The sequence below is a fragment of the Bubalus bubalis genome, chromosome 5, assembly GCF_019923935.1.
Source record: "Bubalus bubalis isolate 160015118507 breed Murrah chromosome 5, NDDB_SH_1, whole genome shotgun sequence".
Lineage (NCBI taxonomy): Eukaryota > Metazoa > Chordata > Mammalia > Artiodactyla > Bovidae > Bubalus > Bubalus bubalis.
In genome coordinates this window covers 19,643,491-19,850,900 of record NC_059161.1, presented here as the reverse complement: position 1 = coordinate 19,850,900, position 207,410 = coordinate 19,643,491, and the positions used below count along the sequence as shown (strand labels likewise).

General features: G+C 37.8%; 1 protein-coding gene across 4 annotated transcripts; it reads left to right on the top strand.

Moving 5' to 3' along the window:
* The first annotated feature begins 26,209 nt into the window (after nt 1-26,209).
* On the top strand, nt 26,210-185,891 carry CEP350 (centrosomal protein 350). 4 transcript variants are annotated; one of them, XM_006048584.3, is made up of 39 exons: nt 26,210-26,562; nt 54,677-54,762; nt 55,789-55,835; nt 59,218-59,332; nt 60,165-60,324; nt 64,611-65,233; nt 69,362-69,475; nt 73,867-73,980; nt 78,146-78,292; nt 79,505-80,163; nt 80,943-81,064; nt 84,009-85,069; nt 86,795-86,945; nt 89,323-89,495; nt 98,615-98,801; nt 101,848-102,062; nt 102,506-102,669; nt 107,694-107,804; nt 108,272-108,412; nt 112,249-112,385; nt 113,185-113,307; nt 116,572-116,741; nt 124,156-124,352; nt 124,982-125,166; nt 125,634-125,721; nt 133,445-133,591; nt 135,379-135,536; nt 143,034-143,156; nt 144,277-144,476; nt 152,294-152,505; nt 154,562-154,706; nt 162,042-162,202; nt 164,941-165,077; nt 167,909-167,991; nt 170,419-172,418; nt 173,283-173,690; nt 173,790-173,936; nt 176,804-176,926; nt 182,006-185,891. In XM_006048584.3, exons 2-39 carry the CDS (start codon nt 54,690-54,692, stop codon nt 182,168-182,170), a joined length of 9,486 nt encoding a protein of 3,161 aa, XP_006048646.2. In that variant the 5' UTR covers nt 26,210-26,562; nt 54,677-54,689; the 3' UTR covers nt 182,171-185,891. The 4 variants fall into 4 exon arrangements, with proteins under 4 accessions (XP_006048646.2, XP_006048648.2, XP_006048647.2 ...); XM_006048585.3 differs by having other exon boundaries at nt 26,211-26,562; nt 55,792-55,835; XM_006048586.3 differs by lacking the exon at nt 69,362-69,475.
* Nucleotides 185,892-207,410: the final 21,519 nt, after the last annotated feature.

Below are 207,410 nucleotides of genomic sequence, written 5' to 3'. Positions count from 1 at the left end.
TATACAATTTAGTTTTTATTTCTTTTTGGGTGTGTTGGGTCTTTGTTGCTGAGCAGGCTTTTCTCTAGTTATGGTGAGCAGGGGCTACTCTTTAGGTGCAGCGTGTGGGCTTTGCATTGCAGTGGCTTCTTTTGTGGGGAGCCCAGGCTCTAGGGCTAGTAGGCTGAGTAGTTGTGGCTCCTGAACTCTAGAGCACAGACTCAGTAGTTACTGTGGCACATGGGCTTAGTTGCTCCACAGTATGTGGGATCTTCTGTGTCAGGAATTAAACCCACATCTCCTACACTGGCAGGTGGATTCTTTACCACTGAGCCGCCAGGGAAGCCCTCTATTTCTCTTTCTGACTTACTTCACTCTGTAATTCTAGGTCTATCCTTGTTTACACTATCCTGCAAGTGGCATTATTTTGTTCTTTTTAATATATGTGTATACACACATCTTCTTTATCTGTTTAGCTGCAGATAGGCACTTAGGTTGTCTCCATGTTTGGCTATTGTAAATAGCTGCTATGTACATAGGTATGCATGTATCTTTTTGAATTAAAGTTTTCTTAAAAGAGCTGGCAAGTTTCCTTACATCTTTTCATGTTGCCTAAGAGGGTAATTATAGTCTAGATAAGAGATGGCTATTCATGTGGAAAGAAGATAGATAAGAAAAATATTTGAGAAGTAGAAATGATAAGAGTTGGTGGTTGAATGTAATATTACAGAGAAAAACACCCCATAGAGGGCTCTTCAAAGTGCTGTACTACTAAAAATATCTCTTCAGTCTATTTAGCTCATCTGTCTTCTCCCAAGATACTGAGTACACAGTGCTGGACTAAATTCTTATCTCTACATATCTTTCTGTTGACTTTTAGCATTTTGTAGTAGAGATGTAATCAGGAATTACTTAATTGTTAATAAAAATCCTGTCTAATCAACAAAAGAGAAAAGGAGGGGTGAGGTGGATATTATAAGAATATAGATCTCAGACTCCAAGGTGGGAAAATATGGGAACCGTGAGGACTGTTCTGCATGGAAACCTCATGGACGTTCCCTCTGCCTCTCTATTTCCTGCTTGCTATGCCTCAGCAACTTCCCCCTTGTGACTTAAACACACCAAGAGAGTGAACCTGATTGGCTTGGTCCAGTGTATGGGGTGATCCCTGAAAAGAATGTATAATTAAACATAGCTGCCTAGGTCACCCCTTTAATAGGGTCTGTGGGCTGGGGATAGAGTTGGACAGTCTTCTGAGGTCAGGCCAAAGAACGGGCAGACACAGTTAAGAGACAACTGAATACATCCCTAAATTTATAGGCCTTCATATAATGTGATGCTATCCTTTTTCATTCATTTTGCCTTTAAAAAAAAATCAGTGAAAGGAAATTAAAGATAGTGGAAACAATGAAGTTTTAAAATCTGAGTCCTGGTCATGGCTCTGTCTGATAAATTTGACCTAAGCAAGTCCTTTTTGTAGCTCTGCTACAAATGTGTTCTGAATTTTTCCCATTGCTTCTGTGTAGTGTTTCCTAGGAGAAGGCAATGGCAAACCACTCCAGTACTCTTGCCTAGAAAATCCCATGGACAGAGGAGCCTGGTAGGCTGCAGTCCATGGGGTCTCGAAGAGTCGGACACGACTGAGCGACTTCACTTTCACTTTCCACTTTCATGCATTGGAAAAGGAAATGGCAACCCACTCCAGTGTTCTTGCCTGGAGAATCCCAGGGACGGGGGAGCCTGATGGGCTGCCATCTATGGGGTCACTCAGGGTCAGACACAACTAGAGCAACTTAGCAGCAGCAGTGTTTCCTATGCTGAAAAAAAGAATGGCACAGTAAAAAAAATTCCAGCTACTATTTTAATGTATAATGGCTATTATTAATTTGTTCTAAGTCCCTCACAAGCACACTGAGCTTTCTTTAGTTTTCAGTCTGTTTCTTGGGCATGTGAGGTAGGAAGTGACCAAGTACTCCTGATTCAAACTTGATTTTTTTAAGAGTTTGTTTTCCCACTTTTAGAGAGCACCATTCTTAGGCTAAACCCAAGAAGAGAAACACTTCTTTCTATATAGCCCATAAGAGAACATTTAAATATAGTTGTTATGTCCTTTTCTTGATGAGCAACTCTTTTTAATGTGCTCTCAATATATCAAAGTTTCAATGGACTTTCTTTTACCTTGTCTGTAATGAAGATGGGAAAGATCTATATCAAAATTTTTGTATTTGAATATATATTAAGTTGTCCCTCATTCTAGTTTTTGTTAACTATTGAGTGCTTATTAATGCTCCAAACACTGTTTCAACAGCCCTATATGTATTAACTGATTTGTCACAATAACCCTGCAAGGTGGTTCATTTCAGTTCAATTCGGCCCCTCAGTCATGTCTGACTCTGAGACCCAATGAACTGCAGCACGCCAGGCTTCCCTGTCCATCACCAACTCCTGGAGCTTGCTCAAACTCATGTCCATCAAGTCAGTAATGCCATCCAACCATCTCATCCTCTGTTGTCCCCGTCTCTTCCTGCCTTTAATCTTTCCCAGTTTCAGGGTCTTTTCCAATGAGTCAGGTCTTTGCATCAGGTGGCCAAAGTATTGGAGCTTCAGCTTCAGCACCAGCCCTTCCAATGAATACTCAGGACTGATTTCCTTTAGGATTGACTGGTTTGATCTTGCAGTCCAAGGGACTCGCAAGAGTCTTCTCCCAACACCACAGTTCAAAAGCACCAATTCTTCAGTGCTCAACTTTCTTTATAGTCCAACTCTCACATCTATACATGATTACTGGAAAAACCATAATAGCTTTGACTAGATGGACCTTTTTTGGCAAAGTAATGTCTCTGCTTTTTAATATGCTGTCTAGGTTGATTGTAGCTTTTCTTCCAAGGAGCAAGCATCTTTTAATTTCATGACTGCAGTCACAATCTGCAGTGATTTTGGAGCCCAAGAAGATAAAGCCTGTCACTGTTTCCATGTTTTCCCCCATTTATCTGCCATGAAGTGATGGGACCGGATGCCATGATCTTCATTTTTGGAATATTGAGTTTTAAGCCTGCTTTTTCACTCTCCTCTTTCACTTTCATCAAGAGGCTCCTCGGTTTCTCTTCGCTTTCTGCCAGTAGGGTGGTGTCATCTACATATCTGAGGTTATTGATATTTCTCCTTGCAATCTTGATTCCAGCTTGTGCTTCATACAGTCCAGCATTTCACATGATATGCTCTGCAAGGTGGTACTATTACGCCCACTTTACTATCAGGAAACTGAAGCACAGAAAAGCTAAAATGACACTTAAGAATACCCAAGTTAAAAATATTAAAGCAGAGATTTGAACACAGGCAGTCCATGTTTAAAACACCTATCCTTACTACTGCGCAGAGAGTCTCTAAAACCACATATATGTTTTCCTCCAGTTTATTCAGGCTCTATACCAGTTGGAGTATTTCAACTCCAAGTATTTTTCCAACTTTGTAGAATGTTTTTTCTATTGAATTATAGTTGATTTACAGTATTGTGTTAGTTTCAGATGTACAGCAAAGTGATTCAGATATATATTTTTTTCTGATTCTTTTCCATTATTGATTATTACAAGATATTGAATATAGTTCCCTGTGCTATACAGTAAATTTTTGTTTTTTGTCTGTTTCATATATAGTGGTATGTATCCCATACTTCTCATTCATCCCGCCTCCCTTCCTTTCCCCTTTTTTAACCATGTTTGTTTTCTATGTCTGTGAATCTGTTTCCATTTTGTGAATAAGTTTTTGTATCCTTTTTTAGATTCCACATATAAGTGATATCACATGATATTTGTTTTTCTCTGTATGATAATCTCCAGGTCCATCCATGTTCTGCAAATGGCAATATTTCCTTCTTTTTTACACCTGAGTAATATCCTATTATATATATGTATGACATCTTTATCCATTCCTCTGTTGTGGACATTTGGGTTGTTTCCACGTCTTGGCTATTATAAATAGTGCTGAACGTTGGACTATATGTGTCTTTTCAAATTAGAATTTTTATCTTTTCTGATATATGCCCAGTAGTGGAACTGGGGTGTCCCATGTGATTCAGTGGTAAAGAACCACTGAATCTGGCAATGCAGGAGACCCCAGTTCAATCCCTGCGCAAGGAACATCCCCTGGAGGAGGAAGTGGCAACCCATTCAAGTATTCTTGACTGGAGAATTCCATGGAAAGAGGAACTTGGCAGGCTACAGTCCATAGAGTTGCAAAGAATCAGACACACCTGAGCATGCATGCACACAGTAACTCTATTTTTGTTTTTTTAAGGAACTTCCTTACTGTTCTCCATAGTGGCTGTACCAGTTTACCAACAGTGTGGGAGGGTTGCCTTTCCTCTACATCCTCTCCAGCGTTTATTATTTGAGACTTTTTGATGATGGCCATGCTGACTGGTGCGAGGTGATACCTCTTTGTAGTTTTCATTTACATTTTTTTTAACAATTCATGATGTTGAGCATCTTTTCATGTGCCCGTTGGCCATCTATATGTCTTCTTTGGAGAAATGTCTATTTAGGTCTTCTGTTCATTTTTTTTATTGGGTTGGGTCTTTGATATTGAATTGTTTGCCAACTTTGTAGATTCTTATTTGTGATTTTCCTTTAAGCCATTTTCTTTCTTGCCTTCTTGCTCAGCTTCATGGAATCCAGTATTGCACACACCAAGGATCTAAAGAATTCTGAGTAGAGTGAGACAATCACACAGTCCTACCTGTTGACTCACATTGGCATACATTGACATCATGCTTTTTTAACTGGAAACGTGAAGTGTTAACTCACAATTCATCATTTTCGAAATAGCTACACGCAACCGAGTTGTTAGCTGTGCCTGCATACCACAGAGCCTTTGTTTTTGCCTGCCCTCAGCCTTTGATATCAGACAGCACTTCTTGAAATTCCTAAGGAAGAGTCCATTTGCTTTAGTAGCATTTGGGAATTCCTTGTCAGTCCAGGGACTAGGCTTTCACTGCAGGATGAAGGGCGAGGTGGCCCAGGTTCGATTTCTGGTTGGGGAGCTAAGATCCAGCGAGACATGTGGTGTGACAGACAAAAAAAAAAAGATAATTTCACAGAAACTCTTGGAAAAGGATGATTAAGAGCACAGACCCTACAATGCCAGTTCCATACTTTTTTCAATGAGTGACACTGGCAAATTACTTCTCTGTGCCTCAGTTTCCTCATCTCTAAAAAGGGAGAAGTAATATAGCTACTCCCTTAATGGTATTGTGAGAATTAAGTCAGTTACACATACAAAGCACTTAGAAAGTGCTGAGCACATCAAAGGGTACAACATTAGCCACTTTTATTCACCTAAATTCTTACCAAGGATTCTCCTCTTCCCCTCTGTGTGGCATCCACTGTGGCTGGCTTCTATTGCTACCTCCTACGTGATCCTTATTACATAGAGTATGTGGGCTTCTTTCCAGCTTACAGCTCCATCACAAACCCCAATCCGTTGCAATGTTCATTAAACAAAGGGCTTCCAATTACCAGAATTCACCCTCCCCCCAAATCTGGGAGATTATGAAGAAGGAGAAAGCTTTCCATCTCACACGTATTATTGATAGCTCTTTCATATTTCCGTGGCTTATTCAGCTTCACTGTCCTTGAATCCTTAAAGACCTTACTTTTACTCAAGCAACTGTAGTTTGTTGAGATTATTTTCCAAGTGCTGCACAGACCACTCTGTGTTAAATACAGAGATGTGCCACCTAGACCCCCTTACAAGGAAAAAATTTTTGTGCCAAATGCTGGGAGTGTAGCCAATGGACAACTTCACAGTCCGCCACTTCATGGATTGCTTCAGCTGCAGAGTCACTTTACCCAAGGTTATGCCAGGGGAGAGGGAGGGGGTACACATCCCATGGCTAATTGAGACAATATATATAGACTCAGCTTTCTTAGCCCAAGACAATGGAGTTTGGACTGGTCATTTGCATCCAGAGCTCCCCCATGAGCTTGGCTGAGGCTATAGCTCTGTATCATAGTGTGACACCCTGCTTCCTTCCCCACCCTTCCACAGGTATTCATTCATACCCAGCACATTCCCTGGTAAACATGCAGCATACTAAATTTTGTTTCATAGTCTGCTTCTCAGAGACACCCCTTCCTGTGTCATGCTCTAAGCTTAGTGTAGTCCATAAATGGAGCAAATAATAGCTAATGTTTACTGAGCATTAAGTATGTGCCATACACCATGATTAGAGAAGGCAATGGCAACCCGCTCCAGTACTCTCGCCTGGAAAATCCCATGGACAGAGGAGCCTGGTAGGCTACAGTCCATGGGGTCGCAAAGAGTTGGACACAACTGAACGACTTCACTTTCACTTTTCACTTTCATGCACTGGAGAAAGAAATGGCAACCCACTCCAGTATTCTTGCCTGGAGAATCCCAGGGACGGGGGAGCCTGGTGGGCTGCCGTCTCTGGAGTCGCACAGAGTCGGACACGACTGACGTGACTTAGCAGCAGCACACACCATGATTGATACTGTAAATATATTGGGTTGGCAAAAAACTTCATTCAGTTTTTTCCATAAGCTAGCTTCAGTAACAGTTATCTTTAACTTCATTCAAAGGAATTTTGTTAGATTGTAATGTAACAATTGTCATTAAAAAAAATCTAAGTTGGTGATTTTTTTTATGTAGCCATTTTAATATTGAAGATAGAAGGAAAAAGTGACATTTCAGCATATTATCTTTTATTATTTCAAGAAAGGTAAAAACGCAACTGAAATGCAAAAAAAAAAAAAAAAGGATTTGTGTAGTGTATGGAGAAGGTGCTGTGCCATATCGAACATGTCAAGAGTGGTTTGCAGAGTTTTATGCTGGAGAATGCTGCATGGTCAGGAAGACCAGTTGAAGTTGATAGCAATCAAATCAAGACATTAAGAACAATCAGTATTATACCACTCAGGTGGAAGCTGACATTCAAAATATCCAAATCAAGCCTTGAAAATCATTTGCACTAGCTTGGTTATGTTAATCACTTTGATGTTTGGGTTCCACGTAAATTACGCAGAAAAAACAACCTTCTTGACCATATTCCTGCATTTGATTCTCTACTTAAACATAACAAAAATGTTCAGTTTTTAAAAACAAATTGTGACAGTCGATGAAAAGGGGCTATTGTACAATAAGGTGGAATGGAAGAAGTCATGGGGCAAGCAAAATGAACCACCAACAACCACACCAAAGGCCAGCCTTTATCCAAAGAAGGTGGTGATGTGTATGTGGTAGGATTGGCAGGGAGTCCTCTACTATGAGCTCCTTCCAGAAAACTAAACAATTAATTCCAATAGTGCTGCTCTAAATTAGGCCAACTGAAGGCAGCAGTCCATGAAAATCAGCTGGACTTAGTCAACAGAAAACACATCCTCTTTGATCAGGATAACGCAAGACCACATGTTTCTTTGACAACCAGGCAAAAATGGTTACAGCTTGGCTGGGAAATTCTGATTCATCCAGGTGTTCACCAGACATCACACCTTTGGATTTCCTTTTTTTTTTTCTTTACAAAATTCTCTTGATGGAAAAAATTTCAATTCCCTGGAGAACTGTAAAAGGCATCTGGAAATGAAATTGTGAAGTTCCTGAATAATGGCAGAAGGGGAACAAAATGGTCAATACATTGTTCTATATAGTTCTTGATGAAATGAAAAATATATCTTTTATTTTTACTTTAAAACTGAAGGAACTTTTTGGCCCACCCTATAGTATCTAATTTAATTTTCATAATCCTTTGAAGTAAATAGTACTACTATCTCACTGTTATAGATGAGAAAACAAAGATACAAAGCTATATTGTTAGTTACTGGTAGAGATAAAATTTGAATGCAGATCATCTGACTCCAGAGTCTACATTTTTAACCATCATGCTACATTCTATCCCATCAAAATACGTACTTCTTAAGAAGTGAAAATATTAAACTATGTCTTACAAACCATGACATATAGTGGATATAAGTTAGAAAAAACATAATGCATGACCTGTAAGATTACTTCACAATATGATAAAATTTGTACCTCTCTATAACACAAACAGAAAAGGCAACCTCAACCCACTCCAGTACTCTTGCCTGGAAAATCCCATGGACAGAGGAGCCTGGTAGGCTGCAGTCCATGGGGTCACTAAGAGTTGGACACGACTGAGCGACTTCACTTTCACTTTTCCCTTTCATGCACTGAAGAAGGAAATGGCAACCCACTCCAGTGTTCTTGCCTGGAGAATCCCAGGGACGGGGGAGCCTGGTGGGCTGCCGTCTATGGGGTCGCACAGAGTCTCACACGACTGAAGCGACATAGCAGCAGCAGCAGGATAGACATAAAACCTAGTTTTGAAAAATTCTTTTGAAACTCAATTAAGAAGAATACTTTTCTAATAACTAAGGCCTACTGTGGTTCTGATTTTCCAAAATCTTAATGTAGGTTGAACTAGATGTGCACGTGTGTTCAGTTGCGTTTGACTCTTTGTGGCCCTATGGACTGTAGTCTGCCAAGTTCCCCTGTCCATGGGATTCTCTAGGGAAGAATACTGTAATGGGTTCCCATGCCCTCCTCCAGGGGATCCTCCCAACCCAGGGATCGAGCCTGCGTCTACTGTGTCTCCTGCACTGCGGATGGATTCTTTACCCAGTGAGCTACCTGGAAAGCCTGAACTACGTGTAAGTTGAACTAAATCTCTGTCAATGCTCATTCTATAAATTTGGCAAAGGTTATGACTTCTGAAAATACTGTAAAGTCCAAAGTATTTTGCTTGATGTCACCTCTGAAAGAGTCTTTATCTCTTGTAGTGCATAATCTATCCATTGCTCAACAGATGATTCAAGCTGGGTTTGAGTGGTGTCATACTTGCCACTTGAAATACAACACCCCAAATTTACTGGGCAAATTCCAGTAAAATCTTTCCCTTTGGAAACAGTCCCAAAGGATTAGATTTTCTGTTAACTGGTGGAATCCAAAGACCAAAGGTTTGCTTCTCTGAAACATTTTTATTAGCCTTGAATAAGCAGGTTGACAGACTCAGAGGGAATGAAATACTTTCATGTTCAGGAAATTCAGCCAACTTCCTATCTGTGTCTTCACCTCTAAGTTTTTATTGTTACTGAATCAGCAAGTCTGCTCTTTGAGTCATGTCGGTTATTCCTGAAGGAGCCCCTTTACTCTTGCCATTTTTCCTGAGATGGATGTGTGTTAGCTGGTTGGACTATAGGTTCAGCTCAGATTTAGTTCTAAGTGGCTAATCTTTTGCCCTTACAGCATATTATCTTGTTTCTCTAGAAAAGGCACACACACATCGAAATGTACAGCCATCTCAACATCTGCCTTAAATCGTTCACAGAGTGTACAGGAAGGACTATATAATCTGTGCTAAAAATTGCCTTTTATTATGAAATAAAATGCAAATAATGCAAATAAGAGAGATAAATAAAGCTCGTATAACTCTCATAGCTATAGTTGTCTCCTCTACTTAGAAAGTTGTTCAAGTACTTTCTGATTTGTTTCAAATCTTAAATGTAAGCATATGAGTTTACATAAGTGGACACACCAAACATAAAACACTTTAAATCACGGTTTCTTCAAAGCCTCAACTCTCCTCAAAACAACACAAACAACACAATGAAGTTAAAATGCATAAAGAGTATAAATAGAAATGAATGGAGCTGAAAAGCAATTGAACAGGTAAAGGTCAGAAGTAAGGTGCTGGGGTAATCAGTAATCTGGTGAAGTTCATTTCTTCAGACAGTATGAGGTCATGCCTCAGATAACAAAATACTTCTGGCGCCTTTCATCTGAGTTCTTCAAGTGCTTTGCTGACATTATCTAATAGCAAATATTATTATCCCCATTTTATAGGAGGAGAAACTAAGATACTAGGAGATTAAATAACTTGCTTAAGCATGCACAAGGAGTTGGTGATGGAACCAGAAATTTATTTCAGGAATCTAATCTGCTTTTCTGTTCATATCATTAGGTCAGCTTTCCAGATACCATAAGACATTTATTGGTATAAGTTTGTATTAAATGTGCTTTTAAAACTGTTATCTTCTGTAAACAAGTCAATGAAAATGCTTTTGTTGTCCGTCATTGTTGCTTTTTGTAGAAGTTATTTGAGAGGTGATTTAAAAATAAATTCTCCCAGGTTCAAGAGTATCCACATTAAGTTAAGGTTACTTAGTAGAACCCGTTTTTGGATATCTAATACAGAACCATAATGAAATTATGTCAGTTAATATCCAAAGTCCTAATAATTGTGTGTGTGTGTGTCATACATTATTTTTGGTGGGGAAGAGCATGAACAGGAGGGATCTAGGAATTAGTCCATACTTCCTAACCCTACTCAACTCAGAATTGTCCCTGAAAATTCTATAATCTCTATGGGAACATATTAGGGGAAGTGGGGTGGTTTTTGTTGTTGTCCTTTCTCAAGATTATTATTCATTCTTTCCTTTGTCTTACTCTCCAAGTTCCTGTAAATCCTTTATAGTCTGCCTCACAAACACAAAATTTTCAGTGTGTAATACTGACATTGCTTCTTCTGACAAGAATCACAAATATAAATTATTTATAATCACAAATATAAATTATTTATATTCTACTACTATCAAATACTTGTGCTAAAAGTAAGCTGTTCACAGGACAAAAATAAAGTTTTATAGTATTAACTGCATGTAAACTCTAACTACATTGCAAAATGAAAAAACTAATAAACTTCTTCATTTTGGCCTGAACTCAGGATTAAAGTTACTGACAGGAGGTCAAGGGCAGGGCGCTGCATATGAACATGCAGGGACACACCCTTCCTTTATTACCTGTGTGTGCTGGTCCAAAGGTGACTTAAACTATACTTCAATATGGAAAAAAAAAAAAAAATAGGTCACCAAAGAGTTTCAAGAAAGAGAAAGATCATGAACTCAGCAAATACAGCTGTTTTTCACTTCGTCACTCATATCCTTTTTATTCAGCCAAAGCACAGAAATTCATATCCCAGTGTTCTTTCCAAAGAGCATCTAACTGCTTTGAACAGCCATGCTATGTAAGTAGAACAGGAATACGTTCTGGATCTAGAAGAGGGAGTTTCCAGTGCCACCTCTAGCACTCTCCAACTTGTGTCTGAGAGCACCCCACTTCACCTTTGCTCATCTCTATGATGCAAATACTCCTCAGGTTTTCATGAGAATTACGCAAGACAGTGTGTGAATAACAGGTTATAGGAGGTTATACAAGAGTTACTTATATAGCATATACTATATAAGTACATATATTAGTTATATAAAATAAATATATAATAGTTGTATAGTTACACTGTAACCACTTATATGTGTAAAATAATTGTCAACATATGTTAGATCAGTATATATGTTTGCTTGACACAAATATTTCAATTTAGGCTTGATATATGCAATCATTTATATTTCCCAAAGCAGCTACCTATTCACCATCACTCTCATTTCTGCCTGTCATTTTTTTCTGTCAGACAATTCCAGCTGCTTTTGCCTCTTATAATATTTTGTGGGCCTTCTGTTCATGCTCTAGGATTTGTAACCAAATGCTCACATGTTCTCATTTCTTGTTCAACAGGTGGGGAGCACTTGATCCTGGGATTCCAGGAGTGTTTTTAGTGGCTGATAAGCCTCATTAAAACCTGTGGGTCTTCTTCCCAGCTGCCTTTTTCTATTTTTGGAATGGCCAGAGAAAACGTCCTGTCAAGAGCTTAAAATTTTCCACTGTCTGTAAATAGGATGGTTTATCCCTTGCAAAACTTAACCTGGTTTGGTTACATACAACCTCATTCAGACTTATAGTCTTTGGTGTTTTTCTTTTTTTTTTAAATTGCACCTGTCTTGCTATCAGATGTTTCATTGCACATTTCATTTGTATAATTAGTTCATAAATCAGCTCTGAAACCAAGAGATTCTCTTAAGAGAGATGGTCTTCTCTCTGAGTGTTCTAAAAAACAGGGCTTGCCTTTGTATAGTGAAGGGATTACCATGTCTGTTAGCTAAGCTATTTACAAGCAATGCCAGTAGGTAAAATACTAAAAAGAAGGCACTCAGCAAAAAAGAGGCTAACCTTTGAAGATTCTTGGAGATTAAATACAGGAAAATACAATTTTTAAAGCTTAGAAACGTTTCAAAATCACATGTTTCAGAAGTACTCTTGTTCTTAACAAGTATACAATTTAATTTGGGGAAAATGGGAAAGAGTACTTATATTCAAACATACTAGTTGTTTCACTCATAAATCTTGTTGAGGAAAACTAAAAAGATAGAAGTAAAGCATAGAGAGAAAATGATCAAAAGCCAACCTCACCCTAATCCATACCTCCTCCCCAATTTCAGAGTTTATCATTTTTATGTATTGTTGCATATTTGTATATACACATGTACCCACAGAATAAATATAGAATCATTTTGTTTTTTATTTACATAAAAGTCAGGGTGCAGACATCTGTTCAAGCAAGTTGCTTTTTTACACCCAACAACTTTTTATTAAACAATATTTTTGAGACACACCCATTGTTTCCAATGTCTCATAATTGTCACAATACATGAATCTATGGTTCTAATCCTGTATATTTAAAAAAAAAAAAAAACTATCAGCCTCAGATGTGTGCTAAATCTTGGTTTACTTTTGACCTTACCAGAAATTGAGGAAGGAAGAAACTCTCTAACCCCATTGCCTGTCGCTATGCCAAGAGTACTTCAACATTCATCTTACAAGAGGGATTAGCCATCAAAAGTGAAATGTGGGTTTGAAGCAATTTTCCAGATAATTCAGTCTCCCAAAGCTGCTTTGATCTGAACAAGAAGATACTTAAGAAATGGCTTTTGTCCTGCCTTAGACTTCCAACTAGTTCTCCTCATCTGCTTCACTAAAGGAATGAATTCATCCATCCATCCATTGAGTGAGTTTTTATTAACTCTTAGAACTAAATGCATAGCACTATGTTAAACAGGTCTGCATTTTTTTGTGATTGCAAAGAAGGGCAGGCCCTGTGTGAAGGGCGTGTTTGTCCTTCTCACGTCAACTTTACACATTACAGGATGTACTGCCTTAATCCTAGCTACCTTTCCCAACCACTATGAACCAATAACTCAAACACAGGATGGGAAAAAGTGTAGGTCCTACCACGGATTTAACTGCTCTACAATTTCATCATATCTTCAAGTCATACCCTATCTCACAAAAGTAGAAATAGATCCTAAAATCAGAATCCCTGCTAACACTAGGTCCATCCAGGTTAAATTTCTTGTTTTAGAATCACAGGGCAAGTCTGTGTGAGTAGAGAGTTTGGAATCAGACAATCAACAATGCCCTGCTATTTAAAATTTCAAGTCTTTGTAAACCCTGAGGTATTTTATCACAAGGCTTTTATTCTCAGCAACTGGTTTGTGCAAAATCAATGTTAATTATATCTATAGATTATTTGGAATGGGGATATTAAGATCCTTTTTTGGTCTGCACTGCATGGCTTGTGGGTTCTTGGTCCTCCAACCAGGGAATGAATCCAGGTCCCCACAATGAAAGCACTGACCGCTATCCACTGAACAGTCAGGGAATTCCCATTAAGATATTTTTTAAAGTTCAAAAATAAATTTCCAGACCATCCAAAAGTAAATCTGAGCCTATTTGGGTTGTTTGCTGCTAAACTCATTTAGCTGCAACTTACATTGAAAACCTCTCTTATTTCTTTCTGAAGCATGATGTCTCACTTTCCCAGGCAGGGTTAAACCTTTTCCTTAGCAATAAGACAAAGATAATATTTTAACATTTACTCAACAAGAGGTTGTAAGTAAATTAAGTGAAGGTCTCTGTTTTCATTTTACTAGATCCTATTTAATGAGAACTTCTTTCACTTCACTTCTTTCTTCTGAGCTATGGCTCTCTGCAATGGTCAGGTAACTTTTTACATTTAAGAAGAGTAAGTATTCTGAGCCATGGCTGAGCTCAAATCCTACGTCCTTTTTTCACTGAGGTAGACAACACTGCTGCCTTATTGGTGTATTCTATCTGTGACTTGATTGGCTGAATTCTCAGAGAACTTGAAGACATATTCTTACATGATATATTTCTCATCAGCAATAGGCCTCATTGTGTGCTCTCTCACAGAATCTCAAAATCCCAGGGCAGTTCCTCTGAGCTGAGTCATGGTCTCAGGACTGAGTGGCATCCACCATGAGAAACACAATGCATAAACTTGTGCCTACCCATCTGTCCAGTGAAAAAGGGATTCTGCCGAGGTGACCCAGTAGATTCTTACCAAAGGCAAATTCTTGCCATATATTCTTCTAGGGCTGTTGGGATCATTAAACAAATGGGCAAAGCCCACTGAAAACACTGTCATAAAGTATTATACCTAATTCTCAGCTGATGTCTAATTAGTCTGTACTAGTTTAGTTGTTTAAATATTAAAATAGTTCTGTATGAGTTGCTGAAAAACTGCTGTCCCTCAGTAAACTGATTCATAAGATCTAACAACTAAGGAGCTTGTTATCCCCATCCCAAAAGAGGTGGTGGTGGGGGGGGAGCTGTGACCCTGCTGCATTCTTATTGGCTCCAAACCTGACCACACATTATAAATTTTAGTGTCACTTTCACCTAAAACAAATGTAAAAATAAAAATGAATGATGCAACAAATGTATATACAAGTAGACTGACTATGTTTTATAAATTTAATGTCCAATTATTCATGTTGCATAGCACATTATCCAGAAATTTAGTAGGTTAAATAAAAATACTGCTCAGAAGTCTACAGATTGGGCAGGACTTGTCTCTGCTTCAGTTATGTTAGCTGGGGTGGCATAAAGACTTGTGTGATGGTTAATTTCATGTGCCAACTTGGCTAGGCCACATAAAACAGTGCTCAGCTATTTTATCAAACAGCAGTCTGGATATTGCTATGAAGGTATTTCTTCGATGAGACTAACATCAAATCAGTAGATTGTGAGTAAAGCAGATCACCCTCCATGATGTGGATGGGCCTCATCTGATCAGTTGAAGACCTAAAGAGAAAACAGACTGAGGTCCCACAGAGAGGAAATTCTGCCAGTAAACTGCCTTTGAATTGAATTCTTCCCTGGGTTTCCAGCCTATTGGCCTACTCTCAGATATTGGACTTGCCAGGCTCCATGGCTATGTGAACCAATTTCTTAAAATAAATCTCTCTCTCTCTTTCTCTCTCTCCATATATACATAAAATATGTCATTTCCTTCTGCAGGAGATCTTCCTGTCCCAGGGAATGAACCCTCATCTCCTGCATCTTCTGCATTGGCAGGCAGATTTTTTTTTTTTAACCACTGTGCCAGCTGGGAAGCCCCATTTTTTACTTGAACTGGTACTAATTTACCCCCAATGAAGTTACTGTTGCTTTTTCTTGGACATAAATTCTTTTCTTGGCTTAAACTCTGTTGAAAAGAATGACTGTGCTTTTCTGTCCAGTGTTGAAAAGGTGAAAATCTTCTTGAGCCCCAATTTTGTAAGATACCATTTCTACTGAGTGAAATTACATTTTTATGCTGTTTTTCCTCACATTCCCTGCAAGGATTTTTAAATTGCTTATTTTTATTTTTAACATGTGCTATTTAATATTTTGAATATAAAAGGGCTCTGAAGAATAATAATAGCACATCTATATATCCACTGGAGAAGGAAATGGCAACCCACTCCAGTACTCTTGCCTGGAAAGTCCCATGGACGGAGGAGCCTGGTAGGCTGCAGTCCATGGGGTCACTAGGAGTCAGACGTGACTGAGCGACTTCACTTTCACTTTTCACTTTCATGCATTGGAGAAGGAAATGGCAACCTGCTCCAGTGTTCTTGCCTGGAGAATCCCAGGGACGGGGGAGCCTGATGGGCTGCCATCTCTGGGGTCGCACCGAGTTGGACACAACTGAAGCGACTTAGCAGCAGCAGCAGCATATATCCACACCCAGCTTGAGAAATAAAACAGTATCAACACAGTTGAAGCTTCCTGTTTTCACCCCATCACACATTGATTCTCCTTCTGCTCCCTCAGAAGTAATCACATTTCTGAATTTGGTATTTTTTTATTCCTTGATATTTGGGCTTCCCTGGTGGCTCAGATGACAAAGAATTCGCTGACAATGCAGGAGACCTGGATTCAATCCCTGGGTTGGGAAGATTCCCTTGAGAAGGGCATGACAGCCCACTCGAATATTCTTGCCTGGAGAATCCCCATGGACAGCGGAGCCTGGCAGGCTACAGTCCATGGGGTCACAAAGAGTCGGACAGAACTGAGCAACTAAGCACATACATTCCTTGATATTTAAAAATATTTCACTACAATTGTGTGTATTCCTAAGTAAGCTATACCAAAATTGCACGTGTTCTTAAGTTTTATGGTAGCGGTACTATGTATATAAGGGCTTCCTCAGTGACTCAGTGGTAAAGAATCTGCCTGCCAATGCAGGAGATTTGAGTTCAATCCCTGGGTTGGAGAGATCCCCTGGGGAAGGAACTGGCAACTCACTCCAGTATTCTTGTCTGGGAAATCCCATGGACAGAGGAGCCAGGTAGGCTACAGTCCATGGGGTCACAAAAGAGTCGGGAATGACTTACTGACTAAACAACAACAACAAATTATGTATATACCCTTTTTCAATTTGCTTTTTAAAAACTATGTTTGTGAGATTCATTCTTTAATTTCATTGCTGCTTAGTATTTTATTGTATGACTATTCCCCAGCTTACTTACCCATTCTCCTATTAATGGATCTATTATTTCCCATTTTTGAGGTTATGAACAATGCTTTCATAAAATCTCTTGTACTTGTCTATGCACTTGGGTTTCTTATAGAAGTTAACACAAGTTTGAAATAAGGAACTTGCATCAGAATATATATCAATGTAGCATTTCTTTCATCAGGAAAGTTTTATTGCCAAAAAAAAGGTCAGCGCACCTAGGCACTGTGCTTAGTGATGCAGCTGATTTACATCCTTGCACAAGCTTTTGGGGCTTCCCTCGTAGCTCGGCTGGTAAAGAATCTGCCTGCAATGCAGGAGACCCCAGTCCGATTCCTGGGTCAGGAATGTCCCTGGAGAAGGAAATTGCAACCTACTCTAGTATTCTGGCCTGGAGAATTCCATGGACAGAGGAGCCTGGCAGGCTACGGTCCATGGGGTCACAAAGCATCGGACACCATTGAGTGACTTTCACAAGCTTTTTATCTTATTGTGGTTCAGTAACAACAAGTTTGAGAATGTGGGCCACTTTCAGTGAAAATTGTTGGTTCATAGGGATATCTTCCGGAGAAGGCAATGGCACCCCATTCCAGTACTCTTGCCTGGAAAATCCCATGGACGGAGGAGCCTAGTAGGCTGGAGTCCATGGGGTCGCGAAGAGTCGGACACGACTGAGCGACTTCACTTTCACTTTTTCACTTTCATGCATTGGAGAAGGAAATGGCAACCCACTCCAGTGTTCTTGCCTGGAGAATCCCAGGGACAGTGGAGCCTGGTGGGCTGCTGTCTATGGGGTCGCACAGAGTCGGACACAACTGAAGTGACTTAGCAGTAGCAGGGATATCTTCAAGTTTACTGCCTATTTCTAAACCATTCTCCCAAATCATTGAATCAATTTACACAGCTATCAGAAGTGAATAGAAATTCCCATTGCTTCACAGCTTTGCCAATATGTGGTATTATCATACTTTAAAATTTTTGCTAATCTGGTGGCGTCAGATGGTTTCTTCTTATGGTTTTATTTTGTCTTTCCATAATTGCTAGTGATGCAGAGCATCTCACCATTTAGAAGAATTTTAAAATTATTTTTTATTGAGATATAACTGACATATAACATTGTATTAGTTTTAGGTAAACGATATTATTATTTGATACTTGTATCTGTTGTGAACATGTAGTATTTGTCTTTCTCTGTTTGACTTATTTCACTTGGCATTATGTCCTCAAGTTCCATCGATGTTGCAAATGGCTGCCACTTTTAAAAAATTGGTTTTCAGTTGTTTTTTAAATCACTGAACTTTTCTGGACCATTGCTACTAATCTTTCTTTTTTTATTTAGCCTTTTTTCTAAAGATGAACTGTATCAGCTATTGCTTTTTCTTGTTTTTATTTATTTATTTATTTTTTGATGTGGACCATTTTTAAAAAGTCATTATTGAATCTGTTACAATATTGCTTCTGATTTTTATGTTTTGGGTTTTGGTTTTTTGGTTTTTGGTTTTTTTTGGTTGGGAGTCACGTGGGCTCTTAGCCCCTTGACCAGGGATCTTGACTGCACCACCTTCATTGAAAGGTGAATTCTTAACCACTGGACCACCAGGGAAGTCCTCCACTACTGCTTTTTAAATCTCCTCCTCTTTCTTTCCCCATTGTTGACCATTCCACTCTTGCCTGTGGAATATTACTGATGCACGTATGACAAACTTTCTGCTTTTCTAACTCTTTGCTGGCTCAAATTCTCTCAGGATCTATCTCCAGTTGTAAAGGTCATGTAACTGACTGCTGAATAAGCAAGACTTGGGGGTACAGTAATAAAAGCAGCATCATACTTGCACTGTCCTGCTAAATCTATTCAGTGAGGGAAATCCTTCTCTTACTCCTAGATAAAACTCAGGAAGTTCTCATGACTTTTCTGATCAATTTTAGTTAATAAAAAGTATTGAATCACATAAGCTGGCAAACAATGTTAATTCAGTAATAAAACATTGAGTCCAATTTATGAATCAACATTTCTGTCCTTACTCAAAAGTATGACTTCTACTTCCCTCCTATCTAGGGCTTCCTGCATTTGTGCTGTCTCCTTCCACGGAGGGAATAAAGTGCTTTTCTTTTTCTATCTGGACTGTCTCCCTTTCCTCAGGTTTGCTGCTTAAACAGGGGAGGAAGGCAGGAAGTCAAGGAGGCATCAGGGAGCTGTGAGGCTTAGAAGAACATTCCCACCTGTTGTAAGGTAAATGTTTAAATCTGTACTGTTGTGAGGTAAATGTTTAAAGCCAGTCCTTTCCCTTGGAGTACTTCCCTGGCTTCTTTAAGGGTTCTCCTGCCTGGTCACCATAACTGCAGCTCCCTGGGTGGGTGTCTTGTGTCCCCTTCAGCTGACCACTCCCAATATCCCCTCATCTTCAGTTCCTGGACAAATATTCTTCTTTCTTTCTGGATTTCAGGCTGCCCTCTTGAGAGGATTCCTTCACTTTTGATTTTTTTTTTTTTAAAGAAAATACTATTCTTTATTTTAAAATATTGGGTTGGCTGAAAATTTTGTTCAATTTCCCCAGACTATTTTGTGGAAAAACCTGAAGAAACATTTTGGCCAACCCAATATTTGTTTTTTCAATGGTTAGTATATTCAAATTCTTTACTGACAAGTCGCTTTAGTAACCCAGAGAAGTGAAGGAGAAAGCAGCTGCCTCACCACCCAGATAATGATTTGTTCAGATATTCCAGTGCCTCCTGATACAATAAAACCATGAAAATTTTCTTTTAAAAAAAGTTCAAAATTTTAAAAATATAAAGGAGTACAACTGACGTGTCTCCCTGTAGTCCCTATTTCCTTCGACATTGACAGTCAGTGTTGCACTCTCCTCTGCACCTCTGAGTGTGCAAGCAAATGTTGTATATCCTCCCCCCTTTTCTTAAGTCGAGTCAGTTCTTAAATTGACCAGTGGAATACTAATGACATGGGTTTCTACTTCAGGTCCCATCTCTGGTTCCTGGGATTCACTAATCTCTGACTCCCCTTTCAGAGCAAGACAAACTTCATTTCACAAGTAGCGTCAGATACTCAGACACAGAAGTTGTTCTTTTTTCAGGCCCATTTCCAGCCTCAGGCTACTCTGGCGTCCAAATTCCGGAGCACACATGTAGTTCTCCATGTCAACTCCTCAGAGCTCCTCTCTCACTAGCCTGAGGTAAGGAAGAAGCTTCCTCTGCACCCCACTGCCTGTTTTTTCCCCAAAAATCTCTCTCTCAAAGCCTCTGAATCTACAATCTCTGAATTCCTTCATATCAGTGACCAAGTTGAAGGCTCTTTGGTGAAGTTATATGAAGAATCATAGTTCTCCTTTGAAAATGTGCTTCTTGGAGGTCCGTCATGTAATTTACTCTGGTTGTTGCTATCAGTTTGCCTTAGGGCTTCAGTCAAAAATAGTAATTTCACATTTTTCCAAAGAAGACATGCAGATGGCCAACAAGCACATGAAATGATGTATCACTCATCACCAGGGAAATGTAAATCAAAACCACGGTAAGATGGCACCTCACCCCTGTTAGAATGGCTGTTATCAAAAAGAGAGAGCAAGTGCTGATGAGGATGTGGAGCAAAGGGAGCCCTTGTACACTGTTGATGAATATGTAAATTTAGTGCAACCACTACTATGGAAAATCATATGGAAGTTACTCAAAAAGTTAAAAATAGAATTGCCATATGATCCAGCAATTCCACTTCTCAGTATTCATTTGAAGAAAATGAAATCACTTAACTTGTATAGATATATGTACCCCCATGCTCATTGCAGTATTATTTATAATCGCCAAGATATGGACACAAACTGTTTATCAACAGATGAATGGTTAAAGAAAATGTGATCTATATCTATATATATGTACAATAGATATCAGCCATCAAAAGAACAAAATCCTGCCACTTGTGACAACATGGATGAGGGCATTATGCTGAGTGAAATGAGTCAGACCAAGAAAGACAAATACCACATGATCTTACTTAGATGTGGAATATAAAAACAAAAGGAAAAGGAAAACTAAACTCATAGATACAGATCTCTGGTGGAGGCCAGAGATGGGGAAGTTGAGGTGGAAGAAATGGGTGAAGGGAATCAAGAGGTAGAAAACTTCCAGTTATAAAATAAATGAATCATGCAGTTGTAATGTAGAGCATGGTGACTGCAGTTAATAATACTGTACTTCATAATTTGAAAACTGCCAAGAGAATAAGTCTTGAAAGTTTTCATCACAAGAAACAAATTCTGGAACTATATATGGTGATGAATGTTAATTAGATTTATTGTGGTATCATTCTGCAGTATATACAAGCATCAAATCATTATGCTGTATACCTGAAATTAATATAATGTTATTTTTCAATTATATTTCAATTAAAAAGAAATGAAAAAATTAAAAATTGCAATTTAATATCCCTGTTAACAACAATCATATATGGTTACAAGCTGCCTTTATAGATATTCTCCTTTTGCTTTCTGGATTTGGTGTCAAATGACTTCTCTGACCATTATTACCTTGGCTCATGTATACATACTCACATATGCACAACTATTTATATATATGAAGATAAATGACTATGTCTGTTTTCTTGTCAAGCTTCTTATTGATAAATTTTAGTTTTTTTTTTTTAATAATTCTGCACATCAGAACACCAAGCACTCTAAAATATTCAAGACTAAGCCAAAAGACTGAATCTAGAAAAAGCAAGTAACCAGAAAACCCATCCCTAAATTTGCACAATTTGTTAGAATTGAAGGGAGATTTGCAGTCTGAATGGTTGCATTTATTATTGAAAGGGTGTGGACAAGATTACAGATCAGATTTGACACCTAGGCTTGATATTTCAATAGAAGTGTCTTTAGCCAGTCCTGACACATAATTTCATTCAATTAACCTCAAATAGTGAATGACACCACCATAGCTGTATCTCTCTCTCAATTTGTTATGTCTAGAGATCATTGTCAAAATTTACATTCTCAGGAGAGAACACATGTAGCGATTCACCTCAAACTTAATTAAATCCAACAAACATTCAGTTTAATTCAACAAATATTGAGTGCCTAGTACATGACAGGCACATATTCAGCTGATAAAAAATAGCAAACATAGCTAACATTTTTGAGCACGTACTATACACAGAGTATGTCCTTTATTTATTATTTACTTTTGGCTACACTGGGTCTTCGTTGCTGTGTGCAGGCTTTCTCTAGTTGCAGCGAGCGGGGGCTACTCTTCCTTGCAGTTCAAGGGCTTCTCCTGCAGTAACTTCTCTTGTTGCACAGCACAGGCTCTAGGGTGCTCGGGCTTCAGTAGTTGCAGCACGTGGACTCAGAGTTGCAACTCTTGGGCTATAGAGTGCAGGCTCAGTAGTTGTGACGAACGGGCTTAGTTGCTCCACATGTGGAATCTTCCCAGAGCAGGGAACGAACCTGCATCCCCTGCACTGGCAGGAGGATTCTTCTCCATTGTACCACCAGGTAAGTCCTATGTCCCTTACACATGTTGTTTCTTTTGAAAGTGATAGTGTTAGTCGCTCAGTCATGCCCAACTCTTTGCGAACCCATTTCCTTCTCCAGGGCATCTTCCTAAACCAGGGATCGAACCTGGGTCTCCTGCATTATAGGCAGATTCTTTACTATCTGAGCCACCGGGGAATCCACACAAAAGCTTATGGCTGTCAGGAAGATCCCCAGGAGAAGTAAATGACAACCCACCCCAGTATTCTTACCTGGAAAATCCCATGGATGAAGCAGCCTGGCGGGCTACACCCCATGGAGTTGCAAAGAGTCAGACATGACTGAGCGACTAACACACAGAAACTATTGTAATCTCTACTAGACAGATGCGGGAATTGAAGCACAAAGAGGTTAAGTATCTGACCAAAATTATTTGATTTAATCCAGGCCCACTGCTGCTGCTGCTGCTGCTAAGTTGCTTCAGTTGTGTCCGACTCTGTGCGACCCCATAGACAGCAGCCCACCAGGCTCCTCCGTCCCTGGGATTCTCCAGGCAAGAACACTGGAGTGGGTTGCCATTTCTTTCTCCAATGCATGAAAGTGAAAAGTGAAAGTGAAGTCGTGTCGGGCTCTTCGAGACCCCATAGACTGTAGCCTATCAGGCTCCTCCATCCATGGGATTTTCCAGGCAAGAGTACTGGAGTGGGTTGCCATTTCCTTCTCCAAAGTTTATGCTCTTAAGTAACTATGAAGGAGACAAAGGGCTTTACAGTCTAATGTGTAAGATTAGATGTGTAAGATTAGATGTAAGAAGATATGTAAGCTAAATGCAGAATTATCTATAGTAGATAAGCCCTAAGGAGGTACACAGCACTGTGGAGTGCAGGGGTGTGCTCAGTACTGCAAAAGATGAGCAGTCATCTTTTCTTGCAGTAGATAGCTTTTGAGTTTGTACTTAAGGAATGTGGCAGAAATTACAAACCAGAGTGATATGTGATCTAGGTTATAGACAAAAGTCTATAAGTAGGAATGAACAGGCCGTGTCCGATATCCAATTTGACTTGAGCATAACATTCAATTAGGGAAGTAATAATAGCCACTGTTTATTACTCTCTTTTATGTGTAGGCTCTTGACAAATGTTATTTCTAATCTTTAAGGATTTCCCAGGTGGTGCAGTGGTAAAGACTCCGCCTACCAATGCAGGAGATGCCAGAGACACAGGTTTGATCCCTAAGTCAGGAAAATCCCCTGAAATAGGAAATGGCAACCCACTCCAGTATTCTTGCTTGGAAAATTTCATGGACAGAGGAGCCTGGTGGCCTACAGTCCATGGGGTCACAAAGAGTCAGACATGACTGAAGCGACTTACCATGCATACACAGACAATAAAATGAAGGTTTTTGAGGTCATAGGGCAAGTGATAGAGCCAAGATTTGAACTGGAATCTTCCTGACACCACACCCCTGCCCTGTTTGTTTTAATATGGCCTTACTTTAGTGTTAGTGTTAGTCGCTCAGTCGTGCCCGAGTCTTTGCGACCCCATGGACTGCAGTCTACCAGGCTCCTCTGTCCATAAGATTTTCCAGGCAAGGATATTGGAGTGGGTTGCCATTTCCTTCTCCAGGGGAATCTTCCCAACCCAGGAATCGAACCCAGGTCTCCTGTACTGCAGGCAGATTCTTTACTGACTGAGCAACAAGGGAAGGAAGATAGAAAGCTTGGCTTGTGCCATATTGAGAAGATCTTAATGACTGAGGTGAGGAATTTTTACTTATTTTGGCAGGCACAGGTAGGCAGGGGCAAAACTCAAGCTGAACTCTAGGAAGACTGCTGAAATTATTTGGGCAATAGAAATGAGAGCCTGAATTAGAAGAGCAGTGGTGCAACTAGACAGAAAGGGAATAGATAGAAGAAATATGCATTCCTGGTATTTAGAGACAATAGTTGTTTGGGTATGAACAAGGCATAGAGAAGAATATATAATATTTTAATACTTTTGATTCTCTCAGTTCTCAGAAGTATGTTTGCAATGATAATTAGCAGAAATACAGGGCAGGAGGAGGATCTGGCTTTGTGGAACTGAAAAGAGGGAAAACAATAAACTTAATTTGGGAGTTGGAGGCACTGATCTGTATCTATGTGGCGATGGGTAAGACAGTTAGAGATTCAGTCTGAAGTTTTAGGGCTAAGATCCAGTTCTTAAAGAGAGTTGAGAATCAAAGCTAAGTTCAGAAAAATTTGATCTTGGCGTCTACTAAGAAGTAGGAGAAAAAAACGGAGCTGCATTAAATACCTATTATGTGCCTAGCACTGTGGAAACTACTTGGAGGTTAACGTTTCCTCATTAAGCTTCCAATCTTGTTCAAGAGATTAGTTACTCTTATGAAGAGCAAGCAGTATAAAACTTAATATACTCAGGAGCCAATCTGTAGGGTATAAACAATAGGAGTAGGAGATGTTGGAAAGGAGAGAGCTTGATTTGTTTAAGGTATTTTCAAGGTGAGGGAGAGGCCAAAGATTGTAACAACAAAGATTACAAGTTGTAAGAGATGGAAATCGTGCGTAGGCTGAAATGAGGGTAATGCTGTTCCCCACACAGTGACAAGAATTTTTGGCATTTTCTCTATTGCCCAGGGGATAGCATGGGGATGAAAAAAATATAAATAGTCTTTGGATTAAGGAGACCTCAAATTCTACAAATTCTGCCCTTTATTAATGGTTTAATACTGGGCAAATTACATAGCTTTTCAGAACTCATTTCCTGTTTTTTAAAAAAATAAGTATAATACTCAATAAGATCGTTGAATACATTCAGAAAATAGCATGAAAAGCATCTATTTCTTTGTTTTATATAGAAAAGTTGGGGGAAACCTAATGAACTCTTTCCTTATGTTGTTTTTCTAGCTACCACTTACACCACTGGGATACCCACATTTCCTGTTCTTCCCTCCAGCACAGCTTCCTGGAGACACAGCACACATTTTACACGTGTGCAGGAATTTTGTACATTCATTTACCTCCTATTTAGGCACAGGTATAGGCCCTACATAGAGGGGACAGTTATTGCCTCCTGCTTTTATTAAGATCCACTCGACAAGCATTTATTGAACACCCACAATGCTTCAGTTACTATGCTAGAACCTGTTGGGGTAAAGGATAAAGACGAGAACAACCTTTGGATATACGAGTTCAGAAGGTGGAGGAAAGTGATGGGTGCAATGTGCAATGAGCTTATGTGCAATGAGCACCTAGCAGGTGGCATTATTTGCAGAATAGATGTCATTTAAGCTAAGTCTTGTCAGATCATAGAATTCACCATGCAGAGTCTAGGGAGAGGATAAAAATGTTAGACTATATCGTGATCAAAGGGTCTCTCAAAGCACAGTTATAACAATGCCAACACCTAACGGGAGAAAAGTCCATTTTACTTCTCTGGGGTCTTAAGCCACTAGACAGAGCGCACACTGAACAGAATTGTAACCCTCGCGAATAAAACGGCCACAGTGACAGCAGCGGGTAACTGCGGCAGCCGCAGAGCCGCAATTACTTTGAAACTGACTGGGGTACAGAAGATTTATTTGGACAACTGGTGAAACATCGTAAACTCTGAAAAGCTGCGATTTTCAGACTTCCAGTTCATTCTTGTCACAACCCCAGCTTGTTTTGTTTTTTTTTTTCCGGCCCAGGGTGAAATCCGCAGTCAGAGGCCCAATTAGCTTCTGAAGAAAGAGGGCGGGGGATGGGAGTAGGGGGGAGACGAAGGGGCGGGGCGGGGGGGAGGTCTCCGCTGCGGATCTACTTTGGCTCCTCCCAGGTCCTGCAAGGCTCAATCTTCGCCACACAAAACATGGCGCCCTTGAGGTTCCTCTCCTCGTTTTATCTCACATTCGCTTCTTGGCCACACTCAACATGGCCCTAACCGAAGGTTGCATTCCTCTGGATCCGACTCGGGACAGTTCTCGCGAGGTTTGCCCGGACCCTGACTGCTCCCGCCCTGCCTCGCGCCGCCGCCACAGCCACTGCCGCCGGCGCCGCTCCTCCTCCGTGTCAGTTGTTGGGCTGTAATGGCGACTGGGCCGCCGCTGCCGAAGTGACTCCCGGGCGGGGGAGCCGGGCCAGACCTGCGCCAGAGGGAACTGCAGAGAGCCGCAGCTCAGGGGGTGGCTTGCTGTGGGGGAGGGGAGGCAGCCTTTCTGCCTCTCCTTCCTTCTCTGCAGACCGGCGGATCCCGGGAGCCGGTGCGAGGCGGGCAGCCGGCGCGTCCCCGGAGCGGGGAGGCCAGGCCGGGCAGCCCTGGGGCCGGTCGGGGCGGCGTCACTGCACCCTCCGCCAGACCCCGCGGGATGCACCGTAGGGGCCGGGGGCGGAGGCGACACTCTCAGGTGAGCTGTGGGGGGACCTGGCTAGGACCGCGGATGCTCGCTGAGCCTCCGCTGCCTCTGTCCGCGGTCCCCGGTCCGCGGCGACGGCGAGAGAGGCGGGGCGGGGCGCGGGGAGCCCTGGCCCAGCCTGGCGTCCCCCTGAAGGAGCCTCCCTGGGTCCTGAAGCTTTGCTAGGAGGGCCATTCTGAGACCTGGGTTTCAGGTCCCACCGGTGCCTGCCGTGGACGAGATTTCCTTCTTTACCTGCCAGTGCGTGCGCCGCCCCCCCGCCCCCCCCTCCCGACCCTCCTCTCTTCTGCAAAAGATGTGAGATACATTCTTGCCTTTGGTCTCCGGAGAAGTGTCCCTTCTTCATTTGGAGATCAGGCATATTTTGGGAAATTCCGGGGAACTGGCTACAGTGGCAAGGATGACGAGTTTCTGTTCCTTTTTGGTGGGAATAAACGTTCTCAAGTATAGGGAAAACTTTGATCTTCTGCTTCTCTGGCAGCTGCTGAATGTAGTCTATTCATTTATTCACAAGTGGTGGAGGGGGAGATTTAAAAAGCTTGTACGCTTTGTAAGTTGTCAGTATTCTCCCCCGCCCTCTTTTAAGTGTAGCCTAACATGCTAAATGACATTTAACTAATGTCACAAATATGGGTTGGATTTTGACTGGCTTTTCGGATAGGAAGTTTGCACATAGGTATAGATTTTGGTGTGGTTTTGGTGTAGCAGCAAGTCCTCCATATAGGAAAAAAACGCGTTGTCAGGAATACTGATCAGTATCCATGTCTGTACTCCTCCTGTTTGTTTTGTTTTGATGGTGATCCTTGTTTTGAGTTTCGAAAAGTCGTTAATGGTTATGTTGCCATGTTAACGATACCTCCTCCAGTCCTGACTTTTAAGGGTTTTAAAAGAATGGCTATTTTAGGCAAATCTAGTAACTGGAAAAGGTTTGTGGAAGCAGTGATAAACCACTCTCCAAAAAACATTTTCGTAGTTTAAAATATTGTTTTTTAAACAAGGCACCGTGCTGCTATTAATCATAACATGAAATTGTGACTTTGGGGGTTTGTTTGTTAGACCTGTGGTAGAAGTTGCCTTAAGCTCATGGGAATGTAATAATTAGTTTTGGTGTGCTAAATTGGCAGACTCCATTCAGTGTAATAAAATAAATCTGAACTGTTGAACTGTCATTGCATTCAATTTAAGATACTTTAATCGGAAAAATAAACACAAAACTAGGATACATTGTATGTATGTTTAAATACATGTGTATCTTATCTTTGCTTAGTGACTAGCAGGGCATGTGTTTGTAATGATGGTTAGTTATAATATGTAAAAAATTTCATGCATCTGTAGAAGAATTTCTCTGATTCCCTAAGATATATTGGAGTATGGTGTTATGTAAGAGTGTTAATACTTGAACAACCAGCCTCCTGTTGGGTAATCAATGAATTATGAAGTTTAGAATTTTTTTCTAATGCTCTAATTGCTAGTCTTTTGTCCATTTTATAACACTTTTACTGAAGAAAGGAAGATGAAGTCACTATCTAATAAATTTTGTTGTTAAATAGCTGTAAGTTACTGTTGGAGCAAAAAGAAGCTGCTGCTAAAATAAATTACATCATTTTTTGGTGTGCTTCCACATAAATTATTTTATTTAGACCTCATAGCAACTTTATGAGGTACATTTGACAAATGTCTTTATTTTGCAGTTGTGGAAATTGACAGGGAGTAAATAAATGAACAAGAAAGTTCATTTATTTATGTGAATGATGCTCTTATTTCCACAGATGATCAAAGGCTTTAAAATTTTTATTTACCTCATTGAGGTATAATTGACATATTAGTTTCAGGTGTATAACACTGATTCGCTCTTTGTATATATTGTGACGTGATCATAAATCTAGTTAACATCCTAGGATTAATATCACTTAAAATTGAATATTAATATAGATATTTCTGGGATTTGTTTTCTTTTTACATCTAAAGTTATTTTTTCTTCCTGTTGGTAAGCCAGAAGTTCCTTATATTGATGACTGTCAGTTCTTTAAAAACATTAGTATTTTCATAGCATTAGGTTAATTAGTAACAAGCCATGAATTATTGTAGTGAATTGCTTTACTTCTATATGTACTTTTTGGTTGAACAGTGTTCTTAAGAAATGGTAGTTAATTTGTCATCTTTCATTTTGTTTGGATACTGAGAGTTCTGTCATTTTTAGTATTTCAGATAGTTTATATTTTTGTTTAGCTGAATCAAATATTCAAGCCACAAGTAGCATCACTGAAAAGTATTGACATCTTGGTGATTTTATTATAGAATCGATGATTTTAAAAGTTAACTTGCCGCCTGTATTTGTGATTGCTAATTTTGCCTTGTGGGGCAAGTTGTGAAGTAATTTTCTTTATTGACTTTTTTTTCCATTTCAGTTTCTAATGTCACAAAATAGCCTCCTCCCAAACCTGAATTATCAAAAGATTGCAGTCTTTTTTTGTGTGTTAATATTTTTTTGTTCAGTGAGCAAGTATAACTGCACATTTGCTAGTGGTTTCTTTGGGTTATTTGCCTTTCTCATCTCGTCTGTAAGTTCCATGATGGCAGAGATTGTCTATCAACTATTGTGCACCCAGTGCCTAGCACACAGAAAAATAGTCAATAAATATTGGCTGAATAAACTGACTAGAGAGTGGTGTTGGTATAGTATATAAACGAAGTAAAATACTAGTTCATGGTTCCTAAGCACACATCAGCTCTTCTTAGAAATATACTCCACAGGTAAACTCAGCTTTGGTAGGTGGCAGGGGAATGACAGCCTGGGATTAAAAGATGTTGAGAATAAGCCACAGGTAGATCCTGAAAACTTTATTGACTATTTTAATGATTTGCCTAGATGTTCTGGTAATAGTTATTGTAATTTAAAGGAAATGGGAGCTTTAAGACCCTGACCTGTTACACTGGTACTGTAATTACAGCCTTTAATAACCTTAAGTCACTTTTTAATTACAGCATTGGGAGTTTTAAATCTTAAAGGCTAGCTAGTCCAATTCCCACGTTTTATACATAAGTAAATAGAGGATCATATAGAGGAAATATCTCACCCATAGTTGATTTCATAACTGAAGACTCCACTATGCAGACTCTACTACATTTGTTTAATATGAAGATACTTATCAAATCAGAGGGTAATTGTGATCAACCAGCAATCTCTTCTCTATAAGAAGAAATTGTATAAGTATTAGTTAAAAACTCAAAAGAGGCCTCACTTTTCATGAATCAAAAATATTTTTTAACTTAAATATGAATCTCAACCCTCTTCTCTGTCATTGGGACTATAACGTGGTACAGCTGTTTCTGGAAGGAAATGGCATTACCTGTCAAAATTAACACTGCACATATTATTTGGTAGAGTCATTTCTTTTTTAGGAGTTTACAGAAATTTTAATACAGAAGCACAAGAACACATGTATAAGGATGTTCATTTTAGTATTATTACAAATAGATGTCTATAACATTTATAAATAGTAAAAAAGTCCTAAATGTCCATTGGTAAGGACATAGTTAAAATTATAGCATATTTATGCTGTGACATACGATGCACTTATTAACAGATTGAGGGAGAGCTATACTTCCTTCATGAGAAGTAACTGAGTGTTTCTTTGAGCACAGGGACCATGCAGCCCATTTTCTGGGATCACATCCTAACCATTTATTAGTTGTGACCATTAGCAGGTTACTTAAACTCATCTGTAAAGTGGATATAATCATAGTTCTCACCTGCCAGAGCTGTTGTGAGAATTAAATGAGTTAATGTTTAAGCCCTAAGTAAGCACGGAGAACCTGCCTGCCAATGCAGGAGACATAAAAGGCATGGGTTCGATCCCTGGGTCTGGAAGATCCCCTCGAGGAGGGCGGCATGGTAACCCACTCCATTATTCTTTTCTGGAGAATCCCCATAAACAGAGGAGCCTGGCGGACCAGAGTCAGACATGACTGAAGTGATTTAGCATGCACGCACGCACGCACGCCCTACATATGTATTTGCAATTATTGTTATGTTCTGACAGGGAAGAATGTTCATGATATAATATCGAGTGAAAAAAATTAGTTGCACTAACTGTGGAATGTGATTCAGTGTAAAAGCAAAAACATAGGCAAAGAAATGTAGTTTGATTTTGTTTTGATTTTGTATGTGCATAAGAAAGGCTCTGTAAGGGATAGACATTAAACTATTAGCTGTGTTTATAGCTGGGAGAGGAGATGACTTTCTTTTCTTTTTCCTTTAGACATTTTTGTGTTGTTAATTGTAAGTTCCACTTTTTATCATTTTGAAACTTTTTTCTGAAAACAATATTGAGGTAGAATTTTTCTCTATTATACAAAAATATAAATGTATTTTTGAATATAATTTTTCAGAGAGCTACAGAGTTCATTCACAGAATATCACATGATTAGGTTCTATTTTAAAACTTTTATTAATGGAAAGTTAAAACTAATCTATGAAAATTTCTAGTGAGTGTATTTATTTTCTTCTCACCTTGTGACCTTACATATTATTTCTTAATTTACAAAGTAAGCACATAGACTGGATCAGTGTTTCTTAAACCTTGGATCCCCAGGCCATGCTGTGATGCTGTGAGGTACCTGGGAGCACTGTAGTAAACTCTCATGGGCACAGTGGGATGTTTCTAAATTCTTGAGGGAAACAGTTACACTTGACAACTGTGGCTTCAGTTCAGTTCAGTCACTCAGTCGTGTCCGACTCTTTGCGACCCCATGGACTGCAGCACGCCAGGCCTCCCTGTCCATCACCAACTCCCGGAGTTTACTCAAACTCATGTCCATTGAGTCGATGGTGCCATCCAACCATCTCATCCTCTGTCGTCCCCTTCTCCTCCTGCCTTCAATCTTTCCTAACATCAGGGTCTTTTCAAATGAGTCAGCTCTTCGCATCAGGTGGCCAAAGTATTGGAGTTTCAGCTTCAACGTCAATCCTTCCAATGAACATTCAGGACTGATTTCCTTTAGGATGTACTGGATCTCCTTGCAGTCCAGGGGACTCTCAAGAGTCTTCTCCAACACCACAGTTCAAAAGCATCAATTCTTTGGTGCTCAGCCCTCTTTATAGTCCAACATTCACATCCATATATGACCACTTTAAAACCATAGCCTTGACTGGACGGACCTTTGTTGACAAAGTAATGTCTCTGCTTTTTAACATGCTGTCTAGGTTGGTCATAACTTTTCTTCCAAGGAGTAAGTGTCTTTTTATTTCATGGCTGCAGTCACCATCTGCAGTGATTTTGGAGCCCCCCAAAATAAAGTCTGCCACTGTTTCCACTGTTTCTCCATCTATTTGCCATGAAGTGATGGGACCAGATGCCATGATCTTCGTTTTCTGAATGTTGAGCTTTAAGCCAACTTTTTCACTCTCCTCTTTCACTTTCATCAAGAGGCTCTTTAGTTCTTCTTCGCTTTCTGCCATAAGGGTGGTGTCATCTGCATATTTGAGGTTATTGATGTTTTTCCTAGCAATCTTGATTCCAGCTTGAGCTTCCTCCAGCCCAGCGTTTCTCATGATGTACTCTGCATGTAAGTTAAATAAGCACGGTGATTGTATACAGCCTTGACGTACTCCTTTTCCTATTTGGAACCAGTCTTTTGTTCCATGTCCCATTCTAACTATTGCTTCTGGACCTGCATATAGGTTTCTCAAGAGGCAGGTCAGGTTGTCTGGTATTCCCATCTCTTTCAGAATTTTCCACAGTTTATCGTGATCCACACAGTCAAAGGCTTTGGAGTAGTCAATAAAGTAGAAATAGATGTTTTTCTGGAACTCTCTTGCTTTTTTGATGATCCAACAGATGTTGGCAGTTTGATCTCTGGTTCCTCTGCCTTTTCTAAAACCAGCTTGAACATCTGGAAGTTCATGGTTCACGTATTGTTGAAACTTGGCTTGGAGAATTTTGAGCATTACTTTGCTAGCGTGTGAGATGAGTGCAATTGTGTGGTAGTTTGAGCGTTCTTTGGCATTACCTTTCTTTGGTATTGGAATGAAAGCTGACCTTTTCCAGTCCTGTGGCCACTGTTGAGTTTTCCAAATTTGCTGACATATTGAGTGCAGCACTTTCACACCATCGTCTTTGGAATATTTGGCATCTGTGAGCCCTTGATCAAACTATTAGTTTGAGATACTGTGCTTGAGGCTGTGTTCCTTTCCTTTGGGAGTCTTTTGAAGACAGTGTTTCTTCAAAAAGCTAGAATTTGCTGTATGGCTCAGGAAACTGAAATAGGGGCTCTGTATCAATCTAGAGGGGTAGGATAGGGAGGGGAAATGAGAGGGAGGTTCAAAAGGGAGGGGATATAGGTATACCTATGGCTGATTCATGTTGCGATTTGACAGAAAACAACAAAATTCTGTAAAGCAATTATCCTTCAATTAAAAAATAAAAAAAAGAAAGCTAGGTTTTGGTGGTGGTTGTGGTTAAAGGAAAGTTCTGTGCAGAAATCAGTGTGAAACAGTAAATCAAAGTGGCTGTATCCAAAATGATTTCAAGATTTGAAAAATTATGTATTATCTATTAGGTGTACACATTCCATTAATAGGTAATTGTGGTTATTTAGTAATTAAAATATTTCTTTTAATTTGCTATGTATTTTTCAGTTGCTACTAAGTTGTTAAGCTATAAATACTTATTAGGTTGTATGGACCTAACTGCCTAATAAATGGGGCTATTTCCATTAAATATTCTTTTAGCCTATGAGCACTGTGAAAAATAACTGATACACTAAAGATTCTGTGAACTGAGAAAGCTTGGGAACCTCATGAACTCTTTGGGACACCCACAGTATAAAATAGATTTTCCATGGGAACATAATACACATAGCTACATATATATTTTTATGTAAAATGAAATGGAAGCTTCACTTTAGAAATCCAATACACTCTGATATTTCAATGTAGTTTTATTTGGTTTCAATAAAAAATTCAAGCTTCAGCCCACCAGGTTGATTTCGTTTTGATCTGCTAATGGTTCCATTACTGCATCTTTGAAAAAGATGAGGCTAGGTGACTCCTCACTTCCAACTCTAACATGCTGTGTTCTCTGTAATTAGTTATAAATGGAGTTGGACTACACTCCCATAGATACATCTCTGAAAATCTGTGTAGATGCTTCACTCTCTTGTTGAAATGACGAAACATTTAAATTCTGTAGAGAAGTAATGATGTAAAGGAGATCTTGTTATAGATGAAAGGACATTTTTGCAACTAGAAGAATTGGATTTATCTTTGATAAGTTTGGGGTTAAGTGATTTTTAAAAAAAATAACCAATTAAATTTTTTGTTGTTGTAAGTGGACTTTTTTTTTTTTCTTCTTCTTCTCTTCGCTCAGTCGTGTCCGACTCTTTGTGACCCCATGGACAGTAGCCTACCAGGCTCCGCCGTCCATGGGATTTTCCAGGCAAGAATACTGGAGTGGGCTGCCATTTCCTTCTCCTTAAGTGGACTTTTTAAAAACTAGATTTAAAAATCATGCATGAGTAATAATAGCACTGGGTTCATATATGTTAACAGGCTTCATTTCATTCATGATTTCATGTCTAAATTTATAAGAGTATTATATTTTAATTTATTTTAGTTTGGGGCTTATTTTAAAATATAAAATATATCTGTATAACTATTATTTTATAATCCTTATTTTTTTAATATATTACCACAAGAGAAATTTTTGCTTTCCAGTGGTTAACCTCTTCATATTATATGAAATACCTTTGGGTTTTTTTATTTTTGTTTCTTTTGCCCTGTTTGCATTTACGAATTGGATTCTGATACTTATCAGTGGGGCCATCATTCAGCAGAGAGGTCTGAGGCGCCTAGTATGTGCTGTGTACTGTGCATGGACTAGGGCTATAAAGAATAAAACATCATCCCCACAGTCCCATGTAAAAGACAGATAAGTAAATAATGGTATGGGGGTTGGGGAGGTAAGAGGAAAGTTAAAGTGCTATAGATCCACAAAATGGGAGCGACTGCACAGTGTCAAGAAGTCAGAGGCTTCCAATGAAATAAAAAACTGTATTTGTTTCCTTAACAGCCTCTAAATTAGCTAAATTATTGAATGTTGAAGAAAACTTCTGAAAATTATTTTTCCTTGCTTGTTTCCTCACAAGGTGATAAATGCAATCCTTACCCAGTCTTCTATACTCCAGAGGCCAGACTGCTTTAACAAATTCAAAAGCATATCCACTGGAAAATCTGCTTTCTCAGACTCTCACTCCTTCTCCGCAGAGTTAACCAGTGTTAACGGTTTCTTCTGTATTAGGGAAGCTTTTGTAGTGAAAATTTCATACTTTAGGGGAAAAAAAAAATCCTGACTCGTACCATAAGACACTTTTATAGGGATATATTCCTTGAAATCAATTTAGAGGAGTAAATATTCAGAGTGGATAACTAGATAGTAGGTGGAACAAAATATAGGTTCCTATTTTTAGGGTTTTAAAAATAAAAGACTAGGGGAACCTTTAGTTAGGCTCTGGTTTAGCTCTTCATTTTATATCAGTGAAAGACATTGCATTCTTTGCGATCCTTATCCAGCCTCTTATACTCCAGAGGCCAAACTGGTACCAAATATTACAGGGTTTTTTTTGGATTTCCTGGATTATAGGCAGTCATTTTTCATTTGTAAAAGTAGTTGTTGAGGTTTGTATATTGTACATGAGAAGAGGTAAGGCTAATTCTCAGATCTCAGATGGTAAAAGCATCTGCCTACAATGCGGGAGACCCGGGTTCAATCCCTGGCTTAGGAAGATCCCCTGGAGAAGGAAATGGCAACCCACTCCAGTATTCTTGCCTGGAAAATTCCATGGACAGAGGAGCCTGGCAGGCTACAGTCCATGGGGTCGCAAAGAGTCAGACATGACTGAGCGCCTTCACTTCATTAGGGGAGTATTGATTACTCTGAGAATTTACATGGAACAGTACAGGTCTGATTTAGAGCTGGAATGTTTTCCACTTTTCCTAGCCTGGTCCTTAATAAATTTGTCCACTTTGAGACTAGATAGTATAATTATTGCAGCGTTGGTTTTCTCAACCTTTCAGGCAGGGATGGTTGTTACATAGGGTCTGATAAAGATGAGAGAACTGAAGCAAAGGTATGGAAAGTACTCCTTGGGAGAGCCAGAACAAAGTCACATCTTTCATCTTTTATCCCCAGTACCTGGCACATAGTTGGTGCTCAGTAAAAAGTTGAGCTGAAGGAGTCTATGTGACTGAATGAGAGTGCTGTCAGTAAATGTGAAAGGAAAATTTACTGCTAGAGGATACTTGAAAGCTGGCTGTTTCAAAGTGTCATATCTTATTTATATATACATATGATAAATATGGGCTTCCCAGGTAGCACTAGTGGTAAAGAGTCTACCTGCTAGTGCAGGAGATGTAAGAGACGTGGGTTTGGTCCCTGGGTTGGGAAGATCCCGTGGAGCAGGGCCTGGGAGCCTACTCCAATATTCCCACCTGGAGAATCTCTTGGACAGAGAAGCCTGGTGGGCTTCAGTCCATAGGGTCGCGGAGAGTCGGACGTGACTGAAGCATGCACTTGTGATAGATACAGATCAGTGTTTCTCATACCTCTCGGTGTCAAGAAGACACGTTATATTCTTGATTTATTGAAAATTCAAGGAGCTTTTATGTGGACTATATCTACTGATATATATTGTATTAGAAATTTAAACATTTATTTATTTAAAATAGCCATAAACTCATATCATATTGGGCTTCCCTGGTGGCTCAGATGGTAAAGAATCTGCCTGCAATGCAGGAGACTCTGGTTCAGTCCCTGAGTTGGGAAGATCCCCTGGAGAAGGGACTATTAATACATAATAGTTTTAAATAAAAAAAATAGCTATATTTTCCAAAACAAAAAAAAATTAGAAAGTGGCATTGTTGTGGCAGTTTTCAAATCTTTTTAATGCTTGATCTAATAGAAGGTACCTGGATTCTCATATCTGCTTCTGTATTCAGTCTGTGTGATATATGTCATGGAGCCTTCAGGAAACTCCACTACATGCACTCTGATGAGAGTGAAAAAGACAAATAAAGTCTTCATGTTATTATGGAAATAATTATAACTTTAAAGACACCCTCAAAATGGTCTTATAGACCCTCAGAGATGCCTGGACCATACTCTGAGAGCTGGTGGTATAGATTATAAATTCAAAGGGTCTTAGAGGTCATATAGTATAATTATCGACTTCTTGTGGGTATTTCTTGCTTGTGCAACTGGAGTGCAATAGGAAATACCTCTTTTGGTTTTTGGGAATAATCATGAGTTGGATTTTGGAGATGATAAATGTGATGTGCTTTGAGATTTCTAAATAAGCAGTTGGTTATATGGGCTAGGCTATCAGAGATAAGATCTGACCATAGTTTCAGAAATCAATAACATAGGCTCTGTATCACTGTATTGCTCTTGGTCTTCTTACACTACTGTAAACTTAATTTTCAGAAAACTTGAGAATACTTTTGTTATTTATTTGACTGAGGAGTTTTAGTGTAAATTTTACAGTGAGTTTAACTGCCATCTTACAGAGAAACAAGTTGTTTTGTGTAAAAGTCAAAGCATAAATGAACAATACTGCTTTGTTCAGACTAAAGTCAGATATCACAAGAACTAAAAAAGAAACTGTATTTGGCAGTTTACTCTATATGCATCAAGTAAAATATAAATGAAAGCTCCAAACAATGGACTCAAAAATAAAAATGGCGAGTGTGTGTATGGGAAAGGAGAGGGCTGCAGAAGCAGTGGAGTAGTGGTGGGGAAGGGACCCACAGCTAACTTCCAAACCATAGCTCAGGGTGAGACTAACTTGCCAGTAGAAAGTGGAAACACAGTTTCAAAAAAGCTATGATAAATGGTATAAAAAGAATCTAGTTAAAAGTGATATAAATAAAAAGCAGGAAAACCTATAAATCAAATAAAACTGCAACGAAAAAACTATTTGCTTGATAACAATCATAATCTAAGGCCAACAAGGAGTTCATACTTCATGGATCACCAAAATATTGACCTCATAAGAGAAGTAAGTACAGTCTAAGAGAAGACCAACCAGAACTGAGAAATTTAAAGGAATTATATTTACGTTTTATCTTTCCCTTTTACTATGCAGGCTAAGAGTTCATAAATAGGGAGAATGGAAAAAAAGAAAAAGTAACTTTTAGAGGAAAGGGACCATAAGAACACTTCATCTGTTTTAACATTTCCTCACTCCAGGTTCTCTCAAGAAACTTGGTAACCATCAATTATATTTTCTCTCATATGTATCTCTAGCCTTCTTTTCTCTCTGAGATTCTTCTTATCAGCATTTATACTTAATCAAATCTTACTTAAACACAAAAATCCCTCAACACAATACCCTCCTCCGTTACTGCTGTTTTTTCCTTTACAGACTTCTCAAAAGAGTCAAATACGTTTTCTATCAGTGTTTAGAAGATACTTTTCAGTCCCTCTCCAAGCAGTTCCAGTGAACTTGCTAGCCTCATTTCTCCGCATTTAGCTCTCAGTAAAATCACCAAAGAGCTCTTTATCTGTAAACCTAGTGAGCATTTTCAGCTAGCAAACTCTCAACCTGCTTGGCCTTTTGGCAGCATTCATCTCATCTGACCACTCTCTTGACATATTCTCTTTCCTTTGATTTTTATACACTACACTCTGATTTTCTACCTCCACTCTACTTTCCTTTCTCGGTCTCCTTTGCTAGCTAGTCCTTGTCTTTCAAATCTTGAGGTGCAAGAGAGTTTGACCTTGGGTTCTTTTCTTCTCTAGTACTGTGTTTTCTCCCTGGGTGACCTTTCCTATGCCCAAAGCTATCATCTGTATGCCAGTGACTGCCATTATATGAATGACCATTAGTACCTTTTAGAGGTTTGAGAGAGGGAGAGATCTAGATTTAATTTCCAGTTCTGTCTTTTATTAGCTGAAGGACCTAGGACTAGTTCCATTGTCTGATACTATTTGTTCATCAGTACAATGAGTATAGGAATATTGCCTCATGAGATTGGAAATAATGTATGAAAAGTAATGTGCTCCCTTGGCCCACATAGAAGAAACATGGACTATATTAGCTGTGGTTATTTCCTACTAAATGCTCTCATGTTCATCCGCCATAGTGTTAGAGGTCTGTGATTTTGCTTCCTGGTTTAAAATGATTGTTGTTGTCAAGTGTTCTGGAACTTCAGGAGAGAGATGCTGTCAGGTGGTTGGGGAATAGGATTAGTTCTCTCCACTGATGCTCATCTTTATGGGATCAACAGTGTTTTGGGGCTTCAGGCTTCAAAGAGTAGATTGAAGATGATTTCTAGAGCTGTAGTTCTCAAAGCTCATATGTATTGGGATTTCTGTAGACCTTTAAAAATACAGGTTTTTTTACTTCTCAGATCCACTGTGGAGAAGGCAATGGCACCCCACTCCAGTGTTCTTGCCTGGAGAATCCCAGGGACGGGGGAGCCTGGTGGGCTGCCATCTGTGGGGTTGCACAGAGTCAGACATGACTGAAGCGACTTAGCAGCAGCAGCAGCAGCAGATCCACTGATTCAGAATCTCTTAGGAGTAGAGCCTTGGCATCTGTTTTTAATGTGTCATCCAGGTGATATCTCCTCTAGAACTGCTTGAGAAAGTATACTCAAGAGACAGGAACTCCGCAGCTGCTTGGCAAAAGGCATTGCCTGGCTGCTTAGAATCTTACTTATAGTGGGAATGATTGGGAATGTAGAATTTTTGTTATTGGGTTTCAGTATACATCAGAGTTCATATCTGCTGAGGATATACACTCAAGAACATCATGACACTTCCAGAATCAGGAAATTTGATTGCTAACAGACATGGAATTCTTTTTTTTTTTTTTTTTTTTAATTCATTCATTTTTTATTTATTTTTGACTGTGCTAGACTTTTGCTGCTCTTCATAGGCCCTCTCCAGCTATGGTGAGCATAGGCCACCCATTGCTCACCCCCTCCCCTCCCCCAGTTGTGGAGTACAGGCTTTGGGGCACACAGACCTCAGTAGTTGCAGCCCTCAGGCTCAGCAGTTATGGTGTATGGGCCCAGTTGCTCTGTGGCACATAGAATCCTCCCGGACCAGGGATCAAACCCATGTCCCCTTCATTGGCAGGCGGATTCTCATTCACTGTGCCACCAGGGAAGTCCCAGACATGGAATTCTCAACAAGGCAGGTGTGTTTGCCAAATTGTAACCTGACAGTTTGCAATGATGTGTCAATGTTCATTTGCTAAGTCGTGTCTGACCCCATGGACTGCAGCCCGTCAGGCTCCTCTGTCCAGTATTCCAGGGAAGAATATTAGACTGGGTTGCCATTTCCTCCTCTAGGGGATCTTCCCAACTCAGGGATCAAACCTGTGTCTCCTACCCCTCCTGCATTGGCAGGTGAATTTTTTTACCACTGTTCCACTTGGGAAGCCCTCTAGTGATAACCTTCTAGTAATTCCCACAAAGTATCTCTTTAGCTGGGGCTGTACCATTCCCCTCCAAAAAACGCTAAGATTTTTCATGAGGTTGAAACTATGGGTCTAGTAGTTAATCTTTTCTCTGGGTGAGTAGCTGGGGAAATGACTTCCTTTTCTGAGTAGTTTCTGCTGTTCAGTGAATCTTGATTACAGTGTATAAGTGAAGTGAGAGTCACTCAGTTGTGTCCGACTCTTTGTGACCCCATGGAGTATATAGTTCATGGAATTCTTGAGGCCAGAATACTGGAGTGGGTCCCCTTCTCTAGGGGAATCTTCCTAACCCAGGTCTCCTGCACTGCAGGTGGATTCTTTACCAGCTGAGCTACAGGATTTATTTCTCCAGTTTAACTGCTCATTACCTTGTACATGTCTAGAGAGTGAATAAATGAACCTCAAATACAGTTTATACATAGTTCTTGTACTGTTTTTTGACCTAATTGTAATAAGGCCTTTACTTGATTATAGCCCTAGCAATAACATTGTCTTTTGCTCCTGTCTTCTGATTCATTGTACATTAATGATGGATGATGTATTTTTACCAAATGACTCCCATTTTTTCCATGGTGTTGTACATTTAACTTATTAAATGGTTACCTGTAGACTTCTTCTTTGCCCTGCTATCAGCAAGGTCGATTATACTTTTTGTATGTGTGCCTTGTAGTTTATTTTGCCACATATTCTTATAGGCTACTTGCAATTCATCAATAGTGTATGAATTCCATTCCTTTGTTTCCCATTTCTTTTTTTTCCCCCACTGGCTTACTGGCCTAGTGATGTAGGTTAATTGTGTTCCTTTTCCTTTATATGAGTAGTTTTCTATCCTGGCTTTCTTTTTTTTTTTTTTGGCCAAGCCTTGCAACTTGTGGGAACTTAGTTTCCTGACCAGGGATCAAAACCAGGCCCTTCACAGTGAGAATGTGGAGTCCTAATCTCTGGACCTGCCAGGGAATTCTTAGCCTGGTTTTTCATCCACCTCTTCTGCTTCTGTGATCATGTTGCTTGTCACTTCTAATAATCTACTTCACTCTCTTTCCTATATATCCTTTCACTGGCAGCTCTTTCTTTGATTCCTTTTTATTTTTTCCTGTTTCTATTTGTTTATATGTATGTCTCTCTCACTGAATTGTGAACATTAAGTTCAGTTCAGTCGCTCAGTTGTGTCCGACTCTTTGCGACCCCATGAACCACAGCATGCCAGGCCTCCCTGTCCATCACCAGCTCCCGAAGTTTACCCAAACTCATGTCCATTGAGTTGGTAATGCCATCTAACCATCTCATCCTCTGTCGTCCCCTTCTCCTCCTGCCTTCAATCTTTCCTAACATCAGGGTCTTTTCAAATGAGTCAGCTCTTTGCAGCAGGTGGCCAAAGTATTGAAGTTTCAGCTTCAACATCAGTCCTTCCAATGAACACTCAGGGCCGATTTCCTTTAGGATGGACTGGTTGGATCTCCTTGCAGTCCAAGGGACTCTCAAGAGTCTTCTCCAGCACCACAGTTCAAAACCGTCAATTCTTTGGTGCTCAGCCCTGTTTATAGTCCAACATTCACATCCATATATGACTACTTTAAAACCATAGCCTTGACTAGATGGACCTTTGTAATGTCTCTGCTTTTGAATATGCTATCTAGGTTGGTCATAACTTTCCTTCCAAGGAATAAGCGTCTTTTAATTTCATGGCTGCGATCACCATCTGCAGTGATTTTGGAGCCCCCCAAAATAAAGTCTGCCACTGTTTCCCCATCTGTTTGCCATGAAGTGATGGGACCAGATGCCATGATCTTCGTTTTCTGAATGTTGAGCTTTAAGCCAACTTTTTCACTCTCCTCTTTCACTTTCATCAAGAGGCTCTTTAGTTCCTCTTCACTTTCTGCCATAAGGGTGGTGTCATCTGCATATCTGAGATTATTGATATTTCTCCTAGCAATCTTGATTCCAGCTTGAGCTTCCTCCAGCCCAGCGTTTCTCATGATGTACTCTGCATATAAGTTAAATAAGCAGGGTGACAATATACAGCCTTGATGTACTCCTTTTCCTATTTGGAACCAGTCTGTTGTTCCATGTCCCATTCTAACTGTTGCTTCTGGACCTGCATATAGGTTTCTCAAGAGGCAGGTCAGGTGGCCTGGTATTCCCATCTCTTTAAGAATTTTCCACAGTTAATTGTGATCCACACAGTCAAAGGCCTTGGCATAGTCAATAAAGCAGAAATAGATGTTTTCCTGGAACTCTCTTGCTTTTTCAATGATCCAGCGAATGTTGGCAATTTGATCTCTGTTCCTCTGCCTTTTCTAAAACCAACTTGAACATCTGGAAGTCCACGGTTCATGTGTTGCTGAAGCCTGGCTTGGAGAATTTTGAGCATTACTTTACTAGCGTGTGAGATGAGTGCAATTGTGTGGTAGTTTGAGCATTCTTTGGCATTGCCTTTCTTTGGGATTGGAATGAAAACTGACCTTTTCCAGTCCTGTGGCCACTGTTGAGTTTTCCAAATTTGCTGACATATTGATTGCAGCACTTTCACAATATCATCGTTTAGGATTTGAAACAGCTCAACTGGAATTCCATCACCTCCACTAGCTTTGTTTGTAGTGATGCTTGCTTTCTAAGGCCCACTTGACTTCACATTCCAGAATGTCTGGCTCTAGGTGAGTGATCACACCACTGTGATTATCTGAGTCATGAAGATCTTTTTTTGTACAGTTCTTCTGTGTATTCTTGCCACCTCTTCTTAATATCTTCTGCTTCTGTTAGGTCCATACCATTTCTGTCCTTTATTGAGTTCATCTTTGCGTGAAATGTTCCCTTGGTATCTCTCATTTTCTTGAAGAGATCTCTAGTCTTTCTCATTCTATTGTTTTCCTCTGTTTCTTTGCACTGATCATTGAGGAGGACTTTCTTATCTCTCCTTGCTATTCTTTGGAACTCTGCATTCAAATGGGTGTATCTTTCCTTTTCTCCTTTTCTTTTTGCTTCTCTTCTTTTCACAGCTATTTCTAAGGCCTCCTCAGACAACCATTTTTCCTTTTTGCATTTCTTTTTTTTGGGGATGGTCTTGATTCCTGTCTCCTGTACAATGTCACGAACCTGTTCATCCGGCACTCTATCAGATCTAGTCCCTTAAATCTATTTCTCACTTCCACTGTATAATCATAAGGGATTTGATTTAGGTCATACATGAATGGTCTAGTGGTTTTCCCCACTTTCTTCAATATAAGTCTGAATTTGGCAATAAGGAGTTCATGATCTGAGCCACAGTCAGCTCCTGGTCTTATTTTTGCTGACTGTATAGAACTTCTCCATCTTTGGCTGCAAAGAATATAATCAGTCTGATTTTGGTGTTGACCATTGGTGATGTCCATGTGTAGAGTCTTCTCTTGTGTTGTTGGAAGAGGGTGTTTGCTATGACCAGTGCATTTTCTTGGCAAAACTCTATTAGCCTTTGCCCTGCTTCATTCTGTACTCCAAGGCCAAGTTTGCTTGTTACTCCAGGTATTTCTTGACTTCCTACTTTTGCATTCCAGTTCCCTATAATGAAAAGGACATCTTTTTTGGGTGTTGGTTCTAAAAGGTCTTGGAGGTCTTCACAGAACTGTTCAACTTAAGCTTCTTCAGCATTACTGGTCAGGGCATAGACTTGGATTACTGTGATATTGAATGGTTTGCCTTGGAAACGAACAGAGATCGTTCTGTTGTTTTTGAGTTTGCATCCAAGTACTGCATTTTGGACTCTTTTGTTGACCGTGATGGCTACTCCATTTCTTCTAAGGGATTCCTGCCCACAGTAGTAGATATAATGGTCATCTGAGTTAAATTCACCCATTCCAGTCCATCTTAGTTCGCTGATTCCTAGAATGTTGACATTCATGCTTGCCGTCTCTTGTTTGACCACTTCCAATTTGCCTTTATTCCTGGACCTAACATTCCAGGTTCCTATGCAATATTGCTCTTTACAAAATCGGACCTTGCTTCTATCACCAGTCACATCCACAACTAGGTGTTGTTTTTGCTTTGGTTCTATCCCTTCATTCTTTCTGGAGTTATTTCTCCACTGATCTCCAGTAGCATATCGGGCACCTACCAACCTGGGAAGTTCATTTTTCAGTGTCCTGTCTTTTTGCCTTTTCATACTGTTCATGGGGTTCTCAAGGCAAAAATACTGAAGTGGTTTGCCATTCCCTTCTCCAGTGGACCACATCCTGTCAGACCACTCCACCATGACCCGTCTTGGGTGGCCCCACTTGGCATGGCATAGTTTGATTGAGTTAGACAAGCTGTGTTCCATGTGATCAGATTGGCTAGCTGTCTGTGATTGTGGTTTCAGTCTGTCTGCCCTCTGATGCCCTCTTGCAACACCTACCATCTTACTTGGGTTTCTCTTACCTTGGGCGTGGGGTATCTCTTCACGGCTTCTCCAGTGAAGCACAGCTGCTGCTCCTTACCTTGGAAGTGGGGTAGCTCCTCTTGGCCACCACCCCTGAGCTTGGACGTGGGGTGGTAATTAAGTACTCATTGAATTTTCGTTAACTGAATGAATGATTGTGTGTGTGAGGATAAGTGCTGTAGAAAGTTAATAAAATGGTATGGGAAACAGATGAAGTAGTAATTCTTAAGGGACTGCCTGGGAAAGATTTATAGGAGATGACATTAGAGGTTGGTCTTGAAGGGTATTACTGCTAGAGAAAATTTAGGAAAAGAAGATATGGAGATAATGAAAGTTTCGATGTTTAGAGAAAGCGTGCTAGGTATAGCTGTTTGACAGGAGCAGTTGGTATACTGTGACAATAGCTAGGGGTAAGACAAAATTAAGGGTTGTGAAGAGTTCAGACTTCCATTGTGCTAAGGGATTTGGAACTTTATCCTACAGATGATAGTCACTGAAGAGTTACAAAAGTAGAGTTGCTAGGATCTGTTGTAGAAAGGTAACTTTGGTTGTAGTATGGAGAATGTTAGGAGCGGAATAATTTAGGAAGCTTTTTTACTATAATTTAGGCTAAAGATGATGCTCTTACAGAGGCAAGGGGAAGGGAGAAATTAGAAATATCTTAAAGATTTATTTTTCAGCATCTTTGCAGAGGCATGTTTTACATATCATAATATCTTAAAGTTAGCATTGACTTGGTAACTCAGTAAATAATGAAGTGAGGAAAAGGCAGGGATGTCAAAGATGAGATGGATGCATGGTAATCCCATTTGCTAAGAGAACAAGAAGAAGGAACCATTTTGAATATAGATGATAATGAATTTGGTTCTGAACTTGATAAGTTTGAAAGGCCAGTTGAACTTGGAGATGCACCATCAAGTAGACTGAAAACTTGGGTCCAGAGCTCAGAGAACAATTCAGGACATAAAAATATGATGACGTTTAGGAAGTAGTTGAAACCATGAAACTGTGTGAGTTTGCCTGGGAACAAGGAGCACAAAAAGAAGATGCCTAGGAATGGAATCAGAAAGAAATAGAAAATACGAACAGATTGATTACTAGTAATGACATTTAATCAGGAATCAAACGTCTCCCAAGAAACAAAAAGTCCAGGACCAGATGGCCTCATGGGAATTCTACCAAACATTTAAAGAAGAGTTAATACTGTCCTTCTCAAACTGTTCCAAAAAATTGAAGAGGAAGGAATACTTTCAGACTCATTCTTCAAGGCCAGAGTTACCTTGATACTAAAATTAGACAAAGACTCTACAAAATAAAGGAAGGAAGGAAGGAAGAGAAATTGCAGATCAATATTACTGATGAACATAGATGCAAAAATCTTCAACAAAATATTAGCAAACCTAATTCAAGAATACATTAAAAGTAAACACCATGATCAAGTGGGCTTTATTCCAGAGATGCAAGGATGGGTCAATATCTGCAAATCAATCAACCTGATACATGACATTAAAAAAATGAATAAAAATCACACAATCATCTCAATAGATGCTGAAAAATCATTTTGACATAACATAGCATCCATTTATGATAAAAACTCTAAACAAAGTGGGTATAGAGGAAATATACCTTAATGTAATAAAGGCTGTATATGACAAACCCACAGCTAACATTATACTCAACAGTGAAAAGCCCAAAGCTTTTGTTTTAAGATTGGGGACAAGATAAAAATACCCACGTCTGTCACTTTTATTCACATAGTAGTGAAAGTCCTCCAGTTCAGTTCAGTAGCTCAGTCATGTCCGACTTTGCGACCCCATGAACTGCAGCACGCCAGGCCTCCCTGTCCATCACCAACTCCTGGAGTTTACCCAGACTCATGTCCATTGAGTTGGTGATGCCATCTAACCATCTCATCCTCTGTCATCCCCTTCTCCTCCTGCCTTCGATCTTTCCCAGCATCAGGGTCTTTTCAAATGAGTCAGCTCTTCGCATCAGGTGGCCAAAGTATTGGAGTTTCAGCTTCAACATCAGTCCTTCCAATGAACACCCAGGACTGATTTCCTTTAGGATGGACTTGTTGGATCTCCTTGTAGTCCAAGGGACTCTCAAGAGTCTTCTCCAGTACCACAGTTCAAAAGCATCAATTCTTCTGCTCTCAGCTTTCTTTATAGTCCAACTCTCACATCCATACATGACTACTGGAAAGTCCTAGCCACAGCTATTGGACCAAAAAGAGAAAGAAAGAAAAAAAAGGCATCCAAATTGAAAGGGAAGAAGTAAAACTGTCACGATTTGCAGATGATGTGATACTATGTATGGAAAACCCTAACAGCTCCACCAAAAAACTGTTATGCATAATAAATGAATTCAGTGAAGTTTTAGAACACAAAAGTAATATACAGAAACCTGTTACATTTTTATACAGTAATAACTTTCAGAAAGAAAAATTAGGAAAACAGTCCCATTTACAGTTACATTAAGAAAAAATATACCCAGAGGTAAATTTAACCAATAAAGTGAAAAACCTGTACTCTTCAAGCTAAAAGACATTGATGAAAGAAATTAAAGTTGACACAGATAAATGAAAAGAGATACAGTCCAATCTTCATGGACTGGGAAAAATAATATTGTTAAAACCCATACTACCCAAAACAATCTTATGTAATCCCTGAAATGGCATTTTTTACAGAACTAGAGCAAATAATCGTAAAATTTGTATGGAACTGCAAAAGTTAGTAAAAGAAAAGTTTTGACAGATTCTCTTCTTTCTATGAGGAGATTTTTTTTTTCATTCTAGTTATTCCTCAATGATTCTTTTTTCTATTTTTATAGAAAATGGTGACATATGTATTATATATTCTTAAGTGAAGAACAAACCTACCTCAATAGATTTTATTAATAACATTTATTGGGCATGGGATAACCATGGATTATGAAAGGTGAATTATTGTCAAATTGAAGTACTTCATGATACTGAACATATTATAGAATTTAATTAAAATTATAATTGTAAACCTAAGCTAGGATTTGGTTATTTCATGTTATCTGAAAATACTTTGGGAGAGGGGAGAATAAACTGGAAGATTGGATTGACATATACACACTACTATATATAAAATAGGTAACTACGAAGGACCTACTGTGGGCTTCCTTGGTGGCCACTTAAGTGGTGAGAGACATGGTTTTGATCCCTGGGTTAGGAAGATTCCTTGGAGAAGGAAATGGCAACACGCTTCAGTATTCTTGACTGGGAAATCCCATGGACAGAGGAGCCTGGTGGGCCACAGTCTATGGGGTTGCTAGAGTTGGACATGACTTAGCTACTAAACAACAACAAAGGACCTACATTATAGCTCAGGGAACTCTACTCAATAATCTGTAATGGCCTTTTTGGGCAAAGAATTTAAAAAAGAGTGGATATATATATATATATGTATAATTGATTCACTTTGCTGTACACTTGAAACTAACACAACATTATTATTCAGCTGCTGCTGCTGCTGCTCACTAACTTCACCAGTGTTCCTGGCCTTTTGTCTACCCATCACCCTGACTTTTAGCAGGCATTTATTGATAGAGCCATGCAGGTCATTATAGTTTTTATATATTTTTATTTTATATACTTTCCTTTTTATATACTTTTCCTATTCCTTTCTGGAATTCCTTGAGTCCCCCACCTCTGGGGCTGCTCTGGTGCTAAGTCGCTTCAGTTGTGCCTGACTCTGTGCAACCCCATAGACAGCAGCCCACCAGGCTCCGCCGTCCCTGGGATTCTCCAGGCAAGAACACTGGAGTGGGTTGCCATTTCCTTCTCCAATGGATGAAAGTGAAAAGTGAAAGTGAAGTCGTTCAGTCGTGCCCGACTCTTAGCGACCCCATGGACTGCTATACACTAGTAAAAATTTAAAGAAAAAAGAAAATACTTTTAACTGAAGTTTAATATATTGAAAAAGTATATGAGTGTACAGTTTGGTGAAGTCTTACAAACTGAACACACCCAAAAAGTCAGCACCCAAATCAGTTCAGTTCAGTTGCTCAGTTGTGTTCGACTCTTTGCAACCCCATGGACTGCAGCACACCAGGCTTCTCTGTCCATCACCAACTACTGGAGCTTACTCAAACTCATGTCCATTGAGTCCGTGATGCCATCCAACCATCTCATCCTCTGTCATCCCCTTCTTCTCCCGCCCCCAATCTTTCCCAGCATCAGGTCTTTTCCAATGAGTCAGTTCTTCGAATCAGGTGGCCAAAGTACTGGAGTTTCAGCTTTAGCATCATTCCTTCCAAAGAAATCCCAGGGCTGATCTCCTTCAGAATGGACTGGTTGGATCTCCTTGCAGTCCAAGGGACTCTCAAGAGTCTTCTCCAACACCACAGTTCAAAAGCATCAATTCTTTGGTGCTCAGCCCTCTTTATAGTCCAACATTCACATCCATACATAACTGCTGGAAAAACCATAGCCTTGACTAGATGGACCTTTGTTGGTAAAGTAATGTCTCTTCTTTTTATTATGCTGTCTAGGTTGGTCATAGCTTTTCTTCCAAGGAGTTAGTGCCTTTTTATTTTGTGACTGTAGTCACTATCTGCAGTGATTTTGGAGCCCGAAAAAATAAAGTCTCTCACAGTTTCCATTGTTTCCCCATCTATTTGCCATGAAGTGATGGGACCAGATGCCATGATCTTTTTTTACTGAATGTTGAGCTTTAAGCCAACTTTTTCACTCGCCTCTTTCACTTTCATCAAGAGGCTCTTTAGTTCCTCTTCACTTTCTGCCATAAGGGTAGTATCATTTGCATATCTGAGGTTATTGATATTTCGCCCAGCAATCTTGATTCCAGCTTGTGCTTCATCCAGTCCAGCATTTCTCATGATGTACTCTGCATATAAGTTAAATAAGCAGGGTGACAATATACAGCCTTGATGTACTCCTTTTCCTATTTGGAACCAGTCTGTTGTTCCATGTCCAGTTCTAACTGTTGCTTCTGGACCTGCATATAGGTTTCTCAAGAGGCAGGTCAGGTGGCCTGGTATTCCCATCTCTTTAAGAATTTTCCAGAGTTAATTGTGATCCACACAGTCAAAGGCCTTGGCATAGTCAGTAAAGCAGAAATAGATGTTTTCCTGGAACTCTCTTGCCTTTTTTTTGATGATCCAACAGATGTTGGCAGTTTGATCTCTGGTTCCTCTGCCTTTTCTAAAACCAGCTTGAACATCAGGAAGTTCACAGTTCACATATTGCTGAAGCCTGGCTTGGAGAATTTTGAGCATTACTTTGCTAGCGTGTGAGATGAGTGCAATTGTGCGGTAGTTTGAGCATTCTTTGGCATTGCCTTTCTTTGGGATTGGAATGAAAACTGACCTTTGCCAGTCCTGTGGCCTCTGCTGAGTTTTCCAAATGTGCTGGCATATTGAGTGCAGCACTTTCACAGCATCATCTTTTAGAATTTGAAAGAGCTCAACTGGAATTCCATCACCTCCACTAGCTTTGTTCGTCGCGATGCTTTCTAAGGCCCACTTGACTTCACATTCCAGGATGTCTGGCTCTAGGTGAGTGATCACACCATCATGATTATCTTCGTCATGAGGATCTTTTTTGTATATTTGATTTTGCCAAATCAGTAAACAATATTATTAGTACCTCAAGCGCTTCCTTGCTCCAATTTTTGTCACCCTCCTCCCAAAAGCATACATAAGAAAAAAAAAAGAAAGCATAAATAATGACCATTGTCAGTTCTAACAGAGTACATTAATTCTGCTTGTTTGATGTTTTATAAAATGTATACAGTGTGTACACTAGTTTCTGGCATTCTTCACTTAACACGTTTGTGATGCTCGTCTGGTTGTATGTAGTTGTGATTAGTTCATTCTCATTTGTTAGGTGGTGAATATACTGCAATGTATTTACAGGATGAGATTCTGTAAATGTCACACTCTTTGTATTTAGTCATTGCTTTTGAAGATGATTATTAATAAGGCTGTTATTTTGAAGCAGATAGATTCTTTTTTTTTTTTCCCCTTGGCTGCACTCTTTGTTGTGGCACACAGCCTTTCTCCAGTTGCTGTGTGCAAAGGCTTCTCTATTTGTAGAGCATGGGCCCTAGAGCATGGGGGCATCTCTAGTTGTGGTGCACAGGCTTAATTGCTCTGCAGCATGTGGGATCTTAGTTCCCTGACTGGGATCGAACCTGTATCCCCTGCTTTGGAAGGCTGATTCTTAACCACTGGACCACCGGGGATGTCCCTGAAGCAGATTCGTTTCTTTTTGCTGATCTCCACTGTCTCAGCTTTATCGGCATTAGCTCTTCAGTGTAGAGATTTTGGATGTATATGCAGGTTTTGATAATTTAATCTGTTTCTGCTTCCCATTAGAAAATTGATCATTATTATATATTTTAGTGTTTATTTTAAAATGAGGTCTGCTCAAAGAAAAGTTTTGTCTAGTCATTGACAGATTATTTAGTAATATAGAATAGCTCATGTTTGTTTCGGAGAAGGCAATGGCAACCCACTCCAGTACGCTTGCCTGGAAAATCCCATGAACGGAGGAGCCTGGTGGGCTGTAGTCCATGTGGTCGCTAAGAGTCAGACACGACTGAGCGACTTTACTTTAATTTTTCACTTTCATGCATTGGAGAAGGCAAGGGCAACCCACTCCAGTGTTCTTGCCTGGAAAATGCCATGGACGGGGGAGCCTGGTGGGCTGCCGTCTGTGGGATGGCACAGAGTTGGACATGACTGAAGTGACTTAGCAGCAGCAGCAGCAGCAGCTGCCACATGTTTGTTTAGTTATCATTTGACACTTAACTAGACCAAAAGTATCTTTATGAGAAGGACAGTGAAGTGAGTTTATTTTTCTAACTATGTTGGTAGCTCTGATTCTAACTCCGGTTAGAATAACTTTAACTATTGGCATATTTATTGATTTTAAATTTTTACTATTCTATTTTTAAACACCTAGATTGACTTTTATTAGAATCATATTGTATAACCTATGAAAATTTTATTTTTAGAAAATTTTTATTTTTGGAACCTTTTTGAAGTTTTTCCTAAAAAGTTTATAAATCAGGATTGTTTATTATAGGTAAAAGTAGCACTCTTAAAAATTAATTATACCTTTAGTTTTTCATGTTTGGACTTAGTAGGTAGGCTTTTCCTTTTTTACGTAAATTAGAGTCTTTAATAATTACGATATTGAACTGCCTTTACAGACATTGAAGAAAATTATTTTTATCAAATATGACAAAGGTTTACTATACTATTTATAATGTAAGATGGCACCCTACTCCAGTACTTTTGCCTAGAAAATCCCATGGACGGAGGAGCCTGGTAGGCTGCAGTCCATGGGGTCACGAAGAGTCAGACACGACTGAGCGACTTCACTTTCACTTTTCACTTTCCTGCATTGGAGAAGGAAATGGCAACCCACTCCAGTGTTCTTGCCTGGAGAATCCCAGGGACGGGGGAGCCTGGTGGGCTGCTGTCTATGGGGTCGCACAGAGTCGGACACGACTGAAGCGGCTTAGTAGTAGTAGTAGTATAATGTAAGAACTCAGCAAATCAATAAGAAAAACTTTAATATCCTGGTAGATTAGTGGGCAAAGAACAAGAAAAGATAGTTCACAAATGAGGATCTAAAATGAAGTTCCATGGCAGAGTGTTTACTCCTTCAAGCAGTCTACTAAATTGAAATTAAAGAAACCATTTTCTGGTACAAATAAACTTACTTACAAAACAGAAACAGACTCACAGATTTAGAGGACAAATTTATGGTTGCCTAGGGGAAGGATGGGGGAAAGAAGAGATAGATTGGTAGTTTGGATAGATAGGTAGTTTGGTAGTGTGTGTGCACTAAGTTGCTTCAGTTGTGTGTCTGACTCTTTGCCTGCCAGGCTCCTCTGTTCATGGGATTCTCTAGGCAAGAATACCAGAGAGTGTTGCCGTGCCCTCCTCCAGGGATCTTCCTGACCTAGGGATCAAACCCATGTCTCTCATGTCTCCTTCATTGGCAGACGGATTCTTTACTAGCGCCACCTGGGAAGCCCAGATGGACACATACACACTGCTTTATTTAAAGTGGATAACCAACAAGGACCTACTGTATAGAACTCTATGTGGCTGCCTGGATGGGAGGGCAGTTTGGGGGAGAATGGATACATGCATATGTATGGCTGAGTCCCTTCGCTGTTCACCTAAAACTATCAAAACATTGTTAATCAGCTATATCCCAATACAAAATAAAAAGTTTTTAAAAAGCCATTTTTTTCCCTAAAAGGAATATAATTAATATTCCTTAATAATCAACAAAAGTAAAAAGCATAGTTAATACTAAAATATATTAATGAAACTGATCAGCTCGTATTATTGTAAATTGGAAAACAGTTCAGCATTGGATCTCTAGAGTAGCATGTTCTATATGTTCTTTAGTTCAGTTTTTGCATACTTTGTAGATCCTGTTCTTGTTGAATAATCCAAATGAGCAAACATTCATATATACAGCTATTTTCATTACAGTGTTATTTATAATAGAGAAAATGAGTCATATTATTGTATTGATAAACTCTTGTTGGATTACTTCCAGGATGGCTCATTCATATGGCTATAGGCAGGAACCCTAAGTTTTTTTTGCCACATGGATCTCTTCATAGGGTTGCTTGACTGTCCTTATGACATGGCAGCTGGATCCTTGAGAGAGAACAGGCAGTGCCTTTTGTGACTTAGTTTTGAAAGTCACACGTCATTTCTACCACATTTGATTTGTTAAAAGTAAACCACTAAGTCCAGCCTACAACCAATGAGAAGAAAATTAAGCTCCACTTCTTGAAGAAAGGAGTATCAAAGAATTTGTGAATATATTCTAAAACCCACTTCAAATGTCTAGCATTTAAATAGGACACAAAATTGAAATTATAGTGATTACAGTAAAAAAAAAAGTAAAAAGAACAGAAGGGATCTTAATGATTGTGTTAAGATTTGGAGAGCAGGAATGAGTTTTCCCCTTCTACATTTTCCAAACTATGTTTTTATGTGACTTTTACAACAGAATTTTGTCATCAGTCTGTTTAGTTAGCATAAGTAGATCATGATCTTTTTCTTTGAGTCATTATATACTTTTTTCCCCTTTTTAATTTGTGTTTTGTGGTGAGATACATGTAACATAAAATTTACCATGTTAACCATTTTCCAGGATTCAGTTTAGTGGTACTAAATACACTATTACTATTATGCAGTCATAGTAACCATCCATCTCTAGAACTCCTTTCATCTTGCAAAAATGAAACTCTATACCCATTAGACAATAGCTTCCTATTTTCCCCTTCCCCCAGCCCCTGACAGCCGCTATTTTACTTTCCCTTCCTATGATTTGGACTATTCTGGGTATCTCATATAAGTGGAATCATATAGTATTTGTCTTTGTAACTGGCTTATTTCACTTAGCATAATGTTCTCAAGGTTCATTTATTGTAGCATATGTCAAAATATCCCCCTTCTTTAAGACTGAATAATAATGTTTTATGTGTATACTGAAAGTGAAAGTGAAGTCGCTCAGTCGTGTCCTACTCTTTGGGACCCCGTGGACTCTAGCCTACAAGGCTCCTCCATCCATGGAATTTTCCAGGCAAGAGTACTGGAATAAGTTGCCATTTCCTTCTCCAGGGGATCTTCCCACCCAGGGACTGAACCCGGTTCTCCCGCACTGCAAGCAGATGCTTTTACCGTCTGAGCCACCACACTACATTTTACTTATTTTTTCATTTGTTTATGGACACTTTGGTTGCTTTCATCTTTTGATTGTTGTGAGCAGTGCTGTGAACAAATATCTCTTCAAGCCCCTGCTTTCAATTCTTCTGTGCTGGACCATATGATAGTTTTCCTTTAAATTTTTGAGGGACTACTGAGCTATTTTCCATAGCAGGTGTACCATTTTACATTCCAACGAACAGTGCACAAGAGTTACAGTTTCTTCACATCTTCATTAACACTTTTGTTTGTTGGTTGGTTTGATAGTAGCTATCCTAGTTTGTGTGAGGTGGTTATGATATAATTTTTAATGGTTTAATTTTCCAAGCAAAAATAAAGTTACTAAATTATCAGGAACTCTTAAGAGAATATAAACATAACTTTTAGAGATGACAAAATTCTTTTTTGACTTTCACAAAAGGCAAGATAGGGCATTTTCTTCACTGATAGTATAATGTTGATTTTCAGTGAATGCTGATGATGTGATTGCAGGTAAATTGGCAGGATGAGGAGCAGCAAATCAAAAGAGGTGCCTTTACCAAATCCAAGGAACTCTCAAAGCACGGATACTATTCAAGGTATGATTTGTTTTGTTTTTTTTTTAAACTGAACTTAATGCTTTGTTTAGGTCCTGTGCCTAAGATTTTGGGCTATTCAGTAAATGAAAATACCCATATGCTTTGATTTATAACAAATGGATAAATGCTTTTTAAAATTCAGTTTCATTTTAAATATATGATGTACTTTACCTTCAGAGGCACACAATAGTAAACTGTCTTGTAAAGCAATACATTCTTTTTTTAAAAAGAATCAGTATATGTAAAATTAGTTATATATAATATTTTACAATAAATTCTGACTTAATGTCAATAAATGATACTATATAGCTCCCGATATAGACCTGTAGTGCACAGATTAAAAAGTTATAGTCTCATTGAACTTCTTGTTTTTAGTGATGCATGGGGGTAACTTTAATTTAGGACTTGATTATTTTGAGGGACTTTGACAAATGTGTACATCTGGAGCAAGATAATTGGGTTCGTGAGGGACCTGGAAATCATGTCACATGAAGAGCATTTAGAGAAGATGAAAATATTTATCCTAGAGAAGGCTGACTCAGGGGAAATATATAGACTCTTTGAATATATACTCTTTGAAGGGCTATTGTCTGAAAGAATGAATAGATATTACCTTTGTTTCTACTAGTAGGTTGAAGTCTGGAGTAGTTTTCTGATCTTTTCATATCATAATACGAAATGCAGTATGGTACTTAACAGTGTATTTGTTCAGCTCATTGGGATAAACTGAGGATACTGCTTATTGTTGGAGATGTAGATGGGGGTGTTAGTCTAGTTGTCCTATGGGATCCGTGTCCTAGGGGGATCAGTGCTTAATACAGCTCTAAACCATGTATTGGGAAGCTAGGCTTTACAGGATGGGAGAAGAATCATGTTTTGGTTCAATGTAATAAAGCGCTTGCTGGAGAACAGTTCTGCCTAATAAAGTGGTTCTCAAACTTTTGAGTGCATTTAGGAGCTTATTAAAATGCAGATTTCAAGGTCCACTTCAGAGATCCTAATTCAGTAAATATTAATGTTGCCCAGCAGATATAACCGCACCATGGGATGCACTTTCTCAGACCAAGGCTGCTGTAAGTAATTATAGGTTTCATTTATTTCCTTCTAGTTTAAAATTTTCTGTTATGATTGAGTAGATTAAAATTCTTTTCTATAGTGCTTTTTTTATGAGAAAATAGTTAAACTTTTCAATATGAAAAGTTACATACTATGTTACAAAATTAACATTAGTGACAACTATTAGATAGTAAAGCAGTAATTAGGACATTAAGTATCAGAAACATTAGCACTATGGCATATAGAATATTAAACTATGTTGTGTTATTTATTCTGCTGTAATAAATTTACTCAGTTGGTATGTTGAGATGAAGTTTTAAAATGTAGAATTTATTAGAGAAGGTAGGAATGTGTCTATGTAGGAAGCTCATAGAACGGAAATGAAAGGGACAGCTTTTGTTTGAGTGGACTGTGAGTCACCTGCTAGTTTTTTGTGGCAGTAACAGGTTGTTTTCTCTTAGTACTGCTGAAGAAGGATGATTATGGGCCACTGTTCTCATTTATATTCGGTCCAGTCTTGTCTGGAGTTTAGGAATCCAGATTTGTCAAGTGATACATAGCTCTTTAAAGAGAGACCTTTTTCTTTTCTTTTTCATTTGCTCTCTAGGCAAATTGCTCTTCTAATATATATTAGGTTGGTACAAAAGTAATTGTGGTTTTTGCATTATTGAAATTTGCCATTTGATATTGGAATACACTCTAAATGTGGTTATGTTATACATCATTTTAACGTGCATTTCTCACTTTATGTTTTTTTTTTGCTAAAGACTTAAATTACTTGCTGCTTATTTTATATTTTTTTTAGACTATGGAAATTATGTTAGACAAAAAGCAGATTTGAGTGATTTTCTTATTCAAGTTCAAAATGGGTCATTTGAAGCAACAGAGACAACTGACAATAACAGTACTTTTGGACCAAGAACTGCTAACAAACGTACAGTGTAGTGGTAGTTCAAGAAGTTCTGAAAAGGAAACAAGAAGCTTGAAGATAAAAGAGCATAGTGGCCGGCCATCAGAAATTAACACGACTAATTGAGAGCCATCATCGAATTGATCCTTATATAACTGTGCGACAAGTTGCTGAAGAACTCAGTGTTGACCATTCTACAGTCGTGCAGCATTTGAAGCAAATTGGAAAGGTGAAAAAGCTCTATAAGTGGATGCCTCGTGAGCTGACTAGAAGTCAAAAAAATCATCATTTTGAAGTGTCTTCTCTTACTCTATGCAACATCAGTTGTATTTCTGATTGAGAATCCATTTCTCAATCGGATTGTGCCATGTGACGAAAAGTAGATTTTATATGACAACCAGCGACAACTAGCCGAGTGGTTGCACCGAGAAGCAGCTCCAAAACACCACCCTAAGCCAGACTTGCACCAGTAAAAGGTTCTTGTCACTGTGTGGTGGTCTGCTGCCCGTCTCATCTACTGCAGCTCTCTGAATCCTAGTGAAACCACTACCTCTGAGAAGTATGCTCAGAAAATCGATGAGATGCACCCCAAATTGCAACACCTGCAGCCGGTATTGGTTAACAGAAAGGGCCTAATTTTTCTCCATGACAGCGCCCAACTGCATGTTGCACAACCAGCACTTCAAAAGTTGAACAAATTGGGCTACAAAGTTTTGCCTCATCCAGATATTTACCTGACCTCTTGGCAACCAACTACTACTTCCTCAGTATCTCAACAACTTTTTGCAGGGAAAATGCTTCCACAGCCAGCAGGATGCAGAAAATACTTCTTAAGAGTTTGTTGAATCCTGAAGCACAAATTTTTATGCTACAGGAATAAACTTCTTATTGGCAAAAATGTGTTGATTGTAATGGTTCCTGTTTTGATTAATAAAGATGTATTTGAGCCTAGTTATAATGATTTAAAATTTGCAGTCTGAGGGCTGCCCTGTTGTGTCAGTGGTAAAGAATTCACTTGCCAATGCAGGAGACACAGGTTTGATCCCTGATCCACAAAGATTCCACATGCTGCAGAGCACAATAGCTGAGTTCAAGAGCCTGGAAACCACAACTACTGAAGCCCTTATGCCCTAGAACCTGTGCTTCCCAACAAGAGAAGCCACCGCAATGAGAAACCGACACACCACAACTAGAGAGTAGCCCCCGCTCTCTGCAACTAGAGACTCAAGTCCACACAGCAATGAAGACCCAGGACAGACAAAAATAAATAAATAAAATTAGTTTTAAAAAGTCACAGTCTGAACTGTAATTATGTTTGCACCAACCTTATATATATGTGTGTGTGTATGTATGTATATATATTTATATATTTGTCTTATTTGTTTTGTATTCTACCAGAATTCAAGTCATCTATTTTTTAACAGTGTAAACTTGATACTTTCTGTCCTATAATCTTTTGAACTGATTTGAAAGTCAATCTGGATAAGGTGCTATAACCTAGATTTGGTCATAATGCCGAGTCAGATTTTGGGTCCATGAATGTAGCAATCAGCATATATTCTTTGTGAGCATTGTACATTTATAATGTAAGAATAATTTTTATCCCATATTAAATTTAGAGGTAAACTAACTTAGAGCTGAATTGTTAATAGTTGTTTTTTAAAAAAAATTATTGGGTTTTAAAAATAATTTTTAGGGGTGATCAATGGTTCATAATATAAATGGGGGAACAGTCTGATATAGAATTATTAATATATAAAGGATTATTCCAATTTTGTGAGTACATTGCACTGCTAAAATATGTAAGAAGATAAATCAGAATTTTACACAAAGTTTTTATCTCTTTCTGGTGGAATTTTGGAATTTTGATTAATTTTATTTTTTTCTACTTTCTTCTGTTTTCTTCACATTTTCTCCTCTAAGCATTTAGGAGAAAATACTTTCTAAAATCATTGGTGGTTATATCAAAAGTCAACTGTAGTGCTTGGAAACCTGAATTTTATCTTATTAACTTTGTCCTTATTGTAAAACTTATTTTGTAGATATAAAATGATAAAAAGTTGTGGCTATTTAAATAATCCTAAATTTTAGTCTAGAGGAATTGTTCTTTCCTCATTTTTGCATATAAAACACATAAAATATGTAGAAATGCACAAAATATGTAGCATAATGATATGCAGCATACAATGTCAGAAAATTTACTGCTTTTAAAAAACTCAACAACTAAAAAAATAGTCAACAGGTCAAATGGAAAACTCTTGGTATTCTATAGACATTTTTATTTTTGTGTCCAAATTTGGGCAGCATTGGCCAATTGCTTAAGTAGTAAATAATAGAAAAACTATATTGTTTTTAGTTAAAATAAAGCATTCCTAAGTTTTTTCTGCTTTGGAGAAAGTTGTTGGACAATATAATTTAAGTAATTAAATTGATGGTAGCTGGTTTAGAATAGAATTAACCTATTTGTTTTGATGGTGTTTAAACTTTAGTTGAGACACATTGAAAACAAATTGGAAGTAGCCCCTACAAGTACAGCTGTGTTTGATTCTGTCATGGATACCAAGAAATCTTCTGCAAGTGCTACCAGAAAAATTAGTAGAAAAGGTATGTATGAGGTGACTTCCAAAGATATAAATATATTAAATATGAATTTTTGGTGTTTTGGTTTAATTTCTCCATATAGTCCCATGTATTTCCTTGTTCTTTTGTCAGAGACTAGATGCTTCATCAGCATTTAGTTCTTTTCCTTTGGTACTGAGTAGTTATGAAGCAGCCTCATGCTCAGTGACTGTAGATGATGTTTTCTCCGTCTTTTGATCAGGAACTTAGCACTACAGCATCACCTTTGGCAGTGAGTTTTCATTTGTTAGTGAGAATTTGATTTTGAGCCTTTAGGGTTATATATGTCCTTTTTTAAAAAAAGAAAAAAGTACAGGTATTTTAGTTTGAAATTTAGTTGACTGAAGACTTTTGTTTTTTTGGTTGGGATTTCTGATCAAAATTAGAATATTTATCTTACAAATACTATCATAAATTGACACTGTCAATATTTTCTTTGGTTACCTTTTATATATTTAATTTTGTGGTTGCATAATTAGTGGAATAAACCTGCAGATTAACTGAAACTATGATTCTTTTTTATAATCTGTGAGTCTTGGGTTTTAGCTGATGCATCTTTTTTGAAGTGAGAGCCTTTGACAAAAGGAATTTTTTATTTAGAATTTTACTTGGCGTTGTTTGCTTAGAATGCAGTCTTTCTCTATAGATTGAGTTACTGTAATAATAAAACCTGAATTTTTTTTTATCTACTTGCATGGTATCCAGCTTGAGAGTCCAGAAACAATAAGATACCTAAGTTATTTTCTTAAATGCTAGCCACGTTCAGAGACGGTTGTATTTTATATCATATGTTTTCATAGATTTCCTTTTTCTTCAGATGGTAGATACCTAGATGATTCTTGGGTTAATGCTCCAGCCTCCAAATTTTCTAAATCACGAAAAGAGAAATCTCGTAGTCCTCTCAGAGCTACCACCCTGGAGAGTAATGTAAAAAAAATTAATCGTGTGGAGTTTCGTGACCCTTTGGTTTCTTACAGGTTAGTGTGGGTTTCTTTTTTTTTTAAATTATCTATAGAGTTAACCTATAGTATTTGTACTAATATTATAGTTTATTTTCTCAGTTTTTCATCACACTCTGAATCTAGTAGTATTACCTTTTCCATTTTCCAAAAAGGTAAAGCAAAATCTTTTATATTATGAAATGCTAACTTTGTTCTTTTACAGATTGAATATTTGGGGAGAAGTAGTAATATTTGCTCCAGACCTCTCCATTGTAATATGCTTCCTGCACACAAATTATTTGGTTTCTGGAAGTATGGCTTTCTTCTCCCTTATATCTCAAATTGGGTGTTCTACACAGTGGTCTTCACATAGTTTAGTTTTCTTCTCTTTTTTGAGTTAGAGGGGGCTAGCATTAATCAGTTACCTAAAATTTCTTTCTTCTGAGAATGTGAGTTGGTTTATTGTTTGTGTTGCCAGTGGCTCGTTTTAACAATTTAGTTAGATGTTCAAGATTGATGAATGAATTTTAATATATGAATAGTATAAAATGCTTTGCATTTTTGTTAGCTAATTTAGGATATTCAGCAGATAAGATTAAAGAGTTTTGTATTTGAGGGACATTTTAACTACTGATAGAAATATGTTCTTGCTGTTAGGATAGCAAATAGTATTAAGTAATAGACACTGAAACTTACAGTTTGTTGTTTCATTTATAATCATTTTTTAGTATTTTAAAGTGTCAATCAGTAAAGTAAGGAGTTTTTAACGATGGTGCTTGGAAATACTTAGTTTTTATATTTGCTATTGTTCAGTTGCTAAGTCATGTCTGAGTCTTTGCGACTTTATCAACTGCATCATGCCAGGCTTCCCTGTCCTTCACTATCTCCCCAAGTTTGCTCAACCTCATGTCCATTGATTCAGTCATGCCTTCCAACAATCTCATCCTCTGTTTCCCCATTCTCCTCTTGCCCTCAGTCTTTCCCAGAATCAGAATCTTTTCCAATGAGTTGGTTCTTCACATCAGGTGGCATTCAGCATCAGTCCTTCCAGTGAATATTTAGGGTTGATTTCCTTTAGGATTGACTGGTTTGATCTCCTTGTTGTCCAAGGGACTCTCAAAAGAGTAGTCTCTAGCACCAGAGTTCAAAAGCATCAGTTCTTCAGTGCTCAACCTTCTTTATGGTCCAACTATCACATCTTATATTTGAGATAAAAAATTTGGGTGATGAAGGTGAATTATGCTTCCCCAGTGGCTCAGCGGTAAAGAGTCTGCCTGTAATGCAGGAGCTGCGGGTGATGTGGGTTCGTTCCCTGGGTCGGGAGGATCCCCTGGAGGAGGGCATGGCAACTCACTCCAGTATTTTTGCCTGGGGAATCCCGTGGACAGAGGAGCCAGGTGGGCTGCAGTCCATAGGGTCACAAAGAACTGGACACAAGCAACTTAGCACGCAAGCATGCAGAGGTAAATTATGGGTTTGATTTTCAGTGTGTTCCATTTGATGCAATTTTGAAATATCTAGGTGAAAATATTCAGTAGGCAGTTGGATGTTTGGGTAGGAATGTGTGTGGAAAAGTCAGTGCTGGGAATATAAATATGGGAGTTGTCAGTAGCATTGAAGTGATAAAAGTGAAAAAAATAAATAGAGAAAAGGCCAGGGACTTAATCTGGGTACAAGTGCATAGTTTAGAAAAAGGAGAAAGGGAAAATTTAAAAGAATAATGAGATGCCTAGAAACATAATCACTATCAGAATTGAAACTAAATTACTATTTCTATTCTAATATTCTTTCTGCAAATAATACTACCTCACATTTAAAATTGTGTAAATTATGTGTATTTTAAGAAAAGAAACAAATATCCATAGGATAGCTGTGAATAGAACACCCTTCACCTGGCCAGCTCCAGTCATCATCTAAAACTCAGCTTTTATCATCTTCTGTATGAAACAGTGCTGTATCTGTTTCTACCCCATTTCATTCCCTAGCTTATTCAACCCTTCCTCTGTGCTTCCCAGGTGGCACTAGTAGTAAAGAACCTGCTTCCTAATGCAGGGGACAGAAGAGACTCAGGTTTGATCCCTGGGTCAGGAAGATGCCCTGGAGGAGGGCATGGCAACCCACTTCAGTATTCTTGCCTGGAGAATCCTATGGACAGAGGAGCCTGGCAGGCTGTAGTCCATAGGGTCATAAGGAGTCGGACAAGACTGAAGCAACTTAGTACCACCTGTGCTTCCTCTGTTGGAGCATTTTCATGCTGCATTATATTTTGATTAAATGTGTACCCATTACATTACTTTATGTAAAACTACAAATCTGTCTCATTCCCAAATCATCTTAATGCTTGTCATTTAAGTATTCTATAGATATTTTTTCCAGCATTTTATTATGACAATTTTCATATTTATAGAAAAGTTGAAAGAATTGCATAGTGAACATCCTTATATTCATAGTAGATATTTAATGAGTGAGTAAGTGAAAGAATGTGTGAAATTCCTTTTTTTTTTTTTTTAAAGTTCATTTATTTTGGTCTATCTAATTTGGCTCTGCTGGGTCTTAGTTATGGCGTGCTGAGATCTTTAGTTGCAGCATGTGGAATCTAGTTCCCTGAACCTGGCCCCCTTCATTGGGAGTGCAGAGTCTTAGCCACTGGACTACAAGGGCAGTCCCTACTTTACTTTTTTTAGTTAATTTTCTTTCCCTTACGATTAAGACATGTAGGTAACCTACCATTTTATACTTTATTTTATTCTCTGTTGTTTAGTCGCTAAGTTGTATCTGACTTTTTGCGATCCCATGGACTGTAGCTTGCTAGGCTTCTCTGTCTGCGGGATTTCCCAGGCAGGAATAGTGGAGTAGGTTGCCATTTCCTTCTCCAAGGCATCTTCCTGACCCAGGCATAGAACCACATCTCCTGCATTGGCAGGTGGGTTCTTTACTGCTGAGCCAACAGGGATTCCTGTTTTATTCTCTGCATGTGCTGATTTTAGACCTTAATCATTTAAACAGTGAGTTGTTGCAGTCTGGTTGAGATAGTGAAAATAATTGAATTTAGTCTTGATCTCTAGTGGTAGCTGCAGAACTCAGTTCTCAGCCCCCGTCTTATTTAATAATCAGCCTCTTAGAAGAGGGTCTAATGTTTTTTGAGTCATGGACCCCAGTGAGAATCTGATAAAAGCTATAGACGGTCTCTTTAGAGAAATGCACACACTTGTGTACTCATGATAGCTGCAAAATTACCATATTTTGCTGTAATAGAGTCATGACTTTAATAATTTTTGTGATATTTAGAGTTTTATGCCTAAACTGAAAGATTTAGATCAGTATATACAATGGCACCATTAACGTGAACCACACATATGTAATTTAAATATTTCTAGTAGTCATATGCACACACCCAAAGATGTTTTACGGTCTTTATTTTTTAATTTTTCAAAATCTGGTACGTAATTTACATTACAGTACATCTCAGTTTGGATTAAGCACATTCTAATGCTCAATTGCCACATGTGGCAAATGTCTACTCTTTCGGAACTTGGAGGTCCAGAGGATTGTTATGTCTGTTCCTATAATTTTGTTGGGTAGCTTTTCATGTCTTCTTCCTACTGCTGAGGCTTGTCTTCATTAATCTCCCTTTTAATAACTGCTTCTGTTTCTAAAATATAACTTACTAGAATGATACGTAAAATCAAAATAGTTTCTGAAGGAGTACTTTTGCTAGTGTTTTTGTGAGTAGAGAATATGGACTTTGTGATGCATGCTTTGGCTGTGTCCAGTCTTCTTTGCCTATTCTGGAATTTCTAGACATGCTTTACATAACTTGAAGCTGCCAAAAAAATTGTCTGTAGTTCAGAGAGATTTAACTTTACTAACCACGTTTATCTGGAGGTGAATGTTTATTGTACTTCCACTTTATTTCTACTCCCAATCTGTTAATTTCGTACACTATTTAGAAGTTATATATGTGAAATGCCAGAATTTGAGAACTTTTTCCCCTAGTTCTTAAGATTTTATGGAGAAGTAAAATGTACATTTTGGTAGTAAGTGTCAAGTGAATATCCAAAGTCAGATTGTATTTCTGCTTTCTGGGATTCTTAAGGAAATCTCTGCATGCATCTTTTGCATAGTTTTATAATATGCACATTATGATTTAGATTATTTGCCATAATCTAACCTTTGATACCCAGGAGGCATTGAGCACTGAATTATTTCTAACCTACTAGAGTGTCTAAGTTTTGGGGTCTCTAATGTTTAGAGTTCTCCACTCAGTTTGTATGACTGGTTTTTGTATTCTTTATTTAAAGCTTATTATTTTTTAATAATAGGGAAGTCCATGGCACACCATCCAGTATAAGCCCCAGCCATTTAGAGTCAAAGCACGTATATTGTGTGGATGTTAATGAAGAGAAGCCTGAGAGTGGGAACCGGTTGATGTGCAGTCAAGAAGATCGGAATATACTTTGCTGTGATTTTGAGAGCTCCCAATCATCTGCCGTTGATGATACAGTTGTTAGGTTTTTAAACGATCGACCAACAATTGATGCATTGCAAAATTCTGAATGTTTGATTAAGGTGGCAGCTGCTGTGAGGAGTGATGAAGAAAAACCTAATAGAACAAAAGGAAATGAGAACACTTTGAAGTCTTCTGTGTGTACCATGGGCCATAATATTGATTCAAAAGTGTTACGGTTAACTGACTCTTCTCCGTCTTCTACTAGTACTTGTAATTCCCAAAGATTAGATATCCTAAAGCGACGACAACATGATGTCAAACTGGAAAAACTCAAGGAGCGGATTAGAAAACAGTGGGAACACTCAGAAGAAACAAATGGCCAGGGCCAGAATCTGGGTCATATTGACCATCCGGTAATGGTTGTTAATGTTGATAGCTCAGTGACAGCGAAAGTCAGGAAAGTGGCAACAGCACCACCTGCTCCAACATATAAAGGTTTGTAATCAGTGTTTACATCTTTTCCTGCCTCCTTGTCTCCTTGTTTCCCTAGGATGTATTGGAGTAGAGAGGATCATTTAGAATAGGGGGTGATTCTCAAATCAAGTGCATAAAAAAATTAATTCAAAGTGCATGCTAAAAATGCAGATTTAGATCCTTCAAGAGGTTCTTTAAGTTTGAGACCTCCCATATGAACCTTTAATAAGTTATACAAAAGAGAAAATAAAAATTAGTATAAATTTTAAAATAAAAAATATATAAATAAAATATAAATATAAAAATAAGTATAAAATTTCAGAGAACTGAAAGAATATTGCTCTTACTCTGTCATTGTATTTCTATTGTTATTAGAAATTCTTTTAAAAAGCAATGTTTGAAAAATACTTCAATCACTGCTATTTAATATTTGGTTACAGAATATCTTGGCACTGACATTTTGATCCTCTTTTGTTAACCTTAGAATTTTGACAGGGGTTTTCTCCATGTTTAAGAAAACAATAAATCAGATTTCCATTGAGAAGATGCTTTTCAGAGAGAATTTCTGCTTTGAGCCTAACTCAAGTTTTTATATATGGTGGTTTTGCATTTTTATGTTCCTGAAATTATTTTCACAGGGTCAGGGTCATCCATGTAAAATTTTGATTCATTGGTGAGGTTAGACTTTGGTCTTAAAGTTCCTACCATTCTGGCCTTTCTTTTGCAGATATTTTTTCAAGTTCAGTATTTATAAATGTATGACGATCAAAATATAATCAAGATTGGTTTATTCTGTTAATTTTAATAGAACAAACTTAACTATCTATAGTTTGAACAGTTTATCAGTTTTTTTGTGATATGTTTTGCTAGTAATATTCATTATGAATTAAAGATAGACAAGTAGCATTTAATTCTAGACAATTTATGATAAAATTGTGGGTAGTTCCCTTAATAAAATTCTTTCTTATCCTTCTAGTTGTTTGTGTGCCATGTAGAAATTGTCCACATTGCTGACAGAGCAATTAGCAAATGATGGGGTCAGAAGTTCTGGCTGGTTCTAAGATAGTGATTATACAAAACTTGGGCTATATTTATATCAGACCCATTAAATGCAGATTGTACCTTTAAGCTTTGTTCATTCTAGAAGTCAAAGTCTGCGGTTTCAAAAGTTCTTCCACTAAGGCAGAGTTAAGATGGTTGATTTGAATCTGTGTTCTATTTAATAATTTGTAAAAATCTAAAAATTAAGAAAAGAAAGCAACCTTAAAGAATCAGAGTGAAAATCTTAAGTATGACTTTGAGTTGTGACTAGATTTTGTATATTCCTTTTATTACTAGTTTTAATACTTTAGTTTCCATATTAAAATATATTATGAATGTAACTTTTATGAGGTTAACTAATGAAATATAGTATTCATTTCAGAAATCATAACAGAATATGGTTTCCAGTGGTATCCTAAGCAGTGGATTTATCTTTTCCACCAGTGAAGAACTGTTTTTCTGCTAAATTTTTGTTAGTGTAAATTAAAAGTATCTTAATATACTGTATTCTAAAGTGACATTTTAATTTCATTTGTTTAAATACTTAGTAAATTCACTTGATTTGCAGTTGAAAAGACGAAAAAGACATACATTGAAAAGCTGTATCATTCTTGTGCTCCAGTCACCTGGTCCCCTTTCTGGAGGTTACTTGTGTTAACAATTTATGTACCATTCCAGAGATAATTTTCTCTTACACAAATGAAAGAGAGAGAGAAAAGAGAGAGAGGAGGAGATTTTTCTTTGTCTTTTTATATAGTTGTTAGTGTATGAAACCCATTCTAAACACATTACATTTATGTGTGTATATGTTTAAAATTTGAGGTAGTGAACACAGTGGTTCTTTCATTGTTTTATACTTAGTGGTTTACATATCTTTTTCTTTCTGGTTTAAATGCCCAAGAAGATTAAGCCTTCATTGATCATCTTATTTTATTTCAAAACTTAGTACAATGTCTTGGACACAAATGCACAGTAAATATTTTATTCTATTCAATAAATTCAATTAGTAAGAAAAATGTACACAAAGAGAATGGAAATAAAAACTGGGGAACAGAAAGAAAAACTGATGTAGATACTGAAAGCTGCTTAAAGTTAACTTATAAGTAAAGATGCAAATATAAAGAAAGGCTCCCATAAAGCTAAATGTTTCCTGAAGAGAAGAGAAGAGAAAAATGATAAGGTTGAATGTAGAGAGATGGAATGAGGGTAAGAAATGTTGGGAGGAAGATAGGTTTACATGGAATTGCCACACTTTCTTGTTATAAACTGTAGTTTGCAATAGACTAAACACTATATTTATAAACTTTTTGTTTATATAGCTATAAGCATAGTTGTGTGTGTCCTGTGGTACAAATTTCAGGTAAAATTAAGCTTATGCTGTTGTCTTAAGAGCTGAATAGAGTACTTCTTATTAGACATGTAATTATTTTACCAGTACCATTTTATCTGCACTTTTAAAGTGCTTTTACCAATTTTTGACTCCATTAAATTGATTTAATTTTTACAAAATATTTAATGGCAATTCTTTAGTAAGTTGAGCCCATTTGAAAATACAGATCTTTTTACTATTCTGGTTATCATCCATATTCATTACTTTATCTTTTTTTGCAAAGTAACATTTTAAGTTTAGTATATTTCTTAAGGAATAGTGATAAATTTGAAGTAGGAAACTAGAATGATAATTTCTAGGAAATAGCACATGTGTAATGTTTGTTGAGAAATAGAACAAGTATGTTTTAAGGAACTGTTTTCCACACTTTGGTTGTCTGATTTTGCCTGTGTAGACAGAAGCTTGTCCATTTGTTCAGTCATAGGCAAAATCAGAGAAGTGTGACTATTGTTGTTTCTCCTCAGACTTGAAAAGGTAGTTTCTTTCTCTGATATCCATAATTTATGATTGACATTCTTTTATCATTTAATTTGGTGCTTCTCCATTTCTAGTCTTTTTGAACAAATGTATATTGCTTTGTCTAACTGAAGCTTACTTTTCCAAACAGCACTTGTTAACACATTATGTGGTAGCTAATGATGCATTCCTCTTTTAAAAGCTTATAAAGCTGTTCAACATTTAATTATTAGGGATGCACAAATTAAAACCACAATGAGATACCATTTTATACCTATGAGGGTGACTATAATAAAAAAGACAATAACAAGTGAGGATATGGAGAAATTGCTGGTAAAAATGTAAAATGGTGCCGCTTCTTTAGAAAACATTTTGACAGTTCCTCAACAAGTTCAGCGTAAGAGTTACCATATGACCCAGCAATTCCACTCCTAGATATACTGCTGCTGCTGCTGCTGAGTCGCTTCAGTCGTGTCTGACTCTGTGTGACCCCATAGATGGCAGCCCACCAGGCTCCCCCGTCCCTGGGATTCTCCAGGCAAGAACACTGGAGTGCGTTGCCATTTCCTTCTCCAGTGCATGAAAGTGAAAAGTGAAAGTGAAGTAGCTCAGTCGTGTCTGACTCTTCGCGACCCCACGGACTGCAGCCTACCAGGCTCCTCCATCCATGGGATTTTTAGGCAAAAGTACCAGAGTGGGGTGCCATTGCCTTCTCCGCCTAGATATACTACCCAAGGGAATTGAAAAAGGTATATTTACACACATCCTTGTGCATATATGTTTATAACGACATTATTCATAATAGCCAAGAAGTAGAAAACAGCCCAGATGTTCAACTGGTAAACAGATAAGCAAACATTGATATATCTGTACAATGGAGTATCATTCAACAATAAAAGCTAAGTGAAAAGCCAGACACAAAAGGCCACACATTGTAGGATTCTATTTATATGGAAATGTCCAGAATAGGCAAATCTGTAAAGATAGAAAATAGTTGAGTATTTGGCAGGGAATAGAGGGAGTGGTGTGGGGAGCAACTGCTAATGGTTACAGGGTTACTTTTCAAGGTGATGAAATGCTCTAGAATTAGATGGTGGTGATAGTTGTGTAACTATCTGAATATCCTAAAAAGCAGGGAGTTGTACACTTTAAATAGAGTGAATTTTATAGTATATTAATTTATTTCACTTAAAGTTAATAATATAACAAAACTTTGAATGCAGTATTGATAAGGATGTTTTGTATTGTTGGTTATATATTAGGCTTCAATCCTTCAGAGACCAAGATTCGAACACCTGATGGGAAAGTGTGGCAGGAGGCTGAGTTTCAAAACATGAGTAGAGAACTGTATCGTGACTTAGCACTTCACTTTGCAGGTGAGAGTAGCATGTTCCTAGGTTTTCAGTGTTTTATCATGCATACTACCTAAGCTGCAATGCTGAAACATAAAATTGTCACCAAACTAAAGTTATTTCCCATTTCTAAATGCATGGTATACTTAAGTAGTGATATTGTCAGTCACAAGACTCTTAGCTTCCAGGCTTTGCTCCAGGGTTAAATTAGCATATATAGCTGAAAAGACAGAAACTAGGCTATTTTTAAACTAAGGGACGTTCTGAGTGGGCTTGTCTGATTTGAAGGAAACATAGGAGTCTAGTTGAAGTTTAGTAGCCCTCTGAGATCTTTGAAATGGTCAGTAATTTGGTGGGCAGCAGATAAGATACTATGAGGGCAAAAAGCAGGAAGAAAAATGAACATTATCAGAAGGGAATAATGTGTGTTAGAGGATTGAAAATAGGAGGAACTTACGGAAGACTGGAAGAGGAAAATAGGAAGATCATACATATAATATTACTATATTGAAACCTTGTATGATTTTGGGCAAGATGCTGCCCAACATTTAGTCTCCTAAATGTTTTACAGTTGAGGAAGTGTAAGGTCAAGGAGTAATTTTCCCATGGTTGCATAGAGCAGTTAAGAATTGAAGCCAAGGTTTAAAACCAACTCAGTCTGACTCTGAAGCTTGAAAATTTTCTGGTAAGCCCTAGTAGAGACTCTGCTAATAAATATTATGGCATTCACTGTCCAGTCCAATTTTCCTACTATTATTTTTGGAACAATATCTTCAGAAATTTTTTCTCATATGAAAAGGAAATATAATGTAATAGTTAAGAGTGAGATTTTGGAATTAGTTTACAAGGATTCAAATTCTGGCTCTGCCACTTAATTAGTTTTTCATACTATCTGTGTTACATAAACTCTCTTCCTTGGTTTTCTCATTTGTAAAATGGGAATGATAATATGCTTCATAGAACAGTATCAGTAGACTAGTGGAATGATGTATGCCAAAGAACTCTTAAAGAGGTCTGCCTATTATAGTCGGCCTTCTCTTTTGTTTCAGTGGGTCAACTCTCCCGCTGCTTCTGTCTTAAACAAAACCCATCTACTTCTGTATTAAATTCCAGTTGCTCTAGTGTATTTAAGGACATTACTACAGCCCTGTTTTCTCTTTTCCATTATCAAGTTTTCCCTCTCTATGAGGTCATGCCCATCAACATAGTGTTTGATAACATGCTGTTATCTGGGCCATCATAAAAGAACCCCTTTTGGCCCTACTCTGCTTTGTTTCTCTCCTTTTATTTACAGTGAAGCTTCAGAAAGTTGCTTTATCTTCATAGTCTCCAATTTTTTTCCTCCATTTTACTCTTGAATCCTTTCTGTTAGGTTTTTGCTCCTACTTCTCTGTGGACTGCTGTTACCAAGGTCATCAGTGACTTCCACATCGCTAAATCCAGTGTGTAATTCTCATTTGTTATCCTGCTTGATCTCTCAGAAACATTCAGTTCAGTTCAGTCGCTCAGTCATGTCCAACTCTTTGCAACCCCATGGACTGCAGCATGCCAGGCTTTCTCGGAGCTTGCTCAAACTCACGTCCATCAAGTTGGTGATGCCATCCAACCATCTCATCCTCCGTCATCCCCTTCTCCTGCCTTCAATCTTTCTCAGCATCAGCGTCTTTTCAGATGAGTCAGTTCTTTGCATCAGGTGGCCAAAGTATTGGAGTTTCAGCTTCAGCATCAGTCCTTCCAATGAATATTCAGGGATGATTTATTTTAGGATGGACTGGTTGGATCTCCTTGTAGTCCAAGGGACTCTCAAGAGTCTTCTCCAACACCACAGTTCAGAAGCATCAATTCTTCAGCACTCAGCTTTCTTTATGGTCCAACTCTCATATCCATAGATGACTACTGGAAAAACCATAGCTTTGACTAGACGGACCTTTATAGGTAAAGTAATGTCTCTGCTTTTTAATATGCAGTCTAGGTTGGTCATAGCTTTCCTTCCAAGGAGCCAGTGTCTTTTAATTTCATGGCTGCTGTCACCATCTGCAGTGATTTTGGAGCCCCCAAAATAAAGTCTCTCAGAAACGTTGGATATCACTAATCACTTCATCTTTGAAATTCTTCACTTGGAGTCTTATCTATGATACCATAAGTGTTTAGTTTTCCTCCCAAGTTTATCTGCTCTTTTTTGTTCTTTTTTTTCCCTAATCAACTATCTGATCTCTGAATATTGGCATGTCCTGGTCCCTGTGCTTGGATCTGTGTTTCTCATTGTTTTTCTTTTTTTGTTTTTCTTTTCTCTTCCATCCCTTTCTTTTTCCTTTGCTGCTGCTGCTGCTGCTAAGTCGCTTCAGTCATGTCCGACTCTGTGCGACCCCATAGACGGCAGCCCACCAGGCTCCCCCGTCCCTGGGATTCTCCAGGCAAGAATACTAGAGTGGGTTGCCATTTCCTTCTCCAATGCATGAAGGTGAAAAGTGAAAGTGAAGTCGCTCAGTCCTGTCCGACTCTGAGCGACCCCATGAACTGCAGCCTACCGGGCTCCTCTGTCCGTGGGATTTTCCAGGCAAGAGTACTGGAGTGGGGTGCCATCGCCTTCTCCGTCTTTTTCCTTTATTGTTTTTAAAATTTTTTGTTTATCCATATACAAACTAGGCAAGCTCATAGAGTTTCAGTACTTTAAATATTCTCTGCTGATGATTCCCACATTTATGTCTCTGACCAGACTTCTCTGAATTCAGATTCATATCCAGCTGCTAACTCTGCACCTCCCCCTGGATGTATAATAAATTTCTTAAGCTTAATATATCCAAAAATGGAGCTAGCTAACTAAATGAGGTCATGGTACACCCCTTAAACTTATTCCTCTGTTAGTCTCTCCATTTTACTGGAGAGTAAATCTTGTCCTTCTGATTATTCAGGTCCCAAATCCTTGGTCATCCTTGACCCCTCTGTTTCTCTCATACCTTATATCTAAATTGTCTGAAAAACCTCTAAAATATAATCACCTTCACCTACCACCTAGGTTCAAGCCATCCACTGTCAGTCTCCTGGCTGGATTACTGCAGTAGCCTTCTAACTGGTTACCCTGCTTCTGCTCTTCTTCTAATGAATCTGTTCTCATCATAGCTATCAGAGTAAGCTTGTTAAAATAACATTTAGGTCATGTCACTCCTTTGCTCAATTTCTCATCCTGTTCTTGAGTAAAACCTGAAGTTCTCACAACGACCTGTAAAGCCCTATGTAATCTGGCCCTCAGTCATGTCTTTTGACCCTAACTCTTATTGCTTTTCTCTTTCTTCACTTCATTCACATTGATTTCCTTGCTATTTCTTAGACACTAAGTATGCTCGTGCCTCAGGGCCTTTGAATCAAACTTACTTCTTTGCTCAGAATGCAGAGCTCTATATATGTTTAAAGTACATTTATCCAGATCTGTGATTGAGATTAATTTTCAAGTTTATGTGTATAGTCAGTTTATTTCTGCAGATTGGAATTTAAAAATTAGTGAGCAGTAGTTTATATGTGAAATACTTTGACATATTTCACTAGCCTAATCATCAGATCAGATCAGATCAGTCGCGTCCGACTCTTTGCGACCCCATGAATCGCAGCACGCCAGGCCTCCCTGTCCATCACCAACTCCCGGAGTTCACTCAGACTCAACGTCCATCGAGTCAGTGATGCCATTCAGCCATCTCATCCTCTGTCGTCCCCTTCTCCTCCTGCCCCCAATCCCTCCCAGCATCAGAGTCTTTTCCAATGAGTCATCTCTTCGCATGAGGTGGCCAAAGTACTGGAGTTTCAGCTTCAGCATCATTCCTTCCAAAGAAATCCCAGGGCTGATCTCCTTCAGAATGGACTGGTTGGATCTCCTTGCAGTCCAAGGGACGCTCAAGAGTCTTCTCCAACACCACAGTTCAAAAGCATCAATTCTTCGGCGCTCAGCCTTCTTTACAGTCCAACTCTCACATCCATAAAAGGGCCTAATTTAGGAATATTAAGTATTTTATACAGTTTTATTCTAGAAGTTCATGATATTTCAGTTAAGTGGGAATTTTTAAATGAAATAGGAATCTGTGAAAGTGCTTACTTCTGAGATTCTGTAAATGCTGTGATCTAGCTTGGAAAGCATTATTGTAGCTTCTTTCAGTTTGTGAAAACCAGGTGAGTGTCTCAAGGGTTTCCTGAAAAACACACACACACACACACAAAGAATTGAGACCTAACAGTAGAGTAATTGTGATCTCTAGACCTTTCTGTAAGAGGACTTGATATTGCAGCTTTTGAGTCAAAGAAATAGTGAAAGTTTCTCTCTCCCTTCCTGAACCATGTATTCTATATAGGTTTCTCATACTGGGGGGAGGATGAGTGGGTCAATACCACTTATTATAATATTTGCTATAAATGTTTCTGTTTTTCAGATGATAACTCTATGAAAGAAAAACCAGCTGAAAAAAGTAAAGAGAAGAAAGTGGTCAAGCCAGTACGAAAAGTCCAAAAGGTAGCACAGTTATCAAGTTCAGAATGCAAAACAGGTTGGTTTTCTCAATATTAGGCCCATCTTAAAATTACATATTAGTGAAATGGCATCTATTCAGAAATAAATGTTCTTATTATTTGACACATAAAAAAATTCAGTATGTTTTATATATCATTTTATGTGTGTTTTCTTGAGGTTAATTGACATATTTAGAATATGTAGTCTGAAAAGTCTTCATATATGTATATACTCATGAAATATGTTCACCATGATACTGAACAGTGCCCCCCCATTTTTTCTGTCATTATTTTTTAATAGAAATTAACCAGATTAAAGGTAATGATTTTTATATAGTGAACTTTTATATACAGAGGGATGGCTTATGCCTGTAGCTAAGTTTCTTCACTTATTCTAATGAGTGAATAAATATTGCACAAGAAAAATCTGGCAGTCTGTGGTAGTAATGGACTAGACTCAGAATAAATCAAGATGGGGGGAAAGAGAATTCCCTGGCTTTGTAGTGATTAACATTTTAGGCTTAATCTATATTGCCTGAATTTATACACTGGTTCTGTCATGTCTAACTTTATTTCTTTGGTAATTGAGTTAATTTTGGTGTCCTTTGGTTTCCCTGTTTGTATATGGGAAACCACTAGTTACTTTTCTCATAGGTTGTTGTGAGAACTAAAATAGTTAATACCAAAAGTACTCAGTATAGTACCTGACACATTGTAAACACTCAATTGTTAGGTGTAATTTCTCTACTACTAATTATTATTTCTAGCTATATTGAAAATGGCTGTTTAGTGTGTCATATTTAAGTCATTGAGTAATTTGGGTCAAGGGAGTGGAGAAAGTTGGAAACTTGTCACTTTCAGTTGGAGACAATTCACACATTCATTATGCAAATATATTTGCTTTATTTAAGGCACTGGGATATTCTAAGCTTAGGCAATATAGTGGTAAGCAAGATGCACATAGCTCCTTCTCTCCTGGAACTTAGAATCTTGTCAGGAAAAAAGTAGATATGTATTATAATAAAGTGTAATGAATATTGAATAAAGTGAAAGTGAAAGTGTTAGTCGCTCCGTCGTGTCTGACTCTTTGCCAGCCCATGGACTGTAGCCCACCAGGCTCCTCTGTCCATGGGATTCTTCAGGCAAGAATTACTGGAGTGGGTTGCCATTCCCTTCTCCAGGGGGTTCTTCCTGACCCAGGGATTGAACCTGAGTCTCCCACATTAGAGGCAGATTCTTCACTGTCTGAGACCACAGGGAAGCCCCCAAATAATTGAATAGGGAACATACAAAGTCCTATAAAAACATGAAAATAGAGTGATGGGGCACTGGTTTCTGACGAAGTGCTTGTTTTTCTGATCATAGACTAATTAGTTCAGTTCAGTTGCTCAGTCATGTCCGACTCTTTGTGACCCCATGGACTGAAGCATGCCAGGCCTCTCTGTCCATCACCAACTCCTGGAGTTAACTCAAACTCATGTCCATTGATTGGGTGATGCCATCCAACCATCTCATCCTCTGTTGACCCCTTCTCCTCTTGCCCTCAATCTTTCCCAGCATCAGGATCTTTTCAAATGAGTCACCTCTTCACATCAGGTGGCCAAAGGATTGGAGTTTCAGCTTCAACATCAGTCCTTCCAATGAATATTCAGGGCTGGTTTTCTTTAGGATGGACTTGTTGGATCTCCTTGCAGTCCAAGGGACTCTAAAGAGTCTTCTCCAACACCACAGTTCAGAAACATCAATTTTTCGGCGCTCAGCTTTCTTTATGGTCCAACTCTCACATCCATACATGACTACTGGAAAAACCATAGCCTTGACTAGATGGACCTTTTTTGGTAAAGTAATGTCTCTGCTTTTTAATATGCTGTCTAGGTTGGTCATAACTTTCCTTCCAAGGAGTAAGCGTCTTTTATTTCATGGCTGCAGTCACCATCTGCAGTGATTTTTGAGCCCAAAAAAATAAAGTCTGCCACTAGTTCCATTGTTTCCCCATCTATTTGCCATGAAGTAATGGGACTGGATGCCATGATCTTGTTTTTCTGATCATAGACTAATCAAAAACATGCCAAATAACTTACTTTGTGACATCCATTGTTAATTGTAGATGCCATACAAGAAGGACCCTGGCTATATACCAATAAAAAAATAAAATTTTATAGGAACAGGAATTACCTGGGTGTAAACTAAATCTTACATTAAAAAAATGTAAGAGTGTTTTTCATGTGATATTGTTGTGAGGGGCATAGTTTGAAAGGAAGCACTGGGACCACTATAACTTGTAAATACTGATCTTGGATTGTATTTATCCAGTTTTGTGGTGGGCTAATTCTGCCATGTGTATACTGTGGCAGTGACTGCTACAGAGAGTCATTTTATTGAGTTAAAGCTATTTTAAGAGTTTATCTATAGTAAAAGTTCTTTTTCTACCAATGACCGCATGGGACTATTCCAGAAAGCCAGAATTTAGAAATAACCACCCAGCATATTTGGAAGCCAACATTAATAACCACCCAGCATATTCATGATTGCTTGCTCTTGATTCAGAAAATTAAGCTGAAATTGAAGAGAAACCTGTTCTCCCATTTTGCTTAAGCACATGAAGTATCTTATAAATAGATTGAACAGTAGACTTAAAACCGTTTAAATATTTTAGATAAACATTTTAAGGTTAATAGCAAGGTGCAAAAGCTTTTCTAAAGTAAATAGTACACATTTATAATTCATGTTTTTTAATGATAGACGTTTTCATTAAAACTACTTTCATTTAAACTTTTAAATGGTACTCTAAATATTTTTAAAAATTATAGATGCAAAGTAGTATCACAGAAAGCTTGGAAAATAGAAAAAAAACAGATAAAAACCACTGCTCTTACTTAAACAAAGGACTAGTAGTTTTGTGTATTTTCTTAATTTTAAAATCAGTAGTAGATTACTGTAGTCATTGTATTATAAGATTTTATCTTTTTCTCTTAGCATCTTAGGACAAGAATATTTCTGCTATTTCTTATAGAAATTGTAATTGGAAATGGCCACACAGTACTCCTAATAGAAACATAGTTTATCTACTATTCAATATTTAGGTTACTTCTGATATTATAAAGATAATACAGTGAACATTGTCATTTATTTTTTTTCTTTCTGTTGGATACATTTCTGTTACTTCGATTATTTGATCAAGGGAAATGACCCCTTTGACATGTAATACTATTTTTTAAAAGGAAACTATATCCATTGATATTTCAACAAGCATAGTAAAAATGATTTTTACTATAATTTTACCAGCTTTGGCTAGAATGTAAAAGTATTTTTTCTAATTTAATTAGATTTAAAGTATTACTTCATTATTTTCATTTCTATTACATTTTTATATTGCTTTGTATTTAAATACTTTTGCATATTTATTTCAGATTTTTTAAAATGGTTTCTATTTTATAAATGGTCTTTCATGGTATTTTTTGTTTTTTAAGTCACTGTCTGTTTTGAAATAATGGTCTAATTTTAATTTTTTTTACCGTCTCAAGCTAATAAATGAAAATTTTTTCTCTTGGTAAACAGCTGTATTTATTGGAATATACTTTTATTTTTATGAACTTCTATAATGGCAGTTTAAAGCATTGATGATATTTGCTTTTTGAGTGTCATTGTTTTATGCATTAAAAAGTAATGTGTAGCAATGTGTTATATGTCTATAAAATACAATGTTAAATTCTCTGTAATAACCATCCCCTTCAAAGGTGGTCACTGTTAACTCTTTGTTACATGTTTCCTTAAGGTTTTTTTCTATGCTTCGCTTAAGTCATTTGCTCATTCAGCAGACATACATTTTACTGTGTCAGGTACTGTGCTAATTTTGGTAAAACCAAACACTTACAGTTAAGACATATTTTTATTCTGTGCCAAAATTGTTGAATTTGGTGCCCTGGTTCTTAAAGTTTCATAATTCATTAATATTTGGTACTTAACTTTCAAAGCATTTTACACTTAGTATTTGAGGTGTGTGGGTAAATAAAAATTTAAACAGACTCCATTAATTGATTTGGGGGGACTTGAGTTTAAAAATAAAATTAGGTTGTAAATATTTTGACTTTGACATAAGATAAGCAAAAGATTAATTACAAGTACTTGTATGGTTAAGTAAGAAGTGCTTCTTACAGCTAAAATTTAAGTTTTATATATATATATATATCTTTTCTTTTTTAGGTAGCAGTCATCTGATTAGTACATCTTCTTGGCGAGATGGACAAAAATTAGTAAAGAAAATTCTTGGTCCTGCACCTAGAATAGAGCAAAAAGAGCGAAGAGCAGCATCAAGTGACAGAAGTGGAAGAGAAAGAACTACTAAATCTGGTGAGCAGTTACATTAGTTAAACTACTTAATCATTTAAATTGTTGAGCAAAGTGATTAAAAGTTGCTTGTGTAAGTACTTTGAGAGATGAAAATATTCTTTTAAGAATACTCTTTAAAATTTTGCTTTTTAATTGTGAATGTAGCTTAAAAAAGAAGAAATGTTCTGTTGGGCTTGGCTATGGGTAATTTCCATATATAGATGTTACGTTGATCCTTATTAAGAATTTTGTTTGTGTTATAGTAATTATATTTATCTGTCATTATGAATAAATAGCAAGGCATCATATAATCAAATCCTATTAGACTATTAGGGACCTTTAGAGGATTAAGTCCAATGTGTCTTATCTCCATAGATACAAGCAGAAGTAGATACAAGCACAAGGTTGGATTTGTTTGTTTGTTTGACAGATTAGGAAACAGGCCCTGAGAGAGAAGTGAGTTTTCTCAAGGATATACAGTCAGTGGGTGACAAAATTTGATCTAGATCCAGCACTCTTTAGTTTGACACTCAAGTCCATTCTCCTTTTAAAATGTCATGAGTGCCATTTGAAATAACTAGTTACTTTTTCATGAACACTAATTTTAGAAAATGAAATATAAATACCTACAAGCCAGTTTTCCTTTTCAGTTGAAAAAAATTGCCTCAATTTGAGCTTCTGAAATGGATTCAGTAAGAAATGCTATTTGATAGAAGTTAATACATATTTTGTATTTGTTCTTTTTATCTGACTTATAAATAAACTCATACCATTGTCAGTCTAAGACTAAGCCACATCAGCAAACATTTAGTTGATAAAATGATTGTTTTTCTATATATTGAATTTTTTCCTGTTATTCATTGGAGAGTTGTGGCAGCCTAACATCAGTTTTTTAACAACTGATTGAGGGTTTGGGGAGAGAGATAAATAGTAACATTAAATATGCATATGGGAGAGAACTAGTATCTCTCTATTAATAGTTGATATTGATAATTATTAATGGTTAGATATTCACATAAATAACAAGATAGTCCTTATTTCAGAAATATTAAAAGATGCACTAAAAAAATGCTGAGGAAGTACCGTTTCTATGGAGTATCAGAATTCTCTGTTTTTCTTTTCTTATGTTCTTTATAAGACTTTTTAAGATATTTGAGTTAAAGTGAAATTTCCTAATTTTCTCCTTAATGCAGTAAATCTTAGAAATGAATATAGAATTTTCATACTTTGCAGGGGGCCATATTGGAAGAGCAGAGTCGGATCCTAGATTGGATGTTTCACATAGACATCGTCCACGAAACTCAGAACGTTCAAGAAGTAGAGCTCGGTCAGAAAATAATGTAAAGAAATTAGTTCCATCTCTTCCAGATAATAAACAGGAGGAAAATGCTGCCTTAAATAAGGACTTTTTACCTGTTGAAATTCGTGGAATTCTTGATGACCTCCAGTTGGATTCAGCAGCTCAGACTGCAAGACAAGAGACAGGAGAGTTACAGAATCAGAAGTCATCAGCATCCATACAAGCTCCTAGAAGTCATAGCCCAATAAAAAGAAAACCTGACAAAATAACAGCTAATGAAGATCCCCCTGTTATTTCTAAAAAGCGTCACTATGATACAGATGAGGTACGACAGTACATTGTTAGACAGCAGGAAGAAAGGAAGAGGAAACAGAATGAGGAGAAGAAGGCCCAAAAGGAGGCCACTGAGCAGAAGAACAAACGATTACAGGAGCTCTACCGGAAACAGAAAGAAGCCTTTACTAAAGTGAAAAATGTGCCTCCTTCTGAGCCATCAGCAACTAGGCGACTGCAAGAAACTTACTCCAAATTGCTTCTAGAAAAGTCATTGCTTGAAGAGCCAACTCATCAACATATTATGCAGGAAACACAGGTAATGGTACTGACAAAATTAGAAAGGGAGGTAATTCATGGTTAGGAAAAACTTGCTTGCTGTAATATTTAAAAATTACTCACCATTCCTAATATTCAGACATATGTTCAGACAGTATTTATAATAATGATGGCCTTTCATGAAGTTTATTCTATATGCAGAGTAATTTGATAAATACAATTGAAAATAAGTGCTCAGTTAGTTTCCTAGAGTGATTGTTGATTTGTCTCATTTCTGGTTAGTTATATTCTTGCCTAGTTTTTGTTGTATTACTGAGCAAAGTTAGACTGTGTTAATAATGAAAAACCTAGTTTTGTTATCTGTGCTGAAATGAGAGAATATTCTCTTATAGTATGCTAATTTTATGAGTATTGATTTTGTTTTTAAGGATAATAAAAATAACATCTGAGTCTATGCCGTGTGCCACTTACCATTTTAAAAGCTTTACAGGCTTAAGTTTCAGTAAACACAACTTTGAGAAGGGGAAGTACTGCTAGCATTTCCACTGATTAGGTGAAAAAGAGAATTAGAAAGAGTATTATTTCCTCCAAAGTACACAGTAAATTAATTGTAGGTGCCCTTGTTGGATTTCAGGTGTAATTTTTGCTGTTAACCGTAATGGTTGGTTTTAAGACAAACTAATTTAAATTGGTTTTATTTGAGAGGAAAACAGCTCCTGCATTTCATGATCTTTGTAAAGTTGAAGTGACTTAATATTTGTCTTATGTATAAATGTGTCTTTATGATGGGAGTCAGATAAAAATACTCTTTTTTTACAGACCAGACCAGGGTATCAGCCATCTGGAGAATCTGACAAAGAGAACAAAGTGCAAGAACGTCCCCCAAGCGCATCTTCCAGTAGTGACATGTCTCTGTCAGAACCTCCACAGCCTCTTGCCAGGTATAAAGGGGAGAATGACAGATGCTTAAGATTCTTTCTTTCTGTGATATTTACTATAGTGGTTTATGCCCAGTGAATTTTGTTCATTGACCTTCTGTGAGAACAAAAGGTTTATCTAGAAATTGGTTAATATCTTCTGATGGACACTTAAGCATGGTTATACATCTGTACATGGTGCATGCCCTATTTTGCTGTTTAATTTCTTCCCTGTTCTTTAATATTTGGTGTAAATAGCAGTTCCTCTTGGGGATCACCTTCAGTTGGAAGTACTCTTGCTTTCTCTGACCTCAACACATGAAAAAAAGTTTGTTGGATAAGTGAATCACAGTGGAATTAATATTTTTAAGTATTTGTGTTAAATATTTTTGAAAAGGTGTTTCTTTATTTATTATTATTCAAAATTTCTTCATATAACTCCTGCATCAACATATCTTACCTCTCAAAAGCTGTATTTGGATACACATATGAACAAATGAACAAGGACTAAGAGGGGATTTGATTTGAATTCAGATTGGTGACTGAGGGCTATTTTACCTTAAATTAAGAAAAAAGTTTTTTTTTCCCCCTTGGGCTGTATTGTTTGCAGTAAAGTAAACAAACAAACCTATTTGTCCATGAAAGTTAAGGTGATCTTCAGACTACATGATTATAAATTATGCTTTGAAATAATCATTTTTGGAAGAGAAAGATTTTAAAATTCTTTTTTGGGAATGCACAAATAAAAATCAAGTCACTGGTTTGGGGTTAATGTACATATGACCCTCTCACCCCTTGCTGACCCCCATGACCACCCTCCACCAAGAGAATAATAATTTTGATAAAAATAGCTAACATTTATTGTTTGTTACATTTCGGACACTGATCTAAGTACTTTGCATTTAACCCTTGTAAATTCTTTGAGTTCTCTCAGTTGTTGTTATTCAGTTGCTACGTTGTGTCCAACTCTTTGTGACCCTGTGGACTATAGCATGCCAGGCTTCCCTGTCTTTCACTATCTCCTGGAGTTTGCTCAGACTCAGGTGCATTGAGTCTCTTGGTTTCTTTTTGCTTAAAAGCACAGCATTTCTTTTCCTTTCCCTTCTTGTTCCACCATTCTGCATTGAAAGTGAAAGTTGCTCAGTTATATCTGACTCTTGTGACCCCATGGACTATACAGTCCGTGGAATTCTCCAGGCCAGAATACTGGAGTGGGTAGCTGTTCCCTTCTCCAGGGGATCTTCCCAACCCAGGGATGGAACCCAGATCTCCAACATGGCAGGCAGATTCTTTACCAGCTGAGCCACCAGGAAAGCATACCCTATTGAACTTTTATTATAAGTGAAGTTGCTCAGTCATGTCCAACTCTGTGACCCTGTGGGCTGTAGCCTGCCAGGCTTCTCCATCCATGGGATTTTCCAGGCAAGAATACTGGAGTGGATTACCATATCCTTCTCCAGAGGATCTTCCTGACCCAGGGATTGAACCCTGGTCTCCGCATTGCAGGCAGACTCTACCGTCTGAGCCACCAGGGAATTTCATTGAACTTTATATATTTTCGTATTAGTACTTAATGGCATCATGTTTAGCTGTTTATTAGTCTGTCATCCCTGTTAATTCTTTTGAAACTGAAGGATTAGGTCTTAATTGGATCAAGTTTATTTCCATTTTTGTGTACGGCTGTTCTTCTACCGTTAAAATTAGCATTCTAAACACTTGAATATAAAGATCCTTTATATTCAGCAGTACCTTTTTATTTGTAACTTGCTTTTAGTATTTCCATTACTACCATTACTAGTTTAGTTTGGGCACTAATAACTTCACACCTTGCATTTGTAATAGTCTATATTCTGTGGCATAGAATCCATTCACTAGTCTTCCTTTACTTCACTTTCATAGCAGTCCTTTAATATGAAAGACTGCTACAACATAACCTTCAACCAAACTGTGCATGACATGCTTTTCATTTCCTTTCCCTGGTTACTCTCTTCCAGATGGTTTTTTTTTAACTTAATTGGTAGGACTTCATATTTATTCATATTTGATTGGTCTGAGGTTGCAGCCTGTCTAAATACCTTTGAATCATAATTTGATTATATGTTGGGTTAACCATGCCTCCTAGCTTTCTGTCATCTACAGATTTGATAAGCACACCTTCATGTCATCATCCAAAAATAATGGATAAGGCCAAGGATGAAACCTCATTTTTTTTTTTCTCCCCTAAAGATCTTCTTAATAGTTAACACCAGCCTTTAATCTTTGTGTATGGTATTCCTTAATATACAGGGAGGTATCCATAGTCTGGAAACATAAGTGAATTATATAATGTCATCTAGGACATCTTTGTTCTGTTTCTAGCCTCTGTGGATGGGCTATCAGTTATTTCTGAGAACTAGTTTGTATTCATCTCATTTCTTTAGAATGCACAATGTTAAAACCTAACTGTTGGATGCTTACTAAATATATGTTGATTAGAGTAATATTATGCCTATAATCTTAAGCGTTTCTCTTTTATGAAACATTATTTTTAAAGGGAAAGATAGAGCCAATGTTGTGAAAAATTTTGTCCATAGAGTTTTAAGGGTTATAAGGCCTTCTCTTTAATTGTTTTAAAAATATGACTTAGTTTAAAAAAAAACGTCATAGTGAAGAAAGCTGTTTGCAAAACAATATGTATGATAAAATCTCATTTTTGTGAAAGTAACACCACCAAACACAACATACATGTAGAAAAGGGTTTGGAAAGATATAATTCTAAATGAACTAGTGATAGCCTTCCTCTCATTGGTTAGCTATCAGTGATCTTTATTCTTTTCATCCTTTGCTGTTGTTGTCCTCATCTTTTTTTTTTTTTTTTTTGCAGTGGCTATGCATTAGTCTTATAATCAGCAAATGCAAAACTTTAAAAAAGAAAAGGATGGTTTAGTTATGAGGTCCTGTGGTAACATATTGTAACTTTCATTTCCAGAAAGGACTTGATGGATCCTTCATGGATGCAGCCTGACAGACTAAGTCCACGACTCCACCATCCTCAACCACAGCCTCTTGTTGGGACAGCTGGAAATTTACTTTCCCATCTCTTGAATCTAGAGCATGTAGGAATTTTGCATAAGGATTTAGAATCCATTTTACCAACGAGGAAGAATCATAATATGGCTTCGGGGCCGTTAACTTTTACACCTCAACCATATCTGACCTCACCAACTGCTCATCCAGATGCCTTGTTAAAATCTAGTGCTAGCCAATATAAAAGTAAACTGGATCGTATTGAAGCCTTGAAAGCAACAGCTGCTTCTTTATCCAGCAGGATTGAAAGTGAAGCCAGAAAATTAGCTGGGGCTAACATTAACTATGGGTCAGTATGGAACACTGAGTGTGATGTGCAGCGAACACCACAAGAAGATGGACATTGGACCAAGGCTATAAGTCCACCTGTGAAAGAGGATGCAGAAGATGTTTTCTCTGCTCGAATTCAAAAGATGCTGGGAACCTGTGTATCTCATGCAACTTTTGATGATGATCTTCCTGGTGTAGGCAACCTCAGTGAATTTAAAAAGCTTCCTGAAATGATAAGACCTCATAGTGCCATATCAAACCTCAGAATGAGATCTCCTGGACCCAAACCAGAAGGGCTGCTAGCGCAGTTGTGTAAGAGGCAGACCGACTCTTCTGGCTCTGATATGCAAGTTTGTTCTCAAGACAAAGCCAAGATGTCTCTTGGTTCCAGCATAGATTCCGTCAGTGAAGGGCCTCTTCTTAGTGAGGGCAGTCTCTCTGAAGAAGAAGGACATCGAGATGAACAGTCCCCTTTGAAGTTAACAGAGATCTTGAAAGAAAAGGAATTTTGTGCTGGAGAAAGAAATGCTTATGAACCCATCAAAGAGTTTCAGAAGGAAGCTGAAAAATTCTTACCACTCTTTGGGCCTATAGGTGGTACACAAACCAAAGGACCATGGGAAGAATTGGCAAAGGGAAGTCCACATAGTGTCATTAATATTTTTACAAAATCATATAAGTTATACGGAAAAGGTGAGAAAAATAGTAACCCTTGTAATATTTGTATGTTATCTTGCTGCTGCTACTGCTGCTAAGTCGCTTCAGTCGTGTCTGACTCTGTGTGACCTCATAGATGGCAGCCCACCGGGCTCCCCCATCTCTGGGATTCTCCGGGCAAGAACACTGGAGTGGGATGCCATTTCCTCCAATGCATGAAAGTGAAAAGTGAAAGTGAGGTCATATCCAACTCTTAGCGACCCCATGGACTGCAGCCTACCAGGCTTTTCCGTCCTTGGGATTTTCCAGGCAAGAGTACTGGAGTGGGTTGCCATTTCCTTCTCTAGTATGTTATCTTAGGATAAATTATTTTGCAATCCTGTACAAGATAATACTTAACTACAGATTTTCATCATTCATTATAAGGGTAGTAGAGATATATTATTATCTAAATTAATCTCAATTATCTGCAAGCTTCAACTAGAGTATTGTAATTTAATCTTTAAAATTTTATTTTTTAGCTGTTGTGATTAAAACAGTAGTTGATTGATGGTTATGGAAATTTTGGTCTGATTTAGAGAAGTTCTTAGATGATGTTCAAGATTGGTATATTATCAAGTGTATACTCGGGTTACTCTGGCCAGAGTTACATATTTAGATAGAAAATATATGTATTTCTTAAAATGGTGATTTGTGTGTGACTCATAACAAACAGACCTTTGGGAATATAATGGTCAAGAATTGAGAGGGGCAGCTGTAGTAACATTTCTAATATGGAAGCAAATTTGTTATTGTTTGTCTAAACGAATGCTAAAAACAGACTTTGAACAGTAATGTAGCTGTATATTTGGGTCCTAAAATAATAACTTTTAAGGTACCCTTGTGATCCCTGAGATCCTGCAATGCAGCATTTCCTTTTGTGTGGCAGACTCAATTCCTTCAAGTTCCTTTCTTTGTCCTTCCTACCATAGGTGGATTCTACCCATCTTATGCTAATATCACCTTAGAATTCCCAGGTTGGAGAGTGAGTGAGGCTGAGCCTGAAATAGGCTATGGATACTCTGGGGTTTTTTTTTTTTTTTTCATTTCCATTCTACATAGTGAAAGATTTATCTGACAGATGAATTGATTTCATCTTTTCATCTTATGCTTAATTGGGTTTCCCATTACATTTGCCTAGAATTCATAGTTAGCTATTTCATTTGATCTTGTGCAGACCTATATGTGCCTGTTTATCTCTTTTGTTTAACACTTATTTCTATAAGTGGTCATTTTCAAGTTCTTTGAATATTAAAGTTCTTTTGATTAAAGCAAAGTGCTTGTAAATCAACCCCCTCAATTTTTTTTCCACAAGAAGGTTGGATTTGTTTTTAAATCCTTCTATTAGATTTTCATTAAGATATTATAGTTATACTGAAATATTTAGAGTTGAGATGTTATCTGGGATTTGTTTCAAAGTAATATTTGAGGAGAATTACAGATGGAGGGAATATGAAGTTTGTGTTGTTATTTGTTAAAGCTGAATAATGGATGCATTAGTTTCATTATATGACTCTCTACTGTCATATATGTTTGAAAATTTCCCAAATAAAAAGTTAAAAATGTATTATCAGATATAAAGATAACTTGAAAAGAAGAGCTAATAAAAGAAAACTAAAATATTCCTAAATCCATGTTGTTAATCCCCAGGTTGTGGAATGCTTTGCTTGTAGTTTTTAAAATTTTTATTTTAAAACACATTTCAATTACTACTTTTGACAGAATTTGAAGACAGGTTGGAAAGAGGAACATCAGCATCACGGCCTTTGAATGCCATCACAAGCCCTTTAAGCAGCGTTTCCTATGAAGATGATTTTGTCTCCTCTGCAGGGAGTGGGACTTTGACAGAAAGAAAGTCAGCTCTTGAACCCAAGTAAGACTGTGTTAACAGTATGGAATAAAATCTGAAGAGTGAGACAAATGTACAAATGAGAACTGAGGTCTGGATATAAGTCAAATTTTGCTTGTTTGAAGATACATGTAGAAGCTGCATAGCCTAGTAGTTATTAAGAGCATGGGCTCTGGATCCAGACCATGTGGGTTTAAATACTGACTCTACTAGTTTGTCTTTGGGCATGTTGTTTATCTCCCTGTGCTTCAGTTTTCTTCTCTGTTAAAGTGTTATGAATGTTCAGTGAAATACAAAGTACTTGGAATGAGTCTGGCACATAATAAACAAAATATAGATTGTTAAATCAATCTGTGAATCCCCGGTCGAGGTTAGTATTGGGAAAATTATCCCATGGTGTGTTAATGTGAGATGATTAAGAAATGGTTTTCTGTAATAGAGTTGAAGATGACTAGCTAAACACTTGGCTCCATGATCCTATTCAGTTCAGTCGCTCAGTAATGTCTGACTCTTTGCGACCCCATGGACTGCAGCATGCCAGGCTTTCCTGTCCATCATCAACTCCCAGAGTTAACTCAAATTCATGTCCATTGAGTCGGTGATGCCATCCAACCCACCTCATCCTCTGTCATTTCCTTCTCTTCCCGCCTTCAATCTTTCCCAGCATCAGGGTCTTTTCAAATGAGTCATTTCTTCACATCACGTGGCCAAAGGATTGGAGTTTCAGCTTCAGCTTCAGTCCTTCCAATGAATATTCAGGACTGATTTCCTTTAGGATGGACTGGTTTCATTTCCTTGCAGTCCAAGGGACTCTCAAGAGTCTTCTCCAGCACCACATGATCCTAAGTAATCAGTAAATTTTTTTATAATTGGAATAGCATCAAAAACTTTGCAAATCTTTGAATAGTAGCGATATTATAATGTTAATATTTATTGAGCAGTTAATGTACAAGGGACTTCCCTGGTGGCTCAGTCAGTAAAGAATCTGCCTGCAATGCGGGAGACCAGGGTTTGACCCGTGGATGGGGAAGATCCCCTGGAGAAGGAAATGGCAACCCACTCCAGTATTCTTGCCTGGAGAATCCCATGGTCAGAGCAGCCTGGTGGGCTACAGTCCTTTGGGTCATAAAGAGTTGGACACAACTGAACAACCAACACTTTTACTTTAATGTGTAAGTTACTAAGAGGACTGATCGGGCTTTCCCTGTATGAACTCATTCTTCTAATAGCCTGATATGATAAACATTTTTGTTACTATTCATACTTGAGAGAGGAAACTGAAGTCCTAAGGTTGTTACTTGTATAGTGTCATATAGTAAGTGAATCAGATTTTGCCAGAGAATTTCCTCCCTAAATTTTGTTACCATATAAAATAATCTGTAGTCACTCACATGCAGTATAATTTTCTTCACACATTACAAATTGTAATGCACATAAAATTATTGGATGATCTTTTAAAAATTAGTTATGTCCTCATATATATGAAATCTAGAAAGATAGTAATGATGATCCTACATGCAGGGCAGCAAAGGACACACAGACATAAAGAACAGACTTTTGGACAAAGTGGGAGAAGGGGAGAGTGGGATGATTTGAGAGAATAGCATTGAAACATATACCTAACCGTATGTAAAATAAATAGCCAGTGGGAGTTCAGTGTATGATGCAGAGAACCCAAAGCCGGTGCTCTGCAACAGCCTAGAGGGGTGGGATGGGGAGGAAAGTAGAAGGAGGGATTCAAGAGGGAGGGAACATGTGTGTCTCTAATGCCTGTTCATGTTGATATATGGCAAAAACCATCACATTATTGTAAAGTAATGATCCTGTAAAAAAATTAATCAAAAAATTAGTTATATATAGCTGGATTAATGAAAATAAGTATTATTAAGATTATAGCAGAAGTGTAGTTTTAAATTTTGAACTTCAAAGCAAAGGTTTATTTTTTAATCAAGATGTGTAAGGATTTAATTGTGGTAACATTTAGTATCACCAATCAATATGATTTATTATATTTTATTTCTGAGTTGAAGTAGAACATATTATTATTCCCTATAAGATTGTTAGAAGGAAAATAATAAATTATAAATTTGAATAGAAATTGAGCTCACATTTTTCAGTATCCAGCATTATATTTTTTTCTCTTATGTGTCCGAATTACCCATTTTTATTGGTTTCACTTCAGTAAAAAACTGCCTAAGACTTTTCTCAGTAATAAATTGAGCCATAGGGAATAATGCAGGCTTCTGGTACTGACAAAACAAGACAAGTGGAAAGCATCTTTGATTATAGTTATATTCTCTTTCTCTTTGTGACTAAATAGATTTTAAAATATCTATAGTTTTAGCTGTGAGTTGAAACTTTTTCTTTCTTTCTTTAACCACTGTTACTTATTCTTTGACAGTATTGGGAGTCACAGTTTAGGTGTTCAGGAGGATCATTCTAGCAGAAAGTCTGCCTATGATCTCTCCTCTGTGGATGTTACTTCCCAGCACTCATCAGGGGCCCAGTCTGCTGCATCATCTCCTTCTTCTTCTTCTTCTAAAGGGAAGAAAGGAAAAAAAGAAAAGATAGAATGTAAGTGGAATCTGTGTGACGATCTTTTTCTCTTTACCAGTGGCTTTGTGACTGATCTAAAGTTAACGATTTGATTTCGTAAGTTAGATAACTTCGTTATGATAATAGTATAATTGACTTTCATACTTATTTATCATTACAATAATACCTTTTGATATATAACATTATAAATCTTTTGCTTACTATGAAAGGAATACATCAACAATGGTAAAATATTAGAAGTTGTAGAAAAACAATTGTACAACAATTATAAACCACTGTTGATTCTTCTCCTCAGAGATAACTACTATTGATGTTTTTGGTGCCTATTTTTCCAATATGTACATAAAACCAGGCACACTCCCACATGCATTTTAATGAAATAATACTTTGCAGCTGCTTTTTAAAAACTTTGTATCCTGTATGTTTCTGAGTGTTGTTAAATATAATGGTCAAATTTCTGTATCTACAAAGGGAAGATGATAATAAATGCTTTCTATGGTAATTTTGAAGCCTACATATATAATATGTACATCTCAGTACTTGCCACAGTAGCTGGCCCTTTGGCATTCTTGACTAATTGAGAATACCTTTCAGTCCCCTCAGTTCTACTGGCTATAATTTGCTCAGTAGGCCTAATGATGAGTAGATAACAGTTATTAGGCAAAGGCCTCTTAGATTCACAGGATGGTCTCTAGGGAATGATTTTGCTTCCACAGTTATTTTTTCTAATAGTAAAAAATTGCTTGTTGAGTTAAAAAAAGACTGGGGAGGACAAATGTATAAATATAGAAAACTATTTAAAAATGAAAAATCATCTGTATTCCCTCCACCTAGAGATAACCAATGTTAATGTCTTTTTAGATTTTATTTTATTTTACTGTGATAAAATATACATAATGTAAACCTTATCATTTTAACCATTTTCAAGTGTTGAATTCAGTACTGTTAATAAGCATGTTCATTGTGTTCCACAACCATCATCATTACCCAACTCCAGAACTTTTTCATCCTGCCATACTGAAACTTGGAACCCATTAAACAGTAATTTCCCTTCCCTGAGCTGCTGCTAACCACCGTTCTACTTTCTGTTGCTGAATTTTGACTACTCTAGGTACTTCATATAAGTGGCATCGTCCAATATTCTTTTTGTGTCTGGCTTATTTCATTTAGCATAGCATCTTCAAATTTCATCCACATTGTTGCATGTATCAGAATGTCCTCCCTTTTTAAGGCTGAATAATATCCCATTATATGGATATACCACATTTTGTGTATTCTTTGATCAGTTTATGGGTATCTTGGTTGTTTCATCATTTTAGCTATTGTGAGTAATATGGACATGAATATTGGTGTACAAATACTGTTTGAGTCCCTACTTCCAGTTCTTTTGTGTATATATCCAACTGTAGACTTGCTGGATAAAAAGTCATTTCTATATTTTAGCTATAACATTTTACATTCTCACCAGTAATGTACAAGGGTTCCAGTTTCTCCACACATATACTAATGCTTGTTTTGTAGTTTTTGTTTTTTTAAGAATAGATATCTCAACGCATGTAAAATGTTAACATTTTTAGTGAGAATACTTCTAGACAGTTAGTAGGCATATGTAAATAGAAAATGTTATATGTATGAGATCACATTTCATGTGATTTTTTTTTCCTGTCAATGGGTTACAGAAACCTTTCTCTGTTAGTAAATATGGTTGACCCTTTGTAAGGGCTTCCTTGTTTGTTGTTTAGTCCCTAAGTCTGAATCTTTTTGCAACACCATGGACTGTAGCCCACCAGGCTCCTCTTTCCATGGGATTTCCCAGGCAGGAATACTGTAGTGGGCTGCCGTTTCTTTCTCTAGGGGATCTTCCAAACACAGAGAGCGAACCTGCATCTCCTGCATTGCAGACAGATTCTTTACCACTGTGCCACCCGGGAAGCCCAGTGGCTACCTAGTGTTCTGTTGTTTGAATGTATTGTAATTTGTTATCCAGTTCCCCACTGGTGGACATTTAGATTCTTTCTTTTTTCTTTCTTTTCTGCTTCATTTTCCATAATAAACACTGTAAGGCATTGAATAGCCTTACAAATGCATCTTTACACATTGATCTGGTTCTTTTAAGAGAAAATCCTAGAAGGAAGATAATGGACAATGAGTATAACATGCTTAAAATTTGGATACATTTTGCTGAATAGCTCTTCAGAAAGTTAGTGCCACTTTATGCTTCCAATGTGAGACTGCTAGGAGAGATTTTTTTCTTTTAATTTTAATTTTTTTATTGAAGGATAATTGCTTTACAGAATTTTGATGTTTTCTGTCAGACCTCAACATGAATCAGCCATAGGTATGCATATATCCCCTCCCTTTTGAATCTCCTTCTCATCTCCCTCCCCATCCCACACCTCTAGGTTGATATAGAGTCCTTGTTGGAGTTTCCTGAGCCATACAGCAAATTCCTGTTGTCTGTCTGACAGTTTTACATATGATAATGTAAATTTCCATGTTATTCTTTCCTCCCCCTCCTCCCCTCACCCCATGTCCATAAGTCTATTTTCTATATCTGTTTCTCCATTGCTGCCCTGTAAATAAATTCTTACAGTAACATTTTTTTAGATTCTGTATATGTGTGTTAGAATAGATATTTATCTTTCTCTTTCTGACTCACTTCACTCTGTATAATAGGTTCTAGGTTCATCCACCTCATCAGAACTGACTCAAATGTGTTCCTTTTTTATGGCTGAGTAATATTCCATTGTGTGTATGTACCACAACTTCTTTATCCATTCATCTGTCGATGGACATCTAGGTTGCTTCCATGTGCTAGTTATTGTAAATAGTGCTGCAATAAACAATGGGATACATGTGTCTTTTTCAGTTTTTATTTCCTCAGGGTATATGCCTACAAGTGGGATTGCTGGGTCTTATGGTGGTTTTATTCCTAGTTTTTTAAGTAGTCTCCACATTGTCTTCCATATTAACTGTATCAATTTATATTCCCACCAACAGTGCAAGAGTGTTCCTTTTCTCCACACCCTCTCCAGCATTTGTTGTTTGTAGACTTTTTGATGAGGGCCATTCTGACCAGTGTGAGATGATAGCTCATTGTGGTTTTGATTTGCATTTCTTTAATAATGAGCGATGTTGAGCATCTTTTCATGTGTTTGTTAGCCATCTTTATGTCTTCTTTGAAGAAATGTCTGTTTAGGTCTCTTTCCTACTTTTTGATTGGGTTGTTTGTTTTTCTGGCATTGAGTTGTGTGAGCTGCTTGTATATTTGGGAAATTAATCCTTTATCAGTTGTTTCATTTGCTATTATTTTCTCCCATTCTGAGGGTTGTCTTTTCACCTTGCTTATAGCTTCCTTTGCTGTGCAATAGCTTTTAAGTTTAATCAGGTCCCACTTGTTTACTTTGGTTTTTATTTGCATTACTCTAGGAGGTGGGTCATACAGGATCTTTTTGATTTATGTCACTGAGTGATCTGCCTATGTTTTCCTCTAAGAATTTTATAGTTTCTGGTCTTACATTTAGGTCTTTAATCCATTTTGAGTTTATTTCTGTGTATGGTGTTAGGAAGTGTTCTAATTTCATTCTTTTATATGTAGCTGTCCCGTTTTCCCAGCACCATTTATTGAAGAGGCTGTCTTTCCCCGTTGTATATTCTTACCTCCTTTGTCAAAGATAAGGTACCCATAGGTGCATGGGTTTATTTCTGGACTTTCTGTCTTGTTCCATTGGTCTATATTTCTGTTTTTGTGCCAGTTCCATATTGTCTTGATGACTGTAACTTTGTAGTATAATCTGAAGTCAGGAAGGTTGATTCCTTTGTCTCCATTCTTCTTACTCAAGACTGCTTTGGCTATTTGGGGTCATTTGTGTTTGCATATGAGCTGTGAAATTTTTTGATCTAGTTCTGTGAAAAATGCCATTGGTAATTTGATAGGGATTGCGTTGAATCTGTAGATTGTGTTTGGTAGCATAGTCATTTTCACTTTCCTACCCAGGAACATGGAATGTCTCTCCCATCTGGTTATGTCATCTTTGATTTCTTTCATCGGTTTCATACAGTTTTCTGTGTATAGTTCTTTTGTCTCCTTGAAAGTGAAAGTGAAGTCGCTCAGTCATGTCCAACTCTTTGCGACCCCATGGACTGTAGCCTTCCAGGCTCCTCTCTTCATGGGATTTTCCAGGCAAGAGTGTCCTTAGGTAAGTTTATTCCTAGATATTCTTTTTGTTGCAATGATGAATGGGATTGATTCCTTAATTGCTCTTTCTGTTTTTTAATTGTTAGTATATAGAAATGCAAGTGATTTCTGTATATTGATTTTGTTTGTATTCTGCAACTTTCCTTAATGTCACTGATTAGCTCTAGTAATTTTCTGATACTATCTTTAGAGTTTTCTACGTAGGGTTTACTTCTTCTTTTCCAATCTGAATTCCTTTTATTTCTTTTTATTCTCTGATTGCTGTAGCTAGGACTTTGAGAACTATGTTGAATAATAATGGTGAAAATGGACACCCTTGTCTTGTTCCTGACCTTAGGGGGAAAGGTTTCAGTTTTTCACTATTGAGAATAATGTTTGCTGTAGGCTTATCATATATGACCTTTACTATGTTGAGGTAGGTTCCTTCTATGCCCAGTTTTTGAAGATTTTAGTTATAAATGGGTGCTGAATTTTGTCAAAGGCTTTTTCTGTGGCTATTGAGATTATCATATGGTTTTTATCTTTGAATTTAATATGGTGTATCACATTGATTGATTTGCATATATTGAAGAATCCTTGCATCACTGGAATAGACCCAACTTGATCATGGTGTATGAGCTTTTTGATGTGTTGCTGAATTCTGTTTGCTGAAATTTTGTTGAGGATTTTGGCACCTGTGTTCATCAGTGATACTTTGCTATAGTTTTCTTTTTTTGTATTGTCTTTGGCAAGGAGAGGTATAACTCTCTTGCACATTGGAAGTGTTCTTTAAAACAGATTGGAACATTAGACATCATTTTATCAACACTTCTCAAAGCCTGTCTTTTCTTGTGAAATACTGATTCACTGCAATAGGCTGCTTCATAGGTGTTCTGAGAACAAAAGAACTCCCATGGTTCCACAAACCTGGGAAATGCTTTTAGAGTGAAACAGGCTTCTTTCTAACAGGACTTATCAATACTTTTAATATGCTGATATGGATTATTTAGGATGAGGATGAGGCTATAGTGTGATATTTTTCAAATTCATTTGACCACAGAATCAGTTCTTCAGTCAGCATGTTACATACAAATTCAGCAGAATACATTTCAGGAAATGATGATTTTGCTCAGTTTTTTTTATTTTGCAGTTGTTATGCTTTATTATGTTAGTTTCTCACCTAAGGTTACTAACTGCTGCTGCTAAGTTGCTTCAGTCATGTCCAACTGTGTGACCCCATAGACAGCAGCCCACCAGGCTCCCCCGTCCCTGAGATTCTCCAGGCAAGAACACTGGAGTGGGTTGCCATTTCCTTCTCCAATGCGTGAAAGTGAAAAGTGAAAGTGAAGTTGCTCAGTCATGTCCGACTCTTCGCAACCCTATGGACTACAGCCTACCAGGCTCCTCCGTCCACGGGATTTTCCAGGCAAGAGTACTGGAGTGGGGTGCCATCGCCTTCTCTGAAGGTTACTAACTAGTTATTGGCAAAACCTAGATTCTGACTTCTAACTTATAAATCAAGTTTATGTTTTACTATAATATATTGTACAACTTAAGATATCATGATATATTAAATTATGAGCATAAACAATATGATTCAGTGTAAGTTTTAAAAATTATAATCTAATCCTTGATTAGGTGAAATACAGGTAATTTTTTGTGGTTTTCAGTTTCCCTGATTCCTTCTCACAGTGCCTTAAGAAAACCCATATATTTTACTTACCACAGCATCAACTTAAACTTAGTATCTTATCCCAAAGTTCTAAGATGTATACATTTTGTTGCATATACTTTGATCTGGTGGTGAAAAAGAGTGCATGCTCACTCACTTCCTCAATGTTGATGAAAAGAGTAGATGAAAGTGGTAATCATAAGAAAAAAATTATCTTAATTTAACTTTAAAACATATAAATATACTTTCATTTGGAAATCTTTTAAACTAGGGGCAGATGATTTCTTTGCATATAGGTCCCTCGAATGGAGTTTAGATCTTTCTTGCATAGACCGTTGTATTGTCTACGATTTCTAGTTTTTTGAAATGAACAATTTTTAAATTGTGTATTTTAAAAAATAATATATTAAGTGAATGAACTGTTTTTATTCTATAAGAGTGCATCTTTATTATGGTAAAGTTAGAGATAACCAGTATTAACAGCTTGTTTCTAGCCTAGGGGTCATAAATAGATTTTAGATTGTAGAATCCTTTCTAATTGATGGACAATCCTATTTGTATTTTTCTCCTCATTATGATATACTGACTAGCATATTTAATTCATTATATACATCTTCATGTAGCTTCCTAGGATAAATTGCTATGAGAAGTTCCATCGTCAAGGGCTTGGCTGGAAAATTATTTTTATGTATTTTTTGAGTTGTCCTTAAGAAAGGATATATGATTCCTTAAAAAACAAGGAATAAAGCTACCATATGACCTAGCAATTCCACTACTGGTCATATACTGTATGAAAACCATAAATAAAAAAGACACATGTATCCCAGTTCATTGCAGCACTATTTACAATAGCTAGAATATGGAATTAATCTAGATGTCCATTGACAGATGAATGGATAAAGATGTGGCATATATACACACGCACATACATCTACACACACACAATGGAATATACTCAGCCATTAAAAAAAAGAATGAGTTTGAGCCAGTTCTAGTTAGGTGGTAGATTTACAGAGTGAAGTAAATCAGAAAGAGAAATATATTATTGCACATAAATGGTATCTAGAAAAGTGATATTGATGAACCAATTTTTAGGGAAGGAATGGAGATGCAGATACTGAGAACAGACTTGTGGACACAGTGGAGGAAGGACAGTGGAACAAATGGAGAAAGTAGCATCAACATATATACACTACCATGTGTAACATAGATAGCTGGTGAGAAGTTGCTATATAACACAGGGATCCCAGCCAGGTGATCTGTGATGATCTAAAGGAGTAGGATGCGGGCAGGGGAGGGAAGCTCAAGAGGGAGTTGATATATGTATAACTATGGCTGATTTACATTGTTGTATGGCAGAAATTGTCATAATGTTGTAAAGCAGTTTTCTTCCAATTAATAAATTAAAAAACAAAGGATATATGAGTTTGCACTCCCATGAAAATGGTGTATGAGTATTATTTCATGTGTGTGCTGAATGACAATCAAGGTTACATTACTTCAAAAATATTTGCTGATCTGATATTGAAAAATGGCATCTCATTGATTTGCATTCTTTGGTACTTGGGTTTAATATTTTTCACATGGTAAGACTGTTCAGATTTTTCCTTTTCAAACCAAATTTTGATGAAAAATTGTTAATTTATTACTATCACTACAGAATAATGTAGCTTAATTTTAAAATTTATTTTCTGTGTGACGAACATAGCTAACATAAAATTTGCCATTTTAACCATTTTTAAGTGAACCATTCAGTGGCATTTAATTTATTCACGCTGTTTACAACTAAGTTTCACTACTATCCACCTCCAGAACTACTTCATCCTCCTGTACTCATTCTCTCTATACCTATTAAACAGTGATTCCCTGTTCCCCTCTTTCCAGCCCCTGGCAGCCCCATTCTACTTTCTGTCTCTGTGGTTAAATGTCTAGTTCAGTATCATTAGGTACACTCACAGTGTGCCGCTGTCACCATTTCATTCATCACAGCTGTTTCTTTATTGCAAACTAGAACTCTATGCCCACTAAATAATAGCTTTCATTCTCCCCTCTGCCATTGTGTTTCTATGAATTTGTCTATTCTAGGTACCTCATATAGATACGTAATCATACACTATTTGTTCTTTTGTGACCAAATGGCTTATTTTACTTAGCGTAATGTTGTCAAAGTTCATGCATGTCGTAACATGTGTCAAAATATCCTTCTTTTTTAAGACTGAATAATATTTCATTATATGTATATACCAGTTCTGTTTATGCAGTCATTGTTGAAGGACATTTGAGTTGCTTCTGCCTTTTGGCTATTGTGAATAATGCTGCTATGAACATGGGAGTGCAGCATAATTTGTTTTTTACTTTTCCATTGTCTTTTGATCTTTAACCATTTAAAAACCAGATTAAAAAAAATTTAGCTGCCATTAAAATGTGTACACAGTTCTTTTGTGCTTTTTTTTTATTTTTAAACATAGCATGCATTTTTCTTTGCTGCTATTGAAGCATATCATCAGGATGAACAATGCCCTAAAGCCTGGGTTTATGTCCTATTTCTGCTATCAACCATGATTCCTTAAGTTATTTAGCCTCATAGATCTCTAGTTACTGCATCAGCAAATTAAACATACAATACCCACTTCATAAGGTATTTAAGAGCAATAAGGTAATATATGTGTTCAAATTACAAAAAGCTTTTTCTTTATTCAAGTTACTATTCTCTATGTAATTTAGACAATTCTATTGCTGGTAATGGAGGTTGAAATTTTTTAAATTATAAAGTTATACATTGAATGTCATGTACAACTTTTGTTTCAACAGTCTCCTTAAGATACCCATATAAGTAAAATTATTTTGAATCAGAGAATAATTGTTCAGAGCATATGAACAGTTTTTTAAATCTGGCTGTGTAGTTCTTACCATAGAGTTTTTCAAAAGGATTATGTAGTTTAGTTGACAGTTGATAACCTTTTTCTCTCACCTCTGAGTTTTTTACCCTTAAAAATGTGGTGGTGGTTACTTTCTTATAGGGGTAGAGTAGTACTTCATTCTTGTTTAATATGCTTGTCTTTTTTCTGAACCATTTGATTTAAAAACAGTTTATTTTTTAATAGCAAGTAGATGTTAATGGAAGACATGTCACTTTCCTTATATGGAAGTGAAGAAAGAACTGCTTTGAAGTCCATTTTAAGATATTCTGGTTTGTACTTTTCATTATTTTATTGAAATCTAGGTGTTAGTTATCTCTTAGTAGCTTCTAATACTGGGAATCAGTTTTATAAGAAATTTACTTTACAGGGCTAGATTCACTTACTGGAAATATTCAGAACTCACTTGTTGATGAAGAAAAAGTACACTCTGGTTCAGAGCGTGGCTCTCATCAAGGAAAGAAATCTGGGACCAGTAGCAAACTTTCTGTTAAAGATTATGAGCAGACTCTTGATACTGATAGCACTTTGGAAGAAATTTCTGGGCATTCTTTGAGGTAAAGTTATGCATATTTTATACTGGAATTTGTATTTCATTAAAGTTATAATATCATTGATGTTCAGAGAATTCACTTAATAAATTTATGTATTTTTTATAGTTTTGTTCATAGCTCTAGTCTTTATATTATAGAATATACTCATCTCTCACCTAAACTATTATAGCTACTGCTACAGAAATTCTTTGCCTCTAGCACAATCCACCCTTCTATTCCAAACACAATTTTCACAGTTGTTTTCTTCACTCAGTCATTTGACCAAGCAACTACTCTCCTTAGAATACTCTGGAGCTCACAATTACCCCACAGATCAACATTTAGAGCTTAACTTTATTTGAAGTGTTATCACTAGGCTACCAAAAACTGTCTTACTTCCTTTGTTTATGCAATTTTTCTTCTCAACTGTATTCTTCCACTCTTTAAACATAACCACTTAGTACCCTTTTGGTATCATTGTTTATTTGTACCTCTGAACTTTTCGCTTATACTCAACTTATTAGACAATTAGATTTTGAAATCTCTTAAATTGATTGTGTAACTTGCACACTGTAATATATTATGCACTTAGCCTATTGCTTACAAATAACTATTGCTTCATGTACAATTCCTGCTCTGTCTCCATGACTTTTATCTGTTACACTGGTTTTGTTCTTCTGGAAATTTAAGCTCTGAGAAGGCATGGATTTATTTTTTTACTTTAAAACTATGTGCTTTTTCCAATACAGTGTTACATACAGACAATCATTTTTAGTGCTTTCATGTTGCAGATAGTGCCATATTATTAATACCATCATTCCTGTGTCTAAAGTTGAATTTTAATTTCTTTGTCAATGATTTTGGAATTCAGAAAACTTTATCTTTCCTTAAGAGATACCTGATGATTTAACTGGCAAAATTTACAAAGTTCAACATTTCTAAAACTCCAGAACCAAATAAGTTGATAAATGCCCCATGCTATAGTCTAGACCCCCTACTTGCTCACCTATGGAGATTGACAGTGGATAAAACAATTTAAGGATTTGATACAAAGGAGTCCAGTTTTTAAAAAATTTAACTTATATTGTCTTATTTGGATATAGACACTTTCTGTGTCCACATTCTTTTCCTTTGTTTCTTTTTTATATTTTAGAAAACTTATTAATATCATTGGAAACAGCTAGTCTAGGTAAGTCTCTGCAGAGCAAATATGAGTTCATCTTGTAAATCCATATGGTGAGATTTATCTTATGAGTCAGTTCAGTTCAGTTTAGTTGCTCAGTCATATTGGACTCTTTGCGACCCCATGGACTGTAGCACTCCAGGCCTCCGTGTCCATCACCAACTCCCGGAGATTACTCAAACTCATGTCCATTGAGTCAGTGATGTGATCCAACCATCTCATCCTCTGTCATCCCTGTCTCCTCTCGCCTTCAATCTTTCCCAGCATCAGGGTCTTTTCAAATGAGTCAGCTCTTCGCATCAGGTGGCCAAAGTATTGGAGTTTCAGCTTCAACATCAGTCCTTCCAATGAATATTCAGGGCTGATTTCCTTTAGGATGGACTTGTTGGATCTCCTTGCAGTCCAAGGGACTCTAAAGAGTCTTCTCCAACACCACAGTTCAAAAGCATCAATTTTTCTGCGCTCATCTTTCTTTATAGTCCAACTCTCACATCCATACATGACTACTGGAAAAACCATAGCCTTGACTAGACGGACCTTTGTTGGCAAAGTAACGTCTCTGCTTTTGAATATGCTATCTAGGTTGATCATAACTTTCCTTCCAAGGAGTAAGCGTCTTTTATTTCATGGCTGCAGTTACCATCTGCAGTGATTTTGGAGCCCAAAAAATAAAGTCTGTCACTGTTTCCCCACCTATTTGCCATTAAGTGATGGGACTGGATGCCATGATCTTTGTTTTCTGAATGTTGAGCTTTAAGCCAACTTTTTCCCTCTCCTCTTATGAATACTTTGTTTTAATATTGTGTTGGAATTCTTTCAGGGAAATCTATTAGGAAACAGAAGTAATGATAATTCTTTCTATGTTCTATAAATAGTCAGACTGTTAAAAACAGTATTTCTCTAAACTTCAGAAAATTAAAGGTTACTGGAAGCTAGTAAGTGCCTCTGAAGACTACTTTTATTCAAATTTAAATGCTGGTATAAGAGAAATTTTTACCTTTTAAAACCATGTCATAGTTAAAACTAATACAGTTATGTAAAGTTTAAAAATAAAATTAAATTAAAAAAAAATAAAGCTAAAAGTAAGCTTGCTTTAGTATGTTGAAATATGCTAACTGCTAACATGCTTTATAGGATATTTGAGTCAGTATATAAATCTTTAGTGCAAAGCAACATGCTTCTTGTTATCAGAAACATTACCTTTAATGAGCTTAATTTATCAAAGAGGGACTTGACCTGTGCCTTGTGTTGAATTAAGTGCTTTGAGTTGTTTTAATAAAACTGCTATGAGAGGTTACTTCTTAGAAAGTTCAGGAAAGAACTATAGCATTAAAAAGTGGAAAGAAACAAATGGACATATATATTTAGAGATGGTTAGTATGAAACTTTGCTGTGACTTTTTGGTTAATGAAAGTAATAACAAAAGTAGTTTTGTCATTTTAAATTTTTTAACATAAAATGATATTCTCTTTCAGAGACATATTTTAAGGTATTTTTATGAAATAGGCTTTACCTTGCTTTTTTTATATGTTTGTAATTTTATTGCTATATAAGATTTTAGTATTCTAGAGGATTTTGCCTGCTACTAAAATAAATGATTCATAGTAAATTACATTGTAGAGGAAGGAGTTTAGTCCCAATTTAATCAAAAGACTCCTTTTCCATATTATTTTGAGCAGGGCTTGTCCCTAGCTTCTTCCCCTCTGTAAATCTAGCAATAAAAGGAGTACACATAGTCATTTATTCAGTGTAGCAACTCTTGTTAAAATGAATAAATCAAAGCTTTTTAAAGCTAATGTTAATAAGTTTTGCATGTTGTTCTTATTGTTTAGATGGTTTTTGAAGTAGATTTCCTGTCTCTAATGTCTTTATGAAACAAACTTGTAGTGTCTCATCAGATAAGGGAAGATCTCAGAAAACTCCAACTTCTCCCATATCTCCAAGTCCTCAGAAACTGTTGCAGTTTGACCTTCCAGGAACTTCATTAGAAAGATCTAAATCCTCAATAGTAGTGACTCCAACAGGGTTTAAGCCTAATGCAACTTTTGCTGATGCGAACCTGGCTGCCAGCAGAACGACGACAGAGATGGCGTCAACACCAGGCAAGTAGATCCATGAAGCTGTAATTTTAAAAATAGGATATGAATTTATTTCTAAAAATTTATTTCAGTTAAACCATAGAGGAATGTTACTTCAAGTGAATTCAATTACTGTTTGAAGTATTAAACAAAAATTGTGCCAGAAAATAAATATTGAAAAGCATGAGAGATTCAGTAGTGGGGACTTTTCCCATCTAGCCAGCATCAGTCAAAAGACACTTGAAAAATGTGTCTTGTGTATGTACTGTGTATACTGGCATGGTTTATACATATGTTCATATGCATACACACTCAAAAAAAGTAGCTAGTAGAATACTATGTACTAAAATGTCACTGTTTTTCCTACAAAGGATAGCAGACTTGTTTTTGGATCTTAAGAAATGAATTTTAGAAATCAGATGTAATTTCACATGAACTTTTATATATGACAATTATCTGTTTTCCAGGTTCTAAGCGCTTTTCTCCTGCTGGCCTCCAGCATCGGATGGCAGCAGAACTCAGTTACTTGAGTGCCATTGAGGAGTCGGTGCGTCAACTATCAGATGTAGAAAGAGTTAGAGGAGTTTCACTTGCTCAACAGGAGAGCGTGTCTCTGGCTCAGATCATAAAGGTATTTGTGGAATTTTCTTTAACTTTCTGTGTTTTTTTTCCTCTTTTCTTTGCTATTTAAAATGATCTTAATGATGAGTTAAAAAGAAAACACAAAACTTTAAACTGCTAAGTAGAAAAAATAGTCTTGTCACACAGTACCTATAAATAATCTTGAGAAAAACTGTCATATGCTAAAAAGATAATTAAACATGCAGTATTTGGCAACAGAACAGTAATACAGTCATTCTCTTTCAAATACTTCATTTTCCACATTCTTTACCTTTTCTTGTTACAGTGTGAAAATTGGCTTATCAAAATTTTTCAATATTTTCTCTTTGTGTGTGACAAGTCAGAAATGACTTTGGTTTTGTTTTGTTTTTTTTTAATACTTTATTTGTACTAAAAAGTTTCTGAGCTCTGATTGTTTGGTAGTGCCAGGATAATAGGACTTTTCCTTAAGGAAGCTAACAAAAATCTTTGTGTTCCTTGGTGGAGATGCTATTGGTATCTTAAAAAAAAAAAAAAAACTGAGGTGACATTTGCATATAATAAAATACACAGATTTTAAGTGTATAATTTTATGAATTTTGAGCATGTAACAACCACTTTAATCAAAATGTATTACACTTTTATCACTCCAGAAGGTTCACCCAGGCCCCTTTTCAGTTGATCTCACCACCCAGAGGCAATTAGTATTCTGATTCATATCACCATAGTTTATTTCTGCCAGTTCTAGAACTTCATAAAATGGAAGTATACTTTGTAATGTGTTGTGTTTAGTTTATTTTATGCAGCATAACATTTTTAAGATTGATCCATTTTGTTGCATGTATGGTGCTTTTGGTTTTTTTGCTGAGTAACATTCCACTGATGATTATATCACTTATATTTATCCATTTAAATTCATTTGGATGAATTTAAATGGATAAATATTTAAATGGATGAATGGATAAAATTCATTTATCCATACTCTTGTTGGTGTACATTTGTATTATTTCCAGATTTTGGCTATCATAAATATTCCTGCTGTGAAATTTTTTTTTCCAATTCTCTGTGTACGGTACAAAATTTTACTTTTCTTGCTTAAATACTTAGGAGTGTAATTGCTTGGGTTAAGTATATATTTATGAGAAAATGCCATTCTTTTTTCCAAAATAATTGTAACATCTTTTACTCTGATGGCAGTATATGAGAGTTCTAGTTGTGTTGTTTCTTTGCTGTTATTGTGTATTCTAGTCATTCTAGTGAGGGTGAGGTAGTATCTCATTATGATTTTTAATTTGCATTTCTTTTATGACTGATGAAATTGATCTTTTGGTATATTTATGATTCTTCTTGTATCTTCTTTTGTGAATATGTGAGCAAATCATTTGCCTCTTTCATAATTGGGATATTTGTCTTTTAATTATTGAGTTGTAGGAGTTCTTTATATGTTCTAGAACAAATCCTTTTCAGATATATCTCAAATATTGCTTTCCATCCTAGACTTGGGGTTTCCCTTATAGCTCAGTTGGTAGAGAATCCGCCTGCAGTGCAGGAGATCCCAATTCGATTCCTGGGTCACAAAGATCCACTGGAGAAGGGATAGGCTATCCACTCCAGTATTCTTGGGCTTCCCTTGTGGCTCAGCTGGTAAAGAATCTGCCTGCAATGCGGGAGACCTGGGTTTGGTCCCTGGGTTGGCAAGATCCCCTGGAGAATGGAAAGGCTACCCACTCCAGTATTCTGGCCTGGAGAATTCCATAGGCTCTATAGTCCATGGGGTTGCAAAGAGGTGGACATGACTGAGTGACTTTCACTTTCACTCACACCCTAGCCTTGCCTTTTCATTTTTTTAAACTCTGTTTTTTGAAGAGCAGAAGATTTTAATTTTGATGAAGTCTAGTTTTTAATTTTTTTCTTTTATGGGTAGTGCTCTTTGTGTTCTAAGAAATCTTTGCTTACCCTAAGATATTAAGATACTCTAACAAAGATATTCTTTTATGTTTTTCCCCAAAACTTTATAGTTTTGCCTTTATATTTAAGTGTGTGAGCTATTTCAAGTTAATTAAGAATTGTGAGAAATGGGTCAAAGTTAATCCTTTCTGTCCCATTCAGATGTTTGGTTGTACTAGCACCATTTTCTTAAATTACCTTGACACCTTTATCAACAATTAAGTAATCATATATGTGTTGTTCTACTTTTGCATTCTGTTCTTTTCCATTGACCTATTTGTCTAGTACCATACTGTTTTACAATAACTTCAGAGTGAGTCTTTTGTCTTCTTTCTTTTATTTTTTTCAGTTAAAATTTTTTTATTGGAATATAGCTGATTTACAGTGTTCTGTTTCAGGTGTACAGCAAAGTGAATCAGTTATACATATGCATATATCCACTCGTTTTTAGGTTCTTTTCCCGTTTAGGCCATTACAGTTCATTGAGTAAAGTTCCCTGTGCTATGCAGTGGGTCTTTATTAGTTATTTAATTATCTATTTTATATATAGTGGTGTGTGTATGTTAATCCCAATCTCCAAATTTATCCCTCTCTCCCATAGTGGGTCTTGAAATCAGGCTGTAATTACTCCAGTTTTGTTCTTTCCCAAGATGATTTCAACTTTTCTTTGTTTTTTCTATCTGACTTCTAGAATCAGTTTGTCAGGTTCTACCACAGTTTTTTAAAAGCCTGGTGTAATTTTGATTTGAATGACATTGAATCTGCAGATCAGTTTGGGAAGAATTCACATCTTAACAGTGTTGCATCTTGTAGTTCATGAACATAATATCTTTCTCTGTTTGTTTAGGTTTTTAAGATATTTCTCTCAACTGTAATTTTCAGTGTAGAGATGTTACACTTTTTAAAAGTTATTCTTAAATTTTATGTCTTTTTGATGATAAATCTTTTTTTTTATTTTCAGTTTCATTTTCTAGTTCCATCTTAAAATATCTAGATAGTTTTTTTGAGTGGAACTATTCAGCCTTCCTTCACTCCTCCCAATAAATAACAACAGTGCTGTCCATTCATTGTGACAGTAAAAGCTCCCCAGACACTTGTAAATGCTCACTGGCAGACAGTGGAGAGGAGCTAATTCCATCTTTGTTAAAAATCACTGGATTGAGAAATGGCCCTTTTGCAGCTGCCATCTTTTCCTTGAAATCTGAACCACTGATACTATGTAGTATTTTAGGGATTTATTATAACTCTGGGTTTCCACATATGGCCAGGGCATTGTATGACTTCATTTGTAAACTTACCACCTTTAGAGAACCTATATTATTTAGCACCATTCTAGAAGAGATGATAATATATAAATTTATAGATAGCATCATATGGAATCATTGTAAGAAAGTGTTAAAAAGGAGACCTTTGGGGGTGACGTTTTAATGAAGCTGCTCCTTCAAAGTCAAAGGAGTCATAAAATTGTGACTTATGAAGCATTATTTTTATTTTTACATGTAGGATGTTTTAATGTCCTCCAAAGAGTTGCCTGTACCTTTTGTTTTAAACAAGCTTTTTGATATCAGTTCTTAGTTCTGTATGCCTTGGAAATTTTTTTCTATTATATTATTTGACAAACAGGTGGTGGTCACTAAATACTTTAAGATCAGATCAGATCAGTCGCTCAGTCATGTCCGACTCTTTGCGACCCCATGAATCGCAGCACGCCAGGCTTCCCTGTCTATCACCAACTCTCGGAGTTGACTCAGACTCACGTCCATCGAGTCAGTGATGCCATCCAGCCATCTCATCCTCTGTCGTCCCCTTCTCCTCCTGCCCCCAATCCCTCGCAGCATCAGAGTCTTCTCCAATGAGTCAACTCTTCGCATGAGGTGGCCAGAGTACCGGAGTTTCAGCTTTAGCATCATTCCTTCCAAAGAAATCCCAGGGCTGATCTCCTTCAGAATGGACTGGTTGGATCTCCTTGCAGTCCAAGGGACTCTCAAGAGTCTTCTCCAACACCACAGTTCCAAAGCATCAATTCTTCGGCGCTCAGCCTTCTTCACACTCCAACTCTCACATCCATACATGACCACTGGAAAAACCATAGCCTTGACTAGACGAACCTTTGTTGGCAAAGTAATGTCTCTGCTTTTGAATATGCTATCTAGGTTGGTCATAACTTTCCTTACAAGGAGTAAGCGTCTTTTAATTTCATGGCTGCAGTCCCCATCTGCAGTGATTTGGGAGCCCAGAAAAATAAAGTCTGACACTGTTTCCACTGTTTCCCCATCTATTTCCCATGAAGTGATGGGACCAGATGCCATGATCTTAGTTTTCTGAATGTTGAGCTTTAAGCCAACTTTTTCACTCTCCACTTTCACTTTCATCAAGAGGCTTTTTAGTTCCTCTTCACTTTCTGCCATAAGGGTGGTGTCATCTGCATATCTGAGGTTATTGCTATTTCTCCCAGCAGTCTTGATTCCAGCTTGTGTTTCTTCCAGTCCAGCGTTTCTCATGATGTACTCTGCATATAAGTTAAATAAACAGGTGACAGTATACAGCCTTGACGTACTCTTTTTCCTATTTGGAACCAGTCTGTTGTTCATGTCCAGTTCTAACTGTTGCTTCCTGACCTGCATACAAATTTCTCAAGAGGCAGATCAGGTGTTCTGGTATTCCCATCTCTTACAGAATTTTCCACAGTTTATTGTGATCCACACAGTCAAAGGCTTTGGCATAGTCAATAAAGCAGAAATAGATGCTTTTCTGGAACTCTCTTTCTTTTTCCATGATCCAGCGGATGTTGGCAATTTGATCTCTGATTCCTCTGCCTTTTCTAAAACCAGCTTGAACATCAGGAAGTTCACAGTTCACATATTGCTGAAGCCTGGCTTGGAGAATTTTGAGCATTACTTTACTAGTGTGTGAGATGAGTGCAACTAAATACTTCAGATAAATAATAAATGGTTGATGTCTATGCTATTTACTCTCTTTCCTTTAGGCTCTCATGAGTTGCTTCAAAAGATTTGTGTTAGGAAAACAGCTTTCCATTTAATATAATTTCTGCATTAAAATAGTTTAGTATCTTAGAATTAATAGTTGATCATTTCTTTATTTCTGAAGGCACAGCAACAACGCCATGAAAGAGACTTGGCCCTTTTGAAGTTGAAGGCTGAACAAGAGGCTCTGGAATGTCAGCGACAATTAGAAGAAACCCGAAGCAAAGCAGCTCAGGTAGCTTCTTTTACAAATTTCTATCCTTGAAATCACTTTAGATTTCTTTTAATTTTACAGGAGGAAAAAGGAAAGATGTAAATAATAATGTTTTAGTACATTATCCCATGAGTTGATTTTATGCCATTTGACTCTAATAGCCACCTTGTGAAATTTAAGTAGTCAGGTCAAGATTTATCCTCAATTTAGAGAAATGGAAACGGAAGTACATGGTAGTTACTTGTCTGCAGACACATCAACTTGTAAACAGTGGAGTTAAGACTTAAACTTCAGCAGTGATTTTAAGATTCCAGATTTTAAACTCTAAATTTTAAGATGTAAAATCCAGATAGTCAAAGTTTGTCCCCCCCTGCCCCCCCCCGCCACAAAGCAGTTGATCCATGAAACTGATTTACATGTTAAAACTAATTTGGATAGGATGAGATTAGACATAAAGAAAGTTATCTTTCCCCCACTTTTATTAACAGGTCCATGCGGAATCATTACAGCAGGTGGTTAAGTCACAACGGGATTTGACTGAAGTCCTGCAGGAAGCAACATGTAAAATAGCCACTCAGCAAACAGAGACCGCTCGCCTGACCACAAATGCAGCACGCCAGATCTGTGAGGTAAGAGCCACTGACAGCACTTTTCCTTTAGGTCTTTTTAGTCAGCCTGAGTACCTTTGGTCTTAGCAGTAATGGGTCTCTAACATCTAGCAAATGCATGCTTTTAATAAGTGACTTTCAGTGAGGGCCATACCCTGTTGAAATGAGGCATCATTTATTGTAATGTGTTGTCCAGGTCAATGATACAGGGGCAAAATATGCAAAAGAACTCTATATTTTTTCCCCCTGAGTAATCTTTTTAAAAAGATTATGTAATGTATACTAATATATATTTACAATAATGTGTGTGTGTGTATATATATATTTACAATAATATGTATCCCTTTTAAGTATACAGTTTTATGATTTTTGACAAATATGGAGGTATAGGCATCTGTGTATATTTCTTATTCATTTATTTATGACTGTGCTGGGTCTTTGTTACTCTGTGCGGGCTTTTCTCTAGTTGTAGTGGACAGGAGCTACCCCATGCGGTGCATGGGCTTTTCATTGCATTGGCTTCTCTTGTTGCTGAGCACAGGCTCCAGGTATGCAGGCTTCGCTAATTGTGGCACCTGGATTCAGTAGTTGTGACTCCTGGGCTGTAGAACACAGGCTCAGTAGTTGTGGCACACAGGTTTAGTTGCTCCATAGCATGTGGGATCTTCCTGGACCAAGGATCGAACCTGTGTCTCTTACATTGGCAGGCACACTCTTTACCACTGAGCCCCAGGGAAGTCCTAGGTATATTTCTTTATCATATCTTTCTATCCCTATAAACACCACTATAATCAAGAAATATCCAGCACTCTTAAAAGTTCCCTCATGCTTTGCAGTCAGTCCCCAATCTGAGTCCCACATTTGTTTGGTATGTAGATGTTTCATTGTTATCCAGAGTGATATTAGTGTCTTTTTTTTTCCCTTAATTGTACCAAGTATAAACCCAGAAATAGTTTTACTGCTGTCTCTGTATAGGATATCATGATCTATACTATAAAGTTTCAGTTTATTTTAGCAGTTACTATTTAGGACTGTTTGTGAAATGATTCTGTTATTAAAAAGCCATGAACCTGCTATATGTTGAGTACTTGGGGTTGTGCAAAAAAGTATAGAGTCTCTTCTCTCAAGAAATTTTAGGTTACAATTAACAAAGATTTTAAAAACACTTCAGTTTGTCAAAGCAATGATGGAGTTAACACCAAATGAATAATATATGGCAGTAATGGCTAAGAGTAGGGAAAATGTACTTCACATTATTGGTGAAGTTAGAAAATTCTAATTGAGTTTGCTTATTGAAGAAAGATTTAATTTTTGGTTTTAGTTAATTCAGTCACTCAGTCATGTCCAACTCTTTGAGACCCCATGGACTATAGTACGCCAGGCTTCCATGTCCATTACCAATTCCAGAGCTTGCTCAAACTCATGTCCATTGAGTTGGTGATGTCATCGAACGATGTCATCCTCTGTCACCCCCTTCTCCTCCCCCCTTCAGTCTTTCCCAGCATTAGTTCAGTTCAGTTCAGTTGCTCAGTCGTGTCTGACTCTTTGTGACCCCCTGAACCACAGCACGCCAGGCCTCCCTGTTCATCACTAACTCCTGGAGTCCACCCAAACCCATGTCCATTGGGTCGGTGATGCCATCCAACCATCTCATCCTCTGTTGTCCCCTTCTCCTAATGCTCTCAATCTTTCCCAGCATCAGGGTCTTTTAAATGAGTCAGCTCTTTGCATCAGGTGGCCACAGTATTGGAGTTTCAGCTTCAACATCAGTCCTTCCAATGAACATTCAGGACTGATTTCCTTTAGGATGGACTGGTTGGATCTCCTTGTAGTCCAAGGGACTCTCAAGAGTCTTCTCCAACACCACAGTTCAAAAGCATCAATTCTTCAGTGCTCAGCTTTCTTTACAGTCCAACTCTCACATCCATACATGACCACTGGAAAAACCATAGCCTTGACTAGACGGACCTTTGTTGACAAAGTAAGGTTTCTGCTTTTTAATATGCTGTCTAGGTTGGTCATAACTTTCCTTCCAAGGAGTAAGCGTCTTTTAATTTCATGGCTGCAGTCACCATCTACAGTGATTTTGGAGCCCAGAAAAAATAAAGTCAACCACTGTTTCCACTGTTTCCCCATCTATTTACCATCAGGGTCTTCTCTAATGAGTTGGTTCTTCCCATCAGGTGGCCGAAGTATTGGAGCTTCAGCATCAGTCCTTCCAGTGAATATTCAGGACTGATTTCCTTTAGATTGACTGATTTGATCTCCTTGCGGTCCAAGGGACTGTCAAGGGGCTTGTCCAAACCATCATTCAGAAGTATCAATACTTCAGCATTCAGCCTTCTTGGTGGTTCAACTCTCACATCTGTACATGACTGCTGAAAAAACCATAGCTTAGACTAGACAGACCTTTGTTGACAAAATAATGTATCTGCTTTTTGATATGCTGTCTAGATTTGTCATAGCTTTCCATCCAGGAGCAAGCATCTTTTAATTTCATGACTGCAGTCACCAACAGAAGTGATTTCAGAGCCCCCCAAAATAAAGTCTCTCACAGTTTCCATTGTTTCCCTATTTATTTGCCATGAAGTGATGGGACCGGATGCCATGATCTTAGTTTCTTCAATGTTGGGTCTTAAGCCAACTTTTTCACCGTCCTCTTTCACTTTCATCAAGAGGCTCTTTAGTTCCTCTTCACTTTCTGCCATAATAGTGGTGTCATCTGCATATTTGAGGTTATTGATATTTCCCCTGGCAAATTGATTTCAGCTTGTGCTTCATTCATCCCAGCATTTCACATGATTGTATTCTACATAAGTTAAATAAGCAGGGTGACAGTATACAGCCTTGATGTACTCCTTTGCCAATTTGGACCCAGTCTGTTGTTCCATGTCCAGTTCTAACTGTTGCTTCTTGACCTGCATATCGATTTCTCAGGGGGCAGGTCAGGTGGTCTGGTATTACCATCTATTTAAGGATTTTCCACAGTTTGTTGTGATCCAGGCTTTGGTGTAGTCAGTGAAGCAGAAGTAGATGTTTTTCTAGAACTCTGTTGGTTTTTTGATGATCCAGTGGATGTTGGCAATTTGATCTCTGGTTCCTCTGCCTTTTCTAAATCCAGCTTGAACATCTGGAAGTTTTCATTTCATGTAGTTTTGAAGCCTAGCTTGGAGAATTGTGAGCATTACTTTGCTAGTGTGTGAGATGAGTGCTGTTGTGGGGTAGTTTGAACATTCTTTGGTATTGGCTTACTTTGGGATTGAAATGAAAACTGACCTTTTCTAGTCCTGTGGCCTCTGCTGAGTTTTCCAGATTTGCTGGTATATTGAGCACAGCACTTTCACAGCATCATCTTTTAGGATTTGAAATTGCACAGCAGGAATTCCATCACCTCCACTAGCTTTGTTCATAGTGATGCTTCCTAAGGGCCACTTGACTTCAGGATATCTGGCTCTAGGTGAGAGATCACACCATTGTGGTTATCTGGGTCATTAAGATCTTTTTTGTATAGTTCTTCTGTGTATTCTTGCCACCTTTTCTTAATATCTTCTGCTTTTATTTATGTATTTATTTTTTGTTTACTGTGGCCTATTTTAGACTTGAAGACTTTCTGCTTAGTAATTCATAGATTGTTATAGTTAGATGAAACCTTAGAAATCCTGTGGTCTACCTCTGTTTATTTTATAAAGACGTGAAACTTCAAGAATCTAAATGACTTGCCCACAATATGTTACCTATTATGGTAGAATTTGCTTGCTTTCAATACAGTGATCTTTCCAAGACACTCTACTCTCTCTCATTTCTTCTGTGACATTACCTTTTTGCATCTTCTTTGCCTTCTGTCTGTTCATATTTAGATGGCGGAGTTGACTCGAACTCATATCTCAGATGCCATCACCGCTTCAGGAGCTCCCCTAGCAGCACTATATGATCACCAGCGGCAGCATGCTCCAGACTTTGTGAAACAACTAAGGACAAGAGCTGAAACAGATAGGTTAATATCCAGTCATTCAGCAAATATGTAATGAATATCTGTTATGTTCCAAGCACTGTTGTGGGTACTGAAAATATAGTTATGGGCATATAGTCTAGTGGGGAAGAGAGACATTAATCAAATGTTCCTTTAGGTGAGTAAGCGCAAATTAAGATAAGTATTATGAAAGAAAGGAACATTTATTTTTGAGATACACAACAAAGGAGTTTGAATAACATGGAAGTCAGAGAAGATTTTCCTGAGGAAGTAAAGCTAATGGTGAGATCTAGTGGATGAAAAGGAATCAGTGATATAAAGGAGATAAGGAATAGTCAGGTTAGTGCATGCAAAGGTGGAAAAGAAAGTGAAAGAACACCAAGAGACTGGAGGCAGAGGGCAAAAGGAGAAAGGTAGGAGATGATGCAGGAGTCAGATCGTGATAGAACTTGGCAGATCCTCTGGATTTTGGAGTTTATTCTAGGAGCAATGAGAAGTCGCTCAAGAGTTTTTTAGGCAGTGCTGGGTGATGTCATCATGTCTGTGTGTATATATTTTTTATATCAACTTTGTCTCTAGTTCATAGATTTTTTGTCTATTCACATTCATTGATAATTGAGGTGATTTGTGTTTATTTTGCATAGTAAATAGATATTCTTTAATGTGTTATATACTTTTCTATGAACAAATACCTTTCTCAAATAGTTTGTAACCCATATTTCATAATTTCTATTCAAGATTTTATCTAAATATTAACAGTATTTAAAATCTTTCTCTTATTTGAGACTTTAAATGTTTTAATCAATTTTTCTTTTCTTTGTAGGAAAAGTCAGTCTGGTTCACTTTCTCAGAGTAAAGAAGGAACCCTTGACTCTAAGCATCAGAAATTTTCCCCTTCATATGATAGTTATTCAGAGTCTTCAAGATACAAGAATCGTGATAGAAGGTGAAGACAGTTTGATTTAGTAAAGTTTGACAAATGGCTTAGACATTGCTTTTTTAAAATTCTTTTGTCTTATTTCTTTAAATGAAATAGTGTTTTCCCTTCTGTTCTGGCTTCCCTGATTTTTAGCCCATTTATGAAATAGTTGTTTCATGTAATAATATAGCTACCATTCCTTGACAATCTACTGTACAAGTACTGTAAGAATTGTTTTTCCTGCATTTACTCTTCACAACAACCTTCCAAGACAGATATTATTGTCCTTTTTTATGTAAGGGAACTAAGGATCATAGAGATGTTAAGAAACTTATCTACAATCACATAGCTAGTAGCACATCAAAAAATTGAACCATGATGTATCTGGCTTGAGAGTACACTGCTTTGCTGATATCCATATTTTTTGACATTACTGTATGTACTAATTTTTATCATTATGAAAGAAGATTAAATACTTTGTCATTGATACTTGATACTTGGTAACATCTGTAATTTTCAGTGATGGATCTATCCTTGGATTAAAAAGTTTTAGAGGCTACTTACCATCATTCCTAGAGATAGGATACCTATGTTATCAAAGTACACTAAAACCTCAATTTAAAATATTAAATCATGAGACTGAAAAATATGAAAATTAATGGGGATTAAGTACCAAGAGTTGTTAAGTACTTTCATACTTAATAACTGTTGTGTGGAACTGTTGTGTGGAAAAAGTGTCTGGAACTATGTGACTTTCATTTAACCTTCACTGACACTTAATTTAGGCCATCACCTGAGGTCCTGCAGTGGTCTCCTAATAGGTTTTCCTGTCCTTTAACCTTTCTATTCATTAACCACATGGCAACCAGAGTGATTGTTTGAAAATTTACAGCGGATTGGTTATTTACCTCTTTGAAACATCAGTGTTTCCTCAGAGCCGCTTAGTATAGCATGGAAGTCCCTTTGTACTTAAGCCTTTAGTCCATCTCCAGCTCTGTCACTTGGCATTTCCCCTCTTACCATATTTTACTAGTTCTAACTACTTCATTTCTCTAAGAGCCTTGCTCTCTTTGTCTCCTGTGCCATTACGTGCTGTCCCTTCTTTCTAGACCCTCCCTACTCCATTTTATTTACTATAGTTTTACTTCCCCTTTAAGAATCAGTATTAGCCCCTTGTCTGCTTTAGAGATCCCTTCTGTGTTTACCCACAGCAATCCAAGTGTAACTATTACAGCCATTACCAGCTTCTATATTCTTACTCCTTTACTTATTACTTGTAGACTAAACTTAGAGCTCTTTGAGGACTTCATTTTCATCACCCCCGCAATGAAACCCTATACCCATTAGCAGTCAGCTCGTATGTCCTTTCTTTCCCAACTTCTGGCAACAACTAATCTACTCTTTGTTTTCTATGGATTTTTGTCTATTTTGGATATTTCATATGAATAGCACCATTCAATAGGTGGCTCTTTGGAACTGGCTTCTTTGACTTAGCATAATGTTTTCAGAGTTCATCTATTATGTATCATACTTTCTATAGCCAGATAATCTATTGCATGGATGTCCCACATTTATCCATCAGTTGATGGACTTTAGGATTTTTTTCATTTTTTTTGCTCTTGTGAATGGTGCCACTGTGTACTGATTCATTCATGTACAAATTCTTGTGTGGATATATTTCATTTCTCTTGGGTATATACTTAGGAAAGGAATTGTAATTCTGTTTAACATCTTGATATGCCAAACTGTTTTCCAAAATAGCTGCTCCGTTTTACATTTTCACCAGGAATATAAAGATTTTCCACATCCTTATTAACACTTCTTGATAGGCTGATGAAGACTGTGTCATTCCTATATCCCTAGAGCTTAGCAATATGCCAAGTACATAGGTAGTCAGTCTACTACATGTTTATTGAGTGAATGATTGGCACATAACTGCTAAGTAGAAGAATTGAGATTAACCACATACCCTACTGATTCCAAAGCGCTTGTGGTCTCTTGCATTCTTTTACCTTATAGCTTTATTATACAATTTATCCTTTCAAAAACATTTATTAAGTCAGACAAATAATTATGTAATATTCTTATAAGTACCATCATAGAAATCTGAACACACAGTATAAACACAGAAAAAGAAGTGACTAAACCCTCTTTGAGAGTAGAGAAGGGGTCTACAAACAGTTTGCAGAAATGCTACTTCAACCGAGTCTTGAATTCATTAAGCACAGAGGAAAGGTAGGGCGTGTCACAGGAGGGAAATAGCTTATTCAGGGGACCTTAAAACTTGGCTCATGGTTGACTATGTATTTATATTTAGTGAATAGATAAAGTAAAGAAAGCAAAGAGGGAGGAAGGAAAATACTAAACTTTAAAACAAGTTCACTAAGCATTTGGAAACCCGAGGCTTAAAGTAAGGAGAAGGGCAGAGCTAATGATACAGACTTGAGGCTTACTCCAGATGATAGCAGTAGAAATTATAGATATGCATAAGATTGTCTAAGGAGGTATAGAGCATAAAGGAGAAAGAAACCAAAACCCTAAGAAGCACAATCATTTTAAGAAAAGATAGAAAAATTAAAAGGAAGTGAAAGAAATACCGGAAAACCTGCTAGGGAGGTAGGGAGAGAAGCAGAGGGGAGTAGAGTCAGGGAATATAAGAAAGGAGAGCCCTTTTATCATTTAATTTTGTTATTATTTCAAGCTTACAAAAGCATTGTAAGAATAATACAAATTTCCCAAATATCTTTCCTCCAGATTACTCTACTGTGTTAACATTTTACTACATTTGCTTAGCAAGTTTTTAAAGGAAGGAGATAAGAGATTCATATCACCTGATGTAGAAAAATAAATTATCTATTGGATGTGATAGTTAGAATTTAGATAGAGTTTACAAGAACAGTTCCAATAGAGCAGGTGGGAAATGAGGCAGGCTTCAATAAATTATGAGGTTGATGAAAAGTAAGGAAGTGAAAACAGCAAGTAGAAGCCCCTTTTCCCAGTAAATTGATTGATTTTAAAATGAAAGGCAAAAAGGGAATGAGAACCTGAGAATAGTGGTTCCCCATCATTACTATTTAAAAGTGAAACCTTCTCTTTTGCTACTCATCTTTTCTAAAATAGTTTCTTCTCAGACTTAGGTCTAAGTGGCATTTTTATGTTTTATATCTTTCATTGTTTCAAATCTTGATCATAAAGCACATTTCCTTGGCCAAATAAATTACTTTGAAATTATATCCATATTTTGTTGCCTTAATTTTTTTTCTCATTTGTTTCCATAATATGCCTAAACAGGAGTAGTAGTGGTAGCAGCCGTCAAGAAAGTCCTTCAGTTCCATCTTCTAAGGAAAATGAGAAGAAACATCATGGTGAAAAGATGGCGAGTTCTATTGATGAACAGGTTCAGACTGCTGCTGATGATTCTTTTCGAAGTGATAGTGTACCATCTCTTCCTGATGAAAAAGGTAACTTTGTTTGCACATATATGTGTAATTACTTATGTGGGGAGGCTTCTGAGCCCTTTGAGATATTTGTGACTGAGCTAATTAGTATAGTTAGAACATGGTGATATTATAGACAGGTTTCATGTTTGATATTAAATGTGTTCAGGTAAAACTGTTTCAAATGCACCATGCCTTGATGGTGCATTTATTAGTAACATTGCTAATATTTTACATGATTGTGTGTCATGATCCTAAAGGGAGGCAAAACTAAATCTAGGAGAATGTGCATGTGAATGGAAAATATATATTCAATACTGAAAAAAATTACTTTTCTCCTATTGTAGGTATGTAACATGACCATAAGAAGGAAAATACATGATTAGACCATAAATGATGATGCCGTCAGATATATTTATTAGAATAAACTCATTACCTAACTCCTCCTGCATCATAAACTAAATGTGTATACCTGTCAAATCAAGAATAGTAAATAATACAGCAAAGAAAATAAAATTTGGCAACAAATGGCACCTTTAAGACATTAAGTCAACAAATTAACAGACTTCATTTTTAGATATGCTCTTAAATAACTTTATTAAGCAGTGTTTTTGATTGATAGTCTAAAACTCTGTTCAAAGCAGGATGGGCTAGACAGTTTTTGGAAAGTAAGAAGAAAATATTTAAATTTATTCATCCTTTAAATATATTTTTTTGTAAATTTTATAGTGAGTATAAAATAGGGGTGCGTGCTAAGTCGCTTCAGTGGTGTCCGACTCTTTGCGACCCTGTGGACCATACCCTGAGGGGCTCCTCTGTCCATGGGATTCTCCAGGCAAGAATACTGGAATGGGTTGCCATTTCCTCCTCCAGGGGCTCTTCCCAACCCAGGGATCAAAACCAGTGTGTCTTGCATGTCTCCTGCATTGGCAGGTGGGTTCTTTACCACTGGGAAGCCCTAATATAGGGTATAGTAGTCTATAGTTATGGCAGCCCTAGCTGATTAATACAGATGTTGGTACCTAGAAGTGAGGTGCTGCTATACTTTAAGTGTGAAAGTGGCTTTGAAACTGGATAATGAGTAAAGGATAGAACAGTTTTGAGGTTCATGCAAAAAAAAGCTCACATTGCCCTGCAGAGATTATTGGTAGGAATATATATATATATATTAAAGGTGATTCTGATGGGGTCTAATAAAGGTGGAAATAAGGAACATCTTGGGCTTCCCTGATGACTCAGTGGTAAAGAACCCACCTGCCAACATCAAAGGCGTGGGTTCGATTCCTGGGTCAGGAAGATCCCTTGGAGAAGGAAATGGCAACCCATACCAGTATTCTTGCCTGTGAAATGCCATGGACAGAGGATCCTGGCAGGCTACGGTCCATGGGGTCGCAAAAGAGTTGGACACCACTTAGTGATTAAACAACAAAAAGGAACATGTTATTGGAAATTGGAAGAAAGACAGTCTTTGTTATAAAGTGGCAAAGAACTTAATTAAACTTGTTCTAGTGTTTGTGGAAGTTCAGTTCAGTTCAGTCACTCAGTCGTGTCCGACTCTTTGCGACCCCATGGACTGCAGCACTCCAGGCCTCCCTGTCCATCACCAACTCCCAGAGCCTACTCAAACTCATGTCCATCGAGTCAGTGATGCCATCCAACCATCTCATCCTCTGTTTCTCCTCCCGCCCTCAATCTTTCCCAGCATCAGGGTCTTTTCCAGTGAGTCAGTTCTTTGCATCAGGTGGCCAAAGTATTGGAGTTTCAGCTTCAGCATCTGTCCTTCCAATGAATATTCAGGGATGATTTCCTTTAGGATTGACAGGTTTGATCTCCTTGCAGTCCAGGGGACTCTCAAGAGTCTTCTCCAACACCATAGTTTAAAAGCAGCAATTCTTCAATGCTCAGCTTTCTTTTTGTCCACTCTCACATCCATACATGACTACTGAAAGAACCATAGCTTTGACTAGACAGACCTTTGTTGGTAAAGTAATGTCTCTGCTTTTCAGTATGCTGCCTAGGTTGGTCACAGCTTTTCTTCCAAGAAGCAAGCATCTTTTAATTTCATGGCTGTAGTCACCATCACCATCTACAATGATTTTGGAGCCCAGGAAAATAAAGTCTGCCACTGTTTCCGCTGTTTCTGCATCTATTTGCCATGAAGTAATGGGACCGGATGCCATGATCTTCGTTTTCTGAATGTTGGGTCTTAAGCCAACTTTTTCACTCTCCACTTTCACTTTCATCAAGAGGCTTTTTAGTTCCTCTTCACTTTCTGCCATAAGGGTGGTGTCATCTGCATATCTGAGGTTATTGATATTTCTCCCGGTAATCTTGATTCCAGCTTGTAACTTCATCCAGCCTGGCATTTCTCATGATGCACTCTGCATATAAGTTAAATAAGCAGCGTGACAAAATATAGCCTTGACATACTCCTTTCCTGAATTGGAACCAGTCTGTTGTTCCATGTCCAGTTCTAACTGTTGCTTCCTGACCTCCATACAGATTTCTCAGGAGGCAGGTCAGGTGGTCTGGTATTCCCATCTCTTTAAGGATTTTCCACGGTTTGTTGTGATCCACATAGTCAAAGGCTTTGGCATAGTCAATAAAGCAGATGTTTTTCTGAAACTCTGTTGGTTTTTTGATGATCTAGTGGATGCTGGCAATTTGATCTCTGGTTCCTCTGCCTTTTCTAAATCCAGCTTGAACATCTGGAATTTCATGGTTCACATACTGCTGAAGCCTGGCTTAGAGAATTTTGAGCATTACTTTGCTGGTGTGTGAGATGAGTGCAATTGTGCGGTAGTTTGAACATTGTTTGACATTGGCTTACTTTGGGATTGGAATGAAAACTGACCTTTTCCAGTCCTGTGGCCACTGCTGAGTTTTCCAGATTTGCTGGTATATTGAGTGCAGCACTTTCACAGCATCATCTTTTAGGCTTTGAAATAGCTCACCTTTGAAATAGCTCCATCACCTCCACTACTTTTGTTCATAGTTTTGCTTCCTAAGGCCCACTTGACTTCACATTCCAGGTTGTCTGACTGTAGGTGAGTGATCACACCATCGTGGTTATCTGAGTCATGAAGATCTTTTTTGTATAGTTCTATTGTGTATTCTTGCCACCTCTTCTTAGTATCTTCTGCTTCTGTTAGGTCCATACCGTTTCTGTCCTTTATTATGCCCATCTTTGCATGAAATGTTCCCTTGGAATCTCTAATTTTCTTGAAGAGATCTCTATCTAGTCTTTTCCTTTTTGTTGTTTTCCTCAATTTCTTTGCATTGATAGCTGAGCAAGGCTTTCTTATCTCTCCTTGCTATTGTTTGGAACTCTGCATTCAGATGGGTATATCTTTCCTTTTCTCCTTTGCCTTTAGCTTCTCTTCTTTTCTCAGCTGTTTATAAGGCCTCATCTGACAACCATTTGCCTTTTTGCATTTCTTCTTCTTTGGATGGTCTTGATCCCTGTCTCCTGTACAGTGTCACGAACCTCTGTCCATAGTTCTTCTGACACTCTATCAGATCTAATCCCTTGAATCTATTTGTCACTTCCACTGTATAATCATAAGGGATTTGATTTAGGTCATAACTGAATGGTCTATTGGTTTTACCTACTTTCTTCAATTTAAGTTTGAATTTGGCAATAAGGAGCTCATGATCTGAGCCACAATCAGCTCCCGGTCTTGTTTTTGCTGACTGTATAGAGCTTCTCCATCTTTGGCTGCGAAGAATATAATCAATCTGTTTTCGGTATTGACCATCTGGTGATGTCCATGTGTAGAGTTTTGTCTTGTGCTGTTGGAAGAGGGTGTTTGCTATGACCAGTGCGTTCTCTTGGCAAAACTCTGTTAGCCTTTGACCTGCCTCGTTTTGTACTCCAAGGCCAAATTTGCCTGTTACTCCAGGTAGCTCTTGACTTCCTACTTCTGCATTCCAGTCCCCTATAATGAAGATGACATCTTTTTTGGGTGTTAGTTCTAGAAGGTCTTGTAGGTCTTCATAGAACCATTCAGCTTCAGCTTCTTCAGCATTACTGGTTGAGGCATAGACTTGGATTATTGTTGTATTGGATGGTTTGCCTTGGAAATGAGCAGACATCATTCTGTCGTTTTTGAGATTGCATACAAGTACTGGATTTTGGACTCTCCTGTTGACCATGATAGCTACTCCATTTCTTCTAAGGGATTCTTGCCCACAGTAGTAGACACAATGGTCATCTGAGTTAAATTCACCCATTCCAGTTCATTTTAGTTCAGTGATTCCTAAAATGTCAGTGTTCACTCTTGCCATCTCCTGTTTGACCACTTTTAATTTGTCCTGATTCATGGACCTGACATTCCAGGTTCCTATGGAATATTGCTCTTCACAGCATTGGACTTTACTTCCATCACTAATCACATCCACAACTGTGTGGTGGTGTTGCTTTGGCTCCATTTCTTCACTCTTTCTGGAGTTATTTCTCCGCTCTTCTCCAGTAGCATATTGGGCACCTACCGACCTGAGGAGTTCATCTTTCAGTGTCATACCTATTTGCCTTTTCATACTGTTCATGGGGTTCTCAAGGCAAGAATACTGAAGTGGTTTGCCATTCCCTTCTCCAGTGGACCATGTTTTGTGGAAAGTGGAAATTAAAAGTGATGACCCTGGATATTTAGTTGAGGAGATTTCTAAGCAAAACATTGAAGGCCTGGCCTAATTTCTTCTTACAGCTTATGGTAAAATGTGAAAGAAGAAATAAATTGAAGGAATTATTAAACAAATAATTCAATTCAATTCAATTCAAAAAATGAACCGGAATTTGAAGATTTGGAAAATTCTCAGCCTGTGCATGTTGTAAAAAAAGGAGAAAGCGAGTTCCGGAGAGAACACTAAGGGCACAAGTAGACAGTTACTTCATAAACTGCCCATGGATTTAATCAGCCACCTCAGCATGTTCAGCTGAAGCCAGGAGTACACATGGGATTATATGAGCAGAGACACAACCAGTTTGGATTAAAGGGCAAGAGACAGGATGAAAAAGCAAAGCTTTCAGACTTCTGGGATTCTGTGGGACGAGACATAAGAGCTATCCAACAGTGAACATGCCTATAGAAGATTAAGGTGGCTAGAATTGATGGGGCAACCAAGATCCAAAGAAATTAAAACTCTGAAAAACTAATATGAGGAAGAAAACAAGAAAAAATCTAAGTCACTTTGGTTTGGCAATGATTTGTTAAATATAACACCAAAAGTACAATCCATGAAGGAAGAAATTGACAAGATGTACTTTATTAAAATTTTTTAAATTCTGCTCTATGAGAGAGATTATTAAGATAATGAAAAATCACAGACTGTTAAAAAATATTTGTACAAAAACACATATTTGATAATAGACTTATATCCAGAGTACATAAAAGACTCTTAAAACTCAACAGGAAAATCAGCAACCCAGTTAAAAAATATGCAGAGATCTAAACAGATACTTCATTGAAGAAAACATACAAATGAAAATTAAAATCTCAGTGAGATAGTGTAACTTGCTTATCAGAATGACTGAAATCCAAAAAAACAACAAATTGGTGGCAAGGGTCCTGGGCACCAGGAACTTGAATTCATCACTGATGAGAATGTAAAATGACATGGTGCCTCGGGATGACATATTCACAGTATATTTAATAATGACCCAGTAGTCATATGCCTAGATATTTACCTAGTGATCTGAAAGCTTAAGTCCACACAAAAATCTGTATGTTTAACGTTCATGGCATCGTTATTCACAATTGCTAAAAAACTGGAAGTAATCAAGATGTCTCATGAGGGGAATGGATAAACAAACTGCTAAATCTAGGCAGTAGAATACTGTTCAGCAAGGAACAATTTGATTCATGGACCAACACGAATCAATTTTAAGTGAATTTTACTGAGTGCAGTTAGCAAGCCCCCAAATTATATATATTGTATGATTCCATTTATATGACATTCTGGAAAAGGCCAAACTATAGGGGTGGAAAACAGATTAATATTTCCCAGGTATCAAGTGGAAGACAAAGTGTTAGACTACACAGAGATGCACAGAAGAACTTGTAGTGTGAAACAGCTGTTACGTAATAAGGTATTGTGTGTTCAGCATGTACTGTCTGATGTGCATTTGTCAAAACCCTAAAACTGTACATTACAAAGAGTAAGCTTTAACATATGCAAACTAAAGACACACACACCAACCAGGATGTTGGAATGGGGAGGTCCCAGGATGGAATGTCTATGACAAATCAACCTAACTGCAGTACAAATGAATAGCATAACCACACTGAAGGGGTGGGGTTGGAGGGAAAAGGAGCTGGCCCAGATAAGTTTGGAAAATGGTATTTTCCAGTAGGAATTGTAAGCTTAAATACAAAAGAAATAGTATAAAAACTCTGTATTCTAGTTGGTAAGTTTGTTTTTTACAGATGGACAGTTTACAGTTGTTTACATATCTGATGGGGTTGAACAGATAAGTAAATGGATGTTAAATTGTGGGAAATAGATTTCTCAGTGTTGGAGATAGAAATTATAGACATACAAGAAAGGAAGACTAGAATGAATCCTGTGATACAGGATTAGAGTCAGAAACATCAGTATGGATTATGTTTGGATGGGTGGATAGATACAGGAACGTGTATGTGTGTATGTAGATGGGTTGGTATACCTGCAGTTATTAATATTACTTGACTCTCTCCACTGAGAGTGAAGAGAGAAGCTCTGTCCACTGAGAGAGAGTGGAGAAGCAACAATGTCCTAGTAGTTATAAGGACAACCATGCCAAGATTGTGGTTTCTAAATATTCTCCAATAAAAGAAACCAGAGCTCTTTGGAGAAATGACTGACTCTAGGACTATACAGGGAAAATATGAAGTGAAAGAAAGGATTGAAGGGCAGGGGGAATGTCAAAGGCGCACAGGAACCAACCTAAAAGAGCTGTTATGTTTTTAATTAAGCATGGGATTGAGGAATTTCTAAAAATTTTTTCATTTGCATTTCTTTAACTTCTAGTCATGTTAATCTTTTTTAAAAAACTTAATTTTGGCCATTAATATTTCCTTTGTGAAGCATCATATCATGGTAATTTTTCATTTTTCTGTAGGGGTATTTGTTGTTTCAGGGGTATTTGTGGTATCAGTTGTGTCCAACTCTGTGACCCCATTGACTGGTTTTCTGATTGATTTATAAGAGCTCTTTATATATGAAGTACATTACACTTTTGCCATATTTCTTGTACTAGTATTTTTAGATAGTTTAGGTTTTTTTCTGTTTCTTGTTTGTAAAGTGAGTGAATTTTGCTTATTATTCCATGCCTATTAATAATTAGTGTTCACTTCTTTAATTTGTTAGATGGTCCTGTAAAGATACAACAGGGGCTACTAATTGAATATCTACTGAAACTTTTGTAATGATAACGTCTACTTGCTCCATATTCTTTTAGATTCAACTTCTGTTGCAACAGAATATTCCCTGAAATTTGATGAATCCATGACAGAAGATGAAATAGAAGAAAAATCATTTCGATCTTTACTACCTTCTGAGAGTCATCGCAGATTTAACATGGAAAAGAAAAGAGGCCATCATGATGACTCTGATGAAGAAACTTCTCCAGAAAAGACTACCCTGTCCTCTGCCAAGGTGTGTTTCAGTTTACCTGTGGAGATACTTCATATATAGTTATGGATATGCTCTCTCAAAGGTGTGAAGTATCATTTTGTATTTGAACTCAGTTGTCAGCTACCAGAATATTTTTCCTAAGGTACAAATTTTGGGTTTTTTTGGGGGGGGGGGGGGGGGGAGTATAGAATTTAGCTTTTCTTTCCTTATAAAGTAGCTTAACAAACATATTCCTCAAAATAATACATAGGACCTTTGAGGATGTGAGCCAGAGTTATGTCTTGAGCTTTTTCATTCACTTCAGTCTTAACAACACTTTATTCCATTTAAAAAATTGCATTTATATAATCCTTCTTATGAAATTTTAAGCCTTTGGGATAACAGGGACAAATTCTTACCATCTTTACATCTCTGGGACAGTGCCTGACTTATTCTAGTTATTTGTTAAAATTTTATTGGGTAAATAAATTAGAAGTTGAGTGTTACTTTCTCTCTCATGTGCCTTTTTTTTGAAGAATGTTCTTTAACATGGTTGGCAGCCTTTTTATATACATAATTTATTTTTATAAGTGCACACCTCTTTTAATGAAGTTAATTAAGTTCCAAAAGGTATATACAGTGATCAAGATGACTTAAACTCTCTAACTCAGGAGCTGAGCATGCCATTCTCAGGAGGACAGGACAGCTTTTCTAAATTTACTATGGAGATGGTTCGACAATATATGAAAGAAGAGGAAATGAGAGCAGCTCACCAGTCTTCACTCCTGCGTCTCCGTGAAAAGGCCTTGAAGGAGAAAACTAAAGCTGAACTAGCCTGGTTAGAGCATCAGAAAAAGTAAGTTCTTTCAATGAACATAATTTTGACTGTTCAGTTTCTCCTTTCATGAAATGCTTTGTTTTTAAAGATGTTTTTGTTTCCTCATTTAATTTGATCAACCTTGTTTCTCAGGCTAGAAGTATAGCAGTCATTGTTGAATCATGTTGCTTTCAAGACCTCCTACTCATATAACATTCTCTTTGTATTTCTTTCATCACTTAACTGACTCTTTTATTGTTATTTTATGCTTAATTACTTTGTTGTGTTATAGATTCTCAAAGCTATTCTATCTTTAAAGGACATAGTCTAAGATTTGCTTATATCACATATCCAATAAAATATTGGTTGGGATAGGAATTGTTGCATAAAGCAACTGTTTTCTACATTTGAAAATGTTAAATGATTTAAAAACTTTAAGGGGTTGAGAATTCTTGATATTAGAATAGGAATTTAAACTAATTTTGTCTCAATGGGAATGATTGCAGACATCTGCGAGATAAAGGTGAAGATGACAAAATGCCCCCACTCCGGAAGAAGCAGCGTGGTTTGCTCTTAAGGCTGCAGCAAGAAAAGGTATGTTAGGAAAACAAAGGGGACAAATTAGAGTGTGAAATCTATTATTTCGCCTAGTCTTTTTTTCTTATTATCTCATTGAAGGAGATTTAGTTGATATTAACCACTCGTTATGCCTACTACTATAATTACAAGAGTTGCTTAATGGCCTTATTTCTTCTAAATTAGGATTGTGCTTCACTGCTAACAGAGTACCGTATTAAGTCAAACCTGCTTTCATTTGCTGTGTAAAATATTGTACAATTGTGTTTTGATATGTGTATTTTAAAAATTATAATATTTGTGAGTCTAATTGGCTTAACTTTTTAGTCATTGTTTCCCTAAATAGACTTTTAAGATACATGAATTACAAATTGACAAATATTTAGGCTTAGTGGACCTAGCAGGACCTGGGATTTGAATCCTGGAGAGGCAGTGTAGTGTCATGGTTAAGAATTCAGGCTCTAGATTCAGATTGTTTGTTGTTGTTTAGTCACTGAGTCGTGTCCAATTCTTTGCAAGCCCCTGGACTGGAGCCCTCCAGACTCCTCTGTCCACTGGATTTCCTAGGTAAAAATATTGGAATGGATTGCCGTTTCTGTCTCCAGGGGATTTTCCCAACCCAGGGATTGACCCATAGTGACAGACAGATTCTTTACCACTAAGCCATCAGGGAAGCCCTAAATTCAGATTGCCTAGATTAAAATCCCAGATCTACCAATTATTAGTTTTATAATCTCGAAAAGTTACTTATCTGTGCCTCAGTTTCATTTTCTATAAACTGATCATAATAGTAATAACATACTTTGTTGTTGAGAGGAATAAATGAGTAATATATATAATAAATTTAGAACAGACCTTGGCACAAAGGTAAATGCTCAATAAATGTTAGTTGTTATTATTTGAATTCCAGCTTTGCCAGTTGCAAATGTGTAATCATGGTCAAGTTTAAGTAACTCTCTGAGACTTAGTCTCCCCATCTATTGAAGTGAGATTATATTTCATATGGTGGTTGTGAGGATTAAATGAGATAACATATATAAAATGTGTTTCACATTGCCTGGTAAGTATTTAATAAATTCTGCTGCTGCTAAGTCACTTCTGTCGTGTCCAACTCTGTGCGACCCCATAGATGGCAGCCCACCAGGCTCCGCCGTCCTTGGGATTCTCCAGGCAAGAACACTGGAGTGGGTTGCCATTTCCTTCTCCAGTGCATGAAAGTGAAAAGTGAAAGTGAAGTTGCTCAGTCGTGTCCGACTCTTCGCAACCCCATGGACTGCAGCCCACCAGGCTCCTCTGTCCATGGAACTTTCCAGGCAAGAGTACTGGAGTGGGTTGCTTAGTTTCCCTTTATTGACCTGTTAGCAGGTACTAGCTGCTATGTTGGATAGTCTATGAACTTAATCATTTGAGTCATATATTGGAATGTTACTTAAAAGTTTGTTTTTGTTTAACTTTGCCATAGAGGGAATTCCTTGGTGGTCCAGTGGTTAGGATTTGGTGCTTTTATTGCTGTGGTCCAGGTTTGGTCCCTGGTTGGGGAACTAAAATCCTACAAGCCACACAGCATGGCCCCACAAAAAAAATGTTCACCTGAGGAAGCATCACTGGTCATATGAAGTTGAAATACTTTTTTTTTAAAGATGTTATTTTTTTAATCCAAAAAAAAGGTTTTAAAGTAACTTAAATTCTCCCTTAGTTTAAATAAATAATTTTTTACAATATTACAGTAGCTTTCTCTTTGTAAAGCAGGAAGAAACTGAATTTACAAATAATTTCTCATTCCGTGGGCTTGTTTTCACTTTCTTGATACTATACTTTGAGGCACACAACTTTTAATTTTGGTGAATCTGTTATTTTATTGTATGCTTGCTGATACCAAATTTTACTTTCATTAGTTTGAAGATATACTTGTTTTACCTTCTTTTTTTTCCCATATTTTTTGGCCATGCTTTGTGGCATGCAGGATGTTAGTTCCTTGACCAGGCATCAAACCCATGGCCCCTGCAGCAGAAGCATGGTGTCTTAACCACTAGACCACAAGGACAGTCCCTTACCTTCATTTTTGAAGGATATTTTTAAGTAGGTATAGGATTATTTTCCTTTAACATTTTTAATGATTTCATTTTCCATTGTCTACTGCTTTCCTTTGTTCCCATGGAGACACAAGTTAATTCTTTCAGAGATTGCTTTTAAGATTTTTAAGAATTTGTCTCGGGAATTCCCTGGTAGTCCAGTGGTTAGGACTTGGCACTTCCACTGCCAGGGATTGGGTTCAGCCCCTTGTTGGGGAACTAAAATCCTGCAAGTCACACAGTGTGGCCAAAAAATAAAAACAAAAATTTGTCTTTGATTTTACAATGATTTTATATAGATTTACTGTGATGCACCTAGGTAGTTTTTTTTTGGGTTTTTTTTTTTAATATTGATACTATTAGAGTTTGCTGAGCTTCTTAAATCTATTGTCTGTATTATTTCATCAGTTTTTGAAAATTATCTCTTTAGGGTTTTGCACTGTGATATATACTGTTAAATCTATCCAATGAATTCTTAATTTGAATTTTTTTTAGTTCTCTAATACCTGTTTTGTTCTTTTTTATAGATTTTCATTCTTGTTGAAATTTTCTACCTTTTCATCTGTTTTTCTGTATTTTTCTATTATTTTTTGAACACATTATACATAGTTTTTTTAACTTGAAAGAAAAGTGAAAGTGAAGGTTGCTCAGTTGTGTCTGACTCTTTGTAGCCCCATGGACTATGCAGTCCATGGAATTCTCCAGGCCAGGATACTGGAGTGGGTAGCCTTTCCCTTCTACAGGGGATCTTCCAAACCCAGGGATCTAACCCAGGTCTCCCGCATTGCAGGTGGATTCTTAACCACCTGAGCCACCAGTGAAGCCCAAATATACTGGAGTGGTTAGCCTATCCCTTCTCCAGCAGATCTTCCCGACCCAGGAATCGAACGGGGGTCTCCTGTATTGGAGGAGGTTTCTTTATCAACTGAGCTACCAGAGGAGCCCACTTTTTTAACTCCCTTATCTCCAACTCCATCATTTGGACATTTGTGTGTCTACTACTATTGTCTGCTACTATTTTTTATTATCATACGATCCTTTTTCTTTGCATGCCAGTAATTTTTTTAAAATCAATGCTGGACAGTGTGTATAAATAACTGCAAAGGCTCCAAATGATGTTATCTTCACTTAGGATTTGTTTTTTCCTCTGCTATGCATTTGGAGTAGTCAGCTGTTCATTTTATTCCACTCAAGGGCTGAGCTGGGTTGGTATTGGGTTACAGTGTTGATAAGCCTTAGTCTCCTGCTTTGCATCAAGCCTAGGTTGTGACCCTGCAGGGATTTTAGCTAAAAGCCTGGTTAACTTTTTTTTTTTTTTTACCAGCACAAGAGACTATAGGATTTCTGCTGTGCTGTTGAGAGGTTTCTGGCTTAATTCCTTAGCCTTTTTGTCTATGCTACTTTAGAATTCGCAGATAATTTGAGGGGAAGACTGAGTTTGAAGGATTAAATCGGAAGTTTTAAGACAGGTTTAAGACTTAACTGTCTTAGGTCTCCAGTTTTTGTTTCTGAAGTTCTCTGTAGCTGGTGAGAGAGTTCCTGAAACTGGTGTACCCCTTTCAGAGTAGTTTGATTGTATCTCGTCAACTTGAAGACACATATAATCTGTGACTCAGCATTTCTGTGTCTTGGTATATATCCTCAAAGCTTTTGCACTGTATAGGGGAAAGTGGAAACAACTTATTTCTTCAGTGATAGATGAAATAGAGCATATTTCTGCAAGAAAATATAACAATGCAGGAAAAAGTGTACTAGATATAAAACCCATTCAATAATGGTAACATTCTGTATCTCTGCTGTCCAATACCTGGAGAAGGAAATGGCAATCCACTCCAGTATTCTTGCCTGGAGAATGCCATGGACAGAGAAGCTGGCCGGCTACCATCCATAGGGTCGCAGAGAGTTGGACACGACAGGTGGATTCTTTACCAACCGAGCTATCAGGGAAGCCCAGATAGTGAAGAATCTGCCTGCAATGCAGGAGACCAGGTTTGATCCCTGAGTCGGGAAGATCCTCTGGAGAAGGGAATAGTTATCCACTCCAATATTCTTGCCTGGAGAATTCCATGGACAGAGGGGTCTGGCAGGCTACAGTCCGTGGGGTCACAAAGAGTCAGACATGACTTATGACTAAACAACAACAACAACACACATAACATAAAATAAGCATTTAAAAATGAATGTACCATTAATCATTTTAAAGTGAACAGTTGCTTCTACAACCTTATGGCTTATTCTTAAGAGAGACGCAAACATTTCCCCCTTAGAATCCATTAAAAAAATATTTTCTTTCTGCTAGTCTTGGATTGGGTGAAATTATACATTAATTGATTTAGAAACTCGGGTCTAAGCTAGTAGGTGGTTTGTAGAGCTCTGGGAATCCCTTCGACTTTTTTCATGGGAGAAGGAGATCAAAATTGTTTTCATGAGGACAGTAAGATGTGAATTTGCCGTTTTTATATATTGATATTTGCACTAAATGGTGCAACAGCAATGGTGGGTAAAACTGCTGAGGCCTTATTTAGCACAAATCAGGCAGTGGCACCAAACTGCTAGTAGTCTTTATCTTCCATTGCCATACACTTGCAGCAAAAAAAAGCTAATTTTACTAAAGAATGTCTTGATTAAGTCTAGTAAAATTATTTTTATTATGTTGGCGTTTGAGTACTTGTTTTTGTGTTCTGCGTGACAGGAATGGGAAGCCTACAATGCACTTTTCCTGGATATTAGGGGAAGGTGATTAACTCATGGGAAAGCATTTGTACAGTTGTTTCAGCTGCAAGCTGAGCTAGCCACATTTTTTCGTGGAATACTGTTCTTACCTGAAAGAGTTATCCAGAGACAAACTGTGTTTATTCAGAATAGAATATTTGACAGTCATTTTCTCAAAAATGAACAAAGTGTGCTTGTACTTCAAAGAAGACAATTGACAGTATTTCTTGCCAATGGTAAAAACTTCTATCTACCACCTAAAACTAAAGAATTTTTCTTATAAGATCATAGTGATAATAATTGTGATTTTCTTGGTATTGTATAATGAAATATATGAACATTTGGAAGATCTTCATAACTGAGTGAACTAAGCATTTTCCAAATAATCAGTGCATGGTATTTTTTTTTTTTAAATCAAGCCATGGTGGAGGGTGGGATAGGATAAATTAGGAGTATGGGATTAACAGATATAAACTACTATGCATAAAATAGATAAGCAACATGGAATTACTGTATGGCATAGGGAACTATATTCAATATCTTACAATAATCTATAATAGAAAATAATCTGAAGAAAATATGTGTTACTGAATCATTTGCTGTACACTGAGACTAATACAGTATTATAAATCAACTATACTTCTGTCTAAAAAATTTTTTTAAACCCCAAAACTCAAGTCAGAACAAAAAAATCAAGCCAGACAATAAAGATTTGCAAACATCTGAATACTACTCTTTTCACTAATTTTGTTTGTTTTAGAAAATAGAATTATTTTCTTAAAAGTGTGCTCAATGCCATTGTATACACATGAGAGTGAAAAGACAAATAATGTCTTAGTATTATGAAGATAGTTTGAGAGTCTCCAGAAAGGATCTCAGGAACCCCTAACGACCATGGACTGTACTTTGAGAACTGTGCTTGAGAGGAATTTTATACATGTGCCCAAGGAGACAAAAAAGTGAAAGGCTGTTGATTTTAGTATTATTTGAAATAGTAGACAGCAACCTCATCTAACCATAGGGGTAACAGATCCATGAAATATATATACCTCCAATGTAATTTTATGCAGAATTTAGAGACAAATCAACATGGAGACATATAAAAGCAATGTTTAGTAAATAAAGCAAGATTTAAAATATGTATGTATGATATTATTTATAAAATATTGTAAAACATTATACAAACCAAACAGTATATTTATTTTTGCAGGTAACTAAAAATATTTGTAGAAGAATTTTAAAAAGCTGTATACCGTGGAAGCGTATATACCATGGTAGTGGTTACCTTTAGGGAGTGGGGTAGGGGATTGCAGACTGGTGTTATCTGTAATATTTTAGTTCTTTAGAAAATTTAAGACTAAGAGGAAATATGACAGAATATTCAGTTCAAGTCAGTCGCTCAGTCGTGTCTGACTCTTTGCGACCCCATGAATCACAGCATGCCAGGCCTCCCTGTCCATCACCAACTACTGGGAGTTTACTCAAACTCATGTCCATCGAGTCGGTGATGCCATCCAGCCGTCTCATCCTCTATCATCCCCTTCTTCTCCTGCCCCCAATCCCTCCCAACATCAGAGTCTTTTCCAATGAGTCAACTTCGCATGACGTGGCCAAAGTACTGGAGCTTCAGCTTTAGCATCATTCCTTACAAAGAACACCCAGGGCTGATCTCCTTTAGAATGGACTGGTTGGATCTCCTTGCAGTAACAAGTGTTAATTTTGGAAATTAGATGTTTATTGTGCACTTTCCTGCATTTTCAGGTAGTTTCAAAATTTCTCAAACATGATTTAAAGAAATTATAATAAGTTATTCATATCTTTATTATGCTTACTTTATTGATGAGAAAACAGATTACAAGAAATTTATGATAAAGGATAATTGTTAAATTTTAATGATTGTTAATAGTGAAATGTGTTACCTTTTGCTCACTGTTAGCAACAGAAATGGAGAAGGCAGTGGGATCCCACTCCAGTATTCTTGCCTGGAAAATCCCATAGATAGAGGAACCTGGTGGGCTACAGTCCACAGGGTTGCTAAGAGTCGGACACAACTGAGCAACTTCACTTTCACTTTTCGCTGTCATGCATTGGAGAAGGAAATGGCACCCGACTCCAATGTTCTTGCCTGGAGAATCCCAGGGATGGGGGAGCCTGTTGGGCTGCCGTCTATGGGGTCACACAGAGTTGGACACGACTGAGGCGACTTAGCAGCAGCAGCAACAAAAAATAATATCCCGTGTGGAGAATGTTTGATGCAATGTTGTCTTAAGTGTTTTCTGTTGGCATTTTATGTGGATAAAATTCTTTTCTAAAAGCAATTTTAAAAACTGTTCTGCTGCTGCTACTGCTGCTAAGTTGCTCAGTCGTGTCCAACTCTTAGCGACCCCATGGACTGCAGCCTACCAGGCTCCTCCGTCCATGGGATTTTCCAGGCAAGAGTACTGGAGTGGGGTGCCACTGCCTTCTCCTATAAGGCCATAAAATGATTCATTCTCTTTGACTTGTTTGTCCTACTTTTTGGAATCTCCCCTAAAGAACTAGCCCATGGTATGAAACAATTATAGGCATTAAAGCATTATTTGGGATGGAGTTTACAATAGAATAATGGTTATATTAATTACTTTACATGATATGCAGTTATTAAACAAAGAACTGTAAAGATTGAAAGGCACTATGGAAAAATGTGAAAGGTATGTTAAGTTTTAAAAGGGGATATGAAATTATTACTCTGTTGTGGTTATAATTACTTAAATTAAGGATTAAATCTTGTTAAATTATTTTACAGTGATAGAAATTTTTCCTCCTTCACTACTAAAACATTTTTCAATGTTATTTTATCTTGAAGTTCTTTATGTATGTAGTTTTGTATATGTGATGATTGTATTTTCTTTTTAAAATATTAGTTTGAATTTGTCTCCTCCAAATTTTAAACCCTCTCCTAAATCTTTAAACCTTAGGCAGAAATTAAACGTCTTCAAGAAGCCAATAAGGCAGCTCGGAAGGAAAGACAACTGATTCTTAAACAGCAGGAGGAGATAGAAAGGATCCGACAGACCACCATAAAACTGCAGGAGAAGTTGAAATCTGCAGGGGAGAATAAATTGGTAAACTACATGAAATTCTTGTTTGTTTTCTGCCTCATGTTGCTTGCTAACACCTAACTCTGCCTCCTTACATGATGGATGTGTGTTCATCCCAACACTGTGATATAGTAATGCACCAGGATAAAGTTGTATGTACGTGCCTTTATATAAAATGAGAGTTCTAATTTTATTTTCCCCATGGATTATTCTTTTGAATGGGACACATAAGTCATATATTAGTTTCAAAATGTTTTCTATTTATAAACTCAGTTGGGATAAAGAGCTTTGCTTTTTGCTAATCAATCCAAATATATTCTTCAGAATTAATGGGAGGAATTAATTTTTTTACTCTTTATGTGATACCTCTTTCAGCTGTCTAATGTCTTATATAATGATACAAGGCTAAAGGAGATATTCAGACAAAAACAAAATTGGACTTATTCTGAAATATTGTAAAATGTCAGTGTAGTGTTGGAAGATTCAGACTGTATAGAAATATAGTTAAATAATACTTTACTATTCACTGCTTTGACTTTTAAAATACACTTTAAAGTTTGAAGCAATCTCAAATTTATAGAAAGTTTCAAACACATAAAAAGAGCTCTGATTTTCTGAGCAAGAGTTATGTTGCTAACAAATTAATATTGACACATTACTACCATTTAATCTGCAAACACTATTCAAGTTTCTCCAGTTATCACAGTAGTGTTCCTTATTTCAAAAGGTAAGTTCAGAAGCACATATTGTATTTAGTTTTCATATATCTTTAGTCTCTTTCAGTCTGGAAAGGTTCCTCGATTCTCATGACCTTCACATTTTAGAAGATTACAGGCCAGATACTTTGTAGAATGGTCAAGTTGGGTTTGTCTGATGCTTCCTCATAATTAGATTCAGTTTATGCATCTTTGGCAGGAATATCACAGATGTGATGCTGTGTTCTTCTCTGCATTCGATCTGGTGGTACCTGATTTCGATATATCTCGTTACTGATGTGTGTGCATGCATGTTCATTCGCTCTGACTCTTTGTGCCCCCATGTCCTGTAGCCTGCCAGCCTTCTTTGCTCATGGAATTTTCCAGGCAAGAATACTGGAATGGGTTGATGTTGACTCAATCACAAAGGGAAAGAGGGTAACTATACAGTGAAGGTGGCATCTACCATATTTCACTTAGTTACCCTCTTTCCCTTTGTGATTAATTAGTACTTTGCATGATGATTTGATGATTAATAAGTACTTTGTGATGGTATTTTGAGACTACATTAATTCCTGTTCTTCATCAGAGTTAAATTTATTCTTTTATGTCAGTATGGACTCACAGATTCCTATTTTACTCAGCATTAAAATCTGTTACTATCATTATTTATTGTGATGCTCACTTTTTCTTAAGTTGGGCCATTCGGAGCCTCTTAAGCAGGTTTCTGTGTCCTTTTGACATGTACTCATCAGTCTTTGAGCACTTTCATATTTTCTGAAACAAGATGTTTCAGTCATTTTTTACTCTTTTTTGCCTCAACCTTGGTTTCAGCTGTTTCTCTGAAGAGGATACTTACTTAGAAATCAAGATCTGGTGCTAGGCATGCTCACTGCTATTTAGGTTTTGTTCCTCCTAAGCAACAAATCTGGGGACTGTGTTAGGACATATATATACATTTTACTTGTGCAGTATAATTTTGTCCTTTAAGTAATACCTTAATTTCAGCTATTTTACAAATACTGTTTAGAAGATAAATTAATTTTGAGAAGACAGTGTTTAAATCAGTTTGAGATCTTGAATTCCAGTATAACACTTGTCCCCTTTTGTTTGCAGGAGTCTCATAGTGATGATGATACAAAGGATAATAAAGCAGCCAGTCCTGCTCCAACTGACTTGGAGACCCGCAGTCCTTCCCCTATTTCAATCTCCAGCAGTGAAACAAGCAGCATTATGCAGAAACTGAAGAAAATGAGAAGCCGCATGGACGAAAAGTAATTCATTTTTAAAAATACTCGTTTACACTGAAAGTAGTAGCAACAAATAATATTTTTAATGTACTTCATTAGATTAGATGGATACAACATAATATTTTATGGCTTCAGCTGCATTTTAGTAGATTAAGTCATCCTGGAAGTCAATTAACTATAGACCTTATTTATAAAACAAATTTTCTCTATTTTAAATACTGTCGAGTTTCTTATTTTAAAACTAAAGTAGTATTTGCAGATATACCCATGATAATGTTTTCTCCTTGCTTTTATTAAAAGTTATGAGTAAGTGTGAATTTTTTGTCTTTTCTGAAATCTGAGGACGTGTCCACTAACTTGGGAAAGCAATCCAGTGGTGTAGCTTGAGATCTTATCTTGTGACTCTGACAGCTCTCAGGCTTACCCAAGTAGAAGAGTGAACTCTTAAACTCGTGAGTGATTCTGAATTGCTCAATTGAAACCATAAAGTCTGAAATTCTCCCAGAATGTTGAATGATTTGGCTGTCTACCATTCTACTAAAATATTTCTATGTATTATTTTTTAAAGACTCTTGGAGAAAGCTACTACTACTTGGATATAGCTCAGTCATACGCCAGCTTTGACCATACCAATGATATTTACCTGACAGTTTACTTTTTTGCATGTACATTTAATTAAATATACTTATAAAGTAGCTGCTTGTAGACTATTTTCTACCGTCTTTAAATATGGAAGAGAGGTCCTTTAAAATTTTTGTTGATTGCTATTTTATGTTAGCAGTTTGGACCACAGATTGAACTTAAATTGTACCTTGATATCCTTTGGCAGTATACTACGCATCACCAAATTTAGTGATGTTCTATGTTTATATGTGATATTAGCCTATGATTTAGGTTCTGAACAGTCAAGCAGTTCTAAGTCAAATCTTACTTACTATAAGTACAGTGTTGTACACTGGCACTTCATTGCTTAATTGAAATTGCATTTCAGTAACTTAAAATTGGCATTTCACAACTTAAAAATACCTACATTGATTATGAAAATAAGTTTAAAAAATAAACATAAATTTTAAAAATAAAAAGTATAAGGGATTTAAAACTGAATATTCACAAATTTTATAAGAATGCCTTTTCTAAGATTTCCATGGACTAGACCAGTTAAGATGTATTCAAGTAGGAATTCTTTCTTTCTTTCCTGACAAACTTTCCAGTAGCCTATGTGGGCATACTGTATTGCTCCAGGGATCTTTAATTCAGAATAATCTATCTCATAAATTTTCATAACTAATTAAACATTTCCTATCTGCCTTGTAAATGCCTTTGGATCATAAGTGTTGGAGGAAAAAAAGCTTCACGGGAAATTTCTTCATTGATTTCTTGCTTGTCTATACCAGTAAAATCTTCATTGCTGGTCTCTATGAATAATATTCTAATAATTTTAATCACATCTGTGGAAGGAACTGCTTATTCTGCTTGTAAGATTAGTCAGTTTATGTGGTGTTTATTTCCAATTTTGTTAAAGTTTTAAAAATCCTAAATAACAAATTAAAAGTTGAATATATTGACTTTGTTCTAAGTTTTGTTATTTTCTCAGAGCCCAAAATATTAAACACCTAGAATTTTTTTGCAACATTGCTGTCCCTTCCTTTGTCAACTACTGCAATAAATTTTTGAGAAATTTGTCGAAGAGAATAGGCCTTGAAGCATTCAGTGACTTCTTAATTTATTGTTTGAAACAATACTTTTGTGTTTATGGGAGGGATGGCGTAAAGACAGCAAAGAAATTAGTTTTAATGTTTGGAATATGATGCTGAAATTTGAGGATGAACAGGTGTATTTGTCAAAACTAGCAATGCATTAAAAAGGGAGGTTATTGTTATGCGATTTTTTTTTTTAGATCTCAAGAACAATGAACAGTGAGGGACAGAAGTATTAGGAATGTTAACCATCTACATGGTTGAAAATTCACCTATAACTTCTATGATCAGTTCAGTTCAGTCGCTGAGTCGTGTCCAACTCTTTGTAACCCCATGGACTGAAGCATGCCAGGCCTCCCTGACCGTTACCACCTCCTGGAGCTTGCTCAGACTCATGTCCATTGTGTCAGTGATGCCATTCAACCATCTCATCCTCCTCTGTTGTCCCCTTCTCCTCCTGCCTTCAGTCTTTTCCAGCATCAGGGTCTTTTCCAGTGAGTCAGCTCTTTACATCAAGTGGCCAAAGTACTGGAGTTTCAGCTTCAGCATCAGTCCTTCCAATGAATATTCAAGACTGATTTCCTTTAGGATTGACTGGTTTGAGCTCCTTTCAATCCAAGGGACTCTCAAGAGTCTTCTCCAACACCACAGTTTATTTATTTATTTTTTTACTTTACAATATTGTATTGGTTTTGCCATACATCAGCATAAATCCACCACGGGTATACACATGTTCCTCATCCTGAACCCCCCTCCCACCTCCCTCCCTGTACCATCCCTCTGGGTCCTCCCAGTGCACCAGCCCCAAGCATCCTGTATCCTGCATGGAACCTGGACTGGCGATTCGTTTCTTATATGATATCATACATGTTTCAATGTCATTCTCCCAAATCATCCCACCCTCTCCCTCTCCCACAGAGTCCAAAAGACCGTTCTATGCATCTGTGTAAAAGCAGCAATTCTTTGGTGCTCAGCCTTGTTTATGGTCCAACTCTGACATCCATACGTGACTAGTATAAAAACCAGAGCTTTGACTGTACACACCTTGTCGACAAAGTAGTGTCTCTGCTTTTTAATATTTGTGATTCCTCCATATATGTGGTTCCTCTGTATCTGCAGTTGTACATCTTCAGATTCAGCCAACCACAGTCATGCAATACTGCAATATTTATTGAAAAAAAATCCACATGTAAGTGGACCTATGGAGTTCAAACCCCTACTGTAATGTGAAAACTATTTTTGAATACTATTCAGATTACCAAAGCTTTAGAGTTCAATCTCTTTCAACAATGTTGAGGTGTCTAGCTCAATAAATAGAATGAGTTAATTTTGTAGTCACTTGCTACAGTAAATAACTAATGACAAAATCATTTAAACCTTTGCTACTAAGCACTATTATTTGTTTTGTAGATTGGAAAAGCCAGTCTTCCAAGAGATTACTATTTTATTAATATAAAATACCTGTCAGAAAATAGTCAACCTTCTCAATAAGTTAAGATACTTTGAGAGGAACATTTTCATTATGTATTACTGCTTATTGTTAACTCTTTGAACTTTGATTCTGTGATAAATATTTTTTCTGAAATGTTGAAACTATTCTTGGCTACAATTAAAGATTTCCTTCATTAATGTTTCCCTGAAACAATAATGCCTTTGTTAAAATTTCTAATCTGTGGCTTTTATTGACCTATTTAACAAGTTGACATTTTAAAAATCATTTCCATTTCTCAATATAGTGAAAAGCAAAAGAAATGTAAACTATGGAAAAAGTTAGTTACAATGCAGATATCAGTATGTTTGCAAAAGCCACACTGTCTAGACCTCAGTTTTTTGATCATTATTGGTAAATGAAATCTGAGTTTTGTTTACTGCTGTGAGGGGTATTATTTACAGTATAAAGTTGTGAAACAGATACTCATGGGGAAAAACCATGCATTTGACTTCCTGTTAAGTTGACAATTCTATTTTAGGAGAATTATTTACTGAGCAAATGAAACACTGAAAGAATGATGTTATCTTCCTCATTAAGTGTTAAAATAGGACATAGGGCACTTTTTCTTTCATTTGTTAACAGCAGCTTGTTCTTTATTTATTAATTGTATACTTATTCTCTCAGCAATTATTTACTGAGAATTGTGTGAATATAGTAGGTTCTGAGGGACATGAAGATGAATCAGACATAAACCCTGCTCTTGAAAAGCTTACTGTCAAGGTGGAAAAAGAATAAATACCAGGTTCCTTTAGTAAAGTGTATAAAAGTCTAATGCTAAGAATACTCAGAAGAAATTTTTACTGAAAAGAGTACATATCACAGAGATTTTCTTGATGAGTGTTCAAAATTAAATACTTTGGATTTGCACTATTCCATTAAAGAAGACATTTTAATTAAGATTTTAAACAATGTATTAAATATCATTGCCTAAATTAGATATACAGTTTTCTTAGAGAAAGTTCTGGACTAAGTGTAGTGGATGAATAAATCCTGATAGTCTAATAATATGCTCTTTTTTTCCTTTACTTCCTAGATTAGGGATAATGCACCTGTATTATTTCATTTATTTAAGTACAGTATGCTGCTGCTGCTAAGTCGCTTCAGTCGTGTCCGACTCTGTGCGACCCCAGAGAAGGCAGCCCACCAGGCTCCCCCGTCCTTGGGATTCTCCAGGCAAGAATACTGGAGTGGGTTGCCATTTCCTTCTCCAATGCATGACAGTGAAAAGTGAAAGGGAAGTCGCTCAGTCGTGTCCGACTCTTAGCGACCCCATGGACTGCAGCCTACCAGGCTCCTCCGTCCATGGGATTTTCCAGGCAAGAGTACTGGAGTGGGGTGCCATTGCCTTCTCTGATTTAAGTACAGTATATGCAGATTATTAAACAATTCAATAGATTTTGCTGTAGGAAAAATAGACTGTGTTTTGTTTATGTCAGTACTATCCATATGCTCATTTATCTTTTTTGAATATCATTAGAAATGAAAGAATTGATTCATTTTAAAATTAAGAGCACTGTTTCATTTTTACTTGTAACAGTATAGAATTAAAGAATTGTTTATATCCAGAAAAAAAATAAGATGTTAGGTTTTGTATTTTGTTTAATATCTTTCAGAATCAGATGACTTTAGAACTGAAAGTTTTATTTAAAATTTAGATCATAATTCTGCTCTTTCAAATTGTAACCTAGTTTTAGAATCTGTTGGAATACAATGCACTATTAGCTCAGTGGGAAAAAAGGATTCTCGTATCACATGGTCTAGCAATGTGTTGAGGTATGTATTTTTCAAAAAGTGTGAGAAGGTACTTAAATGAAGAAAGAATCATAAAATGTTGAAACTAGGGAATTTTAGGGAAGTTGTCTATTATAGTCTCTTGGTTCTACAGGATGAAATTGAGGCCAATAGAGATTGAGTGCCTTGCCCTAGGTCACACAGGTAGCATAATGGCAGAGCTCGAACTAGAACCCTGCCCTGTGGACTTCAGCCAGCTACAGTGAAAATTAAGTTAGCATATCTGTTTTCAATTTTGTAACTTTTTTTTTTTAACTTAAAGTTGTCTTAGTAGAAATTGACCTTCTAAATAGCATTTGTTGAAGCTGGGCAAGTGCTCAGTGGCTGATTACTAAGGTTCAATAGCTGCATGGCTAAAGTTTAGAGTCTAACATTTTGACTTTCTTTTGAATTTCTTAGGCTTAAGCATTATAGGAACATTATTTCCATACTAGATTAAATCTGTCATATATCTCATGCTCATCCAGTGTTCTGTAACCACCAGAGGCCTTGTTGAGGAATGCCTTGACAACAGCCATAAGGTGTATCAGTAGCATTTTCTATGAGTAGGCATTTGTGTCTCCATCATTCATAATTTTGTTTCTTACTTGTGTGGCATTAACTCTAGTGTGAAGTATTAACTGCTTTTATCTCAATTTTAATCAATTTTTGGAGGACCCTCTTGAATTCTAGAATATATGTATATTAAGTAAGGAACATGTTTGTGGGAAGAAATTCCAACTTTAAACTTTTCTTAATACTATCTCTTATACTGCTTTGTTTTTTTAGCATTTCTTTTGTTGTTCATTTCTACCCTGGAGCTTTTGAATATGCTTTAATCTTTGTAAATGAGAAGTAAATGATTAGTATTTGTTCTAAGAGAGAAAGTTATTATTCTCTATATTGAATTGGACAAAAACATTTAATATGTATTTTTTTTTTTTTACAGTTTATTTCATATGTTCCAATATTCTACTTTTTCTACTAGGTCATGCATGCATTTAGCTGTTATATACTTAAGAGGGTGGGTGATATTTGAATGTTATGAATAGAATTTTGGAATCTTTTTTGAAGTACATTTGTTTTTGTATAATATTTTGATAATTGGCATCAAAATAAGCTTATTATATATTCATAAAGAGGGGCAAGGAAGAGTGCAGTGTCTTATTGAAAGTTGGTAAAATTGTTTTTCCTTGCACTTCAGTGCAGAAAATCAAGGCAATCCAGAAACAATAGAGGGAAGGAAGGGAGAGAGAGAGAAAGTGAATATTAAGTTGTATGTGGGGAAACAGACTTGAAATCATCTACACATGTAGTTATCTAAAGATATACATGTAGTCAAGATTCTACATACTTTTTAAATTCCAAATGAGTAACTGGATTCATACCTAGATTTTCTCACATCTGTGACTTACTGATATATTATTCCTTGCTCTTCCAAGGCAATAAGTGTTGGCCTTGATCTACAAGTTACTGTGTGCATGTGAGCAGGAGCATGCTCTGTCAAAGAGAATTAGCCTTTTTAAACCTATTACTAGACTTATGTATCCTTTCATATATACAATGATCTATTTAAAAATTTTTTTAAAAAGAGAAGCTAGTGCTTTTTTCCTACTTTTATAAGTTTAACATGTGGAATTTCTTACTACTTTTAACCTTATGATTGATTGAACTGTCCACAGCATGATTTTTTTTTTCCTTTAAACAACTGGTAGTATTTATTGGAACTAGCTTAGTTTATTCTATCTTTTTTGGGGTGGGGGAGCCACACCATGCAGCTTGCAGGATGTTAGTTCACCGACCAGGGATCGAACCTGAGCCATTGCAGGGAAGCAGTGAAAGCACTGAGTTCTAATCACTGGATTCCCAGGGAATTCCTATTTAGTTTATTCTTAATTATGCACCCTAATATTTTATAGAATGGGTATTATATTCCAGTATTGTTTAAATGGGCCTTTGTTAAATATAAAGCAAGATAGCTCCACTAGGTCCAGTTAGCATTAAGTTTTATGTTGTAGATATGAACAAGATATCTTTATTATAAATTGATTTTCTAAACTATATTACTGTTTTAGGCTAGATGATGATGGTGAGTTAAGTAAGGCAAATGTAGTGCTTTTTAAATTTAAAGTCAAGTTTAAAATATATGATAAGACACAGATATAAAAATTACTTGTTTAAGATTACATATATGTATAGAATTGCTGATAAGCAAGGTTCATGGCCATAATTGTTGTACTCTGTGTTAAAGCTTATGAGAAAAAAAAACTTAGCTTCACACTCCTCATTACTTTACTCACAAATAAATTTACCTGAAAGTATAGATGATGGTTAAGCAACATCTGAGAAGAAAGGCACGTATATTCAGAAATCATTGGTAAGATCTATAAAAGCAAATGTTTTATATGTCACACCAAGTATAACACTTGCTTTAACCAAGTGGCTTATGATGTTGTTCAGGAAGCATATTTAAAGTTCTGTGATCGGCTCTTATGCTTTCCCTTTCTCATTCTTTCTCCTTCTTGATCTCTTGGTTTTAAAATCTTCCTCCTTATTTTGTAGACACTGCTCTCCTGTTCACTACTTCTTCTCTGTCTTTACGTCTCATCACTGGGCCTCTCTCAGTGTCTGTTTTCCCAACCTTCATCCCAAATTCCAGCTGTATATCTACAACCAGTTGGTCAGGTAACTTTGCACCTTTTTCAGTGCACTCTTTGATAGAGCATGCTCTGTTCTTTTTGCTTGTCTTTATTGCTTTTTTTTTTTTTCCTTTCTTTTTTCTAACAGCCTAGGGGCCTCTTGTCAAATGTCCCATAGATTTTACCTTTTTGTTCCCACAATTATTTGACATGCTGATTGTTCAAAAAGTAGAGTGACAGTTCTTGTGCTTTTTATTAAGTGTGTGTTGGATATGTGAATGCCTTTTTGTTGATTAGCTACCACTACAGATCTAACACTCGTAATATGAGCAGCCCAGCTTTTATTTAGCTATGACATCTACATTTGAGGAGAGCTTAATAGAAGCTTTTTAACTTCTCAAATAACTTTTCCTAAATCAATGCTATTCTCTAACCCTTTGGAGCCAAGATCTGTTAGGCTATCTAATTTCAGAGATTGGGTTAAATTGAGAAGTTTGAGGATTTGGTGCATCCCTATTTTTTACTCAAGTAAATAAATAGTTATGTTTTATGTGTAAGGCATCTAACTGTGGTGCATCTGACATTGTTTCTCTCCATGAAAAACAGATATAGATTATCACTTGACATGGCATCTCCCAGGTAATGCTTCACTATACCTGAAGCAAAGCCAGACTGAATTTGAAATAAAGGTCAAAAAGGGACAAGAATATGTTTTTTGTTTGCTTGCTTGCTTGGGATTTTGGGGGTTTTTGTTGTTGTTGTTTTGGTCTTTGTTGTTTTGAGTTTGTGTATTTTTTGGTCTGAGCCTTCAGAATAAATTCTTTATACCTTCTGTTATGAAAAAAGAATCACCTATGAAGAATGAATATATAAGTACTATCAGTCATGGTTGGCTGAATATTCTGAAAAAATTTTTTTCTGAATTTACGACTGTTTTTCCTTTGCTAATCTTCCAAACAGTTAACTACAAGTAGAACATAAATTCTCTCATTTCCTGAATAAGATCACTTACAAAGTTTCTGTTCTCTCAAAAACTTTTTTCAGAGAAATATTATGAATGTCCTATTGTTATACGGTTTGTTGATAATATAATGAGTGATAAACCTCTTTAAGTGATTTCTGCCTATAGATTTGTTTTCTCACTATTCTTCATGGTGCGACCATAGGTTTCTGACAAAACGAGAGCAAAAACTAATGCAGCGGCGACAACATGCAGAAGAGCTACTAGAGTGGAAGCGACGTTTAGATGCAGAGGAAGCAGAAATTCGTCAAATGGAAAAACAAGCCTTGGCTGCCTGGGACAAAGAATTGATAAAACCTAAAACTCCTAAGAAAGAGCTGGAGGACCAGAGAGCTGAACAGAAAGGTAATAAATACTAACTGTCCAGACTACATTCTAAAGCCTGACATAAATGAAAGATTTACTTCATTATCTTAAAAAATATGAATGATTAAGGGTAAAGAAGGTGATACAAACATATATGCTTCAGAATTGGAAAGATAAGAGAATATGGTAAATACTTTTATGCTAATATACTTGAAAACTTAGAACACATGGGTAAATTCCATGAAATGGAAATAGGTTATTCTAGGACCAAGTAGGGTTTAACACATACTAAAATTGATAATGTGGTAAAAGATTAAAGGAGAAAAAGTACATATATCTCAAAGATTCAGAAAAAAAACACTGAATAAAATCCAAAACATTTGTAATAAAACAAATCTCAAATCAAATTAGCAATACAAGGAAACTTTCTTTACCCAATATAGGATATTTATTAACAAAAACAAAAAACCAAACCTGCAACAGACTTTATATTTTAATGATAAAACTTAGAAAGTTTTCCCTTTGAATTTGGAGATCAAAGTTGCTTATTTTCACCTGTAGAATGAAAGAAAGAAGCAAAACTCTCATTGCAGATGAGAAGGCTATGCACATAAAAAATCCAGCATTTACATGTCAGTTATTAGAATTAAAAAGGGATAGAAAGTTGCTGGATTTATAATCCGTAAATAAAACTCAATTGCATGTCTATAGATAAGCAGAAATTGGTTAGAAAAATCTAATTTTTAAAAGAGATGCCATTTATAAATTTTAAAAAGTATACAAGATCTTTATGGAGAAAAATTTAGAATTTTCTTAGGAAACATTTGAGAAGACCAAAATAAATAGAACTTTTCCATATTCACAACAGATTCAGTATCATAAAGATGTTAATTCTCTATGATGTTAATAGAGACAATTCTCATTATCTCTATTAATGATAGAGTCAAGACAATTTAAAGCAGAATCCTAGCAAGATTTCTTTGCAAAGTTTGACAGCTCCTTTTAAAGTTTATATAAAAAAGCAAAGGACTAAAAAACAATGCAAGAACTTAGCAGTTCTAAAAGTCTTGAAACTGGTAAGTTCTTACATTGTGTTTTAGTCCTTTGCTTTTTCATATAAATTTTAAAAGGAGCTGTCAAACTTTGCAAAGAAATCTTGCTAGGCTTCTGATTTTTGTTATCAAAGATAGACAAATAGACTGTTAAACAAATAGCCCAGAAAAAGACCTGTGAGTATATGAAAGTTGACTTCTGACACAGATAACTCAGGAAACTAGTGAAGAAAGGAGTGACTAATAAATTTTGTGAGAAGTGAAAATAAAGTTGGGTCCCTACCTGACAATATGAAAAGATCTATCTATAGTGGGGGAGAAGAGTGTAAATGTGAAATTTAAGCTGTAAAACTTTTAGGAGATAATATAAAAGTATATCTTTATGACATCAAGGGGATGGAAAGATTTCTTTCACATTATATAAGACAAAAATCATAAAAGGGAAGATGTATAAATTTGACTATAATAAATTGTTTATTAATACACCATAAAGTAAAACAACATATTTGCAGCACATACAACAGACAAAGGAATAGTATCAAAAATATATAAGCAACTCCTGTGAATCAATAATAAATAACAACCACATTAAAAAAATAGGCAAAAGAGCAAATGGTTCACAAATAAGAAACTCTATAAACAGTCAATAAACATATAAAAAGATGTTCAACTTCATTAGTAATCAGAGCATAAAAATCTTAAAGAAATACCATTGCATGCCAATGTTCATTTCCTAGGGCTGCTCTAACAAACTACCGCAAATTTGGTGGGGTTTTTTTTTTTGTTGTTCGCTTACTTCCGGAGGCCAGAAGTACAAAATCAGGGTGTTGGCAGTACTGTGTGCTCCCTCTAAAGGGTCCAGGACACAGTTCTTTCTTTCGTCTTCCAGCTTCTGGTGGTATGCTACAGGCATTCCTTGTGTCTGCTTTTAACTCAATCTCACATAGTCTTCTCCTCTGTGTCTATCTTTCTCCTCTTCTGTCTCATAAGGAAACTTGTCATTGAATTTAGGGCCTACCCAGATAATTTCAGAAGATCTTATCATGAGATCCTTAATTTCATTACATCTACAGACCTTTTTTCCAAATAAGATTGTATTCGTAAGTTTTGGGGATTGAGACATGGACATATTTTTTGGGGAGCCATCATCATTCACCCCATTGAACACACCCATCAAACCTGTTGGTTTGTAGGTGGAACAAAGAACTGCTAGTGTAAGTGTTAATTGTTAAACCTACTTTGAAAAACAGGTTGAAAGGTGAGGCATTAAAAATCATCAATAAAATAATAAAAATAATAGAGCCAGCTATGTATGCCCTGTAATTCAGCAATTCCATTGCCAAGTATAAATCCTAAAGTATGGTCCTTGGTCTCTGAGATCCTTTCAGAAGGTCTGAATAATACTGACATGTTGTTTGCCTTTTCTACTGTGTCAACATTACACTGATAGAATAAAAATAATGGTGGGTAAAATTGCTGATGCGTTAATATGAATCAAGGCAGTAGAGCCAAATCACACAGTGGTCGTCGTACTGTTCACAACCCTGTACTCACAGTAGAAACGTGCCATTCTTACACTTTATGTAATTTTAAATATTTGTATAATTAATTTAAATATTATTGAATCTCAACTTTGCGTGCGTATCTTTTTAATATTTTGTGTGACCAAATAGAAAATATTCAAAAAGCACTTGTGTTTGCCAAAGCATGACATTTATCTTGAAGAAAAGCTAGTTATTTGATTTGCAAACTGAACTAGCCATTTTTTTCATGTGGTACCATTTTTACTTAAATGACCAACAAACTGTGTTTATTCAGTCTTGAGTATTTATAAGCAATTTTTCAGAAATAAATGAAGCAGCTCTGACTTTTCAAGAAAAACAACTGATAGTGTTTATTGTTGATAATAAAATTGAAACTTTCAAGTGAAGATTAGGGCTTTTAGCAATGCTGTTTCCCCTGTTGTGAGCTTGACTGCTTTCCAGACTTCTCTGGTATGAGTGATGATATCAGTCAAAGTCATCTTTTAATATTGTGTGATAAAATGTGTGAATATTTGAAAAGATCTTCCTAATAACTCAGTGAACCAATATTTTCCAAATGACCAGTGAGGATTAGAAAATCACATATGGGTAAAAGATCCTATTAAGGTGAAAGATCAGACTGTGGATTTTAATGCAACAGATTATGAAAAGTTCACTGATAATGGTGTAAGATTTCACATTACAGCTAACATTTAAGAAACTACTAATTGTCCACTTTGGTGTGGCATTAAAAAAGGATATCCAGTTACCTGTAAATACTGTTAAAATACTCTTCCCTTTTCTTATTATGTATCATTTGTGTGAAGCCAGATTTTCTGCATACGCTTCAGCCAAATCAACATATAACCACAGATTGCATACAGAAACAAATATCAGAATCCACCTATCTTCTGTTAAGCCAGCCATTAAAGATTTTATTTTACTGTGTCAATAAAAGTTTCTCTCCTTTCAACTAAACTTCATTTTTTCAAAAAAAGTACTATGGTGGCTCAGAGGTTAAAGCATCTGCCTGCAATGCGGGAGACCTGGGTTCGATCCCTGGGTTGGGAAGATCCCCTGGAGAAGGAAATGGCAACCCACTCCAGTATTCTTGCCTGGAGAATCCCATGGACAGAGGAGCTTGGTGGGCTACAGTCCACGGGGTCGCAAAGAGTTGGACACGACTGACAACTTCACTTTCACTTTCACTGTGTTGAATTTTAGAAAATATAATTTATGTTAACACATAAAGGTTTATTACTCATATTTTTAATTAATTAAAAATTTTATGGATTTTAATTTATATTATGGTAAATACTGATAGATATAACTGTGTCTATAACTACATAAAGTTTTGGGGGGTCCTCAGTACTTTTACAGAGTGTAAAGTAGTCCTGAGACCAAAATGTTTGGGAACTGCTGTCTTATAGCATTGTTTTTCAAGTTCTGGTTTGTCCCATTAGAGATGCATGAAATCTATTTAGTGCATTATAGTCAGCATTGTTTAAAATTGAAATAGAATAGAAAATATCATTATGTCATACATAGTAAGGATAAATACTATGATAAAGGTAAAAAAAAATCTTAAAACTACTGCTCTAGAGAACTTTTACAAGAGATAATAAATGGATATAAATAAAGCTATCTATAAATACTGATATTATAGAGATATACATATAGATATCTATAAGTATTTATACTAGGAGATATATGTGACATTGTTCATAACAGCAGTATTTGAAATGGCAGGGGGGAAAAAGGAAACCACCCACATTAAATAGGAAAATGGATTAATAAATTGTGGTATATTTACATATGCTCAGTAAAGATGAAAAAATTACAGTATACAAGTCAACATATAAGAATCTCAAATCACAGGAGACCGCAAGCAGTTTGATTTCTTTTATATAAAATTAAAAGCAAACAAAACTAAATGATATATTGTTTAGCTATACATACCAAGTGATACATAAAACTAATGATGCAGTAAATGCAGTTCATCTGTAGTGTTCCTTTTTATCCTTAACAATTTTTATTTAATTTCTTCAGCAAAGGCTTACTTCTGTGTCAGTTTCCACATCCTCATTCTATAGCCTCAAATTCTGCTAGACTTGTCCATCTTGAAAGGAAATCTAAGAGGACCTAGTAAACAGATTCAATTTCTCAGGTTTCATCATTGGCTGTAATAGAAGTAGAAAACATTTCCAACCATGTCTGGAGGGCAAATCAAGACTAGTTGTTGTTATTCAAACCTCCATCTGTCAGGAACTGTTGACCTATAAGATCATGGAAAGTGTTACTGGGTAAATGTGCTAAAGACAATTTCAATCTCACCAAATATTGCTTAGGAGTAGTGTAGTTAATGAGCTAAATGACGTAAGTAAAAGAAAAATTAAGAAAAAGAATTGTGTGTACCTATTAGGACACATTGTTGGAATAACTGAAGTTTACTAAGACCAAGCAGAAAAGTAACTTTCTGAAGACCATGTAGTGGTTCATAAAATTTTGAGTTGACTGGAGAGCCAGCTCTACACAGCTTCTAGAAGAAGTTCTAAAACCACACCAGAGAACTGGCTTGATGAGAAAATTGCTCTAGCAGTTACTCACCAGAGCACTAAAGAAAACTACTGTTTTTGTCATTCCCCATTCATGCCGCTTCTGCACCACTTTGCAAAGTCTGAAAAATCCACTGTCACTACCAAAAGCCACCTGAAGTAGAATCCACATGGAGCCTTCTTTTTCAGGTTATTCACTTTTGTAATGAGGTCTTCTACCAGGACACCTAGTTTCAATGCCCAAGTTCCAGTGCCCAGCAAGGAAGCTGCCAATTGGCTTTTCTGGGTTCTGTCTTGGGTGACAAGGAACTCATGTGGCAGGAAATCATCAAATAATCAATGAGGGTTTAAAAGTAAGCTTGGGGTCCAAGAAATCTGACAGATGTCCATCATTAAGGAGTTTAAGCCATGTATCTTTCTTTCATAAAACATAAAATATTATTCAGGGAAGAGCTCTTGAGACTTTTTGAAAGCCTGATTTTTTTAAATGACTATTGAGCACTTGAAATTTAGCTGGTAGAACTGAGAAATTGGACTTAATTGCTATTTAAGTGGCAACATGAGGCTGATGGCTACCATATTGGACAACACCTACAGATTAAACATTTTACAAAGTTTTAGTGTTTTTCTGCTATAGTCTGTATTTCTTTAAAAGCGTAAAAATGTTGCTAGACTCCTATTGAAATATAACTCTTCAAAAGTCAGGGATACAGTGAAATACACACTCACATCTATTAGGAAAGCTATTCTCAAAAAAAAAAAAATGTTGACAAGGATTTGGAGAAATTGGTGCCTGTGTGCAGTGCTGATGGGAATGTAAAATAGTTGTAACTATTATGGAAATGGTATATCAGTACCTCAAAAAATTAAAAATAGAATTACTGTATTCCACTTCTGGGTTTATATACATATATACCAAAAAGAATTGAAACCGAGTTTTCAGAGAGCTATTTGTACACCCATGTTTATAGCAGCATTATTCACAATAGCCAAAAGATGAAAAACCCAAGTGGCTATCAACAAATAAGTAGATAAACAAAATATGGTATATACAGGCAGTTTATGAAATGTAATTTTATAAATGTTTATTAAAGTAAAACATTCTTTGGGGTATAGGTATTTCTTTTGTTGGGCTTCCCAGGTGGTAGTGGTAGTGGTGCTCAGTGTAAAGGATTTGACTGCCAGTAGGAGATGCGGGTTTGATCCCCAGGTCAGGAAGATCCTCTGAGAAGGAAATGGCAACCCATTCCAGTATTCTTGCCCGGGAAATCCCATGGACAGAAGAGCCTGACAGGCTACAGTCCAAGGGGTCGCAAGAAGTCTGACATGACTGAGCACATGGTGATAATAATAGTAACTGATAAAAAATTTTATCAATATTGAGCCAAAGTATAACTTAATCCTTGTGGGGCATTATATCCATGGTGACAGAATGAAAGCAGTGTACATTCTTAAGATTATACAAGTATAACATCAAGAATTTTCTGTTTACTGTCAAAAGTATTTGTTTTCTTAGAGCTGAGGCCACAATGGACAGGAAATTCCAGAGGCAAGATAGTGCTACAAGTTCCAAAAGTGCTGAGTAAAATTCATAGTATATCTCGATGCATACAGTTCATTCATTTGTATTGCTGTGTAGCATTTCAGTTTATAAATATATGGCAATTTATTCATTTTACTTCAGTTCAGTTCAATTCAGTCACTCAGTCGTGTCCAACTCTTTGCAGCCTCATGAACTGCAGCACGCCAGGCCTCCCTGTCCATCACCAACTCCCGGAGTCCACCCAAACCCATGTACATCAAGTCAATGATGCCATCCAACCATCTCATACTCTGTCGTCCCCTGCTCCTCCTGCCCTCAGTCTTTCCCAGCATCAGGGTCTTTTCCAATGAGTCAGCTCTTCCCATGAGGTGGCCAAAGTATTGGAGTTTCAGCCTCAACATCAATCCTTCCAGTGAACACCCAGGACTGGTCTCCTTTAGAATGGACTGGTTGGATCTCCTTGCAGTCCAAGGGACTCTCAAGAGTCTTCTCCAACACCACAGTTCAAAAGCATCAATTCTTCGGCGCTCAGCTTTCTTTATAGTCCAACTCTCACATCCATACATGACCACTGGAAACACCATAGCCTTGACTAGACGGACCTTTGTTGGCGAAGTAATATCTCTGCTTTTGAATATGCTATCTAGGTTGGTCATAACTTTCCTTCCAAGGAGTAAGCGTCTTTTAATTTCATTGCTGCAATTGTCACCATTTTACTTAGTTTTTTACTATTATAACAATACTGCTGATAACCATGTATATGTCTCCTGCTGCATGTATACAAGATTTCTCTAGGATATATACCTAGAAGTAGAATCTCTAGATCATAAAGTGTTTTTTCATGTTTACCAAATACTCCCAAATTGCTTTCCAAAGTGATTGATTTCCATATGTTTCCATTTTCCTAAACAAATACGAGTTGTAATTGCATCTTTACAGACACTCAGGTTATCATTATCATTGCTGACTATATGTTACAGATAATGTCTCTCAGTTTGGATCAGCCAAAATTCTTAGACTTAAGGATGTTAACAGTAAATGTGATTCATTAAGTGATGGGATTAAAAAATATATCTAAATGCAACTAGTGAAATCATGCTAAAAACAAATGTAAAGTCTAACAGATGAACATTTCCCTTGACTATGATTGTGTACTTTTTCTTGTTTTCACCTTCTCTTCTAGAAATAGTGAGTGAAACAGAATCTCCAGTACCTTCCTACTCTCATCTACACAGTGAAAGCTCTATTCCAGAAGAACTGGGCAGCCCTGCTGTTGAGTATATACCATCTGAGTCTATAGTTCAGGAGCATCCTGGGAGTCCAGATCATAGTCTACTTACTGAAGACATGGTTTTTTCACAAGAACTAGAATCTTCTACCTCGCCTAGTAAACATGTAAGTTAATATATATTTATATCTTAAAGGTTCTTTACAAAAAACCTATCTGAAAGGTATATTATTAACTGTTATATTCTTGCTATTAAGGAAGCATTGACTATCACCCATACCTGTAGTGTAAAGTACATGACATTTGAGTAGAAATAAAGCTTTTCATTGACTCCTAGAAATTTATAAATATATGAATTTTAGCTTTAGTGGCATTTATAAAATTATATGCTATGAAGTTTTTAATAAACAGAGGTAGGAACTTCTAAAGTCTTTAATAAAGATAATGTGCGGGGCAAGTTCTTATTAAAGTCTGCGATTTGTCACATAATAGAAACAATAAGACCTTAAACCATACCAGTGCGCCTTTTCTATAATTTAGTTAATGACTGCTCTATACTTCTTAATCATAGTAGTGGTTTCATCTCTTTAAGGCAGATCTGAAATGGATATGGATTCTAAATTAGAATAATAGTCACTTCAGAATAAAGAGGTTTTTCACATTGCCCTTAATTCTATACTTTAGTAAAAAACTGTCTAGTAAAGCCTTAAGCTAGAAATTTAGCTTTTTCTAAGCTTAACTTTATAATCTATATGAAGGATTAGCATAATATTAAATACTGTAAATGAATAAAAACATTGTTAAAAGCCACTTTGTGTTTGAAAAAAGAATCCACCTAAGCTGAAAATGGACCATATAAGAAAGTCAAAGCTAGTGTATCTTAAAATCACTTTTATAATAAAAAGTAATATTTATTGGGTGTTTGTCAAGTGCCAGGTAGTGTGCTGAATGCCTTATGTAGATTATCCTCACAGCAATTCTTTAGATAATGTTTTAAGCCCCACTCTGAAGCTTAGCAGACTGAGTAACTTGCCCACCATTGCAGGGATAGGAAGTGATGATGTAACAGTTAGGAACCACATTAGGCTTATTCACTTCTTCTTGATACCAGGGTAGAAATTACTCCCTTTGTGATAAATAATCTAGTGTGGGCAGTCTTCTTATGCTCTTATTTTCTTCCCTCCCCCCTTTCCTATCTTCTTCTTTTCTTCCATAAAGATAGTACCTATTTCGTATTAAATTTTTTTCGGTTTTATTGACATATAATGGACATTTAGCACTGTGAATTTAAAGTGTACAGCATGAGTTTAAAGTGTACAGCATGATGACTTGACATACACATATTGTGAAATGATCACTACAGTAAGTTTAGTGAATATCCATCATCTTGTATAGTTACAAAAACATTTTTTTCCTTGTGATGAGAATTTTTAGGGTCTACTCTTTTAGCAGCTTTCAAACATACCATGCAGCAGTGTTAAATATAGTCATCATGTTGTACATTATATCCCCAGTACTTATATATCCTATAACTGGAAACTGATACCTTTTGACCAGCTTCAACCAGTTCCCTACCCACTACTCCCCACTTCTGGGGACCACAAATCTGATCTCTTTTTCTATGAGTTGGAGTTTTTTTGGATTCCACATATAAGTGAAATCATAAAATATTTGTCTTTCTCTCTCTGACTTTCTTCACTTAGTTAAGTGCCCTCAAGATCAATTCATGTTGTCTCAAATGACAGGATTTCCTTTTTCTTTTTTTTAATGACTAAATAGTATTTGTGTGTGGGGGGGGGGGGGGCTGGTGGATGTCACATTTTCTTTATTCATTTATCTATTGATGAAGAACTACCAATGATCCAGCAAATGCACTTGTGGATATGTATCAGAAGGAAGTAAAATCACTATGTCGAAGAGATATCTGTACACCCATATTTAGTATTTTTAAAGTTAAATAAAGGGGTGAATATCACTGATTCAGTAGCCACTCATAGTTTATCATAAACATCTTTAAAAGCATGCTTTTAAATAACTTTTTCCATATACTTAAAAAAGTTGAAATCTTTTGTGTAATTTGAAAACCTTTTTTCACTTTTTATTTCATGAAGTTATTTAAAACTCTTTGTAAATATTATCTTTAACTTGTTAGTATCTTACATTTTAAATAGAGTTTAATAATTGTATCACAGAACAGTTCTTATTTGATTTCTGTTTAAACAGTCACCTCCCAAGAGCTGCATGTCTGTGTCAAAGCAAGAGTCTAGCAAAGGAAGTCATAGGACTGGAGGACACGGTCGTCTGCCCGTCAAGTCCCATCAACATTGTTATAGTTGGTCAGATGAGTCATTATCTATGACACAGTCAGGTAAGAGGAACAAGGAAGGAGTTAGTTTTCTTTGTAGTATGTTTGCATTCCTCTTTAATAAGCTTTGTCTGTCTGTGTGACTGGTAAAATGTTATTCTCTGTTTCATTTGTAAAGGCTTTTTCCTTGCCAAAATTGAATTACATAATTCTTTACTTTCCCTTGATAATTTATATCCCTCATTATACAAACTATGATAAATTGTTATGTTCTTAGACATTAGTAGTCATTTATTCATCAGACATTTGTTGAATTTTTTGTGTGTGACAGGTGCTGCTTATGTGTTCCTATAATGCTCTGCACTTTTAACTTGTTATACCAGACAGCATATAAATTTAATCAAACATTAATTTAATCAACACATTAATTCAACCTAGTAGCAGGTGTCCTCTACTAGAATTTATGTTCCTGACCCTAGCAGGTACTTTGCATTGCACGTAGTAGGTATTATGTTTCTTGAATGATTTAATGATGCCCATGAGGAGAAACAGGAGGTGGTAGAGCAGGACAGCATAAGTCTCAAGGAAGGAAAAGTAGAGACTGCACATGGCAGTAGGGAGCATTCATTATTTTCCCATAACCTCTATCCTACTATAAATCCCAGTTGTACGTAGATTATGAAAGAATGAACAGGCTCTACTCTAAGAGACTTCAAGGCATTGATCTTGGGAGACATATCTAGACAGACAAAACTTGGTTTATGTAGGATTCTGAGGAAGATTAATACTATATCGAGTGTATGTCTTTTGAGCTCATTTTCAATTTTCTTTTGAGAGTAGACATTTAGTAAAGGAAAAGTAAAAAATATTACTCATTTTTTTTTTATCTTTGATCCTATTTTATACCCCCTTTGCTTTCAGTGTTTTATTAAACAACAGTAACTCTTGGGTTTTTCCTATGCCCATATTTACTTATTCTTTGAATAACTGCATAATATTTCAAAGGGTAGATATACCATAATATAACCATTTCCCTGATGATAATCATGTAGATTTTCTTAAAATTTTCAAAATTTCAAGTAATGGTATAATGAATATCTTCATTTATATATGACATGACATGACATGTGTGCATTCTCAGTCGTGTCCAACTGTTTGCAGCCCTATGGACTGTAGCGGCAAGGCTCCTCTGTCCTTGGAGTTTTCCAGGCAAGAATACTAGAGTGGGTTGCTATTTCCTACTTTCTGACTCAGGAATTGAACCTGCATATCTTGTGTCTCCTTCGTTGGCAGACAGGTTCTTTACCACTGTACCACCTGGCAGCCCTTTTAATTTATATTGATATTCCTGTTGAATATTTCAGTAGGAATAAATTCTTAGAAGTGAAATTAGTGAATCAAGCCAGTAATCGTTGAAGAATGTTGTCTGTCATATTTATCTGTTGAAAGTGATTAATTTTTTGTATATATTTGCTTTCATGTAATCTGGGGAAAAGTTACTGCCAGTGGAGTAAGCTTTCAGTGGACATAAACTTGATATTTGGAAATATGGATTCTCATTATTTCTCTCTTACTTACTGGTGACTTTCTTCAAGTTTCCTTCCCACAACTAAAGTTCTTTCTTATCTATAGCAATGAAATAATATCTTAATCATCCTTGTATGAATTATAAAATAAGGATTAATAATATTTGTAAGATATTATTTTAATGGTAAAATATATTTAAATGAGAACTGTTTTAGAAAAATATCTCTGAGATTTCTAGGCTATAGATGTCATCTACCTGTTCATGACAGCATTATTCATTATATGTGGTATTTATAGGAGTGGTAAATGTTAATGCAGTGGAGTTATATAATACTTTTCTTAGTTACATGATGGAGAGTTTGTTATGAGCCAGATTAATACAATCAACATGTCAAATAATGAAGCTTAATTTTTAATCAAGTTATTCTGTTCATCAGGTTATTCTGTCTTGATGTATTTCAGCCAACAGAAGTCTCATTTTCCTGTCATTTCCCCTATCCCCTTTCTTCCAAAAAAAACCTGTAGGAGAGAATTCCATAAAGACAATACATTGATCTAGAGAGTTACTTGGATAAAAAAATTTTTTTCTAGAGGTTCCTTTAGATATTATTGATGATAAACACTATGTAGTAGAATTAGATTTGGGCATGTGGAAAATGTACTCCCATTCACTGTCATAGACTTTTATTTGATCTCTTTTTACCTTTCGCTTGTAGAACTTTGGTTTCTTTACTTCTTAAAAATGTAAACATTTCACATGGTCTTTCGTCTGAACTTAAAATTTCTCATCATCTCTGTTAAATCTTCACAGTCATAGTTGAGAAATGTTTTTATTTAAAAAGATAACTGCTTACATACCCAATTTTTAAAATATATTCATTTAAAATAATCATTTTGGAGGCAAAGTTATGGAAGTATAGTGGTCTCCTATAAAATTTTATCAAAGTAACATCTCAAGTTCGGGAAGCACATAAAGTTTATCAAGCTAAAAGAATACACAGCTTTAGCAGATTCAAAGGTATGGGGTTTATATTTCATTTTAGAAAGGTTATAATTTTCAGCTCAACTTGCAATCCTACCCCCATTTATTGTTCAGAATTGTTAATTAAATCACCGTAAAGCTTACCAGTAAGATTCAGAGCCTTTTAGCTCTAGAACAAGTTGAGAGGATGTCTACTCATCTCCTTCTGCAAGAACACCAAAATTGCATGTTCAACAGCCGTTGACAGGAGGATGCTAGAACCACCATAAAAAGATACTGCACATCCAAAGACAAAGAAGCTATAGCAAGATGGTAGGAGGGGCACAATAACAATAAAATCAAATTCCCATACCTGCCAGGTGGGTGACCCAAAAACTGGAGACAAATAGTAGCAAAGAAGTTCTCCCACTGTTGTGAAGGTTCTAAACCCCACATCAGGCTTCTCAGCCTGGGGATCCCACAAAGGGGCCGAGAATCCCCAGGGAATCCGACCTTGAAGGCCAGTGGGATTTGATTATAGGAATTTCACAGGACTAGGGGATACAGCGGAGAAGGCAATGGCACCCCACTCCAGTACTCTTGCCTGGAAAATCCCATGGACGGAGGAGCCTGGTAGGCTGCAGTCCATGGGGTCGCTGAGGGTCGGACGCGACAGAGCGACTTCACTTTCACTTTTCACTTCTATGTGTTGGAGAAGGAAATGGCAACCCACTCCAGCGTTCTTGGCTGGAGAATCCCAGGGACGGGGGAGCCTGGTGGGCTGCCGTCTATGGGGTCACACAGAGTTGGACACGACTGAAGTGATGTAACAGCAGTAGCAGCAGCAGGGGAAACAGTGACTCCAGTCTTGGAATGCACAAACGAAATCTTGCACACACCAAGACCCAGAGGAAAAGAGCAGTCACCCTGTAGAAGACTGAACCAAAACTACCTGCTACTGTTGGAGGGTCACCTGTGGAGGCCTGAGTCGGCAAGGGCTCACGGCAGGGACGGGGACACTGGCAGCAGCAGTCCTGGAAGGTCCCCCTTGGTGTAAGCCCTCTTGGAAGCCGCCATTAACCCTGCCATAGTGCCCATAGACCTCAGGCCGAACAACTGCCAGTGCAACCCCACCCATCAGCAGATAACTGGATTAAAGTTTTACTGAGCAAGGCTCAGATTTTCCCACTGCCAGTCCTTCCTATCAGGAAGCTTACACAAGCCTCTTAGCCTCCTGCATTGGAGGGCAGACAGAAGAAGCAAGATCAACAGTCCCACAGCAGCTAAAACAAAACTCACATTACTGAAAGTCAGTCAGGATGAAAAAGCAGAAAGTTATGTCCCAGATGAAGGGACAAGATAAAACCCCAGAAAAACAACTAAGTGAAGTGGAAATAGGCAACCTTCCAGAAAAAGAATTCAGAATAATGATAGTGAAGACGATCCAGGATCTCGGGAAAACAATGGAGAAGATGCAAGAAATGTTTACCAAAGACATAGAAGAACTAAAGCATAAACAGAGAAGAATAATATACTAGAAGGAATCCATAGCAGAATAACTGAAGCAGAAGAACAAATAAATGAGGGAGGACAGAATGGTGGAAGTCACTGCTGCAGAACAGAATATAGAAAAAAGAAAAAAATGGAGACAGCCTAAGAGACCTCGGGACAACATTAAACACACCAACATTCACAGTAGAGGGGTCCCAGGAGAAGAGAGAAAAGACCTGAGAAAATATTTCAAGAGATTATAGCTGAAAACTTCCCTAACATAGGAAAGGAACTAGTCAATCAAGTCCAGGAAGCACAGAGAGTCCCAGGCAGGATAAACCCAAGGAGGAACACACCAAGACACATAGTAATCAAACTGACAAAAATTAAAGACCAAGATAAAATGTTAAAAGCAACAAGGGAAAAACGACAGATAACATACAGGGGAACTCCATCAGGCTATCAGCTGATTTCTCAATAGAAACTCTACATGCCAAAAGGGAATGGCATGATATATTTAAAGAGATTAAGGGGAAGAAGCTGCAACCAAGAATACTTTACCCAGCGAGACTCTTATTCAGATTTAATGGAGAAATCAAAAAGCTTTCCAGACAAGCAGAAGTCAGAGAATTCAGCACCACCAAACCAGCTTTACAACAAATGCTAAAGGAATTTCTCTAAGCAAGAAACACAGGAGAAGGAAAAGACCTACAGAAAATGAATCTGAAACAATTAAGAAAACGGTAATAGGATCATTACAACTGCAAGCCATAATGGGAATATGATTAATCTAATAATATATAATAATTACAATCTGGGGGGTTAAGTAGAGTGATGTGGTAAGTGGAAGTGCATACATGGACATGTTTTCATCTGCTCAGCCAGTCTGTGTCTTGTGGTTGGTGCATTTGTACTTACCACATCACTCTACTTAACCCCCCAGATTGTATGTAATTATTTTATATTATTAGATTAATCATATTCCCATTATGGCTTGCAGTTGTAATTACCTTTTATTTTTTGTCTGGCTATTGATTGTGAAAACTGATAAACATCTTTTATTATTGTGATTATGCAACTATTACTCACTTAATACCATTGTATCATGATTGTTTCAACAGAAAAATAATTGAATTCTGTATCACCAAAACTACCATTTAATAGAAAAACCTGTAATCACTTTTTAAAATCCAAATGCATATCAGATTATCTTGGAATGTTTTGAAAAATCAAATGCCCAGATCTGCTTTTTTTCCCCCAAAGCTCCAGATATGTTTCTAATGAGCAGCTGTGTTTAAAAACAACTGGACTTATATGATGATTTTTTACTTTCATCTAGTTTGTTTCATTTTTTTCTATTTCATATTCAGTGCCCCCGTTTCACTTAGTTTATGTTTTCCAATTTCTCCATCTTCTCTTTTTTGTGATATTCTTTCTCAAGCCCTTATCAAGCGTAGTAGAAAAGTTTTTGTATACCTATATATAAGTAATATTGCCTAACTAAAAAATGTATGACATTTGACTCAACTTGTCTGACTTAGTATGAATAGAATGCTAGATTTCTAATTTTAAAAAATAGATATGCAACAAAGATTTACTGTATAGCACAGGGGGCTATAGTCAATATCTTGTAATAGCCTATAATGGAAAATAATCTGAAAAATAATATATGTGTATATGTATAACTGAATCACCTTGCTGTGTACCTGAAACATTGTAAGTCAACTGTACTTCAATAAAATATATATAAATAAAATGGATAAATTAAGCCAAAAATAAATGAAATGAATTTATTATTTTCTTCAGAAATTAAAGGAGAACAAGAGGAAGATACTCAGTTGCTGTCTCCTTACCACCACCTTTTTTAGGTTTAAACCAAAAAATATGTTACATAAAATATGGCTACATAAAAATGTTTTATGTGTACTAATACTACCACCATTTATTGAGCTTTTTATAGTAGTCCAAGTACTGTGCTACATGCTTTATGTATCTTATTTAATTTTCACATCAGTTCTAGAAATCATTAAGTGACAGACAGCTTACTAATTACCAGTAGTAGATTCCAAGCTAAAAATGACCTTTATTATTGCTTCATTTTATTAGTGTTGATCAGTAAATAGTGAGCTTCGCTATTCACTCAGGGCTCAGTCTGATGGCACTACTGGCATAAGATGGGTATAATTTTCCTAATGCACCTTAAGTCAGGAGACTAAAGTGGCAGGAACTTAGATGTCATTATTTCTAATTAAGATATTTAGATCACATTGCAAAAAAAGGACTTTTCAAAATAAATTCTGTGATTAGTTCTTTGCAATTTAATCTGAAGTGCTTAAAAAAAAAAAACCTGGTTGTTTATGATGTAATGTTATAATGTGCATCTAAGTCTTCAGAGTTGTATATAATAGTATTTTCTCTTAAAAGACTATTAAATGCCTCACTCATCATTAGTGTGTGGAAATGACACCATGGTGTGATTCAAGGAGGAGATGTCATTTTTTTTTTTTTCTATGTAATTTCCATGTGTAGTGAAATAAGCTGTTTTTAAATGATGCTTATTTTATTAGTAGTAGTATTTATTTGACTGTGCTGGGTCTCAGTTGTGGCATGCTGGATCTTTAGTTGCCACATGTGAACAGCACATGGGATCTAGTTCCCTGACCAGGGATTGAACCTGGGCCCCCTGCACTGGAAGCACAAGTCGTAGCCACTAGACCACCAGGGAAGTCCTAATGATGCTTATTTTTATAAGATTTGTGTGATGCTTACAATGAAATGTCTTTTTCATGATTTTGCTGTGACTAAACATCTGCTTTGTATGTGTGCATGTATGTGTCTAAATTGTTGGGAAGAAAATAAGATTTAACTATAGCTTTATTTCATTATTTTAAATGTTTTAAGAGCTTCCAAAGGTTATCACAAAGTATATTTCTTTATAATTTTTCTCTCTCCTTTTATAATATTAAGCCATTAGCTGATGACTCACAATCAATTTCAAATGGTAAAATTCTAGTTTGATTTTAATATGACTTTAAATCTATCAAACTATCTATTAGTAACCAAGAGGAGGTACAGTTAAGTATGGCTATCCTGTTACCAGGAAATAAATCCTTAAAGAATGTCCAAATTCCACTAACCAAAAGTTTTCTACTTCCAGCTACTTATCAAGACAGAGTATCTTCAGATTTGCAAACTTTATTTGCAGTTTCAAAATAGCACAATTAGAAGGTGAAAATAAACAGGAAGACACACACCCCACCCCTGCATAGAGATTTAGGAGAAAGGATGGAAATCACCACTAATTTTTTTCTGAGTCTCAAATTTTAAATGTTAGATTAACTTTACATTGGTGCTTTCTATTAACAGTTACTGAATTTATTTTTTTTAAATGACATTAAAAGGTTTTATATCTCTTTCAGAAACTACATCTGACCAGAGTGACATTGAAGGTAGAATCAGAGCCCTGAAGGATGAGCTGCGGAAAAGAAAATCAGTTGTGGACCAACTAAAGAAGGAACAGAAAAAAAGGCAAAAGGAAAGACTCAAAGCCCAAGAAGCCAGTCTGATCAAACAATTGGAGGTTAGATATAAGAAGGCTAGTGCAAACATGAAGCCAGAAATGTTTTAAGCATTAATAAAGTGATAGATTAAAAAGTTTCAATATTAGTTTTGTGCCACATTTTAACCTAATTTTAAAAACAAAGAAACTGACATGTCTGAACAAACTCTTGCTTGAAGCATTAAATATTAAAATGTTAAATATTACAATATCAAGTATTAAAGTAAATAGTAAAAGTATTAAAATGAGTTTTTTCCCCAAAGAGGAAAGATTAGGCCTATGAAAGTAAGCTTGATATCCGTGTCATCTTAAGGAAAGAACCATTAGATAAATAATCCTGGCTATTGAAACTGTTAACTGCCTTTTCTTTTCTTTGTTTTTTTTTTTTTTTTTGGCAGAATGGTGTTTCATGCCACCCAGCTTATTAGTATGATTCTTTGTACTATTTGAATAGCTCCTAAAGATAACTTTAAACTTGAGTTTCCTTCCAAACTCTAGCAGCCTTCCCTGATTTGATTCTACCCAACTCTGGAAACCTGGTTTTTGTTCGTTTGTTTTGTTTTTAGCTTTAAAAGCATGTGGGCACAGAAGGTTTTACTGAAAATTCCTCTGAATATTTTTAAAATTAATTAATTGGGGGCTAATTACTTTATAGTTTTTATATCTTTCTCATTCTGTTTTTTCCTATTCATTCAGTTATCAGATCCCATTGATTTCTTTTTTCATAAATCTTGCTTGCCCCTTTCCATTCCTGCTGACATCAAGCTATTTGGGACCTGATGTCTTCTTACCGCTGTAGTGTGCACAGCCTCTTACTCTTACATGTCCTTGCCTACGGTTGCTTCCCTACGGCTTAACATGCATTCTGTCAGCCTAGTATTCCTAAACACCATATTCGTTACAGAACCAGTCTGAACTTCCTGTATCATAAGAACCCCTTCTGAAGGCCTCACCTGAGGTCATTCAGTTTCTTCTCAGTCACTTTCAGTAATAACAAGTTTCAGATTTTCAAGGCAGTTGATTTCATTGCTTGGACTCCAGGTGCTCTAAGTGCTAAAAAGGTCTTTGGGCAAAATTTCTGTTATTTTAATCGTCCTTGTGTGCTAAAACCAAACATGTATTCTCCTTTATTAATATGTTTATTAATTTAATCAAATATTCAAGCACCTTTTTATGTGCTGGAAACTTGGCTAATTACTGTACACATATTTTTCACTTTATCCTCAAAGCAACAAGGTGTGGATATTACTATCCCTGTTTTACAGATGAGGAAACTGAGTTTCAGTGAAATTAATGATACCCAGAGAGATGCAGCTCAAATGTGTTAAAACTAGGATTTTAATTTAGCTTGAATTCCAAATTCTGTGGCCTTACCATTACACTACACTGTCTTCCACATAGAAGGTAAACCTGCTAACAGATCTGGAGAAGCTAAGACATTTACATTAGTACACAACACAGAGATGGGAACAGGAATTGTAACTTGCACATATGTTTAGAAGAAAAGTGATTAAGATTCAGTGACTATGCTGAAAAATAGTGAGAAACAAAATTTTAAAATGAAGATCAAATTTAGGGCTTTAGAAATCAGACTGATGAGTTTGAACTTCATCCTATAGGTCTGTAGTGCTCAATCTGACTATACATTAGAATTAATCAAGGAGGTTTTTTGAAAAATACAAATATCCAAGCTCACTCCCAGAGATTTTTATTTAATTGACCTAAGGTGGGGCCCACGATTTAAAAGTACTGCTGAAGGTCATGTTCAGTTCAGTTCGGCCTCTCAGTCATATCCGACTCTTTGCAGCCCCATGAACCACAGCACGCCAGGCCTCCCTGTCCATCACCAATTCCTGGAGTCCACCCAAACCCATGTCCATTGAGTCAGTGATGCTATCCCAACCACCTCATCCTATGTCATCCCCTTCTCCTCCTGCCCTCAATCTTTCCCCACATCAGGGTCTTTTCAGATGAGTCAGCTCTTCGGATCAGGTGGCCAAAGGTCATGAGGACCAATTAAAAGCTAAATGAAATACTATTACATTGAATAGCATTGCCCCAAAAGTTCAATAATAGGTACATCAACCAGAAAAATATCTAGAGAAAAATATAAAGATCCATCTCATTCAATATTATATTAAATGATTTAAATAAAGGCAATAAAAAGTTCTTTATTTAGATTTTATAATCATAGTATATGTATATAGTATACTATATAAATTATTGAAGCTTTATTTATAGAATGACTAATAACTAAGAAGCATTTTTGCAATTCTGTACTATTATGCTCTCAACCACTCCCTTCTCTTTCCTTGAGATCTGTATTCCCAAAGTACAGATTCCCTTAAGAAGCTTACTGCCATTGAAACTCAGTGCAATGGCTAAACTTAAAAATATCAGGAAAGTATTAGGACATCCTTTAAAGAATAATTATATAATCAGCTAAAGAGTTTTTTTAATATGACAGGGCCTGAATTATTGCTTCATAAGTATTACACTTCTGTAATTGAGATTGTATCATTTCCTAATTGATATTAGTGTTACATTGTACATCTTGCTTGTACATAACCTATTTCAGGAAGGCTATGCAAATAACTAATTTTAGAACTCTGAGAAATAATACTGATGCAGGGAGTAAAAATTTTATATTAATATCTTTTTTACTGTTTGAATATTTTACCATTAAATGTTTAGTTTTCTAAGTTAAGATAGTTTTTAAAAATTCTGTACATTGACTCCTCTGATTTTTCTAAACGTAGTCATACGATGAATTCATTAAGAAAACTGAAGCTGAGCTTAGCCGAGATTTGGAAACTTCACCAACAGCCAAGCCTCAGATTAAAACGCTCTCCTCAACTTCTGAAAAACCCAAGATCAAGTCCCTTCCACTGCACAGGTAGAAATTTTGATAACTAACCTATATCCTGCCTTATATGCAAAAGAAATAAGGAAAGATTTTTAGTTGAAGCTATCTTTTGAGTAACTGTGAAATTGTAGAAGTGAGAATACTGGTTTATGGTTTTAGTGTCACTAAAGTAAATTTGTTATTTATGGTATAACCACAAATCAAATTTATAATAAGGCACAGATTTAAAAATATATTCTGAAATCTGGAGGGTGCAGTGAAAATAATACTCTCCAGCATTGTTGTTACAGCTTTGTAAGTTGGTATAGTTGTTTTGAAAAAACAATTTGGCAGTGTTTCAAAAGTCAAAAACAGTTTGTAACTTTTGACTCAGTAATTCCCCGTCTGAAAATCTAGCTTGAAAAAATACAAACTACCAAAAATATCTATTTGCATGAACATGTTTATCATAACATCTTTTATATTAAGTAAACACTGTAAGCAGTCTTTACATCCAGAAATGGGTGAATAACCCTGTTAATGATGGTTCTTTCCAGGGATAGAATATTATGCAATCATTGAAGGCAAATACAGAAGATACAGAGTAGCACCATTAGAATATATAATATGATATATAAGGAAATCAGGTAGGAATATTTAAAATGAATTTTGAACAACGAGCAGAGGTTATGTAGGTCAGTGGGACTGAAGTAGTGGGTATTGCAGAGAGAAAGGCACTGATGAGTGACTAAAAGCAATCATAAAAACTTGGCATATCATGGAAGCTGAATGCAATAGGATATTGCCAGAGTTAGGAGAAGAAACTGGAAAAATAAAAAACAGATTGTGATAATATTGTACTCAAGCATTTTTACTATTTTCTTATTCACTTTCTTAGAAGGTGTGAAACCTTAAAGGCAATATTTTAGGGTATTTTTTGTTTTTTTAGAAACGTCACACAGACTCATTACAATTAATTTAGCATTACCTGGGTTTAAATCCTGGCTCCAGCACCAGCCAGCTATTTAATTAGGGGCAAGTTATTTAACCTCTCTGTACTTCAGTTTTTTAATCAGGATTTATATCCCTATAAGAACACCTGAGTAATAAACTTGTTATCAGGGTTAAAAGACTTAGGGCAGGGTCTAACACACAAAGTTAGCACTGTGTATTAGTTTTATTATTATTGCTACTGAGGGAAGTGGTAAAAAGGAATAAACTTAAATCATATCATACATAACTGTCCCAAAACAGCAGACATCAACAGTTAGATATATTTCTTTCTGGGATTTTTTTATAGTTAGATTTTGTATTTTTGTTGTATATATATTTTCCCTTTATGTTACATTATATGTAAGTTTTACTTTAATTTCTACATTTGATTAAGGGTTTTTATAGTTTTATTAACCAAGCTACTGAGTATTTTAACTGGAGAATGATAGAATCATATTTCTCTTTAGAGAAATCTTTTTGACTACAGTATGAAGGAAAGATAGAAAGGGATAAGTTTAGAAGCAGGGATAACAATAGTCTAAGCCAAGCCTCAGATAATCCACTGTAATAAGAATAGAGATAGGAGATGGATTTTAGGAATATTGAAGAAATATACTTGACTAGTTAAAGTTATATGGGAAAGCTGAATGACTGTCATATTTCTCTTAAGTAGCAGTTGGTTGAGTCAAAGTTACACTAATAACCTAAATGGAAAATCAGGTGTTCCTCAGTGGGAGGCTTAAGATTTTGGTTTTAAAATGTTAATTCTAAGGTATCTATAGTTCATCTAAGTGGAATTATCCAGGAAAGATGTTAGAGATATATATATATATTATATATATGTGTATTAGTTTTATTATTATTGCTACTGAGGGAAGTGGTAAAAAGGAATAAATTTAAATCATATCATACATAACTGTCCCAAAACAGCAGACCATGATCTATATGTTGATCATCCCTATATATAGGGATGATCAACATATAGATCATGGTTGAGGCAATAAATATGGCAACATTTGGATAAACCTTCTTCACCCAAAGAAAGTATTCATTCAGAGAGAATAAAAGAGAGCCAAGTACTAGATATGATAAAATAGCAACCTTTGAGGAGATTAGGAAGAAATAGGAGTAGAAGGCATATAATATGACTTTGCAAATAAAAGAAAGCAAGAAAATGAAGATGGTAAATGTCAAATTAAAGCATAAAAGAGAACAGTGGTGTAGCATCAGATGAAGGAATAAAGAATGGGGGGAGGGGAACTTTGCTCAATATTCTGTAATAACCTAAATGGGAAAAGAGTTTGAAAAAGAATAAATATATGTGTATGTGTAACTGAATCACTTTACTATACAACGGATCCTAACACAACATTGTAAATCGGCTACAGTCCAATATTAAAGGAGGGAATCTGTTTTTTTTAAGCTTGAGGTATACATATAAGCTAAAGGGGGGAAAAAGTCACCAGATTGAAGGACTAACGATTGTAGAAAAAAGAATGGTTAGTTGAGGGATATTATCAGTGAGACTGTGGAAATTATGGGATTTGAGGCAGAAAGAAATTTGAGCAAATGTAAGAGATACACCTTTTTCTTCTTGCAGACAGGAGGAAAGGCAATTGGGATGGCTGTGAATATAGATGAATTTGTAGGTAAAAAGGTTGAATATCAGAAGGTTCATGCTGATGGCCTCTCTTTTTCTCATTAAAAGAGGCAAAATCATCTATTGAGAGTGACGAAGGCCAGAAATAGGCTTGGTGAAAGTGGCAATGGTTGGAATACTTCCTGTGGAGTAGAAAGAAGTAGTTGTCTAAGAATCGACTGCTTTTTGTTACCAGTTATTATAGTATCAGCAATACATTTATTTCTGTTTATTAATTTTTCTACTTAAGATCTGAAACAGCAAAGAATTGGAAATCACTGACAGACTCAGAACGATCCAGAGGATCCCTGGAGTCTATTGCTGAACATGTTGGTATGTAACTAGAAAAAATAATCACACTGTATCCACATGGGCTAAAGATTTACACAAATGCCTATGCAATTCTACCTCTAAGTTATTTGGTTAAAAAATGAATTTTCTAAAGATAGTAGATCATTTAATATTTTAAGTTACTTTTATATTTTAAAGTGATTTACGGGTTATGCAATAAGTTACATGAATCAGTCTTTATTGTCCCAGTAACTGACAAAAACTGAATCATAAAGACATTGATCTAAAATTGCCATGAGGGTGTCATCAGCATCTCAAAATTCTCCCTTAATCAGATTTTGTATCTGATTGTGTAATTGTTGGCCTCCACTATTTCTCAGCTGTGTGGTTATATACATTTTTTTCAGTTGAGTCCAAAGGAAAATAAGAACTATTGAAAATAAAGTATAATTAAATGAGGAATTAAAACTGAGGCGTGAAAAAGCCTACCTGGCAATAATGACAAAGCAGCGATTTGAATTCAAAACTTTTAATTCTTGGTTTGTTGGTTCACTGAATCTTAATTATTTTCTTCTTTAAAGTGCTATATTTGCAGAAATAGGTGTTTTTGTTTTGTTTTTTACATTCAAGAGGTTAGTTGAAGTCCCTGGGAAAATTCATTCTTTTAGAAGTATATATACTAGTACATTTGTCCCTCCTTTATTGCTTTTCTATTTGAAACACATACGTAATATGCCTCATCCAGTTCTGTTTTGCATGATTTGAGAATCAATTTCTCCATAAACTTTGATTCATTTTTCTTAATTTTCTAACTTAAGACAACACTTAAAAAATTATACCAAACTTCAGATTTTTCAGTTCAGTTCAGTTCAGTCGCTCAGTCGTGTCTGACTCTTTGCAATCCCATGAATCACAGCACGCCAGGCCTCCTTGTCCATCACCAACTCCTGGAGTTAACCCAAACTCATGTCCATCGAGTCAGTGATGCCATCCGGCCATCTCATCCTCTGTAGTCCCCTTCTCCTCCTGCCCTCACTCCCTCCCAGCATCAGGGTCTTTTCCAGTGAGTCAACTCTTCGCATGAGGTGGCCAAAGTACTAGAGTTTCAGCTTTAGCATCATTCCTTCCAAAGAAATCCCAGGGCTGATCTTCTTCAGAATGGACTGGTTGGATCTTCTTGCAGTCCAAGGGACTCTCAAGAGTCTTCTCCAACACCACAGTTCAAAAGCATCAATTTTTTGGTGCTCAGCTTTCTTCACAGTCCAACTCTCACATCCATACATGACCACTGGAAAAACCATAGCCTTGACTAGACAGACCTTTGTTGGCAAAGTAATGTCTCTGCTTTTGAATATGCTATCTAGGTTGGTCATAACTTTCCTTCCAAGGAGTAAGTGTCTTTTAATTTCATGGCTGCAGTCACCATCTGCAGTGATTTTGGAGCCCCCAAAAATAAAGTCAGCCACTGTTTCCACTGTTTCCCCATCTATTTCCCATGAAGTAATGGGACCAAATGCCATGATCTTCGTTTTCTGAATGTTGAGCTTTAAGCCAACTTTTTCACTCTCTTCTTTCACTTTCATCAAGAGGCTTTTTAATTCCTCTTCACTTTCTGCCATAAGGGTGGTGTCATCTGCATATCTTGATATTTCTCCTGGCAATCTTGATTCCAGCTTGTGCTTCTTCCAGCCCAGTGTTTCTCATAATGTACTCTGCATAGAAGTTAAATAAGCAGGGTGACAATATACAGCCTTAACGTACTCCTTTTCCTATTTAGAACCAGTCTTGTTCCATGTCCAGTCCTAACTGTTGCTTCCTGACCTGCATACAGATTTCTCAAGAGGCAGCTCAGGTGGTCTGCTATTCCCATCTCTTTCAGAATTTTCCACAGTTTATTGTGATCCACACAGTCAAAGGCTTTGGCATAGTCAATAAAGCAGAAATAGATGTTTTTCTGGAATTCTCTTGCTTTTTCAAGGATCCAGCGGATGTTGGCAATTTGATCTCTGGTTCCACTACCTTTTCTAAAACCATTTTGAACATCTGGAAGTTCACGGTTCATGTATTGCTGAAGCCTGGCTTGGAGAATTTTGAGCCTTTCTTTACTAGCGTGTGAGATGAGTGCAGTTGTGCAGTAGTTTGAGCATTCTTTGGCATTGCCTTTTTTTGGGATTGGAATGAAAACTGACCTTTTCCAGTCCTGTGGCCACTGCTGAGTTTTCCAAATTTGCCGGCATATTGAGTGCAGCTCTTTTAGTTATTTTTAAATGTTCTATTTATTTTTGGTACAGTGTATATTCATAAAGGAGAAATTTACTACCTATGGTAAACTATAAAACAGGTCATATTTACTGACCAGAGCTTTTTCTCACTAATACTTGGTTTTTATTTAAACTTTGGTTTCAGAAATTGAAAGTTGTGATTTCAATAATTTTGATGTGATTTTTTTTTTCTTCTTCCCCCTTTAAGATGCTGCATTGACAGGTTCTGAAAGATCAGTATCAGAAAAATCTTCATCTGCCTACGCAAAGAAAATGACTGAATTGGATGGTCGGACAGAAGAGCACTTTCAGACTTCTCCAATTCTGAGATCATCAAGGAGGACAAGAGCTGAATCTGGAGATTCTCTAGAAAATGTCCCTTCATTATCTCTTCTCAAAGAATTAAATGCCTCTCATAGAATTCTGGATGTATCAGGTGTCAAGGCTGAAGAAGAGTCTAGTCAAAAATCAGAAATACAAGAAGTAGAATATGCAAAATTGGAGGAGAGTGCAATTGAAGATGCCTGTTCTAAACAGTCTAGGAAGGCTGATGTCTTCCTGAAGCTAGACCTGGAACAGGGAGATTCATCTGAAATTCTTTCAAAAAAAGATCTTCCTTTAGATTCTATAAATGTTCAGAAAGACTTAATTAGATTAGCCATTGAAAATCTTCATAATAAAGAAACAAAAGAGGGACAGTCAAATGAAGATATCAACCATAGTCCAAACATCCAATCAGAAAGAGAGACTCATGTACAGAAGAATATAAAGAGCAGAGACTCATCTTGGTCACAGCGTCTACTTGCATCTAAAGAGATATCGTACTCTGAAGATTTTGATGTATCGTCTTTCAAGAAAGACATTTCAGCTGAATTGTACAAAGATAACTTTGAGGTGGCATCTTTGTTGTCACTCAGGAAAGACTCTCAGTCTTGCAGAGAGAAGTTACAGGCAACAAGCATCTCTAGAAGTAGAGCCACTAGCTTTGGTAGTGATGATGAAATCAGCGAGTGCCTCAGTGAGAAAAGCCTTTCTATTCATAGCAGTGTCCACTCTGAAAGGCTGTTAGAACTCAAGTCCCCCACTGAGCTTATGAAAAATAAGGAGCGCAGTGATGTAGAGCATGAACGGGGAGTTACTGAATCCCCTTCCTTGGCTTCAGCTTCTCTTGCAGATGAATTACTTGATTTCCACATTGGTGATAGGGTATTGATTGGCAATGTTCAGCCAGGAACTCTTCGGTTCAAAGGTGTGACTAGTTTTGCCAAAGGGTTTTGGGCTGGAGTGGAGTTGGATAAACCTGAAGGAAATAACAATGGAACATATGATGGCATTGTATACTTTGTGTGCAAAGAGAAGCATGGGATTTTTGCTCCTCCTCAAAAAATATCTCACATTCCAGAAAACTTTGATGACTATGTAGACATAAATGAAGATGAAGACTCTTACTCAGATGAGCAATATCAATATTATAATCAAGAACAAAAAGATACAGAGGGTCCCACGTCTGACAGAGAAAAGGATACAATTGAATATTTTTATGAGAAATCTCTACCTAGTGTGCATAACACAGAAGCCTCAGTTGATAGAAACCTTAAAGTAGAGACAGACAATATACAGGACATTCCTGGGGTACTCGAAGCCCATATTCACCAGCAGAATTCAGTGGACTCACTGATGTCTTCAGAGGAAAACAAAGACCTTGTTTCTGATGCCACAGAAAAGGTTTCTTCTGTTGTAGAAGATGATACTTTAGATAATACCTTTTCTGAAGAATTAAAGAAGCAACAACAGTTGACTGAAGAGGAAGAGAACTTATATCCCGAAGTTTCAGAAAAGCTTTCTACCCCACTTCTGGACCTGTTAGCAAGAGAGAAGAACCAATTGGAAGCCCAGCTGAGGTCATCTGTAAGTGAGGAAAAAAAGTCAAAGGAACAGCTAGAAACAGTCAGCTTACTGACAGACAGTTTGCTCCAAGTGTTTGTGAAAGACACAGTCAATCAACTACAACAAATCAAAAAAGCTAGGAATGAAAAAATCCAGCTTAGCAATCAGGAGCTTCTTGTTGAGGATCAAAAGAAAGTACCACCCCAAGGCCTATCCCAAAATCTTGAGGAACAGTCACCAAGCGTTCCGGTTTGCTTCTTAAGGTCTGAATTGGAAGATGAGAAAGAGGAGATTTCCTCACCAGATATGTGTCCTAGACCTGTAAGTATTTTGTTTAGAAAAAAAATGTCAATTAACCTTGCCTTTGTGGTACACTTGAATTCTGTAACTCCTAATAGGTATTTTGGTGATGTGTTGTTTATTAAATACAGATCACTGTACTAGTTTTTAAAGGCCATGTAGCTGTTTTTCTGTCTGAAGTATAATTGTCCTCTATTATGTCATGAGTGGTCACTATAGAACTGTCACAAACACAGGCAGGTTTATGCTGGGTGAAAACCCCTGTATACTGTCCACAGATTAGATTCCCTTCCAGATTCACTGATCAAATTTATTCCATGGAGATTTCCATTGTTTCTCAAGTTCTTTCTTGTCTATGAAATCGTTTGTTCACATATCTACTCAGTCATAGTTGCCTTGCAGAAACTGCCAGTTGTGATGTTGACTCTGGTACAACTGAAATATATCCACTGTGACATATACTCAGGCCATCAACTTGTTTAGGGTGCCTGTGGACAGTGGAACAACAGTAATGATTTTGAGTAACTTGAACCAAATGATCACCAAAGGTGAGAAATGTTATCTCATTTCCATATCCCAGAAGTCAAACATTACTTGAGAAACAGAGTAATGGTAATACAAAAAGGAAAAAACTAATCAATACACATTTTGTAAAAACTGAATAATAAGGCTTATGTAAATAGAATTATAGGAAATAGGATAGTTTTTTCTTAAATTGTTCATCAGTAGCCATTATATTGTTTTTATTTTGCTTGTTTATACATAAATAGCAAATATACAAGTAATGTATGTAGTTTGTCTTAAAAAAAAGAAAAAAAGCCCAAACTTAATAAGTGACCTGAGTTTACTAAGTGGTGATCTGTTTGAATGGTTCCATTTCTGTAGGAAAGTCCAGTATTTGGTGCCAGTGGGCAGGAAGAGCTTGCTAAGAGACTTGCTGAACTTGAAATCAGCCGGGAGTTCCTGAGCGTGTTAGGAGATGATCAAGACTGGTTTGATGAAGACTTTGGTTTGAGCTCTTCTCACAAGATCCAAAAAAACAAGGCCGAAGAAACAATTGTACCTTTAATGGCAGAACCTAAAAGAGCTCCAGAAAAGCCATGTGAAACGTTACTGGCAGTCCCACATACTGCAGAGGAAGTAGAAATTCTTGTACATGATGCAGCAGAAGAACTTTGGAAATGGAAAGAATTAGGTCATGATCTTCACAGCATCAGTATTCCTGCAAAACTGCTTGGCTGTGCCAGTAAGGGTCTAGATATAGAAAGTACTAGTAAAAGGGTGTACAAGCAGGTATGTAACAGGGAAGGATAATTCTAATTTTTAAACTTCTCACTGTTTTCTGAAATTTGGATTCTTAGCCATTTTATTTGTTTCTTTTTCTCTATCAAGGCGGTTTTTGATTTAACAAAAGAGATTTTTGAGGAAATATTTGCTGAGGATCCCAACTTGAATCAGCCTGTCTGGATGAAGCCATGTAGAATCAACTCCAGTTATTACCGACGGGTGAAAAATCCAAATAACCTTGATGAAATCAAGGTAAATTGGAAACTACAAAGTATCTCCTTTTTTTTTTGATCCTCTTTTTCTACAGGTCTATAAATGTCATTAAAGCAGGTACTCTTTTGTATCATTCACTCCTCTGCCCTCAAGACCTGTTCCATAGTAGATATTCAGTAAATATTTGTTCATTCAGTCTGTGAGCAAAAGAACAGTGAGGGTGACAGGGAATCCTGAACCCTCAACTTATTGCAAAATAAAACTTAACAGTAATTTCATATACATATATTTTATAATATTTTTAAGAAATTAGCAAATACTTGGGGAGATAAATTATTAGAATTCGTATGAGCTTTAGGTGAGTTCTTAATGATTTAGAGATAGGTATAATACTCTAAAAGTATCAGAAGACATATATCAAATATGCCAACCCTAGACACATAAATGATATAATCTTTCCATCTTTGATTTTGGAGGTTTCAGATTGGTTATGTAGTTTTGAAATATGTAGGATAGTGTGATATATAAAAAATATTGCTTGTTGTCTAAGAAGCCCCTGAAAAGATTAAGTGCCCTGAAGCTACAGGGACTCTCAACAAACCAACTTGAAAATCACATGGGTGAAAACCTCTCTGCTCGTTCACCTGTTCTTGAACTATATAGCAAAGGTTATATTCCCATTGCAGTGCCTCTCAAACTTTAATGTGCATCTGAGTCACCTGGGGATTTTGGTAAAAATGCAGATTTCTTACGGAGTAGATCTGGAGTAGGACCAGAAATTCTGCATTTCTGCAAGCTCTGAAGTGATGCTGTTGTTGCTGACTGTAGGATTATTTTGAGTAGCAAGGCTCTAGAGTTATGTCTCCCAAACTTATTTGATCATAGAAACTATTTTTTCCCCAGAGAGGCTGCCTCCAATTACTTATTTTACTTATGTATTGTCTTACATTATTCAGTTGTATATCTGGACGATCAAAATACATTAAAGGAGCATACACATTAATCTGGTATATAACATGAAAGGAGGCACTGTCTAAACACTTTGGTCTTTTTTTTTCCTGAGATATAATTGACACATAACATTATATTAGTTTCAGGTATTTAATGTAATGATTTTATCTTTGTATATACTGTAAAAAGAACACCACAATATGTCTGGTTAACATCCATCACCACACATAGTTACAAATTTGTTTTGCTTGTGATGAGAACTTTTAAGATCTCTGTTAGTAACTTTGAAGTATATAATACAGTATTGTTAACTATAGAAAGCTTTTAAAAATACTCATACTTACAGAATACCAACAGATATCTATGAGATATGCAGAGGTAGGCAAACTATGGCCCACAGGCCAAATCCAGGCCACCACATGTTTTTAAAAATAAAGTTGCCATAACCACACCTAGTTATTTACGTCTTGTCCAGGCCTGCTTTCCTACTACCAACAACAAAGTGGAGTAGCTGCAATAGGGACCATATAGCCCACAAAGCCTGAAATAGTTACAATTTGGTCTTTTACAGAAAACCTTTGCTGACCTTTGCATAACTTAAAGCAGGAGAAAAAGAAGTTTTCAAAGATTGACTTGATGGATTAAAAAAACAAAAACTCCCCATGGAATGGGGAGGGAGGAGGGAGGAGGGTTCAGGATGGGGAACACATGTATACCTGTGGCGGATTCATTTTGATATTTGGCAAAACTAATACAGTTATGTAAAGTTTAAAAATAAAATAAAATTAAAAAAAAAATAAAAAAACAAAAACTTTTAAAATAGTGTTCATCTTTGAGAAATGAATTATCAGAACCACCTAGGGGGCTTCTTCAAAGCCCCGGTGCACTCCATTCCTTTCAGCCCCCAGCAGTCGATATATCCTTGAATGCGTGTGTGTGTGTGTGTGTGTGTGAATGTGAGTGTGAGAGAGACATTGTTTTTTTTAATAGAACAACCATAGAAAGTAATATTATTTTACTGGTAACAAAGAACAAACATTTTGAAATAAGATTCATAATATATACCAGCATTCGTCAGACCATGTACATCATTATAACACACAGTGGTGCTTCCTATCAATTTTAATATTGCTATAGTGAGGCTTCCCAGCTGGCTCAGTGGTAAAGAATTTGCCTGCAATGCAGGAGAACCCAGGTTCAATCCCTGGGTTGGGTAGATTCCCCTGGAGAAGGAAATGGCAACCCACTTCAGTATCCTTGCCTGGGAAATCCCATGGACGGAGGAGCCTGGCAGGCTACAGTCCATGGGATGACAAGGAGGCAGACACAGCTTAGCAACTAAACAGCAATGGCAGCATCTCAAATGCATATCTTGTCTGTCTGTATCCTCAGGTCATTGAAGAATACCTTCTATAAGGCAGGAATTAAAAAAAAAAAAGGCAACAAAAATATTGTTAAAGCTTTTTTAAAGGGTGGTAGTTCAAATACTGTTAGTAAAATTACCATGCCTCTCAAACTGAAGTGTTGATTAGTATTTTTTTAATTTAACATACTTGAATCTTGGTGCTTCAAAATAAGCTATCCCAACCAAAGCCTTATTCAGAGATGTACTTTACACTTTCTTTTGTAGTTTTGCCAGCTTGAAGTAAACTAACGGTGGTTCTTGGGTAGAGGGGACTCTAAAGTGATTTTTGTTTTTGCAAATTCATCAGTGGGTTTTACTTGTTTTTTTTGTATGTTGTATAGAAACAAAAATTCTTTAAGTGAATAAAGTCTGAGCATTTGGGAATGCTTTTCATTTCAAATTGCTAAGTGGAACCGTAAGTGAAAGAAGTTTGCATTAATGTGATCTTTTTTTTAATAAACATTGTATTCTTAGCAAAAATCTGTTTACTGCTTTATAAGTACTAAATCTGAAAAAGTTTGTGTTTCATGCATTCCTCTTATTTTCACAGAACTTCATAGCAACTGAAGTACTCAAGCTATTCAGTCTTAAAAAGGAGCCAAACCACAAAACAGATTGGCAGAAAATGATGAAATTTGGAAGAAAGAAAAGAGACCGAGTGGATCATATCCTGGTCAGTGTCTATAACTGAACTGTTTTTTATTTGACCATCTTTTCCAAAATCAGAATGTAGTTAGAGTCTTAAAGGAAAGGAAATATAATTGATCTTAAGTATATAATGTGCTCATGTGCTCAGTTCTGTCCGACTCTTTGTGACTCGGTGAACTGTAGCCCACCAAGCTCCTCTGTCCATGGGATTTTCCAAGCAAGGATACTGGAGTGGGTTGCCATTTCCTCCTCCAGGGGATCTTCCTGACCTAGGTAGGGATTGAACCCACGTCTCCTGCATTGGCAGGAGGATTCTTTACCACTGAGCCATCTGGAAAGCCCGAGTCTATAATAGTAAAGTCTTAAAGTCTTCATTTGCTGCATATCTCTCTGCCCATCAGTTTTGAAAATTGCTTTCTTTTAAATTCAGTAGATGAATATTTAACTTAATAGTATCTTGTAGGTGTGGAGAACTTGAGAAATAAAATGTTTGGAAACAAACTTAAGGTTCTGAATTTAAAGAGACCAGTATAGACGAGGGCCAGACCACCTGAATTTAAATCCCTGTTTTGGCACTTTACTTGTGTAATCTTGGACAAATTATCTAATCTCTTTGTGCCTCATTTCTCTATCTGCAAAATGAAGATGAGAATAATAGTCCTTACCTGTTACAATTATTAAGAGAATTAAATGAGTATTTATATATATAGAACAGTACCTTGCACATAACTCAATAAACATTAGCTGTTATCATTTCATCATCACTATTACTATCCAGAAATTTAGCTGGACAGGATTTATTCCATTTTGCAGTATATTTTCTAGCATTAGAAAAGTGCTTATCAAACAGCAACCAAAAAAAAAAAAAAAGGAGAAAAAAGTCTTTGATTCTTTCTTCCCTAAAAGAATGTTAAGATGTTGCTGCTGCTGCTAAGTCGCTTCAGTCGTGTCCGACTCTGTGCGACCCCATGGACTGCAGCAGATGTTAAGTAGTAGCAAACCTTAGGAAACTCAGGTATTAGTTGATTCAGGTTTATCTCCAAGCATTTTCACTCTGGACTTTATATTTTATCATGAAAAAAATATAATGCTTAAGTTTATCAATTTTTTCCAAATATGTACCTCTAGTGCTTCATTTACTCAGTAATAACTTTACTAGGTAAACATTTGTTAAATATTCTTTTTCATATCTTACTTGAGCCTCACAATAATTATATGAGGTAGGATAGACTGTTACTGTGTTTTACAAATGAGATTCAAAGATATTAAGGGACTTGCCTAACAAATAAGAGCAGGACTTTAACCAATTCATAGATCTTTGCCTCTCAAGGTGAACTTGCTTTCATATTTCTGCAGTGGTTTAGATTTGAGTTAGTAATTACCACAATGTTACTTCTTTCACCTCTTTAGAAATTAAAAGAAAAAGCACACCAAGAGACATTCATTTACCCTACTATCAGTTGAATTGGTCATATTCCCTATAAACCATCTTTGCATGCATTTAGCCAAGAATTGTGCTAATTAAGGACCAGTGTTATAGTAGTAAGCAAGACAGACATAGTCCCTGCCTTCGTGCATTTTACAGTTTGTTGGTGGAAGCTGCTGCTAAGTTGCTTCAGTCGTGTCCGACCCTGTGCGACCCCAGAGACGGAAGCCCACCAGGCTCCCCCGTCCCTGGGATTCTCCAGCCAAGAACGCTGGAGTGGGTTGCCATTTCCTTCTCCAATGCATGAAAGTGAAAAGTGAAAGTGAAGTCGCTTAGTCGTGTCCGACTCCTAGCGACCCCATGGACTGCAGCCTACCAGGCTCCTCCATCCATGGGCTTTTCCAGGAAAGAGTACTGGAGTGGGGTGCCATTGCCTTGTCCGTGGTGGAAGCTAGCCATTGTATATAATTATACAAATGTGTAATTATAAATTATAAAAATAGAAGAATAGGGAGCTGTTGTAAAAGCATTGACAGGAAACTGATCTAATGAGGATGGTCAGGAAAGGCTTCCCTGAGGAAGTGACAGTTGAGCTGAGATCTTAAAGATGAATAAGCACAACCTGAGTTTTGTGTAGAAAGAAGAGCATTTCAGGGAGAGGAGACAACATGTGCAAAGACGTGAAATGGGAAGGAGTATGGAACCAAAAAGTCCGTGTGGCTGGAGAGTGAGCTGAACTGCCTGGGCCTATGTAACTTTTTTCATGAGTTCATTTTTCATAATGTTTAGTGAAATAATACTGTTAGCAACTTGAGTTCGTTATCAACAAGAAACACTAAATAAACTGGTCATCGTCACCATTCCCACTGTTATATTTAGCCAGTTTAGCATTTGGAGATTCTAATTTATGTGCATTTTAGAGGAACTGAGATTTAAAACAATTGTCATAACATGTAAAACAGAAATTTTACCGTCAATTCAAAAGAAGAAATTTCAAATAAGTTTTTAAAATTATATTTATTATAAATAATCATGCTCATTTTCAAAATGTAAAGTACTGATTATTTAAAAGAAAACAGTCATGATAATCTTACCATGTAGAAACTCTTAATTATTTTGACATAATAGCCTTAGAGTTTCTTTTTATACAAAGAATTTTTTTTAATGTTTGGGATCATAGTTTCTTTCATATTCTGATTGTTTTTACTTAATTAAATGTGGATTTTCCTGTTATTAAGTGTATATCATTTTAAAAATAAATTTCCATTTTAATTTCTGTGGAAATAGTCCATTGTGGGATTATGTATTATGATTTATTTAATCAGTTAATCATTTTTTTTTATTCTTTGAAATAATACTGTTTAATAAGTATCTTGCAATATGGTATATCTTTGTAACTATTTCCAATAATTTACTCAGTAAATTCTTAGAAATAGAGTTGCTGATTAAAAGTATATGCAGAATGTTAAAGCTTTTGTATGTGTTTGTCAGATTGTTTTCCAGAAAGGTTGTACCGATTATACATACTCACCAGCTGATACAGGAGTGGCGCGTCTTTTTACCTTTGCCAATACTGGCTAATGTTTTGATCTTTGTTAAAAAAAAAAAAGTTCATTTTTCTTTTAACAATTTTATTATTAATAAGGTTAATTTTTTTGCTGGTTTAATGACTATTCCAAATCTTTAATATGTTTAATAAATATATTGGAAGTACAGAAAAGAACAGAAGTTAATAGAGGAACCATTGTTTCTTCATCTTTCATTCTGAGTTCAGTTTTCACCTTTGTAGTCTTTGTCTATACATCTTTTTATTTCAGCACTTACTCTCTTTTTACTTCAGCAATTTGAAGATATTATTTCATTATAATCTGACCTCTGTTGTTGATCTTGAGGAATATGCTGACAGTCCTTTATGGGAGAATTTGTCTTTTCTTTTTGTTTTCTATTTAAGATTGCATGTGTTTGTATATTTGTTTGGCAATTTCTCTGGATGTGTCTAGTCATGGATTTATTTTTATTCTTCCTACTTTGGATTCCCTGTGCTTATTGAATCTGTTGATTCATTATCTTTATTCAATTCTGGAAAATTCTCAGCTATTGTCTCTTAGAATATTGCCTTTCCCCAGTTCTTCCAGTTCCCTCAGGTACTTTTTTAGACATATTATTGACTTTATTCTTTTTCTTTCTTGTCTCTTAATTCCTCCCCCTAAGTAGTTGCAACACTTGCCACTCTTTTAAATCCCTATTTATTCTAATACTTACAGTCTCCTTCCTTTCTTATGATTTCTTTATGAATTACAAACATTTTTTATTATGCAAGAACTTTTTTACATTATCTTATGCTACCACTTTTGCTGGAATTGATAGTCTTGCCAGCTAGTTTTCCTATAGAGGGTTTGGGGCTTTTTTTTTCTTTTTTTTTTTTTACATACTCAAATTTTGTTTATAAGTGATACTTAGGTATTGTAATTCAAAAGAGCAGAAGAAGACAGAAGACAATGGTTAATAATTTGGTCGGCTTTATACTGTAGAGATAAGAAAGCCTTCCTAAGTAATCAATGCAAAGAAATAGAGGAAAACAATAGAATGAGGAAGACTTTGGTTTGAGACCCTCTACACTGCAGTTAACTTTGCTGAATTCATGACTGGCTCAGGGTTGACAGTCTACTTCCTCCCCCTGGCCTCCATCCCACTCACAATATCCTTACGTATGTTAAGTCTAACCTGTTTCTTTTATAAGTAGTTTTTAAACGTTTATTGTCAACAAGCAAAGCATCTTGGGCGGTTTGTTCTGATTTGATTCCTTTTAGTTTACCTTGAAAGTGAAGTCGCTCAGTTGTGTCCGACTCTTTGCAACCCATGGACTGCAGCCTGCCAGGCTTCTCTGTCCGTGGGATTCTCCAGGCAAGAGTACTGGGGTGGGGTGCCATTTCCTACTCCAGGGTATCTTCCCAACCTAGGGATCGAAACCAGGTCTCCCGCACTGGGGGCAGACGCTTTAATCTCTGAGCCACCAGGGAAGCTAGGAATCCCCAAATCCTAAAATGCAAAGACAGCATTTTTTATAAAATATAACAGTAACTTTTAAAATAAACTTGAGCAATAGCACATTTCAAGAATATTCTAATACCAAAAGGAGGAGGGGGAGAAATTCCTTGGGGGTCCAGTGCTTAGTATTTGCCACTGTCACTTCTGGGGAACTGAAATCCCACAGAGCCACGTGGCATGACCAAGGGAAAAAATACTCCATAAATATGAAATTTTGCTTATTTATTTATATACTCCAGAATCATGTCCAATATTATCTTTTGATACATGCGTTTTATAATTGTAAATCCATGTATCTAAAAATTTGCTTGTTTCTCTCCCCCTAAAATTCCTCTATGTATTCTCCTCTGTGTTGACAGAGACAACATATTTGCAATCCTTAATATCTATAAAATACTGAAATATTGTCAAGATTGACAGATTTGAAATTTTTATTTGACAATTGAGTTTTTTCAAACTTTTTGCAGCTTAAAAGGGCTATTGATAACATTATATAAATTACCATTTTTCTCTGACTTATTTCCTTGGGCTGTATTCGCATGCATGGGTTTACAAAGTCAGCAAATATCATTAATCTTCTAGCTTTTGTGTGACGGTAATGTTCTAACCTTTCTGTTTTCTAAATTCTAGGTACAGGAGCTTCACGAGGAGGAGGCCCAGTGGGTGAACTATGATGAGGACGAGTTGTGCGTGAAGATGCAGCTAGCTGATGGGATCTTTGAGACCTTGATCAGAGATACTATTGATGTTCTGAATCAAATCAGTGAAAAACAGGGGAGAATGCTACTTGTGTGACATCTTGCAAATAAATCGAACACTGAGTGCTAATGTGAGTCCTGGGCCTTTCTGCCTCGTGATACACACCCCATCTCCATCATAGCAAGAGTGCTTTTGGACCTTGTACCTGTTCTTAAAGACTACTGGTTTGGAGTTCATGGGACAGTGTGATCTATCTGGTATTACAGCCTTTGCCTTAGGGACTGTCCACTGGATTAATCGGTGGTTTGGTGGGCAGGGCTGCACTCGCGATGCTGACACACAGTGTAATCCTACACCTCTGTTAGCGTTCCTGCTGGTCTCAGATGAGGCTGAAAACACAGACTTACCTCTTAGCTTAGACTAGGGCATCACTTCTTGAGTCTCAAGTCAAGCAGGAGAGGTATATAGATGTGCATCATACCGTTTCTGAAATGTAATCCTGGTTTATACCATGAAAGTCAGAAAATGGACATTATAGTCTCTATAGACAGTATTAAGCCCTGAACTGCTTTCAGATAGGCAAGCTGGATAATGTGTGCCTATTTCCCATTGTGGAGTGCATTTCATTTCCTTTTGAAGATGATTTTCTTCCATTATTGCAGTTGAGCAGCACCAAGTGGACTGTCAAGTTGACAGGAATCAATGGTAGCCTTGCCTTCTGAGCACCATCTAAAGAATTTTAAACTTGTGCATTACGCTTAGTTTTCCTCTGTGGGCATGAAAACAGAGAAGTGCCCTCACTGAAGACTGGGCTTACAGGACTGGTGCAGGGCTGGTTCTTCTACCCCTTGTCGACCCCTGCACTTTTCTTACTTCTTCTGAACCTCTACCAGCTGCTCCCAGAATCACAGATCCTCAGGACCATCTCAGGCATCCAGGCATGGCAGAAGTGGAAATAATTCATTTTTGGCCTTCAAACTTTCAGCTCCCATTTCTCCCCAAGAAGTCAGAGACGCTGTTACTTGAATGATTTAGGAAATGAGTGTGTGCACCAAAGACAAAAAGATAACTGTCTATTGTTTGTGTGCTTGTTTTGCGCTATAGAACATTTTTTTAATTTATTTTAAGATAAATTATTAAGTTGAAAATGTATGTCCCTATTCAGAAGTGAAAGATTCTTCTTGTAATAGTTAAACTTCCATCTTGAAGCTTCTATGGTTCGTAGTCTTTGCACAGGAAGCCTATGGTTTTAACAAACCCATACACCTGTCCAAGAAGGCAGTTAAATTACATGAGAAGAAGTGAACTTTTCTAAGATCATCTGAAAGTAGCAGGAATGGGATAAGATGATTTGAAGACACTGTAAAATTCAAATTCTGCCTCTCTTGCAGCATTGCTTCTCACAACTATTACCTGTATCTGAAAAAAAAATATATAGACTCCAGCTGCTACCTTAGAGCATGTGTGATGCTCTCCTGGGGCCTCAGCACCCTGCCTTCTTGACTGGTTTCTCTTAATCAGTCCTATCCTTCTTCAAGCAATCTAGAAGAATGTGGATAATCTTAGGCGTGAGTGTCAATGCCTTAATATTGAAGGTCCTGATTAGAAGCATGATAGAAGACATCCACTGGATTCATAGTTAAAATATCCTGGAATGGTATACCTTCAAAATACGTTAGGAAAACCCCAAAGATGGTATAATCTTTTAGTGTGCACATTCGTTCATTTCTGCATCTTTCCTCCAGACTTGCCTTTGCGTCTCAAATGTTTCACTATGCACACTTCCATTCTCTTTGGTTTCATCTTGTTATTATGAGAAACTTACTGAAATAATCATTGGAATATTTGCATTTTGCACAAGGACTGGTATGATAGCTCTTGACAAATAGGAAAGCACTGAAATGTTGTGATAGGGTCTCGGGAAATGCTCAGATTGATGTTGCCAGCATTTCTTCTAGGCTTTTGATGTTGAGCTCTAGTCTTGTAGCCATAATGAGCAAATTGATTAAGAGAAGCTAGGGGGTTATTAACCAGTAGTGTGGAGATATTATTTTCATGTAGCCAAGGAAAAGCAAAGCCTTTTCTTTTCAGTTGTGTTGTTTGAAAGACGGAAAAACATCTTGTCTACATTCTTTGGCTGTTTGTAGGACTACATTGTCCTTATGATACTGAAACTTTACAGCTGCTGTAAATTTTTTATAAGCAAATATGAAAATAATATATAGGAATATAGGTTGTTTTTCTACATCCTCATTATTTGGACCTAAATCAGTTTTTAATAAAGTTTTATCTTTAGTCTATATGACTTTGTGATTCCAAAAAAAGGAAAAAAAAAGATGATATAAGTCCATGGAATCAGCATCCTGGACTTAAAGTTCCCTGGTAAGAATGCTGCCAAGAATCTGGCAGTAGCAGTCCCAACATACTCCAGCTCTTGTTACTGTCTTGAGAATCCTGGGTTTCCGATGAGAGGCAGGAATGAATCAGTCTTACTCTTTGCTAGAAATGATTATCCCTAGTTTGGTAGCAGAAAACAAGGGAAACTATAATCCGCAGATTTCTTACTGTTGTAACTATTTGGATACAATTGAAAAGGGGTTCATTTGTTAGCATTAGGAATAACAAACATGGATACCCAGCCACTCGTTCCATATTGGGATCTTTTTAATCAAGCTCTGCCTCTTAACCAAGAATCTAAATACTCCCTCTTTGTAATCTTTGTTCCTTCTCCCCACACTCCCATCCTCTTTCACTGTTCATAATTCCTCTAAGAAAAAGATCTTTGCATCAGCAGTAATATCTTTTAGAATAATAGCACTATCAGAATTTAGCAGTAAACCAACCTATAGGCTTCAGATTTATTTCTGAGTCCAAAATAATTTGTGCTATCCAGGGTACTTCACTCTGGGTTAAATAAGTACAGGGTATAGATTCCCTCTTCAGGTCTAAATAGGAATTTTTACTCTAGGGAAAAATGGGAAGAGCTCAAAAGTAGTTAATAAGGAAGGTAATTTGTTTTTCCTTTACAAAAAGAAAGGAAAATTCCTTCTGTGACTACAGGTCTCTGAGAAATTATCTTTCAAAAGAGATTTCATTGCTCATAAGAGTGTTGTGGCCTATTGATAAAAACAATTTTGTTCACTTTCTTGTCTTGAAAAAAAGTGGCCTTAGCTTTTTGCAATACTTGAATAAAGTGTATACTCGCACAGCGTTAGAGACTCATAACTTTTCTGCAAGAAGTTCAAACTTACATCTTCTTTTACTACCTTAAGAATACTAGTGAATAAAACATTAATTCAAAGAGCAAATGATAGAAACTACAATGATGTTTAATGCAAATTGTAGAAATTTACATGTTTACAAATCATCTTAAACTGGTTGTGCAACAATTCAATAAGGTATCTTTGTATTATAAAAATGTGAAGAAAAAATGTAAACTGATGTAAAAGAGGTACTGTCATTTTAATTAACCTATGTTTCATAGCTTTTCCTTCTGAACTTTGCAAAGCCTTTCTCGGTAAACACATTGCAAAGCGTCCCCTGGGAGGCCCAGCCTCCCTGTGTGTACTGTACTGTGCAGACATGAAAAACAAACCCGTTTACTGTGTATTTGTAAATAGCCTGGTCATCAGGCCCTTTTCAGCCAATAGTCACATCCAGTGCAACTTCGCACAGAAGACTTAGGGTGTGGTTTGTAAGTATGATCTGTAAAATAACTGGGATGAAGTCCCATGTACACCTGTGTAAATAGATTTGTTAACTGAAATGTACTTTAAGAAAAGAGAAAAATCTGTAAATAAACTGATTTGTAAATTAATTTCATGTCAGGCATTCATTTCTTTTTTTGCCTTTTGAGCCAAGTTTCGAAAGCTAGTCTGCATAAAATTCACTTCTGATCTCTTACTGGGCAGCAGAGTGCTGATGCCTGAGCAAAAGAGTAGAGCAGGCTGCACGGAGCACTCTTTACACAAATGCCACTTCCACACCATCTGAGCAGCTTCAGCCGTCGCTGCGCACACCTTCGTGTTCTGAGCACTGAGCCCAGTGCAGGGGAGATAACGAAGATGACAGGCATGATCCCTGACCTTGGGGGATGAAAGAGAGACATCAAAAAATAATTTCAAAAACAATGCACGACAAATGTGGTAAGTCCTGCAAAGGAAGCAGGTGCTGTTTAGAGAGTACATAATACAAGGACCCAACAGAGTAAGGGAGTGAGTCAGAGGAGAGTTCCCTGATAAAGTACAGCATTGTGTTCTGTATCAATGGGCTTCTTCCCTGTCATTCACAGCGAATGTCTTTTCTCCTAAGTGACTTGAATTCTGATCACCCTTATACAGCACACCTGGAAAGTCACAATTAAGTGGACAACAAGGAAGAACAACTATCTGATGTGATGTGGCTATAATTTATTTCTGGATATACCAACTTGGAGAAGAATGGGGCTAGACATATGGAAGAATAAAAGTACTGCAAAGGTGGAAATGGATGGTGTTCAGGATTATGAATGATCTCTGGTGCAACAAGTTAGAACTCACCACCACCATCTCTCCTGAATTCCTCTGGTAGCCTCCTGATGTCTGTTCCTGCTACACCTTTTAACTCCTACACAACCATGAACATTCAAAAAGTTCTCAGAAAAAGATCCCATATTGCAGCAAGTTCTAAGAAATTGTTTCCGAGTGCCCACTTTGTGCCAGATACTGTGTTGGTAAGTCACAGTAGTAATGACAGCTTGAACCTTGGAATAAATACCAAATGCCTGTTTTCTTGAATGAAAACATGCAAAAATAGTAGATGGGAGGAAGGCAATTAACAGCAGAGCTAAGTAGAAGGTGAGACCAGCACTGGTGAGACCTACAGTGATGAGTGCCTGTAGAGATGAGTGCTGGGGAAGCAAGCCAGTGCTCCATGAAATCCCAAAAAAGCTCAGAAACTGGAGGCAGCGGCTGCCACAGAGAAAGGTGTGAAGCATGGCATTACTGTTTCACTGGCTGGCCAAAGCTATGGGACCACCTGTAGGGCCAGAGCTAAAAGGCAGGCTGGTGCTACCCATGGAAAAGGCCAGTGCGTAAGGTCACTGAGAACAGACAACGGCACCGCAAGCTCAAGTGGTACCGCTTTGCCTTACAGAAAGAGGCGAGAAGGCGCCCAGGATCCAGTCCCTTGCAGTGCTTTGTCCCCCGTGGCCAGCGGGTCCATCCGAAGCCTGAGGGGATGATGTGACGGCACACACCCCTCTTGGTGGTGTATGGAAGGACCCTGTCACCTCCTGTGGGGTCTGAGATACAGCAAGCTAGGGGCGGGCCTGAACACAGGGTCACTGACGCTGGCACAGAAGCAACCTGGAGTACAGGCTGAGTCTGAAGCAGGGAAGGGTGACGAGCCCGGCACAGACTGTGAGGACTCTTAACTCTGGGTAAGGATGTGTTCCAGGCCCAGGCCCATTCTTACGTGACCATGCAGAAGGCGAGAAGTTGTACATGACTGCCTTTCCTAACAGTCCACCCCGCCCCCGCTGCCCAGACGCCGACAGAGCAGATGAAGGCGCACCGAATCTGGTAGGACCATCGTTGGCCCCAAATGTGTAGGCGGAGCTGGGTGACGGCCCCCTGAAACTCGGCACGGATACAGCGTGCTTGCGGAGCCTCCCTGTCACCCTGAGACGGCGCATCACCAGAGTCACTAGAAGAACCAGACCCAGGAGGATGATCAAGCAGGCCTCCCTGGAGGACGGTTCTCAACTAGGAACCACCAGTGCCTGGACTCAGAAGTGGAGACCAGGGGGACCGGGGGTGCGCAGATGGTAACCATCTGACCCAAAGCCAGGCGCTGCTGCCTCCCCACCTTGTCGATATGCCCACAGCAAGGGGCACTGGCAGTCGTGTTAATACCAACACCACCCCCTTCTCCCAGCGGAATGAGAGCCATTCAGGTGTGCATCACCGCCTTGGCTAGTGTGCGTTGTGATTCTTGTTGATCTGAAGGAAAGTCCAAGTCACTGTGTACCGGCCAAGCCACTAAAATGGGAGTGTGGGACAAGAGGGACCTTGTTCTGGGACGAGAAGCCCAGCATTGTTTGAGTTGGCCTCCTCTCCCGCCCGCTGTGCTGATTCTTATCAGAGTGTCATGCAAGCACCACAGAGGCTTCTTAGAAGTAAGAAGACAGGTTCAGGTTCCCACCTCGCTCCCACTCCAGGAAACACCCAAAGCTGAAGACACTCTGATCGGCTACTTCTGTGGGACCCACTGCCCCTTGTTGGTTGAGCCCAACAGTCCGTCCTGGGAAGGGGAGTCATCCTGACTTGACATGCCCAGTAATATCACCCATTTGAGTCAGAGGTCCCAGCACGGCCAGGGGAACCTAGCACCCCATGTTCTGTGTAGGGTTCCAGGGACGGAGGCACTTGATGGTAGCATTGCCTCCATATTTGAACTGGGAGGCCCTCCTGGTGATCCCACTGTGGCCCCGATCACATCACCCCCAGGAAGTGTGTTCCAGCAGGAGAGAAAGAACAGTTGGGTGTCCTGGCATTGGGATTTGGCTAGTGCAAGCTAATCAGGCAATCGCCTGGTCCTCCACCCTGTCCAAGTTCAATGTCACCTCCTGTGTGTTGAAGCACAGTGGTTAGTGTTCAAATGACTTTTCTTAAGTGGGGGTGCCATTCAGTAAGCTGGGTTTTTTGATGGTTTTATTGCAGTTATTGAGGACTGAATGGAAAGATCCAGTCAAGCTTATTCAGAAACCCCTGCCCAAGTGAGAAGACGGTACGACTCTCCTCTGGAAAAACAGAGTAGCACTGGAAAAAAGACCTGTAGGTACCAGCATTTGAAGACTCCTTCAGAGGAAAAGTTGGATTGCCACCTGATCTCCTTCCAGTAGAGTCAACCAGTCAAAAAGCCCCACCCACGCATACTGAGTTACTCATCACACTTTTAGCACATTACCCACATGTGAACAAACAGCCAGCCACCTCCAGACATTTGGGGGAAGCCTCCTATGTGAAAACGTGTGTGCTAAGTCACTTCAGTCGTATCTGACTCTTGTGCGACCCAATGGACTGTAGCCCTCCAGGCTCCTCTGCCCATGGGATTCTCCAGGCAAGAATACTGGAGTGGGTTGCCATGCCCTCCTCCAGGGGATCTTCCTGACCCAGGGATTGAACCCACATGTCGTATATCTCCTGCACTGGCAGGCAGGTTCTTTACCAATAGCGCCACCTGGGAAACCACCTACGTAAAACAGACCAACCCAAAAAGGAAAAAAAAAAAAAACAGCAGGGGTGGGTGGTGGGGGGGCGGAATTCTGGTGAAACAATGAGTGGCACAAAAGAAAACATCATAAGGAACAAAAACTGTAATTAAAATTAAAATCCTGAGATAGCAGAAGCAATATTGTGTCCATAAAATAGGAATGAGATGCTCTGAAAGAGTAGTCAGACACCAAGATACTGCTCTTGAAAAGTAAAAGTATTGTAGCCATAATTTTAAATTCAATAGAAAGAGGATAGAATTAAGTAAGTCCTTCTAGAAAATAAAACAGAAAGGTAGATAAAAATAGGAAAGAAACAGATAAAATCAGGGAACCAATCCAGGAAATCCAACACCTAATTAACTGGACATCTAACAAGAACAGAGAAAACAAGAGGAAATGACACAAGAAAAAATTCTGGAAATTAAATATATGAATTTCGCATTGAAAATGGTTCAGTGGGCGTCCAGCACAATAAACAGACCCGCAGTAAGTCGTGTCATTGTGAACTAGCAGGGCTCTGTAGGTAAAAAAATAATTCTTAAAGTTTCTGCAGAGAAAAATAAAATATTGCATGTAAAGGATTAGGAATAAAAATACCATCATTCTCCTGAGAGGAAACATTGGAAGCCTTGAGAAAAATACAGCAGAATTTTAAAAAACTGAGTGGAAATATTTTCATCCAAAAGTCTACACTTGGCCAAACAATAAATCAAGTGTTAAGGCAGAATATGGACACTTTCAGAAATGCTAAGTCCTTACTTATCAAGCATCCTTTTCTCATAAACCATGAAAGGTAAAGACTTGGGATCCAGAAACAAGGGCTCTATTCCAGGAAGAGGGAAACTTGGGAGGGAAACTCCCAAGATGACTTGGAAACGGCATTTCCAGGATGACGACTATCTTGTGCACCTAAGGAACAGTAAGTTCAGACTGGAGCAGGGACGGACAGCTCGAGAAGGAAGGTCTCTGGGTGGAAGGGAGGGTGGAGAAGAGAGTAGGAAATAACCTGATGTTTTAATCATGTGAAACTTTTAATTGGTAGGCTGCTGGAAGGTGAGAAAAGACTTAGTAATAGGCTCAAAGAATGAGTAATGAAAAGATGAGGAAAAACAGTGTTGTACAAATAGGGAACAATCATGACATACTGCTTGGCTCAACTAGAAACAATGTTTATAATTAAAAATTGAATATTGTGATATCATTATATTGAGAAGATGAGGAAGGGAAGGGTGGTATCAGAGAACTAAATATGCATCTACCACACTAGCAAATCTGATGGTTAATTTCATGTGTCAACTTACGGCCAAAGTATCCAGATATTTGATCAAACATCAGTCTAGATGTCTCTATGTATTAGATGACATTAACATTTAAATCAGTAGATTTTCAATAAAACTGATTATTCTTCATAATGTGGTAGGCCTTGTCCATTCAGGTAAAGGATTTAAGAGGAGGAGGAAAAAAGACTGAGGCTCCACAGGAAAGAGGGAATTCTGACCCCAGACAGCCTTTGGCCTCAAGCTGCAACATCAGCTCTTAACTCAGCCTGTTTTGGTGATTTTGTACCTGCCAATCCCTACAGTTCCTCTCTCTTTTTCTCTTTCTCCACACATACATGCCATTGGTTCTGTTTCTCTGGAGAACCCTGAGGAATACAGGCATTCAGTAGCCAAAGTATAAGAACACCAAGGTAAAGACCAGAGCAAAAATCTGAAATGAAATGATGAACAGTGGGTGCTTCTGGATGATGCGAACTAGAGAAATGAGATTGAAGACTCCTCTGTGTATCTGTGTTTAATAAAAAAAAATTTTTTGCCATGTACAATCACTTTCTGGGGGACTCCACTGGGTTTTTGCTATAGCATGCAGGATCTAGTTCCCCAACCAGGGATAGAACCCTGGCCCCCTGCATTGGGAGCGCAGAGTCTTAATCACTGGGCCACCAGGGAAGTCCCTACAAGAATCACCTGGATAATAAAAATTAATACTCCCTCTGCCCCAAAATAAAGCCACACCAAAAAGACCATATTCAGCTTCTCTTCATTTACTTCTCTAACCACATTTAGATAGAATTATACTCCTTTTCCTCTTACAACTTCAACACTATTCTGATACTACTATCTGCAAAAGTTAACTTTAGGTCACAGCTTTTCGACCTAAATATTTTTCATTTCAACTAAAAATTAGATTCAAGGTCATTAAAAAATGTTGATGTGTAATTGAAATAGTGCATTTAACACAAAAATATTTTAGTTCTTTTGCATATTAAAAAAAGGTTAAAAATGTGCATTCGATTATAGGGAAGTGATTTGTCCTGTTGTGTCATTAACTAGTGGCCTCAATGTGTCAACTTGAGTAGAACTACATTCAGAAGGCCCACATTTCCCTTGGCTCGGTAACTCTTACAATTTATTTTGTTTTCGTGACACTGGCATCGTCTGTAAGTAGATATCAAATTTTTGTGTGTCTTTGTTTGAACAAGGATATTTATTGTTGAAAAATACATTTTATGCAATTTTGTCTTAAGAATGCACATCAGGAAACCCAAAACCACTCTTTTAGCTCCAAACACATTCCAGGATTCTGAGTTTCCACAATACAAAGAGACATGTGTGATGACCCATTTTAAGCACAGTCAAAATATTTTGAAAAGTAATAATCATCTAAATAACTTCCCTAACTGGTCTGTCAGTGTTATTACTACTATTTTGAGAAAATTGATTTAAACAATTAGATGAGCTAAGTGGAATTTTAAAACTCCAAATTCCTACTCTGAGTCTCAAGGTTGAGTTTCTTCAGTGAGAGAAAGGGGGGTAGAAAAGGCATTTATTCAAGAATTCCTTGGGAGCTGCAATATTGACCATTCCTGCTTCTGGTCTTTGAGACCAGTATCTTGTTAATTCTATTTCCTTCAAAGAACAATTGCTCAAAATGTACATAACATGAAAGTTTTTCTTAAGAAGCCTCCATACACTATTTTCATCACTCTGGGAGACGCAGAATAGAAGCTGGGGGAAACTGTACCTTTCTGGTGAAGAAGATGAACCAATTAACAAAACTGTTAATTGGTTCTTAAGTGAAGGGCCAGTGATTGGAAACAAGACCATTTCGGTTTCTACATCTTTGCTTATAAAAAGAGCTAAGGACCTCAATGTGTGAAATAATCAATATGAAAAATAAATTTTCCTGAGAACTCTCACAGCTAATAGTCATTTGACTGCAAGGAACAGAATACTTGGCTAAAAGTAGATCAACAAGGGGGTCTTGGACCTCTCACACAACAAGGAATCTAGAGGTAGACTGTGCTGGGATCTGTCAATGACTGTGCAACGTCAGAGCTTTGTGTCAACTTCATTCTCTTTGATCCCTTCCTCATGATGGCCGGGTGTCCAGGGCAGTTCCAAGTACCTTGTTCTCACACATCATCCAAAGGGAGAAGGGAGGGAAGGGATTCTATCTACTTCATTCTCTCTTTTACCCAGAGAATGGAGTTATTCCCAGAAATTACAAGGGGAAATTCATTTAAAATGATACTAGGGAATGACTATGTATTCATGGAGCCTAGGGATCAATCTTGCCCTGATTCCCATTTCCTCTCATGTCTCTATCTTGTTGTTATTATTATTATTTTCTCTGCTACTGCAATTTTTGTTAAATGTTTTGATGAGAAAAAAAGAATTGAGAAGCTATTCATGTAAGTCAAGAAGAAATATGTGTTTATGTCAGCAAAAGAAGTTCAAAGTTAAAAAATAATTTACTTTATTGAAGTGTAGTTGATTTACAATGTGCTAGTTTCTGGGGCCCAGCAAAGTGATTCTGATATATCCATATATGTATATTGTTTTTTTCATATTCTTTTCCATTGTATGTTATTAGAAGATATTGAATACAGTTCCCTGTGCTTGTTATCTGTTTTATAAAGAGTGGTTTGTATCTGCTAACCCCAAACTCCTAATTTATCCCTCCCCCCTTTCAAAGTTCAACATTTTTAACTTAAAAAATATTTTCAATTATTCCCATAAGTCCCAGCCAACTTCCTCTGATGTGTCACTGGCCAGTGTCCTCCTCAAGTTGTGAAACTCAGCAAGTATCCAGAATTTTCAGCTTCTGAGGGCAGGTCCCATAGGTAAGGAAGAAGAATGGGGATGTGACTATTTATTTCACAACCAGCAGTGTCTGCAAATGTATATATCCCAAGCTGCTGACTTTCTTGGCAAAGTTATGAGTTTGTGACTAAATAAAGGTATAACTGAGGAGCGCTTGCTGACCAGTCCTGTCATCATGTCAACACCCTTCCGTGTGCTCTATTATGACCAGAAGGGCCTTGGGCACTCATCCATCTCTTCACTGCTGGGAACAACCACATACCAAATAGCCACAAAATGGAGCAAGTTCTCCAGCTTTAAACGCACTAGAGACAAAACCATTTGTCTTGATCTCATTCATTAGCCGGAAGGTCTTCAAATTTCCCTTGCATGATTTATGATCCGGGTGTGGAGGCAAAACACATCCGTGTTAATAAGTAAAGGAAACCATTAGGTAGCAGCCATCCAGGGCCAAGCTCATCATCCATCCATGCATTCCACGCGTCCACTATTTTCTGGCTTTGTTCTACGCACTGGCAATCCCCACAAAAAACAAGAAATCTAGGTCACTGTTCTACTTGCTTACCTTCAGGCAGGAGGAGACAGACAATAAAACAAGCACTATCTTGGGACTTCCCTGGCGGTCCAGTGGTGAAGATTTCACACTTCCACTGCAAGGGAGTGTGTGGGTTCGATCCCTGGTTGGGGAACTAAGATCCCACATGCCCGTGAAACACAGCAGGGTGGACGGCTCGGGTAGGGGGAGGCGCGGAGGGAAGTGTAATGAGGAGAGTGGTAAGATCTATGAAGATTCACGAACAGGTGAAGTAAAGAGGGGGTAGGGCAAGAACTACTCTCTACAGAAAGGTCAGGGAAGGCCTTTCTGAGAAGCTAACACTTGAGCTGAGACCTGGATAATGAGAAGATCTGAGGGAAGAGCATTCCAGGCAGAGGGAACAGCCAGTGCAAAGGCTCTCAGCTGTGAATGAGGAATAGAGAATAGATGGGTGTGGCTGCAGCCCTGTGAGCAAGGGAGGGTGGTAGATGCTGAGCTAGGGCCTCACTGGCCGTGGCGTGGAGCTGGGGTCTATTCTCCCAGTATGTCACCTGAGAGAGCCATAACCAGGGGAGTGACAAGGTCAAGTCTGTACTTTGAAAATCTCCCTCTGGCTGCTGAGCAATGAACGAAGAAGCTGTTGCAGGGGAAGCTGATGACATAGACTAGAGAGTGAGCTGTAGAGAGGGAGTGCCTTTCAGAAGGGAGGCCCTGGGCTGCTGCTGACTGAATGGTGCGTTGATGGAAAGAGAGGCATTGGCCTGACGTCAGCGGTGTGCCTTTGACAGAGACGTGGAAGGCTGGACGAGGATGCTCTTGTTAATTCAGGTTATTCAGAGGTGGGGAGGACAACTGTGGCCTGTGGTATCAAAAAAACCTTTCGGAAGGGTGTGGGTCCTGAGCTTTGGGCTTGACAAAGAGAGGTCTGAGTGGAAGCTTCATGCAGGGAAAATGTGAGCACAGACAGGTGGGCTGGCTTACGGGAGCAGGGTGCACGTCGGGAGGATAGGCTCGGGGAGACAGGCTGAGACCACATGACGGCCATGTTTAACTTTAGTTGGTGCGTGACTCCACTTACCAGTTCTTCAGCAACCACAGGGGACAGCTGTGTCAACAGCTATGAGCATCTGAACGGCGGGAGGCCTCGGGGAGGGTCCACCGGCCCCTGTCAAGAGGCCTCACGGGGGGATAGTGAGCTCTTCACCACGACCAGGGGTCTGTTCCCCAACCTGAGAGGCTTAGAGACAGGAAGGTATCAGTTCTCCCAGAGACATCCAGGCACTCCAGAGAAGCCAGAATAAGTCTCATAAATTGAAGAATACACCAGAAATCTTCCTTACTAATTTACAGTGGAGATGTAATTTTCAAAGGGCCTAACACCCCTATCTTCTCCCCATGGGCACGCACCCTGCCCTTTCCTGGTCCCAGAGGTCGCATCGTTAATCAGCAGTAGGTTTGGTGAGTCCACGGGGTCGCAAAGAGTCGGACACGACTGAGCGACTTCACTTCACTTCACTTCACTTGGTGAGTGCGGAAAGCGGCTGAGGTCCGGAGGGACACTGCACCCTGCATGGAGGCCCCGGCGTCCCCTCAAGCCTGGACTGCTCCTGCCTCTGTTCAGTAGCTCTCTCCTGCACAACGCTGCCCCTCACGACCTCCACATTAGCAGACCCTCCAACATAGGCCGTGACAACTCATAGGATAATTCAGTGAGCACTAGCTACCTGGGTGCTGGGCTGTTTGCAAACATCAGTGGATTTGGTCCTCCCAACAACCTTATGAGTCAGGCCGCATTGTACAGGTGAAGAAACTGAGATTTAAAAGTTTAACAACCTTGCCCCAAAACACAGTTTATGAGTGACACAACCTAGACTCACCCAGGTTTCTCTGGCTCCCAAAGCCAAGCCTCTTCCTGTGTAGATTTTTGGTCATTGTCCCTTCTATTGGAGCATCTTCCTCGGGGCTTAGGAGAGGTTCCATCTTCTTCCATGTAATTCTGGGGGAGCAACCTCAGGCCTCAGGTCCTCACATCCTAGAAAAGCCCCCAAGAACTGTCCACAGAAGAGTTCAGTTCAGTTCAGTTCAGTCGCTCAGTTGTGCCCGACTCTGCGACCCCATGGACTGCAGCATGCCAGGCCTCCCTGTCCATCACCAACTCTCAGAGTTTACTCAAACTCATGTCCATTGAGTTGGTGATACCATCCAACCATCTCATCCTCTGTCATCCCCTTCTCCTCATGTCTTCAATCTTCCCCAGCATCAGGGTCTTTTCAAATGAGTCAGTTCTTCACATCAGGTGGCCAAAGTATTGGAGTTTCAGCATCAGTCCTTCCAATGAATATTCAGGACTGATAACAGAAGAGTTAAAATCTTTAAATACCTCCCCATTTGTTTAGAATAGAAACAAACCCCTCAGCACAGGCTGCAAAGGCCCCACAGCCTGGGCTCATGACCTCATCATACACCTATGCTCAGGTCAGCATTACGATCACCCAGAGGTTACCAAAAATGTACCGCAATGGCACAATTTCCTGCCCTCCTTGGATGGTTAGTAATATAAGTCATATGACAGAGTATTTAGAAGTCCTTCTAAATGCTTTTCATCTAAGTGTATCAATGTATATTAATTCACTTAATCGGCAAATCATCCTATGAAACAGATACTATTTGCAGGCCTATTTAATAGATATTATGATTGGGCATAGGGAAAGTAATTAACTTGCCCAATAAGATTCCGCTAGCAAGTGATGGAGCCAGATTTGAATCCATATAATCAGATCAAAAGCCATATATTACATCTGGCAACAGAGGCCTTCTAGTGTTAGGGCTCAGGTCCTGAATGTGGGTACTTGTTTTCTTCTGAAAACAGGCTAGAAAACAGCCTGCTGAGGCCTGATTTCCATGGTTGTCCAGAGAAGAGAGAAATCCTCTTGGGTCCACAGCCAGTACTTTGACCAGGTCCTTTAGAGAGTCACCTAGCCTGGGTTAGGACCACAGAGATCAGATTCCTGTCTCTGAACTCAGACCCCACATCTGCACAAACAAGACAAAGGAGGGAATGTCAGCTTCAGCCTCCTGCTCTTTAGAAATCCCTGGTGCTCTGAACTCCACCCTCAGGAACATCTTGCCTAAGATGATTTTCACAATGAGACGAGAGGCAATCTTCATTTCTCAATAACAGCATTAAACTCTTGTTAAATGTAGATCTATATTTAGCCACTAAAATCACCTAATCTAAAACAAAATGCATGGGGGATTCCCTGGTGGCTCAGACAGTGAAGAGTCTGCCTGCAATGTGGGAAACCTGGGTTCAATCCCTGTGTCAGGAAGGTCCCCTGGAGAAGGAAATCACAACCCACTCTAGTATTCTTGCCTGGAGAATCCCATGGATGGATGAGTCTGACAGGCTTCAGTCTGTGGGATGGCAGAGTCAGACACAACTGAGCGACTTCTCTTCAACAACAAAAAAACATGCATGGCTATGTCTGTGTGTGGGTCTGAGTGTGTGGTGCAGTCATTCTCAGTGAACGGGAAGCCACAGACCAGCACAGCTCACAGATGGAATAATCTGAAAGGGAAGTAGGCAATTCTGAAGGTGGAGGCCAGCTCACCCCATTCCAGGACTGCAAGACTCCCTAGGGTCCACAGAGTCCCTAGGCACAGTGGGCAGAGTGCAGGACAAACCCACCCGGCACAGGACTTACCACGAGGGGCCGGCTATGCCTCTCTTCACTTTAGTTCCCTCCAGCTCCAGACTACGAGATTGGCCTTTGGGCAGCTACTTTGAGAACCACGAGGTATTGTCCCTGGGCCTCAGAGCAAATCACTGAATTATGTAGACGCTCCCACATAACCCTTAAAGACAGAACATATAAGAGCCCATCAGATCAGATCAGATCAGTCGCTCAGTAGTGTCCGACTCTTAGCGACCCCATGAATCGCAGCACACCAGGCCTCCCTGTCCATCACCAACTCCCGGAGTTCACTCAGACTCACGTCCATTGAGTCAGTGATGCCATCCAGCCATCTCATCCTCTGTCGTCCCCTTCTCCTCCTGCCCCCAATCCCTCCCAGCATCAGAGTCTTTTCCAATGAGTCAACTCTTCGCATGAGGTGGCCAAAGTACTGGAGTTTCAGCTTCGGCATCATTCCCTCCAAAGAAATCCCAGGGCTGATCTCCTTCAGAATGGACTGGTTGGATCTCTTTGCAGTCCAAGGGACTCTCAAGAGTCTTCTCCAATACCACAGTTCAAAAGCATCAATTCTTCGGCGCTCAGCCTTCTTCACAGTCCAACTCTCACATCCATACATGACCACAGGAAAAACCATAGCCTTGACTAGATGAACCTTTGTTGGCAAAGTAATGTCTCTGCTTTTGAATATGCTATCTAGGTTGGTCATAACTTTCCTTCCAAGGAGTAAGCATCTTTTAATTTCATGGCTGCAGTCACCATCTGCAGTGATTTTGGAGCCCAGAAAAACAAAGTCTGACACTGTTTCCCCATCTATTTCCCATGAAGTGATGGGACCGGATGCCATGATCTTCGTTTTCTGAATGTTGAGCTTTAAGCCAACTTTTTCACTCTCCACTTTCACTTTCATCCAGAGATGATATAATTTGCCCAACTGGTGGAACTGAGACTTGAACCCAAGTCATATGCAGTGTCAGGACATGAGTCAGAGCAGCTGTCCCCAAGCCCTTCCACCCTATGGGGTGCCAGTGACAGAGCATCCCAGGGGCTGCGGGATACAGTGGAAACAATCACTATTTGAGATCCCAGGGGAGGGACAACTGGAGGACAGGACAGCCACCGGGGAGAACCTCCCCGGGATGAGAGGGCCCCCACCCAGAGCACAGAGGCACAGCCAGAGCGTGGCCCCGTTACCGCAGGGGTTAGTCCACCCTGAGACAGGCGACTTGGGTCCACTTAGATCCACCTCTAACATTTGTGGGGGCAGGACAGGAGGACAGGTGGAGGCCACAGGCCATATATCTACATGTTTAAACTACTTAAAAGTCATCAATCAAGTTCACACACTGTTAAGTGAAACGTGTTCTCTCCTCTGACTTTGACACAGAAGCTTCCACGATTACCTAGGAGGGCAGGTTTGGATTTAGAGCTCTCGGGCTCCGCAGAGCTCTGTGTCTGACTGAGGAGGTATGGGGAAAGTGGGCCCCAGCCCAAGGCCCTCCCTTCCTCTTCTAGAGCCTGCTCTGTCCTACCTCTTAAGGGGCTTTGCCACACATGTGTGTACACTGAGCCTGCATATTCAAGCTCTGCCCATGGTTTTTCGCACAAAGCTGCCACTTGGCTACCACTTGGGCCCACTCAAGAGCATGGCCCAACCTCAAGAAGATGAACCCAGGGGAGAGGCCCTGGGAGCAGACTCATGGTCATTTGGGATGGGAATTCCACAGTCCCAGGCACCCCAGTGTGGTCTGAGGGGCAGGGGGGTGGGAGTTTTCTCCTTGGCTCGTGGGTTCTCCACCCTGTGGGAAGAGACCCCTCCAGAGAGGGCCTCCTAAACCAGGAGGCCCGGGGCAGAGGCACTTCAGTCTGAGCCTAAGGAGGTTGTTGTTGCCACTTCCTTACTGTGAAACTTTGAGCATAGTAATCTCTCTGTTCCTTGTTCTCCACATTTTTTTTTAAAGGAAATCATTGTAATAAGGAATAACTGAAGAATAAGTGAGCTTACTCAGTGTCAGTAAAGTGTTTAAAACAATGCATGGCAAACAGCAAGGTTATGTAAGTGCCATCAGTTTAGTGTAATTATTATTTGGACTTAGTCAGGCATCCTCAAAGTTGTTAACAGATTGAGTGCTCCCCAGAAAACTCATTTCTTAACTGGTGATGGGCAAGAGCTCTTCCTGGAGACCTGGAGAATTCCAAGAGTCAGGCACTCTGGAAGCCTGATTTGTCCTCAGGCCAGAACATATAATAGAACAGAAACTTTGGAAAGGCAGGAGCAGAAGGGAGTGGGAGAGGGAGGGATGCAGCACCGGCTGCTAATTCATTAGGAAACCATGTCTTGGGCGGTGGGCACTTTCCAGGCCCCAGGTAACCAGACTGTGCAAGACAGACTAGGGTCTGTGCCTCCGTTAGTCTTACCTTCTTGGGACGGGGGAGAGGGAGAGAGGAAGCTATTTAACAGGAAAGCAAGGAAATAAACACGGCTTTCACTGCTAGAGATTAAGAGGAGTGAAAGCGATCGAGTAGGGTGAAGGGAGAGTGATGACTAGTGAGGGGAGGGGAACTGCTTTCTACAGGATGTTTATAGAAGGCCTCGGAGGAGGTGGTGTTAAGCAGAGACCTGCACAATGAGGAGGGACTGGCTCTGTGAACGACCAGGAAAAGATGTCCCAAGAAAACTGGCCAGAGCAAGCGCCTGAGGTCATAGCGTGTTTGATACAATTTAAGAAGCAGAGAGAAGACCTATGTGGCTTAAAAGTAGTTCACAGAGGGAAGAGTGATAGGTAACAGAAGTCAGAAAGGTAAAGAGGGACCAGATCATGACCTTCTCAAAATATAATATGCCTACACACCATCTGGGATCTTGTCAAAGTTCAGATTCAGAAAGTCCAAGGTGGAGCCTGAGATTCCGCATTCCTGACATGATCCCAGGTAAGGCCAATGCCACTGGTCCATGGACCACTCTTGGAGTAGCCTGGCTCTCGGCAACAGATTTCATTTTAACTATGTTCGGAAGACTTTTAACAATCTTAAGTAGGAACATGACTTGGTCTGGCCATAATTTTTTTGGAGGATAATTGCTTTACAATGTGGTAGCCTCTGGACGGAGGGACCTGGTGGGCTGCAGTCCATGGGGTCGCTAGGAGTCAGACACGACTGAGTGACTGCACTTTATTTTTTCACTTTCATGCATTGGAGAAGGAAATGGCAACCCACTCCAGTGTTCTTGCCTGGAGAATCCCAGGGAGGGGAGCCTGGTGGGCTGCCGTCTGTGGGGTCGCACAGAGTCGGACGCGACTGAAGCGACTTAGCAGCAGCAGCAGCAGCAGTGGTAGTCTCTGCCATATATCAATGCGAATCAGTCACAGACACACACACATATATATGCTAAGTCACTTCAGTCCTGTCCAACTCTTTGTGACCCCATGGACTGCAGCCCATCAGGCTCCTCTGTCTATGGGATTTCCCAGGCAAGAACACTGGTGTGGGTGGCCATGCCTTCCTCCAGGGGATCTTCCCGACTCAGGGATCCAGCTGTGCCTCATTATGTTTCCTGCATTGGCAGGTGATTCTTTACCACTGGCCCCACCTGGGAAGCCCATATACATATATATCCCCTCCCTCTTGAGCTTCCCTCCTCCCTCCCCCTGCACTAGGTCGTATTTTTTAAAACTCGGTCTGTTTGCCGTGTGGAGACTGGGTTAAGGGTAAGACAGAAAGCTGGACAGCAACTGGAAGGTGACTGTAGTTGTCCAGGTGAAAGGCAGTGGAGGCCTGGGGATAGTGGGGGTGGGGGGATGTGGGTGAAGCACAAGTCAATGAGCATGGCTAATCGACTGGATGACAAAGGTGAGTTAAAAACAGAAACGCAGCATGTCTAAGCATTTCTCAGATGTCTGAGTCAGGGTTGGGCCCTGAGCAAGGGGCTAGGAGATACCATTACTGACTTGGCTGAAGCTGGTGTGGGGGCGGGGTGGGGGTGAGGGACAGTTTATAAAGGAAAACCCAGAGTTTCAGTTTGGATGTGCTAGGTTTGAGATGACAGTCACATATTCAAGTGGAAATGGGAGTCACATAGATGAATCTTGAATTCAAGAGTAAATTTACAGCTGAAAATAAACATTTAGGAGCATTGCTTTGCAGATGATGTTTTAAAGGCACAAGAGTGTTGGGCTTGCTTGTGGAAAAAGTGTAGAAGCTGAAGCTGTGGGTATCTGGTACTGGTGAGGTAGGAGGGGAACAAGGAGAGACTAACAGTGGACCCCAAGGATGGCCACACCTGATCCACGAAGCCTGGGGATACATTACCTGGCATGGCAAAAGGGACTTTGCAGATGCAATGAAGGTTAAAGACTTTGAGATGGAGAGCTTAGCCTGGATTATCTGGGTAGGCCCAATCTTACCAACAGAGTCTTTAAAAATAAAAAAGGAAGTTAGAGAGGGGGTCAGAGAGAGATGATGTTGGAAGAGGCAGAAGTGACTTGAAATATGGGAGGGATTTATCCCCCCACCGCAGGCTCTAAAGATGGAGGAGCTAAGGAATGAGTTGCCTCCAGGAGCTGGGAAATAGTCCTCAGCTGACAGCAAAGATGTAGGACCTCAGTCCTACAACTGAGGGAATGAATTCTGCCAACAATCTGAATGTGCAAGGACACAGATTTTCCCCTAGAACTTCTGGAAGGGAACACAGAGCAGCCAGCAATTAGATGTTAGCCAGTGTTGGACTTCTGACCTATGGAACCGTAAGATGACCAACTGCCTTGTTTTAAACCACTAAGGAAGATAATCTGTTACTGTAGCAATAGAAAAGGGATTCATGTGGTTTAAACTAAAAGCAAAAAGAAGAAAGGGTTTCAGGAAAGAGGGGGCCATCTGCTGTGTCAGGCTGCAAGTGAGAGGAAGGAGGTGGGAGGTGGACCAGGTGATGCAGGAGCTTGTGGTTAATCTTGATGGGCAGTGTCAGAAACCAGGCCAGGATGGGTTGAGGAGGAAAGGGCGGGGTGAGGAAGTGGAAGCGGTGAATACAGACAACCCTGTTGTAAAGTTTGGTTGTGAAGAGGAGGAAGGAAATGGTACCATACTTGGGGGGAAGATGTACGTTCACCTAGGAGTTTTGTTTTGTCGGTTTTCTTTTTTCTTTTCTTTCTTTCTTTCTTTTTTTTTTTTTTCTGGCTGCCCTGCACAGCATGTGGGATCTTACTTCCCTTACCAGAAATCAAATCCCTGCTCCTTGCAGTGGAAGTACAGATTCTTAACCACTGAACCACCAGGGAAGGCCCTTGTTTTCTCAGTTTTAGCAGTAGATAGACAGCATGTTTGTTTGCTGAAGGAATCAATCTAGTACCAAGAAAGAGTTAGGTGTGTAGGGGCAGGAGGAGAGGATCGGGAGCAAAATTACAGAGCCACAAGCGGAGGGGTTGGAGGTGATGAGAGGAAGGAGCTGGAAGGGAGACTAAGCAGATGAGCACAGGTGTAAGGAGTTTGCAGTTTGGTGGAAGGAGGAGGAGCTCCCGTCCAAGGGCTTGTTCTGTCATCCAAATGCCTGAAATGCTCATGGGAGGGTATGGGGAGAGAGGCATGTTGGAGGTTTGAGGAAAGACAAAATGATAGCAAATGGCTTGTCTTAGACTAGAGGAAGTCATCTGATTATGGAAGGAAGGAAGGCAGGAAGTGGCCTTAGCTTTCTCTTTCTTCTCCCCCGGGTGCTGGGACTGTGGGTGGTCTGTCGGGTCAAGGTTGGGCTCTGCAGTATGTTTCTTACTAGACACACACCCTTGGAGCAACTTTCTTAGCCTGCCTGAGCTTCGGTTCTGCGTTACCGTCGTCATCAGGCTTGACGACGCCTACTTCCATCAAAGGAGACAGCATGTGGCAAAGTGCTTCGTGGACTGTCTGGTCCTGTCTGGGTGTGAAATGTGCTCTTTCATCATGGGTGGCGTCTATCTTATGATTCCTGGCCATGGCAGGGGGATCCCTGAAGGCTGGAGAGGAGTGTCTGGGAGGGTGCTCGTCTAGCCATAGCCTCTGTGTGCTGAGATCATTCCCTTTCGTAGCTGAGCAGTCCCTTCCACCTCCACCTGGTTCCAAGAAGGCTGAGAAACTCAGGCCTCAAAGGGAGGGGAAATCTGTTGGGGGGCTTCCTCTCCTAGGGGCGCTCCTCCGGCCGTATTGCCTGCAGCTGTCACCTGGCGGGTCCTGCCTTGCCCCTTGCTGAATGTCTGCTTCCCAAAGGGACCCCAGAGTGGCAATAAGTTTTCCAACTCAGGTTCCCTGCAAAAGCTGTCTGTTGGATTAGAACATGTTGTGTAGGTTGTCTGGAGAAGGGCTTTTGTTGTTCAATCGCTAGGTCATGTCTGACTTTTTGTGATCCCATGGACTATAGCCTGCCAGGCATCTCTGTCCATGGAATTTTCCAGGCAGTTATACTGGAGTGGGTTGCTGTTTCCTACTCCAGGGGATCTTCCTGATGCAGGGATTGAACCTGCGTCTCCATGTCTTCTGCATTGGTAGGCGGATTCTTTACCAATTGAGCTATCAGGGAAGCCCCAGAAAATGTTGGGGTACCCTTTAAAAATGATTCATAGCTGCCACAAGGATAAAAGATTATCTTTTCTGACCAATATCTGAGCATCAACCAGGATATGCAAAGACACACCCCACAGTTAGTGAATGGGTAAATCACAAGTGTGATTACTTTCAAGACAAGATTAATAATACAAACAATGTTTCCAGAAAGAACAGGAGGTTAGGGAACTTTTATTTTCGATAAGGCAGAGTTGAGAAGAGGAGACCATAAAGGTCAACTAGGAAATTTCAGGCTCATAAAGTGGTGGACAGGGCATTTTATATTTTTATGAACGTACAGAAGCAGACACTATATTCAAACTCCCCTTCTGGACTAGAGGGTACAGTCCCCAGCTGCAAATGAGGCAGCCGACCACTAAACTGCAGAGCATGGCACCCCGGGAGATGCGATAGTGGTGTCTGGGCACATAGAAAGCCCATCTGTCCAACAGAAGCATCCTCTCAAGGGGCTGGGCAGGGAATGAAAACCAGGGCTGGAGGGGGCTTGGCTGAACTGTGGACCGCAGCACAGGGCAAGTGGGTACATAAGGAAGGAGAGGTGGAGCCTTGTGAAGTCCTTCAGGGTGTCTGCTGATAAGCAAGGCCATCGTAAAATAAGAACAACATTCTTATCCATGCAACATCTGGACGCTGACATGGTCATCTGGGAACATTAACACACTCAGTATTTTGTCTGGGCAATTCATGCAAAAAGCAGTAACAGTGCCTGCTGTGGACCAGGCAAACTCCTGCAAGATAGCCTTTCTTCTCTGCATATGCTCCCTCTTTTTGCAACTAAATGGCTTAAGTCAAATTTATCTGGATATCTGAAAATTTCTGATGCATTCATGACACAGCTACACAGGTCTTGTGACCTCCTGGCGTACCCAGACTTTGCTACTATTTTAAAAAATATTTATTTGGCTGCGTTGGGTCTTAGTTGTGGCATGCAGGCTTACTTGCTCCAGGGCATGTGGAATCTTGGTTCCCTGACCAGGGATCAAACCGGTGTCCCCTGCATTGCAAGGCGGATTCTTAACCTCCGGACCATCAGAGGAGTCCCTTTGCTTCTACTTTAAAAAACAAAGAAAGAAAAGTATTAGTTGAGCCCTGCTGTCATGGATACTGTCCTAGGCTCTTTCACATTCTCCCACTGGATTTGTCCACCTCTGCCTCCAGGCTCTGGTCACAACCTGCTTTAGTCTGTGCCGCCTCATTTACCCTCTTCCCCTGATAACAGTATTCCTTTTTCTTTGGAAAACCGATCCTTTCTTACTCCAAACATGTACTTGTGGTTGGGGTTGCCAGTTACAGTGCTCACCCCAATAGTGATGTGACCTCTCTGGTCACAGTGACTGATCTGGGGATAAACAAACAATCTAAGCCTGACCAGAGTTTTCTCCAGTATTTTTAAAACTAGGATCAGGAAAGAAGTTCTATTGCTTTTTTTCCCCCCTTCTGATCTCAAAGTGGAAAGCATACAACCAGAATTCTGGACTCTCAGAAGCAGCCCAGCTGAGAAAAATAATGCCAATGTACAGAGACCAGAAATGCAGAGCAAGATGGTGTCATGGTGTCTCAGAGTCTAGGCATGGCTTTGTCCTACCCTTGATTTAGTTCTTTGAGGTGACTGAGTCCCCTTCCCTGCTTCAGCTGATTCGGTTTGGGATACCCACTCCAGTATTCAATCCTAAAGGAAATCAGTCCTGAATATTCATTGGAAGGACTGATGCTGAAGCTGAAGCTCCAATACTTTGGCCACCTGATGCAAAGAACTGAGTCATTGGAAAAGTCCCTGATGCTGGGAAAGATTGAAGGCGGGAGGAGAAGGGGACAACAGAGGATGAGATGGTTGGATGGCATCACTGACTCAATGGACATGAGTTTGAGTAAGCTCCGGGAGTTGGTAATGGACAAGAAAGCCTGGCATGCTGCAGTCCATGGGGTCACAGAGAGTCAGACATGACTGAGCATCTGAACTGAACTGAGTCACCTTCCCTGCTTCAGCTGATTCAGTTTAGGATTTTCTTGAGTATAACCAAGTCCTCCTAAGGTGCTCATTTATTCAGACAAATCCCAGAATCTCAGGCAGTCCCTTCAACTGACCAAGAGATTCAGATCCTGTTCCTCTGAGTTTTGACATCCCTTTGAAGTTTTGTTGTTTCCTCTGTAGCAACCCCCACCAAACTGGCTCCAACTCATGATTCTGGATTAAATATTTATCTCATCTCTGCTAAGACAGGCTGGAATTTTCAAAGGCTTGACTAAAATTCTGAGGGCTGACAGCCAACAAACAAACAATATGAGGTAGTAAATGTATAAAACAGACAAGATTACAGAAGTCTTCCGCACGCTTACTTCAAGACTTGCAGATCTATATTACTGCATGAGCTGTCTTGAAATGGCTTTATTGTAACTCTGAAGATGTGGCAAAAGGTTTTAGCAATTCAGCCTGGATCCTTTGCTTCCTGGCTATGAGTCTGACTCCACATAGAGGGCATTGTTTAAAAAGTTAAAAAAAATTAAATGTACCAAGACAAATTGATTAATCCATGCAGAAATCTGATGTTGAACTCCAACTCTGTCCTTGTAGAGCTGTGTGACCTTGAGCAAGTTATTTAGCTCTCTATGTCTCAGAGACCATGTCTGTAACATGGAGATCACAATATTATAGGATAGTACAGAGGATTAAGTGAGATAAAACATGTAAAACATTCAGGGTTAATAAGTGGAATTTCTGTTCACTTCGTCCCTGAAAGAGAACAAGCTGCAGGACATGGCCATCTTCTTTCTGGTCCTTTCTTGCCTCACTGAGAGGAAGGATGGGGACCTAACTGATAAGTTTTGGGAAAGGAACTCCACCGTATGGCTCAGTCTCTCTGGAATCTCCTCCTCTGGCACCTGGCAGCCTATGTGCCAGCAGGTGCCCACCGAAGTCTTTTCCTCCATTCAGCCAGCTTACTGGACAGGCTCAGCCCCTGTCGAGAGCTGGAGTCACGTTTAATTAGGAACGCTTCGTGAAAGTGCGTCTAAGCCACATTCTCCAATCAATTTCGTCTGTGAGAAAGTGGAGGCGTTTGCGTCTCCGTTTGCTCCCTGTGCTTGTTCCTTGCTTGAGACGGGACACAGGGGTATTACTGACAGCCCCCCATACTCCCACCCCAAGCCCCTCTACTTAACAGTG

Coding starts and splice junctions, on each gene's coding strand:
- CEP350 (XM_006048584.3), top strand. CDS start 54,690: ATGAGGAGCAGCAAATCAAAAGAGGTGCCTTTACCAAATCCAAGGAAC. Junction 73,981..78,145: donor AAGTTCAGAATGCAAAACAG/GTTGGTTTTCTC, acceptor TTTCTTTTTTAG/GTAGCAGTCATCTGATTAGT. Junction 107,805..108,271: donor CCCGAAGCAAAGCAGCTCAG/GTAGCTTCTTTT, acceptor TTTTATTAACAG/GTCCATGCGGAATCATTACA.